The 274,432-nt window shown below is 62.5% G+C and overlaps 8 protein-coding genes and 1 long non-coding RNA gene across 24 annotated transcripts; 5 read left to right on the plus strand and 4 right to left on the minus strand.

The window, feature by feature from the left end:
• Positions 1 to 46: 46 nt before the first annotated feature.
• On the plus strand, positions 47 to 18,807 carry RAB3IL1 (RAB3A interacting protein like 1). Of its 9 annotated transcripts, none has more exons than XM_036295801.1 (11): positions 47 to 265; positions 10,717 to 10,969; positions 11,317 to 11,412; positions 11,744 to 11,821; positions 12,334 to 12,570; positions 13,432 to 13,578; positions 13,967 to 14,095; positions 14,179 to 14,291; positions 14,705 to 14,804; positions 17,123 to 17,189; positions 18,115 to 18,807. In XM_036295801.1, exons 1-11 carry the CDS (start codon positions 114 to 116, stop codon positions 18,195 to 18,197), a joined length of 1,455 nt encoding a protein of 484 aa, XP_036151694.1. In that variant the 5' UTR covers positions 47 to 113; the 3' UTR covers positions 18,198 to 18,807. The 9 variants fall into 9 exon arrangements, with proteins under 9 accessions (XP_036151694.1, XP_036151695.1, XP_036151696.1 ...); XM_036295802.1 differs by having other exon boundaries at positions 18,118 to 18,807; XM_036295803.1 differs by having other exon boundaries at positions 12,352 to 12,570.
• Positions 18,808 to 26,262: 7,455 nt separating this feature from the next.
• Positions 26,263 to 41,217, plus strand: FADS3 (fatty acid desaturase 3). The gene is given in 13 exon segments (XM_036295663.1): positions 26,263 to 26,424; positions 26,427 to 26,627; positions 35,269 to 35,379; positions 35,813 to 36,010; positions 36,730 to 36,831; positions 36,942 to 37,064; positions 37,325 to 37,385; positions 37,976 to 38,052; positions 38,442 to 38,539; positions 39,141 to 39,237; positions 39,354 to 39,433; positions 39,600 to 39,725; positions 40,905 to 41,217. Coding segments are annotated over 13 exon segments (1,350 nt in total). The 5' UTR covers positions 26,263 to 26,400; the 3' UTR covers positions 40,957 to 41,217.
• Positions 41,218 to 46,079: 4,862 nt separating this feature from the next.
• On the minus strand, positions 46,080 to 73,087 carry FADS2 (fatty acid desaturase 2). Its single transcript, XM_036295664.1, has 13 exons — positions 72,789 to 73,087; positions 64,609 to 64,719; positions 62,898 to 63,095; positions 62,667 to 62,768; positions 60,027 to 60,152; positions 53,715 to 53,775; positions 53,233 to 53,309; positions 49,343 to 49,440; positions 49,039 to 49,135; positions 48,673 to 48,752; positions 47,669 to 47,794; positions 47,322 to 47,410; positions 46,080 to 46,298 (listed from the first exon to the last, which is right to left on the minus strand). The coding sequence occupies exons 1-12, from the start codon at positions 72,993 to 72,995 to the stop codon at positions 47,359 to 47,361; spliced, it is 1,335 nt and encodes a 444-aa protein (XP_036151557.1). The 5' UTR covers positions 72,996 to 73,087; the 3' UTR covers positions 46,080 to 46,298; positions 47,322 to 47,358.
• A 34,371-nt stretch (positions 73,088 to 107,458) lies between these two features.
• Positions 107,459 to 120,735, plus strand: FADS1 (fatty acid desaturase 1). Its single transcript, XM_036295665.1, has 12 exons — positions 107,459 to 107,793; positions 109,516 to 109,626; positions 110,428 to 110,625; positions 111,494 to 111,595; positions 111,699 to 111,827; positions 115,156 to 115,216; positions 116,425 to 116,501; positions 117,298 to 117,395; positions 117,557 to 117,653; positions 117,931 to 118,010; positions 118,110 to 118,235; positions 118,584 to 120,735. Exons 1-12 carry the CDS (start codon positions 107,602 to 107,604, stop codon positions 118,633 to 118,635), a joined length of 1,323 nt encoding a protein of 440 aa, XP_036151558.1. The 5' UTR covers positions 107,459 to 107,601; the 3' UTR covers positions 118,636 to 120,735.
• Positions 120,736 to 122,661: 1,926 nt separating this feature from the next.
• Positions 122,662 to 127,440, minus strand: FEN1 (flap structure-specific endonuclease 1). Its single transcript, XM_036295666.1, has 2 exons — positions 127,165 to 127,440; positions 122,662 to 124,553 (listed from the first exon to the last, which is right to left on the minus strand). The coding sequence occupies exon 2, from the start codon at positions 124,537 to 124,539 to the stop codon at positions 123,397 to 123,399; it is 1,143 nt and encodes a 380-aa protein (XP_036151559.1). The 5' UTR covers positions 124,540 to 124,553; positions 127,165 to 127,440; the 3' UTR covers positions 122,662 to 123,396.
• A 37-nt stretch (positions 127,441 to 127,477) lies between these two features.
• Positions 127,478 to 132,609, plus strand: TMEM258 (transmembrane protein 258). The gene is made up of 4 exons (XM_036295667.1): positions 127,478 to 127,633; positions 131,159 to 131,268; positions 131,772 to 131,908; positions 132,505 to 132,609. The coding sequence occupies exons 1-3, from the start codon at positions 127,631 to 127,633 to the stop codon at positions 131,896 to 131,898; spliced, it is 240 nt and encodes a 79-aa protein (XP_036151560.1). The 5' UTR covers positions 127,478 to 127,630; the 3' UTR covers positions 131,899 to 131,908; positions 132,505 to 132,609.
• Positions 127,640 to 130,854, plus strand: LOC118649005. 6 transcript variants are annotated; one of them, XR_004965538.1, is made up of 4 exons: positions 127,640 to 129,039; positions 129,136 to 129,191; positions 129,245 to 130,029; positions 130,129 to 130,854. It is a non-coding gene; the product is annotated as an uncharacterized LOC118649005 (long non-coding RNA). The 6 variants fall into 6 exon arrangements; XR_004965535.1 differs by having other exon boundaries at positions 127,640 to 129,191; XR_004965536.1 differs by having other exon boundaries at positions 129,136 to 130,029.
• A 1,589-nt stretch (positions 132,610 to 134,198) lies between the features above and the next one.
• Positions 134,199 to 165,203, minus strand: MYRF (myelin regulatory factor). The gene is made up of 27 exons (XM_036295874.1): positions 165,047 to 165,203; positions 152,723 to 152,810; positions 152,306 to 152,569; positions 149,379 to 149,440; positions 148,279 to 148,558; positions 146,846 to 147,096; positions 146,633 to 146,756; positions 144,872 to 145,067; positions 143,662 to 143,738; positions 143,375 to 143,485; positions 142,857 to 142,947; positions 142,299 to 142,499; positions 141,961 to 142,072; positions 141,366 to 141,475; positions 140,745 to 140,905; positions 140,600 to 140,672; positions 140,282 to 140,370; positions 139,951 to 140,019; positions 139,428 to 139,508; positions 139,179 to 139,264; positions 138,886 to 139,077; positions 138,400 to 138,630; positions 137,673 to 137,760; positions 137,362 to 137,436; positions 136,967 to 137,069; positions 135,577 to 135,651; positions 134,199 to 135,393 (listed from the first exon to the last, which is right to left on the minus strand). Exons 1-27 carry the CDS (start codon positions 165,090 to 165,092, stop codon positions 135,313 to 135,315), a joined length of 3,417 nt encoding a protein of 1,138 aa, XP_036151767.1. The 5' UTR covers positions 165,093 to 165,203; the 3' UTR covers positions 134,199 to 135,312.
• Positions 165,204 to 170,358: 5,155 nt separating this feature from the next.
• DAGLA (diacylglycerol lipase alpha) lies at positions 170,359 to 229,455 on the minus strand. 3 transcript variants are annotated; one of them, XM_036295875.1, is made up of 21 exons: positions 229,329 to 229,455; positions 198,467 to 198,590; positions 192,874 to 193,012; positions 192,305 to 192,516; positions 190,760 to 190,861; positions 190,243 to 190,381; positions 187,016 to 187,103; positions 185,000 to 185,134; positions 184,503 to 184,580; positions 182,557 to 182,681; positions 180,754 to 180,907; positions 179,968 to 180,051; positions 179,778 to 179,855; positions 179,238 to 179,318; positions 178,726 to 178,868; positions 178,321 to 178,389; positions 177,904 to 177,976; positions 176,562 to 176,758; positions 176,137 to 176,266; positions 175,437 to 175,624; positions 170,359 to 173,649 (listed from the first exon to the last, which is right to left on the minus strand). In XM_036295875.1, the coding sequence occupies exons 3-21, from the start codon at positions 192,966 to 192,968 to the stop codon at positions 172,710 to 172,712; spliced, it is 3,111 nt and encodes a 1,036-aa protein (XP_036151768.1). In that variant the 5' UTR covers positions 192,969 to 193,012; positions 198,467 to 198,590; positions 229,329 to 229,455; the 3' UTR covers positions 170,359 to 172,709. The 3 variants fall into 3 exon arrangements, with proteins under 3 accessions (XP_036151768.1, XP_036151769.1, XP_036151771.1); XM_036295876.1 differs by lacking the exon at positions 198,467 to 198,590; XM_036295878.1 differs by lacking the exons at positions 198,467 to 198,590; positions 229,329 to 229,455 and adding an exon at positions 194,174 to 194,409.
• Positions 229,456 to 274,432: the final 44,977 nt, after the last annotated feature.

Raw genomic sequence — 274,432 nt, forward strand, 5'->3', positions numbered from 1 at the left:
TCCCTCCCTCAGCTGCTTCGCAGAGATAGCAAAGGTTAGCGTGAGCCTGGGGGCGGGGAGAGGCTCTGCACCTGCCCAGCGTCTCCAGAGGGACCCTGGTCCGCCCTCCAGGCATGGACCCCCCTGAGGAGCGCACCAGGTGCCCTGCCCGCGGGAGGTGCCCCGTGTACCTGGCGGTGAGCTCAGGGACTGTTCGCTATGCCCCATCAGGTCTGGGCCCTGCGCTGGAGGGGAACGTGGGAGAGGAGCCCCGGGACACAGACAGGTAAGCCTGACCTGGGACCGGAGGGGAAGGGGGGACCTCGCCCCTCTCCAGGGGGCTGGGGAGGGTTAGACGCCAAGTTGCGCACAGGGACTGGCCCGGAACTAGGAGGGACTTCACGGGCCTCTGACAAGGTCAGCGAGCGGGGGGCCCTGACTGTCTTGTCCAGCTTGGCGGTTCTACAGACGTAGAGGCTGAGGCTCAGAGAGGAGCAGACGGTCACCCCAGGCCACACGGGGGGCTGAGGACAGAGCCAGGAGCCGGGTCATCCAGGCTGGTGGTTCTGCTCCACATCTCCCGCCCGCCAGGGGTCAGAGCTGGGGATGGGGCGCCGGGACGGCCAGGATGTGGCGGGGAAGGGAGATCTGGGGAGGCCAGTGGCTCTATTTCTCCCACGCACCTGGGAGGCACCCCTTGTTGCCTGACTGCGAGCAGCGGTAGCTTCCAGTGCTTTCTGGGCTGTGTTTTCAGGAAAACGGGTAAAACGGGTAAAACAGGTCTCAGCCCCTTGGCCTCTGGCTGTGTGACATCAGGCAGGTTCCTTACCCTCTCTGAGCCCATCCTGTTCAGTTGAGCAGGAGAGCTTACTGGGCTGTGGGAGAAGCTGGTGAGCCTGCGAGTCCCAGATAACTGGGTACACAGATGATGGGATATTTTTGGTTAGTAATCGGGGTGTCGATGCTCCCACAATGGTGACCCCACACTCGCCTGTTGAGGCCTCGCTCAAGCACCTCCACAGCCCACCAGCCCCCCCACATGAGGATTCTTCCTCTGGAGCCACGGCCCTGGGCTGCACACCCTCCACCCCATCCCTCCCTTGTCTGGGTTGTCTCCTGTCCGGGCTTGTGACGATGGAGGGGAAGGGTCCTGCCCTGAGCTCCGCTTATGTCATCTCCTCCCCCTTCCCCTAAACAGTAAACAGAGCTAGGGCCAGGAAGACAGCAGATTTGGTGAGGATTCCAATCAACAAACACGATGACATCTGCTTTCAGCCAGACCCTGGGGTGCTGGGCTGGGCCGGGCTGGGGTGGGGTGGACTGGGGTGGGCTGGGGTGGGTGGAGCAACCCAGCACCAGGAAGGAGCTGGTCCCTGTCCTGGGGGAACCAGAGTCTTGGAAACAGTTGGCCTGCAGCGTGAAGGGCCTGGGGGGCCTGGGCAGAATGATTCTGGGAGGGACTCACCCAGAGGAGGCCCCCAGGGGCTCCCTGTCCAAGGAGCTGGCCAAGGGCACGAGGGAAGGAGGGAGCAAGGCATATAGCCCGGCCTGCTCTCCGCTCAGCGAGCCCTGAGCCTGGTGTGGGCTGTGCACACCGAGGAAGGGACCCTGTTTTCTATTTTGAACAAACACACAGCTCACTAAGCAGTAGGTGCGCCCTGGGCAAGTGGTGGCCCTGGACGTGGGGGGCTTGAGGGTACGGCCCCATCCCCCCAGCTCCCCACCCACTGTCCCGGAGCCTGAGGAGGACAGAGCCTGTGGCTGGCCGTTTCCTTTGGGTCCCCCGCTCTTGTAAGGTCCCCAGTTTGTACTTTGAATGAATGAATGAAGTACAGAGGTGCCCCCAGATGAAGACCTGACAAAGCCAAGCCTGGGCCCTGTGGGGCTGGGGGACTAGTGCCCCGAGTTCTGGCAGCATCCGGAGGGAAGTGTCTCCTTCCAGGCCTCCCCGAGAATGGAGGGCAGGAGCCATGGTCCCCCAGGAGAGGAGAGGAGGGGCTGTGCTGTCACTGGATCAGGCCCAGGTTGAAGTTGAGGCCAAGGCGATGGTCACAGCTCAGGATGGGTAGCAAGGGCCCGGGAGGTCGAGGTGCAGAAGGGCCAATGGTCTGGGGTTCAGGGAGTTTTGCAGAGGCTGTGGGACCAGGCGGGTGTGTGTGTGCGGGGGGCATTCCTCCAGAGAGAAGACTGTGGGCCAGGATGAGGACTGGCGACTTGGGCCAAAGGTGGCTCCTGCCTGGGACCCGCGCTTTGGGGCCTGTCCCGGGCCCACCAGGCCGGACGGTGCTGTGTCCCCGTGCGCGGGGCCGGACTCGGGGCCGGTGGCCGGTGGGAGGGTGTCTGGGGACCTATCGCGGCGATCCGGTCGGAAGCAGGAAGCCGGGGCCACGGCGGGTTCTGGAGCGGAGCGGCGAGCGGGCTGCGCGGGGCGGGCGGCGGGGCTGGAGCCCAGGAGCCGGGGCGCCGCGGGCCGCGGGGTGATGCGTCCGGCTCCTCCCCGCGCCCGGACGGCCAGTCCCGCGGGCCCTGCGGCGGCGGAGGGCGGGGCCGGGCACGTGTCCCCCGGCCGCCCCGGGGCCACGTGACCCCCGAGGGCAGGGTTTGGGGCTGAACTGGGGCCGGGGCGCGAGCGGCGGCCGGACCGACGGACAGGCTGCGGGCGGGACTGACCGGCGGCGGGGCCGGGGGCCGGCGGCCGGCGCGGGGCGGGGTCGGCGGCGGCGGGGACGCGGCGCAGGAGGTCTCGAGGCTCCGGGATGTGGAGCGGGTAGGTCCCGGCGCGCTCGCGGCTCTGCGCGGGGTCGGGCGCGGCTGCCTCCTGGCTGGGAAGATCGGGGTCCCTGCGGGGTCTGCACCCCCCCCCCCACTGGAAGGGGCTGTGTCCCCAGCACCGGGACGGAGCGCCGCCTCTCAGCCGGCGATGGGGACACTCCGCGGGGAGGAGGGGGGAGGGGGAGGGGGAGCGGGTGGGGGGCAGCGAGTGGAAGGCGGTGACAGACCGTCCCAGGCTGCGTGACAGCGCCAACTCCTCTAGCCCATGGGGGGGCGGGGGTGAGTCAGAGTGAATCGGGGTTCGGGGTGCGCACCCCGAGGAGGCCCCCGGCTAGGAACACCCTTGGGAAGCGGTGCCGCTGGCAAGAGGGCTGGTCTCTGCCGAAGTCGCTTGCAAGTTGCTGAGCCTCCGCCTGGGCTCCTGGGCCGGCAGGGCTCAGAGGTGCGGGGTGGGGCCCCCTCAGCACCCTGTCTGCTCGCTGGCGCTCAGGGTGTCCCGCCCTGGCCCTGGCCGCCTGGAAAGGCCCTGGGCTTCTCAGGGAGCTGGGCAGACTCTGCCTCTTTCCCATGGAAAGACCAGGTCCTGGGCGGGATGTGGCGGGAGTGAGGGTGTTTGTGTTCATTCCTATAAGGACCTGGCCAGATGGACGGTCCCAGGACCAGGCTCCCAAACTCAGCGGGGAGTGAGGGCAGCCCCCGGGAGGCGCGGGCTGGAGAGTTCGCAGCAGACCAGGTCCGCGGTACTCGGTGCTGGTCCTCCCGGTGCTGGTCCTCCCGGTGCTGGTCCTCCCGGTGCTGGTCCTCCGGTGCTGGTCCTCCCGGTGCTGGTCCTCCGGTGCTGGTCCTCCCGGTGCTGGTCCTCCGGTGCTGGTCCTCCCGGTGCTGGTCCTCCCGGTGCTGGTACTCTGGTGCTGGTCCTCCCGGTGCTGGTCCTCCCGGTGCTGGTCCTCCCGGTGCTGGTCCTCCCAGTGCTGGTACTCTGGTACTGGTAGTTCATGGCACCCAGCACAGCCTGAGTGGAGATGCTGGGGGAGGAACAGGCTTCATCCCAGGGGGAGGGGGGGACTGAGAGAGTGGGCTCCTGGGATGGGAGGGGGGATGTGTAGAGAGGCTGGAGACTTTTTAAGAAATATATATTTTTATGATTTCAGGGAGGAAGGGAGAGGGAGAGAGAGAGAGAAACATCAATGATGAGAGAGAATCATTGGTCCGCTGCCTCCTGCACACCCCCTATTGGGGATCAAGCCCAAAACCCGGGCATGTCCGGTCCGTGACCTCCTGGTTCTTAAGTTGACGCAGGCGGCGGGGTGAGAGTCTGGAGACTCTTAGAGGGAGCGCGTGTTCTTTGGCGCTGCACCTGGAGGGAAGGAGCCTGCGTTGAGGGAGAATGTGGAGGGCGTTGGTGGTACCTGGGGAGGGGAGGCAGGCTGCCCGGGGTTAACTGTGCCTGAGGAGCAGCCTGGCCTGGAGGGAACGTGGTGTGCCCACGGCAAAACACAGCTGCTAGTTGCTGCCTGTCTGAGAGTGTCTCCCTTCCCCGGGCCTCCAGGTGCAATGAGCAGGGTGGGTGGGGAGGGATCCAGGCCCTGGAGGCATCCAAGCCAGGGCTGGACCGGACCGCCGGGCGGGCGCCACCGGGAGATGGCCCCTCTCTTTAAGGACCGAATGGGGGAGACTAACTACCCCAGGTGCTGGGGACGGTCCCCGCCCAGCCTCCCTGCCACATTCCCAGGAACAATCCGGACAAACCCGCTGCCAAGCCGACCCCCACGTGACCCTCTGTAGTCTCGCTTCTTGTATGAACATGGAATCCCCCGGGGTCTAGCCGGGGGCCAGGCACGAAGTAGGTGCTTCCTAAATGCAGACGGAAAGCATGAGGGGGCAGGATGGGGAGCCGGGTGCCCGGGGAGTGCGGGGCAGGGTTTTGGGGTTACCTTGACCACTGCCTTTTTATGGACCCCTCACTTGGATATTGGAGGCAGGGATGGACAGATCAGGGGCCCAGCTGCCAGCACCCACTGGGGCCTGGCGCCCTTGAAGCTCGCCCAGACCCCAGCAGCAGCTGGAGGGACCCTGTGGGGGGGGTCACACTTGCCCTCATACCTCCGGCGAGCTGCTTGTGCGTGTGGCCCCGTCGCTCATGGGAACTCATGGGGTCCTGCCTCCTAGACGGGGAGGATCCTGGCGTCCTCATCTGCAGGATGAACTGAGGCATCGCTCTTGGGGTGACTGCTGCTCCAGCCAGGGCAGGTGCTGGGTCAGGACGCTGCAGGGGCCCAGCTGCACCCTCTCTCTCGGGACTCTGAGCGTGGGCCATAGCTCTGGACCCAGAGGCAGCTGCCCCCAAGCTGGCTGCACCCCACCCCCACCCCCCACAGGCCCCAAATCTATAGTTTTGGGCACCACGCCTGCTCTGAGGGGATGGGGCGAGGACAGCATCTGGGGTACCTCTGCCGCTCACACTGTGCTAGGCACTTGGGACTTGGCCGGCAGAGGCCAGAGGCTGGAGTCTGGGCTACTTTTCTGCCTAGTGGCCACATGACATCGGTGTAGCCCTCAGCTAAGCGAGCTATGGGCTCTGAGGGGCTGCACAAAGGGGATGAGCGCCCCCCCACCCCCACCCTGGACTCCAGGGAGGGGGTGCGTCTGCAGCAGGCAGGGCGCAGGGGAGCTGCAGGGCTGCAGAGGGCTGTGCGGTTCTGAGCAAGTCACTTAACTGCTCTGGCCTGGCTACCCTGAGGGCTTGGAGCCGTGTGCTCTTCTTGCCTGAGGCCTAAGTCACGGGAGACTCAGCTCTGAGCCAGTTCTTTTGTTTTTTTGTAAGATTTTATTTGAGAAAAACTAACCACGTTGCCAGGAGGCAAGATCTCAAATGCCTCCCCCAGACCGGTCTGAAGTATGGCCTGGGGCTCCCGCGTCAGGAGGAGGGGGAGGGGGTGGCGCCACCCTCGGGGGGCCTCCTCCGGGCAGCCTGCAGCAATCCCTGCTGCCCCTTCCCCTCAGCAGGTGGTCTCTCCTGCTGTGCCGTGGCCAGTGCGTCTGGACCGCGGACTCACTGTGCATGCGTTGGATGCTTGAGGTCTTGGGTGTCAGGCTCTTTTCGAACCGGACAGGTGGTCCCGAGGCCCGTGCGGGTCCTGCCCTGCGCCCGCAGAGGCCTGTGCAGGCGCTCAGTGGAGACCCGGCTGGTTGGCCTCATCGGGGCTGCGTGGGGCTGGCAGGCCTGGGCCCGGCGGGGAGAGGCGTGGCCTGGCCCACCTGCTTCAGGTGTCCTGACCTCCCTCAGCATCCCGAGGCTGCCCCCACCCCATCCCCTGCCCCTGCTCCTGCTCCTCCCTCCCGTGCGCACACCTGCTTCCCCCTTCCTGCAGTGGGCCAGGCCCCGCCCCAGCTCCGGAGTCCTGCTCTTTTGTCCCATGTATGACAGCGTTGTCCCCTTCTACTGGATCCCCCCCACCTCTCCACCGCCTGGCAGGGCTCCTCTCGGGTCCCCAGGCTGGCTGGCTGGCCTCCCCTCTTCTGACCCCCATTCCCTCATCCAGGCTCAGGCTGCGGCTGCTCCCTCTAGCCTGGTGCCTCCTCCAGCCGCCACTTCCCAAATGCCTCAGCCACCCCCTTTCCCTTCCCTGAAAGACCCCTCCCAGCTCCTCGTTCCTGCCACGGGTACCACTGCTCGCCTCATTCCTTGGGTTTCGATCACGTTAATTAATTGCTGCAATGTCTATCTTTTTCTGTCCCTCCCCCCAACCCCCGTCCAGCTCCTGGTCTTCCCACGAGCCCCCTCTCAGGGTCATCTGTGTCCGCGTGTCCCCTCCGCATGTCCCCTCCTAGCTCAGAGCCCGCCTGGCTTCTCAGCAGCCGTGGGTGGAGCCCCTGCCACCACCGCTCGGGCACCAGGCACCGTCTCCGACTTCCTCAAAGCCCGTCTGCATCCTGCCTCACTTCTCCGAAAGCCCATTCCTCCCCCGGGGCTTCTCTGGGTGACAGGTCACATGACTCACCAGTGCCCGCACTCTGGTCCAGTTCCCACCGGCCACTTCCGGCCAAGCCGCCATCCTTCTCTGAATCTCGTGTCCACACCGGGATGAGGAAAGCATCTCCCTTAGTGGCCGCAGGAGGGTCCCCCCACGGTGACATCGGCAGCCGCCGTAACCCTCCACTCCATGCCGGGGCGGGGAGGCCGCGTGGTGGGGGGCTCAAGGTTCCCACCTGCTGGGGTTTGGAGCTGAAGACTTGGCCCCCCCAGTAAGATGAGCCCGGCTGGGCTGGGGGCTGGTCAGGGAGCCCACACGGACACCTGTCCTGGGATCTCCGAGTCTTGTCTCTGGACCAATGTCACTTGACTGACGGCCTCAGTGCCCTCGGGGCTGACTGGGCTTTGCTGAGTACGTGAGCCTCCACCTGGCCCCGTGGGTTCCTGCGGACCTGGTGGCCCCAGGCAGCAGGGAAGGTCCCAGCGCCCTCCAGGCCTCCTCTTCCCCTAGTTTCCAGCTTCCCTCGCTGGCAGCACCACTGCCTGTTTAATGAACCTGTTATGCCCATGAGCTCAGGGCCTTTGGCTCAAAGAGGTGACCTGGGCACCGGAAGCTGCAGAGGCAGAGGTTGGGCAGAGAGACCATGTGGCCGGCTGGGCTGGCCGGGGCTGGGGGCACAGAAGACCCCGGCTGGGCCCTTCTGGCCTCAGGAATGGCCTCTGGTCCAGTGGGGCTGCTGGGACCATCGAATCCAGGGTCCTCCCTTTTTGGCCCGTTTTTGTGATTGGGGACAGAAGCCCGCGGCCCTCCTGGGCGGCCTGGATGGGGTGTGGGGGCGCGGTGGCTGCATTCCCCCCACCCAGCATGCTTCCAGGGGAAGTGACCCCGCGGCACCGTTCCTGTCTGAACTGCCGGGGCTCGAGGAAACGCCCCCCACCTGTGACCTTGACTCTTCCCGTCTCCTGCCCCCGAGCAGACCTTCCCAGGGCCCGTATCCTGAACGCTGAGCTCTGTGTCCGCGGGGAACAGGGGACTGAGGGGGAGACAGGGAAGGGCTTCTGTGGGAGCCCCTGCTCCTGAGAGGGCGTGTCCTCCCCACCCAGGGGCTCACACTGAGGCACCGGCCTGTGTGGAGGCTGAAGTGTGGGCAGGACGGGGATTCTGGCCTGGGCTGGACCCGAGGAGGGAGGGGCCGGGGTCCCTGCTTAGCCTGAAGTTTCTGAGTCACCGAGCTGGCCTCTCGGCCGGAAGTGGGAGGAAGAGGGTCCTCAGATTGGAGCTTCCCTCCCGGGACAGGGTGGGCCTTTCCTGCTCCTGCTCCTGCGCCTGCGCCCTGGCCCCGGCACTGGACAACTGGACACTTGGTGACCACAGGGTGGTCCTGCTGTCCCCACACTCTCAGCTGCTAGGCTGTGCGCTGGGCTTTTCCGGGAGAGGGGGAGGAGCGGGTTGTCGCAGAGACTGTCTCGGGGCCTCCTGTCTCCTCCGGTGGCAGGACAGGGTCCCATCCCCTGGCAGCGGGCTGCAGTGAGGGCCTGTTGAGAAAATGATGGGGGACTGTCCAGCCACACCCCCGCCGTGCCCTTGGGACCAGCGGGAGAGGCCCAGGCCACACTGGTGGAAGCATTTGGCGCTCCTGGGATGGGCTGGCGGCCGCTCCTCCCGGGCAGGCCCGTGGGACAGGGCGGGTGGGCCTTGCAGAGGGAAAGGCATGGCGTCTGGGTGCCTGAGGCCTGGGGTCCTGTCTGTGTGTCCTGTGCTGTCCCCGTGGGTCACCCTCACCCTTGGCCTCTGGCCTGCTTCTTGCTCATTCTATCGAAGTGGGCAACCTCGAGGAGGGCCTGCTGCCCCCGCCTGGTCGAGGGCCGAGCCGCTGACCTCCGCACTGCCAGAGGGCGCAGCTCTCCTGGGCCAGGGGTTCCAGCTGCGGGGCCCAGAGCCTGGCCGGCGTGGGGTGGGGGTGTCTGCCAAACGTGGCTGTGGGCTGCACACCGTTTCCCTGGTGCTGTGTCCGGGGACTGGCCCTTTAGCTGTCAGTGCACCTCCTGCAGGTTTTAACCCCCAGCCACAGGCGGGAAGCAGGTGCAGGGCGTTTCCGTGACATTCCAGGGGCTCACGTGCACCCTGGGCTGCAGCTCGGAGTCTGGCGTGGCCTTGGGCTTGCCCACCGCTGGCCTCTGCGCTCCGCTGCACCGTGCCCAGCCCTGGCCCTCCCCGTGGGGGGCTGGGGGGGGGGACTTCTGGGCCTGAGCGGAGGCTGGGAAGGCCGTTGGGGCAGGAATGTGTCAGATTTCCCTGCTACAGCCACGGAGGAGCCTCCGAGTCCCCTGGGCCCAGTGGTCCTGGCCCGGGGGCAAAGCGCCCATCCCACCACTCACACACCCGCTGGGGCGCTGGGCCTGGGCTGAGGATGTGGCCAGCTGTCCCAGCACTGCCCCCGACCAGCTCGCTCTGTGGCCTGGCCGGGCCATGTCACTCGCTGAGACTGCCCTCGTCTGGAGGACGGGGACAGGGCCACGTCGTGTTGAGAGTTTGGAAGGAGAGGCGTGGGCAGAGCACCCCTGGGCGAGTCTAGCGAGTGTAAGTCCCGGGACGCCGGCTGCAGGCCAGGGCCCCCTGGCACTGCCACAGCCCGCAGGCCCCAGGGACCCCCTGCCAACCCTTTCCCAGCGAGGGAAGTGGGAAGATCCTGTCTGGTGCGCCCACCGCTGAGGGAGCGACGGTGTGCTCCGCTCCACTCACAGGCCCGTGTCCCCGCCCGCAGGACCAGCCCTGAGACCTCCAGGCCACACGCCGGGCCGGTTCCAAAGCAGAGGGCTGGCAGGACAGGGCCATGTGAAGGGTCAGGAATGGGCTCGTGGCTGGGATCCCTGCGTGCCAGTCCCTCTGTGTGACCCTGGGGGAAACTGAGGCTGCGGGGCTGCTTGGTGACAGTCCCAGGGTCCGGAGGACAAAGAGCAGGCCGGTCCCCAGCCTTGCCTTTCAGCGTCCTCTGCAGCAATCCCGAATCTCACTGACTCTTTGGCCTTGTCTTTCCTCCCTCCTGTGTGGGCCCCTCTGGCCCCCTCCCTCCACTTCCGCACTGTGAGCCGTGGCCTGGCCCAGCCCCCACCCTCAGCCCAGCCACGGCCGCTCGGAAGCTGCTGGCTCAGGAGCCGCCAGCTTTTGCTGAGTGAGCGAGTCCAGAGGTGCTGTCTTGGCACAAAGCACCGCTGGCTAAGGCCTCTCCCTCCCTCCCTCCCTGCCCCCCTCCCCAGGGTCCTCTTGGAGGGGGAAGTGTGGTGGATTGGTCACAGAGGCTGGTCGCCCCCACCCTACCCCCTACCCCGCTCCACACTGCCTCTGGGAGGGAGGGTCATGAGGCCCAGAAGGGGGGGTGGGGGCACTAGGCAGGGCAGGGAGAGCTGGGTCCCGGGGCAGGAAGTAGGTCTGCCTTGCCTGGTGGTTGAAGAACCTTTTTGCTTCAGCCCTGCTGGCCATGGCCGGTCCTTCTTCTTTGGTCCGCCCTTAATTTGCATAAACTTTGCATTAACAGTAACAACAGAAGCAGTTCCCACTTAGGTGCCTCCTGTGTGCCCACGTTGTATGCACATCTCTCTGCACTCACTGGCCCTTGAGGCAGGACCATGGAGATTGTCCACACTCTACGGAGGTGGAAACTCAGGTTCTCAACCCTGACAAATTGACAGTCACCTGTTGGACAACCAGAGCCAAGCACCCACTGGGTGCTAACCACCTACTGTGTGCCACACAGAGCCCTAGGCCCTGGGCTGGCATGGTTGTGGTGGACATAGATGAAGGAGTCTTGCCCCCAAGATAGTTTGTGTTTGGCCATTCTGCCCTTGTGACAACCTTGGTGCCGTCATCCCCATTTTATAGATGGGGAAACCGAGGCCCAGAGTGGCAGGCAGGTGTGTTGCCCAGGGTGGGTCCCTGGGCTCAGCTCTCGAGGTCTCAGAACTGCATCCTATGTTTGCTGTTTGCCTCGCAGCCAGTCCCACCCGGACGAGGGCCACCCCCCGCCCCTCGAAGCTGTCCCGGTCTCCTGGAAGAGCGTGGGCTCCTGCCAGAGCCGCAGGGAGTCCCCGGGAGCCCTGGCGGAGACCTCTGCAGGGGAGGGGACCCAAGGCGAGGAGGGCCCTGCCGCCTCCCAGCTCGACGTGTCTCGCCTGCGCAGCTCGTCCATGGAGATCCGCGAGAAGGGCTCGGAGTTCCTGAAGGAGGAACTGCACAAAGCCCAGAAGGTGGGGGCCGGGGTACCTGGGAGACCTGGGGCGCCCCCGGATGCCCAGAGGCCTCAGGCACCTGTCAAGGCCTGCGCGGGCACGGGGGAGTGCAAACAAAGGACAGAGCAGCTCTAGGGTGACTTGTAGAGGGGGGATCCCCGAAAACCTGTTCCAGGCCCCGACGCTCTGGCAGCCGGGTTCCCCTCCTGCCGGCAGCTGAATGGAAAACGCCTCATAAACTAGAGCAGCAGAGGCAAGCTCAGTCCCCACCCCCGCCCCAAGATGACCCTGGAAGGGGGCCTGGTCGCCCCAGTGTCAGGCCTGAGGGCCCGGGGGGCTGACAGCCACCCACCTGGTGCCCCCAGGAGCTAAAGCTGAAGGATGAGGAGTGTGAGCGGCTGTCCAAGGTGCGGGAGCAGCTGGAGCGGGAGCTGGAGGAGCTGACGGCCAGCCTGTTTGAGGTGCACTGGCGGCGGGGGGCGGCTGGGGCCGGGGGCGGCTGGTGGCGGGGGGCGGCTGGTGGCGGGGGGCAGCTGACGGCCAGCCTGTTTGAGGTGCGCTGGCGGCGGGGGGCGGCTGGGGCCGGGGGCGGCTGGTGGCGGGGGGCGGCTGGTGGCGGGGGGCAGCTGACGGCCAGCCTGTTTGAGGTGCGCTGGCGGCGGGGGGCAGCTGGCGGCCGGGGGGCGGCTGGCGGCCGGGGGCAGCTGGCGGCCGGGGGCGGCTGGGGCCGGGGGGCAGATGGGCCTGGGCTGCTGGGCGTCCATTGGCTCCTCACCACTGCCTTCTTCCCAGGAAGCCCACAAGATGGTTCGAGAAGCCAACACGAAGCAGGCAGCATCAGAAAAGCAGCTGAAAGAGGCTCGGGGCAAGGTGAGCCCGACCCCGGCCCGGGCCTGCACGCCCCCCCATTCAGTCAGACCCCGAACGGCCTGGCGGGGCGCCAGGGGTGGGCACACCGAGGCCCAGAGGGTGGGGCCGCGATTCCACCACTGAAATTCCCGGTGCCACAGGGACATTCTGGAGCCTTCCAGGGGCTGGGAGGATCCATGGTCATTGTCACCCCCTCGCCTCTTCCCCCAACACACACACACACACACACACACACACACACACACACACACAGCAAAGCGGGGACCTCCGTCTGGCTGTGTGAGCCTGGGCAAGTAGCTTCCTGTCTCGGGGCCCATTTGTGTGTCTGTGAAATGGGAGGCTGGGCTGTCCTGGCGCGTGGGTGCCCCTCCGTGGGAGGCCAGCTCCCTGACAGGGGCACCTCACAGAGGCCGCTTACAGTGTGGGCACCTGGTGGGGTTGGGTGCTGCGTGCTGCCGTCCTGGCTGGCCTGGCGGGCGGCGGGCAGCATCACCCTGGGCTACGGTCGGCAGCCATCTCGTTCTGGCCAGATCGACATGCTGCAGGCGGAGGTGACAGCCTTGAAGACACTGGTCATCACGTCCACGCCCGCCTCTCCCAACCGAGAGCTGCACCCTCAGCTGCTGAGCCCCACCAAGGCCGGCCCCCGCAAGGGCCACTTGCGCCATAAGAGCACCAGCAGCGCCCTCTGCCCCATCGCGTGCCCTGCTGCAGGCCACATCCTCACCCCGGACAAGGAAGGCAAAGAGGTGAGGGGCGGAGGGCGGGCCATGGGTACTGTCCCACTGTCAGGCAGGCATTGGGGCCCGGTGGGACCAGGCCTGACACCCCCCCACCCCGCCCCTCCCTGGCCTGGAGCCCGCCCTGCCCTCTCTGGGCGTCTGTGACCTCAGGCCACGAGTGCTGCGGAGCTCCTTGTAAAATGAGACCTATGGCCCTCAGCTCCCGGTGTGCAATCTGGGGGCCTGGCACCCCTCCCCATTCCCACGCCTTAGGCGGCGTCCCTGCACCGAGCTGCCTCGGGCTGAATGCCTGCCCTCCGGCGGCGGTGCTGGGCCTCTGTGGAGGCCACCTGGGCCCGTGTGGCCGCAGCCCTGAGGCCGGGACTACCTTGTGACTCCCCTGCACTTGAGGGCACTCGGGACCCTCTGGCTGTGGTGCCGGGACAAGTGTGGCCTTTGAGGGGCTGTCTCCCTCCTCAGCTGGGTGCATGGAGTACGTGCTTCAGGTTGGACAATGGCCTAGGATGCCCTTAGCCGTGGGTCCTCAAGCAAGGGGGGGCACCTGTCGGTGCGTCGGCTTCCTCACGTGGTGTGTGGGGGCTCCTGGGCGCAGAGGAATCGAAGAGCGTGGAGTCAGGAGCTCAGCTTGAGGCTGTACCCAGCAAGCGCCCAGGAGGGCTCCAGTGGGATCGGGCTTCCTGGGGTCTCCGATGGCCAGGTGGCCCCCAACCCCACCCCGTCCCGTGTCTCAGCACGTCCGGGGAGGAGTGCAGCCGGGCCTCTCGTCCCCCTTCTGAGTTCTGGCCGTCTGGCCGATCACTAACCTCTGCTCCTTCCTCTGTCTCGTGCACCTGCTGTCTGTCTGCCCTGCTGGCCCCGCCTGCCCAGCCCGGGCTGCCCCCCCTCCTGTCCCTGCTCCTCTGTGTGGTCCCCAGTAAGGCGGTTCACCTCACCTACGAGCCGGCCTGGCAGCTCCCGCCTGGGGAGCGGCCCGCAGCCCCCACCTCCGCTACCTCTCTCTCCTGTTCCCGACAGGTAATGGCTCCAGAGCCCCCCCTCCCGCCTCACTCACTCTGCATGCGCCCGAGCGCCCCGTGTTCCCTCCCGTGTGCGCGTGCTTGCGTGTGCGGGGCCTGGGGCGCCTGTGGGGTCGCTCCAGCTCTTCCTCCTGGAGGAGGCGGGGTTCTTCCCCGTGAGGCCTGGACCAGGTGTGTCTGCAGCGCGAGGCGCCGAGACACAGCGCGGGGAGCTCCTCTCGGGCTGGGCTCTCCCGGGGGCCCTGGGACACCCCGCATGCTGCGGCCTGCCCTGTCCTCCCTGCTCCCACCTCCTCGGCTTGCCCGTCCCCGGCTCTGCCGTGCTGGGCCCCCGCACCCTGACCGCCCGACCGCCTGACCGCCCCACCGCGCTCCCTGCCCCGCAGGTAGACACCACCCTGTTTGCGGAGTTCCGGGCCTGGAGGGAGTCGCCCACCTTGGACAAGAACAGCCCCTTCCTGGGAAGGGTGTACCGCGAGGACGTGGGGCCCTGCCTGGACTTCACGGTGCAGGAGGTGAGTGGGCAGAGGGCAGCCGGCCGGGCACAGCCCCTCTGCCCGGCCGCCCTCACCGCCCAACCGCGCCCTGGTCTGCGCAGCTCTCGGCACTGGTGCGGGCTGCCGTGGAGGACAACACGCTCACCATCGAGCCCGTGGCTTCGCACACCCCGCCCACAGTGAAGGCGGCCGCAGCTGAATACGGCAGCACCAAGTAAGGCCGGCTCCCGCCCCCCCTCCTGCCCTCCCCCCACCCGCCCTGCCGAGGGCCTGGCCAGGGAGGACGCGCTCTGCCTGCCCGAGGGAGCTCTGGGGTGGCTCCCGGGGTGGGCTGGGTGGGCCGGGTACAGGGGCACCTCGGTACACCTGGCATGAGGTTGCCCATGTTCTCCTGCCCACGAGGGGTACGGGGAGGGGTTGGGGGTGTCCATCCCAGGGAGTTCTTGCCTGCTCCATCCTTGGCTTGGCCCTGGGCTCCTTGGGAGGCTGGGCCTGGGGAGAGGACGCCAGGTCCGCCCTCATGTCTGTCTGCTGCCCCTCCCACTGCGCCTTCTCCCGGCTGCGCATCCCCCGCATGAGCTGGCGGGTGAGCCCAGCGGCCCCCATGGCCCCTCTACTTTCCCCCAGCACATGTGCCCTGAGCGGGTTGGCCCGTGCCTGTCGCCATCGAATCCGGCTCGGGGACTCCGAGAGTCACTACTACATCTCGCCATCGTCCCGGGCCAGGGTGAGTCACCCGTTTAGAGCATCGCTTGGCTCTTTGGGGCCCCCAGGGCTGGGACTCTGGGCCCCGGCCTTGACCCACAGGGCAGGCTCAGAGAGGTGCGGGGACTGATCAGGCCGCACAGCCCAGCCAGGTGTCCTGGTTTGCTCTGGCTGCAGAACAAATCACCATGCTCGCCGTGGCTCCCAGCACCCATTCATTCTCCTTTCCCCGCGTCAGGAGTCTGGGCCCCGCTTAGCGGGGCGCCGGGCTCAGGTCTCCTGGGCGGCAGCCAAGGTGGGCGCCGGCTGCCTCCTTTCTGGAGATTGGGGTCCCCTCCCGAGCGCATGTGGCCGTTGGGGAACCCGGTGCCTCTGTGGCTGAAGGACTAGGTGCCCGTGGTCTCGCTAGCCAAGACGTAATCCTGGGTGCCACCTGCCACCTGTGTTGTTTAATGTACCCGGATGAAGGCAGTGGCCTGGAGGTCAGACTATAGTCCCGGCGCCTGCGCCCGCCTTGGCTTCAGCCCTGGCTTTGGGGGGGTCCTGAGGTGTGTTTGTCACAAAGCCCGCCGTCAGCGTGGGGCAGGGGGCCCTCTAGGACTCCCAGCCCTGCCCCCTGTTGGCGTGTGACCGGGCTGATCGCGGGGGGTGGGGGGGGCTCGCCAAGCTGGGGGTAAATGTGGGGTGGTCCCCACTCTTCCGTCCCCTCATGGACAGCGAAGAGAGTAGGGGACAGAGGAGAAGGAGCTTGTCAGCAGGCTGGCCAGTGCGGGCAGCGTGTCTGGTGCCGTCAGCTTCCGCAGGGCACCCGAGCATGTCGTCCCGGTGGGGACCCCCCCAGGAGTGAGCTGACTCATTTCCCCAAAGGGAGTCTGAGCCTTAGAGAGGAAGGGGTGTGCCTGGGCCGCTCAGCCGCCGGGTCTCCCCGCTCTGAGTCCGCAGAAGGACGCGCGGACATCCCCGTGCCTGGCCAAGTCACCTTCAGGACTTGGTTCCTTCAGGCCTGGTGCCCGCTCTGGCCTGGGAGATGAGGAGGGGGGACGTGTTAGGTTGTGGTCCCCGAGGATGTGGTCCCATCCGGAGGAGACCAAGGCGTGTGGGGTCCACAGGGAAAAGAATTCTGTCCCCCAAGCACAGCCCTGGGGCCAGAACCCTGTGCTCCCCGCCAGTCCCTGCTCACGAGCCTCCCGCGGGGCCACCGGCCACGGGCCACACCTGGCCTTTTCCTGCCCGACCTCCGACAGTCCCGCCCGCCCCCCGCATTCTGGCCTCACTGGGCTGGTGCCCTCACTTGGCCACACTCTCTTCATACCTCCCTGCCTGTGCCCGGGCCACCAGCCCCCCTGCACCCACTTTGTCCCTGCTGAGGGTTCCTGTGTGTTTGAGGGCCCAGCAAGAGCAGGTCCCCTCCCTGTGACTTTCTCCATGCCCCGTCTGAGGCCCCCACACGCTGGGCCCCCCTTCCCCAGAGGGCTGGACATCCAGTGGGGGCTGCTCCCTGCCATCCTGCCTCAGGGTGGGCGTCCCTAAAGGCAGAGCCTCAGAGGAACGTGCAAGGCTCAGGCGCTAGAGAGGCCGGCAGGACGGGGTGCAGGCGAGGGGAGGCGGTGGAGCGAAGCAGGGTGTGGCTGTGGCTGGGGTCTGGCTGCCGCTGAGTGGGTCCCACCCTGAGGCAAGGGGACTGGCCTTTTATACCCCCCATGCCAGGTAGCCATTGGCAGAGGGGCACCTATGAGCCATTAGCAGCCAGCGTGCTCAGCACCGGGGAGATGGGCCCCAGCCTGGGGAGGGACCTGCAGTATCCTCTCTACCGTATCAGAGTCCTCGTGGCAGGGCCCGGGTCTGAGCACAGGGGGCAGAGCAGGCCTCAGCCTGGCTGGGGCTTCGGGCATAGGGACCCAGGGCCACCAGGTGAGCGGCTTCCGATTCCCCTTGTCTTCCCTGGCGTTACCAGGAGCACCTGGCTAAGGCCTGGCTGGCCCCGGGGGGTGGGCGGCTCTGCCAGGATTGGCTCTGTGACCTCCACGGTTGTCGGCTGGCTTCGTTTTGGGAGCCTCCATTTCCCCCCGTAACAAGGGCATGAGAAGCAGGCTGACTCCCTGGCGGTGGGCCCTTGATTAAATGCAAGTTGCTGCTATTGTTTTTAGTCCAAGTCGTAATAGTACTGCTATTGTTAAACAGCCCAGCCCCGTTCGATTCAGGCTCTGATGGGACAGGACATGGGGCGTCCCGCTCTGGTCTCTGACCTGCCCTGCCTTTTGAGGGACCTCAAATCTGAGGACTGGCCGGTCACATCCTCCCCCCGCCCCCCCCCCCCCCGCCCCTCCCTTCTTCCCACAGATCACTGCTGTGTGCAACTTCTTCACCTACATCCGCTACATCCAGCAAGGCCTGGTGCGGCAGGACGGTGAGCGCCCCCTGGTGGCCGACGGGGGATGGCGTCCTGGGGGCTGGGGCTGGGGCTGGTCCGAGGCTTCTGCAGTCCCTGTCTCTGGCCAGGACTCCGTGGGTGAGGAAAGGGCCAGCACGCCTGGCGCTGATGTGAGCTGCAGAAGGCGCTCTGAACCCCGCTTTACCAGGAACGCTAGCCTGATGCCACCCCCACCTGGTCTGACTGCTTTCTCCCTGGCCAGGGCCTGCAGGGACAGCTCCCTGACACTGGCCTGGCGTTTGAGAACCTGCATGAGGGGCCTCCCCGGGGACTCCTCTCCTCCAGGCGTGGCCTTCTCATGGCTCCTGAACCTGGGCCTCCCCCCCCCCCCCGCCCTTGCCCAGCGGGTCCTCCGGCACCCCTGCCCCCTCCCCCCATCCTGCATAGCCTAGCTTCCTGCTCCTCCAAACTTGGTTCCCCAAGAGTCTCCTGAACCAGTTTGGAGTGTGCGCCTCTCCCCCAGCCTGTGGGGGCCACGTCCCCCGGGAAGGCCGCAGCCAGGCCAGGGTTGAGCCCTGAGGGGCCACCTCCTTCCAGCTGCGTGGACTGGCACGGTGGCCCTGCGCCCTGCTCAAGGTCCCGGCGAGGCCTTGGGAGGTGAGGAAGGAAGGCATTGCGAGTGTGTGGCCGTGTGCACCTGCTCATCTGTGTCCGGCCGTGGGAGCGGCCGCCACCTGCTCCCCGGGCAGCACAGCCCCTTCACGTGTGTGCGCTCAGCAGTTTGCAAAGCCTCAGACCCCACCCTCGGAGAGTGCAGCCGCTCGCCGAGGCCATCTGTCCTGGGGGACGGGGAGCCCAGAGTGCCTGCCCGCTGCCCTGCCCAGAGCCAGGGGAGGGCCAGGCCGTTGGCCCAAGGTGACCCTGAGCTGTCACCAATTCTCCGCTCTCTCTCCGCCTGCAGCAGAGCCCATGTTTTGGGAGGTCACGAGGCTGCGGAAGGAGATGTCGCTGGCCAAGCTGGGCTTCTTCCCCCAGGAGGCCTAGCCTGGCCCAGGACCGACGGGCGGACAGGAAGACGGTGCGGGAGCCAGCCCTGAGCCAGAAGCTGCACAGACGGACAAATGGCCAGGCGAGGAGGCGTGCTGAGCCGGTCCCACGCGCCATCCCAGGAAGACAGGACCTCACGGGATGACCCTTCCCAGCGGCACAGCCACCATGAGGCTCTGGAAGGCACCACAGACCGAGGACCCGGACCCGCACTTTGGGGCTCAGCTTTCGCGAGGGGACCCCTGGGGCGGCCGGCACCCTCCGCCCCAGTTCCGGGAGCCGCTGCCTGCAGATGCCTGTGGCTGCTGGGCAGCCTGGTCTCCTGGTATTGCCCACCCAGCTCCCAAGCGCTGCACACCAGCACCCCCTTGTGGCCATCCCTCGCCCCATCCTAAGTGCCCACAGGGCAGTGGTGCTAGGAGGGGCTGCCAGGGACTTCCACGCCAGCTGGCACCTGCTTGAGAACTGCCTCCAAGTCCCTCCGATGGACAAGGCCCCTCCCATTTGACCTGCCCCTGCCCCTCTGAGCCCTCTGCTCCGGGAGCCACTGCCCCCACCGCCGCTGGAAGGACCGGGGCACTTTTCCCTCAAAGCAAAGCACAGCCAAGGCCTCAAGGCGCCGAGCCTGCTTTCAGCTGAGGGTGGCCCTTCAGACAGCACGGACCGAGGTCACCAAGCCCTGCCCGCAGGACAGGGGTGGGACAGGCAGGCCCCAAGCCCCCCTCACCCCTCACAGCCCATTCAGGACCCGGCTACCCCCTGGACACATCCCTCACCACGTCCAGTTTCCGCCTCTGAATGGAATGCAGCGCATCTCTATTTAATAAAGGAAGCCTTTGTTGGTAGAGGCAGGGCAGCCAGGCGCCTCTGCTCCTGTGCCCCGGGGCTCGGGCCAAGGCTCGGGCATCTACAGGAACGAAACCAAATCCTTTCCTCGCCCACCGGCCCTCGTGCGCGGGATTAAGCCCAGATCCTGCAGGGTGGCTGTGCGGAGACGCCTCGGGTGGGGCTGTGGGCTGTTGGGGGAGGATCCCGAGTGCTCTCCCCTGGGGAGCGGCTGCTGTGGGGAGAATGGCTGGCTCTGCGGTGCCTCCTGAGGGCCTTGGGCGGGTCCCCTCCAGTCTCCCTGCCTCAGTCTCAAGGAAGCCTGGAGCCCAAAGTCCAGCTGCCTGGCGCTCACGGGACAGTGGCAGGGTTGACCGGTGATGTCTGCCGGCAGCACAGGCAGGGACCGTGGTAGCAATCAGGGAGGAGGAAGGGCTGGGGCCTGGTACTGCCCGTCCTTGCCCCCAGCGCCCGTTCCCTGACTCAGTCACACCCAGGGCGACTCAGTCACACCCAGGGCGAGGGAAACACCGAGTGACATTCCAGAGGCCTGGCCCAGGCCCCACCCTCCAGACCTGCCCTGCCTGCCCCTCCGATAGCGGGCACTTCTCCTGTCAGGCCCAAACAGTAGCTGAGAGGGATGGGAACACACTCTGGCCCCATGATCTCCCAACAGTAGCTCGTTTCTGAGCCCTTGTCCCGTCCCAAACCTGGTTTCCAGCCCTTTCAATGGACAAATTCATGTGACCCTCACAGCAGCCCTACTCGGTACTGTTATCCCCATTTTGCAGATGAATCAACTGAGGCACTGGGAGGTCACACAGAGGAAATGGTGTCCCCACAACAGGAATGAACGAGTCCACCCCCAGAGCGTTAACCAGCATCCTAGACTCCTCTTACTGACCATCTCCATGGAAAAAGCTGCTGGTTCGATCCCAGGTCAGGGCACATGCCTGAGTTGTAGACTGATCCCCGGTAGAGGGTGTGCAGGGGGCAGCCCCTTGATGTCTCACTCTCACATTGATGCTTCTCTCCCTCTCCCTTCCTCTCTAAAAAAATAAAATACAAATCTTTAACCCCCTGCCATGTTCCTGGTGAGGAACCAGGCCCTTCCCCGGCTTTCGGGGATGGAGAAGCTGAGGTGCAGGCCATGGCCGAGGCAGATTTGAGTCTCTGTTTGTTTCCCACAGTTTTACCCCGTGACACCTGCCCTCCCCTTGTCCTTCTGGCTTGGGGTGTGGCGGGGGCTCTCTGAAGGAGCTCAGGGAGGGGACAGTTAGCTGACGTCAGCCACACAGGTGTTACTCCTCTTAAGTGAATTTTCTAGATAACCCACTTGGCCCTGGCACATGTGGTCACCTCTGGAAAGCTAGCACCGACCAGGGCCATTGAGCCCGAGCCCAGCCGCCCGTGGCCTGCCCATTACAATGCCGCATGTCACAGTCTGCCACGCCTGTCCTGATCTGATCCTGCCAGGGCTCTGTACCTGGGCCCCGCGATCCTCTCTGGGCCTCAGTTTTCCCATCTGTGAGTTGGGAAGATTGGCTGATGTTACCTTTATCATCCCCTCCCTCTTTTCTCATTTATTTTATTGTGGTAAAAACACAAAGTTTACCATCTTAACCATTTTTTAAAATATATAGTATTTTTATTGATTCCTGAGAGGAAGGGAGAGGGGGAGAGAGAGAGAAGCATCAATGATGAGAGGCTCATTGATCCGCTGCCTCCCGCACACCCCCTACTGGGGATCAAGCCCGCAACCCATGCACGTGCCCTGACCAGGAATTGAACTGTGACCTCCTGGTTCATAGGTGGATGCTCAACCACTGAGCCACGCCGGCCAGGCACCGACTGAACCATTTTGAAGCGCACAGGCCCGTTGTGCTAAGTATGTCCACACCGCTGTGAAGCAGATGTCCAGCGCCTTTTCACCTTGCCGATCGGCAACTCTACCCATTAGCCAGCCCCTCCCCCGCCGCTGGCCGCCGCAGGCCACCTCCGTTCCCAGGACGCTGGCTGCTTTAGACACTGTCCGTGGCATCGTGCAGTGTCCGTCCTTCCGCGACTGGCTTATTCCACTTCAAAGTCCATATGTGTTGCGGCCTGCGGGGGGGGGGGGGGGTCTTTCCTCCTCGGGGCTGGGTGACATTCCTCCGTGCGCGTGGGCCACACGCTCCTTGTCCCCCTTTGAGGGGCACGTAGGTGGTTGCCACCGCTAAGCTAACGCCGCCGTGGCGTGGTGTGCGCGCTCTCTGGACCCTGCTTTCCGTTCCTTCGGACGTTCACCGAGAGGTGGGTCGGACGGTAGGTGCGTTTTAGTTTTGTCAGGAACCTCCACGCCATCTTCCACGGTGGTGCTCCGGTTTACAACCCTCCGCGGTGCGCAAGGCTCCGCCGCGCTGTCCCGCCAGCGCCTCCTCCTCGCTGTCTTTGGAAATGGCCTTGCTAATGGCTGTGGGGATGCGCCCTGCGGTTTGACTGGCGTTTCTCTGATGCTTAATGCCGTTGAGCATCCTCTCGTGCTCCTTGGCCAGCTGTGTGCAGCCTCTTTTCGCTCGGGGCATCCGTTCTAAGGGGCTCTGCGCCATGGCGGCATGGCCGTACGTGGGGAGCGTCTGTGGCGGGGAGGAGGAGGGACCACGGGGGTCTTGAATAACCGTGGCCCTGCCTCCCAGCCCTCCCCCTCACAGGAGAGAGTGTGCAGGGCCTCAGCAGCCGGCGGGGGGTGAGCTTGCACTGCAAGGCGAACGCTAAAGCTCAGGGGGAGGCTGCTGTGTGTCTGCGGGGGCGGTCGGGGCTTGGCGACTGCTCTCTGGGAGGCCGGGAGCTCCCAGACCGCCCGCCCGCGGGGCCACCGCTGCGCCCATGCGGCGGGCCCAGCCCCGCTGGCGGCACCAGCAGCGTTTGGCTCCGGGACAGCAGCTGGCAGCTCCGCGGGGTGGAGACTTCGGGGCGTCCAACAAGAGGCCTGTGTGGCAGCTCGTGGCAGGGAAGCCCAGCAGGGGCTGGACAAGGGTGGAGTGGATGCCCCCTCCCACAATGCTTGGGCGCCCAGACCCTCCCTCGCCTTTGGGCCAGTTCCCCCTCCTCCTCCCTAAGCCCAACACTCTGGTGCGGCCCTTGGCAGCTCAGGAATGTCAAGCGGTGCCTCTCCCTTTCCAAGTGGCCAGAGAGGGCTCCCTTGCTCTGCAGGGTGTGGGAACAATGGAGTCCCAAGTCCGTCCCCCACCGCCGACTCTAGGAGACTTGCAGGATCCACTGGGTTGCAGCCCAGGGAGGTGAAGGGACCGATGGAAGCCCCAGAGCCTGTAGAGAAGTCACGTGGGGCGTGGTGGGGAGGAGACACAGTTCAGGCTTTATGGGAGCACAGCCCCGGGTGGCGTGGGTGGCGGGAGGGCTCCAGCACTTGGTGGTTCTTGCTGGGATGCAGAGCCTGGAGGGTGATGGCACTGGGCCCTGGCCCTGCCCCGCCTCCTGAGGGCCTCTGTGCTGGCCTCACCTTCCTCCTCTCTCCAGGTGCAGCTGGGGGAGGTGGAGGAGCTAACTCACCCCAACCCCCCAGCTGCCTCCCGCATGAGCTGAGAGCAGGCCAGGTTCCAGAGAGGGCGTCAGGGGTCAGCGTCCAACCCTGAAGGTGGTGTGAGGGCCATGCCCTGTGGAGGCAGTTTTCCAGTGTATAATATAGTAACTGGAATCACCACACTGCCCATTAGGTCCCCAGAACTTAGTCATCTCCCCACTGAAAGCTTTTACCCTTTAACCAACATCTCCCCACTTGCTGGGCCCCCTCAGGCTGCTAACCACCATTTCCCTCTCTGCCTCCATGCGCTGGCTTTTGTAGATTCCACCTGTAAGGGAGATGATGCGGTGTTTGTCTTTCGCTGTCTGACTTACTGCACTTAGCACAATGCTCTCCACGTTGTCCCCATGGCAGGAGTGTCTGCTTTTCCCATGGCTGAGTAATATTCCATATTAGAGGCCCGGTGCATGAAATTCGTGCACAGGTGGGGTCCCTAGGGCCTGGCCAGGGATCAGGGCCGATCAGGTTCCCTGCCTCCTCCCCTCCCCGCCTCTCCCTCTCCTCCTTCCCTCACTGCCCGCATCCGCGGACACCCACCCCCCGTTCCCCGTCCCAGCCTGGGGACCTGCCAGCCCAGGGGAGGGACTGGGAGGTTGGCTGGCAGGCTCCATCAGCAATCAGGGGCTGGGGGCAGCTCCTGCATTGAGCATCTGCCCCCTGGTGGTCAGTGTGCGTCATAGTGACCGGTCATTCTGTTGTAACGTCACTTAGGCTTTTATATATATAGATTAGCTTACATCTTCCACATCCATTCATCTGTCGGTGGACACACGAGATGTTTCCACAGCACAGCTACTGTGAACAATCCTGCAGTGAACATGGGAGTGTACATATCTCTTTAAGATCATGTTTTCATTTCCTCTGGATATATCCCCGGAAGTGGGGTTGCCAGGCCACATGGCAGTTCAGTTTTTAATGTTTGCGGGGTCTCCATGCGGCTGCACCCGTGCACACTCCCACCAACAGCTCACAAGGCCGCCTTTTCTCCTCGCCAAGGCTTGTGATCGCGCGTCTTTTTTGTGAATTCTAACGGGTGTGAGGTGCTAGCTGAGTGTGGTTTTGACTGGCGTTTCCCGGAGGCCAGGCACCTTTTATTTGGTAAATTTCTCTTCCGTCCCTTTTGCTCATTTTTAAATCAGATTGCTTGCTTCTTTGCTATCGAGTTCTTTCCATCTTTCGGATATTAGCCTCTTACCAGAGACAGCATTTGCACGTATTTTCTCTCATTCTGTGGGTGACCTTCCATTTTGTTGATTCTTTTGCTGTGCGGAAGCTTTTGAGCTGGCGTAGTCCCGCTCGTTAGGTTTTGCTTTTGTTGCTGTGCTTTTGGTGTCATAGCCACAAAACTGTTGCCAAGACCAATGTCGGGGGGCTTTCCCCCCATGTTTCCTTTAAGGAGTTTTTTGGTTTCACGTCTTATATTTAGGACTTTAACCCCGCCCCCCCCCTTTTTTTTTTGGCTTAAGTGTATATATTTTACCAGGGCAGAGGTATCCTTGTGAATGAACTCATGCAACACACACTATGCTGTTGCATCATTTAGAGGCTTCTGCAGGGACGGGGGTGGGCCTGACTCCTCCTCCTGCTGCTTGCTGACCCACCTCTGCCAGAAGGAGCGGCAGCCAGCATGGACTCCACCACCCGGAGGGTTGTTTTTAAAATATATTTTTATTGGTTTCAGAGAGGAAGGAAGAGGGAGAGAGAGATAGAAATGATGAGAGAGAATCATCGACTAGCTGCCTCCTTCACACCCCCCCACTGGGGATCGAGCCCACAACCCGGGCTTGTACCCTTGACTGGAATCGAACCTGGGACCCCTCAGTCTGCAGGCTGATGCTCTATCCACTGAGCCAAACCGGCTAGGGCAGCCCCAGAGGTTTTTTTGTTGTTTTTTTTATTCATCCCTCCCTCTTTGGCAACCATCAGCTTATCTATAATAATAAAAGCGTAATATGCTAATTAGACCGGACAGCCGAACAACCTTCCGGACATCATTCTGCAAGGCCTACCGGAAGAAGCCGCTGCGATGGGGGCAGAGGCAGAGGCAGTTAGGGGCTATCAGGCAGGCGAGCAGTTAGGGGTGGGACAACAAACCCATGTTTCTCTTTCTCTTCTTTCCTCTCTCTCTAAAATCAATTCATAAGAAAAAAAAATTGTTTTAAATCTACGTATAACTGTCGAGACCCCCAAAACTGTAGTCGCCCACGGATACCCTCAGAGGGAATGGCTCCAGGACCCCCACCGATACCGGGATCTGCGGGTGCGCAAGTCCCTCATGTGAGCTGGTAGGAGGAGGCATACAGTCGGCCCTCCGCCTCCAGGGATTCCAACCTGGCGTGGAAAATACCGTTTTCCATCGGCAGTGGGTTGAATCCGTGGGTGAGAAACCCAGAAGTATGGAGGCCCACGGTATGTTTACTGAAAAAATCCACCCGCGAAGTTCCAGCCCCTGTTGTTCAAGCGTCCACTGGACTCGGGGTTCTCCAAGTGGATTCCTGAACCCGCCCATCAGCGACGCCTGGGGACTCGCCGAATCCCCATTCAAGTGGCCCTGCAGGCGCATCTTTTTTGTTTGTTTGTTTTAATGTATTTTATTGAGTTTTTACAGAGAGGAAGGGAGAGGGACGGAGTCAGAAACATCATTGAGAGAAACATCGATCAGCTGCCTCCTGCACACCCCCCACTGGGGATGTGCCGGCAACCAAGGTACATGCCCTTGACCAGAATCGAACCTGGGACCCTTCAGTCCGCAGGCTGACGCTCTATCCACTGAGCCAAACCGGCTAGGGCTGCAGGCGCATCTTCATGATGCGGACACCACCGCCCCAAAGCACACCCTTGCCTGATCCCATCTGCCTCGGGTGTGAACTCTTACCTGGTAGGAGCAGCGATCTTTATCTCAAAGACCTACACAGTCGTTTGGAGAAAACCTACACTCTCCAAAGAACTTGAGTTTATTTAAGTGAAAAACGGGATGAGGCGGGTCGGAACGAGCGAGCCACCCAGCCGAGCCCCCAGTGCATGGCGGCGCCCCACTACTGACTCCGGTGCCCCTCCATCCCTTTCGCCCCGGTGGCCACCCCTCAACCCTACAGCCACAGCATTGGGAGGACCACTGCCCCCCACCCCCCAGACACCCCGCGGGGACAGGGCCAGTCCCTCAGCCCCACGCGGCCTCTTCGCGCAGACCTTGGGGGTCTGTTGTTTGAACGCTGTTTGCGGTCACCCCGAGGTCGCGTCCCCACTTCTGCGCTCAGGGTGCCGCGTCCCAGGCCGCGAGGCAGGAAGCCCACTGCCCGCAGGCTGTGTTCCCGCCGGCAGCGCGCACACGCGGCCCCGAGGGCGCGGCGGCCCCGGCCGCGGGGTTCGTCCCGTCCCCTCCCCCTCCCGCCCCGCCCCGCCCGCCCGCCCGCCGAGCCGGGAGCCCACGGACGGAGCCCCGGACCGGCGCGCCGTGGTGGCCGCGGGCCGGGGGGCGGGGCGGGCCGCCTGGACTCGGCCTCCGGTCGGAGCGCCCGCAGCCAATGGGGCCCGTGGGGGCCGGGCCGCGGCGCCGCGATTGGCGCGCGGGGCGGGCGCGGCTCCGGGGGGCGGGCGGGCGGCGCGGGCGGCGCGGTTATAAGGGAGGAAAGTTCCGCTCGGAGGGCAGAGCCGGGCGCGCGCTCCTACGGTGGTGGCAACGCCGGGCGCGGCCGCGGGGGGACAGGTGGCGACGGCGGGAGCCCGGGGAAGGCCCCCTCGCTCGCCTGGGTGTCTCGGGAGGACCCCCGTGTCCCAGGACCTTTGCGCGCAGCCATGGGCAGCGTCGGGGAGCCTGGTGGGGGGGGCAGGGGGCGCGCGACGGGCCCGCGCAGCGTGGGGTGCCGCTGCGCACCTTTCGCTGGGAACAGATCCGCCCGCACAACCTGCCGGGCGACAAGTGGCTGGTCATCGAGCGCCGCGTCTACGACATCAGCCGCTGGGCGCAGCGGCACCCGGGGGGCAGCCGCCTCATCGGCCACCACGGCGCCGAGGACGCCACGGTAAGGGAGCCGCCGGCGCGGGGTGGAGCCCGGCGCGCTCGGGCGGATCCTGGGCATGGTGCCCCGCTTCGCCTGCGGGGGTCTTAGCGCCCTTCCCTAGCTGACCTATGACCTCCTGGCCAGGGACCCTGACTTGGGATGGGCTGGCGAGGGAAGGGGGCCACGTCCCCGCTTGGGGCACCGCACCTCGGGCCATGGGCCGGGGCTGGGCGGGAGTGGGGGCTCTCAGAGGTGGGTGTGTCATGACCGAAAGAGCCCCATAGAAGAGCCCTCCCCCCTACCCCCCTGCTACTCTGAGGTACCTCCTCTCCGTTCTGGGTCCTCCCCGCCCCCCCACAACCAGGTCCCTCATGCTGGGTGCCAAGGGTAGGGCCAAGACCCTAGGGGCTGGGCGAGGATGTACCAATAGAGGCTGGGGGCTGGGCAGCAAAGGCCGGGCTGGGCCCAAAGGTATGTGCTTGCCCAAGAGCTGTGGTGAATGTCAGAGGGTCAGTGACTCACCTCTCCGCGGCTGGCAGCTGCCGTGGGAGAACCATGCCAGCCAGGCTGGGTGGGCCTCCTTGGGAAGCACAGTCACCCCGGGAACAGGCTGGCTCCCGGGGACCCCGACTTCCCCTTCCCAACCCATGTCTAGACTTGCCTGGGCCGTGGAGGGGTGTGGCCTGGTCCAGGGGGACCATCTGGCTGGAGCCCAGTGGCAGAGCAGCCAACTAGGACTCCTCACGCCTGTTCCCGAAGTCCCCCGTAGGGGCATCAGAGCCGGGCCATGCTGTTCTGTCCTTGGCCTTCTGAGGCCCTAGATTCCAGGGGATGAACCAAGATTCCAGGGGATGAGTTCCTCACTGTCAGAACTTTAGGCAGCAAGAGAGAGTGTGTCCGGTCGCAGGAGGGCCAGGCTCCCTGTTGCCTGGCCCCTGCTCCCTGCCCACCGCCTTCCGCCACGGGTTGCCCAGTCTTTGCGAGACTCCAGAGCAGCGATTCGCAGCCTTTCTCGTTGCACAGCGCACGAGCTAACACAATTCTGCGACACACCAAAGATCATAGTGTTTCCCCTCTGACCAAAAACACACACACAAACATATAGCTATTGTCATTTTTTAAAATTTTGACAATCGAAGGCAAAGAGGTCAGTGCCCCTGACCAAATAGTCAGGAATTGCATGTTTTATTATTATTATTATTATTTAATCCTCACCCGAGGATATTTTTCCATTGATTTTTAGAGAGAGTGGAAAAGAGAGGGAAAGACAGAGAGAAACATGGATGTGAGAGAAACACATCGATTTGTTGCCTCCGGCACACGCCCCAACCAGGGCCCGAGCCGGGGAGGAGCCTGCAACCGTGACCGGAATCGAACCCGGGACCTTCGGTCTGCAGGCCGACGCTCTATCCACTGAGCCAAACCGGCCAGGGCAGGTATTGCATGTTTTAAACTTTCTTCAGCACACGACGCACCCACCGCGGCACACCAATTGAAAAAGGCTGTTTTTGAGGAAAGAGGTCCCCGTTCCCCTCTTCCACCCCAGGAGGCTGAGGGGTGCGGGTCAGCAGCCTCCTAAACCTCCCGAAACGGGCAGAAAGCCTCGTCCTTCCGGCCGAGAGGCCGGGTGGTGGCCACGGAGGTGAAGCTGACCATGGCCAGTAAGTGTGTGGCCATGCGCAGACCTACATGTGTGAGAACACTGCACGTGTGTGCGTTCCTGTCAAGGTATGGGGGTACCAGGCGCCACAGCCGCCCCTCTCGGCCTGGCTGGGCCCTGGCCGCCCCTCACGGACCCTGTGGATGCTTGTTCTGGCCTTTTCCAACCTCGGATCCGAAGGGCAGGATGGGAGCAGGTGAGAATTCGACGGAGAGTTTTCAGTAATTGCATTTTCCTCCTTGCCGCCCAGACCTGTGCGGGGGACCCTCCCATGTGGTGTGGGGACCCCAGCATACAGTTAGCCCTTGACCCTGAGACCTCCATCTGATGGTTTTCTTATTGATTCATCACCAATGAAGTCTGTTTCTTGTTTAAAAAAAAAAAAAAATCTGTTCCCTGGGGCTGGGTCATGGCTCAGCCATTGGAGGCCCTGAGTGACCTTAAACCAGGCATGTCATTCCTCTGAGCCTCAGTTTCCTTATCTGTACAATGGGGAGAGTGGGGCCAGACAGCAAGCGGCCGAGGGCAGGACTGGGCCTTCGCAACTCCGTGGCCACAGGGCCGCCACGTCATTGCTTCTGGTCAGTATATGTTTCTGTGTGACGAGTGTGGGTGGGCCCTGCAGACTGCGTAGTGCGTGGGGACAGCCATGGCATAATCACCCCTTGCTGGGTGACCGTGTCTGGTTCCGCCACATCTGTCACAGGAAAGAGTTGCATTAGGCCACCTCTTAGCTTCCTCAAGGCCCCGAACACTGGGTGGGAGTTGCCAGGAACACCTGGTCTGTTCAGGCCAAAAGGGTTATGAGGTGGCTGAGGTTGGGGGACCCTGTCTTTGTCCATATGGGCCCATCAGACAGACCAGGGATTGGACCAGCCCAGTGCCCGCCCTGCGTGGTCAAGCCCAGACCCCAGGCTTCCAATCCCAGGTCCTGGAGACCAGGGGGGGTGGGGCAGCTGTCTTGCCAGGGCCGTCCATCAGCTGTTCTCATGTCCAGGCAGCAGAAGCCTCCCTGCCAGGAAATTCCCAGAGTTCCTGGGCCATTAAGTCAGCCTGTGGCCATCCTGGGATACGGAGCGGTACCCCGGGGAGAGCGCTCCGGGCCCTACGCCAGGTTTGTGTAAGAGTCAGAGGCAGCCTGCAGGGAGCGGAGCCAGCCGGGAGAGGCAAGGCCTGGCTGTTGCACAAGAGACTGCGTCCTATCCCAGGAGCTCCCGGGACCCTATGTCCAGGGGTACGCCTGGGCCGGGCGCCGAGCACCCACCGTGGCTCTGAAGTCAGATTTATAGATACTCTGTCTTCACCCTCAGGCCCTATGGTGATTATTCCCGCTTTACAGACGAGGAAACGGGGGCTCGGACAGGCAAAGTGACTTGAAATTAAAAGTTAGATCTGCGGCTTGGCTCAGTGGCTAAGCGTCGACCTATGAACCAGGAAGTCATGGTCTGATTCCCGGTCAGGAAACATGTTCGGGTTGTGGGCTCGGTCCCTAGTGTGGGGCGTGCAGGAGGCAGCCAGTCAATGATTCTCTCTTACCATTGATGTTTCTATCTCTCTCTCCCTCTCCCTTCCTCTCTGAAATAATATATATGTGTGTGTGTGTGTGTGTGTGTGTGTGTGTGTATGTATGTATGTATACATATATATATATATATATATTTAAATTTGATTTAAATAAAGTTAGGTCCGGGTTTTGAACCCACAGCCCGTGCTCTTTGCCACATGCTACACTGGGACTTAGCTGTTTATTCCATTCATTCGTTCGTTCGTTCATTCATTCGTTGGTTTTCAGTTATTGAATCACTGTGCCCGTCAGTCGATGGCCGATGAGCATACCCTGAGTGTCGGTCCTCACCTGAGGAGCGGGCTGTGGGAACCCCTGAGGAGGGAGCCCCTTGGCAGCGGACCGGCTGGAGCAGAGGCTCCGAGGGGGGACCTACTCTGCGTTCAGGGGCCAGCAAGGCAGGCTGCAGGGCTGGCGTCGAGCAGTGGGGAGCGGGGCAGGTGGGTGGGTCCAAGAGTAGCAGGCGCCGCTCCTGCTGTCTTCTGTGTCCTGGGAAGCAGGACTTTGGTTTTATTCTAAGGGGCCTTGCAGGGCACAGCAGGGAAGCCAGGGGAATCTGATGCAGATTTAAAATGACCCCTAATGGGGAGGGGGAAGGCAGAGCCTCCCAAGAAAAGGGCAGGGGGGCTAAGGGATGAGATGACGGGTCCCAAAGGGCAGTGTGGCCAGGGCAGGAGATGCTGTGGTGCAGGCGCGCCAGGGGAGCCGTCGGGAAATAGCTCAGTGCCTCTCTGAGCTGAGGCAGGCACTAGTGTCAGCCCATTTTGCAGATGGGGAGACTGAGGCTGAATATGGGTGATGGAGAAGGACCTTCTTGGGGCCCTTGAACAGCAGGGCCTTCCTCCTGGGGCTTGGAGGGTGGGGTTGTGTCTGGTGGGAGTTGGGGAGAGGCAGGGCCCATCCTGAGCCTTGAGTGAGGGTGGGTGCAGAGGGGACCGGCCATGAACTCGGAGGACCTGGCTCGGGAGCTCACACTCTGCTTCCACCCACCACACTGGCTGCCGTGAACACCCTGCTGCCCAATGACATGTGACCTCTCGGGCTCCGTGGGCATTTTCTGCAGTCCCCGCCCCCCAGCCCCTTCCCAGGAGCGCAGTGGGCAGAGTGGGTGCTGGTGGCCCTCCTCGTGTCCTCCAAGGGTCCCACGCTGCATGGGTTTCTCATGGGACAGCGAGGAGGGCCAGAGCCAAGCGGCGGAGAGAGGCCCAGCAGCCAGCGTGCCTGGCCGCTGGGGGTCACCGCGGGGCCAGGGACACTGCCGAGGCCCTGAGAGGTGGGCCAGCCTGTCACAGGGCCACCAGCAGAGCTGGGACACAGGGCGGCCTCGGGGGGCTCTGCCCTTGAGCTGGGCTCTGCCCTATGGGCGGGAGTTGGATGTGCCATGTTCAGAGCTGTGTGCCCTTCGGCCTCTAGTGCCTCGGTTTTCCCATCTGCAAACGGGAGACCGGTCGCGCTTGCCTGCTGGCCGTCTGTGAGGAGGGCCAGGGAGCGGCCCGGGAGGAGCGTCTGAGCGCGGGGCACGCGTTCCTGTGCTGTCTTCGCCGGGAGAGGGAGGGAGGGCGGGCACCCCATCTCCACAGCCACTGCCTCCTTCAGGCGCAGGCCCAGGTCACCCCACCTGCCCTGCGCCACCCCCTTTCTTTCTTTTTTTTATTTGTTGTCACTCCTCACCTGAGGATATGTTTCCATTGATCTTTAGAGAGAGTGGAAGGGAGGGGGAGAGACGGAGAGACACATCGATGTGAGAGAGACACGTTGATTGGTTGCCCCCCGCACGTGCCCCACCGGGGCTGGGGATCGAGCCTGTAACTAAGGTCTGTGCCCTTGACCGGAATTGAACCCGGGACCCTTCAGTTCATGGGCCAATGCTCTACCCACTGAGCCAAACCGGCCTGGGTTCCACCCTCTGTCTGATCTGGAATATTCCAGAATCTTTGGAGAGTGGCCAGAAATGCTCCCTTGCCCGCACTGTATCTCTGGGGTGGAGGGATGCCCCCCTCAGGTTGGCTGGGACTTGACCGTGCCGGACACACAGCATGTGCTGGCGTGTCACCCCTGCGACCCATCCTCCTAGGGCTCCAAATCGGAGTGGACTCAGGTCAGAGCGCGGCTGGGAGCGCCTGCCGGGCGCCAGGCCCCTTCTGAGTGCTCCACCTGCGCTGGCTGAGTCCTCCCCGGGGCCCACGGGCGGGACATTTGCGGTTCCTGATGAGGAAACAGAGTGGAGGGGGTGATGTTGTCACTCCATGCCCAGCTCAGAAGCGGCAGCTCACCTTCCATGCCCGGCAGGCCGGCTCCAGCGCCCTCCCACTCCTGCCCCTTAGCCAGCCGCTCAGGGAGCTCAGGGCTGGGCAGGGCTGGAGCCACTCCCAGGCCCCGGGGCTGAGGCGGGGCTGGGTGGGAGCTGTGCCTGCAGGGGGGTGGGGGCGCAGCACAGGATGGGCCCGGGTTTCGTCCCGCTGCCCTCGGTGTCCCAGCACCCAGCCCAGCCCCCGTTCCCTCGCCTGCCTCCAGTGCATGTGCCTCCGGGCGGTGCAGGGCCGGCTCTCATCCACTTCTCACCCCTCCTCCCAGCCCTGCCCCGGGCAGCGCTGTGAGCAGCGTGTGTTGAGGGGCACAGTGTCACCCTAGTTTTGTCCCAAGACCCGGTGAGAGACCTGGAGTGCCACCTTCGACTTGTCAGGTGGGAGGGGCCTGGGCTTTGCACCCGCGTCCCTGGAAGGCACTTCTGGTGCCCCAGGGTGGACGGCAGGGGTGCCCCCTGCTGTTTCCTCAAACTCGGTCAGAGTGGCCGGGAAATGCCAGGACCCCCTCCTGTCCCCACCACCCAGGCCCAGGACAGCGGTCCCTTGGCTGCTTGGGATGGTGGCCAGCCTCATGGTGAGGACCCCACACACACCTACAGGGCTGCTGCCGAGTGGCCAGAGCACAGCTGTCCAGTGGGACCGGGTTCTGAGCCGGCCTCCATCAGAGGGAGCTGGACCGCGCTTAGCCTCGCTGAGCCTTCCGCAGCGGCCCCGGAGGACGGGCTCACAGGCCCCGGCAGCCAGGCTCCAGGAAAGCTGTTCGGGGGCGCATCAGGGTGTGCTCGGCGGCCAGGGACCACCCTGCGGGAAGTCCAGGGCAGGGGCCGCCCCGCCCAGCCGCCCTGCTCTCCAAGGACCTGCTGTGCCTCTGTGCTCGTGTGCCCCTGTGCGTGTGCCCCTGTGCGTGTGCCTCTGTGCATGTGCCCCTGTGTGTGTGCCCCTGTGCATGTGCCCCTGTGCGTGTGCCCCTGTGTGTGTGCCCCTGTGCGTGTGCCCATGTGCGTGTGCACCTGTGCGTGTGCCTCTGTGCATGTGCCCCTGTGTGTGTGCCCCTGTGCGTGTGCCCATGTGCGTGTGCCCCTGTGCGTGCGCCTCTGTGTGCTGCCAGGGGAGGTTCAAAGGGAATCAGAGTCTTGGCCTTAAAAAGGAAGGAAGTTCTGACACAGGTTACAACAGAGATGAGCCTTGCAGACAGGATGCTAAGTGGCAAGTTAGCCACAAAGGGACAAATATTGTATCATTTCTCTTCTGTGAGGTCCCTAGACTGTCACATTCATGTGGAGAGACAGCAGAACTGTGGGTGCCGCGGGCTGGGGCGGGGGGGGGGGGGGGCGGTGTCGCCTTGAATGGGCAGCGTTGAGTTTGGGAGGATGAAAAAGTCCTGAAGGTGACGGTGGTGGTGGTTGCCCAGCAAAGTGAATATACTTCGTGCCCTGAGCTGTGTCTTCGAAACGGTTAACAGGCCGTTTCGTGTCGCTGGGCTGCGGGTACAAAGTTAAAGCCCCGGCCCCCGCTCAGGCGATTGAGCCCCATCCCGTGCCCCGGAGGGTGCGGCTCGATCCTCAGGCAGCTGGTCAATGTTTCTCTCTCTCTCCCTCTCCCCTCCTCTCTCTAAAATCAATAAGAACATACATATTTTTGTAATTAAGGGAAAAAACCTTAGCAGTCCCGAGTCAGGATGGCCCTGGAGTCTTGCCCCTGGATTTGCCGAGTTCCAGGCAGAATGGACTCGCTCGAGGTCACAGTGAGGGTCCGCTGAGCCCCTCCCCGCCGCCTCCATCGCTGGGCAGGGTCCTGGCAGCTTCCTGGGGGGCCAGCCTCCCTCCCGGCCCTGTGCCCTCCCTCAGGCTTCTTCCAGGGGAGGGTCTGCACGCCACAGTTCACACAGCCCCTCTTCCCTTCCCGCCGGCCTAGGTTAATCCAGAAGCTTCACCTTCCCAGCTCCCCCACCCCACCACCACCCCGCAGGCCTCCTGCAGGTGTGGCCCTGAGGAGCTGGGGAGGGGGGTGGTAGTGGGGGGGGTTCCCAAGCTGCTTCCCCCCACCCCCCGGGACTGCGGGACGCCTGGCAGTAAAGACAGGCCTGGCTGCCACTCCTGTTCCACACTCACCGGAAGCTGGTAGGCTCACTAGTGGGCAGACAGGTGGCCGCCCCGTCCAGTCCCCTTCTTCAGAGGCACCTCCTCAGCAGCCCGGTCACCTCCCCCAGGCCCGTGGGACAGCACCGCGGGTCCCTGCCTCCTCAGCTCCGCGGCTGGGTGGCTGTGGCCGGCCCCTCCCCCGAGAGCCTCTGAAAGCCGCGGGGACAGGCAGCTGAAGAACTGTGAGCAGCCGCGAGCCCCTCACACCACGAGTGGATCGGGGAGGCTGAGCGGCCGGGGTGACGGCCAAGGTCACCGCACTCAGCAGTGCCCAGGCCCCTCCCTGGCCAGTGCCTTGGCCTTTATCTGCCTCCTCATCTCTCCTCTGACCCCCGCGCCTGCACTGCTCCCAGCCGCCCTGCTCATTTACAGAGAAGGTCAGACCTATTTCATTTACTTTTTGAAAGACAGATCTTCTGCGCCTGCTTTTAAAATCAAACGGGTTTCACTGTTGAGTGTCTTCCCTGCAAACCCCCAAGAACTCGGCCTGCGCGGCCCTCCAGGGAGCACCCCCCCGCTCCCCCCCCCCCCCCCCCTCCCCCCCCCCGCGGCCGAAGGTGACGCCTGTGACCCAGGCCTTATTTTCGACGCCGCAGAAAAGCATGTGATTTCCAGAAAGCTTTCCAGAGATTTTTTTTTTTAAGTTGAAAACTATCATAAAAGGAATCATGAGTCTTTCAAGGAGACCTCCTAGCTGCTAGCAGATCCAGAGTTTTATGCACCCAGTAGGTTTGGAGAGAGCCCGCGTGCGGTCGGAGCAGCTGGGCCCGGCTGGCAGGGCCCCAGGGCCGGGGAGGACCAGGGCGGCTCCCGGGCAAGGCTGACCCCTGGGCTAGTCCCGTGGCCACTGAGCAGCCCGCTGATTCTCGCCCAACTGTCTCGTCTGCCCTGCCCTCCCGTCAGTCGTCCTCGGCTCGCCTGCGGCCTCAGGTGCTGCTCCGCGGTCTGTCTGTCTGTCTGTCTGCCCCCCTGACTGTCTGCTCTCCCTCAGGACGCCTTCCATGCCTTCCACCAAGACCTCAGCTTCGTGCGCAAGTTCCTGCAGCCCCTGCTGATCGGGGAGCTGGCCCCTGAGGAGCCCAGCCAGGACGGAGCCCAGAACGTGAGCAGGGCCTGGTGGAGGCCGAGCCATACGGGGGGCACGGGGGGCACGGCCATAGCAGCTCCAGCGGCAGCACCCCCAGGGGGCCCGGGGCCACGGCTGTCTGCCAGCCCCTCCGCGGCAGGCGGTTGAGGGTGGGCTGAGGGACGCCTGCTGTGGGCCCGCATCCCCGGCGACAACGAGCTTTCTGACGAGCTGAGCTGGAAGGGCTCAGCCCACGCTGGCTGTTTCTGCTTCTTGCAGACCCCACTTTTTTCAGGGGAGCCTCTGCCTCCAGGTAGCAATCCAGGTCACGCCCCACGCCTGGTGCGCTTGAACCTCTGACCCCTTTGGCCACACCCCTTGGGCCTGGCCTGGGAGGACTGGCTGTGGGGCGTTTCTGGGGACACCTGGGACTTGGCTTCCTCCCCTGATTGGCCACTCACCGCGGCAGGTCCAGCTGGTCGAGGACTTCCGCGCCCTGCGCCAGGCGGCCGAGGACATGAAGCTGTTTGAGGCCCAGCCGGCCTTCTTCACGCTCCTGCTGGGCCACATCCTCGCCATGGAGCTGCTCGCCTGGCTCATCGTCTACCTCCTGGGCCCCGGCTGGCTGCCCAGCACCCTCACCGCCCTCATCCTGACCGTCTCCCAGGTGACCCCACTGTCTCGCAGCCCCTCACCTGTCCAACAGACACACGTGGACATTCTAGACTCATTTGCTGAGTGAATGAATGAATGAATGAATGGACGAGTGAATGAACGGAGGTGTGTATCTGAGGGCCAAGCTGCGTTTTATTTAATTAACTAATTAATTAATTATTTTAAGCCTCAGCTGAGGAGCTTTCCCCCTGGATTTCTAGAGAGAGTGGAAGGGAGGGAGGGAAGGGGGGAAGAGGGAGGAGAGAGAGGAGTGTCTACCTGAGAGGGATACATCGATTGGTTGCCTCCCGCACGCTCCCCACTGGGGCTGGGGAACCTGCAACCGAGGTCCAAGATCCGTGACCTTGACTGCAGAATCAAATCGGCGACACTTGGGCCGGCACTCTAACCACTGAGCCACCGGCCAGGCCTCAAGCTGCATTTGAAATGAGCTGAGGAAGCTCCTTCCTTAGCCCTGAGTGTGCACAGGGCAGGGAGCCAGAGGGCTCTACCCCAGCCCCATGACGTGCAGGCCCCGAGACCGCCTGGAACTCAATGTTCTGTAAAAAGAGGAAGCTGGTAGACCAGGTCCTGAAAGGACTGTTAGCTGTGGGTGAGCCCCTTGAGCTGGGGGGCTCACTGGGGCTCCAGGGCTGGGCCCCCAGGCAGCCAGCACCCTCCCCCAGGGCTGGAGTCAGGGGCCAGGTCCCCTGAGCCTGCCTCTCTCCCCAGGCCCAGAGCTGGTATTTGCAGCACGACCTGGGCCACACGTCCGTTTTCCGGAAACCCCGGTGGAACCACGTGGCACAGCAGTTTGTGATGGGACAGCTGAAGGTGAGGGTGGGGCATGTGCTGGGCACGCAGGGGCTGAGCTGGGGCGCCAAGCGTGCGGGCACGTGTGGTGGGCATGGCCTGGCCCCCCCTGAGCCCCCTCTCCCCTGCAGGGCTTCTCCGCCCATTGGTGGAACTTCCGCCACTTCCAGCACCACGCCAAGCCCAACGTCTCCCACAAAGACCCAGACGTGACCTTGGCGCCCATCTTCCTCTTGGGGGAGTCGTCTGTTGAGGTTCGTGGGGAGGACGTGGACACACACTGGCTGGGCCTGCTGCTGAGGGGGACTGGCCCCTGACCAAGCCCCCCACTCTAGTTCCAGGCTAGCCCCTACCCCAGGGACCCCCTCCCCACCGCCCAGCCTGCTGCGACGATGGGCGCAGTTGCTAGAATCTAGAGTTGTCGTTGCCCGGTGGCCCCCGCCAGCCCCCGGCCCCTGCCCGGGAGGAGGGGGCCCCGGAGAGCTGCCCCCCCAGCCGCCGCCTGTCTCCACAGTACGGCAGGAAGAAGCGCAGATATCTGCCCTACAACCACCAGCACCTGTACTTCTTCCTCAGTGAGTCCCTGTGTCCCCCCGAGGGCGGGGCACGGCCGGGGCACCACGCCTGAGCCTGCGCCGTCCGCTTCTGCCTGCTGGGCAGCTGCCAGCCGCCCCTCGAGGAAGGGGCACTTGTGAACCATCTGCATCACGGCGCCTCCCAGCCTCTCCCAGCCCCCGCTCGGCCACCCCTGCCCGCAGCCTGTGCTGACTGCCCCACTGCCAAGCCTGGGCCCCTGCTGGGCCCCTCCTGGGTGCCCTCTGCCAGAGGTCGTCACAGCCCTGCCCAGAGCTTTCGGAATTCCTTCCAGCCCTCCCGTCAGGGCGGTCCAGAGCCCTGGAGGGTTAGAGCACTTGTTGGGGTGCACAGGATGAGGACTCAGGCTGTGGCCACGAAAGGCTGGCCCTGACCTGCAGGAGGGACAAGGAGGCGGTGAGGCAAGGGTCAGCCTGAGGAGGCTCGGCCGCGGAGGGAAGAGTGGGGACCAGGCCTTGTGGGTGAAGGGGTCATCCCTTTCTGGGCCCAGCACCGCGTCCCCGGGCGTCCCGGAGTAACCGCCCCCCTCGGCCAGCGGGCGCCGCCCTGTCCTGAGCCTCTGTCTTTGCAGTCGGCCCGCCGCTGCTCACGCTGGTGAACTTCGAGGTGGAGAATCTGGCCTACATGCTGGTGTGCCTGCAGTGGCAGGTGAGTGGCGGCGGGAGGGGCCCGGGCCAGCCCCGTCCACGAATGCAAACAGGTGTGCGTGCGCATGCAGCCGTGTGGCACCTGTGCGCGGGGGCCGGCCGGTGTGCGCTGAGGGCATGGTGTGGGGCCGGTGGCGGGGTGTCCTCCCTGGGGGTGGGGACCCGCCGGGTTAACTCCACCGGCATTTGTCTCCCAGGAGGGGTTCCCCACCTCAGCCCCTCCATGGCACCCTCACTCCCGTGCTCAGTGGGCAGGGCAGGAACCCCTCCCTCCACCTGGCTGAGAGGGGCGTGACCCGTCCAGGACTCTGAGGCACATCTAGCGGGAAGGGTGGGTGACCTCGGCCCCCTGCCGGCTGCTTCTCGACCTCTGTCCTCCGCCCTCTGCAGGACCTGCTCTGGGCTGCCAGCTTCTACTGCCGCTTCTTCTGGTCCTACATCCCCTTCTACAGCGTCTCCGGGGCCCTGCTCCTCTTCGTGGCTGTCAGGTACGGCGCTTCACACACCGGCAGCAGGGGACCCTGACCACAGACAGCCCCCCGCCCTCAGCGCCTCCACTTCCCCATCTGCGGGATGGGACAGCAAGACTGCCTCCCCGGGTGTGGAAGAATCACGTGACACGAGAGTGGTGGGCTCCCCGGGACAGTGGGTCTAGGGCCGTGGTCGGCAAACCGCGGCTCGCGAGCCACATGTGGCTCTTTGGCCCCTTGAGTGTGGCTCTTCCACAAAATACCGATTTCTGCGCATGGGCCACGAAGTTTCGATCGCACTGTACGTGCGCACCCGCACGTGGTATTTTGTGGAAGAGCCACACTCAAGGGGCCAAAGAGCCGCATGTGGCTCGCGAGCCACGGTTTGCCGAGCCGCAGTTTGCCGACCACTGGTCTAGGGGAAGCGGCCCCGTGGATGTTCACCTCTCGGGCAGGGCTGCTCTGGGCTCAGCCGGCATGGAGCCTGCTCCTCGCAGCGGCGCCACACACCACGGGGGAGGGTTCACGCAGCCCCATTGTACAGATGAGGAAGCTGAGGCCGGGTCTGCTGTGCGTGTGAGCTGGACAGGGGGCAGTGCTGAGCCTTCCCCGCGTGCAGGGTCCTGGAGAGCCACTGGTTCGTGTGGATCACGCAGATGAACCACATCCCCAAGGAGATTGGCCACGAGAAGCACCGCGACTGGGCCAGCTCGCAGGTGGGCAGCGGTGGGCCAGGAGGGGGGCCTTGAGGGGGCTGCCCGGTCCAGGGCATGCCGTGGGCTCAGGGCTTCATGCCAGCCTCCCTCACCTGAGCCCCCACCCGCCCCGGCAGCTGGCAGCCACCTGCAACGTGGAGTCCTCACCCTTCATCGACTGGTTCAGCGGGCACCTCAACTTCCAGATTGAGCACCAGTGAGCGCGGCCCAGGGCCCCGCAGGGTGGGCGTGAGTCTTCCCACGGGCGGTCTGGGCTCCCTGGGGCCTGGGAGGGTGGTGAGCAGGGCCTGGGGTCGGGGGGGGGGTCCCTCTGGCACCCCCCCACCTCAGGTGCCAGCACATGCCCTCCCCCGCCCCCCCAGCCTCTTCCCCACGATGCCCAGGCACAACTACCACAGGATCGCACCTCTGGTCAAGGCGCTGTGTGCCAAGCACGGCCTCACGTACGAGGTGAAGCCCTTCCTCACCGCCCTCGTGGACATCGTCAGGTAAGGGCACCTGGTGGCTCCCCGGGGCCCTGTCCGCCTGGTCCCCCACAGCCCCTCTCTGAGCCCCCCAGGCCCTCTGGGAGCTGACCTGTGAGGCCTTTCCGTCCTCAGCCTGTGGCCTCCCTTCCCAGCCTTCACTCGCGGGCCCCCTGCCCTGGGCCCAGGCCCCGTCCGAGGCTCCAGATCCCTGGCTTCTAGACCTGACATCCCAGCAGGGGACCCAGAAAGCAAGCGCCTAAAATAAGTAAATTACAGAAAACGTGAGGAAGGGAGTGGTGCTTTGGCAACTAAAACGAGACTACAAAACCCATGGATGGAGGCAGGAGAGGGGCGGGAGCGCCAGGCAGGGGCGACGGGCAGGTGGCTGGCATTGAGGCGACAAATGAGCAGACAGGCAGGAGGGGAGAGGGCGGGCCATGGAGACGTCTGGGGAGGAACATTCTGGGCAGGGAACAGCAGTGCAAAAGCCCGAGGCAGGAGCTGGTGTGTGGGAGCCGCTGAGCGGGGCCCGGGGGAGGGACACGCAGGAAGTGGATTCTGGGAAGATGCTCTGGCTGCGAGAATGCGCGGAAGGGGCGAGAGGGGAAGCAGACAGGCGGGTGGGCTGGGCGGCGGGAGCCTGGGCGGTGAGGAGCGGGGGCCGGACCCCCCAGCCAGGGCCCTCCCACCTGTGCCTGGATGCCCTTCCTTCAGCCGGTGTTTGAACCCCTGCTTCTCCTTCATGGCCCTTCCCAGCCTCCTCCTCGGGCCCCAGCCACGCCGCCTGGCCCCGTTAGGACGCCTGGCACAGCGTTTCCCGCGAGTCATTGATATCTCGGGCTCCTCTGCCGACGTTGGCTAGTGGCGGACAGGGGCTGGGCCGCACCAATCCCTGGGCTGCAGGGCCCAGCAGGAAGCAACAGACAGAGCTGGGGGAGGAGGGACAGGCCTACCCTGGCTCCTGCCGGGACTTGGCCTTGCTCTACCCCTCTCCCCCTGCTCCCACGCCAGGTCGAGATTCCACTCCAGTTCCTGAGAACAGGCCTCACTTCTCTGTCCCCCCCCTTCACCGCCACCCAGCGGCCTGCCCCTGGGGGTAGGGGGGGATGGGGACACCTCTGAGCATACGCATCATCTTGGGGGGCGGGGTTGGTATCTTGCAGTTGAGTCCCCAACACCCACCCCACCCATGCCTCCCAGGTCCCTGAAGAAGTCTGGCAACATCTGGCTGAAAGCTTACCTCCAGCAGTGAAGGTGGCACCCAGGGCTCCACCACAGCCAGCTCAGGCAGGCTCCACCCGCCTCCTCCCGGTCCTGCCATCTTCCCCTCCGCCCTCTTGCCACCCTAAGGCCACAGCTCTGGGCCCAACAGGACAGGGGCAAGGGGGATGGGACATGAAGCCACAAGGTGAGCGTGACACGTTTTCCTGGAGCAAAAATTTAGGCAGACTGTTATTTTTATATAAAGACAAACCCAGATCTATGATGGAATAAAGTATTGAACTTGCATGAATTTTGGAGCTGGATTCTGCCAAGATCTCCAAGAAGAGTTGAGGGCCGTCGGGGTGTTGGGGGCGGGAGGATGGGGGGATGGTGCTTTCGGAGCTTCCCCCTGTATGGGGCTCACATGGCCTAAGGGCCTGGTTTCTTCCTGTTCTTCACCCACTCACCAGCAACCTTGGGGGGTCACATGGGCTCCCCTCACTTTACTCCTGGGCAGAGTGGGGCAGGGGCTGGCCCAGCGGACAAGGGCCGAGGGCCACTGGGCAGGTGTCCCCACGCAGGATGGGGAAGCCAGTACATCCTGGACCGGCACTGCCTCTTCCCGGAGCCTCTGATGAGGGGCCTCAGAGAGCATGTGCGGGGGGGCCACCTGCTCATCTCAGTACCACACCTGTCACCGCACCGGTGGGGGTGCAGCCTGACTGTGCTCAGCCCCCACACAGGGGATGCCGGCTCGCCACACAGGTGATGTGGGCTTCGCTGCAGCTACTGCGGGAATGGCTGGGCCCCAGAGACGCTGCCGTTTCATCCCTGGAGTCTGAGAGCAGCGTGTGCGCTCACCCCGCTTGCCATAGCCTTAGGCAGCCACTGCCCTTCACTGAGCCTCAGGCTCCTCATCTGAGAAATGGGTGCGGTTGGCCATGGGCCTGGGGTTTTCGACAGCTCTGTGGAGGGCTTAGAGTTGCCCCTTGGGGCTTCCTGAAGGTGGGAGTAAGGGAGAGCGGGGCCGCTGGCCTCCTGCAGGCCCAGTCCCCACGCAGGAGCTCTAAGCTGAGGCGAAGGTTCCTTTTGTGTGTTTTCATTTTTTATATATATATTTTTATTGATTTCAGAGAGCAAGAGAGAGATAGAAACATTAATAATGACAGTCATTGATCAGCTGCCTCCTGCATGCCCCCCACTGGGGGTCAAGCCCGCCCGCAACCCGGGCGTGTGCCCTTGACCAGATTTCAACCTGGGACCCCTCAGTCAGCAGGCTGACACTCTACCCACGGAGCCAAGCTGGCTAGGGCTGAAGGCTCCATTTGAAGAATGTCAGCCATTTTTTAAAAATATTAAAATGCTGAGCTAGAATATCGGAGGGCCTTTCTGGGGTGAGGGCCGGAGTCTCCCCACCAGCTGCAGGCCTGTCCCCCACTTTAGAGGGCCCCCACTGCCCTGGACTGGGCTCCCTCAGGAAGCAGAAGGGCACAATACTTCAGTCCCTGCTCAGTCCTCCCTGGGGTCACTGAGCCCCACCCTGGTCCATCCCACAGGGTCCCCCTCTGACCTGGAGTCAGGACTCAAGGCTGTGTGACCTGGGGGAAGTTATTCAACCTCTCTGAGGCTAGTATGACTTCCTGGGCTGGTGGAAGATAAAAGATGTTGTGCAAGGCTCTTGGCAGAGGGCCCAGCAACTGAGCTGAGAAGTTTGTTTACAAGTTTTGTGCCTGCGATTCAGCGCCGTGGGGCCACCGCGTACTCTGACTCCGGGACACACTTCCCGGTCATCTCTGAGCCTGTTTACGCCTTGAAAGGCATTCCGCCTTGAAGGCAAATTCCTTCCGTCTAGGCCAGGCCCACACTCAGGGCCCTGCAAAGGTCGTTTCCTCTGCCAGGAGTCCCCTTCCTGCGGGGAAGCCCTGGAAACCCTGCTGGCTCCTGGGGCCAAGGGTGCCCGTGGGTGGCATTCCCCCTGCCCCCTGCCTGGGCAGATGGGCCAGTGCGTTTCCTGCGGTGGCTGATGCCTTTACCAGGGAGAGATTAACACCCGGGCCTGGCTGGCGTGGCTCAGTTGGTTGGGCGTCGCCCTGTGCACCGGAAGGTTGCCGGCTTGATGCCGGCCAGGGCACACGCCTGGGTTGTGGGTTCGATCCCGGGAGAGGAGTGTGCAGGAGGCTAGCCCATTGATGTTTCGCTATCACATCGATGTCCTCTCGCTCTCCCTTCCTCTCTCCCTAAAAATCAATAAAGACAATCTTTAAAAAAATAAAAAAGCAGTGGCACTTAAAAACAACAGGCAGCGCAGTCCTCACCCAGCGCGGACGCTGAGCCTGCAGCGCCACCCAGGGGCGCCCGGAGTAACTGCACCACGGTCGGGCAGGCCATGCTCCCTGCTGCCCCTGGTGGTAGCCGTGGGGAGTGCGCCCTCAACAGCACGTTGGTAGTTGCCTAGGAACTCGCTTACAGGCCCGTGGGGAAGCCGCCCCCCTCCCAGCTCCCTGCAGATCCCTCCTTATGGCCTGGGACCGGTCATCGGTCATCCCTGCCCTCCTCCCACTGTTCCCCATGCTACAGCCCCTGGGGACAGGCACCGCCCTTCTTGTGAGCGGAGCGCTCCCTTCTCTGAGGTTTCTTAGGCAGCCGCGGAGCAAGAACTTGGGGAGCATGTGCGGGGTTTGTGAAAGGGGGGGCCGAGGGTCCTGGGTGGGGCCTCTAAGGAACCCCGTGTCCCTGCTTCGTGGCCTGCACAGAGCCTTGGGCCCAGAAGAGACGCAAAACTACTGAGGGAAGCTGTGCCCCTGAGTCCCCTGTGGGCTGCCCTGGGCGGGTGGTGGCAAAGGAGTCACAGAACCGGTCCCTGGGTCCCTGCCCATCGTGTCCCAAGGGGCTGGTAGGGGTGACAAGCTCTGTGACGGACAGGTCCTGCACCCCCACATGTCGGGGGCACTGGGCTGCCCAGGTCCTCTGGGCCTGTCACTAACCCTCCAGGACACTTGCTCCTAAATGCCTTCAAAAATGCAGCATTCATGCCCTGCCGGTGTGGCTCGGTGGTTGAGCGTCAACCCCTGAACCAGGAGGTCAGGGTTCAATCCTTGGTCAGGGCACATGCCTGGGTTGTGGGCTGGATCCTGGGTCCCTGGTAGGGGGCGTGCAGGAGGCAGCCGATGGATGATTCTCTCTCATCATTGATGTTTCTAGCTCCCTCTCCTTCTCCCTTCCTCTATCTGAAATCAATTTAAAAAATCAATTAACTAATTAAAAATTTAGTTAATTAACTAATGAAAAATAATTCTAAGAAGGAACATTCATAATGGCGGAGGACAAGCACGCTAGGGGGCCACCTGCTCCGCTTATGTGCGGCCGGATCGGTTAGAAACAAGACCTCCCCCCAAACATCAACGACAAAAAGTCCAGCCACAAGAGCACCGGGTCCCTGACTGGCCGCCTCCCCTCCGGCCTCCGTGTCCTCATAGGTGGTCCCAAGGACGGCTTCTCACTTCCTGTCCGGAGGGGCGGGCCTTGACGGGGGAGGTGCACCTGGGACAGCTGAGGGGCTGGATTGGCCCAAGGCTCTGTCACCTGAGCATGGCCGGTCACTCCTGAGGGCAGCCCTTCTGTCCTGCCCCTTCTCAGAGGCCTCCTCTGAGTGTCCCGCTGACGCCCGAGGAACTGGCCAGGCCACTGGCCGCCTCGGCAGCCCGGGCTGTTCTGCCAGCCCCTCCTCTGCCCCGGGCACCCTGCCCGTGCCCCCCCCCCCCCCCCGTGATGCCCTTTCATGGGGGCCACCTCAGTTCACTGTGGGTGAGCTCTTGCCTCCTCCAGGCTCCACGCCGTCTGGCCAGCCCCTGGGCCTCCTGGGAGAGCGGACATTTGACGGGGTGAGGGGGTGAGTGTTGGGCTGGGAAACAGCCCTTCCCTTGTGGAAAGCGAAGGAGAAGGTCAGCCAAGCGCTGGGTCTCGGCCTCCGGAGGATGGCAGCTCCGGGTCTTGGGCTCCCTCGGGGCCTTGCGTGTTAAGGTGGCACAACTTCGACAGGGGTTGGGGGTCAGAAACCCACGATCCTGCCTTCACCAAGAGCCTCCGGGAAGTGCGGGGACAGCAGGGGGGGTGTCCCCAGCTTCCTGACCCAAGGGCAAGGCTGGGGGAAGAAGTCACAGATCCACGTGCCCATCGACCGGAGCCGAGAGCCACCTGGTGCCCTCCCAGCCGCCCGCGGCGTCCCCCTAGCCTGTCAGTCCCCCTGGATCCGTGGTTGAGACGACATCCTTGGAGCCATGCCCAGAGGGTCAAGGAGGGCAAAGGACTTGCCCAAAGCCACTCGGTGAGCCGGGGGCGGTCCCTGCCCCCAGCTCAGGCTGCTGCTGCCCCTGGGTCCGACCTGAGCCCTGCGCCCACTGGGGAGCCACACATGCCCTCCCCGAGTCACCTGGCGGACCCTGCCGGCTAACTGAGGTCATAGGCCACACAAGCGGGGGACGAGGGGCTGCTGTGGAGATGGGGGCAGGCCAGGCCAGGTGGGGAGCCCCTCGGTGGACTACCCTGGCCCTCTGGCCCTTCCCTGGCTTGTCCAGCTGGACTTGCCCCCGAGCCAGCCCAGAGGCAGGTGGTCGGGGAGCAGCCGTACGAGCGCCCAGCGCATTGCGTCCACCGGCAGGACCCCGTCTCCATGACGCTGCCCGAGCTGGTGAGCGAGGCGAGGCTGGGGCCGTGCGGGCTGTGGGGCCCCAATGAGCCACCGCAGGGCACGGGCCGACGCGGAGACGCTCTCTGCCCCCGCTCTCTGCCCCCGGGGATGTGTGTTGACCAGGAAGCGGGCAACAGAGGCGGCAGAGGCCAGCTGACGAGGCAGTGGGCGCACAGCGGGTCGCGGATGGGAATGACATCGGGGCGCGGCCTGCACCAGCCCCTCCTCGCTGTCCTCCAAACACCTTCCGGAGGCCTGGCTGGCTCCGGGCTGGAGCTGGGTTTGCTGGGTGCCCAGAGGAAGGCGGCCCGTTTATCTGGATCCTTTGACCGAAGCCGCTGGCCTGGAGCACACGTCAGGGAGGGGGCGGCGGGTGGGGGCAGGGGCCACAGGGCAGGGGACAGAAGGGCTGCCAGTGCCCTGGCTCTGGCTGCCGCCCTCCCCCTCCCCCAGCATCAGCAGCACTGACTGAGCTCTCAAGGAAGTGAGAATAAAATTACCTCTTTATTTCCAAAAAGTGTAGGGCGGGGGAGCAACAGGATAAAAACTAAGACCAGTTCCCTACGGATCCATCGGCCTCGGAGGGACAGCAGCTCCTCCGGCCATGTTGCCACGGCAACCGGGGGGCCTGTCGCACCGGATACTGGTCCCTCCGGGCTGGGGCTGGCCGTGGCTCCCACGCTGGGCTTGTCCCTGCCCCGCAGCTAAAAATTGGTTAGTGGGTTAGGTTTCCAAAGGCAGCGACTCTGGGTCCCCCAGGGGGCGGGCTCCCCTCCCTCACTCTCCATCGTCAGCTCCTGGCCTCCAGCCCCAAACTCCTCCCACTCGCACGTCCACGCGGCCCTCATCAGGCCCTCCCAACCCCCCAGCTCCTCTGGCCACCTCCTATCACCTCCTGGGTTCCCTCCTCCTCTGCCCCACTGCCCACCCCCCCACCCCCCAGTGGTGGCTCCCAACAGTGACAGTCCTGCCACCGTGGCCTCGGGGAGTGAGCCTGGCTCAGCCCACTGGCCAGGGGCAGGTGGCCAGGGGTAGATTGTCACCACAACAGCCCCAGGGCCACCCCGTCGGAATGCATCCTGCAGCAAAGGTTAAACCAGCAGAAGATGCGAGCCAGCGGAAGACAGAGCCCTTGGGGAGGGTTCGAAGGCTCCAGAATCTAAGGCGGCCCAACTAGGACAAACATCCGGACGGGGTGGGGGAGAGGCTGAGCCTACAGGCCCCTGAACTCTGCGTGGCTGCCCCCTGGGCCCAGGTCACAGGCTCTGGAGGAGGGAGGAGGATGGAAGGGGGGAGGGAGGGAGGGGACACCGGACGGAAGTGCCCCAGCCTGGTCAGAGCCAGCCTCTCCCTAAAAAAGGCAGACTGTGGGCCCCAGAGGGAGGAGCCCAGCCACAGGGTCAGGGAGCCATCTCCCAGGCAGGAGGGAGGGCGGGCTGAGGCCAGGCTGCAGGGTCTGGGCAGCTGGGCCTCTGGGCAGCAGATGTGTGTGTGTCGGGGGGGGGGGGGGGGGGGGGGGCGGGGCGGGGAACAGGCCTGGGGCCACCTCTCTGCTCCCGGGGACTGACTGAGGACGGCCCGATGGAGGGTGCCGAGGGCGCAGTGAAGGGAAAGAGGAGAGGAAACCAGGAGCAAGACCAAAAATGGGGTCTGTGACCGGCATGTACCCCGGCCCCAGGGACACCCCTCAGAACAAAACCCCACCCGCCCTTTGGCCGTCACCCCACCTGCTCCCCCCTCCCACGGCGCCCGAGGGCTGTGGTGTCATTTGTGGAGGTAGGCGTCCAGCCACAGCTCCCCAGACTTCTTCAGGGACCTGGGGAGAAAGGGGGGGCAGTCAGGGGCCAGGAGAGGAGGGCAGCCCGAGGGAGAGGGGGGGCGGGGGCGGCCTCGCTGGGGGTGCAGGTGCCTCCTCTCAGCTGTCAGCAGGGGCTGAAGCGCAGGGCTCCCCGGGGCCCCGAGGAAGAAAGGGAAGGCCCCCAGCCAGCCAGAGAGAAGCCCGCTCGGCCCCTCTCCTCTGTGGGTGCAGGGTCTCCCCCCTGGGTGCCCCCCCCCGGCACCCACGCCCCCTCACCGGACGATGTCCTGCAAGGCCCGCAGCAGCGGCTTCTCCTGGTACTCAATGCCGTGCTTGGCGCACAGCGACCTCACCAGCGGAGCCACCTTGTGGAAGTTGTGCCGGGGCATCGTGGGGAAGAGGCTGGGGGAGGGGCGCGGGTGAGCGGGCAGGGCCCAGGGAGGCCCGTCTGCAGCTCTCCCCGCGCCCACCGGGGCGGCCGGCACGCGGGTGGGGCTGCTTGTGGGCGGCTGTGTGTGTGCTCTGGGGACTGGAAGGTAATGTGAAGGCTAGGGACAGACACCAAGCTTTTCCGAAAAGGAAGTCAGTGGCCCGGCCGGTGTGGCTCAGGGGCTGAGCGTCGACCTATGAACCAGGAGGTCACGGTCCCGTTCCCAGGCAGGGCGCGTGCCCTGGCGGTGGGCTCAGTCCCCACAGGGGGCATGCGGGAGGCAGCCGATCGATGTTTCTTTCTCTTCATTGATGTCTCTCTCTCTCTCTCCCTTACTCTCTCAAATCAATAAAAATCTATTTTTTTAAAAATTGAAATCAATAAAAATGTATTTTAAAAGTAAAAAAATAAAAAGGAAAAGAATGAACTGGAGGGGTGAGAGGAAAAGGACATGACGGCAGACAAGGATGAGGGGCAGCAGGGATGGGGGCCTTTGCGGGGAAGCCCCTGGCATCTCAGTTCCGGGCAAGCTGCCTAACCTCACTGGGCCTCAGTTTCCCTGTCAATAAAGTGGGAGGATCGCCCTGCCTGTCCCGTGGGGCTCACGGACCAGGGGAGGCACAGGTGTGAGCTCTCTGTGACTGCGAAGCTCCAGCCACACGGGGTGGCTGTCCTGATGACGGAGGCCACAGGGCACCCCTCCCGGCCTCAGCACGGCTGGCTGTGGAGGTGGGGGATCTCCCCAAGTGGGGGAGAGAGGGAGCCCCCAAACACTGCCCTCTGCCCAGATGGGGCTGGTGGCCGCTCCCTCCCACGGTCTGTGGCCCCGGCCCCGCCTGCCCGCGCTCACTGGTGCTCAATCTGGAAGTTGAGGTGCCCGCTGAACCAGTCGTTGAAGAAGGACTGCTCCACGTTGCAGGTGGCTGCCAGCTGTGCGGGGAGGGCCGGGGGGGCCGGGGGTGAAGAATGAGGCGCCTCATCTCCTTCCCACAAGGCCCAGCCTCACCCAGGTCTCAGGGCCGCCCCTCCATGTCACACCGCTCTGCCCGGAGCCCTCTTCGCGCCGAGTCCCTGCTGGTCCCTCCCGAGCAGCCCACCACCTTCCCCGCTTAGCCCCGTGCCCAGCAGCGGAAGGACAGTGGCAGCCCCGGGAGCCAGCACAGCCCTGGGTCCGCCGGGCAGCCCCGGCCCTGGACGAAGGGCCCTGTGACCCCACCTGGCTGCTGAACCAGTCCCGGTAGGGCTCTCGGTCAATCTCCATGACGATGTGATTCATCTGCGTGACCCACACAAACCAGTGGCTCTCCAGGAACCTGGGGTGGCGGGGGGAGAGGGGGTGTCGCTCAGCGCCTGCTCTCCCGGCCTGGCCACGGGGGGGAACAGCTCCTCCCCCACCCCAGGCCGCCCAGGCGGGCGGAGGGGGTGAGCTGAGGTGCCAGGACATGCAGCCCAGGCGTCCCCCTCTTCAAAGCAACCGCCAGCCCCAGTGTGGGCCGGGGAGGAGCCGGAAAGCCAGGCACCTGATGAAGTTGAGGAAGAGGATGGCTCCCAGGACGCCGTAGAAAGGGATGTAGGTGGCGAAGAAGCGGGCGTAGTAGCTGACGGCCCAGGCCAAGTCCTGCCGGGAGAAGCACGATGAGCCGGGAGGGCCCGGCCCCGGCACTGCGTCCGAGCCCAGGCAGGCACACGCGCCCGGGCAAAGGCGCCCAGGTGTCTCGGAAGGTGGGCGGCGGCCCCACCCAGCGCAGACCCGCTCATTTCCAGGGAAACGCTGGGAGTCTCTGCAGCAGGAAGGGAGCTGTGTGCCCTGCTCTCAGGGAAAGAAAGAGGGTGGGGACCAGGGGACGAGTGAGGGGCGTCCACAGGGAGGGGCCGGAGGTCAGCAGCCCTTTTGTGCACCGGGGAGTCGACCGTGCACCCCCACACGAACAGCCCTGGGCTGGGGTCCTGTCCGGACTCATCCACCTGGGACCCCTTCCTCCAGCTCACCCCGCACATGGGGGGGGGGGGCGGGGGGGGGGGAGACAGAGTCATGGCCGCCCCGCCTCAAGGCCTCGCAGGCGGGCACTCGGCCTCCTGTGCACCCACCTGCACCACCAGCACGGCGAACAGTGGCCTTCCTAACACCGAGCACCCATCTCTCTGCCACCCTCCCCCCGCCCAGAGGAGCCCACAGTGTCAGGAGGGAGCAGGCGCCTTCTCAGCCACCTCGGGGCCTTTGCAGGACTGTTTCCTCAGCCAGGAATGCGGGCGCGGCAGCCGGTCCCCCATCACTGTCCTCCCCAGGGGTGCTCATTCCAGCGCCACCGCCCGCTTCGTGTGGCTGTGGGTGCTCCCTCAGCTGTGCCTCGGTGCCCCCGCCTGCAGGCCGGGGAGAGCTCCCACGGGGGCTCCGCGTGGCGTGAACGTGTGTAGTGAGCGTGGCCGCATCTGAGCTCTGACACTCGGCCGGCCCCCGGCACCACGCTGCCACCCAGAGCGCTTCCGCCCCGCAACCCGGATCACGCACCGCCATGCTCAGCGCGTTGAGGCCTCGCTCCCCACCGGGGGCCACGGGCCAGATCCAGCCTCTGGGGAGGACACACGAGCCCTTCCCACACCTGCCCCTGCCCTGGCCTGGCCCGCAGCCCATCTCCGGCCCACGTGCCCACGGCCCATCTCCGGCCCACGTGCCCGCGGCCCATCTCCAGGCCCACGTGCGCCAGGCCGGGACGTGCTGTGTCCAGGCCGCGTCCACCCAGCGGCAGCTGCTTCCCTCATCTGCTCAGCAGCTCACCCTGCAAGGCAGCGGAGCTCAGGTCAGCTCCACCACATCCAGCGAGTGCCTTCTCTGTGTCAGAGGCTAAGTGGGGTGCTGGGGGCAAAGGTCATTCGGAGCCCGGGCCTCCAAGGACAGGCTAGAGAGGTCCCTTCAACACCCCATGGAGGGGACTGGTGGTCCCGGGGGACCGAGACCTGGGTCCCGGGGCCTCCCTGGTGTTTAGAAGCAGCCTCCACCAGGACGGGGGCCTGAGCCTGGGCCCCGTGAGTCTCAGGCACCAAGTCGGGAGCGGTGGGGAGGCCCAGCCCTCCGGCCCGGATGCACCCCATTTCCTGGCAGGGCAGGGCGAGGGCAGGCCCTGCAAAGGCCGAGGGCCTATCGGGTTCCCGGGCCTGCCCTCTGAGCCTGCTCAGGTGCGCCGTCAGATCGCCTTTCCTGCTGCCCCTATTTCATTGCTTTGTTCCTTGGGGAACGAACAGTTTTAAAAAAAAGAGATTAAATATTCCTATCACCTGCCTGAGAGCAGATTAAAATGCCCAGCAGCATCACACCGCCCCGCGCCGCGGCTCACACTCCTGCTTGGCACGAGGCCGCCGGGCCCAGCGAACCTGGGGCAGACGGCGGTCACGTAGGCGCGGGCCTGGGTTCAAGTTCCCATCACTTAACGGATCCAGAACTTCCATCCTCCAGCCCAGGGGTCCTCAAACTACGGCCCGCGGGCCACATGCAAATACAAATACTGTATTTGTTCCCGTTTTGTTGTTTTTTTACTTCAAAATAAGATATGTGCAGTGTGCACAGGAATTTGTTCATAGTTGTTTTTTTAAACTATAGTCCGGCCCTCCAACGGCCTGAGGGACAGTGAGCTGGCCCCCTGTTTAAAAAGTTTGAGGACCCCTGCTCCAGCCCCTTCCGGCCTTGCGGGCAAACAGGGTTCAATGACACAACGTAGGCGTCAGACCCGGACTGTTCTAGAAGACCGTCAGTATTAACGAAACTTTGGGGGAAAGAGCGAAACTTGGAGGTGAGTGGGGCACGTTCTACCAGCACGGGCAGAGTCACGCCTCCTCCCCAGCCACCAGCCGTCGCCGGGGGCCAGTCCGGGTCTCTTAGCAGAATCAGCAGCCACGGGCAGGCCTGCGGGGCGCCATGGTTGAACCCGGAGGTCACGGTTGGATTCCCGGTCAGAGCACGTGCCCGGGTTGCGCCTCGATCCCCAGTAGGGGACGTACGGGAGGCAGCAGATCCATGGTTCTCTCTCCCCATTGATGTTTCTCTCTCTCACTCCCTCTCCCTCCCTCTCTGAAATCAATAAAAAAATATTACAAAAAACAAAAAAACAAACACACAAAAGAAACAAGAATCAGCAGCCACGCCGACCTGTACTTCCCATGAGAGGATGCAAGACCAAGTGCTTCGCGGCCCTTCAGATGCGATCCGGACACAGGCCCCGTCACTCCAGAGGCTGGTGGCGCGAGTGTGGGGAGGCCTCGGCCGTGGCGGTGAAGGCCTGGGTTCTAGAGCCCCCCCCACCCCTTGGTGTCACTTCGGGGAAGTCCCAAACTCTCAGAGTCTATTTTCATTTATGAAACCGAGTTAAAAAAAAAAAATTTAATAAGAGAGCCCAGCAGTACCCACGCCAGTGACTGTGGAGAGCGGGGCCCTGTCCCTGACCCACTGGAACCCGCGCCACCCAGCTGCCCGCTCCGTCCAGGTCACGCCACGTGGGCACGCTGTCCTCTCGGGAGGAATCATGCCCACACGCTGCACAAAGCCAGGCTGGTGGGAGGCCCTGAGGCCCCATGGATGGCGCCCTTCGGAGGGGACGCGGGGCACAGATGCAGACCCACGCACGGGGCAGACCAAGTGAGGAGGCGCGCGGAGAAGGTGGCACCGGCCCGACCAGCCCCTTCCTCACCGCCTAGGACGGTGATGGCGAACCTATGACACGCGTGTCAGAGGCGACACGCAAACTCATTTTTTTGGTTGATTTTTCTTTGTTAAATGGCATTTAAATATATGAAATAAATATCAAAAATATAAGTCTTTGTTTTACTATGGTTGCAAAGATCAAAAAATTTCTCTATGTGGCACCAGAGTTAAGTTAGGGTTTTCCAAAATGCTGACACGCCGAGCTCGAAAGGTTCGCCATCACTGGCCGGGGACGTGAGCCCATACGGTTCCGCTGCTCACAGACCTGCCACTCGGCCTGTGGCGCTTCCACGTGCAGCCTCGGCCACTCGCACACCTGCCTCCACCCCAGCCGGCGCCCGGCTCTCCCTGACCAACGTGGGACCCGCCCGTGGGTCTCGGGGACACGCGTGGACACAGGAGGCCCTGCTGGCGCAGAGCCAGGGTGGCGGGCCGCCTGAGGCTCTGGCCTCATTGCCTTCAGGAACTTTCTGAGGGCTCTGCAAGGCACTGGCTCCCAGGGGCTCCCCTGTGCGTGGGGCCCTGCGGGGCGGGTGCAGGGCCTGCCAGCCCCAGAGCAGGTCCATCCTGAGTAATAAGGCAGCTGCCCCAAAAGGAAATGTCTGGGCCGCTCCCCCCTGCCCGCCCCCACCAGAGGCAGGAGGGCACAGCGCAGCCCCGGGGTCCACCGCCCAGACCCCCTCCGCACGCCCCGGCCCACGGCGCCCTTCGGCTCACCACCCAGTCTTTGCGGACGATCATGGTCCTGATGATCTGGTACTGGAAGTACATGGGGATGAGCAGCGGCGGTCCAACTGCGGGGAGAGCGGTGCAGAGGTGCTCAGGGGCGTCCTGTCCCCCCGGCCCCCGTCCCGTCCAGCCCCCATCCCGGCTGGAAGAGCAGGAGGGGCCGCGGCCAGCACACAGGCCTGCAGCTCACGCAGAGGCGGCCGGGAGCAGACAGTCCCCCTCCCCCCCCGCCCCCGGGATCACGGAGCAAGGGCCCTGCTGGCCTTGGGGCCGTCTGTCTGAAGGCCCAGGAGGCCCAGGAGGGCTCTGCAGGGGTGGCTGCCGTGGGCCCCTTTCCTAACAGGGTTAGCGTCACTTTCTGAGTCTGCGAGGGTGTCGGTGGGAGAAGAACAGAGGGTGAGGGGCGAGGGGTCAGGGGTGAGGGGTCAGGGTCAGGGGTGAGGGGTGAGGCTACAGCGCCCCGCACTCACTCAGGAAGAAGTACTCGTGCTGGTGGTTGTAGGGCAGGTATTTCAGCTTCTTCTTGCCGTACTGAGGAGAGAGACAGAGGAGAGACAGAGAGAGAGACAGAGGAGAGCGACCGTGAGTGCCGGCCCCTGCACCCGGGCGCCCAGCCTCCTGTGCCCTCCTCCCCACCTGCTCTGCAGCCACCACTGTCCCTCCTGTCCAGGGGGCCTCTGTCCTTCGCCTGTCAATCTGCCCCCTCCGGCCCTCGGGCTGGCCCCGGGCTAACCGCGCCAGCACGTCCGCAGCCGGCTCAGTGCGTCCCCTGCGCAGCCTCAGCCCCCGCTCCTCGCCAGCCGGGAGCCCGGAGCCGGCACTGCTGAAGCGAAGGCTAAGGTCAGGGCCCTGCCCAAGGCCACAGGGCCCAGCGGGACCGGCACTGAGAACGCTGACTCGGCGCCCACGGGCAGGCACTGAGTAACTGTTGTTGGGTGAATGCACAGCCCAGCAGCTCACACAGGCACAGCCCCAGAGGGAGCCCTGGGCTGTCTGCACCCCTTGGGAGTGAGGAAAGCTGCCGGGCCCCCTGGGGAGCTCCCCGAGCCCAGGTGAGCAGCTGCAAGGACCAGGGGAGGGCCTGGGGTTTCCCGTCCCCGGCTGGGAGCATCTGCTCTCGGAGCCTCCCGCAACGTCAAGGCCAAGCCCTGCTCCCGGGCCCAGCGCCCTCCCCATGGGGCCCCTCTGAGCGCCAGCCAGTGGGAGAGCCACGGCACCTCAGGTGCCCTTTAATCCCAAAGCTCGGGCCCCCGGGGACCAGCCCCCGCTGCTGCGTGGAGGCTGAGACCGCAGATGCTGCATGCAGAGGGCACCTGCTTTGCTCGTCATGCTGGGGCCTGTGGGGGGAGCCAGGCCAGGGCGAGACCCCGCCCAGGTCGCTCAGCCCCTGAGTCCCATTTGGCGTCCATATCTCTGGTTGTTAAAAACAAACCAAGGAGTCTGGCCAGCGTGGCTCGGTGGCTGAAGGTCGACCTAGGACCAGGAGGTCACAGTTGGATTCCCGGTCAGGGCACAGGCCCGGGTTGCGGGCTCAGTCCCCAGTGTGGGGCGTGCAGGAGGCAGCTGCTGCATGCTTCTCTCTCATCACGGATGTTTCTCTCGCTCCCCCTCTCCCTTCCTCTCTGCAATCAATAAAAATATATTAAAAAATAAAAGCCAAGGAGCCCTGGTCGGTGTGGCTCAGTCCCGTGCGCCAAACGGTTGCTGATTCGGCCCTGGCCAGTCTGGCTCCGTGGATAGAGCTTCGGCCTGTGGACCTGGGTTCGATTCCGATCAAGGGCACTTACTTTGGTTGCAGGCACCTCCCTGGCCCAGGCCCTGATTGGGCTCATGCAGGGGGCAACCAGTCGATGTGTCTCTCTCACATCCATGTTTCTCTCTGTCTTTCCCTCTCTCTTCCATTCTCCCTAAAAATCAATGGAAAAATATCCTCGGGTGAGAATTCAAAAAAAAAAAAAAAAAAGAAGTCGCTGGTTCAATTCCCAGTCAGACACATGCCTGGGCCGCAGGCTGGACCCCTGGTAGGGGCCGTGCAGGGGGCAGCCCGTCGACGTCTCGCTCTCACACCGATGTGCCAGGTGCTGGCCCCGGGGACACTGCTCCTGGGCAGCCCTTCCCTGGCTCCGAGGGCCAGAGCCGCCGCCTCCAGTGTGTCCATTCCCACTTGCTGCGGGAAATCAAAGCACCGGGTAGAGGCGCGGGGGCCGTCCAGGCCACGCCCCCGGCTCCCCAGGTGAGGACAGAGCACAGTGATTATCAAAACCACAGGGGTCTGTGGGCTCCTGCACGGAGGGCCCCGGGAACAGAGCCCCCCCCCCGTCCCAGGCCTCGCCTCCTGGCGCCAGGCTGTGTCACAGCGCCAACCCCTCGGCTCCGTGCGGCCTCCGGCAGGGGCCCCCTCACACCCAGAGAGTGTGTCCATTTGCTCCAAGACGGTCACTAAGGGCAGGGCTGAGGCTGGCCTTAGAGGGGCCCCAGCCAGGGAGGTCTCAGAGGTGGGTGGAGGGGCCAGCGCTTGGGGGGGGAGGGGAACCCCGAGTGGCCATTCAGGGAGGGAAAATGCAGCTGCCAGGGGTCTGCGAGGCCTACAGGCCACACAAGGGGCTCAGTCCCCAGTGGGGGGCGTGCAGGAGGCAGCCGATCAGGGATTCTCTCTCATCAGTGATGTTTCTCTCTCGCTCGCTCCCTCTCCCTTCCTCTGTGAAATCAATAAAAATACATTAAACACACACACACACACACACACACACACACACACACACACACACACACGGAAGCTGGAGGGATCCAACAAACACATTTCCCTTAACGACCACTAGGTGGTGGTCCAGACAAGGCCCCACAGGACCCAGAGCCCTGGCTTAGAGCAGACGCAGGGGTTTGGATGGCGGCGCTCCTTTCTCTAGCTGTAACCTTGAGCGAGTTACTCCATCTCTCGGCCTCAGTTGTTCCATCTATAAAATGGGTTTGTTGAGCGCTCCCGCCTCAGGGTTAAGTAAGGCTGAAGTGATGACCTGCATGCAGCACTCAGCTCAGGATCGGCCCTGGACTGGCTCGGTGGACACACCCCCCTCCCCACTGGGCCCCCACACCTCCTCTCCTCCAGGACAGCCCTCACCCCACAGGGAGAGGGCTTGGGGTGGTGGGGCCGTCGGAGCGGGGACACAGGGGGGGACAGAGAGAGCTTTCACCCAGGGAGGCAATGTGTGTTCCCCCGTGTCCAGACCCCAGGAAGGAGATGGTGACACACAAGGCTCTCTCTGCCGCGTTCCCAGGCGGAGGCTGACCGGGGACTCGGGCCCGGGGCCCGGGGAGGGGAGCACCGCCCACAGGTGGCCTGGCTTCCCGGAGTTCCACCGCCCTTTGCCCGGCCGCTGGCCCTCCTGCGCTCAGCCCCTCCGCGGACCACAAGGCCGGGCTTGGACTGTGGGCTTGGATGCCAGGGGCGTGTACAGGGGACTTTTTAGCGTTGGAACAAAATGTCTGAGGAAGGACAAGGCCCTCCTTGTCTGTCCCCGGGTGGGGGAGGGGAGCTGCCGCAAAGTCCAGCACCAGCCTCTGGGAACCTGCAACCTCCCACAGAGAGAATGAGCAACAGCCACCCCCCGCCCCCCCATGCCCGGGCATACGCAGATCAGCAAGACCCCAAACCCAGCCTACGGCCCCCGCCAGGAGGGCCCCGGTCATTCCCAGGGAGGACTGGCCGCTCGCCTGCTCACCCGGGGCTGCCCGGCCCAGGAAGCGCGGGTCAGTGGGGGCGGGGGGCGTCCCAGGCGGGTGGAGAGGCAGGGTCTGGGCAGAGAGGCAGAAACACTCAGTGCCCCCGACAATGGCCTTGAAGACCTGGCCCCAAACCAGGATGTTTCATCGTGTTCTGGAAGCTCAGGGAGGTCATAAACCCAAAGCAAAATCAACAGTGTGGAGCCATGAGCAAGGAAGGGGCTAAATTTTCACTACTTTCTCTCTTTAAAAAAAATAAAATAAATATTTTTATTGACCTCAGAGAGGAAGGGAGAAGAAGAGAGAGCTAGAAACATCAATGATGAGAGAGAATCATGGATCGGCTGCCTCCTGCACGCCCCCACTGGGGATCGAGCCCACAACCTGGGCGTGTGCCCTTGACCGGAATCGAACCCAGGACCCCTCAGTCCATAGGCTGACGCTCTATCCACTGAGCCACACCAGCGAGGGCCAAAGGTGTAGATTCTTTCTAGAAGAGGGAAGGCGGCCACTCCAGTGAGTTACTAGGTGCCAAGTCACCCAGACGGGGTCCTCGCAAGGACAGGCAGCCCGGCCCGGCACCGGGGCTCAGGAGCGCCCCCTGTGCCGCAGGGACGGGCCGAGAAGTGCCACCCACTGCGGGAGCCGGGGAGAGGTGCAAGTAGGACACCAACTCAGCCCAAACCCACTGGGCAGAGGTGAAACTTCCAGAAGTGAAACTATAAACCCTGAAAGTAGTGAGTCTGAGGAACCGTCTACCCATAAAAGAAACGAAAGGACCTGGGGGGAGGGGGGACTTGCTACATAACCCACAACAACCCTCCCGGAAGTCATAACATAAAGACCGAAAGGCAGGAAGGCGCCTGCTGACACCCCTGCCTGCGGGCGGCCCTTTGAGGCCTGGCCCGGCTGGCTGGTTTATGGTGCGGGGAGATAAGGGGGTGGGGGTGGGGGTGGCATAGGACACGCTATCAGGCATCAGCAGTGGTTCCCCCATCACACGTGGGTCCATTTCTTTTTTGGGGGGAACTGAACCATAACACAGGCCGGCACAGAGGGGCTCCGCTTCCTTAAAAAATGCGTTAAATGAGGACATTGCTTAAAGAAATCGGGGTGTTTTGTGAAAAGGAAATTATAGCATAGTTATAACACAGCGGGGACATCACGGAGGAGGAACGGGGCAGCGCCCTGGCCAGCCCCGGCGGGACCACCGGGCTGGGACCCCCGGAGGAGGCCGCCGGGCTGGGGCCCCCGGGGGAGGCCGCCGGGTGAGGTGTGAGCTGCAGACAGAGCCTCCGTCTCAATCTTTGCTTCTGAAAAGCAGGTGTGCGTGTTCACACAGAGCGGACACACGGCATGTGGTCACGGGTCACCCAGGCACATGGCATTTGGGGCAAAGGGGGTGGTGGAGACAACAGGAGACTCAGTTTTCCATTTTGTATGCTTTTGTGCCATCTAAATGCTTATAATGGGCATGTCCTATATTTATAATAAAAAATGCACTGATATTCAAATGAGGCCGCGAGACAGAGGGGAAGGAAAGGGCGAGCTGTCAGGTCTGGGCCTCCCCTCCGCCCCCCGTGTGCCCCTGGACCGCCCCTCCCGCTGGTGGAGCAGGTGGCCAGACCCCGCCCGGCCCTCCCGCGTCCAGGCCTGGGACTCGCACACCAGCCTTCCCTGAGCTCGAGCCCTGGAATGTGTCTTCCTGCACACGGAGGGCAGGGCCCCTCCCCGGGGAACGAGCCCGGAAATGCTCTTCCCCGGCGGGTGGGGGGTGGGGGGGCAGCTAACCAACACCCACTGAGACAGGGAGCGTGTCCACTGTGCACGAAGCCCTTCCACAGGGCTCCAGCGGCGAGAATTCAGGGCACCCAGGAGACGGTCCCCTCCAACAGCAGGTCTGGCTGAATATTCCCTGACAGAATGCCTCCCCATCCCCACTCAGGCCAAACACTCCCCGTCCACACCACCCCCCTCGACTCCGCCCCTCGGTCCACATCCCCCATCCACACTACCCCTCTGTCCACACCGCCCCCCTGTTCACACCCCCCCGTCCACACTACCCCTCTACCCACACCGCCCCCCTGTTCACATCCCCCCATCCACACTACCCCTCTGTCCACACCGCCCCCCTGTTCACACCCCCCCGTCCACACTGCGCCTCTACCCACACCGCCCCCCTGTTCACACACCCCGTCCACACTACCCCTCTACCCACACCGCCCCCCTGTTCACACACCCCGTCCACACTACCCCTCTACCCACACCGCCCCCCTGTTCACATCCCCCCATCCACACTACCCCTCTACCCACACCGCCCCCCTGTTCACACCCCCCGTCCACACTACCCCTCTACCCACACCGCCCCCCTGTTCACACACCCCCGTCCACACTACCCCTCTACCCACACCGCCCCCCTGTTCACACCCCCGTCCACACTGCACCCCGTCCACACTGCGCCTCCGTCTACACTGCACCCCGTCCACGCTGCCCCCCCGTCCACACTGCCCCTCGGTCCACACTCCCCCATCCACACTACCCCTCTACCCACACCGCCCCCCTGTTCACACACCCCCGTCCACACTGTGCCTCTGTCTACACTGCGCCCCGTCCACACTACCCCCCTGTTCACCACCCCCCTCTGTCCACACCCTCTGTCCACACTGCCCTCCCATCCATACACACACACACACACACACACACACACACGTCCACGCTGCCCTCCCCCCCACACACACACATGTTCATACTGCCACCCCCGTCCACACCGCCCCTCTGTACACACACACACACACACACACACACACACACACACGTCCACGCTGCCCTCCACCCCCCCCCCACACACGTCCACGCTGCCCTCCGACCCACCCCACACACACACACACGTCCACGCTGCCCCCCGTCCACACCGCCCCTCTGTACACACACACACATGTCCACGCTGCCCTCCAACCCCCCCCCACACACACACACGTCCACGCTGCCCCCCCCCGTCCACACCGCCCCTCTGTACACACACACACACACACACACACACACACCCCGCCCGTCTGCCCTACCTCAATGGGCTGCCACTCGCCCAGCACGAACACGTGCAGCATGTTCACGTCCGGGTCCTTCTGGAAGATGTTGGGCTTGGCGTGATGCTGGAAGTGGCGATGGTTCCACCAGTTGGCGGAGGCACCCTGTGGGGGGAGGCGGAGTGAGGGGTGCCGTCCGCCGGGAGGGCTGAGCTCGCTGGCGACGGGCCCTGCTCACGACCAGCTCCTGGGACCTAGCACCTCAGGTTCCAATACGGCTCAGCCCAGTCCTGGTCTTTATTTAAAAAAACGTTGATATTTCGAGCCCTGGCGGGGCCGCTCTGGTGGTCAGAGGGTCGTCCCCATATGCCAAGGTTGCAGGCTCGATCCCCAGACAGGGCACGTACAAAACCAATGAATGCGGAAATAAGGGAACAACAGATCTCCCTCTCTCTCTCATCAATACATTAAAAAAATTTTTAAGTTGATATTTTGTTCATTGTGAATTTTATTTTTGCCTATTTTTTTTTTTTTTGCTTTTTCCAGAAAAGACTGCATTAAAACGTTATCTCGATTACGGAGTATTTGGGGGTTCCCTTAAACCTTGCACGCTAGCGGAAGCCTCCCTCACTAGCCTCGCGCTGGTCCTGGCCCCGGTGGCCCGAGACGAGGCTGCGCAAGGCGGGCGGGCCCCGGGCGGCCAGGCCCAGGAGCCGCCGGGCGGCCAGGCCCTGCCGTTGGCGCTTCACCGTCAGCGCGACGCCGGACAGCCCCAGGGATCGGAGCAGAGGTGCGGCTGCAGCACCGTCTTCGCACGGAGCACCCTCCGGAAGGCGCGCCCGCGGGGGTGGCACGGGCTGCGGGACAGGGCACGGGACGTGGAACCCGCCGGCACCCACGGCCACGCAGGCCCCGGCCCCGCACTGTCCGCGCGGCTGGTGCTAGGACAGCGAGTGGCCGGGCGCCCGCAGCCGGAACCTGGTCCCGCAGCGGACCCCAAGGAACGGGCGGGCGGCCTTCTCGGGCTTGTCTGCGGCCGTGTGGCCTCCGAGGGCCACGGCCATCCCCGGCCAGCTGCGCCCGCTCCGGCTGGGCACCCGGACGAGCTGCAAGGCCACGCCACCGGCCCAGGCCACACGGAGGGCACAGCCAGCAGGGCCCCCCCTCTTCCAGCCTGCGAGCCCCGCAGTCTCCCGTCATCCCCGCATCCCGTCTCATGAGACAGGCTCTCCGTGGAGGCCGGCCCGCCTGGCCTCGTCTTCCCCCGACCCAGGCGCTGTGCTCCGGGCCCCCGGGCCCCGGGACTGGGGGGCAGCAGCTCCTGCCCGGAGTCTGAGGACACAGCCCGCCTTTGCTGAGTGCGTGGGGACAGCGTGGGCCGGGCGTGAAACGCTACTTTCCAATGCCGAGCAGGGCTTTATCCACCAGAAAAGCACACGAAACGAGACAAAGCGCTCCACTGTGCACGCCCTCTCCCCTCACCCCTGAAATTCCGGAAAAAACCACAGGTTCCCGCTTGCTGCACAACCAGTGACTAATTCAGTGGTCGCCGACCCCCCGCCAGACCTGAGCCTGGAGCCCAGGGCTCGATGCCTGTGGGTCACAGTGGGAAGGGTTAACCCTGACACGTGGCTCTTCCCATGTGGAGGAGGTGGGGGGTGAGGGGGGTGTGGAAGGTGTGGGGGCGGTTGAGGAGGGTGCAGGGTTGGGAGGGTGTAGGGATGGGGAAGGTGTAGGGGTGGGAAGGGTGTGTGGGTGGGGAGGGTGTAGGAATGGGGAGGGTGCAGGGGGAGGGTGTGGGGTGGGGAGGGTGTGGGGTGGGGAGGTGGGAGTCTAGGACACAGCCTTCCTTAGGAAGCAGCTGGGTCGGGAGGGATGTGTGTCAGGGAGACAGCTGGCAGGGACGGATTCCCAAACCCAAGGCGATAACACCTATCAAATCAGCCCACGGACCCTGGCAAGTGCAGCCGGGGTTTTACACACTGGCCGCTGCCGAGCGCCTCCCGGTCTGTCGGGCACCGAGAGCGCCCGGCCTCCTGGGTCACACAGCTCTGCTCCGTGGTCGCTGCGCGCTGTGCCGCGTGCTGTCCCCGTGTCTGCAGACCCCTCTCCTGCCCCGGCGCAGCCCGACGGCTCATGGCCAAGGACTCCTCGTAACAACATGACTCAAATCCTCGTAACAACATGATTAAGATGAAGGTGAACGAGAGGAGGGCGCCTGGGGGGAGGGAGGACACATTTCACAGCGTGCGGACAGGCTGTGCCAAGCTGTGCTTTGCGTTTCCCCGGAAGAAGGAAGAACTTGCTGTGCTCAGCGGCTCCCACGGCTCCGGTTCATCAAGAGAAACGGTTTCTCTGCCGGCCCCACAGCACAGGGGCTGCTCAGATCAGGACCGTCCAGTTGCTGAGTCACAGACCAAGAGGCGAGGGTCTGTCTTCAGAACTAGCGCGGGCTGTGGCTCTAAGGAGATAGGGAGTCGGGCTCGGGAGGGCAGGGGGGGGGGCCTCACAGCGGGGGCCTCACAGCTGGGGCCTGGTCCTGGGACAGGGGGGGAGCCTCACAGCTGGGGCCTGGTCCCGGGACAGAGGGGGAGCCTCACAGCTGGGGCCTGGTCTTGGAGCAGCGGCGCTCCCCCCATTGCGCACGGAGGGGCCGCACGCCCAGGGCCGCGCATTTACCTTCAAGTGGCCGATGACGAACTTGTGGACGAGGTGGTTCCACATGGACGTCTTGTAGACAGAGAGGTGGCCGTAGTCGTGCTGCAGCCAGCCGGCCTGGGCCTGCGGGGAGAGGCCACGGGTGCTTTCCCAGCGGGGGCACAGGCACGTGCGGGCCTCCGGGGGGGCCGGGCCCGTCCTCCAGAGCTGGGGGAGGCGGGGCTCCAGCGACGGGAGGGGGTCACGCCTCACCTGCGAGGTAGCGAGGACGAAGGCCGTGATGACGGTCGGGATCCAGCCGTTGCCGAAGTAGAAGACGGTGAACCAGGCGAGGCTCTCCATGACGATGATGTGGGCCAGCAGGAGGAGGAAGAACAGGTGGTTGCTCTTGAACAGGTTCATGTTCTCGGCCGTCTTCCTCAGGGCGCGGAAGTCCTCGGTGATCTGGGACTGCGGAGGGGGGCGGAGGGGGGCGCGGGGAGGCGTCAGCGCACCTGCCGCCGCCGCCACACCCTCGCCACGCGCCTGCCTGGGCCAGGCCCAGCCCTGGGGGCTGTGCGTCCGTCCCCGACAGTCAAGGGGCAGAGAAAGGAGTCAACTCAGAAGCTTGGGCGTGCACACCCTGCTCAGGGCAGCAGCGCTCCCAACAGGCAGAAGGCGGAGACAAAGCAGGCGCCGTCGGCAGAGGAAGGGCTGAGCAGAACGAGTCCGTCCGTACGACAGAGTGTTCTCCAGCCTTAAAAAGGAAGGGCCAGCCGGGCGGCTCAGTGCAGAGCGTTGACTTGTGAGCCAGGAGGTCACCGTTCAATTCCTGGTCAGGGCACATGCATCCCCAGTGCGGGGCGTGCAGGAGGCGGCCGATCCATGATCCTCTCCTCACGGCTGTTCCTATCTCCCTCCCCCTCTCCCTTCCTCTCTGAAATCAGTAACATGTTTTTTAAAAAGGAAGGGCATTTTCTCATGTGCTACAACCTGGCTGAGCCTTGAAGACACTGGGCTCAGTGCGGTCAAGCCAGACGCAAACGGACACCCACTGGATGGGTCCGCTCTCCGAGGCGCCGGGACAGAAGGGAGAGCAGTGCCGGCCACGGCGGGGGGCGGGGGATGCTGGTGCTGGGCGAACACAGTGCGAGGGCTCCAAACCCCTGAACGGCACCCGGGAATGCGACCAGGGCGCACTCTATCTTCTGTCTGCCTGGCCCTGCCCCCCACTTGTCCTGGGTACCTGCTGGGCCTTGAGGAGGTGGAGGTGGGGGAGACACATGACCAATCCCTGCCCCCCAGGGCTGGGAGGGAGGCAGGAGGGGACCGGTGGGTGAGGGGTGATGGAGGCAGAGCCCGGAGGGCTCTGAGGAAGTGTGGGCATCCTGGGAGGCAGGGCAGGGCAGGAGGGGAGGCAGGGAGAGTAGGTGCGGAGGTGTCCACAGGGACTCGCCCAGGGAAAGGCAGACAGGGGGCCGTGGGCCAGATCTGGGCGCCTGCGAGGCAAGTGAAGAATCGGAAGAGTATCTGGGGCGACCACTTAGGCAGCAGTGACGGGGGAAGGGCGGGAACTAGAGCAGCAGGTCAGGAAGGGGGCCTGTGGGATCTGCCAGATGGGACCCAGCTCAGCTGCGGAGGGTGAGGCAGCCTCCTCATCGGCCTCAAGGAGAGGAGGCGCAGGCATGGAGGTCAGTGGGAGGTGGGGCTGACCTCGGAGGACACACGGACAGAAGGGGACCACCCTCTGCCCAGCCCAGGCCCACTGCCCGGAGGTCGAGAGGCTGGGAATGAATTCCTCCACGTGGGGGTCAGCCAGGCTGGCAGCAAGCCTGGGCGGGGAGGGGCTCCTGCACCCCAAGGGCTGGGCGGTGGCTCCCCCTGGGCTGGCACAAGGCTTCCCTGCCCCACACCAGCACCCTCCACCTGGGGTGGGGTCCCCGTCTCCCCAAACCTCCCTCCTTCCGTGGTCTGCCTGACTCACGTTCTTGCCGCGGTCCTGGCTGGGTTCCTCCGGCGCCAGCTCGCCGATCAGCAGGGGCTTCAAGAACTTGCGCACAAAATCAAGGTCCCGGTGGAAGGCTTGGAAGGCATCCTGGTAAACAAGGGGTGAGTGGTAAGTGGGGACCCCAACCTCAGCCTGCACCCTTACCCAGGAGGGCAGGACTCACCAGCAACCCTGTGTGCCTCCCACGAACTGGCCCCAAAAGCGCCCTCAGGCCCCATCCAGGGCAGATCCCTCAGTGCCCGGCTCCCCCCACGGTGCCACCTGGGCCTCTGCCCGGCCGAGGGGCCGCTGGGCTCGCCAAGGATGTCCCCCTGGGCAGGGCCCCCCAGGGACATGCAGGGAGCGGTCACCGGGCTGGGCAGGGCCGGGGAAGGACGTGGCCTCGGGCTCCTCTGCGGGGTGCCTGGGTCCCCACAACCCCCCATGTGACCACCAGCGAGAGGAGCAAGGTGGAGACGGCTCGGCGAGGAAAGGTGCCAGGAGACGATGGGAAACCAGAAGCAAATGCAGACGCGGTACGCGCACGGCTGACAAAAGCTATCTCATCGTTTGAAAAGGCATAACTTAACCACGAGAGGGATTTTGACGGAAGCAGTGGCATTAGGGCTGGCTTTCTTTTCATTACTTCCCAGGCTTTCTCGAACACTGCTATGTTGCTTTTACAATTAACATAGTGCTATGCGTTTTGATGTTTTTCTCCATTATAAAGTAATAATTGCATAATTTTAGCAAATTTAGAAAAAGGACAGAACGGAAAGGAGAATGCCATCCAATGGGTGGCCACGGCTGCTAGCACGTTTCCTTCAGGGTTTTCTCCACACGCTACGTCCATTTCATAACTTGGCTCCCGACAAACGTAGCGTCTGCCGTGGAGACGAGTGCCCCCAGACGGGATGGGCTGAGTGTGAAGTCCCAGTGGTAGCCACAGTCACCGCATGGCACCAGCCCTGCGGCACTGCCGGGGCAGGAACAAGTCCAGTGACACCATGAGAAACGATCGGGGAAATCAAGGCAGCAAGAAAAAAAGTGAGAGACAGTGTGTCTGTGTGGGTGGTGGTGGTGGTGGTGGTGGTGGTGGATGTCTAAATTAAAAGAGACTCAAAAAGGGATAATAAAGATATAAAAACTGCAATGCTTGCCCTGGCCGGGCAGCTCAGGTGGCACATATAAGAAGCAACCAACAAATGCATCAATAAGTGGAACAACAAATTGATGTTTCTCTCTCTCCCTCAATCCTATATAATAAAAGGCTAATAAGCAAATCGACCAAATGGCAGAATGACAGGCTGCTATGATGCGCACTGACCACCAGGGGACAGACGCTCAATGCAGGAGCTGCCCCCTAGTGGTCAGTGCCCTCCCACAGGGGGAGCACCGCTCAACCAGAAGCAGGTCTCATGGCTGGTGAGCACAGCAGGGGTGGTGGGAGCCTCTCCCACCTCTGTGGCAGCACTAAGGATGTCGGACTGCTGGCTTAGGCCCGCTCCCCATGGGCCTAAGCCATCAGTCAGACATCCCCCAAGGGCTCCTGGACTGCAAGAGGGCACAGGCCAGGCTGAGGGAGCGCCCTCCCCCCTCCCCCGTGCATGAATTTTGTGCACCGGGCCTCTAGTAAAATAATAATAATTTTTTAAAAACTGCAATGCAGGGGGAGAGGGGAGGACCCAGCAGTTACAGAAGCCACTTTTTGGGCTGAATGAGAAAATATGAACACGGACGGGATACCTGATCATATGAAAGGATTATTAACTTTCTTAAATGTGGCAACGGCACTGTGAGTGTGTTAGAGACTGTCCCAGGTCTCAGAAGACGGTGACGAGGCACACGGCACAACTTATTCTCCTGGGACTCGGCAAAAGGAATCGCACACGCGTCAGGAGGGAGAAAGAAAGCCCCGTGACCAAAGCTAAATCGGCGAACCTCCTGTTCACTTATTCCTTCAACTTCTCTGTAGGTTTAGAAATTTTCAAGTTAAGACAAATGGGGAAAATGCCGACAAGACATGACCTTGTTGGTTTTCCCTCGCCAACCCACTGGTGTCCCCCCGTGGTCATTGCCAGTCTCCTCCCATTTCCCCCGGCACCCCTGGCGCCCAGTCCTGCTGCCTGGTCTTTGTTCTATTTGAGTCTAGAACAGACTCACAAAGCAGCACTGTGTGCAGAGGGAAACGGGCCCGGAGCTTGTAAAAAGGTCTGTGCTCGCCCTGGCTGAACGGCAAAGGGAGGCGGCGGAGATCCGACGCTGCACATGTTCAGAGGGTAGCCGGATGCTCTCCCAGGGGCTCCGGGCGGGCGGTGAGGAGGCTGCGGTCCGGTCCAGACCAGCCGTGCCCACTCTGGACCAGCCGTCAACCTCCCCCCCCACCCCGCCAGGCCTCAGCCTCCTCTGCAAAAGGGGGGCCTCCCAGCTGCCGGTCCCAGGCCCCGGGAAAGGCCCCCGCTGCTTCCCACGCTGGCCGGTACGGTGGGGCACTGGTGGTGCCGTGGCGGCGCTGGTGGTGGTGCCGTGGCGGCGCTGGTGGTGGTGCCGTGGTGGCGCTGGTGGCGGTGCCGTGGTGGCAATGGTGGTGGTGCCGTGGCGAGCAGAGCTGCCTCCCCGTCAGGGCCCATCACAGCCTTTCACTGGCCCTCACATCAGACCACAGCTTCTGAGACGTAACAGGACGTCCTCACTGAAGGCAGCTTCCCCAGGAACCGCCTCGCCTGGCAACTAACAGCGCCTCCACTTTTCACAGAGGAAGGACTCCGCACAGGGGTCTGTCCGCAAGGGCAACCCCCCACCCCCCGCTCCCAGCCCCCCCCCCCCCCAGGTCCGGGCGGCCATGGCTCCAGGCCCTTCCTCGCCTGGGCTGGGGACCTGAGCTCAGGGGCCTCACCTCCTGGGAAGGGAGGGCAGTGGCTGGCAGGAGCCAGAGCGTAGTTGACAACGAAGACGCTGGAGCTCAGGCCGTGGCCTCCCGTGCTCCCCGGGGCAGAGCCAGGATGGAACCCAGATTCCCCCGCCTCCGGGGTGCCTCCCACACCCCGGACGCCGCCTGCCAGCTGCGACAGCTGCGAAAGCCGAGCGCTGCAGGCTGTCTCCCATCCCTGGTCCCTGGTCCCTGGTAGAGGCGGCGGTTTTCTGAGCGGGCCTGGGGAGATCTGCCACTGAGCCCGGCGAGCTCGGTCCCACACCAGGGCCTTTGCACGGCTCTTCCCCGCTGCCCGGAGTCCTGCACCCACGTGTCCGGGGCCGGTCCATTTGGGCTGCACCTCAGAGAGGCTTTTCCCAGCCGCCTTCCTATAGTTGCCACCTGCCAGCCCACACTTTCTCTGAGACACGCTTACCTTCTCGGGCAGCGATCAAGACCAGAGGCTCTAGCCCCGCTGGCCTGGCTCAGGGGTTGAGCATCGACTTATGAACCAGGAGGTCACAGTTTGATTCCCGGTCAGGGCACAGGCCCGGGTTGCAGGCTGGATCCCCAGTGGGGGGCGTGCAGGAGGCAGCCGGTCCATGATTCTCTCTCATCACTGATGTTTCTCTCTCTCCCTCCCTCTCCCTTCCTCTCTGAAATCAATAAAAATATTCTTTTAAAAAAATCACAGGCTCTATTCTGAACAGATGCTCCCCGGCTTTCACTAGGGTACGTCCCGAAGTAGAAAGTGCGTTTACTGCACCGAGCCCACCGGTCAGAGCTCAGCCCGGCCCGCCCTGCACCTGCTCAGAACACACGGGCGCCCGCCGTTGGGCAAAACCACCGAACACAAAGCCTATTTGACAATAAAGCGTCGAGTATCTCATGAAACTTACGCAATCACTTTCGCAACGTCGGAAAGTCCAAGAATCCCGTCAAAGCATCGTCGGTCCGGGACGTCTGTGCTCACTTCCTTACTGCCTCCCACCAGTAAGCGCTGCGCCAGGACGGCCAGGCCGCCTCCTTGGCTGCCGCAGCCCCAGGGCCTGCCAGAGCCTCACAGGAGGGCTCACGAGCAAAGGTGGGGACCCAGGACCCCACACTGTGCACCCCTAACCCCAGGAGACCTTCCCACTGCAATCGTATTCAGACGCGCCCGCTCCTGGAGCGCCAGGACCCTCCCCTCCCCCCTTCCTCACGGGCGGCTGTGGAGGGCGAGCCACCGAACCCCGGCTTCACGCAACAGCCACCCAACAGCCACCGATCTTTGCCAAACTCTGGGACAGGCCCCATCTCAGAGATGAGGAGAGACGGGGAGACGCGCTCCTCGCCCCGGCCCCATCCGCGTGTGCCTAACGAGAGGTTTCCGCGGTTCGTACAAAGGCCTCAAACTGCGCTTCCTCCTCCCTGAGGAAGGCCCCTCTGTGTCAGCGTGGCGCACACACGTGCAGGTTTCCGACAGCCGCTCCGTCGCAGACGTGCCTGCTGGCACAAACCAGGTGACGCGCGGGGCAAGACAGCGACCACCCGGAGTCGGTTTGGGAACAGGAATGGGAACCGGGCTGGCAGGGAGAGGGGCCGCACACTGCCCAGAAAGAGGCCGGCCAGGTGGAAAAAGGAGCAGCGACAGGCCAACAGGGCAGGGCAGCCCCCGCCCACCGCGCGCCCCCCGCCCCGGCTGCCCAGGAGGCATGCCAGGGGGAAGGGGGTCAGGCTGCAGGAGGCCAGGCCCAGAGCTCCGACTCCCAAATGGAAGACGTGTGTGTCACACGCCCCGGCCGTCAGTTTGTGCTCCTGTCATCACCCGCTCCAAGGCCGGCCAACTTCTGCCAGAAGCCATGACCCCTGCCCCAGCCCCCCTCCGGGCCCTGAGCGCCCCGCGCCATGCTGTTTCTGGCGGTGTCCCCCTCCTCTGCAGAGCGACGCTGGTCTCTAATTCAGCTTCGCACATCAGGGCACCGAGCGGGGCACGGAGCACGGGACTCAGACGTGCGGGAGGAGCCAACTCCTGGCAGACGGCGCTGTGGGCAGCAGCCCTGGGAACCAGCAGCCCTGGGAACCGGGTCTGGGACACGTGGTGAGAGGAGAGGGAGAAGCTGAGGAGGGACCTGGTCCTCAGCTGGAGGCAGGGATGCTGACTTCCTCCCCAAGCAGAGAGGTGCAGGCGGGCAGGAAGCCCCTGTCCGCGTCCCCTCCACGGAAGAAGCCACGGAGGCTGGGGGGGCAGTGCTGTGCCCCAAGAGCCCGTGGCGAGTGTCCCTGCTGATGCGGGAAGGGCAGGCTACCCAGGAGCAGGTCCCGCGCTGGCAGCCTGGGGCTGATGGGGTCACAGCGGGGGGACAGGACTGGGCACCTCTCGAATCTGCCTAAAGAGCCCGGGAACTCTGGGCTGGGCCTGGGGTCTTCCCTCCTCCCCGGACCTAGTTGAGGGAGCTGAGCTGCCGTCCAGGCACAACCAGGGGAAGAATTTCGATTTCAGTAAATGTCTCTTCCTTCGGTAAAAGTGGGGACACTTAGGTACCCCTTCTTCACACCCCTTTTCCTATGTCCTGAGCCCCCCTCCGTGTGTGCCGGGAACATGTACACAGTGACGATCCTTCCCACCTGCGCTCAGGAGTCAGCAATGACCTCACGCACAGCCCACTCGCGCGATAACCTTCCCACGTCACAGACCGGGAGGAAAGTTGGAGGGAAGTGTCCGCCTAGGAATTCACACCGAGGTGTTCTCCTCTACTGTGACCCCACCCCCACCCCCCGCCCCGTCAAAAGGAGGTCCAAAAGCCACCCACTATCAACCTGTGGCCTTTTCACAAGGACAGCTAGGCGCAGGTTAAGAGATAGAACGAGTCCTGACCCTTTCTCTCCCTCTCTGGGTCCTCAGAAGGGACGGGGCAGGAACCGGCTGGACAAGGGGGGTGGAGGGAGCTGGTATGAGAGGCAGAGAATCCCCATTCCAGCCCCAGCGGGAGAGGAAGGAGGGAAAGTGGATTCCTCAGTCTCATCTTTGCCCGGGCCCAGCTCTGAGCCTTGGAGACTCCGAGTGAATGTGCGAGGAGGGAATTGTAGTTGGAGAGGAGTCCCCAGTGGAGAGAGTTCTGCAGAGGTGGGACTAGGCCAGTGATGGCGAACCTATGACACGCGTGTCAGAGGTGACACGCGAACTCATTTTTTTGGTTGATTTTTCTTTGTTAAATGGCATTTAAATATGTAAAATAAGTATCAGAAATATAATTCTTTGTTTTACTATGGTTGCAAATATCAAAAAATTTCTCTATGTGACACAGCACCAGAGTTAAGTTAGGGTTTTTCAAAATGCTGACAGGCCGAGCTCAAAAGGTTCCCCATCACTGGACTCTGCCAAGAAAAGAACAGACACCCTGGGGCAGGGATGAGGGTTCCTCTGTCCACAGCAAAGCAAAGGGCAGAGCCCAGCCAGTGTGTGGCTCAGTGTTTGAGCATCGACCTGGGAACCAGAAGGTCACGGTTCGATTCCCAGTCAGGGCACTTGCCCGGGTTGTGGGCTCGATCCCCAGCGTGGGGCATGTAGGAGGCAGCTGATCCACGATTCTCTCTCATCATTGATGTTTCTCTCTCTCTTTCCTCCCTGAAATCAAATATATATATTTGCGCAGAGCAGAGCGCCAGAGGACCAGAGGGGGAGAGATCAGAGGTGAAGGGAGGGAGGAAGGGCTCAGTGATGGCAGGTCCCGCGTTCAGGCCCAGGGGCCGGGGAACCAAACCCAAAACCTTGGCGTATCCGGATGACACTCCAACCAGCAGAGCTACCGGCTGAGTTACCCACCAGGGCTTGAGCCGGTTTTTAACCCTGACGGCAATAAGCAATCAGCGTTGCGTGCAGGGCTGACCCCCGGCTCAGTGAGAGAGGTAACAGGTGGGGATGTGATGTGGAAGCTGTAACAGTGAAGCAGCTTTTACCCTGGCAGGCCAAGGGTTCTACCTCCCGCCGGAGGCCCGATGGCCCGGCCGGCCCATCTTTCCCGGGAAGCGGAGGTGCTGCGTCCTGAAGTCTCTTCTGGGGAAGCGGGGGAAATGCCCCACTGAGAACCCAACTGTCCCCAAAAGAGCTTCCCTGACCTTCAGCCTCTGAGACCTAACAGTGCATCCAGGGCTGCAGGGGTGCGGCCTGTCTGCTGGTCAGTCTCTCCCCAAACTCGCATGGCCCATAACACCGCTCCCCAAACTGAGGCAGCAGTCAGTCCATGCCCCCAAGGGACAAAGCACCTGCCCAACAGCTTAAAAACAAAACCCTCGGACCCCAAGCGGTTCCTAACCTCTCTCTCCGAGTCCCTTCCCAGACTTCCCATGTTGGGGGTCGGGGGGAGAGAATGAATGACTATCCAGGTGGTCACTTCACATATTCAACTATATGCCCAGTGAGTACGTTTCACATTTCATGCCCTGCAAGTCCGATCGGAGAAGGAAGGAGGCTCCTGAGGTAGGGATTGTGCCAGCCGAGGGCGCAGGGCATTCCTGGCGGGATTTGAAACAGAGGGCCATTGAGTTGAACGCCCCAGAGTAACCTCGAGGCCGCTGGACCTGTTGCCAAGCCCGCCTGGGGTTGCTGAGTCCACGCGGCTCCCCACGCCTCTCCACCCGGGCTGTGCAGACTCCAGCCCTTTCTCCTTTCTGCCAAGTCCCCACCCTCGCCCCCAAGAAGGCCGATCCCCGGCGAGGTGGGTCCTGGGAGTCTGAGCGCGGGACCAGGAACTCCGGCCGCCTCTCCGCGGCAGCCATGGCCTCTCCTCGCACCAGACTCCAGGCAGAAGCTCTGCAGACCGAGCCGGCCGAGCCTTCCTTCCCGCCCCGCGTCGGGCCGGAGAGCGAGGCCCGCTCCCGGGTCCTACACCTGGCTCCTGCCCGCAGCGCCCGGGGCGGCCATCTTCCACGCCGGGGCGCCAGAGCTCTGGGGCCCGAGCGCCCTCTTTGGGGCGTCCCTGGTTCCCGCGAACCCCGCGGAAGAAGCGGCCGCGTGGGTGCCAGGGCGCCAGGTAGATCCCGCACGATCCGCACGCTCCGGGCTCCCCCGCCCTCCCGGGGTCCCTGTCCGCCCCCCACAGCCGGGGGGGCCCCTCTGTCCCGCGGGACAAAGATTCCGAGCAGGAGGCGAGCGCCATAGACACACTCTCTTTCCCTCCGGGGCGCCCCAAGCTCCGTGCAGCAGCGGAGGGCTGGCGCCCTGGGAACCGTGGCCCCCGACTCCCGCCTTGAGCAGAGAGGGGGGCGGGAGGCCCCAGACCCTTACCGTGGCGTCTTCCCCCGCGTAGTGCCCGATCACGCGGTGGCCCCCCGGGTGCCGGCTGGACCACTGGGTGATGTTGTAGACCTTGCGGTCGATGACGAGCCACTTGTCCGTGCGCAGGTTGTGCTTCTGAATCTCCTCCCAGCTGAAGGTGGGCATCGGCGCCTCGCGATCGGGGGCCCCCTCGCCCTGGTTCCCCCCCTTCCCCATGGTGCCTGCAGATCGGAATGCCCCGCGCACAGTGGCCGCCCGGCGCCGGCTGCCCGAGAGTGCGGCCCAGCCCTCCACGCCTTCGGCTTTTGTCTTCTCCTCCTCCTCCTCCCCCCACCGTGCCCCTCCCCCCACTTCCTCGACGTTGCTGGGAGCGCGCTGCCCAGTGTCCCTCGGAAGATCCCCGGCACCCCGTGCCCCGAGCTGTCCCCTCCTCCGCCCGCCAGCCCGCGCTGGACTTTTGCCACCAATAAGAACTCGGTGCTCAGGGCCTCGCCGCCTCCCCGGCCCGCCCCCGGGGTCCCCCCCCCCTACCCGGGCTCCGCATCCTCCCGCGCCCCCCGCCGCCCGGGTTTCCACAGCGATCAGCAGAGCGCCTGCACCAATCCGCGCGCCGCGCCCCGCCTGCCATTGGCCCGGAGGATCTTTCGAAGGCCAGCGGCCTGCAGCGGTCCGGCTCCCCCGCCCGCCCCGCCGGGCCGGCCCTGCAGCGGGCGGGACGTGTCCCACGCCCTCCCTCCCCCTGCCCTCGCCCGCCCGGGGCGCCGGAGGAGACGCCAGAGGGGGCCCGTGGGCGAGCGGAAGCCGCCGCCAGGCTCGGGGCGCTCGGGGGCGCGCGCGCGCGTGCACACACACACGCCGGTGCGCGGTTTGCACCTGATGCTGCACAAAGACGGCTCGGTCCTGGGGAGCCGGGGGCGGGGGGCGGGCTGGTGGCGCCGGGGACTGGCTTGGCCCGGGGACTCCCCTCCCCAGCGCGCTGGAATGGAGACTCCAATCGTCTGCGCTTTTCACGGGCGCCTTCCTGCAGCCTCCGGGGGACTCGTGTCGGACCCTGAACCCGTGGCCTGCGGTCTTAGAAAGGGATCGCGGAACCTGTGCTCAGCCTCCGTGTGCTGAGCGCCGCGGGGCAGCGGGACGCGGCCATGAACAGGGCAGGCTCCTTGCTCTGGACTCCGAAGCTCACAGCCCAGTCGGGAGATGGACTTGGAAGCTCACGGGACCACACACGGCTCACTGGGTAGCGCTGTGGTCCAGGCGCCAGGAAGTAAAGATGGGGGCGTTGAAAGGTGGAGGGCCAGGCCCCAGGCCCCAGCCGGATGGCGCTGCTTAGCTCAGTGCCCACCCTCCCCAAAGGGCTGGCAAGGAGCCCAGGACGCAGAAGGTTGGCTGAGGACGAGGGGGAAGTCGGGGTGAATGGAGGGAGGGGTGTGTGTATGTAAGGCCTTGGGAACTGGGAGTTAATGAGGGGCCCTCAGATTTCAGTGGCATGGTTTCCAGGTCCCTGGGAGGTAGCCCACTCTCCTGGCAGCTCCTCACTCCAGCCCTGGGGGTGACCAGGCCCCTCTTGTTATGTGCAAACACGGAGGGGCAGGCCTAGGAACAATGACCTGGCCAAATACAGGACCCGCTGTGCCGGCCCAGACATCACTTACACGCCGGGCATTCCCAGGGCGCTCAGTGGACAGGAACCACTGCACAGACTCGGCTGGGTTGCACCCTGAGGCAGGGTTAGCAGGGAAGCACACTCTGGCCCACTGGTGGGGGCCAGGGCAGCAGGGGCCACTCGGACCCTGTCATGCCATTCCCGCTGGGGCTGCCTCCTCTATGGCACCGCCAAGTTATGCTGGTGTCCGCCCGAGAGGCCTTCCTTCAGCCCCAAACTCCAGGCAGGAAGACAACAAGGCCTCTCGCTCACAAGATGAGAAGATGAAGCAAGTGCTAGGGACACTGACTTCTATGCCTCTTAAAGGTTTACTGAAACAGGAACCAAGATTGCGATTTTTTCAGGAGGAGGATTAGCACAATACATAACTTTTTGTTTGTTTGTTTTTGCACAACACATAACTTTACTGAAAAAAATAAAAGCCAAAGGTCGTGGAGCTCAGAGGAAAATATGCAATCTGGAAGGGAACTCAGGGTGCCCAGCGGCGAGGCTCCGTGGTTGAGCGTCAACCTGTGAACCAGGAGGTCACGGTTCGATTCCCGGCCAGGCCACATGCCCGGGTTGTGAGCTCTCTCATCATTGATGTTTCTATCTCTCCGTCTTCCTTCCTCTCTGAAATCAATAAAAATATATATTTTTAAAAATGAAAGGGAGACCCAGGGAATAGCTCATGGCAGGGGCTCGCAGGCTGAGAATGGGGTGTGTGAGAAGGCACCAGGCCCTGAAAGGCAGCCAGGGCGTTTGGGGTGGACAAGAAGTATGAACCGGCCAGGGTGAGGGGTTCCCAGCAGATCCTAGCACAGTACTACCCAGAGTAGGCCCTGAAAAACAATGGCTGAAGACACAAATGAATGAATGAAGGAATGAATGAAAAGACAGTGAGGAATGGCTCGGATGGGGGTTCTGAGAGACCGTCAGCAGGGTACAAATTGGGAAAAGCCTTGCGTGCTTTGGTACGGAAGGAGGACTTGAGCCTGGAGGAGTGGGGAATGCATTAGCAGGAATGTGCTGTGACGAGGTCTATGGCATGGACAGATCTCGGGAGGCAGGCTGGGGGTGGGGGGATGGGACGTAGGGCAGAGACCCCGGGGACACCAGGATCAGTTCAGGGGCCACTGCAGCACTCGGGCGAGAGAGGAAGAGGGGCCTGAAGGCTACGAGAGAACTGAAGGCTGGAGCCCACAGCAGACCCTACTGTCTCGCCCCAGCTGCTCTCTTCCTACTCTATTATTTATTGCTCTCACTACCTGGATGGACCGATAAGACTGTTCCCGTGGAGAGAAGCCCATAGTCTCCAGCTGGCCCCAGTCACTCAGGAAAAGGGGTGATCTCAGAGAGAGATGAGGTTCGCCCGGCTGCCTCCTGCCACACAGAATCCCTCCCCACGGCCTCCAGTGGTACCAAGGACTGCAGCTTCCGGGGAACTTGCCAGGAATTCGTTAACATCACTGCACTTTATCAGAATCAAAGAGGCCGGCCTGCGTGGCTTGGAGCCCACGTCCTCTCAGCCCAGTGGGTGAAAGGCTGGCAGAGTGGATAGTCAGGGCCTGGTGGAGCGCAGCCCATGCCTCCAGTCAACGAAGAGCCAGCGAGGGGCTTCCCACCCTTCCCTCACCGGCAGCCTCTGATGTCTGCTGGGAGGTGGGCAGGGTCAGGACAGGTCAGCAGAGGAAGAGAAAGTGAAAGCGGAAGGCACCCAAAGAGGGAATATGACGGGGACACAGCCCCGCACGGGCGGGACCAGCTGGCCGGCGAAGACCGCCCTGCCTTTCCCTGAGGGATAGATATAGCCAAGTGGCCCCTAACCTTTAAAAAAAAAAAAAAATCGTCTAAGTTGACCTCTTCTCAAGTCACGGCCTGTTTGGTGAAAGAGTAGGCAAGCCTGTCTGGCCTGCTTTCTGCCTCCCGGCCTTTCTTTGACCATCACAGTCTTCTCCAATTCTGATGGGCGAGGGTGGGGAGAGGACTCAGAGAGCGGGCAATGCCTGGTACAGAACGAGGACTCGGCAGGTGGCCAACTCCTGATCTCACCCTTCACATCAAGGACAAAGGGAGAGAACAGGTCTAGCCCTCAAGCAGCAGAAAGCCTGGGTTCTAGGACGCAAACGCCAGACCCTGCTCCCATGATGCCTTCTAGAACCCTCTCTGAAAGGTCACTAGCAAGTCCAAGACCTCTTAGAGCAGTGGTTCTCAACCCGTGGGTCGCAACCCCTTTGGCGGTCGAACGACCCTTTCAACCGGGGTCGCCTAAGACCATCCTGCATATCAGGTATTTACATTACGATTCATCACAGTAGCAACATTACAGTTATGAAGTAGCAACGAAAATAATTTTACGGTTGGGTCACCACATGAGGAACTGTATTTAAAGGGCCAGAAGGTTGAGAACTATGGGGAGCGGCTACAGTGTCTGGACAGGTTCAAGCCTCGGACTGAGGAGAGGGCACAGTCCTCTCATTGCCACGTGCAAGTCCCAGCTGGAGGGCAGGGCCCTCCCAGCACAATCACAGCCAACAGCTGTAGCTGTGAGCTTGAACCCATGGTCCGAACACGTGGCCCCGCGTGCCTTGTGCTAGAGTTCCGGTGCATGTAGTTGAGTGGGGTTGAGACTCACGAGAATGCTGTAAACAACGTGATCACGCCCCTACTTTGCCTCGTGGCATCTGCTATAAAATAAAGACACGGCTTGTGGGCGCCCGCGCTGTCTCCTCGTCAGGGAGCAGCGTCCCACCGAGACCCAGCTTTCATTCTCTTGTCTGTCTTTTCTCAATCCTTTCACACACACACACCCCCCCCCCCCACTCAGGATCACCCTTGGCTGTGCTGGCGTGGCACAGAGAACCACTGTCTTAGAGGCACCCGGCAAGCCAATATCCCTTCCCTCGCGCAATCCCATGGCCCCTTGGTCCTTGGACAGCGCACGGTCCAGGTCTACGGCTGGGCAAACCCTTTCGTGTTCCTTCCGTTTGTTTCTCTTCCTCCTCCTCCCCCTAAATGTTCTTGTCCTTGCCTCACTCAACAGCTTCTCCTTTTGGGACCTCACTTGGGAGCTCCCCATATCTTGGATCTACGTCCACGCACCTCGTACTCAGGCGAAGCTGGACGTCCCAGGAACACGCTCAGACCTGTCAACCTCACCTCCCTGAGTCAGGGCGCAGGTCTCAGCCAGTGTGCCCCTTGGGTCCATGCAGGTCTAACCGTCACTGTTTTGGGTGCTAACGGCAATTCGTCATCTTCCCTTCCAAATCCAGCCCTTCCCGTGACCTTCTTCCTTCCTATTGATGGCTTCCCTCTCCTTTCTTAAACGCAGTCTCAGCATTCCAGGACGTCTTTTACGCCTCCTGTCTCCCACCCTTGCAAGAAAGTTGTTGTATTCCGTGGATTCTACCTCCAACCGCGTTTCCCATCGGCTCCTGTTATTCCGTTGCTGCCACTCGCCACTACTGCCCTGGCTCCGGGTCCTCACACTCAACCATCGCACTCGCTGCTGCGATGCCATTTGCTGAGCCCAGCCCCTATTCACTTCTCCTGCCCGTGGTTCCTCTTGCCGGGTGAATTGAGCGTGGATGGGGAGAGGGAGGGAAGCACGTAAACACTGATAATGTTCCCTGATGACACTGGCCTCACCGTAAGGCCCAACCCAAATGGCTAAAAATATGTAGGCGGTCATCAGAGGATGCTGGGGGAAACTACACAGTCCTATAATTCTGATCATGAAGTCAACGAATGATTGAGGAGACGTATGTCTTATTGCAAAAGGACGCTTCTCGTGAGTCTGCAGCCTGAAAGGGGAACAAGAAATAATCGAGCGAAGGGGAAATCAGAGGACTAGACGGGCTCGCTCAATCCTAGGCCACCACAGGGAGCTCCTGTGAGGACAAACACCGCAGCACCTCCGAAGAGAAGGCGGCTGCCGAGGGGGCACCAGGGCAAGCAGGGCCGCAGCTGCTGCTCCAGGACATCGGGGAACCCAGGCTGGGGGATGTGTGACCTTCCTGACCAGGTCACTGTATTTCTCTGAGCCTCGGTCTCCTCACCTGTGAAATGGAGGTACTACCTCCCTTACAGGATTATAAAGACAAAATCAGGCAAATACAATAAAAACTAGAAATACTTGACAGTGTCTGAAGTACTACACCCAATCTGTTATTATTGCTGCTGTCGGATCTATTATTATGATTGTTATTATCATTGGTGTCCCTGCCAATGTTTGCTTCTAGGCAATCAGTACTGATAATGACCATTTCTTGAGCATTTACTAAGCCCTAAGCACAGTGTTAAGTCTTTTAAATCCATGATCTGTTTTCATCTTCATAACAACCCTGCAAGGACCACGGAGGGCGCTCCGGCCCAGAGAGGTAAGTGGTCTGCTCACGGCCCCACAGGTTATAAGCAGAGACAGAACGTGTCTGACCCTGTAGCCCATGCCCTTTCCACCAAATCGCAGTGCCTTGATGAGTGTAGCCTCCATGTTAAATGGGAAAACCTAAAGCCATTCACTCATTCATTCATTCACTCATTCATTCATTCATGCAACAGCTATCCGGTGAGGTCCACTCAGGCCAGGCTCCGAGGGGACGCGGCAGGCAATGCCCGTGGACGGGACGGTCCCCGCTGGGAGGAAGAGCTGCCCTACAAACCCGCGGTTCTGTTCTGAGTTTGCTACGTGCACACGCTCACCTCCCGATGTCGAGGGCCCCATTGCACCAACCAGGTGGCTGAGCCCAGCAAGGATGGGGGGCGTGACCCGGCCACGGAGCCAATGAGTGGCCGGACAAGAACCAGACATTCTGGTTGTCTGACTTAAAAGGTCTGCGCTCGTTCATCCATGACCTACTCATTGGCAACGACCACGACACATACAGATGGCAGGCCCTGGCCCCACACCACAGGACATGCGTGTGCACTGGAGCGGGACGCCCGTGGCGTGTAAGAGCTCCAAACAGCCTGGACCGAAGGCTCCTCCTGCCCTCGCCCTCGCCTGTGCTGGGCCCTCTCTCCTCACCCTGGAGACCCCGGGGTGAGGAGGCTGCAGCGCACTTGGGGTAGGGACTTGCGGGGCGCTGCCAGGCTCATCTGCGGCCCCCCAGCCTTTGGCTCACCATGCGGCTGGCACGCACCGCTAGGTCTCAAACCTGGGGTGACAAGGAGGGAACTCGCTGAGAAGCGGACGTGAACTTGCTGTCCTGCTGTACAGTTGGGAAATCAAAGCTTAGCCAAGTTATGTAATTGGCACAAGTGGACTTTGACTTTCAGTCAAAGCTCTTTCCAAACTAGCATCACTCCGGCGGCTCAGGCGGCCCTCCTGATGCTCAGCTCCCGCGGGCGGAAGGAGGGACACACTTGCTCACGTCCAGGGCTGCGCGGCAGTCACCTGACACAACGGGAGGAAAGCGCGTTCAAATGGTTAGCCATGCAGGCCAGGCCACGGAGACGCCGTCCACAGAGGTGCCACTCACACGCACCTATAAGGCCGGAGGCAATCTGGCATCTGAGCCAATCACCCGATCGCCTGGGTGGTGGCTGAGTGGGCGATGCCTTTTGCCGTCTGGTCGGGGCTCTTTCCTTGGTGGGGCCTCCGGGAGGCAGCAGAGCCGGGCAGGAAGTGGCCGCCTCGCTCTGGGGGCCCCTCCCACGCTCACGGGCGGGTCCTCGGAGTCCAGTCTGTGCATGGCCGACTTTGAGAGGCGCTGCCAGGAAAGGAGCTGCAGGTGGTCACGGGCAGAGCTGACCGCACCAGAGCGCAGCCCAGGGCCTCGGGGCAGGGGCCCGGTCGGCATGCACAGCCCGAGGAGTAGCCAAGATGGCAGGGGACAGGAAGGCTGTGACCAGGAGTGCAGGAGAGCTAGCTGATGAATTGTCTTCCCTTTAAGACGGGGACACGGAGGCCCAGAGGTTGGCTTGTCCAAAGAGCACCCAACAGTTAGGAACCTGAGACCCCAGTTTCTAACCGGGTGGTCTAGGCAGCTAGTCCTGTGCTCTCATGGAAATTAACTAAAAGCCCCGGATAAAGTATGGACAGTATCGCTGGAATGCAGCTGCCACCAATTCCCCCCAAGGCTGCTCAGGCCTCGGATGGCCTGTTCTTATTCCAATGACCCTGTTCTCTGGGTCCCGCTCTGGGGTGGTGCCACCTGCCCTGGCACTGCCATGTAATGACCTCAGCCATCTCCAGCTGGAGGCCAAGCAGAGCAGAGGACAACCAGGTGACTAGGGTGTTGCACAAACACCAGACGGGCCGCAAGGCCCAAGTTCATTGTCCTCACTTTGCACCTCTTGGCTCTCTCCTTTCTTATATAGAAAAGGCTTTTGAGCAGATAATCTCCTAATTCCCTCCTAACCTGTGAGTCTACTTTCCCAGGAGCAACCGGTTGATTCCAGTTAAAGGCGCCGCCTCCCCTGCTTCCAGCCGGCCGGGCGGAGGGCTGTCCGGCTGCATGAGCGGGGCCGGCCGGCCCAGGAGCTGGCTGCTGGGAGTGATCGCCTACCAGGCTTCAGAGGCCTCGGGGAGCCCTGTCTGGGCTGGCACCAGCAGTTTGGCAAACGCGAAGGGCCTCATGCCCGCGGGAGAGTCCGCCCTGACGCACAGGAGGCTGCCACGCTGGCCTCGCCTCTCCTCACCTCCTGCCCTCGGCCCTGACAGCGGGTGTGACTCAGGCAGAAGCTGTGATGGGCCCCCGAGTTCAAACCCACACCGCTCACGCCCTCAAAGAGCTCCCATGGGTCTTCCAGCTGAGCTCTGCCTCTAATCGCCTCTGAAGTGCATTTCCTGCCCCGCCCCCCCTCCAGTGCTTATCGAGGCCTTCATCTTCGTCTTCCTGCCAGGGCCCTGCATGGAAGACCCTACACAACCCATCACCCACCCGACTTTCCCGCTGGTCCCTCCCCCTGCCGTCCTAGGGCAGCCACACGGAAGCGCTCCGTGTCCCCCAGCGTGGCCCTGACGCTCAGTCCTCCTGGCTTTATGGTGACTTTGAGAATATGTTCATTAAAGCTGGGCAGCGGGACAAGGACGAGCTTAGCACAGGAGAAGCAACAGGTGAGCCCGGGCAGGGCTGCTGTCAGCTCACGGAGAGAGAAGTCACGGTGACAGGTGAGCCCGGGCGGGGCTGCTGTCAGCTCAGAGAGAGAAGTCGCGGTGACAGGTGAGCCCGGGCAGGGCTGCTGTTAGCTCAGAGAGAGAAGTCGCGGTGACAGGTGAGCCCGGGCAGGGCTGCTGTTAGCTCACTTGGGGACAGGCAGGGAGTGAGCCCATGCTGGCACAGTTGTAGCCAAAGGCTATGGTTGTGAGCTTGACCTTATGGTCTGAACCGGTGGTCCCAGGAGGCTGAGTGATGTGGGCTTGGTAGAGTTCAGGTGCGTGTAATTGAGCTCATTTGGAGACAGGCAGGGGTGAGCCCCGCGGAGCGGGGCTGCTATCAGCTCACTTGGGGACAGGGGCAGAGGGTGAGCCTGGGACGAGCTGCCTCTGCCCATCGCTCCCCTGGTTGCAAGCCTCCTGGGGACCCTTAGGGTTTAGGAGATGCACGCCTGTGGGGGGAGGAGAGGAAGGAGGGAAAGGCAGGGGGTGCTCCCAGGAGGGAGCGTGCGCCTCAGTCCTCCTGGCTTTGATCTGAGCTCATCTCCTGGCCAGAGGCCCTGCCCACCTTGTCTGCCTGCAACGCCTACTGGGCCTTAAGATTTAGTTTTCAGCCCAGCCGGGTGTAGCTCAGTGGTAGAGCATAGACCTAGGAACCAAGAGGTCACCAGTTCGATTCCGGGTCAGGGCATATGCCCGGATTGCGGGCTTGATCCCCAGTGGGGGCCGTGCAGGAGGTAGCCAATCAATGATTCTCTCTCATCATTGATGTTTCTATCTCTCTCTCCCTCTCCCTTCCTCTCTGAAATCAATAAAAATATATTTTAAAAAAAAATTCAGTTTTCAAGTCGCTTCCTCTGTGCTCCCAAACCACTCCTGCCCGGCCCTCCAGCGCCAGCCCACAGGCTGCTGAGGGGAGAGCTGACTCTCAGAGCGCAGTCCTCGGTGGGGGGCCCGGGCTGTGCTCGGAAAACATGCGCGGAAAACCCAGGGAGAGCGGGAGGAAAGGATGGGGCTGAGCAGGGGCCCTCACACCCGACGGTGGGGTGTCCTGCCTCGTGACCCCATTGCTGGGCTGAGCAGCGGGGTCCTCTCCAGAAGGAAGTCACGCCCTGGGGCTGGGAGACACCCCCACCCCCCGGGGAGCCAGGCTTCCACGACCTTGAGGCTGCGTCAGCCTGGGCGGCAGACCTTTGAGCTCCGTCCACGTCTACCCGTTCGATCAGCCAAACAACCTCCAACGTGTTATTTTTCTTTCTTTAGTCCTGAGGTCACAGACCTTCCAGCTGTGAGGGGGCGGGCACGCGGCCTCCACAAACTATCAGTGATAAAGGATGGGCTTAAAAAAAATCCAACCCATCGCAAGTCAATACTTTTGTAAAATACAATGAAAACGAATCAGAAAACTGAAGCAAAAAAGGCACGAAAACCAGCGTCCGAGGCTGGAGCTGTTAGCACTAGAGGCAGCAGGCATAAACGCTCCCCATCGAATCGCTATAAACCAGCGGTTCTCAACCTTCCGCACGCCGCCACCCTTTAGTACAGTTCCCCATGTTGTGGGGACCCCCAATGTCATTGTTACAAAGTGAACATCATTAAAGCATAGTGATTCATCACAAAAACAATATGTAATTATAGATGTGTTTTCCAATGGTCTTAGGCGACCCCCGTGAAAGGGTCGTTCGACCCCCAGAAGGGTCGCGACCCCCAGGTTGAGAACCGCTGCTATAAACACTTCTGAAGGCTCACTCCCCATCCCTGCGCTTACCTGGGCGCGGCCAGGCCAGGCTGCCTGTGGCCAGGGGTGCTGTGGGGACCGCACTGTGCGAGGGGGCAGCGGAGGCCAGGGCGGCGAGGGGGCCCGGCTCCCGGAGGTGCAGGCACCGCCGTGGAGGCTGCGAAGAGAAGAGGCCTTGACCGCTCACTCTGATCGGCTTCAGCTCCGAACCTCTCGGGTCTCAGGACTCCCATCTATGAAATGGCCTGTTCTTAGAGCAGACGGTGCTTTGGCGAGTTTCGGGTATACTGTCAACGCCCCACTGTCTGGGGAGACCAGCTGAGCCCGAGCTGGGATTCGGCGGTGGCTGCTGATCTGTAGTTGCTAAGAGGGATCCCCCAGAACCATCGTTCGGGAGTCCTGGTGTCTGCTCCGCGGGCCTCAAGGCCAGTCTCAAGGCCGGCCTCAGCTGAAGGAGTGCTGTCATGAGGTCTCTGAGAATAAGGGCATGCACGCTGCCTCCGCCCAGAGACCAGCTTACACAGAGGGTACGGCATGCGCCTCCTTCCTGTGGGACACTGTGGAGAGCGGTCACAGCATTTGGACAGGTTCAAGCCTGGGGCTAATGAGAGGGCACGGTCCTCTCGTGGCAAAGCCAGGTGCAAGTCCCAGCACAGTTACAGCCAAAGGCTGTGGTTGTATGTGAGCTTGACCTGATGGTCCGAACCTGTGGTCCCAGGAGGCTGAGTGATGTGGGCTTGATAGAGTTCAGGTGCGTGTAATTGAGTAGATTTGAACCTCGAGAGAACCTTGTAAACATCTTGACCCGCCCTTACTCTGCCTCGTGGAATCTGCTATAAAATAAAGACTCGGCTTGCAGGCCGGGCCGCTGTCTCTCTAATCAGAGGGCAGCGTCCCACGCAGCCCCAGCTTTATTCTCTCATCTCTTTTCTAATCCTTCACCTCCCCTCTCAGGTTCACCCACGGCCATGCTGGTGCGGCACAGGACACCAGCAGGGTTGGAGCGGCGAGGTCTGCAGGGGACCCGGTGCAGTCAGCTCCTCGGGCTGCTGCTCCTTGGGCAGCGTGGGAAGGTGGCCTTGGGAGCACAGGGCGCTCTGTAGCAGGGGTGAAGCTGGGCAGCAAGGCGAGTTCCTTTAGGAAGCAGGAGTGGACATGTTGATGAGACAGATGAGATGCATTCCCACGGGGGCAGGGTCGCCCCCAAAGAGACAAACACTCAAAAACGAAATCTTGCTCTTCCCTCGTATCAACAGAGATGCACATACAGTGCACGAACAGCCATCTGGAGCGTTCACACGCTGAGAGGGGTTACGGCTTGGGGAGAAAGGTCTAAAACGGCTTCTTAGGGGTTGAGTAAAGGAGGAAAGGTTTGGGGTGGGGTGTGAGGATGGCTGGGGGTGCAGGGCTGCTGATGGAAGAAGAGCTATGGCGTGGCTGCTCCCTCCTGGCCCACGTGAACCCGATGCTGAGCTGAATCCTGAAAATGAAGACCCGCTGGCGAGCTCTGGACTCAGCTTACAGGAAGGTAAGGAGGATGGGGCCGTTACAGAAGCACGGAGCGCAGATCTCCCCACACATGGACCAGGACTGAAGCAGAGGCACATGCACATGCACATGCGCGTGTCCTCTTACACGTGTGGAATAAATGTCAAGAATTGCATACAGTCCTAACCGGTTTGGCTCAGTGGATGGAGCGTCGGCCTGCGGACTGAAGGGTCCCAGGTTCAATTCCAGTCAAGGGCATGCACCTTGGTTGCGGGCACATCCCCAGGAGGGAGTGTGCCGGAGGCAGCTGATCGAAGTTTCCCTCTCATCGATGTTTCTAACTCCCTATCCCCTCTCCCTTCCTCTCTGTAAAGAATCAATAAAATATATTTTTTAAAAAGAATTGCATAGAAAACACTCTGAACAGGAAACCTCCCCCCCCGCTGGGTGGCTCGGTTGGTTAGAGCGATGGGCCCCGAGACGCTAAGGTTGCCGGTTTGATCCCCAGTCAGGGCACGTACAAGACTCAGCCAACGAATGCATCAGCAAGTGGAACAATGAATCCATGTCTCTCTCTCTCTCTCTCTCTCTCTCTCTCTCTCTCTCTCTCTCTCTCCCTCTCAAATCAATCAATCATCAATCACTCAACAATTTCTTAAAGAAACAAATGGAGAAGTCAGGCCTTGGAGAGAGCATAGGCCGGGCTGGGAGAGCCAGGCCGTGGGAGAGTGGAATATGGAGAAGGCTGCGGAACTCGGCGACCAGCGGCCACCGGAGAGGTTGGTGTAAAAACTGCCAAAGCGATCGCCTGCCATGACTTCGCAGAAGCCGAAACGGAAGTGAAAGTTCAAGGGCTGCTGGGAGAAAAGAAGGCACTTGCGTGGGGGTTTGGAGCAGAGAAGAGACGGGAAACCAGACCAACACGGGGGCATGGGACTGGCCGGAGTTCTTCGGGACGCGGTGTCTCCTCTTGACACTTTCCTCGAGTCTTCAATTGCTCGGTTGACTTTAAAGATGCTCTTGCTTCTGTTCAATGTCAGGACACGGACAGAAGTCGAAAGCATAGGCATACATGCGGGCGGTAATTACCCGAACTTTTCAATCTTCTCCTAAAGAGTTTATCTCCGTTTGTTTTGTTTTGTTTTGTTGTTTTTTTAAAATGTATTCTCTTGATTTTTTACAGAGAGGAAGGGAGATGGAGAGGGATAGCCAGGAGGAGAGGTGACTGACAGGGGGCAAGATCAATGCCCTCATTAGAGCGGCTGCGGGAAATGCCAGCCTCTATCTAGGCCAATGTCAACAGCAGGAGCCTCACCTGCCATGTAGGTGCTGGTGGACCTGCCCCGCAGCTGGCGCAGCCGGCACTGCACCCGGAGGCCCTGCCCTGCACCCCAGCTGCCCACTCCGCCTCTGGGAAGGCAGCGAAGAAAGGAGAATCTGACGAGGCCGAGGGTGACAGGGGCTCTGGTCTCTAACGAAACCTCTTCGGTGACACGTTCAGTAAAAAGCTGAACTAAAAAAAGAATAAAAAAGAATTATGTGTTTAGAAGAGAAAAAGGTGTAATTACATGCGAACGCAATGACTCAAGACAATATAACTTGGAACCTTATTTTAAAAAACCCACAAAAAATGTGTGCTCTCCCTCCCAGGAGCACACCCACGCCTTCCCCTCCCCCCAGGGTGAGCACCTCTGAACCCGAAGGGTCCCCACCAGCGGGCAGCTCCTCCAGGCTAACCCCCCCCACCCCCCGGCTGTGCTCAAGCCCCCTTTTCTCTGACTTCCCATGAGCCAAGCAGCCAGACGAGGCTCACTTCCTGCCTGGGCCCTTTTTTGTTTCACTGCCCCTGGCTTGATAAACGTCCTCTCAAAAAAAAAAAAAAAAAAAAAGAGAGAGAGAAAGAAAGAAAAAACATGAAATAAAAACAAAATAAAAAAGAGAGGGCGGGAGAAGGAAAAAAGAAAAAAGGTTCGGACACACTGACCTGGAGGGTCTAAGTCCTACCATAATGTACAAGATGCAAGAAGCCAGTGAAATGCACTGAGACCCCCATGTCCAGGCTGCATCCCTAGTAACCCCCCCAACTCCTGAGCAGCCTGCAAACCAGGGCACCCCAGGAGCCTCCAGCCCCCTCTCCTCTGCCATTCCCCAGCGCCAGGCTGGGCTCTTCCAAAGTCCTGGCCTGTCCACTTGCCTCCCCTTGGCTCACTGTCACCTCCAGGCTGTCTTAAGAAGCTGCCAGCTGAAACAACAACAAAAGCAAAACAAAAAGAAAAACCCCACCCCCCACCCCTTCCCTTTCTCTTCTCTCAGCTTCCAGGGCAGAGCTGCTAGCCTGGGGCTGTTCCTACAGTCAGCAGATCCGGGAGCTCCCCTCCCCCCCCCCCCGCCCCCCAGTGAGCCTGTCTGGGTCAGCAGCACCTCCAAGCCTCCCGATACCACCCCCCACCCCCCAGGAGCCTCCTGCCGCCTCCCTGCCCCACTCTTGCCCGGCCCCATTCCGCTAGAGCGAGGGGTGGGAGCACATCCATTGGAACGGTCGCCGCCGACCAGCTGAAAACCTTTCCCACTGTGCTTAGGGTCGTCCAAAGGCCTCTGCTCGGACTGCTTTCTGGTTTTGAAGTCAAGTTCTTGCCTGTGCCCTGGCCTTGGCCCTCACTGCTGGCTTTGCCTAAAATATGCCTCCTCTCCCCTGCCCAGGCCCAGCCCTGCAGCCACCCTCAGAGTCCCCCCCCCAACCACCCTCCACCCCTCACTCCCTGCCAACCCTTTGTTTCCTGCCTAGCAGTGGTCACACTGTTCCCTGGTTTATTGTCTTCCTCCCCCATAGACTAGAAATTCCTGAGGGCAGGGACCCGGTCCATTTGCCCACTACTCTACCCCGAGCCGAGCTGCGTGCCCACCCACGGTCAGCAGTGCCTGTGGAGGGAGCGAGCCCATGCAGGGAGGGAATGCGGTGCTGGGAGAAGCGGCTGGTGTGACTGTGCACACGGTCCAGGAGCTGGGGGCTGGCTCCGCGGGGCCTCCAGGCCACGGGCCCGGCCCGGCCCTGCTGTCCGGGTCCACACTGCGGGCAGGTAGGTGCCGAGAGGCACTGAGGCCAGGGAGGGCTGCCCAGTGTTCTCCAGGCTCTGAGTGAACGTGGGGGCATCACGTGCCTCGTCATCCACAGAACTTATTGGTACTCAACCCGGGGGGTGTTAGTAAGAAGTCACCAAAACTGAAAGATCAGACAGAGGCCGAAACCAGGACTCCAGGCTTTATTGGAGGAGAAGGACCTGCAGGCTGTCTCGCAGGGGAGGACAGCAGCTCGTGCAGGGGGGGGGGGCACACCTTTTGGGGGGCGGAATGGGAAGGGGTGGGGGCTTAGTGTACTCGGCGCACACCGATTGGTGGCTTATTGCATGGTCCATATAGGACAAGGGCTTAGGGGATTTGGCAGGTGTGGATTGGTGGTCCAATGTCTAGTCCATCTAAGGTACATGGTTAGTCACTCAGGTATTTCCAGGCTGCAGGTTCCGTCATACTCCGCCCACCAGGTGGGGGAAGGGAGGATCTGTCAGTTAGGGTCACTGAAGGAGGGATGCACGAGGCCGGAGTGGTGAGGGATCATGAATTTATTAGGTCATCTGGACACCAGATGGGCAGCGCCCCCAAATGGCGCCCGCACCCAGGGCCAGGGAGTCAGAGGTTTTAAAGGACTCTAGGCGGGCTTTTCCTGGGGGGAGAATTCTCTGTGCAGCTCTGGATCCTGGGAAAGTCCGAGGGGAGAGATAAAGGTCGTAGCAAGTGGAATGTGGTCTAAGCAAGTGGAATGACCATTGTGAAGTGGCCTAAAGGCCAGTTCCCAGGGCAGGGGGCACCGATTCAATTATGCGATCAGACCGAACATCCCAGCCTTTTTGTTGCATGGAACAGGGACGAAGGTCCTATCTTCCATAGTTACTTCCTGCTGAGCAGGGTCGATGCGATTATAGGGGGATGGACTCTGACAGTCCGCGGCTGAAACACTGTGTAGATGCCTCATGGTTGGAGCCAGGGCTGGTTGGTGAGGGCTGAGAGCGGTCTTGTTGAGGGACCTGGGAGGTAAAAGCTGGTCCTGAGGCGGCCACAGCATCACTTGTCTGGTTTTGCAGCTTTCCTGGGCCTGGGGCTGAAATACAAGGGAGGCCTAGATGCTATCTTTAGGGGTGAAATGGCAGGGCTCTAAGTTTCCTGATGAGGGCTAGGAAAGGGAGGAGAGATTACCCTGGGGGCGAGGTTCTTGTTTTCCTAGTTTTGCCCTTTGCTGGGCAACACAGCTTTCCTGTGGGTCCTGAGGCAGTATTACAACAGAGCAGGGACTAGGCCCCAATGCCAGTCCCGCACCTGCTGAGACACAGGGTTACAGGGTTACGTGGAGAAGGATTATCTGTTCTGCCCTTTGGTGTCGGGTATGACGGGTTACAGGGACAGGTGAAGACTGAATATCGGGGGCGACACTTACATTGGGTGAGAGATGGGAGGACAGGTTCCTGCCCAGTTGGTCGGAGGCAGATGCATGCAATCTTCCCACAGAGAAGGAAGAGGAATCCCTGATCCTGGGGACCAGCTGGACGGTACAGAGCGAAGAGGTGGACTCAAGGGTATGAGGCTCCTTTTCCGGTTCCGGGCTCCAAGCCGAGAGGGTAGTCGCCATGGCTCTGCCGATAAGAGGTGCCAGATGGACGCGGGCAGGAACACTAGGATTTGCGTGAGTTTTGGGACGCGCTATGGAACAGGACACCAGGGGGGAAGCGAGAGGGAAGGAAAGAGCAGTTGAAGCCTTCGGCCTGGAAGGGTGGCTGCAGGCGGACGATGGGAGGCGGCCCGTTGTTCTATCGCCTTGTGACCTTGTAAAGCATGAAGGGGCTTGGGCGATAGGACCTGGGACCGGGAGGGCGGAAGGAGCTGCCTTAGCAAGAGATTACATATGAGAACAGGAGAGAAGGGAGGCGTGCTGTGCCTGGGCTGCAGGATAATTACCTAGAAGGGTGTCTGCCTTTTGGAGAAATCTAGTTCCCTTTTCCTTTTTATAAACTAGAGTGATTTTTTGCCTGATTCCACCTCTGGATTGGGATAGGGATGGTGGTGTACGCCGGAGAGGAGCGGGAAAGGCAGAGCCAGCAGCCCTGGCGAAGGCTGGATTGGTCTGGCTCAGGAGGGCATGGGCGGGTTAGGTGTTGGTTGGACACGAGTGGAGGTGGGAAGGCTCCCTGTGGGTGGAGGAGAGGAGGGCTGGGATCGGGTGAGAAGGAGAGCTAAGCCCCACTTCCAGGCCAGGGATGGTCCCAAGCGGGAAGGGTATGTTGGGGAACTAGAAGGAGGGAAATCTCACCCCACGGGTAAGCGAAGTCCCTCGGAGAAGGGAGTCCCATAGGAAGGTGAGAGTCCTGATGCAAAGGGAGAGGGGGCAGTCGGAGGACCTGGAGGGTGTGTGTTGGGAGAGGAGGGGGCTTTCCGGGAAGGCGGGGCTGGTAGGGTCAGTACACAGGGGGCACGTGCCGGGGTGCTCACTCATTCATCCTCCCCTGGGACGCGGGCAAGGTGGGGTCTGGGGCACCCGATGTGGTGGCTGTGATACTTAGGGGACTCCCGCTCACGTGATGGAGGTGTTCCTGAGATGGGATTTAGTCTGGGAAGGTGGCACCGTGGGGTTGTCCCGAGAGGTTAGCTGCAGTGGGGGCGGTTAAAAGTACCCGATGAGGGCCTTGCCATCGGGGCTAGAAATTATTCGATGGATGGATTTCCTTCAGGAGGACCCGGTCCCCTGGCTGTAGAGGGGTAGGGGGGTGTCTCCTGTAAAAGGTTGCGGGGGGACCTGCTCAGCATGTTCTCTCGGTAATTGTTGGACGAGATTTAAAATGGGGACACAGTCTCCTAGAGGGGTCCCTGTGGAAGGAACGTTTCCTAATAAGAAGGGTCTTCCAGCCCTAGCTGGCTTGACTCAGTGGATAGAACATCGGCTTGCGGACTGAAGGGTCCTAGGTTTGATTCCGGCCAAGGGCACATGCCTGGGTTGCGGGGGACGGGGGGGGGGGGGGTGTAAGTTCCTCTGGACGTTCAGAGTGGAGACCTGTTGAGTCATATGCGGTATGAAAGCAGGTCCGTTCTCTGATGGCTGAGGTGGGTTGGACGCGGTGGGGGATGCGTCTGCCCAGCCTGAGCAGGCGCCTGTGAGGGCAGCGATACTTGGGTTTTAATAGGAGACGTGTGAGGGCAGGCAGCCTGCCAGTCTTGTCCAGGGACTCGGCCCTCGCTGATGAGAGGGGAAAAGCAGGAGGTCTCCCCTGTCCTGGGGGAGACGCTGAGTGGAACGGGTTTGGGGATATCTCACAGTAGGGAGGCGAGGCCAGGACATGGGATGGGGGGTTAGGGGTTGTAGAAACGGTCTGTATCCTATACTTAGGGAACTGTGAGTAGCCCATAGGCTATGGTGGGCCTGTCCCTGGGGAAGGATATGTTTTCCCTGAAATGTTAACCATGGATCTTCCTGAGTGGCCCCAAGAGCTACTAGGGACTAAGTTCCCCTGGAGTGTGCGCGGGTGCGATATGGGGCAGAGCTAAGAGCTGGGGAGACGAGGCTTCCCCGGAGCCGCGGCCTCGGCCTCCTGTCTGCCTTGTTGTCTCTCCCTGTTACGAGATCTTTCCCGACTTGGTGTCCTTTGCAGCGCGTGACCTTTAAGAGGCTGGAAGAGGAGAGAGGTTCCCGAACGCCAAGCAGGAAGACCTGTGAGGCTTTCCGTGATAGTGTCAAGGACCACAGATGAGCAGTGGAATAAAGAAAGCCTAGACTTCAACCTAAGACGGAAGCAGCAGGAGCGAGCCTGGGCGGGGCTGCTTCAGCTTCCCAGGAGAGAAGGCGTCCCTGCGGGCGTCAGGGGTGATCAGGCCCTGACTCAGTGGACCAACTTCTCTCGACCTTTCACAAGCGTTTCTACCCATTCACAAATAACCAGCTTTAGCCCCAGAGAAAACAACCAGCTTTTCTTAGATTGACACTTACGAACACACGTTAAACACACTCTTGCCTTCAAGAACAGACGCCTTCCACAAAGCACGGGGGGGCCTTCTGTACTGAAAGCTAAGCGCAGGCAAATTTAAAACGTGTCTAGCAATCCATGCTTCAGTATTTTATGTTACGTTACAATTATTTAGATGTTTCTCTTTTAACCCAGCAATGCTCCAAAGTCTAAGTTATCAAAGACTTCGGAAAATTAAGTATAGGCACATGAGGCTGGAGAAAAGGGGGGTGGGGGGTGGGGTGGGGAGCAGGCCCAGCAGTCTGTTCCCAGGCCTCCAGCCGCTTGGATTTACAACTGCCACATGTTTCCTTAGAGATAACATGCTAAGGGGTGGGTGATAACGAGCTCAGCTTCTGATAGCAGCGGGACTGTTGGTAAGTGTTTGGAGTTTTGTAGTAAAGAAAGGTATTCGTTGGAAAGGGGCGGGGCGTGAGCAGGCGCTGAGGTGAGAGCTGATTTCAGAGCATTAAACGGGTGAGAATTGCCTTGGGGCTCTAAAGGCTCAGTGAGGGGTCCCTTCACCGTGTCAGAGAGGGGCTTTGAGAGACTAAAGTTGGGAACCCGGAGGCGAGAGGACCCAGTGAGCCGGAGAGAGGGGAGTGTTTCTTGCCTCGAGGAGGGGCAGTCATGGAGGAGATAAGGCATTTCCAGTCCAGGGTAATGGCTCTGCTTTGTGAGGTGAGAGTGAACCCAGGCAGGTGACTGTGGTTCGGGACAGCTGGGCTTTAGGAGGGATGCGAGGTAGCCCGGCCGGGCAGCGAGGTACAACAGGAAAAGAGGATAAAGACGGTGTCTAGTAAGGTGCAGGGCAGAGGTGAGGCGGCTAATGGCTGTGAGACTAGTCCGTCAACCTGTTGTAACGTACCCCGCGAATCACACAAGGACGCCTCCAGAAGTCGAATTAAAGAGTCACATTGATTGCAAATCCAGGACTATGAGGGGGCATTTCGCTCTCCCAGATCTCACAGTGATAAGATGGCCGCAACACCAGGCTTATACAGGCAAAGATCACAAAGGTATTGATTATGTCCCAGGGTTTGGAACGAGGAACCTGATTTGCAAAGAAGCAGTTTATAGAAGCAAAGCAGCATGTTATCTAAATCACAGTTTTGGGGTCTCCGGAACACTGAGTCAACAGGGACACGCTAACTGGAGCCCTCTGACCTTGGGATAACTGTGCTGTCCTTCCCAGGTGAAGGAGAATGTGCTTCCTAAGACCAGTATGACCACAACCCATGGGAGATCCACAGGACAATCAATAGGGTATTCAATCGAATGGGGTGATTTATATAATTCAGAAAATCAAAATAACTTTTCTATTGTTAAACAAAGCAAATAAGTACAGAAGCCAAATAGCAGGGTTAAAGTTAAACTATAGTTTCTACCTGAGATGATTGCTACCATACTTCAAACCCCCATAACAGAGACTGAGGAGTGGACAAGGGTCCCTGAGAATTCGGGGAGGGCAGAATGAGTAGCTTCAGTGTGAATTAAGAAGGAGATGGGTTTACCTGACATCACAGTCGTCACCCAAGGCTCTGTCCTGGTGTGTAAGTCTGTGGGGCCTTGTCGGGGCCTGGGCAGCTTCTTTGGTGGCCAGTCCCAGGAGGCCTGGGAGCTCCAAGCCGGATCCAGAGGGCGGCCGTGCTGAGGTCCGACCTGGAGGGGCCAGACTACAGTCTGGTTTCCAGTGGCCCTCCCCCTGCACCTTGGGCAGGGCCCCAGGCGGGGGTCTTGAGTTTGGGCAGGACTTGGCCCGTGTCCTTCCTTGTTGCATGTAAAGCAGGGCCCGGAGGAGGCTTAGCCCCTGACTGACCCTTGGGTGGGCACTTCGCTTGGGGTTCGTGAGAGCGGTGGCTAGGAGCTCGAAGGCCTCCTCTGGGCTTCGCCTTGGCCTGCTTTCGGATTTGAGTCTCCTTGTCTCTATTATTAACGACCTTAAAGGCCAGGTTAACGAGGTCTTTTTGAGGGGCTGTGGACCTGTGTCTATTTTTGCAGAGTTTGGGGCGTATGTGGGGGGCTGATTGGGATATAAAAGGGTGTTCATAAGAAGGGCTCCCTCTGGGCAGGGGGTCTACGGTGGTAGATTTCCGTGAGGCCTCCATGAGGCGGGAGAGGAGAGCTGGGTTTCCGTCAGGGCCCTGAGCGATCTCATTACGTTTGTCATCGCTACCGCCTTATGGACAGCCATCAGTGTCTGGCAATGAGACAGGTGATCATATGGCTACGGCGCCGGCGCCAGGAGCACTGACCTGATGGGCCCATCTCGGGTCCGTTCGGGGACCGCGTCAGCGCCCACCGGGTTATGCTCGCGTGTCCTGTCCACAGAGGGCACGGCACGGTCCAGAGCTGCTGGCCGGACACGTTCCTTCTCCGCGGGTGAGAGAGGAGGGCGGGAGGACTGGATGTCGTGCCAGGTCAGGTCGTAGGACAGGGTCAGGCTCTCAAGTTCCTCAGTGAAGGCGGGCAGGTCAGCGGAAAAAGACTGGAGGCGCCTCTCAGTCTGTGTGCGGTCGGATGTGGAAAACGGGCCGTGGGCTCGGGCTCTGCCCTCGGTCCTGCCGCCTCCCTCGGGGGGGGGGGGGGTGGCGGGGGGGGGAGACACAAGGGGCTGTCGAGGACAAGGGGCTGTCGAGGAGGGTGGCCTTTGGGTGGCCGAGAGCGAGTGTCAGGTGGGAAAAGTCTGCGTTGGAGCTCGGGCCCTCGGGAGTTGGGCTCTCAGGCGCTGGGGGGAGGGTGGTCGCTGGTTAGGAGGGTCTGGGCCGGGGATCTGCTGCAGGTGCGGGAGGGGGCGCGTAAGGGGGTGGAGGTCGGTGGTCTGCGGGGTCAAAAGCAGATTCAGAATCAGAGATGTTAGGGGTATGTTTTGTGTGAAGGAGGAAGATCTGATGGGCAGAGCAGGACTGAGAGAGAGGTCTGAGACTGAAGGGTGAAAAGGCCTTTTTTTTTCTTTTTAAATGTATTTTTATTGATTTCAGAGAGGAAGGGAGAGGGAGAGAGAGAAACATCAATGAGAGAGAATCACTAATCAGTGCCTCCTGCACGCCCCACACTGGGGATGAGCCCACAACCCGGGCCTGTGCCCTGACCGGGAATCGAACCCTGACCTCCTGGTTCATAGGTCGATGCTCAACCGCTGAGCCACACCGGCCGGGCTACACCAGTGATCTTCTGCTCCTAAGGAACTTACGTCTTTGTTCTCCCTGATCCAGCCAACCTCATGCCATAACCAGCCCACCCCCGTCCCCGCTCTGTTCCGGGGAAGGGACTCGGAAGCGTATCCAGCGAGCGCCCCAGAGCGAGGCTGGGTGCTTCGTGGACCACCTCCCGGACGAGACCGCGCCTGCACGGCAGCTGTCACTTCCATCGTACCGCGGAGACGGCACGCAGCGCGACCCAAAGTGCCAAGGGGACGACCGGGAAAGCCACATTCGCGCCAGAGGGACTTGGTACGTGATATCTATTCGAATTACGTACCAAGTCCCTCTGGCGCGAATGTTCTGTGGGTGACGGGTGTTATCACACTTCCCGGCTCCGAGTCACAAAAACTCAAGGTCCCCGCTGCCCGGAGTTCACGGATCCCCCTCCATCGCTGTGCCTCCCCGCCCCCCCCTCCCCCCACCCACCCCCACTAAGAGGGACGAGCGCCTCTCAGCATTCGCAAATACGCTCACAGCTCCTCTGTGGCCTCGGCGTTCGTGGCCAGGCAAAGCCCTGCCAATCCTTCCGGAAGTTTCCTTAAGAAACACGTCATGAGCCACAACTCCATTCCGAGGTAGATCTGCAAGCGAAATGAGTGCGTGTCCACCAAAACCAGCCCCGCACTGGGAGCTGCCCCGGGCCCGCCGCCGGTGAAACTAAACAAACCGGGACCCAGTCCTATAACCACACGCCACTTGGCGGCGCACAGGCACACGCCGCCGCCACGGGCAGCCACGCGGGGGAGTCTCACAGACAGAACGATGAGCAAAACGGCAGCCGGCAAGGACCACACGCTGTGTGACCCCTTCAGACGAAGGTCAAGAGCAGTGGGACAGACGCGGTACAAGTCAGAACAGGGACCACCGTGAGGGCGGGGCTGCTTGGAAAGGGCAGAGGGGATTCTGTGTTGGCAAAGCGCCTGGCCCTGGCCGGCTGGGCTCCATGGATAGAGCGTCGGCCTGTGGGCCAAAGGGTCCCAGGTTCAATTCCAGTCAAGAGCACGTACTTGGTTGCAGGCTCCTCCTAGCCCAGGTCCTCTGGTTTCTCTCTCTCTCTCTCTCTCTCTCTCTCTCTCTCTCTCTCTCTCTCTCTCTCATTTTAATCTACATTCACTCTCTTGCTGACCTCTCTGCGGCTTTAGGTGACATTTGCATGACAGACTCACTTCCTGCTCCCAGCCCTGGGCATCTCTCCCGACTCCAGACTCCCTGAGCCACGGTGCCCATGTGGCTGACGGACGCCTGCAGTGGGCGCCGTGGCACGCAGCCCAGACCCCCTTCATGGGCGGGCACTCCCTCCCCCAGCTGCTCACCACAGGACCTTCCCCAGGAACTGCCCCGCGCTGAGGGGGCTGCCTCACCCCAGGGCCGCCCGCCCCGGGGCAGCCTGAACCCAGGGGCTGGCTGAGGCGGCGAGACCTTGGCCTGAAGGCTGCTCAGGTCCGTGGTGAGCAGCCGTGATCTGGGGGATGCGCTCTGCTCTCTCCCTCGCTGGAGGGAGGGCCGGAAGCTGGTCACATTCACAAGATACGCTCGCTCTTCCCTCCGCCATCAGCGGGAAGATCTGGGCCACCGGGACCTTCTGCAGCGGGTGCCTCACTGACCCGCCACGGCCACGGACAGAAGAAGGAAGCCTCCGGGAGGCCCTGGCAGGACACGCTTGTTTCTCAGGATGGGGGAGAAACCCCAGGCGGACGCAAAGGCCGGGGGGACAACTGAGCTCCACACACAGACCTGCCCGGCGGGCTGCACAGCAGCTTTGTGCACAGCTGCCAAGACTGGAACGCAACCAGGATGTCCTTCAGCAGGTGAAGGAATAACCAGCGCCCCCCAGGGGAGGCCACTGGGCTAAAGCAGAGCGCCATGGCCACGGAGGGTGCGGAGGGAGCTCAGTGCACCCGGCTAGGCCAGCGGTTCTCCACCTTCCTCACGCCGCGGCCTTTTCATTCAGTTCCTCATGGTGGGTGACCCAACCATAACATTATTTTCGTTGCTACTTCATAACTGTCATGTTGCTACTGTTATCAATCGTCATGTAATTATATGTGTTTTCCGATGGTCTTAGGCAACCCCTGTGAAAGGGTCGTTCGCCCCCCAAAGGGGTCGCGACCCACAGGTTGAGAACCGCTGGACTAAGTGACAGGCGCCAACCTGGACAGGCCAACGACATCCGCTTCCGCCTCGGTGACGTTCTGGAAAAGGCAAAACTATGGAGGCGGTGAAAGTGCCTGTGGCTGCCAGGGCTTGGGGGGCGGGGGCGGTGTGTAAAGAGAGGAGCAGGCAGAGCACAGAGCATTGTTAGGCAGCGGGATACTCCGCCTGGTATTATAATGGTGGGTACGTGTCCTTACGCATTTGTCCAAAGCCACCAAGGCCCAGCACCAGGAGCGGACCCCAGCCTGAACGAGGGACGAGTCAATACAGAGTCACCGGTGGTACCACTCTGTGGGGGGTGGTGATAATGGGGAGGCTGAGTGAGGGGGGGCAGGGGTGTATGAAAAATCTGTCACTTCTGCTCAGTTTTGCTGTAAACCTAAACCTTCGCTAAAAAATAGTCTATTGTTAACAAGGAGAGTCGAAGGCCCAGCTGGTGGGGCCATGTTAGGGCCCTGGCGGTTCCAGAACAGCCTTTTCCAAGTGGAGGGCACATGTTCCTCTCCCCGCTAAGAAGGAGGCGTGATGCCTGCGGGGCCCGGCAGGTCCTGGCAGCCACAGTCTGCCCGTGGGAATGCCACCTGACCGCTTCCCGTGGGACAAGGACGGGCGCTTGCAGGGACGGGGTTCACGGAGGGGACGTGCCCGTGGGAGGTCCAGGCTGACGTGCAAGGGGCCCTGCCGCTGGGATGGGCTCGAGGCGCGGCAGAGCCCTCACCACCACAACCGGAGAGACGTCTGGGCTCTGAAAAGCTGGTGGCGTCTACGTCCAATCCCCCGGGGGGCATCGCACCAGAACCCACCCCCCCCCCAGCCCTGAAACAGGCGATGCTGTCTGCAGCCAATCATTTGGGCGCCGGCTCCTGGCACGCTCTGTTTCCTGGCAGGGATGGAGTGACCGCCCAGGGGCCAGCAAATACCCACGTGGCTAGAACTGCCCATCGTGAGGGCCCCTCCCTGGGGGCGATGGTGTGTCGGCCGGGCCCGGAGGGCACAAGTCGCTGAAGGAGCCCGTTACCCACCCCCCTGCGGACCCGGGCCTGTCCTCCCTGAACCCCTCCAGTCCGGCACACCGTGTCTTCTGAGGGTCACCGCACGGCTGCCCCCGGGGCTCACCCTAGGGCTCTCCCTGGCCCCACAGCTCCATTCCCGGGACGTCAGCCACGTTAGAGAAACAGGCCCCAGCTCGCCCCGCTCCCGCCCGCTCTCCCTGGGTCAGGACTTGCTCAGCAGGCCGGTTATGCCTCGCCACTGGGACTGGAAACGATGATTTTGTTGTTGTTGTTGTTGGTTAATCCTCACCCAAGGATAATTTTCCATTGATTTTTAGAGAGAGTGGAAGGGAGAGGGAAGGACAGAGAGAAACTTCGATGTGAGAGAGACACATCGATTGGCTGCCTCCTGCCTGTACCCCGACCAGGGCCAGGGAACCTGCAACCAATGTGCCCTTGACTGGAATCGAACCCGGGACCCTTCAGTCCGGGGGCCAACGCTCTGTCCACTGAGCCACACAGGCCAGGGCGGGAAATGATGATCTTTATGGACAAAGGCCCATCTGAGTGTCCTGAGAACATGGGAGGGAGTTTTCCTGTGCGTCGGGGAGCCCAGTGACTAGCTAGCCCATATCTGTGCCTCTTACATGGGGGGGTGGGGCCAGGACCTTGGGGGCACGCCGGCCTGGGTAAATGAGGCCCATCTCAGGGTGAGCCTCCAGCGGGAGAGTGTGAGCGGCAGAGAACTCCGAAGGGGGGATGCTGTTCGCTAACCCGAGAGGGGTATTGCCACCTGCCCTTCTGGGGGCCAGGGAACCCACAGAACTATAGTTATGACCCAGAATCAGGAAACACCCAGACTCAACTCCCAGCACCTCTCCAGAACAGCCTGCCTCCCGCGCTCATTCATTCCCGAGGGCCTGTGAGCCAGGCACAATGTCAAGTACAGGAGCAGAGGCTGGTGCCGGAAATGTTCTGGAATACAAGTTCCCAAGACCTCCCTGCTGCTGAGGCCAAGGGAGGGGCATCAGGACCAAGTGCAAGCGCCCCGGAGGCACCCCCCCCCCTGCCCTGCGGCCCTGAGAACAGAGACCTGCCCTTCGACCCTGGCCGGAGGACAGCAGCCACGCGCCTGCCTTTCAGTGCTTATGAAACACCTCCCTCCAGACATGTCAACACTGGCTGCCGTACAGATTCTATGCCCAATGTGAGGCTCGGAGAGATGACACAACTAGTTTAGGGTCTAACGGATAAGCAACAAAGCTGGTATAGGCCAGTGGTTGGCAAACCACGGCTCGCAAGCCACAGGCGGCTCTTTGGCCCCTTGAGTGTGGCTCTTCCACAAAATACCACGTACAGTGCGATTGAAACTTCATGGCACATGCGCAGAAGCCGGTTTTCGGCCTGGGCGAGTCTATTTTGAAGAAGTGGCGTTAGAAGAAGTGGGGGTACGTTCACTGAGGTCGATGCCTCAGATGGAGGACGTTTTTAGCAAAGGCCAGCTTAGGAGTACCCTAATTAAATTAATAACAATGTACCGAGCTATATAGTTTTTATTATTTTTTTTTTAAATATATTTTATTGATTTTTTACAGAGAGGAAGGGAGAGAGATAGAGAGTTAGAAACATCAATGAGAGAGAAACATCGATCAGCTGCCTCCTGCACACCCCCCACTGGGAATGTTCCCGCAACCCAGGTACATGCCCTTGACCGGAATCGAACCCGGGACCCTTCAGTCCGCAGGCCGACGCTCTATCCACTGAGCCAAACCGGTTTTGGCAATATATAGTTTAAGTTTAAGAAATTTGGCTCTCAAAAGAAATTTCAGTCGTTGTACTGTTGATATTTGGCTCCGTTGACTAATGAGTTTGCCGACCACTGTTACAGACCCTGGCCCTGTCGGACCGTAAAATCCACGCATGCTCTTTCCTCACAGTGCCAAAGCCCGTGAGAAAAAGACCCCCTCGGTGCCAAGCCTGGCGCTCAGGAACCGTGTGCGAGAAAGGGCTTCTCTCAGGAGGGGTGCGGAGGGCTGCCTGCTGGGTCCAGGGGTTCCTGTTGCGTTGAAGGAAACGTCCTGGAACTAGAGGAGGTGGTGGTTGCACGACATCGTGAATGTACTAAATGCTGACTTTAACCCTTTAAAGTGGTTGAGTTTATGTCATGTCCATGCTCCTCCAATCCTATATAATAAAAGGCTAATATGCAAATTGTCCCCTCAACCGCGAGTTTGACCAGGGGGCAGGGCTGGCAGCCAACCACCCACAGCCCCTCCCCCTGGCTGGCCCCGCCCCCGATCGGCCCCCTACACCCCCATTGGGGCTGGTGGGTCGGTCCCCACCCATGTACCAATTCATGCACCGGGCCTCTAGTTAAACATAAAGAAATAAAGGCCCTGGTTGGTGTGGCTCAGTGGTTAAGAGCATCTGCCCGCCCACTGAAGGGTCGGGGGTTCGATTCCCAGTCAAGGGCACTACCTCAGTTGCATGTCTGATCCCAGCCCCAGTCAGGGTGGGTGTAGGAGGCAACCAATCGATATCTCTCTCTCTCAAACATCTCACATGTCTGTCTGTCTGTCTCTTTCTTTCTCTCTTTCTTCTCCTCCTCTTTTCTTTCCACTCTCTCTAAAAATCAATGGAAAAGTATCCTCAGGTGAGGATTAACAAAACAAAACACAAATATTTTTTTGCCGATCTGACAAAAAATGGGTATAATCATGATTTCCTCATTGTGTTGGCTGCGGTCATTGTTTTCGGTGACAAGCTAAGGAAAAGAGGTCAGCGTCCCCGCCTACATACCCCAGTCGCACGTTTTAAAAGTCGTGGAGACCCTCGGAGCCAGCAGCATCATTGGGTTTGAAAACTTTCATCAGCCACAGGGTCGCGCTCCCGGAAGCCGCACCTTCTGCTGGAATGAGAATGTGCGCGGCCCAGGGGCAGCCAGGCCTCTGAGCGGGAAGGGAGCCCCCACCCCGTCTCCGTCCCGATCGCGCCCTGCCCGAGGCACACGCAAGTCCGCGCCGGGCAGGAGGCGCTGCAAGGTGAAGGCCGGAGACCTGCCTCGGCCTCTGCCCCGGCCGTGACCGGAACACGCGTGAGAGGAAACCGCCTGAGCCCCGGGGGAGAACCGCCAGGAAGCAACAGAACCACTGGAGCGCACGGGAGGCTGGGAACGGCTCCAGCAGCCATGGGGGACCTCCCAGCGCCAGGCAGCACCTCAGCAGCCGCAATAAAGTACCCCGAGATGAAAGGCTGCGATGGACACGCCCTAACAAAGCGTAAGGGCAAGCCTCCAACGGACCAGACTGGTTCCAAGCAGCTAACGGCAGGCCAGGACAAAGGCCGAGACTACTGACATGACTGCGGCAGTCCGTCACCAGCAGGGTGACCTGACCACCAGCAGCGAGGATGGCCCCCCCTCCTGGGAGAAAACCGATGACCAGGAACAGACCCGGTCAGTCCGGAGAGAGAGAACGGAACCGGCAGAGAAGGTTCTGAACGACCCGTCATACATGTGCTCCATATGTCCGAGAAGCGAGGGGGAAACAGAAACGAGGCAGAGGGGAAATGATAGGCATCAAGGTGTATAAAACAGGTCTTACATATTTATAGGAGCCATAAAAGTGATACTCCCCTTTATAAGAAACAGGAGCAAGTAAACACACCCACCCCACACACCCACACGTACACTCACAGTCACAAACGTATGCTGTGGTGGGCTGTGCAAAAGTCCACAGAATCTCCTCACCCCTGCATGGATGCCCCGTTGCAATGTGACTTCACAGCTCTTGCCACCAAGAAGTGAAGTTGTAAAAAAAAAAAAAAAATCATACTATGTTAGTACAGTTTTGGTAATATTATTATACTTAAAATCCTCTCTTTTCTTGAAATATTAATGTTTATTGCATGTAATCCTATTTAATAAAAGCCCAGTGATTGAACGGCGCAACGACCAGAAGGACCGGTCGACCAGTCGCTATGATGCGCACTGACCACCAGTGGGCAGACGCTCTATGCGGGAGCTGTCCCCTGGTGGTCAGTGTGCTCCCACGGGGGGAGCACCGCCCGGCTGACCGGGATGAGCAGCGCTCCCACAGTGGGCTGATCCCCGCAGGCCATGCCCCCACCAGTGCACGAATCCCGTGCACCGGGCCTCTAGGATTATTATATTTAAGATCGTTTTTCTTGAATAATTGGTATTTACTGCACGTAATATTATTATATATAAAATTGTTTTTCTTGAGATTAAAACAAAAAAGAAGAAGTGAAGTCATCTGTTTCTCCAGACCCCTTGAATCCGGACGGTGCCATTTGCTTTGATTAATTTTGCTTTGGCCAAAGGTTCATGAGCAAATGTGATGACGGCAGAAACGTGAAAGGTGCTTTTGCATCGGACCCTTGTTCGCTTCAGGCAAATCTCGTCCTCATCACATGAGCGAGGTTGGGCCGGCCTGGCCGCTGCACAATGGGAGGTGCGGCTGCCACACCAGCTGGCACAGGGTCAACTTCCCCATAGGTGAGGACTCCAAGCCCAAAGAGCCTGCCAACTGCCAGTCTTGTGGCTGAGGCCACTCTAGACCGCCCAGCCCTCTGAACACGCTCAGGCTAAACTGTCCAGCTGGCCCCCGGAATCTTGAGCAAACACAAATGCTGGTTGTTTTGCCTTAGCCAGTCTGGCTCAGTGGATAGAGCATCGGCCTACGGGCCAAAGGGTCCCGTGTTTGATTCCAGTCAAGGGCACGTATCTTGGTTGCAGCCTCCTCCCTGGCCCTGGCCCTGGCTCTGGTCGGGGCATGTGCAGGAGGCAACCAATTGATGTGTTTCTCTCACATCCATGTTTCTCTCCGTCTCTCCCTCTCTCTTCCCCTCTCTCTAAAAAATCAATGGAAAAACACCCTCGGGTGAGGATTAACGAAACAAAACCAAAAACAACAACAAAAAGTGCGGGGGGGGGGGGGGGCTGGCTCAGGGCGCGGATGAGAGGGAGAATTGGACTGTATGCCTTTTTGGACCCTTTGCATTTGGAAGCAGATGCGCATCCATAACATGTTCTAAAAGAGGAAATGCGACGGTAAAATGTTACAGTTAGCGGAGAAGAGAGTTCCGGTTCGTAAGTGGTGCTTTTTGTTCTTACTTCGAGAGTGACCGAGAGTGAGCTGGAAATGAACAAACGGGGGTGGCCGCTGGGTTCCCTTCCTCAGACAGATCCGAGCTCTGTGTCCGCCGCCCAGGAACAGCCCGTCCTGTGGCTGGTGTCTGAGACAACAGCTCAGCCCCTTGTTCCCTCTGCTGTGGCCTCACTGAAGTGCTTCCGACCCTTTCTGAAGCCCTGAGAATTGTTTTGTCCATATATGGTCGGTTGGGACCGTCAGGTCGGAGAGAGCCCAGGATCAGATGCATGCAGATGCGTGAGGAGATAACGGACCCTCCCTGGAATTTCAAACAGATCAGCTTGCCAGACACAGATACTGACTTCTTCCTGAATATCCTGCCGACCCCGTGGCGGGGACTTCCCCAGTTCATGCCCCCTCCCTGTGGGCGCAAACCCACGGGCCCTGTCTTTGGGGTTCGTGGGTCGCCCGGGGACGCAGCATTAAACTCTCTCTCCTTCCCTCCTCTTTAACCGTTTGGTTCTCTTTGTTCTTTACGCCACTTTCTGGGCCGCCTAACAGGGACCTCACCCCGAAGCCCGCATTCTCTCCACCAGAATACGGGGCTGGCTCCCTCCTGGCTATTGAGGAGAATGAGAGCGCTGGGCTCTGAGCTGCTCCGGTCTGACTGTGATAAACACTTGCACTGGCCCAGGGAAAGGAGGGGCTTGTGGCCTCACAAAGTTCCCGGAAAAGTGGGATCATCTCACCACGGAAGGTGGGGACGAAGGGCCCGGGGAACAGATGGATCCTGAAGGCTGCCAGGCCCTCCTGCCTCTGGCTCTCTCTCTTTGCAGACCAGCGGGGTGGACAGACGGCTGAGAACGGCTGTCTTCGATGCGAATTCTGGTTGTAACGGCATCTGACACCTTCTCACCTCTGGAGCGGTCAACTCAAACACAGGGGGAAGGGCTCTGGCAGGCCCTCCCTCCTGGGATCAGGCCCGCGCCCCAGGGAATCAGCTATGGCCAGGGGATGGCTCTCAAGTAATCCCATTATTGTTTGTATAATACTTTATTCCTTAGAGCAGTTTTAGGTCCACAGCAAAATTGAACAAAAAGTCCCCCCCGCCCAACACACACACAGCCTCCCCCTCTCAACATCCCCCACCGGTGGCACATTTGTTATTCCTGATGGACCTATATTGACTCATCAATACTACCCATCGTTTACATTAGAGTTCACTCTCAGCGTTGTACACTCTGTGGGTTCTGACACGTGTGCAATGACATGCATCCACCACCACAGCATCATACAGAACAGCCTCGCTGCCCTAAAAATGCCCTGTGTTCCACCTGTTCATCCCTCCCTCTCTATTAAGCCCTGGCAAACCACTGATTTTTTTACTGTCTCCATAGTTTTTTTGCCTTTTCCAGAATGTTATATAATTAGAATCATACAGTATACTATGTCCTGAATATGTGTGTCTCCCCCAAACTTCATATGTTGAGACCTTATGGGAACCATGCCAGAGTACACCGGATGTCCAAGGCCACTCTGAGCATGGGAGTCTTAAACAGGGTGTCCAAGGACTATATACAGGTGCGAGGACACAGCAATCTCACGGTACACTGCGTAAGCGTGCCCTTCCATAACTCAGATGATTGATGTTAGCATTTGGCGGAAAGCCTCTTTCGTCTACATAGCATTAGTTACTGAGGCTGCTGAAGCGTGAGCTCAGCTGCAGCTACTCTGAGAGGCTGTGGGTCCAGAGCAGTGTGTGTGTGGCTGTTCAGACAATGGCTGTGGACACAGAGGCTGCTGCTACTTTGTGGGAAAGACGTATTGTTAACTAGCCAGTGTGCGGCTACCTACTGTATGGGACTTTACTTTGGAGAACTGCTTTGTCTAATGGCTCCTAGTTAGCAATGGCTACATGGCCACTAGCTCCTGCGAGAAAGACTCCCTCACATATCCACAACCTCTCATGGCTTCTTCTCCATCCCGAATACCCGGGGTCCCAGGAGGTCCAGCCCCTGGCAGAGGGGCGCGGACCCCACGGTTGGCGAAGTCAGCAGGATCAGGACCTGTGCTCCCACACCTGGACCTGTAGGCAGGACGGAGCAGTGAATGCTTCCACCACTAGTGCAGTGAGCAGGACTCAAGGGGGAACTTGCTCTCACAATTAGCGCTGTAAGCAGGATTTAGGAGTAAGTACCCCAAGAAGGCGCCCTGCTCTGACGGACCTAATCCCCAACGTGATGGTGTTTAGATGTGGGCTTTGGGGGGTGATTAGGTCATGAGGGTGATTAGTGTCCTTAGAAAAGAAACCCCATAGAGATCCCCCCACCTTCCTCACAGGCGAGGTTCAGAGAGAAGACAGCCGCCTGGGAAGTGGACCCTCTCAGCAGACACCCAACCTGCCAGCGCCTTGATCTCGGACTTCCCAGCCCCCAGAACTAGGAGGAACACATTTCTGTTGTTCACAAGCTACCCCGTCGATGGTACCGCCATGGCGGCCCACATGGCTTCTTTCACTTAGCGGTATGCATTTAGGGGTCCTCCTTGAGGCTTGATAGCTCATTCCTTTCAGCACTGAAAAAAGTGTTGCCTGGATCTACGAGTCTGTTTGTCCATTCACCTGTGAAGAACACCTTGGTTGCTCTTCACAGTTGTCGGTGCTTGTGAATAAAGCCAAACATTGGTTCTCACAGTGTAAACACTGGCGGCAGATTTGTGTGTGGACATAAGTTTTCAATTCAACTGGGCAAATAGCAGGAGCTCAGTTGTGGTGAGACGATGTTGAACTTCGTAAGCAACTGCTAACGTGCCTGGTAGGTGACTGTACCACTTTCCGTTCCCTCCAGCCACGCATGGGAATTCCTGTTGCTCACATCCTTGCCAGCATCGGGTACCGTCGGTGTCTTGGACTCTTGCCACTGTTGTTTTAATGGTCAGTTCCCCAGCGACATGTGACGTCGAGCTCTTCTTCGGATGCTGGCTGGCCATCTGTGTATCTTCTCTGTCTCTTGAAGTCTTTTGCCCATGTTTTAATCAAGTCGTTCGTTTTCTTATTCTTTCTTGCGTTGTTGATATATTTGACATATGACATTGTAGACACTTAAGGCAGCAGTTCTCAACCTGTGCGTCGCGACCCCTTTGGCAGTCGAACGACCCTTTCACAGGGGTGGCCTAAGACCATCCTGCATATCAGATATTTACATTACGATTCATAACGGTAGCAACATTACAGTTATGAAGTAGCAACGAAAATAATCTTATGGTTGGGTCACAACATGAGGAACTGTATTTAAAGGGCCAGAAGGTTGAGAACCCTTGATTTAAGGTGTACAACCTGACGATTTGGTATAATATATTGTAAAATTATGACCACAATAAGGTTAGTTAGCATATCCATCACCTCACTTTGTTACCTTTTTATGCATGTATGATGAGAACATTTCAGATCTATTCTCTTAGCAACTTCCAAATATACAGGATAGTATTGTTAACTATAGTCACCATCTGTACATTGGATATTAATCTTATAACCAGAAGTCTGTATCCTTTGACTAACGTCACCTACTCTCCCATCCTCCCCACCTCTGGTACCACCAATCACTCTGAAATCAACAAAAAATATATTTTAAAAATATGCTTATTCTGTCCACTCAGGAACAACCTACTTCACTGTGTACATTCTTTTTTAAAAAAATATTGGATTGATTTCAGAGAAAGGGCGAGAGAGAAACATCAATGATGAGAATCATTGATCCGCTGCCTCCTGCACGCCCCGCACTGGGCTCGCTGGGCTTGAAGATGTGTGTGGTAAACACGCACAAAGAAACGGAACAGCCCTGCTCTCCTCGCCCCCAGCAAGCACCACCGAGCACTCGACACTGGACAGGGCGTTCAGGGCCCCCGGGCAGCCGTGGCCGCAGGGACAGCTCCTCTCCACCCACCTCCCCAAGCCCCGGGGGCCTGCCTAGCGGCCTCCCTCCCGCCCCGCCTCTGGCCGCCGGCGGAACCCACTCCTGCCCCGGAGCCCAGGGCCGTCCGGTCCCAGGAGCCTGCACCGGAACCCCGCCCGCGGCGCCTCCTGGGGGCCTAGCCGCGCGTTGGGCAGTGGATCCCGCGGCCCCCCTACTTCCCCCCCAGGTCCCGAGCCCGCCAGGGGGCGCGCGTCCGGCCGGCGCCCCTGCGCCCTGGGGCGAGGCGGGGGCTCGCTCCGCGCCCCGCGGCTCCGCCAATAGGAGCGCAGCAGCGGCCGGCGGTCGGGCCGCGGGAGCTGAAAACCGGGCGCGGCGCCCGCGGCCCCGTCCTCCGAGCGCGCGCCCGGTCCCTCCGGCTCAGCCGGCGCGAGGCCGCCAGACCCCATGGCCCCCGAGACGCCGGCGCCGGCCCCGGCCCCGCGCTACTTCACCTGGGACGAGGTGGCGCAGCGCTGCGGGCGCGGCCAGGAGCGGTGGCTGGTGATCGAGCGGAAGGTGTACAACGTCAGCGAGTTCGCCCGCCGGCACCCCGGAGGCTCCCGGGTGATGAGCCACTACGCGGGGCAGGATGCCACGGTGAGCGCCGCCGACCGCGAGGGGAGGAGGCGGGGCCCGCGGCCGCGGCCCGAGGTTCCGTGCGCGGGACAGGAAGCTTGGCTTCCAGAACTGAGCACCGATTCGGGTGGGGGAGCCGGCGGGGCCCGAGCGGACCTGCTGCCCAGGGATTGGGCGTCTGTGCGCACGGGGTGCCAGCGGAGGAGAGGCTGCGAACACGAGTGGGGATGGCGGCCGCCCGCTCACACCCACACACACAAAGGCCGCCGGCCCTGCGTGCGCCCTGCCTGCGGCCGCGAGTCCGCCGTCTAGAGGCGCGGCCGGCCCTGAGCGGGGCTCGGCGGGGGCTGAGGGAGGCTGCCGGGCGCCGGGACGGCGGGGCGGCCGAGGCCCAGGGAGGGAGGGCGGGATCGCGGCCGGGGCCACCCCCGCGAGCGGGCGCCGGAGAGGGAACCACTCGGGGGGGTAAGGCCCAGGCCGGAACCACCGGCGCCCGCTGTCTTGGGAGCCCCGCAAAGGGTGAAGGCGGGAGGGCGGGTGGGGAAGGGGCCGCACCGCCGGAGAGGGCTAGCGGCTGCCTGTGCACTGGGGGTGTATCAACATATACTTGGCGAGGACCCCGTAACGGCCCGCGAACCCTGTGCCGCTCGGCCGCAGCCGGACGGCGTTTTGCACCCCCAGCTGCAGTCCCGTGTGGCTACCCACGGGGTCAGTGCGCCCCGGCCCGCCCCTTCCGCTTCCCCTTCTAGACCACCCAGCCTCGGGCACCGGGCGCCTCCCGCTGGGTTCACCCTTGGGGACCCAGAGGTTGGACGTGCGCTTCGCCTTGTCCCCTCCCCTACATCCGTCTCCCCTCCCTCGCCCAGCGGCTTGCCCGTTGCTGTCTCCCCCTCCGCCCTTCCCATCAGGGCTTCCGTTTTGTCCAAGCGGAGCACCGGCGCTCCCAGGCGAGGGCCCACCTTCCCTCGCAGCCCGCCCGGGGGACAAGGCCAGAGTCTGCGCTTGTCCCGGTGGCGCCCAGACCGTGGCCGCAGGGAGGCCGAGCCGGCGCATGCGTAGGAGCAGGCGGTCCCGCCGGGGGATTTGGGGCTCCAGCTGCCTCGCCGGGCTGGCGATTGGTCCGGCTGCGTGGCGCCACCGCCGGCCCCGCCCTGGTTCCCGCCTCTCCAGTGGATCCCCCCCCCCCCCCCCCCCCGCAGCCTTGGGGCTTCCCGACCTGAGGACGTGGATCTTATCACCAAGGAACCCCGGCTCCAGTAACCAAATTAGCCGCAGGGTGTGATTAAAGCGCTAAGGAGGCCGATGGAAGGAAGGAGGGGACAAGCACAAGTTCCCAGGTCCGCTCTGGGAGCCTCGGCTCATTTTCCTGAGAATGCTGGCAGGGAGAGGGCCTAAGTCCCACCGGGAAGTGTCCCAGCCCCACCATCCCTTCGTTTCTCACCAACACCTACAGTCCCGGTAAAAGCTGTCCTTGGAGACACCGGAGGAAAGGCCAGCCCAGGGAGCTCTTTCTGTGCCCGCCCCCCCTTGGTTGGTGGGGTGCCTTTCTTACTGGACCACAGGTGCTGGGTGATCCGGGCTGCGGACACCTAGACAAGGTCTGAGCACCCTCAGGGCAGCTGGTGGGGGGAGGTGGTGTCTGACCTTCGGCAGCCTCCTTGCTGACCTTGGGTGGGAGCCCTCCCAGAGTCCAGGGGGCCGGGCTGGCTTCCTCACGGTCCTGCCTTCGCCCCACCTTTGCAGGACCCCTTTGTGGCATTCCACATCAACAAGGGCCTGGTGAGGAAGTACATGAACTCGCTCCTGATTGGAGAGCTGGCTCCGGAGCAGCCCAGCTTCGAGCCCACGAAGAATGTGAGTCGCTGCTTGCTGCCTGGAGACCCTGTGCTTGCGGAGGGGGGGGGCAGGGGGTAGAAGGGAGGCCTAGACGGGACCCTGGGTACCTGCAGCCGGTACTTCCTGGGGATCCCCGATTCTTCTGCTGAGTCAGTGGGTCACAGGCCCAAGGGAGCGGGGTCTCTGGGATCCATGGTTCCCACAAGGCCACCACCACGACCACGATCATCAACACCAAACCAATTTTGAGCACCTACGGTGCCAAGCATAACCTCCTAACCTCCTATCACCCTCAAGCGCTTACAGGTGAGAAGACTGAGGCTCAGATAAGTTAAGCCACGTGGCCAAGGGTCACACTGCCGGTAAATGGCAGCACCGGGACTTGAAGTTCCAGTGACCACCTGCTCTTTGGCGGGATCCCATAGCCCCTCCTCCCACCAGCCTCCCTCGGGCTTGTGGTGTGTTTACGGAAGACTGCACCTGCTACCTAGGTCCGGGGGGAGGGGGGGGGTACTTGAGCCTAAGACAGCGGTTCTCAACCTGTGGGTCGCGACCCCTTTGGCGGTCGAACGACCCTTTCACAGGGGTCGCCTAAGACCATCCTGCATATCAGATACTTACATGACGATTCATCACAGTAGCAACATGACAGTGATGGAGTAGCCACGAAAATAATTTTATGGTTGGGCCACACCATGAGGAACTGTATTGAAGGGGCCAGAAGGTTGAGACCCACTGGCCTCAGAGGCCCCAGGTCACCAAGCAGGGTCGCGGTGCGCTGGGGAGAATAACAGCTTCCCCCGCTTCCCTCTCCCTCAGAAAGAGCTGACCGATGAGTTCCGGGAGCTGCGGGCGGCCGTGGAGCAGATGGGGCTCATGAAGGCCAACCACGCCTTCTTCCTGCTGTGCCTGCTGCACATCCTGCTGCTGGACGCGGCCGCCTGGCTCACGCTGTGGGCCTTCGGGACGTCCTTCGTGCCCTTCGTCCTCAGTGCGGTGCTGCTCAGTGCAGTTCAGGTGAGCGCCCCCGGCTTGGCAAGAGCACGGCCGGCCCTGGCCAGTTTGGCTCAGCGGATAGAGCGTCGGCCTGGGGACCGCAGGGTCCTGGTTCGATTTCTGTCAAGGGCACGAGCCCAGGTTGTGGCTGGATCCCCAGGAGGGGGCGTGCAGGAGGCAGCCGATCAGTGACTCTCATCACTGATGTTTCTCTTTCCCTCTCCCTTCCTCTCTGAAATCAATAAAAACATATGTTTTTAAAAAAGAGCCCGGCCATGCCCAGCGTCCCCAGGGGAACCCCTCCCCTCAGGCGGGCAGAGCTGAGGACAGGCGCCATCGTCTGTGGCTTTCGCCTGCTCCTTGGTCGCCGTGCGCCTTCAGCCCTCTCCCTGCCCCTCCAGCGGCCTCTCCAGGGCTCCCCGCTTCCTGGGGGATTTCTCCCCAGGGACATTCCCGTCGGGTTCTGCCACAGCCCCGGGGTGCCAAGAACCAAGATCTGGTTTATCGGCGAAGCTTGGCTTCCTCCCGGCACAAGGCCACCCCACGTGCTGATGGTGCACGCGTGAGCTCTGACACTCGCTGCCTGGACGCAGCTGCCAGGCCTGAGCGTGTCACTCTGTCCTTCCCTGTGGTCCGGACGCTCAGCCCGTTGTAAGTCACAGGTCTCAGGCGGGGAAACGGACGGGCAGGGAAGGGAATGTGCCTGGGTCCAGCTTTCCTGTTCGTGCCACAGCCAGCGGGAGGGCCGGGCTGGCCAGCTCCTCTCCTGGCGAACTCAGTTAGGGGCCTGCAGCATCGCGGGCCTCGGCGGGTGAGGCCGAGAGGCTGCAGGCTGGTGGGAGGGACGCGGGGCCAGGAGCGGCTCTCGGCACTGACCTCTCTCGCGCAGGCGCAGGCTGGCTGGCTGCAGCACGACTTCGGGCACCTGTCTGTCTTCGGCACCTCTAGGTGGAACCACCTGCTACATCATTTCGTGATCGGCCACCTGAAGGTCAGTGGCTCGGGGCGGGGCTTTCTGAAACTCTGGCTAACGCAGGACTACCTGGGGGAGGGGGGGGCTAGGCTTTCACACTCATGCCCCCGCTTTCCCGTAGGGGGCCCCTGCCAGTTGGTGGAACCACATGCACTTCCAGCACCACGCCAAGCCCAACTGCTTCCGCAAAGACCCAGACATCAACATGCACCCCTTCTTCTTCGCCTTGGGGAAGATCCTCTCTGTGGAGGTGAGCCGGGGCGTGGGCGGGGAGGCCTGGGAGAGTGGAGACCTGCCAGCACAGAGGGCTCGGGGTATTCACAGTGCCGCCAGGGGACGGGGGGGAGACACTGGGCCGGCTGCCCGGAAGTTGTGGGAGGCAACGGGCTGCCCAGGGCAGAGTCACCTGTTCTCCAAGCGAATGAGTTCAGATCGGCAGAACAGTTACTGTGTAAGGTGCCCCAAGCTGCTGAGGACCCAAAGGGTAACCAGGGGACGGCTGCGCGAATACTCCCCTGTCCTTGAAGGTGACGGATGGCCCTCGTCGGGTGTGTTCCTGACAGCCCGACCCCAGGCAGCAGCCCTCCCCTCGGCCCCTCACTCTATTCCTCTCTTACACTTGATACCCTACTGTGTCACAGACTCCCCACCAATGCCTGGAACATTCATTCACCAGGTCCACCCTCCCACCCACCTGACCCGCCTCACTTCCCGGGTGGGCAGTGCTGGGTTTCAGTTGTCATCCGAGGTTGTGAGCAAAAACCGCAGCTGCTAAAGGAAGCGGGCGGAGACCTGGAGTGTTATTAGGAGGCTTTGCATGGCCAGCGGAGTTCTTTAAAGAGTTACTGTGGCCCTGGCTGGGTGGCTCATTGGGTGGAGCATTGTCCTATACACCAAGAGATGCGGGTGTTCGATCCCCAATTGGGGTGTGTATGGGAGGCAAGCGATGGATGTTTCTCCATTCCTCTCTCTAAAAATCAGCTGAGTGAGGATTTAAAATAAAAGCAGTGAATATAAAACCCTCCGCCCCAAGGCTCCCGGCTGCAGCCAGAGCTCTGCAGCCTGCCAGGAATCAAACGGCTTAACGCGCTCAGTCCCCGGCATGAGTCCAGCGTGGCCTGGCTCTCCGCTCCGCTATGTGGAAAGCCTTTGGCAGCCCCACCCCCTCCCCCCCACTTTTTTTGGCCTGGTTCTGAGGTTGGCGACAGGCTGCCTGTTGGTATGTCAGTAAATGGCCAGCTCTGGCAGCTTGGGCGTGGCCACCCTCGCTGGCTGTGGCTTACCTGGGCATGGATCCCTGGGCTGACCCGCCTTTGCCCCCTAGCACTCCTGGAGGACAAGGGGTACAGAGGACCCTCCACCCTAAAGAAAACCCTCTCGCTTCTCAGGGTCAAAGCACAAGGGGGCAGTTATTAGGGTCATATGGGCAGGGCTCCCCTCCATGACTGTCCCAGGAGGAGGCCAGAGCTCTGCCCACCACCCAGCCAATGACACACGCTCCTCCCAGTTTCCCCTCTCACTTAATGTTGCTTGGGGTGGGATGACCCCTATCAGCAAGCCTTGTTTTTTCTTTTCTTTCTAAATAGATTTTTATTGATTTTAGAGAGGAAGGGAGAGAGAGATAGAAACATGAATGATGAGAGAGAATCATGGATCGGCTGCCTCCTGCACGCCCCACCCTGGGGATCGAGCCCGCAACCCGGGCAAGTGCCCTAACCAGGAATCGAACTGTGACCTCCCGGTTCATAGGTCGACACTCAACCACTGAGCCACACCAGCGGGGCTCAGCAAGCCTTGTTAATACTGCTTCCAGAACCAGCCTCAAATCTATACTGACTTCCCCAGCTCCATTGCTTCCCCTCCCCAGGTCTGGTCATCCAGGATCTAGAGCAGTGATGGCGAACCTTTTGAGCTCGGCGTGTCAGCGTTTTGAAAAACCCTAACTTAACTCTGGTGCCGTGTCACATAGAGACATTTTTTGATATTTGCAACCATAGTAAAACCAAGATTTATATTTTTGATATTTATTTTATATATTTAAATGCCATTTAACAAAGAAAAATCAACCCCAAAAGATGAGTTTGCGTGTCGCCTCTGACACGCGTGTCATAGGGTCGCCATCACTGGGCTAGATTATTGCTCTAGGCTCCTTGCTGGTCTCCCTGTGACTATACTTGCCCCCTACAGACAGGGCATGCTCCCAGCCAGCCAGAGAGCCTTCCTTGTAAAGCACAAAGCCGCTCTTGCCACACCCATCGAAAGCCCCCTAGCGACTCCCCGTCACCGTTGGAATAAAAGCCAACCTCCTGCCCACCCAGGCTTCCTAAGGTCTGGCGTGATTTGGCCACCCATCCCGTTTTCTAGCCTTCTAACCATTCTCCCCTGCTGCTCCCTGTTCCCCGTCACACTGACCTTTCTGTCCCTGGATTATCCTAAGCCTTTGTCCTGGCTGTTCTCTCAGCCATCAGCGCTTTCCCCCTGAATCTTCACATTGCTGGCCCCTTCTCCTTTTTCAGTTCTCAGTTCAGGGAGGCCATTTCTGAACCCCCCCCCCCCCCCCCGCCCCAAAACACTGCCTCCCTCACTTTCTGTTACGTTTTCTTGTTTTCACTCTATAACTACAGATTTCTCACCAGCTTCCTGGCAGATTACAAATTCCACAAGGGTAGGGCTTTGTACGGTTCACCTCCATATCCCCAGCGCCCAGAACAGTGCCTGGCACAGAGTAGGTGCTCAGTAAGTACTTGTTGAGTGAATGTATCCGTCGCTAGGAAAAGAGCGCTTCCTGTAGCAGAAGGGCCTTGCGGAGAGTAGACTCGATAGATGACCTGTCACACGGTGGGTAGACGGGAAAGAAGAGCGAACAGGCATTGAGCTCTGGATGCAGCTCCTCCTGCCCGTGGTTGTCTGGTTGCCATAACCAAGTGGGGCAGCAGGAGCCGAGGAGCCACCAGGTGAGACATCAGGGCTTTGCTGTGAGGGGTGCCATGCTGGTTGGCTAACCTGGCGGCCTGGCCTCCCTCTTCAGCAGCTAGGCTTGCAAAACACCCCCACCCGCCGGGAAGAACGTTTCCGCATCTTCAGACTGCCAAGTTGTTCTTGGTTCCCTGAACGTAAATATTTGCCAAACTTTGCTTAGCTTTCAAGGGGTTTTAGAAGCTCACGTTGAAGTCAAGAGATCATAAGATTGTGATGGGAAATGCCAGGGGCCGGATGCAGAGGGACTACTGACTGTAGGAGACTCTGGTGCCAGCACAGTACCGGGGGAGAAAGGAAGGGGGAGGGGGGAGGGAACTGGAAACCCCACGGCGAAGCTGTCTTTGGATGGACATGAGGGTCCTGAGGACCTGGAGACACTGTTGTGCACGCATCTCGCGTGGGCATGGGCCACTGAGCTGCACAACTGGTGTGGCCCCCCTGGCTTCACGTGCCGGGTGCCGGAGGTAAGCCTGGGCCTGCCGGCGCCCTCCAGCAGCAGCAGCAGCAGCCCTGGAGTCGGCCTGAGCCGAGCCAAGGTCAAAGGGGGAGGGGAGTAGTGACTGGGCCGGGGGAGTTGATTTGTTTGCTTTTCTTCGCAGCTTGGGAAACAGAAGAAAAAGTACATGCCGTACAACCACCAGCACAAATACTTCTTCCTGAGTGAGTGTCCTCATTCACCACCGGGACTCCCTCCCTCCGGGGGCGTGCGGGCGGGGCGAAGCATGTGAGGGGGAGAGGAGTCTGCCCTCTCAGCTCAGGGTCAGCACTGAGCCTCATGTTGGGTCAGGTTCCTCCAGTCCCACCCTGGCTTCCGCCGGAGAACTGAATGGGGGGCGGGGGGGGGGGCGGGGGGGCATCCCAATTAAAACCTCACCTCGAAACTTGTCGGAGACCTGGGTCAAGGTGACTCAGTGGGGCGTGGTCCCACCCCAGAGACTTGAAGGTGTAGCTGTGGAGGTTTGGGCCCGAAGAGGGATTGGAGGGGTTGTTGGAAAGCGGAGGAAACTTCTTTCTGAAGACGCTACGTGCTCCCTGCTTTGAAACTGCTCTACACTGCCTCCAGCTGGAGTTTCACAGGAAGGGCGGGAGGGTCCCATCAGTCCCAGTTTAGTTCGGAGGAATTTATCCCAGCTGCCTGCTGCCGGCCATCCCCACTGGAGAGGGGGATGACAGCGGGTAGCGCAGAACCGTCCAGAAGGAAGGATGTTGGAAGGCATGCCCCCTCAGGGGCGGGGAGCCATGGTAGGCGTGGTAATGGGGGGTTGTGCAGAGAAGGGGCAGCACACTGGACATTGTCCCCCTCTTTAGCTCCCAGTTTTAAGGGAGGCACCTCCCCCCCTCTCCACAGCTGACCGTGGGGTTTTGGGTTGGGTGGGAGTGAGCTTTTAGTCCATGAGGGAGCAGCAGTCCATGAGGGGCCCCCCATCCACACACACACACACACGCACGCACGCACGCGCACACGCTCCTGCCCCCTCACCTGCATGGTGGAGCAGCCAGGAACGCAGGGCAGCTGCTGGCAAGGGCAGGCACAGGGTCAGTAGAAGGCCCGGCAGCCCTGGCAGGGGCAGGGCTGTCGCCAGGACACGGGGGAGTGTTAGCCAGCCCCTGGAAAGGCACAGGAGCAGAGCAGGTCGCCACTCCCACCCCGCCCCCTGCTGGCATCCTCTTGGGAGACTGCCTTCTGCAGACCTGCGTTCATGCCCACCTCCAGTGCCTGCTGGTTCCCGTGGATGGGGAGTGCCAAGGCAGCAGGGGCAACAGGAGGAGATGGCAGAGATGCTGGAGGCCATCCCTCCAGCACCCGCCAGCCCTTTAGTGACCCTCGTGCTGCTCACACCTCCCCCCGGTCTCCATTTCCTCCCCAGTTGGGCCCCCGGCCTTGCTACCTCTCTACTTCCAGTGGTACATCTTCTACTTCGTTGTCCAGCGGAAGAAGTGGGTGGTGAGTCTCCTGACCCTTTGTCCCCAGTTCCCCGGGGGAGGGAAAGGGCCCTCCAGGGGAACCCACGGAGGTTGACTCCAGGCCTGAAGCAGAGCAAAACCAGGTGTAGGTCTCCCTTATCTGTCGGCGGGTGGCTCGGACTCCCCCCCAGCGCCCTGTTCCACTCGGCAGTCTCTCCTGAGGTCCTTGGCTGGGCTTGGCCAGGGGCAGGCTGGGGAGTGGGGAGGACGAGTGAGAGGCGGCGCCCGCTCCCAGGAAATTTCTGGCGGAGCAGGTGGAGGGTGTGGTTGACACTGGGGATGAGGTTCAGGCAGAGGGTCCGACACTCAGCTGGATAAGAGGCGTCAGAAAGGCTCTGTCACGTCACCTGTGCAGCCGCCTCTGGGGGACAGATAGGTGCGGGCGGGGATGGCCTCTGAGCTGAGCAGCTGACATTCTCTGGGGGACTCAGGTGTCGGGGAGGAGCCTGGTGCAGAAAAGCGATTGGAGATTGGACCAGGCACTGCATGACCTGAGCCCGATGCTGGGGGACTCGCTAGCAGCACGATGAAGGACGTGGCTGGGTTGGGAGGAGCAGGCGGCAAGGAGAGCCTGTAGCCATGGCGTCCATGAAGGGACAGGCAAGGCGGGCTGGGGTGCCACTAGGAATGGGAGGAAGGAGCCGCGGCACTAGACCCTGCAGGACACCGACAATTACTGAGTGTCCCAGTCTGGGGACCAGGGAGGGGCCACACCAGGTGACGTGGGAGGAGAGGAGGGAGCGCTGTGCCCGTCCTCACGCTCTGCCTCTCCGCAGGACCTGGCCTGGATGATCACCTTCTACGTCCGCATCGCCCTCACTTACGTGCCGTTGCTGGGGGTGAAGGGCCTCCTGGGCCTTTTCTTCGTGGTCAGGTAGTGGCAGGCGGGGGCAGCGGGTGGCGGAGAAGAGGAGATGTTGGAACCAGTCTGGTGGGGGCTGTGTGGGGCGTTGGCCCGGGAAGGTGGCCAGGCTGGAGCAGGTCCCTGCGGGAGAGGGACTCTGAGCTCTGCTTGTCCTGTCTTATCCCCACCAGGTTCCTGGAAAGCAACTGGTTTGTGTGGGTGACACAGATGAACCATATCCCCATGCACATTGACCACGACCAGAACAGGGACTGGGTCTCCACCCAGGTAAGGGACAGTGACCTGGAAGAACGAGGCCTGACACAGCTAAGAAAAAGGGGGGGTGGGCAGAGACGCGGGGAGGGGACCGGGGAGCAGTAACAACACAAGTTCCGGCAGCATCGCCTCATTAGCTTGACGCTTCTCCAGCCACCACGTGGAGGGGAGTGACCGGGGACAGTCCCACAGCCCCGCCGCTCAGACAGCGTGGCCTGAAAGGGCTGGACTGGCCTTTGCATCTGGTACCCAGAGCCGTGCCCTCCCCTCCCCTCCCCTCCTCCTCCAGCTCCAGGCAACGTGCAACGTGCACAAGTCGGCCTTCAATGACTGGTTCAGTGGGCACCTCAACTTCCAGATTGAACACCAGTAAGTAGACACCGGAAGCAGGGCCTTGGGCAGGGTCCACGGGTGCGGGGGGTGGGGGGGCCAAGGAGCAGAAGCCCTGACTGCCCGTTCTGCCCGAAGCCTTTTCCCCACGATGCCGCGACACAATTACCACAAAGTGGCTCCCCTGGTGCGCTCCCTGTGTGCCAAGCACGGCATCGAGTACCAGTCCAAGCCCCTGCTCGCGGCCTTCGCGGACATTGTTCGGTGAGTATCCAAGCCTGGGGCGGTGGCTGGTGGGGAGGGAAGCGGGCAGGGCGGGGGGGGCTGGCGAAGTGTGGGGCCGGAGTGATAGGAAGGTTTCCCCCGTGGAATGGAAATCACCGAGGCCAAAGCAGGGCGCTCTGCGTGGCCAAGTCAGTCCTCTGCTCTTGTGTGGCCCCAGCTCTTTCTCAGACAGAGGGGAAGGGAGGGGGCCTCAAGCCATGGACACGGGCTTCCAGACCTCTGTGAGACTCTGTGAGAGTCCCCACTACCTTTCTAGTGGGTGGGTTGGCTTTGGGGCTCAGCCCTGCCCTGCCCCCCTCACCGCCTGCTCCCATCTTCTCCCTGCAGCTCCCTGAAGGAGTCGGGGCAGCTCTGGCTGGATGCCTACCTTCACCAATAACAGCAGCCCCCCTCCCGGAAGAGGAGCCTCCGGAGCCAACGCAGAAGGAAGCCCCAGGGACAGGCCACTACAATCCTAACATCCAGAGGGGGGCAGTTTGAGATCGAGGCTCGGGCTCAGACCCCTCCCCTTGACCTTCTAGGCAGATTTAGGACCCAAAGAGGGAGGGGAACATGCCAGCCCCTGGAGGAAGGGGTGGAGCTCTTAGGGCAGGGATGAGTTTGTTTCTTTTTTCTAGTGTCAGATGTAGGTGGTTGGTGAGCAAGAGGGAGTCGGGAAGGTGTGAGGAGAATAGGGAGGACCAACTGGGCCCAGAAGTCAGGAAGTTCAGCAGTAAAATTCCACCCAGAAAGGGGTGAGCTCATCTTCCTGGTCCACGACACCCTCCTTTGCAAACCTGAGGTCCGCAGGGCGGAGGGAGGTGGAGCAGCTGAACCTTTGTAGCCAGACTTAGGAAGCATCAGTGCTTAGAACTCCGAGGCCAGCCTCATGCAGTGCCTGGGGGCTCAGCTCACTCTAGCGCCACAAAGTCTGTGACCTCCAAGAGCCTCAGGTTCCTGGAGAAGCAGTTTCTCCACTTTTAGAAGTACGCAGGGCAGAGGCGGGCTGTGGTATGGAAGACATCTGGCCCCGAAGGATCCTGCTGACGTTGGGCCCGTGTTCCACCCAGAGTCCCAAGGGAGCATTAGGTCCTCGGTCCTGCCAAAATGTCAGCAGAGAGTTACTGGCCATTAAGACTCCCTTCGGCTTTTCGCCTCCTCTGACCAGCACCTGAGGAGAGACACATTCCCAGGTCAGGGCGGCCACTTCCTGCTCCATCAGCAAGTGAGCAGACGGGGCACCTTGATTTTCTCCTCCTGAGACAGACGGGGGCCTAGTGGGTTCCCTTTGCTTCCCTCCCTGTAACGCCAAGTTTAATACAACAGCGTCCGTGAGCACAAGGGGCCACGCGGGGAGACACCGACCCACCAGGCAGGAGGGGACCCAGGGCTGGGCGTAGAGAGGATGGGGCTGGAAGAATCCCTTCATGTGGGTCATCTACAGCATCGCTGAGCAGGAGCAGCGGGGCTCAGTGTAACCGCTTCCTAGCTCTAACCCAGAAACAGGCATCTCACTGTCAGCTCTGTTCAGGGGTCTCTCTGCTGACCAGCTAGGAATTTAGGAGGGTCTCTCATTAGTTTAATACAGAGATGCCATTTTTAAATCTGCTTTTTAAAAGAGAAAGTTTAACCCATCTCTAGAGAGCAAGCAGGAGTGTGCCCCAGGAGTCTGGCCTTAACTGCAGAACTTATCAGCGTCACACCCTCTCTGCTCCCTGCACCCGTGCCATTCAGCACCCACCCCAGGCGGATTGAGCCTTTGGGGGCCCCGGGAGAGTTGGCTGTTAGTTTTGGGAGACGTTGGGAGGGGACTAGAGGCACCACCTGTGGAAAGGGTGTTGTGATTAGAGGTTTGTCAAAACAAAAATGTAAAAAAAAACAGAGAAATGGGGGGAACAGGTAACAGAGGAGTTCGGATCTTTTTCATTTGGGCAGAACCTGGTTTAAATTAGACAATTGAAGCATTGGCTTCCTCACTCCAAAATGGGTGCTGACCCCCTCCCCCCGCCCCCCAGCTCCCCGCTACCTGAGGTGGGTGTGCTGTCACCAGCTGCCAAGCTCTCTGGCTTTGGGCCCAGGCTGAGCAAACCCAGCGAAGCTACCTGAGCCAAGTCCAGGTCCTCAAAGCACCTCAAACATGTGGCCTTCTCCTTAGCCTGGGCCAGTGTGGTCTCACATGGCCAATAACGGACACACCAGTGACGAAGGGCTCCGACGGTCACAGTGGGAACATGAGTGATCTTAAATCCCATGACAGCTGAGCAGACAGGCTGAGACAGAACAAGTCGCCTCCGGTCACAGATTGTGGCAGAACTAACATTTGAACTCACTTTTGAAAAACTCCCAACATCTGCGTTTGTCTGTTCCTTTCATCTTCCTCCCACTTGGCCAGGGGCATTTTCTGTAACCAGGCCCAGCATCGCTATCTTTTTGTACCCGCCAACTTTGTTACCACGTCCTAACGGAGGGAAGCTGAGAAATAAAGTGGATTTTGACCAAATGAAGGCTCCTCGCTTGCAACCCACAGCGCTCCCCTGTGTATGTCTGTCCAAAGGACTCCCTGTGCCTGTTCTTGAAGCCACTGTATGTCTATGGGTCTAAGTTCTTTCTGAACATGTTTCGAACGTGAACCCCCACACAGCCTGCCCTTTGCATAGGCCCCCTGGGCAGAACGAACGTCAGGAAACCCAGGGAACAGCACAGGTGGACTATGGCAAGGAAAGGAAAAGCCAGCCCCTTCCCAGGACGCCCGTGTTCAAATGCTAGAGACACTAGGTTTTCCGTGCATCCCTCCTGTGAGGCAGTGCCCTCACCCCTGAACTCATTTCTAGTCTCAGTGTACACGGGTGGTCCCTGTAAGTCTGCTTTTTGCCTAAATCTTCCTCTGCAGACATAATGCCTCAGAGCTGGACTGCAAAGCAGTGCTTTTCTAACCGCCATCCTACTGGAACAGCAATCTTTGAGCCAGCATATTAGAATATGCTAAATAAAAACGGGCAGACTTCTCACTGGTCTAAGTAACCCTTTGAGTGCCAACCAATATCCTAGGAACTATGCTAAAATTGCCAAAGCATTTTTGCTGATTTTACAGCAGTTTAGGAAAAAAATGAATCGCAAGTAAATGAAGTTACATATTCAAAAACTTAAGGAAACCTTTACTACATTGACACATTTAGCAATATCATCGCTAATAAAAGCAGACTTAGAACGGGACGCCATTTCGGCATTTTGGTGAATGGAGGAGCGCAAATGGACATGAGATTAGCAAGAGAAAAACCACCAAACTTAGCACCTGTGTTGGGAACCCAGCCACAGAGACTCCATAGGCGCTGGAGGTTCGGAGATAAACAGGGAGCATGGACACACAAGCCGTTCTGAGCTAGGGACTAGGTAAGTGCCTTGGGGCTTCCAAGGGTCACTGCAGGACAAGAGCAGACCTACTGTTTTGTTGTTTTTCTGAGAAAAAAAATCCAAATGCGAAAAAAGTTTGTCCCGACCTACAGAGACGTTATCTGAGTGAAAAGAACGCTATATTCTGCCTACTTTTATAAATACTACAAAATTAGAAAATCAGACAAGACAGCTCCCCACCAAGTTCTATCAGGATTACAAGTCTTGCAAAGTACAGAAACATCCCCTCTCCATGAGAAACAGCAACCTGGACCGGAGGTCCCAAAGGAACAAGGAAGTGACGTTTAAAGCAGCTTCTGCAATTTGCAAAATGGTGAATGCTCCAATGCTAGAATAGCAGCTTATCTAGTCGGGTGGGGATCGTCCAGCCCAGGCTGTATTAGCCCACAAAATCATTTGATCTGGTCCTGCCCAGGCACTAGGGGTGAGTTAAGTGTTGGACCAATTATAGCAAGGCTGTTTTTGTTGTTGTTAATCCTCAGAGAATATTTTTCCATTGATTTTTTTTTTTTTTTAAAGAAACAATGTGAGAGAAACACATCGATTGGTTGCTTCCTGCACAAGACCCTGACCAGGGCCCAGGCCGGGGAGGTGCCTGCAACCAAGGTAAATGCCCTTGACCGAAATCGAACCCGGAACCTTTTGGCCCGCAGGCCAATGCTCTAGCCGCTGAGCCAAACCGGCTAGAGCAGGCTGATTTTTAAGTTGGTAATTTTGTATGGTCTGTGAATGATGTTACAAATATCCAAATGGCCTTGGCAGAAAAAGGGTCCCCATCCCTGACTAAATTGTGAGTAGTTCTCAAAGGAGTTCCTTTATCTCACACAGTAGGTGGAAAACTGGTAACTGTTCCTAGCAAGATAAACTGGCATCCTCCAAATGGCTGAAGTACCTACCGCCCAAGTTCCTTTAGCCATTCAATGGGGGCGTAGCGCCATCTTGTGGCCACGCTCAAACCACCTGTTAGTAGGGTACAATTCCAGCATGTTATGTTAGGAATGAAAAGAACACTATATTCTGCCTACTTTTATTGACTTCTTTTTTCATACATTTAAAACAAAAATAGCACATGACAATAGCATCTTATCCCAAAGCTTCAACTCAGCTGACTGCCTCAGAGAGGCCATGAGAACTAAGCCACCTTATGCCTCTGAATAACTAACTAAAGATTCAAGTTACAATGCAAGTTCAAGTTTCTGCCCAGCCGAGATACACAGCCAGTAATGAAACCCACATTTCGAATTCCAGGGACTCTAGCTCACCGCCTGTCATTTCTCAGTAGCCCTTCCTATCTGTTTAGACTGAATCTCCCTGCTGGCTCTCCTTCAGGGTGGGTCCAGGCCGAACCAGAGAGAAAAGTGCAGACTGGCTCCACCATCACTGGCTAACAGCTGGCCAGCGAGGACATCATCTCCATTCGGTCCTTCGTCTCCACCATGTATCTTCCTCTCCCTCCCTCAACACTTGTTGCTATGACTTTTATGTAACAGTGGGTTCAGAGTTCATTAAGTTGACTGAAGGGTGGTGTGAGCCTGGCATATTTTCCTGAGCTACAATAGAAGAAAACAGAGTACTCTGTGGCCTTCCTGCCATAAGATCAAGTAAAAAGGGACAAGCACTACCGAGAAGGGCAGTCCTGGAGAAGCAATGCAATCCCCTCCCTGCCCCAAGCAGGTTTCTCTAGCACTAGCTCTTGAGGGTACAAAGCAGGTATTCCAGGGTCAAGGAGGTATAATGAAGGGAAACGCATTTATTTCCCCCTTTTAAACTTCCCTGCTGCCCCAGTCTTTGCCTTCTTCTTAGCGGATCCCTTGGGTTCTGGCTCCTTGCGCTTGGCTGAAGAGAGCGAGCCGGTGACCTTGAAGAAGTCTTCCAGGCGGCCCTGGGTGCTGCCTTGGCGACTCTTGTTCAGCCGCTTGACCCCGCTGCGGATTCGCTCCTCGGAGAACTGCTTTTCGCCACACATGAACTTGACGAGCTCCTCTTCCTTCGGCTCACTCCACTTCAGTTCCACAGACTCTGGGTCCAGCACCTCCGGCGCCAGGAACAGCTGCTGGGCCTCCTTGTGGAGCCAGTTCTCTGGCACAGGGTACTTGTTGGGGTCAAGTCGACGCACAATCTCCTCGATGCTCTTGTGCTTCTGGATGAGGTCCACGGCCCGCTTGGGCCCAATGCCCCGAATGCTCTCACAGTAGTCGCTGCCCAGCAGGATGCACAGGTCCACAAACTGCTCCTGGTTCAGGCCCAGCTCCTGCAGAATCCGGCTCAGGTGAAACTCCTGGATGGGCAGCTTCTTGGCCTCGCTGGCAGTCAGGTGCCGCATGAGCACAGGGCTGCCGAAGGTCAGACAATCCATGTCCTCCGTGGCCGCAGCGTAGACTTTGCCAGCCTTCACCAGGGCTGCGCAGCTGGCCTCTGCCTCACTGGGCGCATCGAGGTACGGGATGCCCATGAGGCTCAGGAGGTGCTTGCACTCATCGTTGTGCTGCTTGGTGACCTTCACCAGCCGCTTAGTGAACTTCTCCACTTCCTCCTCGGCCCCGGCGGCCTGGGCCTGATGCAGCTGCTTCTCCGCCTCAGCCCGCCGCTCACTGCGCTTGGCCAGCTCACCCGACTTGAGCTGCGGCGGCTTGCCGTCAAAGACATACACGGGCTTGATGCCATTCTCTATCATGCGGATGGTGCGGTAGAACATGCCCATCAGGTGGCTGGTGGTCTCACCCTCCTCATTCTGCAGCACGTCCCCACCCTGGCGAACAGCAATCAGGAACTGATAGATGCTCATGGAGGCATCGATGGCCACCTTGCGGCCAAAGTAGCTCTTGATGTCATTCTCCCGAATGGCACTGGGGGCCACATCAGCGATCAGTTTGGCCAGGCCTTGAATGCCCATAGCAGGAGGGACAGCTGAAAAAGAAAGGCAAGTAACACAAGGAGGAACTTGAAGGATGAAATAATAATAATAATAATAATAATAATAATAATAATAATAAGGTTATATTGGTGCTATCTAACCAATTTGTCATGCCTTTAGCTAAACAAATTTAACACAACTTTTTGTTAAATTTTGGAAACCAAGTTAGCACTGCAGAAGATGAAAAGATGAAGAAAACAAGATTTCCATTGGCAAGAAACTTACAGTCTGGCAAGGAACTCGATTCAATACTAACTTCTTGAGTAGAACTAAATTGGGCGCTAAGAGGAATAAGACGCTGTTGAGGTCCTTAAGGGACTTCACATTTTGTGCCTAAAGCAGCGACAGGACTAGCATAGGGGCTAAGCAGACATCTGCATCCATATCATGCAAAATCCAGAGTGTGCCTGGCCCAACTCGAGCAGTCCAGGGACCATAAGGGCAGAACTGAGCCCCGCGGGACAGGCAAGTACTGGTCAGGGCCATGGCTGAGTAGCTCAGTCGGTTAGAGCATCATCCAGATAAGCCAGGGCTGCAGTGCAGGTTCTACCCCCGGTCAGGGCACACACAAGAATCAACCAGTGAATGCATCAATCAGTGGAACAACAAATAGATGTTTCTCCCTCTTGCCTTTCTTCTCGCTCTAAAAATCTATTTAAAACACACACACAACTGGTTAGGCAAAGGTGAGATGAGACAATTACCAAAGCAACCACAATTCACAGCTGAATGTGTAAAGTGGTGAAATAAACATGACTACCCATCTTCTTGCCATACGTGCAAACCACACTTATTCTTCCCCAAATCATCCCTCCGCCTTCCTCCCCTAAGCAGCCGTGACGGCTACAGCCAAACACACATCCAGGTGTTGCCGTGATGGCATTTTTGTAGATGAGGCTCACATTTGCAATCTGTTGACTTTAAATAAGAGAGATTGCTCTCCGCGTGGCAGGGGTCTCATCCAGCTCGTCTGAACAACCTTAGCAGCAAAAACGGAGGTCGTGCCCTGCGATTTTGGACTTGCCAACCCCTCCAATCACCTGACCAGTGGTCGGCAAACTCATTAGTCAACAGAGCCAAATATCAACAGGACAATGATGGAAATTTCTTTTGAGAGCCAAGTTTGTTAAACTTAAACGATATAGGTAGGTACACTGTTATTAACTTAATGAGGGTACTCCTAAGGCTTAGGAAGAGCCACACTCAAGGGGCCAAAGAGCCGCATGTGGCTCTCGAGCCGCAGTTTGCCGACCACGGCCTAAGCCAATTCCTTAAAGTAAGTCTCTCTAGGTGGCTCCAATAGGGGCAGAAACAGAAGGCTGGGGAACCAGCTGGAATTGTAAGGAATGTTAATCATGCTCTGTTCACCGTGACTGCTTTATTCTGAGTAAAGGCGGCGCGTTCTAACCGGGCTGGCAGCCGCGCCTGGGACCTGTGCTCACCAGGCAACGCAGCCCGCCCTCCCCATCGTGGAAAGATGAACATCTTTGCTGCAGAAACCAGAATCGCCCGCCCTTTGCAGACCCCAGCCCTGCTGCACACCTGCAGGCCTTTGCACACCTCCAGCCTGCTTCCCCGCCCAGCTGGCTACTCCACCCTGGACCCAATGCAAGCAGCTGGCCTATGGGGGGTGCAGAGCAGGTCTTTGTGGCTGACCTGCTGTGCTCTCCCCATACCGCTGGCAGGATTGGAATACGCGCTCATATATGACTCAATCCGTCTCTGCTTAAATGGCTCAAGCAGTGGGAGGCGGCTCGGACCCACGGATCCCCCGGTTACAGGTCCCTGTGCTATGCATCTATTTGTTCTTTCCCGGGAGAACCCCGACGCAGACAGCAGCCCTAAGAATGGGAGTGATGGCTGTTCCTACCTCGATGCTGCCAGGAGGTCTAAGTCTTCCCCTTGTCTGCTCGCTCCACCACCGAGTCCCCAACGGGAACTCCATGGCTCCCACCCACCCCAGGCCCTGACCTAGTCACCCCGCCCTGGGTCGCGCTTCTGTGGTTCAGGCCCCTTCACACCTAAAAAAAACCACCACTCTCATAATTATTTTTGCTCCTTCCACCCAAACCTGTCCTTTCATCCACTTAAAAGAGCTTTGCGTGTGTCATCACGTGCCCATGGTGGTCTGTGTCCAACACCCGGCGAACCATTACACCAGGCCTTCCAATGGCCCCGCTCTCCCCTCCCAGGTCCTTTCGAAAAGCATCAGCGACCCGGCGGCGTCCCTTCTCGTGAAGTGCAAGCACCTCGCCGGGCACCACACCTTCTATCTCGGCTCTGGTCCCCCCCCCCCCCCCCCCGCCGCCGGGGCCCCCAGGAGGCCCGTGCCCGGCGACCTGCGACCCTGCACAGCACCCAGCGGCGGGGTCTCCACGAGGAGGTTTAAAACTGCTTCTCATCAGGATCTCAGTCAAAACACGCACGACCCCGGGAGGTGGAGTCATTCTCCTCTTTCTAAATAAAGAGGCTCAGAGCTTCTCGTCCCACAGCGGGGAAGTGGCGGGACAGCACCCGCGCCCGCCCCGCGCGGAGCCGGCCCCGACAGCGCCCAGCGCACCGCAGGCCCCGCCACTCTCGGGGACGCCTCCCAGGGGGTCTCACCTGGTCTTGGGGGCGCGAGGGCTCGGCAGCTAGCAGCTGGCGGCTGGCGCGGTGTCGCCCAGGACAGTCCTCCGTCCCGCTCTCGCCTCCGCTCGCCCGCGGGTCCCTCTAGCTCCGCCGCCTTCCAAAGCCCGCGCTCCCGTCACGTGACCCGCCGCTGCGCACAGCCTCCTGGGAAGCGCAGTGCAGGCCCGACCGCTCGGCCCGCCTTTCCCTCACGGCAAACAGCCCCGGCTAGGTGAACGCACTCCCTCGGCGACCCTTCCTCACCCTGCTCCACCGCTGGCCCTCACTCCACCCAAGGCCCTCGCTGGCCCCAGCTCCCGCTGCACCCGAAACAGCCGGACTACAAGTCCCACAATGCCGCGCGCGGGGTGCCACTTCCTCTTCCGGCCGCGCAGCGCGCCGGCTTCTGCCGACGTGTTTTTCCGGTGGCGGAGTGGCAGGTTACCCAGAGCCCGGCAAAATGGTGAGAGGGGTGAGCAGGGTGATGGGAGTTAGGAACAGGGCTGTGAGGAGCCCTCGGCCCGCCCCACACCCCTTTCTCTCGCGGAGGCCTCGGAGGCCCGGGATCCAGGCTCCCACAGCCTCCCGCTCGGGCCATGGACTCTTTTGATCTCGCCCGTTTTAAGGGGGCGGCGGGGGCGGGGGGCGTGAGGTGCATTTAAAGAAAAATCTCTGTTGTTGAAAGTATTACATATGTCCCCCCTTTTCCGCATTGACCCCCCGCCCCGAGGTGCAGTTTTATTATCTTGGCGCTTTTATCCCTCTCACTTGTGACCAAGCCGTTCTCTCCCCGGCCGAGCGCGTCTCATGCGACAAGGTCGGGGGCGGACGTCGCCTTCCCGGGGAGCTTGGCGAACCCCCGGCCGGCGGCCCTTCCCGGGGGCGCCCGCCGGCTCCGTGCAGGCCCCTTGCCGCGCCCTCTTGGGCTCCGCTGCCCGCGGACACGCCTCCCCGCGACCCCCCTCCGCCGGGCCTCCCGCCCTGAAACGACGTCTATTCATCTTTGTATTCCCAGCGCCGAACACGGGGCCTGCCAACGAGGCCCCGTAAAAGGCAGCCATTGTCTTTGTCGTGTTGGGGGACGGGGGGGCGGGGGGGGGCGTAAATGTTTACGAGTTGAATTCCAGTGTCTCCTGGAACAGCGGGGTGGGTCTGCTCCCCTGGAGTCGTTCTGTTCAGGGATTTAGAAGCGCTGGCTGCGCGGGACGGTGGAGGTCAGGCCGCACAGACCTGTGTGTTCACAGCCCTCCCTGACGGGCGGGACCTCACCAGCGCCCCTGAAGGCGGGGAAGGGGACAAACACCTGCGGAGCCCCTACCCCAGGCCAGGCCGGAGCCGGGCGCTCGGACATCTGTCATCTTTCCTGAATCAGACCCACTGTGAGATGCGGTAACGCCCCGACAAGGCGCGTGCTGTTCAGTGGAGACAGGATTTTAACTGGTGTCTTCTGCCTACAGACCCTGAGACTCCAGGGTAACAGAGTGAGGATAACGCAGGAGGAGAGGCTGAGATCACCCTGAGATTCCATAATAACAGAGTGAGGATAACGCAGGAGGAGAGGCTGAGATCACCCTGAGATTCCATAATAACAGAGTGAGGATAATGCAGGAGAGGCTGAGATCACCCTGAGATTCCATAATAACAGAGTGAGGATAATGCAGGAGAGGCTGAGATCACCCTGAGATTCCATAATAACAGAGTGAGGATAATGCAGGAGGAGAGGCTGAGATCACCCTGAGATTCCATAATAACAGAGTGAGGTAACGCAGACGGAGAGGCTGAGATCACCCTGAGATTCCATAATAACAGTGAGGATAATGCAGGAGGAGAGGCTGAGATCACCCTGAGATTCCATAATAACAGAGTGAGGTAACGCAGACGGAGAGGCTGAGATCACCCTGAGATTCCATAATAACAGTGAGGATAATGCAGGAGGAGAGGCTGAGATTCCATAATAACAGTGAGGATAACGCAGAAGGAGAGGCTGAGATCACCCTGAGATTCCATAATAACAGAGTGAGGTAACGCAGACGGAGAGGCTGAGATCACCCTGAGATTCCATAATAACAGTGAGGATAATGCAGGAGGAGAGGCTGAGATCACCCTGAGATTCCATAATAACAGTGAGGATAATGCAGGAGGAGAGGCTGAGATCACCCTGAGATTCCATAACAACAGAGTGAGGATAACGCAGGAGAGGCTGAGATCACCCTGAGATTCCATAATAACAGAGTGAGGTAACGCAGACGGAGAGGCTGAGATCACCCTGAGATTCCATAATAACAGTGAGGATAATGCAGGAGGAGAGGCTGAGATCACCCTGAGATTCCATAACAACAGAGTGAGGATAACGCAGGAGAGGCTGAGATCACCCTGAGATTCCATAATAACAGAGTGAGGTAACGCAGACGGAGAGGCTGAGATCACCCTGAGATTCCATAATAACAGTGAGGATAATGCAGGAGAGGCTGAGATCACCCTGAGATTCCATAACAACAGAGTGAGGATAATGCAGAAGGAGAGGCTGAGATCACCCTGAGATTCCATAATAACAGAGTGAGGATAATGCAGGAGGAGAGGCTGAGATCACCCTGAGATTCCATAATAACAGAGTGAGGATAATGCAGGAGGAGAGGCTGAGATCACCCTGAGATTCCATAATAACAGAGTGAGGATAACGCAGGAGGAGAGGCTGAGATCACCCTGAGATTCCATAATAACAGTGAGGATAACGCAGGAGGAGAGGCTGAGATCACCCTGAGATTCCATAATAACAGTGAGGATAATGCAGGAGGAGAGGCTGAGATCACCCTGAGATTCCATAATAACAGTGAGGATAATGCAGGAGGAGAGGCTGAGGTCACCCTGAGATTCCATAATAACAGTGAGGATAATGCAGGAGGAGAGGCTGAGATTCCATAATAACAGAGTGAGGATAATGCAGGAGGAGAGGCTGAGATCACCCTGAGATTCCATAATAACAGTGAGGATAATGCAGGAGGAGAGGCTGAGATCACCCTGAGATTCCATAATAACAGAGTGAGGATAATGCAGGAGGAGAGGCTGAGATCACCCTGAGATTCCATAATAACAGAGTGAGGATAATGCAGGAGGAGAGGCTGAGGTCACCCTGAGATTCCATAATAACAGTGAGGATAATGCAGGAGGAGAGGCTGAGATCACCCTGAGATTCCATAATAACAGTGAGGATAATGCAGGAGGAGAGGCTGAGATCACCCTGAGATTCCATAATAACAGTGAGGATAATGCAGGAGGAGAGGCTGAGATCACCCTGAGATTCCATAATAACAGAGTGAGGATAACGCAGGAGGAGAGGCTGAGGTCACCCTGAGATTCCATAACAACAGAGTGAGGATAATGCAGAAGGAGAGTTTGGGATCTGGGTACCAGTCCAGTGTCCACAGACAGATGTGGGTCCATAAAACTTTTTTTTTAAGAGAGTAACATCAGTTTGCTGTCCCACTTATTTATACATTCATTGGTGATTCATCCCCCCGCCCCATTGGTGGGTTCTTTTCTGTGCCTTGACCCGAGATCGAACCCGCAGCCTTGGCATACCGGGACAAGACTCTAACCCATGGAGCAACCCGACCAAGGCCAGGCTTTTTCTTCCGTGTGGCTTATCTCAGGCGAGGAGTTCACACCTTTCATTGCATTTTTTTTCCATAGAGGTCCGTCGCCTCAGAAAACGTTAGGGGCCATTCACTGATCCACAGCTAATTAGCCGCCTTCGGCGTCCCAGCCTCCTCTCGGCCGCCCTTCTGATTCACAGGGGGTGACACCGGCCACCGCAGTTTCAGACGCAGTTGTCACCCCCAAGCGGCACCACTTGGTGCAGGATTCCCACCTTCCCCAGGCTGGCAGGCTGGCAGCAGTCACAGCGGCCTGGGGCTCCTTGACAGCCCGCTGGGCCCCCAGGCTGAAGCCGGGCATTCTTTCCTGGCTCTGATCTCCTCTGTGCCTCTAGGAGCTCGAGGCCATGAGCAGGTACACCAGCCCCGTGAACCCCGCCGTCTTCCCCCATCTGACCGTGGTGCTGCTGGCCATTGGCATGTTCTTCACCGCCTGGTTCTTCGTGTATCCTTTCCGCTGAGCTGTGGTGGGCCGGAGTTGGTGATGTGGGAGGCGGAGGCAGGAGCCATGCTGGTGCACGCGCCCTGCCAGTGTTTCCTGGTGTGGGGAGGGGAGGTTGAGAGAAGGCCGTGGCTGTTCCAAGGTGAGGGTGTGGCCGTATTTTTCAAGTTCCGGTGAGTTCAGTTTGCTCCTCAGATGCCTAGGACAGTGAGCAGAGGGTCCGGCTGGACTAGAGGAATTGCAGGAGTAGATGAAGGGGTGCCCTCTGGTGCCAGGGGGTCGGAGGACTAGTCCAGCTCCACCGTTTATTTGGGAAAGTACCTAACCCCCTGGGCCTCATTTTCCTCCCGGGTAGCAGAGGGGTTGCATGGAGCACCAGCCCAGGTCTCTCTTGGCCTCTGCCTGGCGGCGCGAAGCCGGACAAACCTCCCAGAAACCCGAAGCCCATGCCTTGCTCCCCGAGTTCCAGCGGCCACGCCTGAGCTTCTCCTTAACCGTCTCGCCAGCTATGAGGTCACGTCCACCAAGTACACGCGGGACATCTACAAGGAGCTGCTCATCTCCTTGGTGGCCTCGCTCTTCATGGGCTTTGGGTTCCTCTTCCTGCTGCTCTGGGTTGGCATCTACGTATGAGCTCCCACGGGTAAGAGCTGCGACAGGGTGGGACACTGGAGAAACCCCCCACGCCCACATCAGGGGCGGTCCTCGGGCCTGCACGACCCCTGGGTTCATGGAGACGGGCTCAGCAGAATGGATAGGGACACCAGACACGTGTGCCCCTTTCCCTGCTCCTGATGGGGATTTGAGCCCAGTGTGACCTGCTTTGTGATTCTGTATACTGCCCAGGGCCGCGATCTGGCTTTGGGGTGTACTATACGGGGCTGTGGGCGCAGGCTGCCCAGGGCTGTGCATTCCATTCTCACACTCACACACCAGTACCTTGGAGAGACTGCTGGGGAGTGGCCCCGAAGCGAGTCGGGGTCTGGGACTTAAAACTTGCTGCCATGAGTCCTGTTTCGATTAGGAATGTTTCGGCCACTGAAATAAACCCTGATTAAGTGAGGAGAGAAAGTCAAACAACTGTGCTGCGGATAATCCACCAAACAGGTCACGAGAATTGGCTCTGGTGGCTCAGCCTCAAGGGCGTGTGCCCTCAGCCCTTGCCCCCGGAGCACGGGGCTCGGTCAGAGTGGAAATGAGGATCTGTGGTCTCACGGTGACACCTCTCTCCTCTTTCAGGTTCCAGCCAGGCAGCTGCACTGAATCCCTGCTTTTGTACATTAATTTTTTACTGTTGCTGGAGGTGTCCCGCCTGCTGCTCACAATAAAGGCAGATGTGTGCCATCTCGTCTGGTGCTCCTTCTGCGGGTGGAGTGGGTGCTGGTGCCCAGACCTGCCAGACTTCCCCCGTCCAGCCCCTCCCTCTTCTCTCTGCCTGTCCGATGGTTCCTGCTCCTGGGTTCCTGCTCCCCCTCTGAGGGCCAAGGGGTGTGGGAAGGCTGTCCTTGTGATCAAAGGCTTTCCTGGGGACAGGAAGGGGCAGGCCCACCCTCCCGTGGTTTCTAGAGCACAGTTCTCCAGGGACCCGCACCAGTCAAGTCTGCCCTGGGCCCAGCCCCTGCCCCAGGTGTAGCTACTCTTCTCTGGGCTGGGAGCCCTGGAAGGCTCAGCGTGTCCCCTAAAACGGCTCTTCCCTGGGGTGCCTACCTTTGGCCCAGGCTGGGCAGTTCCCTGGAGTGTGGCCCTGTGTCCAAGCCTCGCTTGACGCTAAGAAGGACAGTGGGCTGTAAAGCATCCATGTGGCTGCGGGACCCCAGAGTCCATCCAGGAGTCCCAGCCCCAGAGGCGACCCCACCTCCCACCAGAACAATCTCAGAGAGACGGGGAGGCAAGCTCAGATACAAACCGCATTTATTCGTTTATTTATACACGTGCATTTACTTCAGAAGGAAAGAACCGTTCAGGGGACAGGAAGCACACAGGCCCAGGGCTGCCTCCCTCTGCCCACTCGAGTCAGAGCTGGTCCATGATAAATATGAGTCGAAGCTCAGGGGCAGGAACGGGGGGTTACGGGGAGGAGGCGCTCTATGCACACGCAGGCTTTTACGGGAGATAAATGAGGGCCGGGGTCTTGTGCATGGAGAAGCCCTATGTACAGCTCGAAGTTTGGAGATTAGCCCAGTGGCTACAGGAATAAGGGCCACAGGGGAGTGAAAGGGAGAGATGGCTGCTGGGCCCCAGGGAGGGCACAGAGCCACGACACCCACTCACCAGCACCAGCCCAGCAGCTGCCAGCAGGCGGCCCGCTCCCTTCCCGAGGCCCTTTCACTTGACTGGGCTTAAGGCAACTTTGGTCCAAGATTGACCCCCCCTCTAGCAGCTCGGAGCCCCTGCTTGGCCCCAACCCTTGCACTGGGGATCCGCTACCCCAGACATGGAAACAGCCAGCTGCAACCGGACTGGGGCTGTGCTGTCCAGATGGGCTCCAGGGGGCAGTGGAGGGTCACTTTCCAGTTAAGGACTGAGGGGCCGCAGTCCAAGAGCACAGCCCCACAGAGGAAGCCCAGAATCATGACAAGGAGCGAGGCGGAGCAGTTTAAAGGCATTTAGGGAGATTCCCCCACGGGAGGCGAGAGAAGAGCAGTCCCAGGAGGCTGGCTCGCAGGGTGTGCGCCATGTCATTCCTGTGTCAGAATGAGCGGTGGGGCCACGGGAGGGGCCACGTGGCCCGGCATCCCCGCTAGCCCCCACCCCCGGTGTCTCCCCATCCTGAGGGCAAGTGCTTTGAGATCACAGCAGAAGGGGGCCCCCCACAGCGCCCCGCCCCCCCCCCCCCCCCCCACAAAGGCCTCCCATTCCAAGCTGAGAATGAGAGGTAAGTGGCAAGGCCTGGTTCCCAAAACGGTGGCAGACCATCACAGCAAGGCCGTACGGGCAGCCCCGTCCCCATGTTGGAACCATGTCAGGGCTAAATGAGTCCCACACTTCCACGAGCTCAACATTGCAGGCGCCCACGAAGATGAACTCGCACTTGAGAGAAGACGTCTGCCCTCACCTAAGCCCCCGCCCTTAATCTGGGGAGACGAGGCCCCCAGCAGACTAAGAAGGGGGGAGCGGCCAGTCTTGGGGTGGTCAGGAATGGGACGGGTGTCTCACTGGGACAGGTCCGAGCCGGGGTCCTGTCTTTGCAAGTGTCACCCCAGCGTCTGGCCCCTCTGGGCTCCCATCACCATCCCCCCCACCCCCGTCCTGGTTGAAGTGCAGTTTAGTATTAATAACAGCGAAAGCTACCTGCATCCACCCATCCGCCAAGGCAGCTGCTGCCTTGCAAGGGTTCCTGCTCCTCCGCCCAGAGAACGATGGGCCCCTGACACCGCTGTGAGCCTGGCCCACACCACCGGAAGCTCACAGGAACTCCCTTCCGGGCACCCAGGGTCAAGCCTCCGAGGCTTACCTGGCCCCCTGGCCCCTGGTCCGGCCAGGCACTGTGTGTACCTAGCACACGGTCAGGCTCTCCCACCCGGGGCTGCTGCAGTGCCCCTGGGCGCGCTCAGAGCCAAGCTCGGAGAAGTGACCTCCGGGCCACACTTCAGGCTTCCAAGTGCAAGTCCAGCGTAACAGTCAAACCCCAGAAGTCCACCTCCTGGCCACCCCTTGGGGAGCAGCTTCGAGGGTGAGGGCTGTCTGCCAAGTCTCAAGGCTCCACCCGAGCCCCCGCCCAGCTCAGAGGCAGGCGGGTCCTCGAGGGCCAAAGGGAGCTCCCGGTCTCCAATGGGGCGGCAGAGCGCGTGGCCTCCGGGCCCTGGAGCCAGCCGTCCCACCGCCATCGGGACAGAGGGCCCCGGGGTGGGAGCCAGGAGTGACCAGCGAGAGCAGCAGCTCCAGTGTGAGACTTCCAGTGTCCCAGGCGGAGGCCAGGCCCAGCTCGGCCGGGCAGTGCCCGCGGATGGAGAGCTGGCGGCACAGGCTCCAGTGTAACAACTGCATCCAGTGTGGAGGGGCGCCCGGGGCCCCGGGCCCTGCGTGCGGCTGCCTCGGGAGGGCAGCTCAGTCACACAGGCGGTAGAAGCGGAAGTAGTAGTCCGTGGCCAGCGGGACCGGGGCCTCCGCGCTGCAGTTGGCCTGGCCCTGGGTGGAAGGGCGGAGGGACCGGATGAGGAGGTGGGAGTTGCAAGGGGGGAGCCCGCACCCCCCTCACCGTTGACATGGCCTTACACCATCCCAAGTCCTGCCCTGAGCTCTGCACCTGCACCCCCACCCCAGCCCCATCTCTCCCCCAAGCCCCACACAGACACAGGGGCCTGTGCTCACCAGCAGCGCCACCTGGAAGTGGTAGGTGAATTCACGGAAGGACAGGATGGTCACTGGCCACTGGTGGGAAGTGCCCTGGGGAGAGGGGAGAGGGGTCAGGACAGGCCCGGCCGCCATCCTCACCAGCACTCCGCTCTGTGGCCAACGCAGAGAGCCCCTGGGCTCTACGGCAAGTTCAGGAAGGAAACGCATCTCTGAGGCGATGGGAGGGAGCAGGGTCTGCTCTGGGCGCAATGGCCGCCACTCACTGAGCCAAGTGCCCACAAGTCTGCAGCTGCCTCTCCCCCTTCCCCCCCGCCACCTTCCCTCCTGCCCACGATGCTCTGGGCACATGGAAGTAGCTCATTTACCCGCCTCCCTACAGCCCAAGGAGGCGGCGCTGCTGACAGGTGAGGAAAGTTATTTGCCTAAAACCACACGTGACACGCGGCAGAGCTGGACCCCAAACCCAGCCGTGTCACACGCGCTCCCTGGCAGGACAGCGTGGACCAGCGCGGGCAGCGGGCCCAGCTCCCACCGAGGCTCTGGCTTTGCCCGGCGGTACCTGTGCCCAGGCCTGAGCCAGGCGGCCCCTGAGCGCCTTGCCGGGCTCTCCCCCAGCTTCTCGTGCTGCCCGCTCCGTGGGGCCGCGGGGCCGGGCCTCCTGGGCTCCCCCCCACCCCCCGACTCAGGTTTCTCTGCACGTCTGTCTCCCACGGGGCCCCACTCGGCCTGCGATGGGGTCCCAGTGCGTCTGTGAAGGCTGAGGAGAAACCCCCATAACTTGTGCTGAGTCACAGCTTCGTCACGGCCAGTGAGGCACAGGGTCCCGGCCACTTACTTCCAGAGCAGGAGGGAGCCCAAGGGAGCTGGGCCCCGGCCCCAGCCTGACCTTGAGGTCCAGGCTCCCAACCCGCTGACCCCCCGCCCCTCACAGCCCTGCCAGTTCCAGCTCAACCAACACGCCACGCGTGCCCCCCCCCCCCCCCCCCCCCCCCGCCTCCAGACCTCTGCCCCTGCTGCTCCCCTCTCCTGGGACACTGTCCCAGATTGTCCTTCAGGTCTCACTTAAATCAACAGGACTTTTTTAAATGGCTATCCTCACCTGAGGCCAGATGGGTTAGCTCTCCCTGCCATGGGCTCCCAGGGCTCCCTCCCTGTCCCTGTCCCCACCACTGCACCCAAGTTAGTCCTTGTGGGACCATTTTCTTCCCAGGGCTCTGCCAGGCAGGAACGGGACAGAGCAAGGGACAGAGAGGCTCCCCCGTGCGTGGTGCACACGCGCCCTCCCCGGCACAGACGCCCAGCCCCCAAGTGTCCCTATGGAAATGCCTGCACTCTGACCCCGGCTGCCTCTCCTCACCCATTTGGGGGCCCCGTTGTGCTCCAGGGACCCCCAGCGGCCCCCTACCTGGGTGTCCTGGTGGATGTGGAAGCTCTGTGGAAAGCCCCCCTCCTCGCACGGCTCCTCCGACCTCAGGCTGCACAGCACCACGGACACGGGGAACGAAGAGCTGGAGGAGGCCCAGGTAGCAGGGAAATGGGTTCTGAGTGCCTCCGCCCAGCCTCCTCCCCGCCAGCCCTCCACTCCACCTCCCTGCCCCGCTGGCCCAGCCACCGAATCCTCACAGCCTGAAAACGATGCTAACAGTCAAGGTCCCAGACGGCTCCCCACCCCTCCCACCCACCATCCTGCTTGGTCCTCAAGGCCCCTGCGGGCAGCAGCCCATTCTACAGATGAGGAACCGAGGCCCAGGGACCGTTAGGGGCCAGGGACCCCGGTCTCCCCTCCCCACGCGCACTCACTTCATCTGCAGGGTGAGGCTGAGGTGCAGGGGGGTGCTGCCGCTGACAGGGATGTGGTAGGTGAAGTTCCCAGGCCTGAAAGGGCAAAGCTGGCTCCTCAGCCCCAGGCCACACCCACAGCCTCACCCCCTGGGCTCCTCAGCCCCCAGTCTCCATGGAGCCCGTCAGGGGCCTCGTCAGGGGCCTCGCCAGGGTCTGCGCCGCCTGGTGGGGGAGTTCCTCCCCAGTGGGACAAGGTCTGGCCACGTGGGCCTCCTGGGCTCGGAGCACCTGAGGGAACCGTCCCTGGGTGGGGGGAGGAGCCAGCCCACCTGCAGGCACCCCCTGGAGCACAGTACTGGGCGGTGATGGGCATCGAGTTCTCCAGCAGCTGGATGGAGGTGAGGGCGGGCGCCGAGTCTGCAAGGAGAGGCAGAGGTGAGCATCTACCCCTTGGGGTTTCTCAGTCACTTTGAACTTCAGTCTCAGCAAGCCGCAGCTTCTCAACTTTTCTTTCTTTAAGCCACAACACCCGTCAAATGCAAGTCGATGGGGAGGCCCAGTACCCAGAGCAGAGCCAGCTGGTTGAAGCCAGGAAGGCTCCTGGCCTCCCCCTTCAGCCTCCAAGGCAGCCCGGGGGCACCGGGGAGGAACCCATTTGAAAACCTCTGCAAGAGAGGGTTCCCAGCTTTGTCCGACTAAGGATTGGAGGTTCGGGAAAACAGAAGAGCCAGGCCCTGGAGCCAGGCAGGTTGAGATCAGTTCCAGCTCTGCCGCTGACGGGTTATACGGCTCCTGGCGAGCCACTTCCCTTGTCTGCGCCTGTTTCCTCATCTGAATAATGGGGACAGTCCCTTTCTTGCAGGAGTGCTGTGAAGATTACATGGGCGATCCGCGCAGGCTCCCGGCCCGATCCCTGGCTACCTGTAATGCTCAGCACAGGCCTGCTGACGGAGCTGTGCACCCAGACACGCAGGTGCCTGGGCTGAAACGGGCCCTGGCCAGGGAGCCCTGCTGGGCTGGGCTGGGCTGAGAGGTGCAGGGGGACAGGGCAAGTACCTGCTTGGCCCCAGGTCTGAGTGGGCGGGGGGACCCCTCGACGGGCCCGGCCATGGATTCGGAGGCTGGGGCTGTTCTTGGTTTTGCCCTGCCCCCCCGGGAAGGGGACTGAAGGACTGGCCACAGGCTCCAAGCTCTTTGAATGCTTGGAGTGGCCGATGCCATTGGCTGCCAGGCCCCAGGACTTGGCTCTGATGTTGGTGCCGGGCAGCAGGGCCATCTGGCTGGGGTCTGTGGACAGAACCGGGGCGGGCTGAGAAGAGGGGACTGCTGCCTCCTGCCCAGCTGTCTCTACAGCCCCCCTGGACTCTGGGTGAACCCATCGGTCTCTTGGCCCCCCTAGGCGGCCCGCCAATCCTTTCCAGAGCCTCCTTCTGGGCTCCAGGAGACCCCCCCCCCCCCCCCCCAATGGGCCTGTGGGGTCTTCCTCTGGACTCAGTTAAATAAAAACAAACCCAACCCCAGCCCTGGCCCCAATAGCCATACCTGAGTGGTTAGCGGAGGGGCTGGGACTGGGGCTGCGACCATGGCTGGGGGCAAAGCTGGGGCCAAGACTAGGGTGAGTGGCAGGGCCTGGCGTGGGCGAGGAGCAGCAGACGAGGGGGCAGGGGTGGCTGGAGCACAGGTCTAAGGTGCGGACGGCCGGTCCTGGGGCTGAGTGGGTCAGGCCGGGGGTAACTGAGGAAGCCAGAGGCTGTATGAGCCGGAGGGGGCAGCAGAGCCCCCTCACTGCCCCCCCTCCCCCCTCCCACCCGTCCAGACCCGCCCCAGGCACGCACCCAGCAGCAAAGAGGGCCGTGTGCCTGGCAGCCCAGTGGTCACAGGCGACTGTCGGAGCTGAGTGGTCCCAAAGCTCTGGCTGGACCTGCTGGGGGAAGGGAGGCCGAGCTCAGAGGGACTGGAGCCTGGCGGGGAGCTGGAAGTCCCCAAGAAGCAGGAAGGGCAGGAGGAGGTGGACGGGGAAGTGGAGAGGAAGATGGCAGCCGGAGCCAGAGGCAGGAGGGAGGGGGCTTGACCCAGACACGTACCATGGGCACATGGCCTCACTCCCCCCCGGATGCTGGGGCCGGAGCAGGGCCAGAAGACAGGAAGTGGACACGGCAAAGGAGCTAAGGACAGCAGAGAGGAAAGAAGGGGCCAGGCGCAGGGGGAGAGAGAGAAGACACAGTCAGAGACGGCCCAGAGGCTGAAGGTGACAGTGGGCAGACAGAGCCCAAGGCCCCACCCTGGCCCTCCTTCCCTCCACCCCCAGTCCGGCCTGGACCCCGCCAATGCCCTGGACTCTCAGAGGCCCAGCGACCTGGAGGAGCAGTGGGTAGGAGGCCTGAGAGAAACACCGGTTTCCGCAGGGACTGGAAGACAGCCGCCCCCCTCCAGGGAGGCCCTCCCTCCCCCCCCTGCTCCCCCGCACCAGCCTGCTGCAGGCTGAGAGCCTAAGCTGGAACCCCTTAGAAGGGATAGCCTCCGTGGTGGCTCCCCTGACCCCGGGCTGCCCACCACAGCCCCGCCCGAGCTGGCGGCTCAGCAGACACCAGGCCTCCAGGGACATACCCATCGGTCTCTACCAGGTCCTCCTCGGTGCGCAGGCTCAGCACATACAGCGTGGACATGGACACCACGCTGGGGACCACGGGGAAGGGCCATGGTTAGAGCTGAGCCACAGTCTGGGGCCCTCTCTCTGGGCAGGGCCTGGGCTCCCAGGGGATGCCTGTAATGGGTCTCCCAGCCCCAGGGGGACGGGACAGAATGAGGCAGCCCACCCCCTCCCCCAGGACCTCAGGGACTCTCCCAGGCCCTGCCTTCCTCTTCCCCAGGCCTGGGCCCGTGGGCAGCCCAGCTCCCCCAGCCAGCCACCTCGCCCGGAGCCTGCGGCACAAGTCACCTGAAGGCCATGACCACCACCAGGGCGATGATGGTCCCCTGCAGGAAGCGCTGGCTGACGCAGGCCTGCTCCGGGACCACAGACGGCGGCTGAGGAAAAGGGAAGAAGCAGAAGAGGCCCAGACTTAGGGAGCCCATGGCCTTACCCACTGGGGTGCTACTGGAGGTAGGGGTGCCAGGAGGGCTCATTCCCATGGGGGCAGAGGCAGAGGAAGGGAAAGCAGGGCTGGGCGGGCCAGCGGGTCCCTGAGCCTGGAGAGCGGCCGGCAGGAAAGGAAGCCGTGGGGAGGGAAGGCCCCGGTCAACCTGCCCACCTTACCTTGCTGGCCACCTTGGGGGGCCTCTTCTTGTGGGGGACGCTGCCTGCCCGGCTGAACTGGCTCCCTGTGTGGCTGCAGCAAGAGGGCCAGGGTCAGAGGTGGCCCTGGGGCGCGGGTCTGCCCTCCCCCGCCCCGCGCCCCCACCTGAAGGCGCCGGCGCTGCCCGTGGACTTGAAGCTGTCCAGGCGCCGCAGCTGGGCCAGCTTGTGGCTCCAGCGCTCCAGCTCGTCGATGCGCGTCTCCAGGTTGTCGGTCAGCTTGCACAGCTCCTTCACGGCCCCCACGTTCTCCATGAAGATGCGCTCCTGGCGCAGGCAACAGGCCAGTGTGGGGGGCGCCCCTGCTGCCTCGGACAGCCTCTGCCCGGCGCCCCCTGCCCTCCCCACCCTGGCACCAGGCCGGCTCCTCACACTGCACCACTTCACCGCGCAGCCGAGGCCAGAACACGCCGCCTGCGCCTTGCAGCCCAGCCCTCGCCAGGGAAGTTACAACAAACCGCAATAAGCCGCGTGTGGGGGCCTCGCAATAGCCGCGAGGACGCCCAAGTGCTGCTCTGGCCGCCCTGCCGGGAGGAGGGAGCCCTCCGCGAGGCTCCTCTGGCCCAGCCTCCCGCCCCAGGCTCCCCCTCCGCCCTCCGCCCTCCGCCCTCCACCCTCCGCGGGATGAGAGAGGGCTGGGCTGCTCCCTCTGCACCGGTGCCCAGCCTCCTTGGAGGGGTGACCCGCCCCTCTGCCCGGGCGCCCCAGGCTCCCCATGGCTGCCGACCTTGTTCACCACCAGAAAGTTCTCGATGGTCTTCCCGTTGGCAAAGACCACGGCGCCCGCGTCCTTCACGGCCTCCGGCAGCACCTCCTTCACCTCCTGGGCGATGACCCCTGGGGAGGGATGAGCCAGGTGTGTGTGGAGCCGAGGGGTGGGGGTGGGGGGGGAACCTAGTGGAAGGGGGCTGGGGCGGCGGGCGCAGTTCCGGGCGCTAGAGATCTGGGCTCCCAGGAGCCTCGAAGAAGGGGCGCCACGGCCCGTGTTCGCAGAGTGGCAGTTCCAGGGCCAAGGTGAGGGGCTCCCCTGGCTGGGGGAGGGGCGGGTCCCTGGGAGTCAGAATCCCAGGGGAGGGGGCAGGGACCCCGGGGGGGGGGTGAAGGCAGGGTTCATCCAGGGCAGAGGGGCGAGGATCCCCGGGCACGATTCCCCGACTTCCAGTGTCCAGGCCGGAGGCCCCCGGGCTGAGGGGGAGTTCCAGGGGTCCAGGGGAGGGTTCCCGGAGGGGTTCCCCAGTGGAGGTTTCTAGAAGACCCGCGCAGCATTACCAGGGGACAGGGCAGGGTTCCCGGGTCCCCCGACTCCAGCCTCAGGGCCTTACCCGTCTCTGGCGCCGAGGCCTCGATGCCCGCGGTGGCGGCGAACTCGGGCTTGTATCTGTAGTGCACCAGGCGCATGCGCGAGATCCTCTTCAGCTGCTCCGTGGTGTCCACCTGCGGGAGCCAGGCCTGAGCCGGAACCCCTCCCTCCTGGCCGTCGGGAGCGCCCCGAGACCAAGAGGCTGCAGGGTGGAGGGGAGACCCTGCTTCCGGGATCCCTGGGTCCTGAGATCCAGGCTCAGCCTCCCCCCCCCCACTCCCCCTCCTCCCCCCCCCCATCCCCGCCCGCTCCCCTCGCCCCTGGGAGCTCAGCTGTCCCCACCCCCAGCCGCAGCCCCACCTCCTGCACGTGCTCCTTGGCCCGAAGGTCCGACGGGTGCATGAGTGAGCCCATGACCTTGACGTTGCCGTGCACAACCAATGCCTCATCGGGACGGTCCGTGTTGATGCCCACGCGGCCGTGGTGGAAGACCGTGTCGGGCACCTGTGCCCGCTGCCACAGCACGTCACTGTCGCTCTCAAACTGGCCTGGGTTGGAGGCCTAGGCGTGTTGGGGTTGGATTGATCAGTGCCGGGGGGTGGAGACCTGCAGGCCCCTGGGTAAGGGGGCACCCGCCCCTCCAGCTCCAGCCAGGGCTCCTCACCCCACTATGCCTAAGCTGTCCCTCCCGCTGCGGCAGTTTTCAGTTTCTGTGGGACTTGGGGAAGCCCCCAGGCCTGTCCACTTCCTCCCTTTAGGAGCCGCCAGGCCCGGAGAGGGTGGAGCCTTGCCCGAGGCCACACCGCCAGGGCCCAGCCGGACTCTGACTCCCCACTGACCCGGGATTCCTCCCGGGTGCTTTTCTCCCAGCTCTGTGGGGGACGGGGACCCTCAAGCCCCTGGGGGAGGTGCCCTCACCCGCACGATGATGCGCTCCGAGATCTGGGCGGCCAGCGTGTAGTTCTGATTCTGTGCGTGGGCCTGGAGGGCCACCACCAGCATGAAGTACCTGCGCACACCGCGGTCTCAGCGGCCCCACCGCGGTCTCGGCGGCCCCACGGCCCTGCCCCCCTCCCACCTCCCCAGGTCAGATGCACAGTGCACAGCACTACCCGCTCAGTCGTCCCCCCCACAGCTCCCGGCACCCCAGGAAGTGCATGAACATCCCATCCTAGAGGAGGAACCTGAGTCTCCACTAGGGGGCAGCGTTTCCCCAGGACCCACAGCGAGGCGGCGCAGAGGGTTCCCAGCCCAGGAGCCAGGCTTCCGCGCTCCCATCCCTGAGCCAGTTAAGGGCCGAGTTTCAGGTTCCTCGTCTGGACGATGGGTGGGTGTGTGGGGCTCTGTGCCTGGCATGCCACACGGGGCGGCACCTTCCTGGCCGCCTCCAGCAATGGGGGGGCGGGGGGCTCCGGGGCGGGGGTCCGGCCGCTCACCTCTGGTCAGGGTTGGGCTTGCCCTTCTTGCGCATGTTGTTGGCCGTGGTCTCGCTGAAGTGCAAGCGCCCCACAGTCACCTTTGTGACCTGCTCAGGGGGCAGGCTGACCCTGCGGAGAAGGGCAGGACACTCAGGGGGCAGGCAGCGGGCAGGGAGAGCCAGGCCACAAGGCGGCACCCAGGTGTGGGGGGTGGACGTCGTGGGTGCCCGCCTAGCCCCCCTCAGCTCCCAAGCCAGCTGCGGGGCTAGCCCTCCCAGAGGCCACCCCCAAGGTCACACACTCACGTGACAGGGTTGAAGGGCCGCTTGCTTCGGTCCGACTGCGACTGCTCGATGTTGATGGACTGGTTCAGGGCCTCTAGCTGGGGAGGAGCAGGGCCAGTGACCCCTCAGGGCCGGGGTCCCCCCACCCCCACCCCGTCCTGGCCCCCTTCACCTCTCAGCCCGGCCCGGCCCAGCTGGAGCTCAGGGGGAAACAGAGGCACCGCCTCCCCTCAGCCTGGCTTCCCCAGAAACTCAGGGCCCTCTCCTACACAGCCGCACCCCCAGACCCCCACCCACACCCCTGCCCACCTCTGTGCATGCTGGGGCAGACACACTCCACGGCACACGGCACCTCACAGCCCCCAGTCCGCGCCCACACGCCCCCAGCCTGAGCACACCCCAAACCGGCCTCCACAAACACCCACTCACACCCAGCCTGTCACGCCAGCCCCTCCCATGTTCCCTCGACCGCCCCATGACACTGAAGGAGGCACACCCTGCCCCCCCGCTTGCACTCCCAGGGAGCTCATGGGCTCAAATTCACTAGGGTTGTGCTGGGGAGGGGGCCTAGGGCGTGGCCTCCAGGTCAAGGCGGGCCTCAGGGCAAGTCTCCTAGGACAGGGCAGCAGAGTGGACGGTGAGGCCAGGGAGCAGGCAGCCAGGAGAGGAGGTGGATGGGCGCTGGGAGGGTGGCCCACGGAAAGGAGGCCACTGGGGCTGTGAATGGGCACAGCGGTCCGGGCACAGCCAATGGCAGGGCCAGACCCGAAGGCCTTTGTGGGCTGAGCTCAGAAGTCCTGGCAAAGGGGGGGTAGGGGGTGGGGGGCTGTGGAGGAAGGGGGAGGGTCATGCCCGCCTGGGCCTCCGGTGGAGCCCGAGTTGGGAGCCAGAGTGAAGCTGCTGTGGGGGTGGCCTGGTCCAGGGAGAGGGGGCAGCAGAGTCTGGTGCATGACGAGGTGTGAGCAAGTGGGCCCCGGCTTTATGGCCTGAGCCCCCGTCCTGAGAAGGGAGCCCCGGAGGAAGGGGGGGTTCATTTCAGGCGCGGTCAGGAGAGGGGTCTTGGCTGGGGACACAGACCTGGGGCAGGGTGGAGAAGGACATGGGAGCCCCACGGTTCAGGCTCAGGGGCATCACCGGGGCAGGACGGAAGCGGGGGTGGGGGTGGACATGGCGTGAGGGCTCCTCCCTGGCTTCCGGCCCACTGTGCCCGCTGGCCGGGCCCCACACCTGCCTTCACGCCGTGCAGCTTCAGGTAGAAGCAGTCGAGGGGCTTGAGGCCCTCGGGCGTCTTCACGAACTTGGGCTCGCCCAGCATGCCGATGTACACCGTCACCTGGAAGTGGTTCTTCTTCTGGCACACGAACGCGTCGTCGCCCACCGAGAAGTTGAAGCCCTTGTCGGCGTCCACGCGGTAGGTGAGCATGGGCCTGGGCGGGCAGGGCAGGCGCTCAGCGGGGCCCCGGCCGGGCCTGGAGCGTCCGTCCCCCCCATACCGGCGGGCCGATTTCCTACCCCGAACCCCAGATCACGGGGCTGCCCCCGCTTCTCAGAAATGGAAACTGAGTCCCGGGAGGATTTGGGCTCAGGCCTGCCACCCCCTCGCTCACTCTTCTTTCCTCTACGCGCCTGGGACCAACCACGCTGGGAGGAGGGAAACACGGCCAGAGCGCTGAGCCCACCAGATGGGAGGGAACTTCTGGGGGGGCTTGGGGGCCCCTCACCACACTTGATTCCTCCCCGTAACACTTCCGAAGCCCCCGCCCTCGTGGGAGATGGGGTTAGAGGGGATGGTCTGCAGAGCCTCACTGGGCTGACAGCTGGTAGCCATGGAAACGGTGGAACCAGGCGCCAGGAGCTGGCCCAGCCCCTGCCCACAGGCTCCCTCCAGCCCCCAAACATCATTCTGACTCCTGTATGCTGGGGGGGGGGGGGGGGGGGGCGGCACTCTGGGCAGCTGGACCCAGCCTCAGTTTACTCATCTGTTGCTGAGAAAGTGTTCTAAGTCTGTACCCTTTGGGGGACCTCCAGGTGGCAGGAAAGAGAGCGATTACAGCGTGGCCAGGCACAAGCAGTGCCCCCCAGGCCTGGTGCCTGCCTGGAGGAAGCTGGGCAGGGAGAATGGCTCCAAGCGGCGGGAAAAGGACTCCGGGCCTGTAATGTCAACGGGAAGGCCCAGGGCTCCCCGCTTCTCCCTCCTGGGGCCCCGCCCACCTGACTGCGCCAGAGAAACACCCAGGAAGTGCCCGGGCCACACTGGAGCCCCGGCTGCCAGCTTCCTGGCCTTGGGGGCCTGGGGTGGCAGGGCTGGCCCAGAATTAGGAGTGGGGGTCCATACCAGGCCATAGGGGCTGGATCCCCAAACACCTCCCCTCAACCCTGGCAGGGTCTCAAGGGCCCCTTCAGCCACCAGAGCAATGGACAGCCCCTAGGCTTCTGGGTAGGAGTCCCACAGAGCCCGGGTGCCCGACTCCAGGAGGCTGGTCTCAGCTGTGACCGGGCCCCCGCCCAGCCACCCTGCCCAGGCCTGGCCATGTCCAAGCGAGTTGCGGGGGCCACACTTTCAGCCCTCGCCGGACCCCGCGGGAGCGAGGGGCGAGTCCCAGTGCTCCTGGCCAGGCCGGGGAGCTGAGCCGGGTGGGTGCTGCGGAAGGGCGAAGAATCCAGGCAGCCTCTGACCAGTCCCCCGCTCCTCCCGGGAGGGTCTGCGGGAAGGGCCTCCTAACACTCAGCTTCCTGCTACCTTCCTGGAATGCAGCAGGAGGAGGGGAGGGGCAGGGGAGGAGGCGCCCCGACTCGCCCCTCCCTGGCAGGCACCACCTTCTTCAGGAACCCTGAGCACTGTCCCAGCTCTGCCCTGGCCCGTCTGCTCTCCTGTAAGTGGGCCCCCTGGTCCCCAGTGTGCTCCAGGCCCTGCTCTGGAACCCCGGCGCCAGGCGGGCGGGCCCCCGATGGCCATGTGGCCAGGAGGGTGGGGGGCGCGCAGCTCACTCACAGCTCCTTGTAGTTGGCGTCGTACAGGGTTGCCCACTTGTTCTGCTGATGTGGTTGCCACTTGATGGACTGGTAGTTGGGGTCCAGGTAGGAGCCACTGAGGCTGTCATTGTCCTGCAGGAGACCTGGAGGGGGGAATGCTATGTGGGCCCTGCGCCCCGCTCCCCAACCTGAAGGGCCGCCCCTGGCAGGGCCCCGCAGGCCAGCCTCGTACCTGGCGAGGGGGCACCTGGCGGGTGCCAAGGTGGTGTCTGGACCCGGGCGATGCTGAGAGGCAAGGAGCCAGGGCCTGGGGAGAGGGGGCCCTGGGGAGGCCAGGGCGGGGAGGGGGCTCGCGGGGGGTGCGCAGGCAGGGCTGTCACGGTCCCAGGCTCCTGTTTGATCATTCCGTTCAGCATCTGGGCATTGAGGGTGTTGGGGGGCGATTCCGAGTGCTTCCTCTTCTTGGAGGGGTGTGTGGGGAGCCTGAAGGGACAGAGGTGTGCGCCATGGGGGGCTGGCTCCCCCTGAGCCCCTCCCCCCAGGCAGTGCCCAGCCTCTCTCTCCACCGTTTCTGCCGGATATGCCCAGCCCGGAGGACAGCTCCTGCAGGAAGCCCCCCGGCTTGGCCTCCGCAGGGCTCCCCATCACTCTGTGCTGCATTCCCTGGTTCCGCATCCGCCCTACCCCCGAACTGTGGAAGCCAGGCAGCAGGAGCCACACCGGACTTGCCTGTGTGTCCCTATCGCACCGCAAGGGGCCTGGCACACGGAGGGCTCAGAACCGGGGAGTGAGGAGGCTGTCCTCCCCTGCGCTGTCACCCACGTCACCCCGTGTTACCCCCAGGGGAGCCTCTGCAGAGCACCCCACGGGCCACAGAGGCAGGAAGGAGCGTTTCCTGGAGCGGGGCTGAAATGTGGGGGGCTGCACAGCACCCCTTCTCCTGTTTGACCAAAAGGTTTGGCAGCGGAATCTTCCCTTGAACTAAATCTCTCAGGAGATACCAACAGGTAGCCCGGCCAGTGTGGCTCAGTGGTTGAGCATCGACCTATGAACCAGGAGGTCAGGGTTCGATTCCCGGTCAGGGCACATGCCTGGGTTGCAGGCTTGGTCCCCAGTAGGGGGTGTGCAGGAGGCAGCCGGTCAATGAGTCTCTCTGATCATTGATGTTTCTGTCTCTTTCTCCCTCTCCCTATTTGAAATATATATATATATATATATATATATTTAAATCTCAACGTGTAAAACATAAAATGGCAATTCTGCAGGTTGGAGGCAGAGCAGGGAGCTCGGGTCCATGCCTGGCACCTCCTCAGAGCCGAGGGCTCCATGCGGCTGGGAAGTCACCGGTGCTGGGAACAGCACAGCCCAGGTGCAAATCTCCACTCTGTCCTTCCCAGTTCCGTGACCTAGAGCCCAGGTTCCCAGGCGGACCACGGGGGTGGCCACGCCTGCCCAGCAAGGCAGTCGTGAGCACTTGGCCGTGTCTGGAATACCTGCTACCTTGCTGGGCACATGCGGACACACATACCCTGACCCCGTGTCCTGGGGTCTGAGCCTCCTGCCCTTCCTGGGTTTGCCCCATGCCCACCTCCACCTCTGTCCTGCCTGCTGCTCCCTGACCCCCCACCTCATCTTCCCACCCGGGGAGGGGGAGCCCCGTCTTACTCAGCTCCATGTTGCTGCAGCAGCTGGTGCAGCATCTGGGACTGCTGCGTGTGGTGCAGGTCGGCGGGCACCAGCCCCTGCCCCATGGCAGCGTAGGGGGGCATTGGGGGCTCCGCCTTCATGTACAGGTCCCGCTGGAGGACGGGGTAGTGAGGTGGGGGTGGCGGGGGCGGTGGGGGGCCTGGCAGGTGGGCTGGGGGTGGGGGCAGGTGCTCCAGGCGGGAGGGCCCTCCCACGTGGCACAGGGTCTCGGGGGTGATGGTGCGCAGGAGATGAGGGTCTGCGGAGAGAAGGGGGCAGGCATCAGACACCTGCCGGGGCACCAGCTCTCCCTGGCCTGGGTCTCCCCATTCCCGCCCCTGCCGGGCCAAGCCTGGGGCTGCCCTCCCACCAAGCCCATGTGGGAGGAGGCCTGGGCAGCTCAAGGCTGGCCACTAGAGGCCTGGGCAGGGAGGCAGGCCCCGGCCCAGGGGGTGTGCGGCCTTTCACCCCACTTTAGCCAGCTCCTTCCACTGGGCCCGGCTGGGAACCGGCTCCCTGGGGAAGACCCCACATCCCCAGCTCCTCCCCGGGCCCCCAAAAGGAGTCTCCCGAGACCCCCAGGGCAGGCCTGTGGCAGCATCCTCCCGGCAGCCCCCCACCAGGAGGCCAGCTGCCTCTGTCCCCGGGAGGCATTCCAGAGATGTTTGGTAAGATAAACAGAACTCTTGACCCCTCTCTGGGCGTGGGGAGACTGCTGCCCGTGATCCTTCTGCCTTTGGCCACCTGGGGGCCACGGCACCCCGCGCACCCCCAGGGCGAGGTGGGCCTGGAGCTGGGGAGGCCTTCCCAAGCCGTCCACTTACCGCCGAAGGGCGCATCCATGATGGCGCCGGCGGGCAGGCGGTGGCATCGCCGGAGGGACACTCGCTCGGGGCAGGGCTGGCTCCCCACCCGCCCGCGGGGAAACAATGGGCAGCGCCCGCCCGAGTATTTGACCAGCGATAATGTGGCCTGTGGGGCAGCGCTGGCCCCCTCCCTCCGCGCTCCCTCCCTCCCGATAAGGCCGCCCCAACCACTTGCCCCAGCCCCGGGGGGAGGGCGGTGCCCGCTGGACTCACCATTCACCTGCTGGGGGGAGTAGGCCTCCGAGCCCGAGTCCGGGGGGGAGTCAGGCAGCGTGCTGTGGGAGAGGGAGGGGTGTCGGGGCGCAGCTCCTCGGGGGCCGGGCCCAGGGACCCCGAGGCGGAGGCAGCCAGGTCTCCTCACTCCCATCCGCGGGGAATTTCTCTGCACCAGTCACCTCGGGGTGCCTGGCAGTTATTGGGGGCGGGGGAGTCTTGGGCTCTTGCCCAGCATTGCCTCAGACCTACTGGGCACTTGGGGGCCCGTCACCAAAGTCCCTCATGATGGCATCGGCATTCAGGGCTCTGTCCCCAGGCGAGGGCCCAAGCCTGCCCCCCCTGCCTTTGCCCATTGAAGCCCCCACTTCCTGGAAACGCAGGGCCCTCAGGGGGCTGGGAGGGCCTGGGGGGCTGTCCCACCAGGGGCAGGTGTGGACGGGCAGGGAGCCAGCTCGGCGGGGCCTGGCTGTATTCTTTTCTTGCAGGTTTGGTGTTATCAGCGGTTCGAGCAAAAGAACAAACTCGACCCCGAGAGGTCAGCACGTCCTGCATGAGGCCTGCGCTGCCACCGGGGGGCCGCTCTCTGGCCATCCCTGGTCCCCAGTCGGGAGAGACTGCCACCGCTGTGCCCAGCCACATGGACACGGCCTGGGCGGACCCCAGAGTGCCCACGCTCCAGGACAAGCCACCTGCCCACCCCCCCAGCCACGTGAGGAGGCCGGAAAGTGCTAAGTGGCGGGGGCTGACCCTCCCTGTGGCCCTCACTGCTGACCGGGCCTCTCCAGCCCCACGGCCGGCCTCCCCGCATCCCCTGACGGCGGCCTTGGGTGTCTCCAGTGGGTCAGGGCCTTTCGCACCCTCTGAGCCCTGCCCCTGAGGCCCCACAGCGCCTCGTGCTCCTTCCTCCCGCTCCTCCAGGAGCTCTCAGCCCGCCACACGGTGGTTCAGGGATGGAGGACGCCCTCCCCGCCGAGACCGCGGTTCCACAGCCGGGCGGGCCCTGCCTGTCTTGTTTACCTTCTAGAACAGGGCCTGGCAGGGGCGGGGCAGTGAAGGGCCCAGGCACAGAGGCCGGTGTGGCTCTGGACAAGGCCTTTCTCTCCCATTAGAACCCGCGTGATGCCGTAGCCAGTTTGGCTCAGTGGATAGAGCAGTGGTTCTCAACCTCCCTAATGCCGCGACCCTTTAATACAGTTCCTCATGTTGTGGTGACCCCCAACCACAACATTATTTTCGTTGCTACTTCATCACTGTCATGTTGCTACTGTTATGAATCATCATGTAAATATCTGATATGCAGGATGTACTTTCATTGTTACAAATTGAACATAATTAAAGCATCGTGATTAATCACAAAAACAATATGTAATTATATATGTGTTTTCCGATGGTCTTAGGCGACCCCTGGGAAAGGGTCCTTCGACCCCCGTGAAAGGGTCCTTCGACCCCCAAAGGGGTCGCGACTCACAGGTTGAGAACCGCTGGGATAGAGCATCGGCCTGCAGACTGAAGGGTCCCAGGTTCGATTCCGGTTAAGGGCACCTGCCCAGGTTGCAGGCTCGATCCCCAGTGGGGGGCGTGCAGGAAGCAGCCAATCAGTGACTCTCTCTCATCACTGATGTTTCTCTCTCTCTCCCTTCCTCTCTGAAATCAATAAAAATATATTAAAAAAGAACCTGCGTGAGGACCAGCGGAGCTTCCCTCCTGGGCAGTTCCCGGGCCGGTGGACGAGCTCACACAGCGGGCGCTGCTTACACATTAGCGCTCTCCCTGCCTCCCTTCCCTCGGGGCCGTGGCTGGGCCATGGCCGCCGGGCCTCAAGCCCTCGAGCAGCTCAGCCCTGACACCCAGCTCGCCCTGCTGCCCAACCCGTAAGCCGGGAGACGGCGGCGGTGCCTCCCGCATGGCTCCCCATTTCCACAGCGCCTGGAGGGGAGCATTGGGGCTCACTTTACAGGGAAGACCCTGGGGCTGACCCAGGGGTGGGGCTGGGCACAGAGCACTCAGTTATTCCCCCCAAGACAGGGCCCCTGTCTCCGGCTAGGGAACCCAGAACCTTCTCCCAGGCCCTCCGCAGAGCCCATACGCCCTGACTTCCCCACAAACGTGTCCGGAGCTGCCCTGGAGCCTGGCTGGCTGGGCTGGTGGCCACCTGGAGCCTCCGTCACAGCCAGACCCAGGCTGACCCCTAATCAGGCTGTCGCTAGGGACCCTCTGACATGGGCAGGAGGGTCTAGGACAGCCGTGGGCAAACTATGGCCCGCGGGCTGGATCCGGCCCGTTTGAAATGAATAAAATTATTGAAAAAAAAGACGGTACCCTTTTATGTAATGATGTTTGCTTTGAATTTATATTAGTTCACACAAACACTCCATCCATGCTTTTGTTCCGGCCCTCCGGTCCAGTTTAAGAACCCATTGTGGCCCTCGAGTCAAAAAGTTTGCCCACCCCTGGTCTAGGAGGCAGCTGGGGTGGAGCATGGGGTCCCACATCTGCACATCAGCCAGCTCCCTGCAGCCACAGCAAATGGCGGCTACATACATGGCTGAGTGGACGGGGCCGAGCAGTGAGGGGAGTTTGCGTGTCTGCGTACGTACACACGTGTAGGTGTGCACATGTGTGTAGGTGGTCCTGTGAATGTAAACACCAGTCTCCCCCACTCCTGTCCACTCTGCACACAGCTCTCAGAGATTCTTCCAGCACCTCCGTCAGCCCTCACCCCTCCTCTGCTCAGAGCCCTGCGTGCCGCCCATGGCTCAGCCTGGCCCTCGTCCTACCCACCTTACCTGCCCACTGGGCAGCCCGACCACCACGGCCAGGCCTTGGCCAGCTCCTCCCAGGCCCACGGTCACTGGCCCGACGCCCTGCCTGCCCCGGGGCCCTGCTTCTAACCCCCCACACGCTCGCTCCCTGCCCTCACTCACCCTGGGGCATAGGGAGCCTTGGGCTCTGCCTTGATGGGGGGCCCAGAGCCCCCCAGGAAGGGCTTGGGAGCGGCGCCCATGCCATTGTTGTTGTTGCAGTTGAGCGGGGCGCTGTAGCTCGGGGGAGGGAGGGGGCCATGGCGCCCTGGGGAGGGTCCACCCCCAGGTGGGCTCAGGTGGAGGACCCCGCTGGAGCCCGGGATGGCCGGCTGCCCGTGGGCGTAGGAGGCGGTACTGGCTGGAGCAGAGATGTCGGGGAAGCAGCTGCGGAGAAGGGGGGAAGCTCAGCGCCAGCCAGGACCCCGGAGCCCCACCCGCAAGGCAGACTGCGGGGTCAGCCTGTCCCAGGCAGGGCCTGTCACCTCCTAGGTAGAGGCGAGGCCGGAGGGCAGGGCGGGAGGCGGGCCGGGCACTCACAGGTCCGAGGCGTCCTCCTTGCTGATGTACTCCTCCAGGATGCTGGTGTCGATGTTGGAGGGCTCCAGGGCCCCGCTGAGGTCGTGGCCTGCGGGGAGGGGCAGACGTGAGCCGGGAGCGGTGGCCTCCGGGCCCAGCCCTCCAGCTCACCCCAGGCGGGGTCTCCTCCCCACCCATGTACACCCCTGTGGGGCGCGGCTAGTGTTTGGACAGGTTCAAGCCTCGGGCTGAGGAGAGGGCACAGTCCTCTCATGGCCACGTGCAAGTCCCAGCTGGAGGGCAGAGCCTTCCCAGCACATTTATAGCCAACAGCTACAGCTGTGAGCTTGAACCTGTGGTCCGAACACGCGGCCCCAGGTGCCTGAGTGATGTGGGCTTGGTAGAGTTCAGGTGCATGTAGTTGAGTAGGATGGACACCCACGAGAACGTTGTAAACATCTTGACCACGCCCTTACTTTGCCTCGTGGCATCTGCTATAAAATAAAGACACGGCTTGTGGGCGCTGGCCATCAGAGGGGCAGCGTCCCACCGAGACCCAGCTTTCATTCTCTTGCCTGTCTTTTCTAAGCCTTTCCTCGCCCACTCAGGGTCACTGAACCAGGCTGAGCTGGCATGAGTATGCCATGGCCGCGCCAGCTCCCCACACACCCCTGTGGGCAGAGTCCCTCATCGTCCCCCGCCTGACACCCCTCCCGGGAGGCATCGACCACCCCAGCCCACAGGGCCGCCTGGAGTCAACAAGGAGGGGAGGGGCCAGAGCGCAGATCCGGACGGACAGCGGCTTCCTGCCCTCCACCCCCTTCCGGCGTCCTCACAGGCGCAGCCCCTCCTCTCCTCTGTAAAAGGGGGCAGCCGTCCCCCTGGCCGTGGGGCTGAGGAACAAGAAGCCCAGTGGCCGCCTGCCGCCCTGGGGCCCTGTCCTGCCGTGTCCAGTAGCCGGGCCCACATGTGGGCACCCGGGAGGGACAGGAGGCCTAGTAGGTGGACCACCATCTGGGGGGCGTGCGCCATGGGCTGGGGGAGCCTCCTGCACCCCACGGCCCAGCAGGAGAGGGAGTGGGGACAGAAACGACGTGCCCAGCTTACTCCCACTGCACATGCCCGTCACCCCGTGACAGGCTGGGGTGCGTAGCCGGTTTCGCACAGCGAGAGGCCCAGAGAGGTGAGGGCCTGCCCTGGCTTCGTAGCGGCAACATGATGGCGGACGGAGCCTGCTCTCCACCCGCCCTCTCCAGGGCCTTCCCAGTTGGGCCGGGCCCTACCCTCCCGTAGGAGGGACGCACAGAAAAGGCGGCCCATGGTCTCCGGCGTCGGCGGGAGGAGAGGGCGGCGCTGGCCTTCCCCTCCCAGGGTCACCTTGCGGGGGGAGCAGAGGGAGGGGTGATAAGGGGGCTGACGTGGGAGATGCGTCAGCCCCGATAATGGAGGACGGCCCCACCCACGCTGCTGGCCTGCGCGGGCAGCCCACTGAGGCAGACGGCACCTCCCACAGGCCCCGGGAGCTGCGTCTGGGGTCTGCACCTCATGTTCCCCCTGGTGAGCCCGGGGAGCTCAGGCCCGGGAACAAAGCCGGGCTCACCTACTCCCCGCTGGGCGACACTGGGCAGGCCACGCACCCTCTCTGTGCCTCAGCCTCCTCCTGAGTAAAATGCGGACAGGAACAGCGAACACTTTCCAGGCTCGTTTTGAGGGTGAAACAAGTTGAGGGCTGCAGGGCGCCTGGCACAGAGCGGGTGCTCCGCAGACGGAGTGGCGGACCTCACTGCCTGTTCCCAGAGCCCGGGGGTCCCCGGGAGCCCCCCGCCCGGCTCCTCCCCGGCCCTGGCCGGCATTTCAGGAATGCTGAGCCCCGCTTAGGTGATTAATGAGGGCTAAGCCCTCCTGGGAGTCACGCGCTGCCTGGGACAGGCCCTCCTGCTGCCCCCACCCCTGGCTCACCCAGCCAGGAACCAGGGACACCCACCGAGCTCGGCCAATGGCCGTCCAGGGCCCCATGTGGCCCGGGCAAGGGGAGCGTCTCAAGCCGGAAATGACCAGTCTGCACGCCGAGGTTCCAGAACCCCTTCTCCACCCATCCTTCCCTACTAACCAAAGGCCCATTGACTGAGCGCCTACTGTGTGCCAGGCCGGTTTGGAGCCAAGCACATGAACAATCACAGGAGCTTATTACATACAAGCACCCGACGGCTGCTCATGGCCGCGCGACCATCTTCCCGACCGGTGACGGTGACGGTGACGTGGTAGATGGTGGCACCATGGCTCACCGGCCCGCCTGCCAGGCCCACCCCGCTCTCCGTGCTTTATGGGTTTACCTCCCAATCAAGTCTGCAGACTTGATGTTCTTAGCTTCATCCCCTTCGTCCAGAGAGGGCAAGGCCCCGGCCCAAGGCAACCCAGCAAGGAGGAGGCAAGCCCAGGTGCAGGGGCCTGACTAGAGGGGAAGGTGTGGTTGGTGCTTACGGAGACCTCCCCGCCATCCTGGGACCCCCACCTGATGGGCGGGGGAGGGGGCTCCTGAGGGAGGATTAAGCACAGGAGATGGAGAGGGAGCGGGCACAGCAGGGCACCCTCCCCTCCCCCCTCCCCCACCCTCCCGGCCGCTGAAGCTGCAGGTTTGAGACTGAACTTGGAATCAACAGTGAATGATGGGGTGATGGAGTCACGGTGTTGCTATTTATAACAGGCCAGGCCCCTCTTTCCCTCCTCCTTCTCCCCTGGCCAGGAGTGTTCCTAATCACCCCTAATCCTCCTGCCCACCTCCCCCAGGAGAGGGGGGCCGCAGGCAGAGGCATCCTGGGACCCTAACGAGAACCAGATGTGGTTGTGGGGAGGAGAGACCCTCCCGTGCCAGGGGCCGGGTGGACGGAGGAGGGAGGAGGGAGCCCCTGGGGCAGGACGGGGTGGGGGTGGGCCCGTGGGTCGGAGACAAGATTGAGGTTTGGGGGTTGGTGGGCCTCCTGAGGAACAATGACCCCACATGTCTCCTTTGCTGGGAGCCCTTGAGGCCCGCCTGGTTTGCTCCCGCACAGCCTGCCCGGCCTAAGGGGTCCAGCTACAGGCCATGCCCCCAGCCTGCCCCACGAACCACATTGCGGATTTCTAACCAAACATTCCAGGAGGACAGGGGTGGGGGGAATGGGGGGGGGTTGGGTTGGGATTCCTGAGACTGGGGCGGAGCCCCCAGGAACCCAGGAGGAAGGCAGGGCCCCTGGGCACTCTTGGGGGTCCCCTCCCCCACGGCTCCCAAAATAGCCCTGGAATATTGCTGAGCCAGCAGCAGATACCTGTCAGCAGGAAGCCTCGCGTCCTGCTCATCTGCAGGACCTCCCCGGGAGGCCGAGGCCGCCCCGGTCCCACGGCCAGAACATGGTACCACCAGCTCACAGCAGCACCCCGCCTCCCGCTTCTCCAACCACAGCCACGGCCCATGCTCGCGGCCCAAGGCCTGGCTAGCTAGGCCCCTGCCTGCCCACAGCCTCCTCTCCTGCCCAGCTTCCTCCCTGCAACTCTCCATGGTCCTGCCCTCCATGTTCCTGCCCATTCTGCCCCGGACAAACATCCCGCCGCCCCTGCCCCGCACATCAGGCCCTTTACGCGAGCTCCAGGGAGCCCCCTCCTAGCGCTCTCCCGGCTGGGCTTAAACGTCAGTCCCTCCGGGAGCCCGCTCTGCCTCTCCCATCCTCCTGAGCCGTGCCCCCTTTCTCCTTGCTCACCAGGCCCTTTGCTCTCCTGCCTGGCGCAGACATCACAGGCGGGCACGAGCCTGCCCGCTCCCACAGCTCTCACCCACGGCGTGGCCACCGTGCCCAACGCCACCACACACTTTACACGACTCATCCTTCATTCGCAGGTGGTTTTCTTGTTCTCCATTTTACAGATGGGGAACCGGAGGCCCAGGAAGGGGGCCTGTCCTGTCTGGATCCACGTAGCTAAGCCTTCAGCAGGCACTCAATCAACATGCACGGGATGGCCGAGCAAAGTGGCCAGCAGGACCCCGGAGCCAGGCCTCTCTGGGTCTGGAGCCCTCCGCCCGGCAGGCCGCACTGTAGTCAGAAGCCAGGGCTAGACAGGGCCCCTCCAGGTACCGTCTCTGCCCTGCTGAGCTGTGCACCCCAGATGCTTCTCATTAATTCGGTCCTTTATTACCTGCTTTTAACAGGATCCAGACACTGCCCCTTCCCAGGAGGCTGGGCCCGGGCTGCGGGAAGGAGCCCCCTCCCTCCACGCCCCTCCCTCCTTTAAGGCCACTCAGCTGGGCAGACGGGGACTTGAAGGGCCATGAGCCAGGTGCGGGATGAGGGTGCCTGGGGGCCCAGGTGGTCCTCCGCCCTGGACCCCTCCCTTCTCCCCTCCTCGTGCTCATGCCCACCCCCTCCCCACCAGCTGTGGCCACTGGCTGAGTCTCGGCCATTGTCCTGGGGGACGGGGAGGGTGGGGACCCGGCACAGTGGGTGGCTTGTGCCCTGCCCACACCCTCCCCCCTGCCCGTCAATGGGGCACTTGTCAATTCATGCCCCAAACATGGCGGAAATCCCGTCAGCCACGTGGCTGTGGGCAGGGCAGGCCAGGGCCTAAGGACGCTGGCCAGGCCGAGCTCACCTGAACCCCTGGCCCACAGGGCACGTGGCCCAAGCCTGTGCCCCCACTGTGCTGAGTGTTCGCCCCGGGGCTGGAGTCTGAGGGGCACCCTGGCCCCAAGCAGTGGCAGGAGGTCAGGGTGGTAGTGGACAGGAGACTGCCCACCTGGGCACCCCATGATGCCCTACGGGGCCCGTGGGGTCAGAGAGGCCTGTCTGCCAATGTAGCACCGCCCCCCCCCCCGCACCCCCTCCCCCCCGCTGTGCGGCCTCAGCAAGCGCCTGTCCTGGGCCGGCTTCCTTGTCTATCAGAGCAGCAGGGCCCAGCGCCTTCAGGGAGAGGGTGGGGGCGCCTACCCCAGGAGGCCGTTCCTCACTCAGCGGGCAGTGCTGTCTCCATCTCTCTCAGGACCCCATCTCCTTTCCTGCCCCGCTGTCTCACTGCCCCCCATGCCGCTCCCCTTTGCTGTAAATTGGCTCCAAGGAGCCTCAGAGGGACCCTGCCCCTTCTCCCGAGCCCCTCTGAGGCCTGGCCAGCACCATGCTGCTATGCACGACAGTCCCGCCGCCAGGCCCTGGTGCTAGCCATCCCGCCACAGGTCAGCCTGCCTGCCCCTGCAACCTCTCCCCAATCACCCCAGTTACAGAGGCTCCCAGGGCTATGGCTCATCTCCCAGGATTGACTGAGCTCATCAACCTGTCCCCAACCAGTTCACACCGGGACAGGGCACAGTGGTCTCCCACCTCCCTTGGTTTGGATTTGCTATCTCTATTAATACGATCTACGATTACTGTGATAACTGCTGGCTGTCCCCTGTGGCCAGTTTTCTCACTTAACATGCCTTCAGGTCAGACCCTTGATCTTGTAAGCCAGGCTTTCATCCCTGCAGCAGATCCCATTAACCTGGGGCTGAAGGACAAGGATGTAGCTCTTGAGCCACTGCCAGCAGGTCCTTAAATCGAAGCCACAGTTGTCTCTGTTCCCTCTCCACTTCTTGTTAAAAACGCAGAAGATTCCCGAGTTCTGCAGAGACCAGCCTCCTCCGGGGAACCTGCAGTCTCTGGCTACCCCTGGGATTCAGCTGTGTCCTCCTCCAGGCGCCACACGGACCCCAGGCTGAACTCACAGCCCCAGATGCCCCCAAGCCAGGTCCAACGGAACTGAGCCCACCGCTGCGACCTGTTCTTAGGGAACCCGCCTTAGTCCCAGGGGCCCCTGCTCTGCTCTGGGGATCCCCAGCCCTTAGCGCCCCATGATGCCCCAAGGGGCCCTTGGAGTCCCCAGGGCTGCGTTAGTTCCTGCCTGAGGCCCCCAGCCCTCTCCCACAGGGGCCATGACGGACAGGCCACACAGGTGGGATAGAGACCCTGCAGCATGGGGTAGGGGCAGGTCTCCATCCGTATCCCACACGCATGTGTGCGCACAAGGGCGTACTCCCAGCCAGTTATCCTCCGGCACGCACATGATTTTGTACATACGAACACACACATATACACGGTGGCACACCCCTCCCATACTGACACACACATGTCCACACCCCAGCATGCTCCATACGTGCTCATTCATCCCAACAACTATTTACTGAGCATCTGCCATGTGCCAGGGACAGCAGGAAACAAGATGAACAAGACCTGCCCCCGTGGAGCTGACATTCCGGAGGCAGAGCCACATGACAGGTCAGCAAAGTCCATAGCGTTTTAGAAGGTGACAGAGGCTACGAGCAAACAAAGCCGGGAGAGGGGCTGGGGCCCGGAGAGCGGGGAGAAACTAGTTCTAAGTAGGAAGGTCAGGGCAGGCCTCGCTGAGCAAAGATGTAAAGGAGGTGAGCCACAGGGATATCTGGGAGGAGCATTCCAGGTGTGGGAGCCAGTGCAAAGGCCCTGGGGCACGAGCATGCTTGTGTATGTTCACATCTCAGCACTCGGCACAGGCGTGTACACGCGTGCACACAAGTGCACACGGACCCAAAGGCAGGCCCAGGCCAACACACCTCCCCGTCGGGTCCAGCTGGAACCAGTTCTAAATGAGCAAACTCAGTGTCAAGACCCCCAAGTGCCCTGACAAAGGCAGCCCCTGCAGGCTGGCAGGGCAGGGCAGGGGATGGGGATCGCCCTCCTCCCACCCCAGGCCCCAGGCCCCACGAGGGAGGCCCGCAGAGGGAGACGAGCACAGGGGCCTGAGAGATGAAGACGGGAGGGAGCGAAGGCCCCGGAGGGAGGGCGGGCCTCAAACTCCGCAGGGAGATGGAGGCTGTGGTGATGCATTGTGGGGGCTAGGGGGACCTCGGTCCGATGGAGGAACTTTTCCACTGATGCGGCCTGGAGGAGGGGGCCAGGGTTCCCTGGAGCCCCCGGCCCATAGTCCAGGCCAGTGGGGACCCGGGCCTGGGTTTTGCCCTTCCTTCCCTCCCTATTCCAGGCCTTGGCACTCCTGGGGTCTCACTGTTTATATCATACAACCTTGACCTTCTGAGCGAGGGGCCCAGAGGGTGAGGGGCGGGCAGAAGCCACCAGCACAGCCATCAGCGCTGACCAGGACCCTTGGCATGGGCACGCTGTGCCTCGCTCCAGGCTGGCACCCACTGTGAGTGGTTTCAGGTCAGGAGACCCAGGACCTGTCCCAGCTCCGCGGTGGCCACCCCGCATGAGCCGGACACGTCACCTTTCTCTCTGCCTCAGCCACCCTCTTGGAAATGAGGGGACCCACCAGCACCTCCACTGAGCTCCAGGGTTCCTGGGAAACAACATGTGAAAACCTCGGGCCTGTGGGGCAGGTAAAGACAAAGGGCAGGTCTCCATCCGCATCCCCTTGTCAAGCCCCTCCCCCTGGCCCGCCTGCCCACCCCCAAGCTCCAAATCTCTGAGGTGAAGGGTCCGGTGGGCCCCACTGGAGGTGCCAGGAGCCAGGAGCCAGGAGCAGGCACCAGGACCAGGCAGGGCCAGACCCATCCGGGAGCATGGGCAACAAGGCCGAACCGTCTCCTCCTCGTTAGAAAAAGCAGCCCAGAGAGGGCAAGGGGCTTTCCCAAGGCACACAGCGCCCGCCAAAGGCCCCAGCCCACCCTGTGGACCAATACATCCTCCAAGGGAGCCTGCCTGTGGGACCGCACACGCAATCCAGCCCGACATTGTGGAGCCTTACTCTGCCAGGCACTGTCCTAGGCCCCGCACAGGCCCCGTTTACCCAATCAGAACCCTGAGAGGCAGACGCTGGGACCACAACTGCACTCCCATTTCACAGAGGAGAAAATGGAGGCACAAAGAGGTGCAGAGATATGCCCACGGTGAGCAGACCCCGCAGCACACCCAGTGAGAGCTCAGACCATTACCTTATCCGACCCCCGCCCCAACCCAGGGGCTACCCCCATGCACTGGCAGCAGGGGCTGGAGACTTTGGGGTGGGAGAGGAGGCCCCCCCTATACACACCCGGCTGGGGGGGGGGGGTGCACTGAGGCCCAGAGGAGGGAGTGAGGAGGAGGAAGGTGGAAAGAAAGGGCAGGCGGCTGGTGGGGCGGGGCCGTCCCGTTAATGATTCAGTTAATGATTTCTGCTCCTCCTTATCGGGAGGGCAAAGTCCAAGGGCAGCAGCCAATCAGGGGCCCCGTTGGGCTGTTACCCAGCAGCCTCTGCTGTCAGGGCCCCCCAAGTCCTGTAAGCCCTTGGGAGCCAGGGAGCGGGGGCCAGGTGCCCAGGAGGAGGCCATTCTGCCCAGAGCGGCCGGTCTTTCTCGCAAACAGCCTGCGTGGCCCCGTCTAAGACCCGGGACCCTCCGCCAGGCCCCAGACTCCGGAGAGGGCCAGGGCCAGCAGGGGGGCACGGCGGCTGCTCTCCCCTAGGCCCTCCTGGAGGGCTGCTTCCTGGGGTGCCCCCACCCCGCCTTTGTTCACACAGCCATTGTTGCTTCCCTGAGAACACTTCCTGCCCCCCCCGCCCCCCGCCCCCGCCATGGTGCTGGGTGTGGGGGACAGGGGATGAGTCAGGCCCCCCCCTTTCCCCTCCAGCTGCACTCAGGACCCAGGGAGGTGGGGCTGGGACAGGAGTCTCCCCCCCCCCCCCCCCGGGGCCCTGGATGGGCCTAGGAGGCAGCTCATCTCATCTCCTTGAGTCAGGGGTTTGGCCGCCTCCCTCTCCACCTGCTCCTGGGGCTGCAGTACCACCCATCACCCCCCACCCAGCTCAGCCCCAGCCTCCCGTCCAGGCGGGGTCCTCTCCTACGGTCACAGGTGGTCTCCCTGAGGCCTCCTCCTGCCTTCTGGAGGCAGAGGTGCCGGTCCCCATAGAAGGGCCACCCTCCTTCCCCCACGGCCCTGGCGGCAGGGGAGAGAGCAGGGGCTGGTGTCAGCTCTGCCTAACACAGGCCACCCCCCTTCTGTTGGCCCCTGGGAAAGGGGGGACAGTGCCAGCCCCCACCCCAGGGCTGGGTGAAGGGTGGCTCTCCAACCAGGATCCCGGTGCTCTGGGGGACTGCGGAGGGGGCAGGGTGGGGGCCCTGTCTCCAGTCTAGATATCTCATCAAGAGGACAAAGGCAAAAAAAAAAAAAAAAAAGCGTCTGTCTTTGTTTGTCGGCTAAAAAGAATCCCATGGGAAGTCCCATCGCTGGTCCAACGCACCTGCCCGCGCCAGGAGGGGACCTGAGGCCCGGGAGGAGGAGTCACAGGCCAAGCGCCGCAGCGGGTCTGCAAAGAGGGAAAGCACTCAGCTCCCACCTCCAGGGGCTGCGTGGAGGCCCCAGCCTCTCAGAAGTTCCCCTCGGTCTCTAAGGCTCCCCCACACCCGCCTGCTCTCAGGGGGCCCAAGCCCACGCGCCCCTAAAGTCAGGGCCAGCCCCTCCCCCTCCCACGCTCCTTCCTGGGCTGAGACAAGGCCCATCAGAGCTGAAGGTACCATCAGCTCCGTGCCACCCGCTCCTGTCCTGCAGGTGGGGAAAGGGGCCCAGAGAGGGCGAGGGTTCCGCACAAGGTCACACAGCTCTGGGTGGCCGAGCCTTCACCAGAACCTCTAAGGTCCTACTGGGGTCTCCGGCGCTGCCTTGCCCCGGTCCCTAACCAGGTTCTGGGAGTTCAAGGCTCCAGCCGGTCAGCCCTGTTACCTGCTGGGAGCCAGTGCATCCCGCCCCGAGGGTCCTCTCGCTGCCGGCCTGTGGGCGACTGCAGCCTCCCTCAGGGGATTAGCAGGGTGGTCACGGGGGCCCAGCTGTACCAGCCTCGAGGGGCCGCCCTGCCCCAGCCTCCCACCCGAGGCCCAAAGGGCCTTAGCCCTCAGCCCACCACCCCCGGGCGGGCACAGCTGGGCCCACCACACGGGCAGGACCAGGACGTACGCCTGATGTGCCTAGAGAGTGGGCCATGCCCGACGCGGGGGCCGATGCTCCCCAGAGCAGAAGGCACAGACCCTGCCCCTATACCCACTGTCCAGGGAGAGGCCACGGCCGCGCGGGGACCAGGGAGAACTCAGGTGTCCCAGCCCCGAGTGCGGGCACACATTGTTCCCACACACTCAGAACACGGCACAGGCGCAGAAGCACAGCTCCCATCCCCCCCCACTTCCATCCGTACACCCAGGCCCCACCGCGCCCCGGAGCTCCCTAACACCCACGCTGCGTCCACACACCACTGCCCACCTGAGCCCCTGCAGGGCCGTCCCCTCCCGCGTGGCCCCGGAGACCCCTGCCCTCAGCGCCCACCCCACCTTCCCGGTCTCGGCCTCTGGGAACACTCCAGCCCGGCTCCCTGGGCCCTCCCCACGGGCAGCCCACACCACCCTGCTCCCCACAGACATTCTTGAGTCTCCTCTTATCTCTCTGGAGGGAGCAGCGCAGCCTCCCGCCAGGCAGCCGCATGGCTGAGCCGTGGCGTCAGCCCCCACCCCCACCCCCCACCCAAAGCCAGGAGGGAAGGTTTGGCTCAGGAGCCGGGGAGCCAGGCCAGCCGGCCCATCCCTCCGCCAGGGCCCCGGGGCGTGGGGGTATCTGCAGGAAGCAAGGGGGCTTGGCCCACGGGCACTAGCAGGCTCAGGGCACCCCCAAAAGCGTACCCTCCAAGCCAGGACTAGTCTCCTCTCCCTGCCCCCCAGGAACCCCCACCCCCATAGAGCCCCCCGAAGGCTCCTAAAGGGTGAACAGTGTCTGGGGAGAACGAGAACCCCTGGGGCTGATGGGGGGCTGGCCGCCCAGGACTCTCAAGGGCCCAGCGCCTCCATTTACTCCAGTGAAACTGATGGCGTGGGGGCCAGGGGTGTCGGAGCGCCCAGCATCCCCGCAGGGGAGGCCTGAGGCCTGGGGTGCCCTTGCCTGGCCTGCTCAGCAAGCAGGAGGGGGCAGAGGCTGCCGCCCCCAAGTCACCAGAGGGAGAAACGGAGGCAGAGAAGGGCCGTCTTTTCTCCCTCATGGGGGCCTGGGATCTGGGCACTGGGTTTGAAACTGGGGTCCTGATTCCAGGCCCTGTGGCCCAGTGGCCTAGTGGCCCCAGCACAGTGCCCCCTGGGTCACCCCTGCCTCCCGGGGGCAGGTTCACACCCATGGAAGTTTCTGGATCGCTGAGTTCTGGGTTCTGAATGCGCAGAGGGGCAGGGTGTAGGCTTAGGGACCAGGGAGAGGGTCTGGCCAGATGCTCTGTGAGGGTCTGAGCCGCAGGGTGGGCTGGGACATGCCAGCCTGCACCTCGGCCGCCCCACCCATCGGCCCCATCCCTCTAGAACCCAGCACCCCGGAGGGGCAGAGCCCTGGGGGAGGGGCAGGCTGCCCTGGAAACGGAGGGGAGGGGCAGATGCACGAGACCTCCAAGGCCATTGTGTGGGGGCGGGGGTAGGAGAAATACTGTAAGGTGTGTGTAGACCCCAGCCCTGGGAGGGTCCTGACAGGGTCAAGGTGAGGGGTGGGGTCAGAGCGGCAAAGCTCCAGGGACAAGGGAGGAGGGGGGTGCAACAGAGTCCTGAGGAGCCTGGGGGGCTGGGGGGGGGGGCGGCTGGCAGGATGCAGGTCACAGCTTTGGGAGGGTCTCCGCGTGGAAGGGGCTGGCATTAGGGGACACCAACTCAGGGGGTCCCAGCCCAAGGAGGGCATTCTGGGGTGGGGGGGGCCCAGCCCACTGCGGATGCTGGGGAAGGGGTCCCAGCCCCAAGCAGCAGAGGGGGAGCTGCTTCGAGGGGACCTGCAGCCTTGGGGGAGGGAGCATCCTTGCAGAAGGGGGTGGCCGTCTTGAAGGGGGTCCCAGACTCAAGGGAGGAGGTGGGAAGGTCCCTGGGGTCTGGGCACGGGGGTGATGTGTGTGTGTGTGGTGGGGGCAACCCGAAAGGCGCACCAGTGGGCGCGTCTCTGGGCCATGGTCCCGGCCTCTGGGGGAACGCTAGGGGTTGGGGGGCCAGCCTGAGACATGGAAGATTCCAGCAAGTGTTCTGGGGGTCCCGGCCTGGGGGAGGCTCCAGAGAAGCACAGTAGGGGGTCCCCAGACTCTGGGTTGGAGGTATCTGAATTTGGGGGGGGGGTTAGGGGGTGCTGCAGGCACGCAGGAGGACCGAGCATGGAAGGGGACACAACTCCAAACTCCAAAGAAGTTGTGTGTTGGGGAGGGGGGGCCGGGAGCCGGGAGCCCAGCTCAGTGGAGGTGGCCAGTGACCTGCAGGGGGCCCAGCCTGGATGAGGCGTCCGGGGTTCCCAGAGGTGAAGGCACAGCCGGGGTCCCGTCCCCGGGGAGGTCCGAGGGGGTTCCCGGCGCGAGGTGGGGCGCCCCGCCGCGCCGGTCCCTCACCTTCGAAGAAGCGCTGCAGCGCCTCCGTCTCGTCCACCACCTCCATGGCCGCCGCCCGCGCGCGCTCCGCCGGCCCCGCTACAGCCCGGCCCGGGGGCGCGGCATCCCGGCTCGGCTCCCGCTGCCGCTGCGGTCCCGCCGGCCGCTGCCCGCTCGTCCCCCGTCCCGCGCGGCCCTGGCCCGGCCCCCGCCCGCCCCGCGCGCCCGGTGCGCCCCGCCCGCCGCGCTCTGCGCCCCCTGCCGGCCGGCCCGCGCCGCAGCCCCCGGGACGGGACGGGACGGGACGGGACGCGCGGCTCCGCAGGCGGCGCCGAGGGGTCCTTCCCGGGAGGGGGTGGCGGGGCGCCCTGGCCTCGCGGGGGAACGGGAGGGCGCGCGGGCTGGGCTGGGGTCGCCGTGGCTGGGGCTGTCAGCGGCCGCTCCCTGCCCCGCAGTCCTCGCCCTCCCCTCGGACGGGGGGAGGGGGGGGCGGGGGGTAGGGGTGGGGGGCGGGGATCGCAGGATTCTGAACCAGGTTTTCAGAACCAAACCTCGGAGACACCCCCCCATTTCCTCTCCTCACCCCAGATCGGCAGTAATGGCCTCAGCAGGGTTCGCGGCCCAAGCAGACCCTGTGCTGTGCGCCTTAGAGATGAGGGAACCGAGGCGCAGTGACAGCAAGCCCCATGCGAGGGGGCGCCGTGGGTGCCATTCCCTGTGATGACGGAAGTGTTCCCCCGTGCTGGCCGGTGTGGTAGCCACTAGCCGCATGTGGCCGCTGGGCACGTGAGATGTGGCTACTTGGGTGGCTGAGGAACTGACGTTTCTGTTCTGTTTCATTGTAACAGGTTCAGGTCTAAGTAGTCCTGAGTGGCTGCAGGATTGGACGGCACCGGTCTAAGCCAGTGGTCGGCAAACCCCGGCTCGCGAGCCACATGCGGCTCTTTGGCCCCTGGAGTGTGGCTCTTCCACAAAATTCCACGTGCGGGCGCCCACGTACAGTGGGATTGAAACCTCGTGGCCCATGCGCGGAAGTCGGTTTTTGGAAAGGAGATGGACGAAACAAGTGTACAAGACGGGTGTGGATGGGAGAGTTGGAAGGGGTCGACCTCGGCGAACGTACCTCAATCAGATGGAGGACGTTTTTAGCAAAGGCCGGCTTAGGAGGACCCTAATTAAGTTCATAACAATGTACCTACCTATATAGTTTAAGTTTAAAAAATTTGGCTCTCAAAAGAAATTTCAATCGTTGTCCTGTTGATATTTGGCTCTGTTGACTAATGAGTTTGCCGACCACTGCTCTAAGCGTTTCAGGGTGATGAGGTCAACGCCAGCGTTGAGAGCCGGACCCTGGCGACCCTGGGAGCTGCCCTCTGTCACTGCTGCCCCGTGTGGTAGGGTGCGGCCGGAGGGTTTACCTCCCGGGGAGTCCTAGGTAAACCCGCCTCTCTCATCCCCTCCCTCCACCTTTGGGTGCCTCATCTCTCCTGCCTACTGCACAGCCCCCCTCCTCACGGATCCCCACAACCCCTCCAGATCACCTTTTAAAAACGTAAATCAGGTCATGTCACTCCTTTGCCAAAACCCGTGGTTTCCCTCTGCACTCAGAACAATAGCGAACCCTCTCGCCCTGCTTCCCAAGGCCTCGTCGGGTCTGCCCCCGCCTGCACCCCTGACCTCGGGGCCTGCTTTTCTCTCCGGTGCTCACTAAGTCACGGCCGCCAAGGCCTCCTCGCCAACACTCACACCTGCCGCGGGGGCTGGGCACATGCTGTTCCAGCTCCCCATCATGCTTGTCCCCGCATGGCTGGCTCTTTCTCAGCAGTCGGGTCTCAGCTCCCACATCACCCGTCTGACACCCTGCCTCCAGCAGTTGCCCCTGGCAGGCCTTTCCTTCTCGCTGTGAGAGTTTTATTGAGTGTTTGTTCTTGCTCTAGGTGGGAAGCCCTGTGAGGGGGAGGGATTGTTCTGGCTTAATCGTTGCTGTAGCTTCGGCACCAAGCACATACCTGGCATACAGCAGATGCTCAACAGATATGTGTTGAATGAGTGAACAACGACATTTTCGTTTAAAATATATATTTTTATTGATTTCAGAGAGGAAGGGGGAGGGAGAGGCAGACAGACACATCAGTGATGAGAGAGAATCATGGATGGGCTGCCTCCTGCACGCCCCTGGGACCGAGCCTGCAACCCGGGCCTGTGCCCTGACCGGGAATCGAACCGTGACCTCCTGGTTCACAGGCCGACGCTCAGCCACTGAACCAACCGTGCCTGCCCGGCTGGACAACAGCATTTTCAAACTTCGAAATCCTCGACCCCCGGGGCCTCGGAAGCCGGGACTCCTGAATCTCAGAGCCAGCGAATCATGTCGCCGCGGAAGGGCTCCGCTCCGCTCGCAGCCTCTCGGGCTCTGCAAGTCCGAGCTGAAAACCGTCCCATCTCACCGCCCTGCCACACGGCGAGACGGAAGCTGCGGCCCGAGGCTGGGAGGACCTGGCGCAGGTCCGGGTGCCAGCCAAGCCAGCCTGGAGCTCTCGGCTCTGCCAGCCGGTGGCCCCCAGAGCAGGAGAGTGGGGACGAGCCGGGCCGCCCGGAGGGGCTGGGGTGAGAGCCTGGACGCTGCTCCCACCGAGGCTGACCGTCCACCCCCCGCCCCCCATCCCTGCCTCAGTGACCAGCCAGGGGGGAGGGGCGGCCGGTGCCTGAGCCCCAGATGTGGCCCAGTCAGCAGGCCCCTGGTGGCCACCGAGGAGGGTCAATGCCATGACAGTTCTGGGGCTGGGGGAGGGGCGCCCAGGCAGCGGGTGCCTCACAATGAGGTTTTGTCCCGGGGGCGCAGGCTGTTGCGCTTACATATATAGAACGGGTTTGCTGGCGGCCCCAGCTGTGTGTGCGCTCCCCCCGCAGGGCAGGCTGCGGGGGGAGGGCCACACTGAGGCGCCTATTCTTTGCCCGCTGATACACCCCCCCAGAGGTCTCTCTGCCGCTGCAGCCTCCCTGAAGACAATGGTTACTCTCCGCTCTGCCTCTCCCCCAGGCTCTCCCCCACCCTGCAGGCTGGCCTGCGGGCGAAGTAGACACCCAGCTACGCCCTGCGATTTTAAAAAATGAACTTGTATTAGGAGTTGCCGGACCAACCGGAAAACCAGCCTCTTCATAAGCCGCCCCCACCCCCAGGCCCTGCGGTCCCATCCCGCGTGGCCCAGCGTGTCCGTCAAAGGGCCGTCCCCTGACCTGAGCCGGGCCGCTGTCTTGGTCATCAGGGGCGGGGTACGGGGAGACGCGTGTGTTTTATTCCCAGCACCCACCTGCTGAGGCTGGGATACTGTCTCCGGTAGCCCTGAGGTGGGATGGGGCAGGATGGAGCCTCCCGTTAATCCCGTGGCTGCTGGCCTGGCTAGGGGTTCAGGCCCTGCCATCTCCCCCGACTCCATGAGGCCACTAAGCAACTGTCCAGGGATTTCAGCTCTGGGCTTGGGAAAAGGGGTGGCTGGAATGACTCAGATTTGAGGGCTCGGTCAAGAGTTAAAGCTACCATCTCCCAACTCACCCAGCTGGGGCAGAGCGGGGGGCGGGGAAGGGGGGCAGGCCAGTGGCTGGGGCTCGTGAGGGCACCCGAGAGAGCCTTGCATCCTTGCATGGATGAGGGGCCCATCCATGGAGAGGAGTCCCCACCTGCACCCGCTCCCCACCCAGCCACAGTGAGTGAGGGACCCAGAAGTCAGCCGAGGCCCAGTCGATGCGCTGTCCCTGGTGGCCGGCTCCGCCATCCTCCAAGGCCTGCCTTCCGGTCCGTAGAAACCTCATCTGTAAACCAGCCCCTTACTCCCGCCTCACAGTGCAGGCCAAGGACCAGGGAAGTGATCGATAAATGGTACTTTCGACGATTCCAGGTCCGGCTGCAGCATCCAGTGCTGGCCTGCCCCCATCAGTAGGGCCAGGAGGAGGCAGCCGACAGAAGGCAGCCCTGGGAGAGGGAGGCGGGGACTTAAGGTTAATGAGTAACCAGCTGGAGGCCAGCCCAGGAGAGGGTGGGGCTCAGTCCACTGGCCAGGCCTCCCTCCCACAGGCCTCCTGGCCTCCATGGGCCCTACAGCCCTGGCCTCCTCCCATTGGACAGAGGAAGCCCAAAGGTGGTGAGCTGGAACACAGACAGCCAGTGAGGCCAGGGGCACGGCCTCCCTTGACTAGGGTGAGAGGGCACACCTGGGTCTGGGGCCCTTAAGCTCTCGCGCACCTTCCTCCCAGGTGAGACCATTTGAGTGTCCGGAGTGGGCACTGGGAGGCAGCGTGCCTCCTCCAGATCCTCCCAGAATAGCCCCTCTCGAGACCCCTCCCTATGCCACACTCTGCTGTGTGACCCAGGGCAAGTCACAGAACCTCTCTGGCCCCCAGTTGCTTCTGCCCCACTAATGGAAGAGGCTCATTTTACAAACCAAATGAGACCACGGGGTGGGAAGAACCTCTGAAAACCATTAGGTGAGGGTGGAGGCCAGCGTCCTAGGCTGGGAGGTCTGGGTCCTGGGTCCAGGCCTGACCTTACCACCTGAGTGACCTTGAGCAGGTCTCTGCCCTTCTCTAGCCTTAGCTTCCTCTTGTGCTCAGGGGCTTGAGTGACACAGGCACTGTTCTACCCTCTGCCCGCCCCCGCCCCCACCACCAAGTAGGGTCACTCTGGGCTCAAGGGTCAGGGTAGGAGGGTGCACAGTGTAAGGAAAAGGAGAAGGTCAAGGTGGGGTCAAAGCTTGGCTGGGTCAGTGCCGGGCCCAACTGCCCCTGGAGGTGGGACCGACTGGAGGAGCAGCGCCACCTGGTGTGTGGAGCGGGCAGGACGGGACCTGGGGCTGGCAGGAGGCCAAGGCGCCTCCCCTCCGGGTCCTGCAGCTGCTCCCCAGGCCCTACTGTCCCGCAGCCAGGATGGCCGGTTCCCTGGACCCGGCCAGGGACTTTGCACGCGCCCGGGGGAGCCATCAGAAAAGACTTCCAGGGGCCCCTGCGTACCTGGATGTGGGGGGGGGGGGGGGGAGTGGAGTCCCTGTCCCTTGCCCTAGCTCTCAGCCCTGGGGGGAGGGGGTGGCACCAGCCTGGCCCCAGACTCCTCTTCCCACGGGGTCAGACAGGCCGCTGGCACCATCTCACAGGGCAGGGCCTGCCTTCAAACAGGGCTCCAAGCCCTCTGGTCTCTCGGCCGGCCGCTCAGTGCGGTCCTGGATCAGGGCTTGGGCAGCAGCGAGGGCCACATGTCCCCCCTCCCCGCCCCCTGCCGCTGGCCTCAGCCACAACCCCCCCCCCCCAACTGCTAGGCAGAGAGGTCACGCAGGCAGCCAGCGTGCTTCTACATCCAGTTTATACACAGTCTATACAATGTACAGAGCCCTGTATATACAGATATATTTATAGAATAGGCTATATTAATTCGTCTTTCCTTTGTACAGCAATATTAGTTTGGATCTTTCATACATTAAGTACAAAAAAAGTCACGGGAGAATGGCACGTAGAGTGCGTGTGCGGGGGGGGGGGGGGGCGGCTGCTCGCTATCGATTGCATATGGAGGTCAGCGGCCAACAACGCCCCCGGAGGGAGGTCAGGCCAGCGCACGGCCGGGAGAGCTTGTGCTGCGGGTTTGGGGGACAGAGTGGGGGTCAAGCTGAGCCGAGCTGGGCTGAGGGGGGTGGCTCAGACCCCCCGAGTGTGATGTGGGAGGAGGGCAGAGACACGCGGCAGGCCACCCGTGGGGGGGGGGCAGGGTAGGGGTGGGCTGGCCCCGGAGCGTCCAGGGCTGAGTCCAAGTCTGCCCCGGCCCCAAGCCTGTAACCCTGTGTGGCTGCAGCCTTGGGGGGGGAGCCTGTCCCTGATGGCTCAGTCCTGGGCACGGGTGGGCGCCACGCCCCTTAGAGGTCTCGGGCCCACCTCGGCGGAGGAGGAGCGGAAAGGCCAGACCGAAAGGCTCCCTGCCATTGGCCAGGGTGCTCGTGGGAATGTTACTCTGATTTCTGATTGGTCTGCTTTTGCACTCGCAGGGCCACTGATTCGTCTTGCTTCTGCGCTGGGCCCAGGCTATGCCAGCAGCGGGCCTTCAGCAGGGCAGGGGCTGGGAGCCTGGCGAGGAGTGGGAGTCACAGAGTGAGGGAGGCCCAGCTCCCTCCAGGTCTCTGTTCCCCTCGGTCAGGGCGGGCAGGGTCGGGGCCAGTCCCGGCTGTGAGTGGGGTCAGGGTCATGGCACAGGCCCAAGGTACCAGTGATCATGGGATGGGGAGCCAAGCGGACGGGAGGCCACGGTGGGGCCGGGGTCGGGTGTGGGGGAGGGTTATGCCTCCGGGGAGACGAAGGCACAGGGATGCTCGGCGCCTTGGCACGTATGTTTTCCAAATCAGGGGTCTGAGCAGCAGGTGAGACCAGGAGAACAGGTGACGTCCAAAACTGAGCTCACCCTGTGTCCCGGCCACATCACGGTCACTGGCTGCCTTCTTGGCAGGTGGGGGAGGGGCGGCAGGCAGGCGGGTGGGCACCCCCGCGGCCCCTCCCTCAGGAACGGCACGTGCCCATGCACATGCACCCACGTGCCCCACGCGAGCATGCACAGCCCCCCACTCAGCCTCTGGGAGAAGGCCTGGTCTCCACCTCCCCTGCGTCCTCAACCCGAGGGGAGGAAGCGCTCAAGGGGGGGTGGGGGGCTGTGGAGGCCCCAGGCCACGCCAGGCCAGCCCCACAGCCCCTGACCCAGCAGCGAGCCGGATGCCACCGGGCCCCACTCTTGGTCCCACTTTCTGTCAACGGGCCAGTGAGGAGGGGCGAGGGGAGTGGAAGTGTTTGGTTTCAGATCCGAGGGCCTGGGCTTCTGAGGCTTGGGGGGCAGTGATGTGGAGGGGCTGCATGGGACCCTCAAAGGAAGAGGGGATGGGGGTACCCCTTCCCCCCAGGGCACTAGCTCAGCAGCCGGGTGGTCCCAGCTGTGCCCTCCATCCTTCGAATGACCAGGACCCCCGGGGTGGAGACGAGCTGGGAGGTAAGGAACAGGCGGGCAGGCCTGGGTGCCCAAGACCCATCGACAGAGGGGTCAGTGTGAGGGACATGAGTAGAGGAGGGGCGGTCCTAACCCCACCTCCTCCAGGCCCCTGCCCTGCCCAGAGGGGCCACTGAACACATGACTGAGGAGGGGGGGCTTGCAAGCCCAGGACACACCCTGAGCCCCGCCCAGCAGCTTCTGTAAACATACACAGCACTGCAGGCCCCCGTGGGGGTCACCCAGGGGCTGGCCAGCAGGCACCAGATCTGGGGGGTGGCCAGGACAGATGCCGGCCTGGACCACAGATGAGAATATGTGGGGAAGGGCAGCCAGAGGGCAGTGAAGGGAGTCAGGATGCCACTGCCTGTCCTGGAGTAGGGGTGCCAGGAGGCCTGGGGGGCAGATGGCAGGGCCCCGGGCTCTTCCCCACTCCTCACCCCTCGCCTGTCTGGAGAGCCCAGCTGCCAGCTGCCTTGGCTCTGGGGGTCCTAGGCTGAGGTAGGGACACGGACCCCCAGCTCAGCAGCTGTGCCCAGGCCTGAGGCTGCACTGGCCCCTGGGGCCTCTCCTCAAAGCTGCCAGGACCTGGGGCAGCCGCCTGGAGCCCTGGGGGAGCTGCCTGAAGCCGGAGGGGCCACCGGCTCTGGCACAGGCGCCGGTGCAGTTGCTCCGGGGCTAGCGCGCCGAGATGGCCAGGTCCTCCTGCGCGCCGGCCGCGCCGGGCAGGCTGGGAGTCCGGATCTTGTCCAGGCAGTCCTGGCTGCTGAGGCTCGTGGGCGTCAGGTCCATGAGCTCCCCCGAGGAGCTGAGCGGGAAGGAGGGCGACAGCGAGATGCCCGAGGAGGGGTCGGCCGAGCCCGCAAAGCGCCGCGGGGGCTTGGGCACCAGGTTGGGCTCGAACTGGGCTCGGAGCAGGATCTCCTGCTGGCTGGGGGACTTGGGGCCCTCGGCGTAGTCGCTGGTGGGGCTCTCGGGCACCACCATGCAGTACAGGTCCTGGAAGGAGCTGCTCTTGCTGTCCAGGTTGAAGAGGCTGTCGATGAACTCCGCGAACTCCAGCACCTGCGGGCTGGGCGAGTCCCCCAGGCGCCCGTTGTGCAGCGCCAGCTCTCCGCGGGGCGCCCCCCTGCCGCCCCCCTCCTCCTCCCCCCGCTCGTGGGCCTCCACGCTGGGGGGCCGCTCGGGGGTGGCGCCCCCGCTGCCCGGGGCGGCCTCCAGGGGCTGCGTGTCCTGGGAGTGCTTGGACAGGGAGTCGGCGGCCAGCAGCTCGGTGCGGGAGCTCAGCGACGGGTTCTCCTCGGGGATGGCGGGGTCGATGTAGAAGAGGTGGCCCTCGTCGCGCTCCAGCACGGCGTGCAGGCTGGGCGAGCCGCGGATGCTGCGGAAGCCGGAGGAGCGGCGCGAGTCGAAGCTGTACAGGGACTCCGTGTCCGACAGGCTCTCCATGGTGGCCAGCGGCGCCCGCCGCGCCTGCAGCTCGGCCGCCAGCCGCTCCTGCGTGGACAGCAGCAGCAGCTCCACGGGGTCCTGGCGGGCGGCCGCGGCCGCAGCCACGGGGGACAGCAGCCGCCCCTCTGAGAAGCCCTCCAGGCTCATCTCCGACTGGGACTTGCTTCTGCAGAGGGCAGGGCAGGGAGGGGCAAGACTCAGGAGGGGTGCAGAGGCTGACCCTCAGCTCCCTGGCCGGAGGGAGCCTGGGGAGGGGCAGAGGGGCAAGTTCATTTAGCCGCCGTTGAACCGTTAGGGGCAGGGACCCTTGTAAAAGAACAACAGAAAACTCACGAGAACCCAAGACAGAAAAAGGGCCAATGCTGGGTTGAGCCAGGGCGGGTGCACTGCTGGCTGGAGGCCCTGGAACCTGTGCTCTGTCACTGCACCATGGGGGACCCCCTGTGCCCCTCCCAGAGCTCTATCCCTCCCCCCTCCTGCCTCACCCTCTGCTGGGCAGGGCCCTGGAGCCTCTGGGCCAATGTGCTGCAGGGAGTGAATGAAGGTGGGGAAGGTGGGGAAGGGGGGTGCAGCAGTTCTAGCTGTGAGAATGCACACGCCCCCTCCTCTGGGCATGCACTGCCTCAGGAAATGCGCAGAAGGCAGGGAGAGATGCCAGGGACCCCGTGGGGCCAGGGAGCAATGGATCACCCATCTCATCAGCCTCTTGGCCACATCGGGGCCGCCCTGGGCAGAAAGGGTCCCAGAGAGGCAGGTGGACCCCCCAAAGAATGTGTGTAACTGCGGGGGGTGTCTGGGAGCCTGTGTGCACGCTCTGCTTGTATGTGCAGTGTATGCACTAGCTGCCCACGTGTCACCCGCCACGCGTGTCTGTGTGACTGGGTCTGGGTGCAGGCGCAGTCTGTCATCCCCGTGCAGGGCTGCCTGTCCAAGCGTGTCCTCGTGTGTGCGTTTCGGCCTCTGTCTTGGTGTGTCCTACATGGGACTGTCTGCGTGGAGCTGTGCGCTTAGAGCTGCCCGTGTCAGCTTCAGTGCATGTACTTAACCACACACGGTGAGTGTACGTGAGCGCCTGGGTGTCCATCTGTTTGGGTCTAAATGGGTCTGAGTGAACCTATGTGTTTGCGACCAGGGGGCCGTGTACCTTAGATGCCCACTAACCGTGTGGGCTTCAAGATGGCAGGCTGGGGGCAGTGGCAGCAAGGCAGAGAGACCGAGCAGAGGGGACAAATTCGCCCCTTCTGGCATGTGTGTGCAGAGCTGTGTGAGCGTGCAGGCTCGGTTTGTGCACGGGACACATGTGTAAGCACATGTGCCCTGGAAGCACATGTGCCCTGAGAGCACATGTGACCTGGAACACACGTGCCCTGGAACACACATGCCCTGGAAGCACACATGCCCTGAGAGCACACGTGCCCTGGAACACACATGCCCTGGAAGCACACATGCCCTGCGAGCATACGTACCCTGGAACACATGTGCCCTGGAAGCACACGTGACCTGAGAGCACACGTGACCTGGAACACATGTGCCCTGAGAGCACACGTGCCCCAGAACACACATGCCCTGGAACTCACATGCCCTGGAACTCACGTGCCCTGTGAGCACATGTGCCCTGGAACACATGTGCCCTGGAAGTACATGTGCTCTGTGAGCACACGTGCCCCAGAACATACATGCCCTGGAACTCACGTGCCCTGAGAGCACATGTGCCCTGGAACACACATGACCTGGAACACATGTGCCCTGAGAGCACACGTGCCCTGAGGTCACATGTGACCTGGAACACATGTGCCCTGGAAGCACATGTGCCCTGAGAGCACACATGCCCCGGAACACACGTGCCCCAGAACACACATGCTCTGTGAGCACACGTGCCCGGGAACACACGTGCCCTGAGAGCACACTCTGGGCTCTGCACACACCCCCGGGCCAGGGCTGGGCGAGGATCACCTGGTGCTGCTGTTCCGGTGGTCTGCGGGAGGCAGCTCCAGGGCGAGGCCGGCGGGCACGGGCGGCCCAGTGGGCAGCGGCTGCTGCTGGAAGATGAGCTCGGGAGTGAGGTCCACCTCGGTGGGGCTCACCATGACCTTGGCTGCAGAGAGCAGGGCCGTCTTCCCCTTGTTGTAGTTCTCCAGCACCTGCGGCAGGACGGGAAGCTGGTGGTGGTGGGCGGGTGGCCGTCACATGTGGGGTGGGCTACAGGCCGAGCCTCTCAGGGCTGTGTGAGGCCAGCGGGCCCCACTCCCTACACCCCAGGTCCTCCCCCTTCCAGGAAGGCCTGGACTGGCCCTGTGACCGTGCCTCGCCCCAGGACCGAGTTTTCCTTCCCTGTGGTCAGCCTCTGTGGCCGGCGGCGCTGAGACTGCCCCTGCTTGGCTGGCACCGGTCAGTGCCGGGTGCCTCCAGGGCCTCGGAGCTCAGCTGCCTTAGGGACAGGCCCTGGGCGTCTCTTCAGCTCCTCACCACGGGCGACACGGCCACGCGACAGAGCAGGGTGCAGAGACCAGGACACGAGTCGGCTCTCGGCACCCCCAGCCCTCCCGGGGGTGCAGCTAACCCCTCTGAGCACCCGCACCCTCGCTTGCAGTCGGGGGCCGCAGACCCAGCTCGCGGCGCTGCGGCTGAGGGCCCGCCCGGCGCCCGGCCTCACCTTGTTGAGCCCCTCCATGACCACGTAGGGGAGGTGCTCGTGCAGCATGGCCGGGGAGATGATCACCTCGTTGAAGGCCTTGTTGTCGCCCCAGATGGCGAAGTACGTGGGCTCCTCCTGCTCGCAGCAGCTGAGGGGCACGGGGCCAGGGAGACGCTGAGGGGGGCGGCAGCCTGGCCTTGACCCCTGCCCTGGCTCTGCTCTCTGCCCGGGCTTAGCAGGGGCGCGTGGACCTGGTGGCCTCAGGTCCGCCTGGCCAGCAGGGTTGCGTCCTTGATCCTGGCTCTTGTCTTGCCCTCAGCCCCCACCCCCACTCCCAGCCTGGTTAGGAGGGTCTGGGGGCCACCTCCCGCCGACGGTCTGGATGCCACCTCCCGCCGAGGGTCTGGGCGCCACCTCCCGCCGAGGGTCTGGGCAGCACCTACCAGCACTGCTCTGCGGGGTGGTTGTGCACCACGTGGATGATGCGGCCGGGCGGGTAGAGGGGGGTGCTGGCCGACAGGGCGATGGTCAGGTCGCTGGGGTGGGTCCAGAGCCGCGTGTTGGCCATGGCGGTCACCTCCGCCTCCTCGGGCAGCTCGGACTTGGGGATGCATTTAGTGGCTCCCACGATGATTCGCCACTGCAGGGGGAGGGGGAGACGGGCCAGCTGGGCAGGATGGCTGGGTGGGCGGGGATGGAGGAACTCAGATGGAGGGCTCACAGGTGACAGGTGGGAGCTGGGGTGGCCACGGGCAGAGGGGAGGGCAGTGCCCACCTGAAGAGGCAGTGTCTGAGCTGGACGGCAGCCGTGACGGCCGCCAAGACGTCAGGGGCAGACCTAAGCTATTGTTGAGGTTCTGGGTGGGGAAGGCCCTGGAGGACCAGCCACCCCTGATCTAGCGGGCGGGGAACGGCCCGGTGAGGGGGAGGGACTTGCACCTGCTAGCCTGGCTGCCTCGGGCTGGTACCCAGCCCCGACTCCGGGCCCGACAAGCGCCCAGGACAGGGTCTGACAGGGACAGCCCACTCCAGCCCCACAAGCTCCTCCAGGCAGACACCGGTCACTGGGACCGCACTGCCCGGCCCACCCTGGCACCTGGCACCTGGCCCCGGTCCTGCCTGCCAGAGGGCCAGGGACACCGAGGCTGGGAAGAGTCCAACCTGGGCTGAGACGGCAAATGGGATGAGGGCTGGGGGCACAGAGGACCCGCCGGTCCAGGCTGCCCCTGCCCACCTCCAGGCGCAGCTCCAGCACTCCCGCCCCTGCCTGGCCACAGGGTCCTCTGAGACCCGAGGAGGGGTGAGGAGGGGCGGGTCACCTCGCTCGGCCGCTGTGGAAAATCGGAGCGAGCCGCACTGACCCCGGGGGAGCGCCCGCCTGCCGGAGTCGGGGGCCACGGGCGGCTTCGGGAGAGGCCTTTCCGTCCCACACGAAGCCCGGAGTGGGGCTGCTTCCTCCCGACTCTGGGCAGCTCTGTGGGGCAGGTCCCGCGGCAGGACACTGCGGGACCCAGGGCCCGCGGCAGGACACTGACTCAGTTACTACTTGTTGTGTGACCAAAGCAAGTCCCTTGCCTGCTTGTGGCCTCAGTTTCCCCACGAGTACCAGGGCAGGCGGGGGGGGGGGGGGTGAGCTCTGATGACCTGAGGTGCCCTGGCACCAACCACACCCCAGCCTGGCCACGCGTGGCTGGGCCGCTGTGCTGTGGGCGGGGGCACAGGCGGCGCACACGCGGCAGACCAGGTGCCCGGAGCCGGGGGCCCAGGCGGGGCGGGAGGGCTCACTTTGGGCTTGGTGCTCCGCTGCAGGACGTCCAGGAGCTGTCTGCGGAAACCCTCCAGCTGCGACAGGCCGATCCTGGGAGAGGAACGAGGGGGCGTCAGCCTGGCCTGGCCAGAGGCCAGGAGAGGCACAGGGGGAGGGGCAGCGGGGGCAGCGAGGGCAGCGGGACAGGCACATGCCAGCCCTGGAACAGGAGGGCCAGGCTGCCAGGGTCCCAGGGTGGGCAGAGGGCCGAGCCAGGGAAGGGGAGGCCAGGCAGGGCGGGTCCTCCAGGCTGGGACACCCGAGGGCACGGGAGGGGCTCTGGCGCCCCTTGTCCCTCGGGGAGACAGGCATCTGAGTGAGGGAGCCCTGAGCCCAGGGAGGCCCGGAGGAGGGAGGAACAGCCGGGCTGAGAGCAAGAGGAAGCAGCGACTCGCCTGGGGACAAGGTCTTTGCCCAGAACCACGGCCGTCACAAATTCCTTGGAGTACTCCATGGCGTCCTCACTGCAGGGAAGCAGAGGGCTCAGGTGGGGCGGGGCCTTCAGGAGGGCAGGACTGTCAGGAGGGCGGGGGCTCAGGTGGGGCGGGGGCTCAGGGGGGGCGGGGGCTCAGGGGGGGCAGTTTCTAGTCTCAGTGCCCCCTGGGGAGTGCACGGGCCAGGCTGCACTGTCTGCTCCTGCCCCGCCCTTCCCGCCAGCAGGGCTTTGCCCAAGGCAGATCTGGGTGCCCCTGGCACTTGACAGAGCCCCGCCCTCCGCTTACCAGGCCATTCCCAGGCCCCCACTGACGAGAGCGACGGCCCACCAGCCCCAGCCCGAGATCCCCGGGCCCGCAGCTCACCTCAGCAGGCCCCCAGGTGGGGAGTAGGCGAAGCACTTGAGTGTCGGGTACTGGGGGCGCAGGAGGAAGGAGAGGATGGCGGCGGTGCCCGCGCCCAGGGAGTGGCCCACCACGATCAGGCCGTAGTGCTTGGTTCCGCGGCCCTGGGACCGAGAGAAGCCTGAGAGCCGGCCCCCGCGCAGGTGTGCTCGCTGTCGGGCTCGGACCACCGGCAGAGGCTCCTGCCCGGGGCCTGATGGTGCCTGTGCGGCGGCCGCGGGGCAGGAAGAGCCAAGCTGGGCCCCACAGAGCAACGTCTGGGGAGACTGTCCTAACAAACCATACTCCTCCTTCGGAACCTGGCTCAGAAGTCACCCCTTCCTGACTCTCCAGGACAGACTCCCTCCCCCAGACGTTGCATCTGCACTGGGAACGACCTCTGGGTGAGGTGACTGCACCCCGTTAGAAGCATCGGGTCCCCTGCCCCAACCCGGCGCTCAGCCACTGGGCGCCTTGCACGGAAAGCGCCTCACCAGGTCTCTCCCGAAGGCCTGGGACAGGACCATCTCCTGCTCCAGCTTCTTCTTGATGTACTCGGCCGAGAGGACCATGCCCTGGGTGAGGGGGGACAGAGGTCAGTGCTGGGGGAGGGCTCGGGAGGGAGGGAGGCCCCTCAGCGACCAGCCAAACCACAGTGACCAGCAGCTCACGGCCCTGTCCTGCCCACGTGCCCCTTTTGGCCTCATAACAACCTGGCTGTTGGGCTGGTGGGCACTTTATGACATTGTTCCCATTTCACAGATGAGAAAACCGAGGCTCAGAGGGTTGTGTGTCTATAGAAACCAGTGGGATCTCTTCCCAGCTGCCTCCCCGGGCTCTTCTGGGTCAGGATCCAGGCCAGGCAGGACTATGGGTCCTGGCCAGTGAGCCCCAGTGGACCTCTCAGCAACCCACACCTCTCTGACCAGTCTCTACCAGTGAGCCCAGCCAGCAGGGAGGACCCCACCCCCCACAGGACAGGTCCCCGTGCTGGCAGGGGAGGAAGCCGGGGGCCGGGGCCCACAAGGCGGCACCTTGTGTCCCAGCCAGGTGCCGTGGTGCCCCTCCACGGGCAGGCGCTCGGCATCACCCGTCAGGTCCGTCAGGGCGTCCTGGGGAGAGGGGACAGGCGAGGGCGGGCTGAGGACAGGAAAAGAGAAGCGGCATCCCTCAGGGGCTGTGAGGGGTCCCCGTGGTGGGCAGGGAGCCGTGCGGGCAGCCTACCTTGGGGGACAGGGTTCCCCGAATACTGATCACCACCTTCTTCTTGTCATGGTCCACCGCCACATAGAAGGGGGTTTCGTACACCTGGGAGGAGGGCGGCTTGTGAGCCTGAGCAGCCCTGGGCTGGGGCCAGACGCAGCGGGTGCCCTCAGCATACGCCTTCCCTGCCAGGGAGTCTATCTCCTCCAGCCACCGGCCCCACCCCCCCACCCCCAGCCGTCCTGGTAGATCCCTCCCGGCCCAGGTCACAGCCCAGCTGCCTCCCAGCTCCGGACTCAGGCCGCCCAGGTGCTGCCCCCTGCTGGCTGCGTCCAGGGAGGTGGCTGCCCTCCCCAGGGCCTTGCGGCTTCCTCCCGGATTCCTTCTCCCAAAGGCTGAGGCTGGGGAGTCCCAACCCTGGGTGTGGGGTTGGGGTCCACTTCCTAGCCCAGGGGTTGGCAAACTTTTTGACTCGAGGGCCACAATGGGTTCTTAAACTGGACCGGAGGGCCGGAACAAAAGCGTGGATGGAGTGTTTGTGTGAGCTAATATAAATTCAAAGTAAACATCATTACATAAAAGGGTACGGTCTTTTTTTTCAATAGTTTTATTCATTTCAAATGGGCCGGATTCGGCCCGCGGGCCGTAGTTTGCCCACGGCTGTCCTAGCCCCAGCGGGGGTGTGGGGCAAAGGCCCACCTCTGTGCTGCCCAGCTAGGGGAGGCCTGCTGCCAGGGACAGTGTGGGCACCTGGGCCCTCGGCCGCCGCAGCGGACGCCGGCCTGGCCCAGCCCGCCGGCCGCTCACCGCGTCGTGGCAGGAGGTGTAGACGATGTCCACCGCCGTCAGGTTCTCGTCCAGGAAGTGGCGCCGGATGGCGATGGCGTTGCAGCCGCAGCAGTTGTCTTCCTCGATGGTGACGCCAGGCGCGAACCGGGGCCGAGAGGGGCACAGGCAGCACCTGGGGGTGTACCAGGGGCTCAGTGCAGGGACCCCGACAAGCAGTTTCCCCCGTCACCCCCCCTGGAACCCGCTCTCACAGCCCCACCCTCTCAGGCTCCTTGCAAAGTTCCACGGGGCCGGGTCCCAGGCTGCCCTCTTGGCCCCTGGCAGCAGGTGACCTGTGACCCACAGTTCCTCCGCCCCTGGGTGCCCTCTCTCCGGGACCATCTCCCTCGCCGCAGCCTCCTCGCCCGTCCCCTCACCGAGGCCCAGGGTCAGGCCGGCCTCCCCTCCTCTGGCCACGCCGGCCCCGGCAGGGCCTCGCCCAGTCTCGGGCTTCGGTGCCACCTGTGCCCACGAACACCCAGGTGCTCCCATCCCCCGCTCATGGGGTCTCAGCCTCTCCAGGTCCCAGGCCCCGAGGGCTCCCCGCTGTCCCCCAACCCTGCTGCTCCTCCCTCAGCCCCATGCTCGGAGCACGGGGGTCCCCTCCCCACCTCACAGCCCATGTCCAGGGGTCAGCACAGCAGCTCACTCCCCCTGCAGATCCACCTGGACTCTGCCTGCTCTCCCTCGCCTCCACCCCTGCACCTGTTCCCCGCCACCCTGACCTCTGCCTCGGGGTGTCCCCCTGGCCTGCCGGTCTCTCTCAGCCCCCACCTTCCTTCTCAACTCGGCAGCCAGAGTGACCCTTTCCGATACAACTCGGACCAGCCGAGGGTCACTTCACCCCAAACCAGCCAACGCTGCCCTTCTTGCCCACGGTAGGGCTGGGCCCTTCCGGCGGCCGGGCACTGCCCATCTGGCCTGGCTCTCTGGGCCGCTGCCTCTCTCTCCCCCCGGGCCACATGCCTCCTGGCCTCCCTCAGCCGTGTGGCCGTGTTCCTGCCTCAGTGTCCCCACAGCCACACTCCGCCTGACACTCTCCTGGGCCCTGTGTGGCCGGACGCCTCGCTTCCTTCGGGCCGAGGCTGCGATGTTATTTAGGGTGCCGTCCACCCCGGCCCCCTCCCCTAGCACCCCGCCTTCCCGCTCATCTGCTCCAACGGGCTCTGCTTCCCGTGCGCATGGTCTGACTTCCCCACAGGCCACTAGGCTTTGCTCTGTCTCCGGCACCCAAACAGGGCCGGGACGCCCCACAGGCTCCCCCCAAATGAAGGGTGTGAGCAGCGGAGCTAGGCACCCAGCGGGGTGCAGCGGCTCCTCTGGCCACCAGAGGGCGCCAGCGCCCAGCAGATGAGCCGAGAGCCAGGCGAGCACGTGACGGCCCCTGTCCGCTGTCTGCGATGACAGCTGCGGTTTCATGAAGAAGCGAATGCTGATGATGTCGGTAAGAACGTTTGTCTTCACTCGACCGCTACACGCTTCCCAAGGCGGGGAGGCCTTGCCGAGAAAACGGGGGGCAGCCCAGTCTCGGAAGCCACGGGTGACCCCCTCAGCGCACCTGAGAGTCCCCACACCCCGTGCCAGGCCACAGCCCGGATTCACACCCGGAACCGTAGGATCCCACAGCCACGTGTTCCCCCCACCGCCCAGGGCTCATGCCGAGCTGGGGGGGTCGAGGCCCAGAGAGGGCCCGGAGGAGAAGCAGCGCAGCCTCGGGGGGCAGGCCAGGGCCCAGCTCCACAGCCCGGCCCTCAGGCGCGGCCGGGGGGGCGGGGTACTCACGAGCAGGACCTGGCCAGCTGGCAGAGGCCGCAGGCGGGCTTCCGCATCAGGTACATGGGCCAGCCGTAGGCGGCCAGCGCGAACAGCATGTAGTAGCAGACCTCCTTGTAGCGCAGCATCTCTTGCTGCAAGAGAGGGGGCAGCGGTCACCTCCTGACCTTCACACGGCAGCCTGGGGCCCGCGGGCTGCAGGCGCCCCCCGCCCCCCCCCCCCCCGCCTTGGAGGAGGGACCGCTCCTCCAGATGATAATTGCATTTCCCTAATTATCTCCACGCAACCAGGGCGCGCATCCCCCGGGACCTGTCCTGCTGCTCCGGCCTCAGAATTAATGTTTTGGGGACAGAGAAGCACTTGGAGGGAAGAGAGGGGGAGGGGGAGAGGGAGTGACCATCAGCCCCCTTGGCAGCCTGGCCCTGGGAAGGGAAACGTAACCCTGAGAGGCACCGGGCCCTCCGCTGGGGGTGTCGGGGCCTTGAGCAGCAGGGCCAGCCCTGGATACAAGGTGACCAGACAAGTGGCCGACTCCCTAACTTGACGCACTGAGTCACTGGCTTAAAAGGGGCAGGGGGGAGATTGGGATCTCTCTGGCCAGACTGGCACCTCTCTGGGCAGATTGGCACCTCTCTGGGCAGACTGGCACCTCTCTGGGCAGACTGGGGTCTCTCTGGAGAAAGGCGCCAGTTGGAAACCCATGTCTAGGGCCAGGGCTGTTGCTGTCAACCCCAAGGGCTGGAGGAGGCAGAAGGCACCAGGGTCCCCACAGAGCAAAGCTGCACCCAGTGTCCTGGCTGCCCCGGGGCTGGGAGACTCCTGCGTGGAGAGGGAGTCAGTGGCCTCGTCCGCGTGAGTGGGGATGAGCCACCCTGAGCGGTGGGAAAGGTGCCCCTGAGTCAGGGCCCAGAGGGGGAAGGAGCCTGGGCCAGCTGATTACCCTCCTGCCGCAGAGCCCCAGGCTGCGGGGCGGGCGGCGGCCTCTGCCGGGTGCAGGCGGGACCCCAGCTCTAGGGCTGATGCCTGCCCCTGCCCCTGCCCCTGCCCCTCGGGGCTGAGCACTCTCACAGGGGATACAGGCCTGCTTTGGGGGTGGGGCAGACGGAGACCCGAGCTCTTCCAGGGCTCAGATGCCAGGATGAATCCTTGCTGGCAGCGTCCGGACTGGCACCACTGTGTGCTGCGAGCCGGTCTCAGATGGCTCACTTCCCTGCCACCAGAGCTCCGGGCAGAAGGGGTGCCCAGGCCATCCACGCATGTGGAAGCAGGCACAGGGGTCAGGGCCTCGCTTAAGGTCATGGCACTGGGGGCAGGCGCACAGCCAGTTGGCTGGCCAGGGGGATGGGGGTGGCAGAGCCGGCTGACGGCAGGGACGCCCCGTGCCCTGTGCCACACACACTGACTGGCTTTCCACCAGAGGCGCTGGGAGAGGTTCTGCCACCGGAAGCTGGAAACCCAAGTGCCACGGCAGCTGCCTTTTATTTTACTTATTTTTAAATATATTTTTATTGATGTCAGAGAGGAAGGGAGAGAGAGAAACATCCATGATGAGAGAGAATCACGGATCGGCTGCCTCCTGCACACCCCACACTGGGGATCGAGCCCGCAACCCGGGCAAGTGCCTGACCGGGAATTGAACTGTGACCTCCTGGTTTACAGGCCAACGGTCAACCACTGAGCCACACTGGCCGGGCCAGCTGCCTTTTATGACGACAGCAATGACAGCAACAACAGTAGCCGCTCCCTCGTGAAGGGCCGGGCATCCGGCGTGTGGGCAAGTGGGTGCAGCAGAATCAGCGTGGGGGAGGTTCCGGGGGACGGGGACGGGGGCAAGGCCGAGAGGAGGGGCCCTCGGGGGGCTCAGGGGCAGGCTGGAGCAGGTGGCCTGCTGGGGTCCCTCCAGCAGAGGGAGAGGGGGACCCGGACAGCGTGGGGTGGGGAGGTTCTGACTCACCGAGTTCTTGAGATCGAGGTACTTGGTGTTTCTGGTCACTGGCATCCCCGACAGGAAGGCCAAGATGTCATTGTTGGCCTGAAAGACGGGCATGTGAAGGCGGCTGTGGGGCCCAGTGCTGAGAAAGGGGGCCCGGCACCCTGCTCTGCACGCTGCCTGCTTCCCAAGGGCCCGAGAAGTGCGTGGTTCCTAGCTCTCCCGTGGCCCCGCCCGGCTTCCAAAAGCCCAGGTCCTGTCCTGTCTCCAGCTGCTCCCCTTCCAATCTAAGCATCATCCCACCTCTTCCTGGCACGTGCCTAGCCCAGGCTGGAGGGGTGGGGGGGCGGTGCAGGAGATGCTGGGAGACCCTCGCTGGGGCCAGTGCCTAGCCCAGGCTGGAGGGGTGGGGGGGCGGTGCAGGAGATGCTGGGAGACCCTCGCTGGGGCCAGTGCCTAGTCCAGGCCGGGGGGGGGGGGGGGGCGCGGGGAGGCCGCCTGGAGGAGGGCGGGGCGCTCACCTCGTCCAGCACGGCGTTGCGTTTGGCCCGCTGTCGCTGCCGAAGCAGGACCAGGCCGGCGATGATGTCAGAGGGCACGATGTCCAGGTCCCGGAAAAACTCGGCGAAGAGGTAGGCGATTTCCGAGTAGGCATCCTACCAGGTCCGGGGGGGCGGGGCGGGGGCGGGGCAGCAGGAGAGAGGACACGAGACGGGAGTGAACCCCGGGGCTGGGTGTCTGCGGGGGGGCCCTGCGCAGTTCGCCCTGGCACCCCGTGGCGCCAGCTGGGCCCGACCCCCGACCCCTGAGGCCCTCTGATGGGAGCCCCGGGGCCTTGCCCTGGCCCCGCAGACTGGGCTTCTGCATCTCCACGCCCAGCCCTCCTGGCCCGGGCTCCGAGGGCCCTCACGCCTGGCCCGCACAGGTGCCGGCTGGAGCATCTCCGCTCTCTCCCCACACGCCAGGCGCCAAGGCCTGCAGGGCCCTGCACGCTTCCTCCTCCGGCCTCTCTCTCCAGCAGAGAGGCCAGCACCAAGCTCCTGTCCCGGGACCTGGGACGGGACGCCCGGCGGCTCCTCCTGCCTCACACCGAGCTGGAGTCCGGAACCTCGTCCCTGACCTGCGAGAGGCTGTGGTGGGAGCCACGGGTGGCACCCGGTTCTCTCTCGTGGGGTTTCACCCTGGAGTGTCTGGCACTCGCGAGAGAAGAAAAATCAAGGACTGCAAACTCCAACGCCGAACGGGCCGAACGGGGCTCCAGCTACGACTCGGCGCCGGCGAGCAGCCCTGCAGACCCAGACACACAGATGTTGCCTGCACGCCCCTGGCTCTCCATGCTGGCATCCAGCTCAAGTTCTTATTCTTTTTAATTGTTATTTTTCAAAAAAATATATGTTCTTTGATTTCAGAGAGGAAGGGAGAGGAAGGGAGAGATAGAAACCTTAATGACAAGAGAGCATCATGGATCGGCTGCCTCCTGCACAACCCCCACTGGGGATGGAGCCCACAAGCCGGGCAGGTGCCCTGACCGGGAATCGAACCGTGACCTCCTGGCTCACAGGTTGATGCTCAACCACTGAGCCACACACCAGCCTGGCCAATTCAAGCTTTAAAACAACGCAGCAAACCCTGCCCTGGACCTGACCCCGGGCCCCTGCCATGTTCCGCCTTCTCCACAGCCTCCAGCACCAGCCCTGACTCCACGTGGGCCTCTCACGGGCCCTGGCAGGCTGCACCCCATCTGCCAGGGGGCTGCTCCCTGCCCTCTGCATGGCTTGCTGTGCACCAGGTGCTGGGCTGTGACCCTCCGACCCCCTAGGCCCGTGGGGGTGCTCCCCATCCATCAGAGAACCTCAGGGGGCAGGGGGTGTTTCCTTACACCTCATCCCTCACGCTGCAGCTCCCGAGGACCTGCAGGTGGGAAGGAGCCTGTCAAGGCTTCTGGGGCTTCTGTGGAGCACCTGCTTTTGCTCGGGGAGGAGGTGCCTCCTGACCCTGGCTCTGCCTCTAACTGGCTGTGGGAGCTGAGCAAGCCACCCACCTCTCAGCTGTCCGATCTGCAAATCGGGGGATGGAAATAGATGATCGCCAAGGGCCCCACCAGAGCCAGGAGCTTGGCCTCAGGACCGCCCCCCGCTGGCCCGGCCCCAGGTCTGCCCTCGGGTTGCCCCTCCGAGCACCGCTGGCAGTGGCGAAGGCTGACTGCGCGCCTGGACCGCGCCGAGCACTCACAGCTCCAGCGGGAGGGCCTTCCGAGGGGCCTGCAGCTGCTCACGCTGCTTTCCTGTCTTCCGGTCTCCTGCTGTTGGAGGGTGTCTTCTCCTGCACTAGACTCAGCTCCCAGGGGGGCAGTGAAAGACCTTCATGTCTTTCTGTTCCCTTGACAGGGCAAGGGGCCAGCTGTTCACACGCAGAGGGGCTCCCAGGAGCAGGATGGCCCCCGGGAGTCGGGCTCAAAACCCAGCTCCTTCCGCCAGCCCTGCCCACCCGCTCTGCCAGCGCAGGCGGAGCCCGGGCCGCGACCTCCCGGTACTTACTGACTGCGAGTCCTTCGTCCGGGTGCAGCAGAGGAACACTTTGAGCCGCCGCGACCAGCTCGTGGCCTGGCCCTCCTCTAACCGGTGCCTGCGAAGGTGGAGAGTGTGTGTGAGGCCACGGGGCTGGCCCGGCGGACCCGGGGCCCAGACATTAGGAACACAGGGTGGCCTGGGCCCAGGACCCCCCCGAAGGGCTCCCTGACAGCCAAAGCTGGGTGGCCAGTGGCCTGGCTGTCCCCTGGGGGGACTCCCGCTGGCCTAAGGCGGTGCGCCCACCGTCCAGGCAGACTGAACGCCGCCTGCCTGGGGGGCTTCGGAGCTGGGAGCCCCAACCTGTCCCACAGAGCTGCTTCCCCTCCAAAGGATTTCAGCCTGGCCGGCGTGGCTCAGTGGCTGAAGGTCGACCTATGAACCAGGAGGTCACAGTTCAGTTCCCAGCCAGGGCACATGCCCGGGTTGTGGACTCAACCCCCACTTGGGGGCATGCAGGAGGCAGCTGATCTGATGACTCTCATCACTGATGTTTCTATCTCTCCTTCTCCCTTCTTCTCTGAAATCAATAAAAATATATTTTTTAAAATTTAACTTAATTTCAAAAAGGGTTTCGGATACATTCTCTGTACTTGGGGGAAGTCTAAGGGCTGAATGAGGCTCTGAACTTCCTGGCCCCTTGGATGTGTTACAGCAGAGGAGAGCGGGCCAGCCCTCCCTGCACGGCTGGCCTGGGCCACACTGCCCCCCCCGCCCCCCCCAAGCCCCCAGGTCTGGCAGCTCGGATGCGGTGGCAGACATCCAGGAGCCCGCATCCGAAGGCAGAGCGATGGCCAGTTACCCACGGGGGCCCTTCTAGTGCCGGGTGCCCGGAAGTCGGTCTGTTTTGAGCATAAAGATAACAGATCCGCTATTAAAAACGTGTATCTCCAGCAAGAAGGGGCTGGCTGCTTTTGTGACGTGTGCCCTCCTGCTGGCCCCGTCAGAGCCCGCTGGGAGGTGGCCCAGCGGGGAAGGCGTGGGCCCCGAACGCATGAAGGCACGTAGCCGAGGTCAGGAGTGACCGGGGCCCTCCTTCCCCGCCCTCTTGGCTCCGCTCCCTGCTCCCAACCCTGGTCCCACAGGCCAGGGGAAGCCTCGGGCCCTCCAGGGGTGGGGAAGGGTGCACGGAGCTGCTGGCTCCGGGACCTGCCAGCCCGACGGGACTTGGGCAGGCTTACACCCGAGACCAGCGCCCCCCCTGCCAGGCGCTCGGTAAAGGGAAAGCATGCTGCCAAGCTGGCTGCCAGGGCAGCGTGTGTTTTTAACCCTTTCTAGCCTAACGGGGTTTTCAAAGCTTCGAAGAGAATCTCCTGCTGGGTGGGTCTCTGGCCCCAGGCAAGTGCTGGCCATCACTGCGCTGCAGTACTGTCTGTGTCCACCAGGGGGCAGACGGGGCCGGGGACAGGTGTGGCCTAAGGCGTTAAGTCAGGCGACAGAGACCAACCCGGGTGAGACAGACACGGAATCCGGACAGAACAAGTCCGCAGGCCAGCACTCCTCCGCCCTGGGACTCACTAACGTGAAGGGAGGGCCCGTACTCCTTCAGCAAAGATCAGAGGTGCAGACTCGGGGAGTCACCCGCCTCCCGGCCCTCACGACGGCACTGGAAGGAGAAAGGCGGGGGGCTCCAACAGCTTCCTGACTCCCGGAAGCTGAATCCACCTGCGGGGAGCACAGCAGGGCGCGTGTGCACCCCTGAGCCTGCATGCACCGAGGATGGAGGGTCGGCGGGCTTGACCCCGTCCCTGTTAGAAAAGCTGCCGGTTTCAGAGCAGCGGGAGGCGAGGGGACAGCCTGAGAGGTGGGCACACCAGCCAAGCCAGGGCCTGCCGCCCAGCCCCACCGAGGGCTGGAGAAACCGCAACAGGACGGGGCCTAGGAGCTCCGCGGCCTCCTACTCGCCGCACAGGCCCAGAGGTCACAGGAAGACTCTGCGGCTAAAACGCCAGCCACTGCCAACCCCCATCTGCAAAGACCTCGGCCCTCCCGGGCCCCACAGGCAATTACACTGAGCCCCAGAGAGGAGATTTTTATCTGGGGCCCCAGGAGCCCAGAAACCAGGTCAGGCGGGGGCGTGTGCTCAGAGTGAGCACACAGACGGGACGGGACGGGACGGGAAGGGACGGGTGCTGGTCGCCAGCTGCACTGGGGCCTGTCCAAGGCCTGGCATCTGGGGCTGGGAAGTGGCCACCCGGGCCTGGGTGTGCCTCTGGCTGCAGGGCTGAGCTGACGTGGAGGCCCGAGGGAGCGGAACGTGGAGGCAGGAGGGTCGGGCGTTAGATTCCTGCCGAGCACGGTGCCGGGGCAACCCGCCGCCCCGTCTGAGGGCTCAGACCCCGCTTCCTGGGGCTGGAGGTGCAGCGCCAGTCTGTGCCCACCCACGTGACCTGGGCAAGGGACCTGCCTCTGGGACTTCTACTCCTATCTGCAGAATGGGACTCAGCTGCCCCAGGGATGGTGGAAGGACGGACGATGGAGAAGGCAGGGCCTACCTCTCGGCAGAAGCTCAATGAACAGCACCCACCCTGGAAACCCCTCTCTTTTCCTTTCAATAAATAAGAGTGCCTGTGACCCTGGGTGCCCGCCATCCTTCTCTCTCCCACGGCACTGAATCACCGTTTAAAACGCACCCCCTCCAGGAAGCCTTCCTTGATGGGCCTCCTCCGGCTCCTCAATCCTAAAGGCAGCCCAGCCTCGCGGGAAAGAGCCAGGGCTCTAAAACCAGGTTGCCTGGGCTTGGTCCCAGCCCCATCACCTGCCCGCGGAGTCACCTCAGGCCAGTCACCTACCCTCTCGGGGCCCAGTTTCCTCCTCTGTGTTATGGGGGTGATGGTATCAGCTGCCCCCCTGGAGCTGCTGTTAGTTCAGCTGTACGACCGGCTCGGCCTCCACACGCCTCCTGCTATCACTGGCGCAGTCACTGGCAGTGGCACCGCAGACGCGGGCAGCGACAGCAACGCGACCACTGACCGAGCACGCGCCAGCGAGAACGCTGTGACCACTTCGTACGCGCGACCTCGTTCATGCCTCATGACAGCTGCATGAGGCCGGGACCACCGCGAGTCCCACTTTATGGACCAGGAAACGGAGGCCAAGCCCAGGGCTCACAGCCGGCGGCCCCGGGCCCCGCCCGAGGTGGCGGTGCCGTTGGGAGGCCCCGTGGGGACCGCCCTGCCCGCCGCCCGGCCACTCACCGGAGGTTGTAGGTCCGCAGGTTGCGCTGCCTCCTCTTGGTGGCTCTCAGCTTGACGAAGGTGCGGCCCGTGGGGTCGAAGACGCAGAGGACGGTGATGCAGACGCTGAGGATGACCACCCAGTTGCAGACGACCATCCCTGCGGGGGCAGCAGGAGAGGCAGGAGGCGGAGGCGCTGGGACACCCCGATTCACCGGCGCTAAAGAGAGGGCGCGGGAGCCTCCCTGCCCCCCGCTGCTGGGCACCCGCCGCAGCCAGGCTCCGAGGCCCCGGCTCAGGGGGTGGCCGTCCCCTCGCCGGGCCGTGACCCCGAGGCCCATCCTTGGCTCAGAGCAGGCGGCTCTGCGGCGGCTGAAGGGCCCTCCGCTGCTGCCCCCAGACCAGGGCCCCCGAGGTCGGTGGCAGACCACAGGATGAAGGCCCCGCCCCTCACAGGGCCCCCACCCCGGGGGGCTCCCGCTCCCTCTCAGACCTGTCCCTCTGCTGGGCGGGGGGTGGGGGGGGGGTGGCGACGTACCGAGGGTGACGTTCTTGGCAGTGAGGTCGTTGCAGGAGGTGTAGTACTGAGTGAGCCAGACGATGCCCACGATGGCATAGATGAACTCGATCACCAGGATGGCTGGAAGACAGCAGGGCGCCGGCTGCAGGAGCCTCGCCTGGCCCTCCCCCCACAGGCCTCGGCCAGCTCCGCAGCGGGGGCAGGAGACCCCACGCCGCCTCACGGGGGCGAGGACCCAGGCAGCGTGGCTGTCCCCTCCGCTCGCCCTGCGGTAAGGCGGCCTCAGGCCTCGACCCTCCTGAGAAGGAGACTGGAAAGGTGACGGCGAAGAGGCGTTTCCCTGCCCTTTCAGGATTTTAGAATGACTCCCATGGACTCTGGAATCAGACGAATCTCAGGCAAGTCGCCTAGTCTCTCTGAGCCTCTGTTTCCTCATCTGTGAAATGGGTGACGAGGTCTACTCCGTCGCTGTGTGAGAACCAGATGAGTGTGCACTGCAGGGAAGCTGCTATCTCCCCAGGAAGAGGCCTCTGGCGCCTGCGGCAGGAGGGGGGCCCTGCAGCCGGCCGCTCGCGGCTCCCTGCTCGGGCCAGAGCGTTGAGCCCCGACAGAGACGGGATTGCAGGGGCGGTGGGGGGTGGATTGGGGAGCACTGGGAGCCCCAGCTCCACAGGCGGCACAGTGTGGCAGCTACACCCAGGCTCTGGAGCCAGACAGCCTGGGGTCCAACTGCAGCTCTGACCCGTGTACACGCGGGGGGCCCCTGCGGGAGCGGGTGCACCCCGGCCCAGACCCCTCGTCTGTAAAGGAGACTAACACTAGCTCCTCCCGGCGTGAACCTGAGGGGAGGGCTCCGCAGTTCACAGAACGTTCACCAGGGACAAAGGGGGAGCTTACGGGGGGGGGGGGGGGGGGGGCTCTTGGGAACTGGCTAGTCCAGGCACCCAAGGGCTCTTCCCAGGATGGGGTGTTTGGGGAGGATCACAAAGCTGCCGAAGAGACAGCCTAGACCAGTGGTCAGCAAACCGCGGCTCACAAGCCACGTGCGGCTCTTTGGCCCTTGAGTGTGGCTCTTCCACGAAATACCACGTGCGGGCGCACACATACAGTGCGATTGAAACTTCGTGGCCCATGCGCAGAAGTCGGTATTTTGTGGAAGAGCCACACTCAAGGGGCCAAAGAGCCGCACGTGGCTCGCGAGCCGCAGTTTGCCGACCACTGGCCTAGACTAAGGCCGGGGAACTTTCTCTGGAAGGCCAGAGAGCAAACAGTCCACACGTTGGGGTCACACTCTCTATGGCAGCTCCTCCGCTCCGCTGCTGTCACCCAAAAGCAGCCGGAGACAAGAGGCACGTAAATGAATGAGCGTGGCTGGGCTCCAATAAAACTTTATTCGCCGGCACAGGCAGAGGGCTGGACTTGGCCCTCAGGCCGGGGTCTGGTCTGTAATGTCAGCCCCGCAAGTCTGCTGGGCCCCCCTGCATGTGCCAGCTGACGCTGGCTGCACACGGCGCACTGGCGGGGGTGCCCGGAGCAGCCCCCCACCGAGCGGGCGGCCCTTACCCAGGCGCACGTAGAGCACGTACTGCATGGACTCGCGGGGCTCCGTGTAGAGGATGCCCCCGCGCATGCTCAGCCAGATGATGGCCATCTCGGCGATCATGCAGCTCAGCAGGATGCCCAGGTAGCCGCGGCCGTGGTCCACCAGGTTCAGGGAGCAGGCCTCGTGCGGGTTGTAGACCAGGCCGAAGAGCACCACGGACAGGATCACAAACCTGGGGACACGCGTGTGAGAGGGGCCGGCAGCCTGCACACCTCCCTGGCCCCGCCCAGCCTGGCCTCAGCGGGGCAGGGCCCCTGTCCACCGGGCACCGAGCGCCTCTGAGGACAGAGGGGAGAGAGCCCGGCTGCCAGCCCCCGGAGACGGCGGCCGCCTGCCCGGTGCCGGGCTCAGCGCTGGAGGTGGCCCGTTGGGGTCCCCACGCCCCACGTGGTTGTCACCAAAGGGGTGTATGTCTCAAGCACCTCCTGTTGGGAGCTGGGAGCCTGGCAGGTCAGCACAGAGAGCCGGGAAGCCTCCTTCTCCTCTTTCTATCCCCCCCTGCCCCCGTACGGCAAGGCCCGAGCCTCACCAGGTGGTGTGCAGGAGGAAGAGGAAGATGGCCGGCAGCACGAGGTCGTCGCTGCCCACAGACCAGCGCCGCCGGAACACCACGATCCCGGGCATGGCTGGCGGCTCTGCAGGGGCTCAGCAGGCCTGGCGCTCACCTCCTGAAAGAGAGCAGAGGGCCCTGTGGCTGCCCGGCCCCCGTGGCACCCAGGGCCACCCAGCACCCAGGGCCACCCGGCACCCAGGGCCACCCGGCATCCAGGTCCACCCGGCACCCAGCACCCAGGGCCACCCGGCACCCAGGGCCACCAGGCACCCAGAGACACCACACTCTGGCCAGCTGTGCCCAGCGACACAGGCCTCTCTTCCACTCCCCCCCCCCAAGTCCAGAGGCTTCCAGGCCCCGGAGGTGCTGACCCCCCTCTGGGCAGGACCCACCTCTGCCCCGTCCACCCCCAGAGCCAGCAGAAAGGCTCTCCACAGCCAGACGGGCTTCGCTCTACTCCTGTGGGCCCTCCAGCCCCTGAGACTGGCACTTGCCCCTTGGGATCAGCTCTGCCCTGGGGTGACCCCAACAGTAACTGCTCAGCCCCATGCAAGGCCTGGGCTCACCCCCTGCCTCCCCTGCAGGAGATCAGGGAGCTCCCCGCCCTGACCTGGCCCCGTGCCCACAGTTCCGGGGTGGGGTGGGGGCTTCCCAGGCCAAGCAGGAGCCTGTTCCCCAGCATGAGATGGGCAGGGCAGGTAGAAGGCTGAAGGCCTCGGGGCAGGTGGCAAGCATGGAAGTGGGAGGGCCCAGCACACAGTAGGTCCTCAGTAAACGTATGTTGAATTAGGTCTTCAATTTCTTGCTTTGCCGGAGCCCTGGGAGCATGCTCCATGCCTTGGTTTTGTACCCACCGGGAAGAACTGCCAACCTCAGCTATCCCTCTTGGTAGGGAAGGACACGGTTGAGATTCAGGGTCAAGAGCACGCCTGAGGCACCCGGCGGGAGGGGCAGCGGGTGAGCCCTGCAGGGTGACCCACCCTCCTGTGCCCACCCTGAGCCAAGCAGCCTTTACTGCCCGGTCCTCACTCTGAAGTTAGAGTTCAAAATAGCCGAGGGAAGTTCAGGAGGAGCGCCCAGCAATCCGGGCCCCATCCCTAGGGCAGGGGGACCAGGGTGGGGGAGCAGCTGGGAGGCTCCCACGGGGGCTGGTCCGGGGGCTCTGAAGAGGGACTCCAGGGGGGGGCCTGCGTCCAACTGTGCAGGGCCACCCCCGCTGCAGAGGGCCGGTGCCCCGCTGGCGGGCGGACAGCTGCCCCGGCCGGCAGAGGCTTACATGGCACCGGATCCTCTCCCCATGGCGGCTCCTGGGAAAACGAGTGTCCTCGGAGACCAGCATCACTCAGGAAGGAAGCGGGCAAGCCTCCCGCAGCGGACGGACACAGCCCTGGGGTGGGCCAGGGGGAGTGGGGCCGCCGCATGCCCGGCCCAGCAGGTCCCCATCTCCCTCCCGGCGCAGCCCTTCCTCTAGCGGCTGCAGGCGGGCGGGCGGGCCCGCTGGCGGGCTCGCGGCTGGGGTCGTGCCTACTCCTCCCCCCACCCTCAGGAAGTGACATCATCCCACTCTCACAAGGAGGAGCTGGAGCGCGGACTCTGGGAAGCAGGGAGAAGGATGGGGAGCACAGAGCCACGAGGTGGGGGGCGGGGGGCCGGGGACTAGGGCTCCGGTGGTGTGTCTGTGACACGTGGCCGGCAGCACCGGCTTTGGTTAGAAAGGAGGGGACCGGGGGTGGCAGCAAGGCCAGGGCCGGACACAGCTGCCCACAGCTGCCCACAGCTGGGGTCCTGCCACCAGTTCTCCACTGCCCCTCCTAGTCTCCGGGGGGGTGTGGGGTGGGGCTCAGGGCCCCCCTCACTCCAAAGGAATGACTGGGAGGGCTGGGGCCAGCGGGAGCCGCTGTGCCTCCCAGCAGGCGATGTAGCTCCGCCCCCTGCTCTAATCAGGAGTGCCCTGGTGGAGGGAGGGGAGCACCAGCCCTCGGGTGGAGGGAGGACCCCCCCCCCCGCCCCCTCCCCGGGCAGCACCAGCAGCTGAAGGTGAGGCCCGCCCCTGCTAGCAGCCCAGAACTTCCTGTCCTGGGTGTGCCCTGGGGACCCTTCCCAATGGCCTGCCCCCCTCCCTCCACCTCGTGGAGTCTAGAAGGATGAACACTCCTTCAACTCACACGTGCCATCCTCGCATCCCCCTCGAACTCACACGCAGCCCCACGCGTGCACACGGCCACGGCCTCCCTGGCTCAGGTGGGAGAAGCAGAGCCGGCCTGGCTCCTGGCCCTGCACAGGTGGCTGAAGGTCTGTGAAGGGCCCACCGAACCACGTGGGCCCCATGGGTGCCCCGTGACAGACCCGGGGCCAAGCCCGGCCCCTCTGGCCCGCACCTGGGCACGGCCACGCCTGCAGAATCCCGTGCACAGGCCTCGGGGCCTTGAACCCAGGCTCCACCGCCCACTCGTGTGTCACTTACTAGTTGTGACTCAGCTTCCTCAGCTGTCGCTATCCCACCTGCTAAAAGCTCTGGTGAGGACCACACGGGAGCCGGTCCACCGAGGCCCTGGCCAAGCTGGCAAATGCCAGCGCAGGCCCCAGGGTCTCAGCAGGGGAGGGGGTGGGGGAGGGGGAGGCCGAGAGAGAGAGAGAGCGAAACCCTGCTGGGCAGCTGCCCCTCCCCTGCCCGGGCCAGCGACTCTCCAGCTGGTCACCCACAGGCCGTGGTCTGGGTGCGGGTGACGGCCTGTGCCGCTGCCGGGGGAGGCGGGGACGAGGCCAGTCCCTGCAGATCCGTGCGTCTCGGGGCTGCTATTTTTAAGGGCCTGAAAGGCGTCCTTTCTCTGGATACCCCTGTGCTTCACAATGCGGGTCTGTTCCCCGTGGGGATGTGATTTCATCTGGAGGAAATGTCTGGGGGGTGGGGGAAGGGGGGGACAGAGGCCGCTTCCTGGTCTGGGGCCGCCTTGCATCATCTGGCTCTCCTCGCCCGCCCGGGGCACAGGGTCGCTGCCCTCCAACAACCTCCATGGGCAGCGGGCACTCAGCCTCCCTCTCCTAGCCCCAGGCCAGTGGCACTTCCAGGGCAGGCATGGCGCCCGCTCCGTGCCCCTGGCTGAGCCCCCAGCCCAGGCAAGTATGAGTTCGAGGCCTGGAGTGGCCCCATCCACAAAGGCCAATCTCTGATGGGGACTCAGGCCCCGGGGTTAAGCGTGAGCCACTCTGGGAGTTCCTCTTCCTGCAAATGCAAAGTCTTCTTAAAATGCACATGAGCTTCCCCTACTTTACAAACCGCCCGCCCCGTGGCCTGCAGGGGCGAGTCCAAGCCCCAGGCACTGGCTAAGGGCTGCCCATCACCCGCTGGCAGGCTGTGCAACGCCAGGCAGGTGCCTTGCCCTCTCTGATCCTGGAGCTGGAAAATCCTCCCCAACCAGTAGGACAGACCCCAGCACAGGTCCTGCCCTCGGCCAGCGGGTTCCTGGCTGGGGCGGTGCTCCAGCCCCTCTCACACGGCCACCCCCTCCTTTCCGGCTGCCCCCCAGCTTGCTGCTCCCTACACTCACCTCTTTGGAGGGCTCTGTGCTTTGTTGACCCCAGTTCCCCTGCCAGGGAAAACCCAACGCGACACGCCAAGGGTCAGCTCCTCTTTGAAACCCTCCCTGACAGCCCCCAGGCTGAACAGGATGCCCGCTAGGGGGTCCCAGGACCCCTCACTCCAGTGCAGCCCTGGACTCACTGTCTTACAAGAAACTCGCCCATTCCTGCTGCCCATCCCTGGCCCACCTCGGCCGGGAGTCCCTGGGGCCAGGGCCTTGCACGTCCTTCATCCTCACACCTGCTCTCGGGCCCCTGGAGTGTGAACACATCCACCCTCCCAGCCAGCACCGCCTCCCTCCGCTGCCCCGCACCCCCTCCTCGCCCTGACGCATCCCAAGGCCCCCTGAGGCACTCCCTTCCTGGCATAAGGGTCCCCTTTAGCTCACACTCTTGGCTCTTGGGAAACACGCCACTCAATGCCTCCCCAGCCTGCTCAGGGGGACCCCCTGCCGCCTCTGGCTGCCCTAGCCCCCCGAGGGCTTCGGTCTTCCTCTGCAGAGTGGAGTGACCCCCCCCCTCGGAAGGCTGTAGGGAGAACTGGCTGCAATGATGCCCCTGGAGGGCTCGCACTGGCCCTGGCAGACCCCAAGCCTCTATTTGTGGTGACGTCACTTAACAGAGCCCCGAGACTTCCTGGCAGGGGAACGGTGACCGGATGCTGCCCTGCCCGTGACTGGCTCTGTCTGACGGAGGCCTGGACTGAGCAGATGTAAGTCCTGCCTGGGTAACACCCCTCACCAGGGACTTGGGGGCTGCTGGCTCAAGCACCCCAGACTGGGCCTCGTCCCCTCATCCCAGAGTCCCCTTGGGCTTGGCCCGGGGAATAGGTTTCAGGGAGGAAAGCCCCTTGGCAGTGGGTCCCAGGAACCGAGGGGTCCCAGGGAGGGCAGAGGACATGGCTGTGTCCTCCCTCCAGGGGGCCCTGTGCAGGGTTCTGGGACGGGGGAGACGGCAGGTCCCCTGGCTCGCCCGCAGTCCCTGGTGCCCACAGGGACAGGCTGATGTGCTGCGAGAGACCCCAACAGAGCCCCCTCCAGCTCCCAGGCCAGCCCAGGACATTTCGCACCTGGGCCCGGGGCGGGGTGGGAGGTGGAGTCTGAAGGGATGACCGCCAGGTGCAGGCCACAGGGATGTCTGACACCAGCCGCGAGCCTCCTGGTCTGGGCCCTCCCATCCTCACAGCAGTGACGCGGTGCCAGCGTCACTCTCACACACACGCTCTAAATACAGACTGTGGCCCTCGCCCGTGTGGCTCAGTAGATAGGGCGTTGGCCTGTGGACGGAAGGGTCCTGGGTTTGATTCCTGGTCAGGGCACGTGCCTGGGTTGTGGGCTCCATCCCCCATAGGAGGCGTGCAGGAGGCAGCTGATCAATGATTCTCTCTTATCATTGATGTTTCTATCCCTCCCTCCCATCCTCCTCCTCTCTGAAATCAAAAAAAATATATTAAAATAATCTATAAAAATAAAAGCATAATATGCTAATTAGACTGGACAGCCAAACGACCTTCCAGACGACCTTCTGGACGAAGCCAGGGCTGCGTGCGTTGGGCCTCTAGTAAGTAAATAAAGACATAAACAAACACAGACCGCGTCTGAGTCTGGGCTCTCCACACACCGGCCGCGTGACCGCCGACACATTCCGTAGCCTCTGGGCCTCGGGCCTTGTTACCAAACGGGGCCAAGACAGCCTCTGCCTCAGGGGCGTGAGGGTTCAACGACTCACACGTCAGGCGGCACCTGCCACGCGGGCAGCGCTCACAACGCCGGCTCGTCATGCGGCTGCTATTGGAGAACGCGGGGACCCAGGCCCAGAGGCTCCCGAGGAGCAGGGGGCTGAGCAGGCGGCACCGGGACGCCACCCCGAACGCAGGAACGCCAGCCACCCCCTCGAATGTGAGGAAACCGAGGCCCAGAAAGGCCCCGAGGCCCCGCGCCGGCCCCCGCCTTCCTCCCCCGCACACCCACTCCACTCCCGAGAGACACACCATGAACAGGGCCACCCCAGGGAGCCTGCGCTGGGATCCGCTCTCTCATGCTCTCGAAGACGCATGGCTCTCGGGCCGGGCCGGCAGCATCCACGGCTCCCTCGCTGGCTGGCTGGCGGTCAGTCTGCAAGAAGGCAGCGCGTTGGGCGGTCTCAGCCACCTGCGCGGCTCCCGCTCCAGGCAGGCGGCTCCCCCCCTCTCCCCCCACTGCTCTGCGGCCCAGCCTCCAGGCCCCAGTCCACCTTCGGGGGGTGGGGGGCCCGGCCCCTGCCCAGCCCCTGCCGGCTGAGGCCGGTGACCCCGCTGGGTCTAGCCACGCCCTAGAGCTGCCCGTCCCGACCAAGGGCAGCCTCCCCAGGCCAGAGAGTTGCCGCACGTCCTGGGGGAGGAGGCGCTGGGACTGACGGGAGGCTTGTCCTACCGTCAGTTAACAAATGTTAGTGTTTGTGTCCACAGCAAACGCTGTGTGCGCCTTGTGAGGCCACAAACCATGAGAAGGCAGAGCGTAAATCTAAAAATGGATACATCTCAGGACAGACACTAAGCAATTGAGGTAGAAGATCGGGGAGATCCACTGGAACCCATCACAGATGGGCGGGACAGAAAGGCCCCATAACTGCACCTAAAACTCTCATCAGACTCCGGGCTTCCTGGCAGCCAAAGGGAAAAGGGAAACTGGGGGGTCTGCAGGGCTCTTTAAGCTTTGGGATGGGGGGGGCGGGGGGGAGGGGGGGTTCTGAGCCTTGCTGCCCTGAGGGGAGGGCCCAGGACTCCACCCCCGGGATGAATGCGATTCCACGGAAAGTGCTTTGAAAGCCGAAGGTGCTCCCCAAACGGTGACAGGGGCAGGCCCTGCTGCCTGCCGGGCCCCCTCGGCCTGTCTCATTCCGAGTGTTTCTGTGCCGGGTGCTGGAGCACATCTAGTCTGGGGGGGCATCTGACGGAGGGGGGATTGGCCGCAGTGAGCTGGGCCCCGGGCAGCCTGCTGGGCAAGTGGCGGCCCGCTTGCCCCCACGGTGGGCAGATGGCTCCTCTCTCTTCAGCAGCGTCCCGGGCGCCGGTCTCGCTGGGGGCGGACCCCTGTCTTCCGCTTCTTAGCCGCAGGGCTGGCGACCTCTCTCCGAGGAAGGGGCTCACACGCCGGGGGTCCCCGGGTGACGGGGGTGGGGACAGCTCAGCCCACCTGTAAGTTGGGGACCCTGTCCTTGTACCACCCGTGTGTGCATTGGTCAGTTACCCACCATGCCCTGGGCTGTGGCTAAGTCCTTCCCAGATATAACTCACGCCGTCCCCGTAACCACTCGTGGCTGGCGCTGCTCACACCCTATTTCACAGACGGGGTGCAGGGGCCGCCCCGGTCACACAGCCTGGCCGGACGGAGCCTGTGTCTTAGCCACGGCACGCGGCCTCTGGGGAGCAGGTGCAGCTGAGTGCCGGCTCTGAGCCCCGGCCCCGGCTGCAAGCACCCCCCGTGGGGTGCGGAGGCAGGGCCTCAGGGCGAGCGTGGGGGAGTGTGGGTGTCGTGCCATTGTGCCGCAGAGGGAACTGAACCCAGGGCACTTCCATGGTGTGTCTCAGGTGACGGGCCGTGGAGCCGGGAGAGAGCGCGGAGTGAAACTCTCCGAGGGCTATTACGCCGGCCTCACAGAGGAAGGAGCTGAGGCTCCGACGGGCACAACGTCTGCCCAGAGATCCCGTGGCCAAGGCGAGGCAGAGCCGGGACTTCACTTGAGAAGACTGCCGTGAGGCCGGCTGCATGCCCACACGTGCGGACCAGGCCCACCCGTCCCTCCTCCCCGATCGCCCTTCCCCTCCCGGGCCCGCACCCCACTCAGAGGCTGGGCTCGAAAAGTCACAGGAAGGGAGAGGGCTGCGAGGGAGGCGGCAGAGAGAGAGCGGGCGTGGGCCGGGGCCCCATGTGCCACCAGCCTGTGCCCGGGTGCGTGCAGCCCAAGTTAGGGGCCGAAAGCTGTCGCTTTTCTCGCATCAGCTGTGCCGCAGCAGAAGGCAGAGCCGAGCCTGCCCGCGGCCGGGGCCGGATTTCAGCTACAGATGGGTCCTCACGTACCCTGGCCGGGGACTGCAGCCGTGGGCCTGGTGTGGCCCGGGCAGGAGGGGACGCCACTGCCACGTGCCCCCCGCTGCCCCCAGGGTCTGGGATTCACAAGCAGCTTCCCCACAACCCCCACCAGGATGGCCTGGAAGCCCGGGGAGGCCCCTCCTGCGTCCCTCACAACAACCCTGTTGGGGGTATGGCTGTGCCCATATCAGATGGGAAAACTGAGGCTCCAAGAGGTCAAATAACCGAGTGAGTGAGGGCCAAGTCAGGCTCCGAAGCCAGGTCTCTCCACAAAAGAGCAACCCGGGGGCCGGGCACCAAGTCCCGCGGAGAGGACGAAAGGGAGCAGCCCCAACTCATGGGGCCATGCCTGCGGCCACCCTGGGCGAAGCACAGAAACAGCTCCAGCAATTAATCTGTCACCTGCTTATTTTTTTTTTTTAATTCTTATATAGAGTTACTACATACCAGGCACTGTAGCAAGCAGCTCATGAATATCACCTTCTTTAGTCTTTCTAACAACCCTGCGTGGTGAGTGCTATTCTTTTTACTGATGGGAAAACCGAGGCCCAGAGAAGCGACGTGACCCGCCCAGGGGCACTCAGCCAGTGAGCAGCAGAGCCAGGCCGCGGGACCCCTGTGCCCCTCATCCACTGACCACTTCTCAGAGGCTCCAGCTTCGAGTCCCACGCGAAGTATTTTCCGCTCATCCACGAGGAGAACCCGCCACCTGCCACTGGCCCTGCCACTGCCACCAGCCAACTCCCCAGAAATCAATCGGGGCCTTTTGTTTCCTGCCGCTTGTTCCAGGAGGGCGGCTGGCTGCCGGGAATGAGGAGGAAGGGCCGAGGGCGGGCGGCAGGACCTGCCCTGGCAGCCAGGCTGGGGCCTCCCGTGCCCCAGAGCCTCCGTCCAGGGCAGCTGTGGGCAAACTATGGCCTGCGGGCCGGATCCAGCCCGTTTGACATGAATAAAATTTAAAAAAAAAAAAGACCGTACCCTTTTATGTAATGATGTTTACTTTGAATTTATATTAGTTCACACAAACACTCCATCCATGCTTTTGTTCCGGCCCTCCGGTCCAGTGTAAGAACCCATTGTGGCCCTCGAGTCAAAAAGTTTGCCCACCCCTGGTCCAGGGGGTTCTGCCGGGCTCGCTCAGAGGGGCTGGCATGGACCTGTTTCCGATAGCAGAAAGGGTTCCCTGGTCCTGCCAGGCCAGGCTTGGTTTCTGAATTCCCCTTGGAGGCTATTTTCCTGAACTAGGAAGGGGCCTTGTCCCACACTCACGCTGTAGTGGAGGGCGGAGGTGCCTGGCGCAGCGCAGAGGGCACTGCCCGGCCGCCTGAGCCTCAAGCCCCGGACCATTCCGTCCTGCCTGGCGTGGGGAGGGCACGGGCAGGCGCAGGCAGGCACCCATCCCGCGTTTGCGTCTCTTCGGACTGAGTCCTCCCTGTGCCGCCCGTGGTCCTCTCCTGCCCCCCCCCCCCCCCCCCCCCCGTGCCCTGACACGCCCGACCCCCATCTCCCCGGGAACCCTTCCTCTCCTGCATTCTCAGGCCTGGAAGTGGTGGCCGCCCAAGGCACTCACTGCTGCCTTTCCTCGGCCCTGGAGTGGGGCGGCCCTGGGTTCGCGCCTTGGTCCCTGACTTCTAGTTGTCTGTGACCTTCCCTTCGTGGAGCCTCAGTTTCCTCATCTGCAAAATGGGATAATGACGGCACCCACTTCATAGGGAGTCATGAGAAGTAAACGAAACAATGCGCAGCGAACACTTAGCTCATAGAAAGTATTAGCGGCATCACTGGTATTGATTAACCGTCTCTCCTGGGTGAGGGGGCGCAGGCCTTTTCCTCGCCGCACGGAGCCCCTGCCGGGAGGTGTGGCAGCGGCACTGATCTCTGTGATCTGGTCAGCGCTCCCCGACAGAAAGGCCCCGCTGTCTGTCTCTAGTGACCAGGCTGACCCACGCCTGCCCTCACCCTGCCCTCACTCTGACCTACCTTCTCGGGCAGGGATGGTGTCATCTCCTAGGAGCCCCCTTGGCTGGCTGAGCCCGCCCTGCCTGCCTCTTTAATCCACTCGACCAGTGAGACGGGAATCACCCGCCACAGGTCAGCCCAGACCGCGGAGCTCGGGCCCGAGGCCACGCCGGTGCGCCTGCCAGCACGCCCCGCATGTGTCTGCGTCTCTGAGTTTCGGGGTGTCCATGCGGGCCCCTTCCCGGCCCAACCACTGCATGCTCCGAGGGGCAGAGGCCTCGCCCTCCCTGCTCCTGCGCCCCCCTCCCCCCGCCAGCCGGCAGGCAGTGCGCCTGCAGTTCCCGCAGCTTCCCCAGGGGAGACTCCCTGTCCGGTGCTGACAACACCTCCTGGAGGAACTGGCACCTTCCACTTCATTAGGGCCCCTAACGAGGCCGTTAATGAGGATGCTACGGGGGCACAGCTGGCCTGGCGCCTCCCCTCGGGGAAGCCCCGCCCCCACGCCCAGCGTACCCTGTGCCATCAGGGTCCTGTCCTGTTGCGCCTCCCGGGATGCTGGCTGGGCCTCGGGGTCCGGCTGCATGTGCCGCGGCTCCGCGGAGGGCCGCCTGGCCGGGCAGCACGGCCATCTAGGGCACAGGCCCGCCACCCGGGCGATTGGGTTTCACCCTGACCATCCCCTGGGCGTCGCAGAAGCCGGGAGGGATCGAGTGACTTGGTAACACGAGCTCCCTCCCCGGGGAGGAGGTCTGCCGTTCCGTATGTGACAGGAAGGACATGGGTGGAGGTGGGCGTGCGGGCCCGGCCCCGCCCTTGGTGGCCACCCTCGCTGTGCTTCTCAAAGCGGGTTCCTGGGAACCCTGGGGTCCCTCAGGGGAGGGGTGACGGCCATAGCTGAGACGGGCAGGTGTCGGTCAGAGCCGCTGTCACCTGTGGCGCTCACTGGCGGTCCCTGTGACATCGCGTTTAACTACACAGTCTCCAAACGTCACCGTGTTAGAGAGGCGCTGGGCAGGCTGGCCTCTCAGGTCCATTCTGGCCCGGCGCTGAGAGCTGCACCTGCTGCTTTAGCTCAGGGTGTCTCCGGGCCTGAGTCACAAGGCAAAGGGGTCATGGGAAACAGAGTCAGGAGCTGGGGGACGGGGGGCCAGCGGCTGCCTCTGTCCCTCGGACCGCCCCGTGCCTCCCGCCCCTGAACAGGACCAGCTGGGCCAAGCGCAGCGACCACAGGCTCCGAGGAGGCGGGCTCAGAGGCCTGTGCCTCTGTTCGGCAGACGGGACGCGACCGTCACAGGACAGCGGAGAGGCCACTTCCGAGGCCGGACCGGCCACCGCGTCCCCGTCTCCGAACGGGATGGTGAGGACGGGGCCTCCGGCGGGGCCGCCCTGAGGACGCAGTGAGCGGAGGGGGCTGGTAGCGCCGGTTACGCGGACACACGCTTTCCATTTGTCATGGAATAAACCCCCTCCTCGAGAGCTCGTTATGGCTCCTAAATGCTCCTTAAATAAGGTTGAAAGCTCTGACCGTTAGCTACAAAGCGCTCCACTCGCCCCTGCCCCTCTGGTCCCTGCAGCAGGCGAGCCCACTCTGGCCTCCTACCTGCTCACCAGCCAGGCACCCAGCAGCTTTCCCACATCCAGGGGCCCCTCCCGCACGGCCTTGGGCTCCAGCCCACTCCGGGGCGCCCTCCTGTGCACCTGGCTCAGACGCGCTGCTACATGGAGGCTCCCACAGAGAAAGCCTTGGCCTCTCCTGCTTCCTTCCCGCTCAGAAGGGGGGCGGGGGGGGGGGCCTGGAGGACCTGGGAACAGAGGCTTGAAAAGGGGGCGCCCAGGAGGGGGGCCCAGACCTCCGCGATGGGGGAAGCCCATCAGGCCCCTGGTGAACGCCATCCTCTGCCTGTTCATGCCTCGGCCCACTCGGCGTCTGGTCGGTAAAGGCCGACCTTGGACTCGCGTTTGCCTGACGTCATCTTCCTTCCCAGAGGTCACCCCCAGGGCTCGGGCCCAGCTCTGTCATGCTGCCACTTCTTCCCAGCCTGCTCCCTGGAGTGGGAGAAGGTGGAGCCGAGGCCACAGGCCCCGCACAGTCCCGGGGACCACGGGCTGGGACGCTGCCCTCCAGCCCCGAGTGGCACTCCAGGGAGGTAACAGGTTTTTGGCAGGACTTCCTCCCAGCCAGCCTGGGGCAGGTGCCCGCGGCCCCATTAAGCGCGCCCCGCGGCCCCATTAAGTGCCTGCAGGCCTTGCGCTCACCCCTGCGGCTCCAGGGCATGAACCTCTCAGCAAGAGCAGACAGCGCCGCAGAGAGAGGGCACAGCCCGGGCGCCGAGTGCTAATGGGATGCCCACAGGGGCCGAGGAGACAGGCAAGGTCCTGGCCAGACTGGTGAAGGCAGAGGCGCCTGCCAGGCAGAAGGTGGCACCTGGTCTCCTCCGGGGCCTGGCGAGGCCGCGTGACGGCACCTGCCGTCTCCGCAGGAGTGGGGTGAGGGCGCCGGCGAGAGTTGGGGGGGTTGAGGGGCTGCCTACGCCGCGGCTCCTGCTGGCTGCTCCCCCCTCGCTGGCCGCTGGCTGCTATAAATACCATGCCTGCGTCTGGAAGCTGCAGGAGGTGACCTAGAATTGTGGGCTCTGGGGCCCCCTGGGTGCCCCTCCCTGCCGGTGTCAGACCAAGCCTGCCTGACCGAGCACCCCCGCGCCTGCCAGCCCCCCCGCCCCACACCGGGTGGCCTTGGCCCCAGGGAGGCCCAGCACCGAGGCAGACATGCGGGTCCGACCCCGAGTCTCCTCGCGGGCACATCCACCAGCAGGGGCATGTGCTGGGACGCAGGGCCCCTGGCAGCCACAGCCGGGCGCCTGCAGAGGACCCTCGGCCCAGGGCTGCCTCCTCCAGCTCCTGCAGCTCTACCCCAGGGAGGGGAAGCTCCAAGCCACTGCTCCTCCTCCCTCCTGCCTTCTCAGGCCCATGGTCCCCGCTAGAGGCGACCTGGTTTCCAAACGCGTCATCACCGACAGCCTCCCTGGGATGTACCCTACTTAGACAGGGGCCGGCCAGGGTGCGGGCTGCCGAGTGAGCCCCCTCCTCCGGGGACCCGGACAGGCCCAGGCCCCCAGGCCCCCCGGATCGGGCTGGGCTGGCCTGGGAGGTGACCCTGGCCCTGCAGGGTGGGGACACCAGCCCTCACCTGTGGCCAGGGCTGGGGTGCAGGCTTCTGACTTAGGGCAGGGCCAGGGTCTGAGAGGAGAAACGCTGGACACAGCTGCGGGGGGGTGGGGCAGGAAGGGGGGGCACCCGGTGGTATGAGCACAGGTGAGGTCTAGTTAACCATGGTTCACGCCCGCAGCCGCTCTCCAGCCATCAACGCAGAAGCACAGTGCCCGCTGCGCGCCGGGGGTCTCGGCAATAAAGGACAGAGACGAGGCAGCCCTCACGGAGCCCAGAGGCCGAGAATGGAGGCTTCGGGCTCATCTTCACAGACAACAATGAACAATTCTGTGATGTGTGCTCGGCAGGGGGGCCCATCAGAGCCTGAGTGGGGCGGGGAGGGGAGCAGGCGCTGAGACCTGAAGGATAAGCGAGTAAAGAGCCACCTCAGCGGGAGGGCGGGGGAGGGGCCCGGAGGACGGAGCGAGGGGCAGACCAGCCGGCGGGCAGAGAGGGGCCAAGGCAGACAGGCTGGTGGGGCCTGAGAGTCCGGGGCCTGAGCTTCGCCCTGAGGACAACTGGAAACCGCGGGCCAAGGCGGGCACCAGGGAGGAGAGAAGTGGGGGCCCAGACTGAGGCCGGCAGGCGATGGTGACAGGTGGGCAGGCAGCAAGGGAGAGGGCGCTGGCAAGGACGCCGCACCCAGGGCCCTGCGGCTGGACAGGCCGAGGGGCCGCGCTGGCATCTGCCCTGGTGCCCCCAGGCTCCTGGAGCGCCCCCTGCAGGCGGGGCAGAAGGGACAGGCCCTGGCTCACCCCATCCTGGGGGGGGCGCTGTGAGAACATGCTCCCCGAGTTCCAGTTCAGCCCAGTCCTGCCCTCAGCTGTCCGTCCGGCAGCCACCATTCAGGGGTGGTCCTTGGGCTCTGCTCCCACAGCCGAGGGGTCCCCCTAATGGGCTTGGGGTGGAGGCAGTTCCCCTGAACACTGAACTCCTTCACTCTGACCGTGAACGTGACCCAGGGACCCGAGCCCCGCGGGGATCGCGGAGCTGACGCAAACCCACGCGGGAGGGGATAGAGCGGGGACCGAGGGGTCGCCCTCCTCCCCGTTTCCCACCGAGTGCTCTGCACTGACATCACCCCCTGCGGCCAGCCGCCTCCTCGCCAGCGCTGCCCGCGCACCACCTGCCTTCTTCCCTGCTGTGTCCCAGGACCAGCAGAAGGTCAGGTGCCCACGGGGTCCCTGCTGTCTGAGGAGGAGCCATGTCTGAGCACAGCCTGGGCGCCGGCGTCCTGACTCCTGTCCTGGGCCCTTTCCCCACCCGCGCCCCATCCACACCCCATCTGCACCCTATCTGCACCCCATCTGCGCCCCACCCACGCCCCATCCACGCCCCACCCACACCCCACCCACGCCCCACCCACACCCCACCCACGCCCCACCCTCACCCCACCCACGCCCCATCCGGGCCCCATCCGCACCCCATTTGTGCCCATCTACACTGCTCTCTTGCAGCACTGCCACCCATGCTGTGGGTGAAGCAGGGAGAAGGAGGGTGTCTCCATCTCACTGAGGGGAAACTGCGGCAGGAGGGGGTGTGGCTTGCTTTGCCTGGGGTGACAGTGAGCAGCGGAGCCCGGACCCTGACCAGTTATCCGGGAGGTCCTGCTGCCTGAGGGGCTCCGCTTCACCCACAGCTGCTCCTCTTCCCCTCTCCGCCCCCCAGCCGTACCCCGGCTTCCCCGGTAGGAGGGTGACCTGTGTCCACCTCTCGAAAGTGCGCTGCTGCAGGGAGGGAGCCCCTCCCCGGGAGAGCACAGGGGGCCCTGCTCCCAGGTACAGCCCGGCCTCCAGCCTCTCCCTGTGCCAGGGCGCCCTGTGGGCCTCCAGCCTCTCCCTATGCCAGGGTGCCTTGTGGGCCTCCAGCCTCTCCCTGTGCCAGGGCGCCCTGTGGGCCTGCAGCCTCTCCCTGCGCCAGGGCGCCCCGTGGGGCCCACAGCCCGCAGCCCGGCCCTGAGGGGGCCTCGGCGAGGTTCAGCCAGCTGTCAGTAAGAAGGAGAGAAGGGGCCTGGGGAAGCGACTTCCCATCAGAGCCTCAGTGTCTTCACTCTAAGATACGGGTGTGGCCAGTGATGTCCAGTCCCCTGGGGTTCACTCTCTATCCCCCCTGGACGCCCAGCGTGCGAGGTCCCCAGCCTCTGCCTCGGGTCACCATCCCACGGAGGCCCAGAGACACGGACGACACGGCCGCGGCCGCCCGGGAGGCGATGGGCAGGAAATGGCTGGTGTCTTAAGGGCACCGACTTGAACCACATTCAAAACCCAACCCGTCACGGACGTGCCCGTGACCTTGGGAGTCTCTGCGCCTCAGCTCCTCTGCGGACGATGGAGACGGGCCCAGCGGCTGCCTCCTGGGCTGCTGGGCGGGGCACTTACTTGGTCAAGGGCCTGTCTCCCAGGTCCTTCCTCCCATGACCCTGATGTACTCTCTGCCAACTTCCTAGGAATGCGGGGAGAACAAACAAGACATGCGGGAGGCTCCTCAGGAGGAAAGCACTAGAAAAAGCCTCAGCAGTGAGATCACTTCCCTTGAGGAGGGAGCCTGGGCTTCCACCCTCCTGCCCCCGGGGCCTCGCCCAGATCCGCCAGCTTCCCTCCTCCTCCCGCTCCCACCTGCACAGCCAGGGGCCAGGAGCAGGTGGCACCCAGAGGCCTGCCACCCCCAGCATCTTCCTACCAGGGGCCGGGGGCTGGGAAGGGCTGGCCAGCGAGGGGCTGGGCTCTCGACCACGGCCCGCTCCCTGGCAGCCCTCCCATCGCCCTCAGCCAGGCCTCCTCTCAGGGCCGGAGGACACATGAGATCACGTCTGGGAAGGACCAGAGCTCCTCGGAGAGCACAGGGGAGGGAGCCGCGGGCCACGATGATGAATCAACGTGCTCATCCATCAGCGCCTGGGTTTACTGCGGGGCAGACGGGGCGCGCGGGGGGCTTGGTGTCGGGGAACCCAGGTTTGTACCGGGCGTGGCCACTCCTAGGTGTGGACGGGACACGGCCTCTCGGGGCCCCCATTCCCGTGAAGGGTTTAGTAACACCTCAGTGACGCTGGTTAAAGCGCGGCACGAACAGGAGCGTCGTCACCGCAAAGGGGGACACTGAGGCCACCAGCCCCACGGCGTCGCTGTGCCGAGTGACCGCTGGGTGCCCCTCGCTGCCGGGGACCGGAGGCCGAGCACGGGCTGGCTCCCTGCTGCCCAGACCTGCAGGCGCGGGTCCGCCCCAGCTCCGCATCCACCCCTGACCAGCGGCAGGACCGAGGCTCCGGGGCCCGGCGGCCACAGGGGCTCGAACCAGAGACCGTCCTCAGGAGACCAGCTCTCCCCCCTTCCGTCTCCGTCCTGCTCCCGCGGAGGTGGTGGCGGGCCCTGGGCCCCACCTGGAGCCAGAGGCTGCCTCGCCAGCCCCGCCGGCTCCCGGCTCCCGAGGGCCAGCATGGGACTGACCAGGCAGGCTCCTGCAGCGGCCCCAGGCCTGAGCGATGACAGGCTCCAGGCTGCCCCCTGTTTACTGAGCTCTGTGCCCCTGGGGGGCACGGCACCGCCTCTTGGTGACAGCCTGCTTGTCCCCGCAGCTGGTCTGACAACCACCAAGCGGAGGAGAGACCACGCCAGCGCAGTGAGCTTGCTGAAGACCACGGTGCAGAGCTGGGTGGACACGGCGGCAGTGCTGTGGCTCCTCGCCCTCCCAGCCCAGAGCCACACAGAGATGCTAACTGACCACAGGGGGGCGCTGCAGGGGGGCTGCGGTCCCTGCCCAGCTAACGCAGGCCTCTCCCTGAGCGTCCCGTCCAGCTGTGGGGGGGAACGGGTTCCCTCTCCCCTGGACACCAGGTTCCCCCTCCCCACCGCCCGCCTCTGTTCACCTAATCAGCTCCCATCCGCCCTGAGGGCCAGGCCCGGGGCCTCCGGGAGCTGGCAGCACTTCCCTGGCCGGCGCCTGGCCCCGCAGCGGGGAGCTCCGTGGACCAGGGAGAGGATGCTGGAGGCCACTCCCAGGAGGGCAGGCCGAGCGGCCAGGGGCCAGAGAAGAAACGGTCAAGTGCCCGGGGCTGATTCATCTGAAAGGGGGTGGCGGGAGGGGCAGGCAGGACTGGTGGACAGGCAAGCCCTCCTGGCTGGGAGGGGCGGGCCACGGACGGATCCAGGAAGGAAAGCAGCAGATGAGCCGGGGCTGGGGCCATGTGCGCCTCTGCCCCAGCACACAAAACGTCCCATTGATGCCGCTCCTCACCCCACGCCCCGGGGCCAGTGCTCAACACAGGCTCTGGGGACTCCATGCTCCTGCCGGCCATCCAGCTGCCGCTGCCACTGCCGCTCTGGCATGCCAGGCACGCCGGGCCCGGCGCTGCAGTCACACGGCCTGCGTGGGCGAAGCCCGGCACTACTGGGGCAGCTCGGGGGACCACAGGGTGTGGCACTTACGGGCAGCCCGGCCCTCCTTCATACAAGCTGGAAGCCCCAAAGCAGGGGACCACCTGCCTGCCACCCTGGCCCAGCCCCACCCATCTCCCTGGAGGGCAAGTCCCTGGGCAAACAAGGAGCCAGGCTCGGGCGGCAGAGCAAACGCAGAGCTGAGAAAAGCAAACACCGGGCCTCGCTCTGCTGGGCCGCTGCCCTGCAGGACAGCACTCGGCTGCTGGGTGGCCTTTCCGGCAGCTGTCACGGCCCCCCGGGGGGGGGGGGGGGGGGATGACTTGGCCTTCCCCACTCCCTCCTCCCTCAGGGAGGAGCCTGAGAGTGAGCGGAGGGGGGGCAGCCATGGGAGAATAGGCGGGACCCAAGGCCTCAGGGCGCCAGGCTTCCAGGCTTGGGGACCGCCCCCACCCCTGCACTGAGCTTCTCTGGGGACAGAGTATGTGCCCCTGCCAGAGGCTGCTGGGAGGGTCAGGCCAACCTGGGCCTGGCGCCTCTGCTTGGCCACATCCTGGCTGGCGACTCTGAACAAGTCTAGGGACCCTGGTGCCAGGGATGCCCACGTGGACGGCCCTGGCAGAGGTTAAGTGGGACGGGCCCGTGTGGGAACACAGCGCAGAGCTGGGCACTGATGACGGTCTCCATACATGGGTGCTCTGTCCAGTGTCACGCAGATGTGGGGTGGAGCCGGGGCAGGCCACAGCACAGGGCAGCCCTGTGGAAGTCGGCACCACACCCTGCCGGGGCCTGCTCACTCAGCCGCTCTGTGCTCCCCTGGCCCCGGCCCCCAGGGGAGACTTCTGAGCTGCAGCTGCAGCTGCACCAGCAGAGGCTGCTCCACCAGCAAGAGCTACTCCACCAGCAGCGGCTACTCCAGCTGCCCCCAAACCCAAGGCAGCCATGAGCCAGTCCTAGAATTCCCTCCAGCTGAGCAAGGCCTGCGCCCCATGGGCCCCATACAGGGCATCTGCTTCAGGCTGACCTCGCCCCTCATGCAGCCAGCGGAGCGTGTCTCTTCCTCGAAGACCCCACCCTGGGGTGGGACCAGCTGATGAGGCAGCGTGGCCTCTAGCTGCTCCCCTTCACGCCACAGTCGAGTGCTCTGCAGGGCCAGCGCTCTTCATGCCTCAGTGCCTTTGCATGGGCGGTCTCTGCACAGAAAGTCTTTCGAACGCTTGCCCTCCGGGGAACTCCTCAGCCTCCAAAAGCTGCCAACCCTCCGTTCCTGCCCCAGGAGCCCTGGCTCCCCGCTAGCCTGGGAGCCCCCCGAGGGCAGGGCGGCACCCCTGCCCGTGTCGTTGGAAGCCTGCACAGTGCCCGGTGCCTCGCAGCTGCTCATGAAATGTCACCCAGGCCCTGGGACCGGCTCCCTTGTTCTTCTGAGATCATGAGGCTGGCCCGTCCGGCCACAGAGACGCGCGTGGGAGCCGGGCAGGACGGAGCTGCCCTGGTGAGGCAGGTGGGGCTTGAGGTCTTCTCTCCTTTGCACGCTGCCCACGGCCTGAGCACCCAGCCTCACCAGGCCCAGGTGGCGCCGGGGCTGGCCCACGGCCTCCCCATCTCCAAAGGCAGATCCACAGTGAACAGGAGGGCAGGCACAGGGAAGTGCCACCGGAACTGCAGGGAGAAAGGGCGTCTCGCGGCCATCTGCTGCGAGCAAGATGTTTGCAGAACACGCGCTCCTCAGCTCTGAGGTCTCCCAGCCAACGCGCGGAGGGCGGGCCGCCCCTCTGCAGATGGGAGCCGGCGGCTCAGCCAAGCCGGGCGGGGGGTGGGGGGGGGGCAGGGCCCTCCTGCCCACCCAGACCCCTGTGCTCCGCTTCCCAAGCAGACCTGGGGCCAGGATGCCAGCCTAGGCCAGGAGCCGCATCGCCTCTTCCAGGAGGCCCCCCACAGGCTCTGAGGAGCCGACTCCACAATAATGATGATGATGACACATAAGGATAATAAAGGTCACCCGCCACCTGCCAGAGGCCCTGTACCAGGAACTCCAGCCATGGCCGCCCCCTCATCGCCCAGGGAAGAGCTGGGAGAAAGCAGGCTGCAGGGGGGGACGCGGCCCTGCCCCTCCCTGCACAGGCGCTGGCCACCGGGGCCCATCAGGAGAAGGTGCTGCCCCGCCCCGCGCCCCGTCCTCTAGAGCCGGGGGGTTCGTAAACCACAGGAGAACATCCCGGTGGGAAGGGACCTTCTGGCCACGGAGTCACACACGCTCACTTTAGGACGGAAGGCGAAAGCCAAGGATGCAGACACCTGGCCCAGCCACAGCGGCTCCCGCGGGGCTGTCCTCTGTCCCTTAGGGACAGTCCTGCCTGGAGGACTGCGGCGTGGGGGCCCTGCCAGGAGGGCGACTCCCGCCCCCATGCCGCCTGTTCGAGCTGCCACTCAGGACCAGCGGTCAGCCTCAGCGCTCCTGATCGCTGCAGTGGGCCCGCTGAGAGCCGGAGGGCGAGGGCCTGTCCTCTCGGATGGGCCCCCAGTCCCGTCACCCAGAGGCGGGGCCCCGGGCCGCATTCCTGCCCCAGCTGCGCTGCCCTGCCCTGCCCTGCTCCTGGAGAGACCAGTGTGGCCAGTGGGGCCAACATGCTTGCAGGGGGCCCGGCAGCCTCCTCATCAGAGACCCAGGAGCTGCCACGGGGCCCCTGCGTCTCGCCAGGCCAGGAGAGTGGGGAGGGGCTGAGAAGTCAGCCTGCCGAGACCTAGCCATGCCAGGGCCCGGTGTCACCCGGGGGGCTGCGGCCCCGGCTATTCCCGCCTGGAGGGGTCAGGGTGACTCTCCCTCCCACTGGCAACAGGAAGGCAGGGGCTCGGGCGACCACCCAGAACCGTACACCCCACCGCTCCCCAACTCAGGGCGCCCACACAGCTCTGCGCCGCCTCTGCAGGCCTGCCTGCAGCTGCATCCACCCTGCTGCCTGCCCGTCCGCCCCCAGCCCCACTCCGCATCCACACCTCCGCCCTGCTGCCGGCTCCCGGCGCCCAAACTGCACAGGCGGGTGTGAATCCTCCAGGGAAGAGCCCACAGTTGTCCCTTTCCCCAGGGGTCCTGGGCCCCACTTCCTGCTCGCAGCCCCCCACAGCGTGGCCCTGTCTGTGGACCCGGGGATCAATGGCTTCTCTGTTCTCTGGAGGGAAAGCGCTTCACCGGGGCGGGGGGGGGGGGGGGGTGGACAGGGAGCAGACCTTGGTGCTCAGGCCCCGTGTTGAGAAGCGGGCGCTGTGCTGGATGGCGAGTGAAAGTCTGGGCGGGGGGGGGGGGGGGGGGGGGGGGGGCGGGGGGGAGGCAGGAGGGAAGGCAGCAGGGGTCGGGAGGCTAAAAGCTCTGTGGGCCCCGCTCCCAGCCAGCCTGGGCCTCCCTCCCTGGGAGCCCTGTCGCCACCCAGACACCTTCACAGCCACTCCTGCCTCGCTGAGCAGCCAGGCCGGTGAGTCAGCGGGGAATCCCGGCACCGCCGCTGGGTGACAGTTCCGCTGACACCTACGGAGTGGGGCACCGGGCCCTCCCAGCAGAGGGTGAGAGGAACACCCGCTCCCCCACCCCCATTTCCTGCTCCCTGCGAGGGGCCTGGCAGTGGGAGTGGGAGGAGCCCGAAGAGAGGCTGCGGCAGGGCCTGCGCCTGCTTCTGTGGCCGCTTTGGGCCTCTGGGCCTGACCCCTGTCAGTGGGGGAGGTGGGAGCATGTTCACCACGGCTGCCGGCTCTTGCCCAGTGACCGTCACCCCAGGGCCTCCGTCACCCTCTGTCTCCGGCCCAGGCACCCCCACTACATGCTGCCCTGGACCCCAGGAAGCACGGGGTGAAGGCCCTCCCTGTGAGGAGGGAGGAGCGCAGGCCGGAGGGGGACTGGCCTGAAAGCCTGCAAGGGGCACAGAAAGGACAGGCACAAAGGCTGCTCCCAACAGGATATCCTGTCCCTCCAGAAACCCAGCCAGGTCCCCACAAACCCGCCAGACCGGTTAGCAGTTAGCGGCCACCTCACTGCAGCAGCTGGGCTGCCTGTGGGGTGGGGAGGGGGCCTGCGGGACACCCCTGGTGGCAGAGGACCGCTGGCCTGCTGAGTGCCACCACCCGTGACTCCATCCCCTTCCAGCCTGACTCCGGCCCAGGTAGGACCCCCTTCTAGGAGCAGGCGAGGAGAGGGAGGGTGTCTGGCGCGCCTCACCCACGGCCTCGGGTGGGCGCCAAGGCCAGGGGGAGAGCAGGCCTGGGACTGGGTGTTCCAGCCCAGGCTTCAGGCGCACTCACAGGATCGGAAGGAGGACCTCCTGGGGATGTCGGTGAAGATGACACGGCCCATCCGGGAGCGCTCACAGCACAGAATGACCGGGAGACCCATCCTCGGGCCAGAGCCCAGAGCGGTGACGCCAGATCCCACGGCCCCGACAGCTGCTCAGCCCAGGCAACGGAGAAGGCTGCCGTTAGGGCGCTGCCGGCTGAGCAGGAGTTGACTACCCGGCAGAAGGAGGGGAGAAAGCACTGCTCACTTGTTCTTTTCTTCCTCCTCCTCCCACCCCCACACAAAAGCCCCTCAGAACCCCGGAGGCAGACGCACCTGTGCATGGGCCTGTCAGGACCCCGGAGGCAGACGCACCTGTGCATGGGCCTGTCAGGACCCCGGAGGCAGACGCACCTGTGCATGGGCCTGTCAGGACCCTGGAGGCAGGTGCACCTGTGCATGGGCCTGTCAGAACCCTGGAGGCAGATGCGCCTGTGCATGGGCCTGTCAGGACCTGGAGGCAGATGCGCCTGTGCATGGGCCTGTCAGAACCCTGGAGGCAGACGCACCTGTGCATGGGCCTGTCAGGACCCCGGAGGCAGACGTACCTGTGCATGGGCCTGTCAGGACCCCGGAGGCAGACGCACCTGTGCATGGGCCTGTCAGGACCTGGAGGCAGACGCACCTGTGCATGGGCCTGTCAGGACCCTGGAGGCAGGTGCACCTGTGCATGGGCCTGTCAGGACCCTGGAGGCAGATGCGCCTGTGCATGGGCCTGTCGGGACCCTGAAAGCAGACGCACCTGTGCATGGGCCTGTCGGGACCCTGAAAGCAGACGCACCTGTGCATGGGCCTGTCAGGGCCCTGGAGGCAGACGCACCTGTGCATAGGCCTGTCGGGACCCCGGAGGCAGACGCACCTGTGCATGGGCCTGATCCCAGCCAGCACAGAGGCCGCCCCCTCACCTCTGCCCTCTCGGGGTCTGTGCTGGGCACCATCATTCCCTCCCAGCTCCTGCCCCTGGGTTGCAGGAAAGCTAGCTTCTGTGGAGCCCCCGGGCCAGGAAAATACACACTCTGAGTGCACAGAGGGCCGTCTGGCTGTTTCCCCGGCACCACAGGTAGACACGTGCTTGGTGTTACCCGGGCAGGTACCCAGAGCCCCTCCAAGTTCAGGTTTGAAACCCCCCTCTCTATGGTTCAGGCAAGGAAGGTGTTTGGGGAAGAGACCCAGAAGCCCATCCATTACTTAGAAAGAAGACTGAAAAGATGTGACCACACAAATCCCATGGGTTTCTGGAAATGGCTTTAAAGCAAATGGCTTGAACGGACCCCCCCTCCTCCCCGCACTGAACCACTCCTTGGAAAACAGCAGCTCGAAGGGCTGCAGCTCAGGGCGGCTGAGGCTGAGGGAAATGGGGTCTCAGCCACAAAGCCAGGCGGGGGGCCTGCGACAGAGGCAGCTCTGGGCAGAAGATGAAAAGCAGACACCCAACCGCCGGCAGCGCCAAGAGGTCACGGGAGGCCAGGATCAGACCCAGGGACGGGTGCCCCCCAGCCCCCCACCACCAGCGGCTTAGTTTCATTCCCTGCACCTGGCGCCTCTTGTGCTCCTGCTCCGCCCTCACCTTGCTCGGAGGGCCCTGCCCTGAGCAGCTGTCGCTGAATACACTCTCGCCAGGCAGCTGGGACCGACAGGCGGGCTCTTCCTGGACAGCACAAGCAGCTCAGGCCTCCCGGCAAGGGGGGCCGAGGGGGAGGGTATGTGACGCCCCAGAGATTAAAGCTAGAAGGGCCCAGGGGGACCCAGAGCTCAAGCCTCCCTGACTCCCTGAATTTCAGAGATGAAGACCCTAGGCCCAGAGAGGGACGCTGACATGCCCAAGGTCACACAGCCATGGGCCCTGCCCCGCCCCGCCCCGCCCCGCCCTGCCCGGGGCTGCTTTCAAAGCCTCATTCATTCCACCACCACCTCCGAGCACGTCCTCTGAGGCACTCTGGAACGTAGGTTCAGGCGCCTAGGGGTCGCCCTGATGGAAACTGAACTCCGCCCCAGAGGCTAGCGAGCTTGGGGGCTCCCCATCCTTCGGCTGCCCGCCCCCCCTCTTTCCTCTGTTGTTAAAGGGGGGAGGTACCCTTGCTATCATCAGGGAAAACTCAATGCAGAGAGACAAGTGGGGGGAACAGTGTGAGGGACTGGGGAGCAGCAGGCACAGCCGGAGGGGAGAGTAGGGGGGAGACCGTGGGGAAGGTCACCCCAGCAGGCAGGTGGAGCGAGAGGAGCCTGTGTGGGAGGCTGGGCCTGCCACGGGCCCCTGTGACCTGACACGCTGAGCTATGCCTGCTTTTTCCTTCTTATTTCTCCTTAGAAAATAGACACCAAGGGGGGGGGGGGGGGAGAGAGAGCGAGAAAGGGAAAGAAAATAGAAAACGCCCAGGATCCCTCCGGAAACGATGAGCTGTTCACATCTGTCCGGCCTTTCTTTTCCTCTGTCCAAACACAGGGTCAGCCCACACCTACCGCTCCATTTCACTGAGCTCGAGAAGGTAAACACTTCTCTCCATTGAACATTTTTCCAGCCCCCTCTTCCCTCATGACTGGAGCTGTCCATGTGCGTGAGCTTACGCGACAGTTCCCTGCTGGGGGCCCTCTTCTCGCTGAGAACATTCCAGCAGCTGGGGGGACCCCAGGCAGCACCGTGCTGGAGCCTGGGGCTCCTGATGCCCGTGCCCATCTGCCCCCTCAGAGGCAAAGTTTTATGCAGAAGTTGAGGGGGGGGCGTATGGAATGGGTCCTGCCTGCAGCTCTCAAGCAGTGACGGACTCCCAGAAGTACAGGGATAAATGCAGATTCCTAGGCCCCGACCAGAAATTCTGGCTGGGTCCAAAGTAGGGCCCAGGAACCTGTATTCTTTTTTTTCTTCAATGAAATCTTTATTGTTCAGATTATTACATTAGTTACTCTTTTTTCCCACCATAACTCCCCTCCATCCAGTTCCCACCCCACCCTCCGCCCTCACTCCCCACCCACTGTCCTCATCCATAGGTGCACGATTATTGTCCAATCTCTTCCCGCATCTCCCACACCCCTTCCCTCCCCCACCCCCCCAAGAATGGTCAGTCCATTCCCTTCCTATGTCCCTGATTCTGTTACAATCACCAGAGGAACCTATATTCTGAGCGAGTCCCATCTCAGCCAATCCCAGGAGATCCTGATGCTGGGGACACCGCCCACACTCAGAGAGGCCAGGCTCAGGACGGGCCCAGGGCTTCCACCCGAGTGAGCACCGCGGTCCAGCTGCAGGCTCCTGGGCTCCGCTCCCTGAGGTTCTGATTCGGCCTGGGGGCTCCCTGAGGTTCTGATTCGGGCCGGGGGCTCCCTGAGGTTCTGATTCGGGCCGGGGGCTCCCTGAGGTTCTGATTCGGGCCGGGGGCTCCCTGAGGTTCTGATTCGGGCCGGGGGCTCCCTGAGGTTCTGATTCGGGCCGGGGGCTCCCTGAGGTTCTGATTCGGGCCGGGGGCTCCCTGAGGTTCTGATTCGGGCCGGGGGCTCCCTGAGGTTCTGATTCGGGCCGGGGCTCCCTGAGGTTCTGCATCTCTGACCCGTTCTCAGGTGTCGCTGCCGTGCTGGCTCATGGCCCACACTGGGAGCGTGGAACTCCACCCACGTGGGCACACGGACAGGTGTGGGCAGGCGGGGCGAGGGGCACTTTGATGGGTCACCAGCCAGAACCCAGTGAGCTCTTCCTACGCCTCAAGACTGCCCGGCCGCTCCAGGAGCTGACCTGGGCCTCCTGCCTGAGCGGGATCGGTATTGGTTAAGCCCCCAGGTGACCCGTGTCCCCATTAAAGAAGCACCAGGCTGCGTCCTTGACACGCATCATCCCTGCCTCCCCCCTCCCCCCCATCCCCCTCCCCCGGCGCTCCCAGAGCAGCTCAACCACTCCTCTGATGATGCAGGTGGGCACTGAAACCACAGGAAGCCAGTGGGTCCAGCCCAGAGCCTGAGCACCTCACACCCCACCCCTCCCCGCACCCCCAGTCACAACGCTCCCCAAAAGCACTCCTCCAGGTGGGCTCCAACGCGCCACTTTACCGAGGAGAGCTGGGAGGCAGGGGCCGCCAACCTCCCTGATGCTCCCCCAGAAACGCCTGTGACCCCCCACCCCCACCCCGGGCCCAGGCCCACTCGTCCCGTCCCAGGCACAGACAGGGCACAGGGCCTGGGGGTCGCGCCTCTGGAGCCCGCAGGCTCTGCGGACGCAGCCGGGAGCAGGAAGTGGGTAGTGGGAACCGGGCAGAGCAACCGGAGCTGGGTTTGGTCTGAGGACATTCTTTCCTCGCCGCCAGACTCGTCTGCGTGCCTCCTGGAAGGAAGCGGGGAATAGCCGGCCGGGCCGCCCCTTCCAACCGCCCAGCCGCTGCCACGTGCAATTACAACTTCAGAGGTGCCTATAATTTATACATCCCAGGGCGTACCGCTCCAGCTGCTTTATGATGGGAGTGCATTACCCCACGGGCTCCAGCTTCTACAAAGTGCTGAGCAGATGGCGGGCTGTGTGCCGGCTTAGTTACCGCCGCCGGAAGCCGGCTCAATGGGTTCACCTGGGGAGGGAGGGCCGGCTCTCTAAGGGCCAAGCGACAGAAAAGGCGGCTCCGAGAGCGGGCCGCCGTGAGCCATCTATTAGGCTGTGCCGCGCAGGCTGGCAGCAGGGGACAACCTGCAGCCCGGCATGACTGGCGGGGGCACGTGGGGTGAGAGGAGCCAGCTGTGTGTGCCCGAAAGCCACCTGCCACGGCCGGACAGGTGCCGGGTCTGAGGAGGTGCCCACAGGCGGGCCTGTGCGTGGAGAGTGACAGACCTCTCGGCGGTAGGGCCCTTCCTTTCGGAGGAACCTGTTCTCCTGTGATTTGCAGGGTCTTCAGACCCATCACCAGGTGGGGGACCGAGAAGGAAGCCGGCCGAGAGCAGGGGCCGGACAGTGGGGGCCTGCATCCCAGCCCGCCAGCCGCAAGTATAAAGAAACCTTCTAGCAGGTTCCTTCCATTCTCCAGGGAAGCTGAGGTCCTGGCCGGTCTCCTGCTATAGAACCCGCATGCTCCCTCGGCGGGTGGGTGGGCACCGCCTGGGCACAGAGCCCGGAGCCCGGCGCGTGCCCACGGAGCAGGAGCTGTCACTACTCTTTGCGTTAGATGAGTTACTACGCACAGAGCGCTGAGGGCGAGCCTGGCAGAGAGGAATGCCAGGGAGAGCCTGCTGGTGTTGCTGTTGTTACCTTGTACACTGTCTGTCACCTGTCAGCCATCACCGGGGACTCCCTGAGGGCCAGGTGGGAACTTGTACTGTTCCCAGCCCGGGCGCGGAGCTGAGGGCCAGCGGGGCCAGGCCAGCTCCCCGGGACGGAGGCCGGGGCTGTGCGTGGCAAGGCCGTCCTCTCTCCACAGTTGGGCCCCCGCCCAAGAAAGGGTCCTTTCAAAGGTCCGCCACCCAAACCAAGTCTGGAGAAAAACTCCTCGACGTCCAGGAGGAAGGCGCCTCCAGATGTGGCTGTGTTCCTGGCCCTGGGGCTGGGGTCGCCTCTGGCCTTCTCCTCTGGCATGTCCTTGAACCTGGGACCTCAGGCCTCAGCTGGGGCTTTGTGCCCCACAGGCTGGGTTCCCATGGCCGCCAGCCAGGCCCCCTTGGCAGCGCTGGCCGGCCGCCTTCTGCAGCCACCAGAGTGGCTGCCCTGACCGGCGAGGACCAGAGAGGATGGGCGGGGGGCGGGGGGGAGGTCTGGATTCACCAAGGATGCTGGGGTTCCTGGCTGTGAGCACACGTCCTGACCCCTCTGGCCATGCACAACCGGACCCACCGGCCATCTTCCCACGGGCACAGGAGGGTCAGAGAGGCTCCGAGGAAAGACACCGGCTTCCCCCAAAGGCCTCAGGGGAGGAAAAGGTGGACAAAGAGAAGGCAGCCAGTGGAAGAAGTGCCAAAGGAGCTGGGGGCAGGGGCCGGCCTCAGGGAGGGCTGGGCAGGAAGGAAGGGGGAAGATGCCAGAGGGCACTGCCAGCTTGAGGAGAGGCCAGAAGCTGGAGGGGAGGGGAGGGGGGCCCGGGCCTGGAGGGTGGGCGTGGTGCAGGGCCTGCCTGGCTGCAGAGGAGATGCGGCCTTGCTCGGAAAGGGAGGGCTCTTAGCTGAGCACCGGCTAGGCCGGGGTTAAAGAGAAGAGTCACAGAAGCACCCCAGGGACTCACAACAGCAGGGAGCATGGATCGAGAGCCTGCGCGCTCCTGGCACCCGGCAGGGCTTCCGGGGTGGCGTCGCCCTCAAGGGCCAGTATGCCACACCCCGTTACACCCCCACTTCACAGATGATGAAGCTGAGGCGCAGGGGGGTGAAGTGACCTGCCAAGTAGCCGTGGGCTCCGCGAAGCTCCATCTCCCTGCTACAGGCCACGCCTGCAGGCCCTGCCAGGCTGGGTTTAGAGAGCGGGAGAGTGAATCAGAAGAGGGTGACCCAAGGGACCCGAGTGGCCTGGTCCTGGAGGCACAGCCCTGAGTGGGTGGGGCGGGCAGGTGCTGCCTGCAGGTGGCCCCTGGGCATGACTGGCCCCTGAGACTGGAAAGGCCACGGGAGTCCCTCCGCTGCGGGGCCCAGGGCGGCCGGAATCTGCAGCGGGACAGCTGTCCAGGCAGCGTGGGCCAGGGCTGCCGTGGGAGCGGCTGCAGGGCGTGCCGCGGGCCTGATGTCATCCCGCCTGCAGAAGGCGGAAACTTGGGAAGCGAAACAAAACGCCACCAAACAGCAGCCTGGCCACAGATTTCCAGCAGCCAAGCCAGGCGGGCTTCGCCCCCACCGGCAGGGCAACCTCTACCCTCTTCTCCGGGGCCTGGGGGCTGGGGTCCCCAGCAGCAAGCATCCTGCCCCCCAGGCCCAGCTCCGCGCAGAAACGCACTTGGAGTGAAGCTGATGAGAAAGCAGAGGCTCCCCAGCCAACGCCCTGGGAACCCAGCCACGGAGCGGCCGCCAGTCTCCCCCCCCACGCCCCCACCCCGCTTTCCGGAACAGCAGCCGCGGCTCACCCTTCACCAGGCTCCCGTGCGTTCAGAGGGATGAGGGGATGCCCTGTGGCTGCATGGTGAGCTGTCCTTCCTCACCAAACCCAGCCTGGGCCCACCTAGTCAGGCTGCCCAGGCGAGTGGGGGAGAGAGGGGTGAGGGGCCCACAACCCCAGGCGGCGCTTGCACTACCCCCCGCCCCCCAGGACCCAGAGCAGGAGGGACTGCCTCCAGGCGCTGGCCAGCCCACAGGGTACCAGGCTGGGGCCGGGCACTCACTCGAGGGACCTCCTGCCCAGCTCTGGGTGCAACAGGGCCCTCGAGTGCGTCCTTGCCACCTGGCAAGCCACGGGCCCACTGGCCTGTCCGGGCGGTTCAGTGGGCCTGGGTCCAGGTGCCTGAGCATCTCACCCTGTGCGCCAGCTCTGGAGTCTCCTACACAAGCAGCTCTAGTCCTCTACTGCCAGCGTCTCCCACCGCATCCCCTGGAGCGCGGGGACAGTCCGTGCAGGAGGGAGAGCAAGCATCACTGCTGCTGTTACACAAACAGGGCCGACGAGGCGCAGAGAGGCTGGGTGACTCATCTGAAGTCGCCCAGCAGAGCCAGGGCCCAGCACCCTCACCTGCCTCGTTGTCTCCCTAAAATCACCGTCCTGTGTGAGCGGGCACACCGGGTCCCCACAGCAAAGGAGGGGGCCCTGCACACACCAGCTCTTCAGGCCAGAATGGTGAAAGCTGGGGAACTACACAGGCCCAAGGAGACGGAGAGGGAAAGGGATGCAGGGAGAATCAGATCCGCACCCCGCACCTCGCGGCTGCTGGGCTCCGAAGCCTGGCCCCGCCGCCCCCAGCCGAGTGCCTAGAGCTCGTTTCTCAACCTCGTCTGTAAAATGGGCGCGTGTGCCCCGCCTCTCGGGGTGGCTTCGAGGACTCAGTGGGCGAACGCGTGCACGGCGCCTGGCCTCGCTGTCCAGTGAGTGCTGTTTTGCCGTTACTGTTCGTCTTCCGTGAGGATGCGCATGAGTGAGGGGAACGAGCCACCAACATGTTACAACACACACCCCCTGGGGATGCGGGTGCTGTGACCCCCGACCATATCCGAGAGGACAGTCCTGAAGTCAGTGCGGCGGGAAGAAGGGCATCATGGGAAAGGTGGGCTGTGTGGGGCCTGGAGGAGAGGAGAAGAGAGTTCACACCCCGGCTCCCCACCTACTCGCCTGTCCCGGGGCAGGGAGCTCGCCTCTCTGAGCCTCCTGGAGGCGGGGGCTGGAGCGGGGCCTGGGACAGGTGGAATGAGCCCCTCTGGACGGGGCTGGTTTAGTGCCTCCACATTGGCCACCCGGACACGGCTGTTACTCCTGCGCTGTTGTGTGTCTGAGCAAAGCCTCCTGGAGACAGGCACGTTGGGGCCTTCCCAGACCCCCCAAACCTGAAAGGGTTTGGCAGAAGCCCGGGCGCAGGCCTCTGTCCCGGGGGGTCGGTTGGCGGGCAGAGGGGCAGCCCGCAGAGCTCACGCCTCGCCGGCCTCCCCGCGGGAGCAGCCGTGTGCTGGGAGGTGCAGGGTGGATGGTACATAATGAAGGGACATCAATAATAGATTAAGCTCAAGTAAGTCCAGGAACATCAATCATAAATTAATTAATGGCTCCAGAAGAGGCAGCGACAAGGGGCCTCTTCAGGTTGAACGCCTCGCCTTACACAGCCCAGGCCCACCCTCCCCTCCCGCATCTCCCGGTGGAGGCAGGCCCTGCTCTCCCGCCCACCGCCCAGCTCACCCACCCCCCCAGCTCGACCACTACCCCCCAGCTCGCCCATGCCCCCAGCTCGCCCACTACCCCCCCAGCTCGCCCACACCCCCAGCTCACCCACCCCCAGCTCGACCACTACCCCCCAGCTCGCCCATGCCCCCAGCTCGCCCACTACCCCCCCAGCTCGCCCACACCCCCAGCTCGCCCACCCCCGGCTCGACCACTACCCCGCCAGCTCGCCCACCCCCCAGCTCACCCACCCCCAGCTCGACCACTACCCCCCAACTCGCCCACGCCCCCAGCTCGCCCACTAACCCCCCAGCTCGCCCACACCCCCAGCTCGCCCACTACCCCGTCAGCTCGCCCACCCCCCAGCTTGCCCTCTACCTCCCCCTACAGCTCGGAGAACGCCCAGGTGCTGAGAGGGTTCTGATCAAACCTCCCAGAATAGCAGCCTCCTGGGCTGAACTCAGGCAGGCGGCATTTCAAGGGGTAATTTGGGGAGGAAAGGATCAAGTGCCTGGAAGGAGTGTGAGGACTCGGGGACCGCTGGGCAGGTCCTCGGGGATGAGGACAGCCTTGCGGGTAGCGCGAACGGCCTCCTGGGGATGTGGGAGAGCCCCCACTCCCACTCCCACTCCCACTCCCGGCCTGGAACGCGAGGAGGCCAAGCCGCTGAAAGTCAAGTGTGGGCAGCGCATCCCGGGTGGGGCACCGAGGCGCTGCTGCCCCTGCTCCGGCCCTCCCTCCTGGGCCGGCTGCTCGCCCGCCTCTTACCGACCCAACCACAGATCTCATGGCTCCCCCCTCACCCCCATAACCATCCAAGTTGGTCTGTCCCCTTCCCTCCCCCGGGCGGCTACTGCCCAGCGTCAAGCCCCCGCACCCGCACCTGCCCTAGCCGCCAGCTGGCCTCCCCTCCTGTCCCCCCTCCTGGCACCTCGCCCCCAGGACACTTCAGTGACTGCCCATGTTCTCCACACACCCCATGGGGCCACAGTCATGGCTCTCGGGGACCCAGCTCCAGCCCACTTGTGCAATCTTAGCTTTCATTGCTTCCATTTCCGGCACCCAGTGCTCAATCCAGACCACAAACGGTCGAGCCTGGCTTCCCCAGACATCCTCTCCCCCCAACCCCCATTGTTCTGCTTCCTCCACAGTCACCTGCATGGCCCAGGCTGAAGGCATCACCACCCGCGTCTCCCGGATCTCCCTCATCCCAGTCACTCCGCCTCCTCGGACCTCCCCTCCGGTGGCTCTGCCTCTGGAAACTGCAGCACAGACCTCACGTCCTCCTCCCATCGTCTCCACAGACTGCGAGGTCCTCGAGGACAGGAGCCACACTGGTCGGCTCGGGAATGTCCAGTTTGTCGCCATGGCCCCACGGGTACCAACCCTCAGCAGGTGCTCACAAAGTAGGTATCCTCCTGGCTGGTGTGGCTCAGTGGGTGAGTGTTGACTCAATGAACCAAGAGGTCACCGGTTCGATTCCCAGTCAGGGCACATGCCCAGTTGTGAGTTCAATCCCCAGGGGGAGGGAGGCATGCAGGAGGCATCCAATCGGTATTTCTCTCTCGGATGTTTCCATCTCTCTATTCCTCTCCCTTCCTCTCTCTCTAAAAAATCAATAAAAACACCTTTTTAAAAAAGCAGTGTCTGGGTGGGACCATTCCCCAGGGACAAAGACGTTATTCTGCGTCTGGTTCTGTTGGCGGATGTGCAGGATTCCGTCCGTGCCGAGGGCAGGCGCGGGGAGTTCACACCGAGAAGGGGCTGGCCGGCTGCATCCTCCCTGTAACGACGCGGGTCACCAGGTCACTGCTTCCCTGTGGACCCGCCGCCGGCTGCGAGGGCAGGGCATGTCAGCGTGCGCCTGCTCTCCCAGGACCTCGGCACTCGCCAGGCACCGCCGTTAGTTAGGCCGTGGCATGCCTGCCACCACCCTGGTGGGAGGTTTGACTGCTCCATTTCACAGGCGAGGAAACTGAGGTACAGAAAGGCCCCGGGACTCAGACCTGGGTCTGTCTGATGCCAGAACCCCACGTCATAATGCCCGTGGGCTCCAATGCTACCGCCTGTCGCCCAGGGGGGCCTGTCGCCCGCTGAGTTCCAGGGGGGCGTGAGGAGGCGCGTGGGGCAGGCACACGTGTACGTGTTTGAGAGCCACGCCTCCAGCCTGGCTTCCTTCTGAGGCTACTGAGGAAGCAGAGAGGCCCCTCTTGTAAGAATCACACGGGAGACGTGAAATCCGCCCTCCACTCCCACTGTTCTCTCCTGCTTCTGCGGGCCCGGCCACGCCCCCTCCGCACACCCACCGACACCAGGCCGGCCAGACACAGAAGCCCACTGGTCCCCACACCGCCAGACGCTCCACGCCCCCTCAGCCCTCGCTTCCCACGGACACACTTACGGGCACACGTGGCTTCACACACGTGCAATCCCCAGGCAGCCCTTTGGCGGGGACAGCCCCACCCTACTCGTCTCAGCCACGACCTGGCAGGGGCTTGGACGTTCAAGCCAAACACCCTCACCTGTGGCCACACGGCCCCCTCCACGCCAGCCCCCCACACCCCCTACCCCAGCGGCCAGAAGTCCCCGGGACCAGTTTCCTGGGTCCTCCGGCCTGCACACGCCCGCCCCTGTCCAGCCCGCCAAGGCCAGGATCTCAGAGGAAAGAAGAAAATCAAGATAGATCGCCCCGGCCCCCGGGGAGAGAACCACATCCTCCAGGTCCTGGGCTGGCGGTTCTGAGATTCCTCTTCCGCTGACCACACGCTCACCGATATTCCCCCGGCACTACTTGCCGGCCACGAGAGTGTAACGCACAGCTATTCCAGGAAGAAAAGGAACTCAGGTGGGGCGCCCGGCCAACAGGTGATTAAGCCCTGAGGTCCCCCTCTGGTCCCAGCAGGAGGGCAGGGTGGGGAGTGGCTTCCGCTGACAGGCGAGCCTCCAGCCAGGGCGGGCGGGCTGGTGCTCTCAGCTCCGGTCCGAGGCCTCTGTCCGGAGATGCCCGATTCCCCGGCCCGCTGCGGCGGAGCAGCCGGGCACCGTGACTTATGAGCCGAGGAAGGAAAGACTGCCAGGAGCTGAGATAAGCAACTTCTGGAGAAACATGGACTGGGAACAGGACTGAGGACCAGAGCTGGAAAAAGTCTCAGCTTGAGAGCTGCTGGCCCTCGACGTCCACCCCGTGGTGCTACCCCCACCCGGCACCCGTGGACACGACAGGGAGCAGTCACGCGGCCGAGGCCCCAGGCCTCCAACTCCGAGGGCTCGAACACAGGCTCCGCTCCGCCCCCCTCTTGGGCACAGAGGGCCAACTCCCCCTCTCTGAGCGGCCGCAGCCGCCACCCAGCTCTGCGGTGCGGAGTCCCGGCACCCCGGGCAGATGGCAAGGGGTGGCTGCAGAAGGTCCTGGAGCCCCAGACCATCGGGCTGAGCACAACTCAAAACAAACAGGCGGCGGTATGGAGGGGAGCTGAGGGGCGTGGACGCCGGACATTCCCTGCAGGGAGGGCTGAAGCTTCCTCGGAAGGGGCTTGCACTTAGGAGAGCCGTGCAGGCAGGGATGGAGGTGCGGGCAGCTCCCTGGGAGGCAGAGAAAGGCGCTGCGGGGCGTGTGCGGGACAGAACTCCCAGCCCCGCGGCCCAAACCGGGACCAATGGCCAAGGAAGCCTTGCCAGGCCAGGCAGGGCCCAGGCGGCAGCCACTGGGCAGGGCGAGGCCCACGGCGTGGAAAAGCCAGCCTGGCGGGGCTGTGTTCCCTTCTACCCCACGGCTGGGCGCTGCGGCCTGGCCACTGAGCGGGCACGCGGCCGCGGGGAGCAGGCTGTGGAAACGGCTGCTGGCCGAGGCAGACACCACGTGAGATGCTCAGCAGGGGCAGGATGAACAGGCGCCCAGGGTAGAGCCTGCTGGCTGTGCAGGCCTGAGGTCAGGCTCTGCCGCCAGTGGCAGGCGAGGCCCCTGCTGGCAGGAGGCGCCCCCCTCAGCTTCCGGACCCGGGACGGCCCTTCCGATGGGAGTGGGCCCACGCCGGGAACTCGTGCCCCACCTGTCGGCCCTCGAGGACCCCTCTGAGGGTGCCCCTCACCCCTTCTCCTTGCCCACGTGTCGGAGGGCATCCCTCAGGCTCTCCAGTCCCCCTGCCATCCGGTCTCAGCCTCCCTCACGGGCCCACACGGCCCGAGCCCACCTGGTGGCTCTGACCCACTTCGCGTTCCTCAGGCCACAGTCTCAAAACTGCTGACGCGGCTGCTCCCCACCCCCACCCTCAGAACCCAGAGCCCAAGGGAATTCTCCGGAGGAAACGCTCGTTTCCAAGCCCCCCTCCCACACAGGTACCCCAGATCTGTCAGCCACAGACACCTCCTGCCCTGCGTGGACCCGGGGCGGCACGCCTGCAGCCGGGCGAGCGCCTCCGCTGGCCCCCGCCACTCCCACAGGACCCCACGCTGGCTGCCGCCACGCTCGCGACTCGGCTGCTGACTCACACCGTCCACAGACGCCCCTTTCCCCCACCAGAGCCTGCACCCTCCCGGCCTCTAATTCCCCAAGACAAGTTCTCGCTCTCCCGGCTGCTTCCTCCCCAGTCACATCCTACGCCTCCATTTCCCACCCGGGCTCTTTACCTGGCGAGAACCCCCGGTCCCTGTGCAGCGTTCGCGGCTGCGAAGGGTTTTCACGTGCGCCGTCCCCTCCCGCCCCTAGGGCCACCCTGTGACACAACCCTGGGAGGTGAAGTCACCTGCTCAAGGTCGCGCCGCCCAGACGGGAAGTCCAGTTTTCTGGCTCCAAGTGCACTCACTGGGCGGTGCCCCAGCTTTAAGGAACCTCAGCAGCACCTCCAAGCGCCCACCTTCGCCAGTGAGCCGCCACCTGCCACCCTAGTGCCCCATACCCTCAACACCACCTTCCTGGGTTCCTCAAGGCCTCCCCCAGACTCAGCCCAAGCGCACCACATTTCTTCTTCTACCCGATTCCACTCCCCCCGGGGACCCACAGAGACCTAAAGATTTCCTCCACACCCCAAGACTTCCCGGGGGGGGGGGCCTGCAAGTTGCCCCTCTGTGAAGTACAACCCGGTGAGACCCTCCCCGGAAGCTTCCCGAAGGCCTGGGGGGACAGGCACGGTGCAGGCACACTCCCAGGGCTACAGACGCATCTTTCACACGTGGCCCCAGCGATGCTCTGGCCCCAAAGGCTTCTGAGCATCAAAGAAGACAGGCAATTCCCAGACACCCTGGACGAACCATCAACCGAGAAGGCTGGGCCAGCGACTATAGACAGATGGGTGCCACGCCCCTCCCCGCCCATGGACACAGGTCACCCCTTGGCCCTGTATGGTTCCCACTGTCCATGGATGGTGATCGCTGCTGAGACCCCCACCTCCCTTCTTCTCCGAAGCTGGATCCAGATTCATGAGCCCAGGGTAATGCCGGGACCTGGACAGGCCTGTCTGGGCCGCTATCGGGGACCTCGTGGTAGACGCATGTCCTGCTGTCTCTCCTTTTTGTCCATTAGAAGGGACACCAGCCTTCACCCAGGCGTCTGCCTTCCCCAGTCCAGTGTCCCCAGCAGGCATGAAGGGGGCTGGTGGCGGAGGCACGTGCCCTTCCCATCCACCTGGGGCTGAGGGCCGCGGACTCTCCCGGCCCAGGACCAGGCAGCCCCCGGCACTGCGCTGTGCCAGGCCCTTTCTCACGGTCGCCAAGCGCTCCTGTCATGCTGGGGACACCCTGCTTCAAGCCCCAGGTGCCATCTCTCCAGACCGTGCCAAGGCCAGAACAATCCACTCCCCAGCAATGCAGCACTTCCTCATCCCCTGGCAGGGGCACCACCGGCGCCTGGAAACCAGTCCAAGTGCTGTGCCCACCACCCGCTGCGCCCAGGGCTGCGCCCGCCCCGCACCGGGCGGCCACCATCGCACAGGGTGGCGGCGAGTCTCCTGACAGCTGTGCCCGAAAAACCACGCTGCCTGTGCCAGACCCACACTGCCCACGCCCGTGCCACGGGTGTCACCATCCCCACGCCGGCGCCAGGGGCTCCGCGGAGCCCACACCTGCCATGGGCGCGCGTGGCAGCCGCGCCTCCGCCCGCGGACCCGTCGGGCCGGCCACCGCGCGCCCCGGGCACTGCGCCTCCGGCCACGCCGCTCGCACCGCGCCCGCGCCCGCGCCCGGGGCCCCCTTACCTCCCGCCCTCCGCAGAGCTCGGCCCGCCGCCGCCGCCACCTCCATCCTGGGCTCCCCGAGGCCCCGATTCACTAACGCCGCTTCCGCAGGGCGCCGGCGCCGGCGCGGAGGCCGCCTCCGCCCCCCGGGGGACACCGCGTCCTTTACGTAAACCCACTCCGCCGCCAGCGGTGACCATGGCGACGACCGCGGGGCGGCAGCGCCCCCTTGTGCCAGGGAGGGGAGCGGCGCCGCGGCCGGAGCCGGTGCAGCCTTCCCCCTGCGCCGCCCTGCGCGTGGGGGCGGTGGGCGCCTGGCTCCCGCCCCGGCCGGGCTCCGTGGGCGGCCGGGAGGGGCAGGACGGGCCGCGCTGCCTGCGGGGAAGGGAGCCGCCTCGGTCCCCCTCCTTCAGACCCCGCGTGACCGGGCTTAGCGTGGGAGAAGCAAAAAAGCAAGTAGGATCGCTGGAGGGCTGGTTCACGAGGGCGGGGTGGGGGGGACGGGACCGGTTCCACCTCCCCGGGTGACTGAGAGCTCCTGGAGGGGATGGAGCAGGCCACTGTGTCCTTCCCACACCCACCCCGCCCCCTGGAACCCAGCAGGGTGCAAGGGGCGCTGGGCCAATTTGGGATTCCTGGTAAATGCAGAAAATGGCCCGTCCTGCTCCTCTCCGCAAGCGCCCATTCATTCCGGCTGCAAGTCACTTACACCTTCCATGAGCACCGCTCGGAGCAGGGAGTGCTGCGTGGGGTCCCCACGTGGGATGTGCTTCCCCCTGGGGGGGAGTGGGGGAGGGGGTGGGCCCACGGACCCGCAGGACCTGAGCCTGCCCTCAAGGAGCTCAGTCCACGGGCAAGACCATCACAAGGCAGGCGCCTGTGGGAGGCGCTGAGGGAGCTTGTGCTGGTAGGAAGGGCGCTTCATCAGCCCACTGACCACCCAGCTGGTGGAGGAGAAATTCCTCAGAGGCAGAAAGGGGAGTCGCCTGTGTCTGCAGGGGAAGTGCTGCGGAATGCTCTCTGGGCCCTGTGGGCACCAAGCTCCCTGCAAACGGGCCCTGTGGGCACCCAGCTCGTGCAAACGGGCCCTGTGGGCACCCAGCTCCGTGCAAACGGGAGCCACCCACCGTGGCGCATGAGCGGCTGAGTGCAAGAGGGACTGGGCCGGGGTCTCAGCCCGAGAGCTCCCTGCACACCCGGTCCAGGCCGCCCTCCTCTCTGTGGGAGAAGCGGTGGGAGCTACTTCTGGAAGCTGTTCTGTGTCACCTGTGGTGATTCCAATGCCAAACTGCCGCTTACATACAGAAAGAAAACGGGGCTGAGGGCCCAGACAAACACTGGGTGGACCCTCAGGGGATTCAAGGCAGCGCTGAGCCCTCCCGCCTGGGGAAGGGCAGGGGTTCCTCGAGGCTTTAAGGACCGACTGTACCGTTAGCAGTTTAGGGACCTTCTTTCTAGATCATTGCAATTAATCAGAATCGAGACTGTCAAACCCAATGTCCCTTGGTCCAAAGGTCTAGATCCCCAGAAGAGAGAACCTTGGCCCTGGCCGGGTAGCTCAGTTGGTTAGAGCATCAGCCAGAAACACCAAGGTTGCAGGTTCAAGGGCACATACAGGAAGCAACCAATGAATGCATAAACAACAAATTGATCTCTCTCTCTCTCTCTCTCTCTCTCTCTCTCTCGTTTTCTCCCTCTCTTTAAAATCAATCAATCAATAAAAGATTTTTTTAAAAAGAATCTTAATGGCCCAGCTTGGGCCGTGGTCAATCAGCTACGGCCAGGGGAGGAGGTGCCATGTAGTACAAACATGGCGGCCTCCTCCTGCAGGAGGGAGGGGAGTTCTCAGAGAAGGAGGAATCACGAGTTGAACAGCCAGTCCAAAAATGGTCTACTCCATTCCTCCCCTTAGCTGCCCCGTACACACAAATTCACAGTACACCCACATCTCACACACACACACACACACACCTCCTTCTATTCAATCAATGTTGTCCTCACCAAACACGTTCTAGGGGTCCCTGTTGACCTTGATGTCATGTTCGAGATCCAGGGCCGAGACCTTCGCGGGGACGTTCATGTCTCCTCCAGTTCTATGGTGATCCCATCTGGGCCTTTCACAACCGAATTAAAGGGTAAGTTAAACCAGCAACGAGGTGGCCTTTGAACTCTCACTGCTCCAAGGGTGGCCGTGGCACCCTCTGGGACCTTGTTGAAAACACAGAACCGAACGGGGCGGTTGATGGGGGCGGAGGGAGGATACGTGGTGACGGAAGGGCGTTGACTTGGGGTGGTGAACACACAATACAACGTGCGGATGATGTATGACACAATTGCACACCTGAAACACATCATTTTATTAACCGATGTCACGCCAATAAATCCAATGAAAATGCCTGAGCACGGCCCTCAGCATTATCATTAAAAAAGGAGAAACAAACAAACAAAAATATGCAGAATCTCAGCAGATGAACAGACCCCCGGGCGATTCGTAGGCTCAGTAAAGTTTGAGAAGCAGTGCTATTCTAAGCATTGGGGGAAAGAAAAAGGGGAAATATGAGAAGTGCTCTTAAACTGTGGTAATTCCTATTTAAAAGGGAAAGGGGAGCGCTGGCCGGCGTGGCTCGGTTGGCTCGGCGTTGTCCCACGCGCCAGGTTCGAGTCCCAGGCTGGATATCTGCCCAGGTTGCAGGCATGATTCCTGGTAGGGGGTGAGCAGGAGGCAGCCATTGAGGTTACACTCTCACATCGATGTTTCTCTCTCTCCCTCCCTCACTCTCCCTCCCTCTCTCTCTAAAAATCAATAAAAAGTATTTTTGAAAGAAAGCACAAAGGGAGGGGCTCATTGTTCCCCTTTAGCAGCGTCAGCGACCAGCAAGGAAACACACGTGGAGGCTGCCCTCTTTGCTGCGCAACTGGTCACGAACTTGTGAAAGGTGTTGCTGACTTCCTTCCTCTGACTCCGTCGTCCATGCTCCCCCGCCTGCGTCTCCCTTGGCCGGGATTCTTCGCCCTGAGGACTGACCTCAGTCTTCACCCTTCAGGGCCTGAGCCATCAGGCATCCGGCTGTAAAGCATCGTAACAGGTGTCCATCTACAGTTCCTCTGGGCGCGATCATGTAGGAGCTACTCCGTGGGGACCCTGGCCCCACCCCTCCTGTGATCTGAGGATCCCCGAGGGCCAGGTGGCCGTCTGTTCCCCATTCAGTGGAATCGTGTGGTGCCTCCTGGTGGACATGTCCCCCCCCCCCCCCCATCAGTTCCAAAACCATCAAACCCAGCTGGCGTTGCCTGACCGGGAAGCAGGCAGCAGGCGCTCTGAGACACTTTGGGAGACACCGCGGGGGTCTGTTGAGAGCACGTGGCACCCACTGTGCTCCGGGGCCATGCTGCCCTTCCCTCGGGGTGCTTCTGACGGGTCCGGCCATGTGTCTTTGGGGACGGCCACCAGCACTGTGAGCAGACCGGAGGCGGAGGACAAGAGTGAGGGCAGCAGAACGGGTGGCGAGCATGGGCTGGTCCTGTTCCCGCTGCCAGGCTACGTTCCCTCAGCCCAGTGCCAAACGCCCACCCTGGCCTCAGTTTCCCTCTGGGTCCCAGTGGGGCTAATAACACAGCCCCTCCTCCCAGGGGGCGGTGTGGATTAACTAATTAATGAGTGTGACAGCGTCCGCTGCCCCACAGGCGCTGATTAACTGCTGAGTGTTGTTATTAGAGCGCCGGAGGGTGAGACAGGCAGTGTCGGCTGGAGGCAGGTCTGCTCCCCTCGCCGCCTCCCCGTCCCCTTCCTCCTCTGCCCCATGCCCTGCAAGCTGAACATCTGGCAAGACGAGCCAAGATGATTCCGGGCGCCCCCAGCGCAGCGCGTAACTTTTGAGCATTTCCCTGGTCCTGGAATGTGAGTCACGGCCGGCAGAGCTGCGCAGCGGAATCTGGCTCCGACAGCTGGCACAGCTGTGCCCGGCTCCCGGCAGCTGCGGAATCGGGGGGGGGGGGGGGGGGGGGAGGGGGGTTCGGCCAGCGATTGCATCAGGGTGACGCCTGCTGCCAAAAGACAACTGCAGAATTCCTGAGCTGGGCACTCCCACCCCTCCCCCCGCTACTGCATTGCCCCACGGTCCTGGGATTGAGTGACAGCTCAAGGGCGGGAGAGCCAACATGGCCCACTGACTTAGGACTGGGGGGGATGTGTGGGGGGTGGGGATTGGAAGCTGCAGGGCTTTAAAGTATAAAGTGTCTGCTCATGGCCGCGGGAGATCCAATGACTGTATTTTAGCTTGGTGGCAGGGTATACAATAACTGGATGAAATCACAGCTATAATCCCCTGGGCAAATGTGACTTTCCCTGCAGCCACCGTGAGCTCCCCGCCCAGACCCATGGGCTGGGTCCCCATCCCCGAGGTTGTCAGGTGTGGGTACCCACCCCGCGTCCTGGAGCCCCTCAGTTCCCCACCAGGTAAATAAGTGTGCCTCTGGCAACCACGGGGAACACTGCTTACCCAAACAGCACAGACGCAGCCTGCAGCCTGCGTGGGGAGGCGGGAGGAAAGCTCTGGAGGCTGAGCTGTCAGACGCCCACGGGCAGAACCCAGGCAGTTTCTGAGGTCTAGGCAATGCATGTGACTCTGGCTGGGGCACCTGGAGCCAGCTCTGGACCCCAGGGGCACCCCTGGCAGGATTGCAGCCCTTCTTCCCTCTGAAACGGCTGCTCTCCCCGCCTCCTTGCTCCTCCTGCTATGAGATGCAGGGGCGGGTCACAGGGACCAACAGCCTGGAAGTGGGGGCCGGACCGCATGGCTGTGCAGCAGCCCCTGGGAGGTACTGAGGCCTGTGCTAGAGGCAAGCTGTTCCCTCCCCCAGAGGGCTGCCTACAAGCTCACCCCTTTCACCTGACGGAGCACCAGTCCCTGGGTCTCGGCAGAGCTGGATGGTGGTGGGTGATCACGGTGGAGACGCTGGGAGCGGTGGTAGTTGTGCTCAGCACGGCCAGGGGTGAACTTGGGGGGGGGGGGCGGGGGCGGGCGGTGAAGGATTAAAGAAGACACGAGAATACAGTTGGGACCAGATGGGATGCTGCTCTCGGATGGAGAGACAGTGCCACAGCCTGCAAGCCGAGTCTTTATTTTATAGCAGATTCCATGAGGCAAAGTAAGGGTGTGGTCAAGATGTTTACAACGTTCTCGCAGGTTTCGAATCTGCTCAATTACATGCCCCTGAACTCTATCAAGCTTTGTTTTGGCAGCACTTGCTGCACCTCCCACAGCCCACATCTCTCAGCCACCTGGGACCACAGGTTCTGACCATCAGGTCAAGCTCACAACCACAGCCTTTGGCTGTAATTGTGCTGGGACTTGCACGTGGCTTTGCTATGAGAGGACCGTGCCCTCTCATTAGTCTGAGGCTTGAACCTGTCCAAACGCTGTGGCCGCTCTCCACAGGTAGTGATGGTGTTTGGGTGGTGGTGACGGGCATGGATGGGATGAGGATGGGTGGGTCCCAAGGGGAGGCTCTGAGAGGCGTATCCATTCCTGTCTCATCCTCTGTTCACCTGGTCTCGCCAGGACTTTCACTGCGATGCCCAGAGGATGGGGGGATCCTTGCATCTCATTAAACGAGCCTATTTGTAAGTGTCTGCTCCCCGATGGGCATTGTAGGGACCAGTTTTTCTCCTCCAGGCACTGGGGAGCTGCGGAAGTGTAAGCACCTGTCTCAGGGGAAGCTCGTGTGGTGACTGTCTGGAGCAGTGGTTCTCAACCTTGGCTGCACATTAGAATCACCTGGGAATCTTTTTAAAATCCTGATTTCTGGGCCTCATCCTCCGGAAATTCTTTGTTATGGGGAGGGGCCACAACATTGGTAACAAAGAAACAGAATTCCCGGAGGATGAGGCCCAGAAATCAGGATTTTAAAAAGATTCCCAGGTGATTCTAATGTCCAGCCAAGGTTGAGAACCACTGGTCTGGTGCAATTCATCTGCACTTTCCGACACCAGTACCAAGAGCAGAGCGTCTGTCCTTCTAAGGGTGCTTATTATCCATTCACCCAACCACTCAGTCTCCCACTTGCCTCTTCACCCACCCGTTCACTCACCCACTCATTCAGCCACTCACACCCAGTCTGTCCATTACCCACCTACCTTCCACCCAGTCTGTCCATTACCCACCTACCTTCCCATCCACCATTCATCCATCCACCATTCATCCATCCACTCACCCATCCATCCATCCACCATTCCTCCATCCACCCATTCATCCACACGTCCATCCATCCATCCACCCATCCATCCACACGTCCATCCATCCATCCATCCATTCATCTGTCCATCTATCCATACATCCATCCATCCCATCCATCCATCCATTCATCTGTCCATCTATCCATCCATCCATTCATCTGTCCGTCTATCCATCCATCCATCCATCCATCCCTCCATCCATCCATCCATCTATCCATCAACCCTTCCATCCATCCATCCATCCACCCATTTACCCGACATATATCCTAAATCATGTCCTGTTGATTCTTCCTCCAAAATATCTTTGAAACCACCCACTTCTGACCATTTTCAACTGTACCACCCAAGTCCAGGGCACCCTTTCTTCTCTTCAGGGCAACTGCTTTCACTTCTCAGCTATTTTTCACCCAACAGATTATGCCATGTCATGGCTTAAAACCTTGCTGCTTAAGGGGTTTCTTATTGCTCTTAATAAGGTAGAGACCCAATTGTTTCTGTAATGTACACAGAGAAACATACAGCTAGATGAATGTCTACATGTGTATATCCCTGTGACCACACCCAGATGAAGACACAGAACATTTCCGGTTCTCAGTGTCCCTCAGAGTCAACACTCACCCCCAGGAGTAATCAGCACTTGGACTTCTATGCCATTGATTAGTTTTGTCTGTTCCTGAACTCCCTGGATAGATGCTTAGGAGCGGAATTGCTGGGACGCTGAATGGGCTTAAGATTCAAATCCTTCTCATAGTCTCTACCATCCAGCATGTCTAACATGTCGACCCCCATCTCAGGCCACTCTCCGCTCTGCCCTCCATCCTCCAGCCACACCAGACACACTGTCCTCAGAGGTCTCCCTTGTATGTGCTGTCCCTCTGCTGGATCCCCCCACCCACGTTTACATATCAATTTCCAGGATACTTCCTCAAGGACGGAGGTCAGGTTCCCCATCCCTGGTGTGCTCCCCACGCATTCGGGTCTTTTCCCCTGGGATACTTACCAAGGTTTGCCGTAACATATTCACTCAAGTGCTTGAGTTTGCTTATACCCCCACCCCATTCCCAGACCAGAAGCTGCATGTGGGCGGGGACTGGGTCCCCATTGTGTCCTCAGTACTTAGCCCTCCTGCCTGGCCCATGGTAGGCCCACATGCTCAATGTCACACAAGCTCTTTCTGCTGGGTAGGGAGGGAGGTGTTGTCTGGATGCAGCAAGGAAGTTGGAGAGGAGGGAGACGGGGAAGGAGCCGAGGAAGACAGGAGAGAGCAGCACAGCACACACCCTGGAGCTCAGCAGGCCTGGGTCCTGCCCTCGGCTTTGGTCTCATTCACCAGCGTCTCCAGGACAAGGAGCCTCTTGAAAGCTCTTCCTCTGCATCGCCCTGCGGGAGGGAAATGCTGATCTCTGAGAGGGAGAGGCCCTCTTCCCTTCGCAGCCGCTCGATGCCTTTCCAGGGACCTGTGAGTCATGCGCGGCCCTGGAGACGGCCAGCCTGGCCAAGGCAGGAGGGGTAGTGCGTCCTGAGGTGACCGAGACTCAGGGAGGGGTAGTGAGTTGCCTAAGATGCCGGGACACATTAGAATCAGAGCTGGGACCTGAACTGGGGCTCTGACTCCCCCCCAGCTGTGGGACGGCAGAGCTGCCAGAGTTAGCAGATGAAAAAGCAACAGCAGGACGCCCAATTACATTAGAATGTAAGTCATTTTAAAGTTCAGATGAACTGGGCCCCCTGTATTTTATCTGGCGATCCTGGAGGTGGGGGTGAGGGTGGGAGGGCCTTGGGGAGGTGTTAATGCCTCACCACCAAGCGGCCTTTCTGGCCTCCGGTCCTCCTGCTGTTAGGAACGCAGCCTGTGTGTCCCCTGGGCAGGGCGGGCCACCCTCGGACCTACTTGGCCTCCAGCAATCGCCCTCCTTGGCCTTGAGCAGGCCCAGCCTCTGCCAGGTCCCTGCTTCTCAGCTGAGTTCATTAGAATCATCTGCCCAGGCTGCGCCCCAGGCCAGCCACAGCGGCATCTCTGGGGTAGTTAGACTCTGCCATCAGGGGATGCCAGCCTGCAGCTGAGGCTGAGATCCACGGTGAGACCCGCTTCTTTGCTGCCTTTGCCTCCTGGGGAGCCCTGGACCCTCCCAGACTCCCTTTTGCAAACCCCCCTGCCGCAGGCCCTCTGCCCCGGCCCCTCTCCGCCATTTCTGATCAATTCTGAGTTTAGATTCAGAAAACAACAGTGTCTGTCTACCCCAGGCCGGCAGGGAAGCAGAGGCCGGAGTCCCTATCGGCATCCCCGTGCCCCCCATGTCCTGACCGACCACAGGCGATGGCATCTGCAGCCCCCTCGGCCAGGGTCAAGGCCAGGCAGAAAGCAGGTTGCTTCGTGAGCCCAGTCCTGGAGCCAGGCCGGACCTGTACCCCCGCTCCTCTGCTCGCCCGCACACAGTGTCAGTGCCGCTCTTCCCACTGGACGCGGGCCCCGGAGGGCAAGAGGCGGGTCTGTCTTCTGTGTCCCCACAGTGAGGCTGGCGTCTGGAGCAGGGGCTCAATGAATACTTGTGCCATCGGTGGGTGACCCTGCAGCAATCCTGAACTCCAGCCCCACCCCCACCCCCCTCCTCGCACAGGGAAGGCAACAGAGGCACAGAGAGGGCAAGGGCCCTGCCCCGGTGCACAGCAGGGAGGCGGCAGAGTTCACACCGAAACTCATGGTTCTGATTCCCAAACCAGGGTTCCCCCGGCTTCCGATGCCCCACTCCCTCAGCCTTGTTGTGAGCCATCAGCTTCTCTTCCGTGTGAGATCGCCCGCCTGGCCCTGCAGACACTCTCCCTCTTCCCAGAGCTTCACTTTCTGGAAGGATCCGGGTGACCCTGGCTGTGCGCGGGGACCAGGCAAAGGTGGCAGGAGAGCTATCTTCTGTGCAGACACCGGCAGTCCCTCGGCCAGAAGCCTCCTCAGCAAATAGATGGCAGGGCCTGCGGGAGCCAGGACTTCGGCTCTGACGGCCGGGAGGAGTGGACTTTGCCCTCTCGGCTGGCTTTGCCCTCTTACCTGGGGGAAGGGACTGCGTTGCCACCAGCCTGCCTCTTCCCGGGCCGGTCACGACCCCAAAGGTCCCTGGAGGATTCGGAGTCACGTGGAGCCAGTTCTAGAGTCTAATCGCCCGCTTTTCTGACTGTGAGACCCTCTCTGAGGCCCCAGTTTCCTGGTCAGAAAATATTGCCCTGGTGGGAAGTGGCAGGGATTCTAGGCATGGCGCTTGGCACATAGGAGGTGCTCAGCCAACGTGTTTCCCTGTGCCTTATCCTGGGGTACTTTTGTTTGTTTGCTTTTATATTTTTATTGATTTCAGAGGGAGAAGGAAAGAGAGAAACATCAATGATGAGAATCACTGATTGTCTGCCTCCTGCACGCCTCCCACTGGGGATCAAGCCCACAACCCGGGCCTGTGCCCTGACCAGGAATCAAACTGTGACCTCCTTGTGAGCTGTCTGCAGGGCAGGGCAGTGACTGAACATCTGCTCTTATCGCCTGCGAAAGACCTTCCTCCCGTCTGAAGCCACAAGGCGGCTTACCACATCCTCGGCCCAGAATGCCACAAACACCTCAGAACCTCTCACGTATGTAGGGTTCCCATGCGTACGTATGTAACGGGGGGGGGGGGGATTTGCTCTTGTTAACATGTCTCATGCGGGTTTAGGGAAGGGGCCATCCAGAAGAGCCTATGAGGAGAGAGGACGCTTTCTGCCTCACCACAGTGGAATCGCACACTATTGGTCCTTCTGCGTCCGTCGTCTCACTTAGCACGCTGTCTGCAAGATTCCTCTTGGTGCGGCGTGTGTCAGAATTTCATCAGTTTTTAAGGCTGGGTAATTTTCCATCCTACGTATGCACCACATTTCACCTCTCAGTGGGCATTTGGGTTGTTTATACCTTTGGGAATACTGATGATAATAATGACAGTAATCCTATACTAATAAAAGACAAACATGCAAATTGGCCGTACTTTTGCTACACCTTAAGCCACACCCACCAGCCAATCAGAGCGCCTATATGCAAATTAACCCAACCAAGATGGCGGCCGGCAGCCACGGAGCTGGAGCGAGCAGGAGGCTTGCTTGCTCCAGTGATGGAGGAAGCCAAGCTTCTCTGCCTGCCGCAGCCCAGCTCTGAGCTCCACTGAAAGCAACAAAGTTTCAATTATAGAAGGTAAACAAACCCCAGATACCTGCTTTCAGCTGGCCGTGGCCACGGAGCTGGAGCCAGCAGGAGTGGGTTGCCCCTGGCGATGGAGGAAGCCAAGCTTTCCGCAGGCTTCCGCTAAAGACAACAAAGCTTCAATTATAGAAGGTAAATAAATCCCAGAATAAAAAAAAGAAAAGAAAAAAGAAGAGGCTGGGAGCTTACATTGCCAGGGTGCTTGGCCAGCCTGAAAACAGCCATCAGCCCCTCACCCAGGCTGGCCAAACCTCCATGGGGTGAGGATCCTCACTGGGGGTGGACATCCTCCAAGGAGCCCCACACTGCAAGAGGGCATAGGCCGGGCTGAGGGACCCCTCCCCAAGTGCACAAATTTTTGTGCACCAGGCCTCTAGTAATCATCATAATAATGCTATGAATATGAGTGTACAAATACTTACCAAGTCCCTTTTTTCTTTTTTTTAATTTTAATTTTACATATATTTTTATTGATTTCAGAGAGGAAGGGAGAGGGAGAGATAGAAACATCAGTGATGAGAGAGAATCATGGATTGGCTGCCTCCTGCACGCCCCCTACTGGGGATCGAGCCCACAGACCCAGGCATGTGCCCCTGACCGGAAATGGAACCGTGACCTCCCGGTTCATAGGTTGATGCTCAACCACTGAGCCACGCCGGCGGGGCTGTCAAGTCCCTGCTTTCAATTATTTTGGGTATTTAACCCATGTTGTTAAAAGATAAATGGAGGCATATTAACATGTTAAAGGGTTTAAGCAAAAACTTTCTTCGTATCACACAGCACCCAACGTAGCAGACAGAAAGGAGCTCAGAAGAGCTGCCCAGAGTGGAGGACTTTTACCGGCAGAGGAAGGCGAGAACGAGGGAGTCAGACTAAGCAAAGAAGCAGGCTGGGCCCCGCAGTGACTCCTTCAGGGCTCTCTCAGGCCGGGGGCCTACCTGGCGCTGATCGGGCCGCTCCCGACCGACGGGCTAGTTTGTGCTGTTTGCTTATTGTTTGTAATGCTCGCCCTAACGAGAGCGAAGTTGTGTCTCATCGCGGTCTTGATTTGGAGTCCCTGAAGATGAGCACTCTGGAGTATCTTTTCATGTGTTTACCGGCCACTTTCCAGTAGGTTTTAATTTTTTTGGTTGCGGCAAAGGTTGCCTCCTGATTCTCAGTGTGTCCAGCTGGATTCATTGACTCATCCACTGGGTAGCCACCATCCAGCTGAACATTTAGCACATCCAGCATCCCAGAAGCATTTTGGTGCCTCCTCCCAAGCAGGGCTCCCCGGCGGAAACCACCATTCTGACGTGGAGCATCATGGAGAATGCTACCTGTTCTAGAACTTCCAATAAATGGAACCCTAGAGGATGCTTGTGTTTGTGATTGGCTTCTTTCACTCACTGCTACGTGTGTGCGATTCATCCTGATCACGGCATGGAGCAGTAGCGCGTTCCTTTTTCATGGCCGCGTAGTATTCCATCGCATGGATATACCACAATCTGTTAGGATTCATCACATGAAAGTGCTAATTTCAACCTTTTATCTCCCCCCCACCCCCCAAAAAAAGACCATTTCCTAAGGCTCGACCTCATATTTATCCATTAGATGGCCATTTCGATGGATTTCTTGGTGAGTGTGTGCACGTGCCCATTGTTGTTGAGTATATTCCTAGGGATAGAGTTGCTGGGTCTCAGGGTCCATGTATGTGAGGTGTGGTCGGTTCTTCCCGTTTTACAAAGTATTTTGCCAATTTACACTCCCCCTAACCAGGTACGAGAGGTCCGGTGGCTCTACACCCTTGCCAACATTTGGCGTGGTCATTCTTTTCCGTTTTAGCCAAGTTTCCAGCCACCTTCCGAGGCTACGTCCCCAACTCGATTCCAACCCCACCCACGGCGCTGGCTCGATTGGACAGAGCTGACTGCTCTGGGCTGGCCCCCGGTCTGCAGGCACCTCTCTATGGGCTGCACAGACGGTCAGGTAACTGCCCCGGGGTTGGGGGAGGGGGCAGCTGGTCGAAGCTCTCCCACATGGAGTCCTCCATAATGAGTGTGCACTGTGGTGACTCATAAGAAATACATCTTTGGTCTTTCAGGTGACTGAACTATTTCTCAGCTATCTGGTCTTCGTCCGGGGTTCCTGGCTTACAAACCCCCAAAGCCTTGGCATCCCTTTGCCATCAGAGTGATGGGAGCTTCTGTCCTCGCCTTTGGTCCTCAGTTCCTGAAATCCGTCAGATCCCAGAAGGTGAAATGTGCGTCTCGTTATTCATAACAAGTCCCTTTGCACCACAGCGGGTTTATGGTAATGAGGCGGCTTTTGGAAAGCACCCACAGATAGGTGCTGTTGCCCAGGGAACTGACCGTGAGTAGAGGGTTGGAACTTTCAGTCCCCCCCCCCCCCCGCACCCCCGATTTCCAGGGAGAGGGACTGGAGGTTGAATCCGTCACCAACGGCCAACAGTTTAATCTACTATCTACTGCATCACGAGGCCTCCATAAAACTCTGGGAGCTCGGGGTTGGGACAGCCCCCTGCTGGGGAGCTGGAGGGCTTCCAGAGCAGGGCCAGGTCCCAGGCCCCACGTGGACAGAGCTCCTTTGGTGGGCACTGTGGAGAGCGGTACAGTGTTTGGACAGGTTCAAGCCTGGGTTAATGAGCTATGGCTGTGAGCTTGACCTCATGGTCCGAACCTGTGGTCCCACGTGGCCGAGTGCTGTGGGCTGCGGGAGGGGCAGCGAGTAAACAAAGCTCGATCAGGTGCATGTGATTGAGTGGATTCGAAACCCGCGAGAATGTTGTGACCACGCCCCTACTGTGCCTCGTGGGATCTGCTGTAAAATAAAGACTCGGCTTGCAGGCCAGGGCGCTGTCTCTCCATCAGAGAGGGCAGCGTCCCACCCAGCCCCAGCTTTCTTCTCTTGTCTGTCTTCTCCATCCTTCACCGCCCCCTCAGGCTCACCCCTGGCCGTGCCGGCTCGACACAGGGCACCTTGCTGGCTGTCTCCGTGTGGCCACTGCCTCATCTCCTCTCTAACATCCGTTGTAATAAACCCGTAATTGGGTGAGTAAATGGGTCGCCCCGGTTCTGTGGGCGATTCTAGCCAATGGATTGAACCCAAGGAGGGGTGGTGGGGACCTCTAATGGACAGCCAGGCGGTCAGAAGCACAGGGGACAACCTGGACGTGGGACTGGCATCTGAAGTGGGGGGCGGTCTTGGGGGACTGAGCCCTCAGCCTGAGCGATCTGGTTCTGCTTCCAGGTAGATAGTTTCCCAGACCCCCTGCCGGTGTGGGAGGCTGCTTGTTGGTATGGGGATCCCTGTGCCGCCCCCCCTCCCCCGCACATTAGAATTAGGGTGGTGTGAGGACCCAGTCAACACCTTTCTTCTGAAGCTATAGCGACAGGGAGGGGGTGACATGGATCCGGCAGCTGTGGGGCCCTGGGCCTCCCCAGGGGGGCGATTTGGGGCCTGAGGGTTGTGTCGCTGAGGCCGCACCTGCCCCCTGTGCTTGTCCTCGTTCCCACCTCTGCCCTTGACCCAACCTTGTCTGTAGTTTCCCCAAGCATGGCGCCCATGGGCCTCCTCATGGGTGATGCTTCCCAGTGTGTGTGGATGCCCTTGTGATCAGTAACATTCACACTCACCGAATTCATGGCAGTCTTTTGTGTTATCTTCTCAGCCAATGAATACATTAAACACACACACACACACACACACACTCACATACACACACACACAGACACACACACACTCACATACACACAGACACACACACACACTCACATACACACAGACACATACACACAGACACACACACACACTCACATACACACAGACACACACACTCACATACACACAGACACACACACACTCACATACACACACACACAGACACACACACACTCACATACACACAGACACACACACATACACACAGACACACACACACTCACATACACACAGACACACACACACATACACACAGACACACACACACACTCACATACACACAGACACACACACACATACACACAGACACACACACACACTCACATACACACAGACACACACACTCACATACACACAGACACACACACACTCACATACACACAGACACACACACATACACACAGACACACACACATACACACAGACACACACACTCACATACACACAGACACACACACTCACATACACACAGACACACACACACTCACATACACACAGACACACACACTCACATACACACAGACACACACACACACACACACTCACATACACACAGCTATTAACAAATGGGCGGGAACAGGTCAAACTGTTGAAATGTAAGAACTGAGAAACCGATCTTGCAGATGGGTCCTGGGTGGAAGCCGATGTGGCCTTTTCGGGTTCCCTAAACGAGGGAGGGGGGATGCCTTGAGCCTTCCTCCTGCCTGCCACCCCCTCCCTGGAAGGTCCAGTTGAAATGGCTGCATTCCCTCTTCTTTGGAACGGGTTGTCTCTGGGAATCGCCAGTGGGTGCATGTAGCCTCCTGGGACCCCTTCGTCCAGTCCTCTGCTCCTCGCCCAGGTCCCTGCCTGCTGCTGGCAGGGTGAGCCGGGGCCTGTGCTGTGGGGTGAGCCGGGGCCTGTGCCGTGGGGTGAGCCGGGGCCTGTGCCGTGGGGTGAGCCGGGGCCTGTGCCGTGGGGTGAGCCAGGCTGCCAGGTTCGAAGCCCAGTGCTGTCACTGGCGGACTAGCTGACTGACGTTGGGCAAGGTTCACTGTCCCTCTGGGCTCCGGTTTCCTCATTAAAAAATGAGGGCAAGCGTGGCCCCTCCTCCTCAAGCTGGTGAGGTCACATGAGTCGAGGTGGTGGCCACGAGGGGACATGAGCCATCATTTTGATGGATCCCCAGGATTCTTGGGGGGCGGGGGGGAGTTGGGGACAGGAGAGGGTAGAGCCCTGCCTCAGAACAATTTGCAGCTGAACTGTGGACCCCACCACATCCAGCATCTCTCATCCATCCCAGCTGTCGCCTCCGGCCGGCCTGACGCCATTGCTTGGGGCTGGGACTGGCCCCCCAGGTCCACAGCCTCCCAGCCTCCTCTCCGCCACAGGAACGACATTTTGGTCTCAATTGCTGTCCTTATGCCAGAGGCTCCGGGACAATGATGCTCAATGAGGCCCCTTACACAGAGTCGGGGGAACCTGCAAGGGCATTTTCCCTGTCAAAATGGTGTGTGTGTGTGTAACCTATTTACATATAAACATACGGTAATTTATTTTTTTATTTTTATTGATTTCAGAGAAGAAGGGAGAGAGAGATAGAGACATCCATTAGCTGCCTCCTGCACGCCCCCCACTGGGGATCGAGCCCACAACCCAGGCATGTGCCCTTGACCGGGATCGAACCTGGGACCTTCCAGTCCTCAGGCCATTGCTCTACCCACTGAGCCAAACCAGCCAGGGCCACACAGTAATTTTTCATGCTTTTAACACACACACACTTTTCCAGGAACGTGACTGTGATGTTCACCAAGTTTGTTGTGCTTGGAATTTTGCCAAGACGCGTTGCCCATTTCGCGTCAGCAGCAGCAACACGCTCTCCGGGTCTGTCACCGGCCGCCCCCCGGCCATCCGCGCCCCCGGCCGTCCTGTTCGGGGCGGTCCCACCTCTAGGAGCCAGGATCAGGCCAGCCACCCGTCTCCTGCTGTCGTCAGCTTGTAGTGTTCAGTCTTTTATTTTTTAAAAAAATATATTTGTATTGATTTCAGAAAGGAAGGAAGTGGGAGAGAGAAACATCAATGACGAAAGAGAATCATGGCTCGGCTGCCTCCTGCACGGCCCCCACTGAGCATCGAGCCCACAGCCCGGGCCTGTGCTCCGACCCGGGAATCGAACTGTGACCTCCGGGTCCATAGGTCCACGCTCCACCCCTGAGCCACGCTGGCCGGGCCTTGTTCAGTCTTTATTCTTTTATTACAAATTACTTTCCGTTTGGTTCTCCTTCATATTATGGCCAGGATGCTACATTGATTTTCTTTTAGTCTGTGGGATTCTTGATGAATCTCCTCTCAGCGTGGCGAAGGGGGCGGGCGTGGCCCGGGCTCAGGGGCCGCCTGGGCAGAGCGGAGAAACCGCGCCTGAGCTCGGGCCACCCAGGAGTGATCCGCTTCTGGAATGACGTTCGCGCTCCAGCGTGCAGGCTGCGGGCGTCACTTGTGCGTTTGAGCGGCTCTGCCCCTGCCCCTGCGCCGGCTCTGGGCTCGCCGCCCTGCTGGCCGCCTCCTCCCAGCCACGTCCTCCCTGATCTGTCCCCGCAGAGTGGCCCTGAGCGATGCCCCCAGCGGGACCTGAGACCCTGCCGTGGACCCGCATCGCCATGGCTCACGTCAGGCCCTCAGTCAGGCCCGTGGGCCCCTGAGCCACGCAGGGAAAGCCTCGCCTCGGCCTCGGCCCCTCCTCCCCTCCCATTTGCATCCAGCTCCGGGACTTTGCCCCTGCTGCTCCTGTCTGGACGCCCAGGCCCCCCTGCCACCCGCACCCGGCTTCTGGCGGGACCAGGGCTTCCCGTGTTTCTCCTCTTCAGTGGGAACTCGGTCCTGAGGTTCCACCTCCAGCCGGTGCTGCTGTGTGGGAAGACGCTGTCCTCCCGGCGGGAGCTGAGCAGGGAGCAGTGGCTGGGCAGGGGGTGGGGGGGAGACGTTGGGCTTTAGAGGGTCCAGTAAAGAACACGCCTCTGTCCCGGCCAGCGGGGCTCAGTGGTTGAGCGTGGACCTATGAACCAGGAGGTCACGGTTCGATTCCCGGTCAGGGCACAGGCCCGGGTTGTGGACTCGATCCCCAATGGGGGGCGTGCAGGAGGCAGCCAATCAGTGATTCTCTCTTATCATAGATGTTTCTCTCTCTCCCACTTCCTTCCTCTCTGAAATAAATAAAAAGAACACGCCTCTTCCCCATCCCAGCTTGGAACCTACTAAGAGAGACACACAACATCCTGCCAGCCAGACAGGCAGACAGAATCAAAATATTTCCCTGTGGCTGCGACTTCAGAGCAGTGGCCCTGTGGGTTGCCTACTAGCCCTCCCTTGAACTTGATATTCACCCACTGAGCTCGCCCAGTCCCAGTTCCTGGCCCACGTGGGGCAGTGGGAGGCTCCTGACTGACAGGCCGGGGCAGACAGTAGGGGCTTCCGAAGAGAAGGGCCTGGGCGGGGCTGGCCCAAGAGCCTCCCCAACTTGGCCACCAGGTAAGTCACTGCGCTGCCAGGAGCAGGAGAGAGCGCCAAGAGAGAGCTGGAGAGTTGCTGTAATCCAATGGCCATCCCTCTACACAGAGGCATTGTGGGAGGGAGGGGAGAAGGAGGGAGGGACAGTGGAGAGAGGGAGGGAGGGGGAGGGGGAGGGACAGAGGAAGGGAGAGAAGGGGGAAAGAGGGAGGAAGGGGGAGGAGCTGAGAGAAGAAGGGAGGGGTGAGGGAGGGAGGGAAGAAGGAAGGAGAGGGAGGGAGGGAGGGAGGGATGGAGGGGGACGGAGGGAGGGAGGGAAGGAAGAAGGGGGAAGAGAGGGAGGGGTGGAAGGGAGGAGACACCACCTCCAGCCGCGTTGATGGCAGGTGCCAGGTGGGGCAGGAGCTGGGGAGGAGGCTGAGGGAGGGGAGGGCAGAGCCGGGGCCGGGCCGGGAGCTCCTCTCATTTAAAATGACCTTCGGGAAAGGCCGAGCCCCATAAGCAAAAATAAGACGCGGGAGCCAGGCCGTCCCTGCGTCCGGGAGGTCACTGCGAACAGCAGGCTGCCTGTCCTCCCAGAACCTTTCGTGCATGTCATAATCTTAACCCAAACGAGGTCATAGTGTCCTTGTGGCCTTGCAATTCGCCGTTTTCTTCAGTTCACCGTCCTGGCCTCCGCATGCCAACCCTTCTTCAGGGCAGTGCGCAGCCTCCCTCCCCGCCCCCCAAAGTCCTCCCTGCCACTCGGGGTGCCGCAGGGCCCTGTGGTGGGAGGCCCAGGCCCCTTTCCTAGGACAGTGATGGGGCCCTTGGCAGGTAGGAAGGACAGAGGGGCTCTGGGCTCGGGAGGCCGGCTGTGCCGCCCAGGCTCCCGGCTCTCCGGCCCAGACACCTGCTTGGAGCTGGGAGTGTTGGGCTGTTGGAGACTTTGCAGAGCAGCCGGCTCTGGGACACTCACTCGGACGTGGCAGAGCCAGGACTTGAATGCCGGACGCAGCTCCCCAGCCCAGGGCCCCTCCCGTTGCACCCCATCTCCCCAGACCATCCTGGGGAGGGCCCCGCTCACCTACAGTCCCCAGCCCACCCGCAGGCCCCGCGAGGTGAAGAGGGCCCTGGGCGAGGAGTCTGGCCCCAGGCCAGCCCCTTCCAGCAGCCCGGCCGCTCCTTCCTCCACCGACAGTCAGGCTGACGGCTCGCGCCCCGCTGCACCGACGCGGGGGACCCAGAGATAAAAGACGGCTTGGAACCAGAAGGAATTGTTTTCATGCTTCGGCTCGGTGACTCACCCGTTGTGTAACCTCGGACGAGTCTCTTGACCTCTCTTCACCCCCACAGAACAGTGATAAGGCTCGTGCTTGCTTTGCTGGGAGAATGAAACGCATGCGGAGTACTTCATACCAGGGGCCTCCGGCACGCCCCCTACCGGGGACCGAACCCACAACCTGGGCATGTGCCCTTGACCGGAATCGAACCCGGGACCCTTCGGTCCACAGGCCAACGCTCTATCCACTGAGCCAAAGTGGCCAGGGCGAGCCCACGCTTATTTCATGTTTGCTATGTGCAGGGCTCCACGCTAGGCACTTCACACCAATTAACTTGTTTAATCTGCACTGTTATTACCGCTCTCATTTCACAGATGGGGTACCTGAGGCCCAGAGAGGTTAAGCGACCTGTCCGAGGCCACCCAGCATGTCAGTGGTCGAGTTGAGTTTCAAGCCCAGCAGGTTCCAGAATAACCTGTTCTGTGGCCACTGCGCTCAGACGAAGGCCTGGCCATAACCCTCATACACTCAATGCTACCACTGGCCCACGCTCTCTCTCCTGCTGGACACGGACTGGAAACGGACTGCCCGGGCTGCTCCCGAGGGCCATCTCGCAGCCACGAGGGAAGCCAGCGGGGGACAAAGGGGATGCAGAAGAAGGCAGAGGCTCGGCCAGAGCCTTGATCTCCTCGTACCTGACGCCCACCCACCTTCAGTCGCACACGCCCATACCATCTCCTCGAGCTTCAGCGACCCTATGTTGTGTCACTTGCACCTGCAGGCATCGGATAATTAAAGCGCCTCCTGTCCCCGGCTGCCCGGAGGGCCAGGAGAGGCGCCTCCTGCTGTGCTCAGCGCAGCCTGGCCTGTGTGAGCGCCATAACCCTCAGCCGCCAAGCTCACCCCTGAGGGGAGAGCGAGTGCAGAGTGTGCGCTGCCTGGGAGAGGAAGCCCGGGGCACGCTGCCTCGCAGAGCCTGAGCCTGGGGCCCGGCAACGGCAGGCACTTGATCAACGTCTGCCCAACAGGACGGATGTTTCAGGCGTTCATTTCCCCCGTAATGCCCCGTCTCCGCCAGATGCAAAGGAAGAAGTAATCTCATTATCTGATTAAAGTATTCCGGCCCCGGTGTACCAGCAGCTTCCCGGCTTAAGCCACCAGCACAGATCTGTGTGGGTAAGAGGCTTACCACCCCGAGGATGGAAATAATCTGGCCGGCAGGGCGGCCATTAATGAAATAAATGCTTACGAAGGGCCTACTGTGTGCTGGGCACGGTGCCAAGCCAAGGTGGCTGAGGAGGTCCCGGGGTCTTTGCCGCCAACAGAACACTCAAGGGGCCTTTGAGAAGGGGAGGGCCCCCCTGCTGCTTACTTAGGTCCTCGTCTACACACCTGGGCCAGTACAGTGGGGGTTGACGCCCCCCGAGACAGGCCAAGGCTTCACCCCTGAGCGGAAGCACCAGACAGAGATGGACGGGTGCAGCCCCGGGAGCTGCCCCGACTCCCGGAGCCCACCCACCGCGGTCACCGAGCCTCCACTCTGCGCGCCTTCCCCACCCCTGTCCTGGGCACCCCGTTTCCCCGTCTCCACAGGAAGCCACAGCTTTCGCTTTCCGGTTCCCTTGGGCAGTGGCTGCTGGGCTGCTCATCATCTGCTCTGAACTGGCTGGTTAGTCTTTCATCGCCTGCCTCCCAGCCCTTTGTGATAAAGTACGAGCAGACACAACACCTATGTCCTCCCTTCCTCTCTTCTGCAGAAGTAACCGTATAAATACACTGTTCTGAGCCTTGGTCTTTTCCTTAAAAACTAGAGGCCTGGTGCATGAAATTCATGCATGGGTAGGGTCCCTAGACCTGGCTGGCGATCAGGGCATATTGGGGCCTTCCGGCTGCTGGCCAGGGCCTTCCTTCATGCCACGCTGCCCCCTGGTGGTCAGCACATGTCATAGCAAGTGATCAAACTCCTGGTCTCCTGGTCGAACTCCTGAGGAGACACTTGTATATTAGCCTTTTATAGATATAGATATCTCCATGCTCTTTCCCTAGCAGTGTAGAGTGCTTTCTTGCTATTTTTCACAGCTGTATAATATTCCTCCCAAAGTTCATTTCCCCAGTCCCCTATAAAATGCATGTCTTGGTTGTCTCCAATCTTTCGCTGTATATAATGAGCCATGCCACAGTGCCTATCCGTGTACATGAACCATGCACAACTCTACCCAAGGGGCAACATGTAGACTCGGGACAAAATATAGAGGCTAGTGGTTCTCAACCTTCTGGCCCTTTTTAATACAGTTCCTCATGTTGTGACCCAACCATAAAATTATTTCCGTGGCTACTTCATAACTGTCATGTTGCTACTGTTAGGAATCGTCATGTAAATATCTGATATGCAGGATGGTCTTAGGCGACCCCTGTGAAAGGGTCGTTCAACCGCCAAAGGGGTTGCAACCCACAGGTTGAGAACTGCTGCTTTAAAGGGAGGAATTCGATCCAATACATCTGTAACAAAAGGCGATTGAGAAGATCTGGGCACAGCGGGCGGGAGGGCGCCTCTGGAGCTTAATGCCCAGCAGAAAAAGTTTAATCTCCGTGCCTCAGCCTGCAGGGTCCTCCCCAGCCCCTGATGCCCATTAGAATCACCCGCGAGGCTTCAGGTCCTCGTGCCCAGGCTGCGCCCAGGCCAGGTGAGTTCAGTGAACCCGCTGCAGCGGCCGGAAACAGGGTCTTAAAAAAGCAGCCGCAAACGAATAACACCAAGCAAACGGAGGCCTGACCCAGAGGGGCTCGGGGGCCCGAGAGGGGAGCCAGTGCACCTGGGGCCTCGCTGCTGCCCCACGAGGCAGACTCATTGCCTTGTGCACAGTCCGGCCCCACCTGCTCCCCTGACCCCTGTGAGCACCAGCTCCCCACCCAGCGGCCGGCAGCACCGGTTCCTCGGATCGGGAGAACCCCATGCACAGGGCTTCTCCCAGCAGCTGGATCATCGCACGCACTTCCTTTAAACAAGTAGCCGCATGTAGACTCGGGACAAAATATAGAGGCTAGTGGTTCTCAACCTTCTGGCCCTTTAAATACAGTTTAAATACATTTGTTACCAATGTTGTGGCCCCTCCCCATAACAAAGAAACAGAATTCCCGGAGGAGGAGGCCCAGAAATCAGGATTTTAGAAAGATTCCCAGGTGACTCTAATGTGCAGCCAAGCTGAGAACCACTGGTCTAGCGGTTTCCAATGCACCTGGAGGGCAGCTAGGCGCATGGCCCTGACTCCAGAACCCGCCCTTTTGTACCTTCAGTAACCACAGTTATTTACAAACGCTGACACTCCGGGGGCTCTGTGGGGCATCGCTTCCACCGGCGGATGCAGGGAGCGAGACCAGGAGTGGGGTGTCTTGCCCTAGGTCCCCTGACTGACCCCAAGTTGTTTTTTCCTTTGGGGACGAATGTGGGGGTAGGAGTGGGCTGGCCCAGCCTGGCTGGTGTGGGCGTCACTCCTCCCTGCTTCCCCAGCACCTGGCCACGCCTGGCACTGAGCCAGGGAGCGCGTCCCAGGGCCCTCGGGCAGCCCCCCTCCAGGTGTGAGGGTCACTAGGGAGGGTGCAGTCCCTCGTGTGGCCACTAGAGGTCTCCGCGCTCCGCCGAATGGCTGCTCCCCCGGCATCGGATCACTAAACCGGCGGAGGAGGGTCCCGCCCGGAGCCCCTGCTCGATGGTGACCGTGATGGGACGCCGTGCCCTGGCCTCCAGGATGCCCCCGCTGCCCCCGGCTCGCCCCTGGGGTCGGGCCCCGGGCCCCGGCGAGGACCAGCTGCTGAAACTGTCCAGCATAATGTGGGTGCAAGGAGAGGGGGAGGGGGCTGGGGGGCTCACAGTGTTTGCACACCTCCTCTGTGCTTACCTGCACCAGCTCAGAATTCCCCCTAATTCCCACCGCTACGCCCCCTCGAAGCAGAGCCCGTTCTCCCCACTTTCCAAGTGCAGCTCGGAGCAGTGAAGTGGCCGTCCTGGGGGGTGTGGGGGGCTGGGGGTGCAGCCTGACTCTGCCGGGTTCCAAGACCTGTGCTCTCATCACCCCTGGGCACCTGGCGTCCGGAGGGACCCACTGTCCCCCCCCCCCACACACACACACTCAGTCACTCGCTCCCAGACCACACTGTATAGTCACTGGGACACACACGTGGCCGCCCCCCCCCCCCCCCCAGCCTCTCAGAACCCCACTGCCGGGATGTGCTGCTCTGAGTCCCTCCCGCCAGAGCTCCGGGCGTGGAGGTCACACCACAAACCCGCGGCTCGGACCCGACCCCCACTGGCGTCTTCCCTCCGCGTGGACCGCACCCAGGCTCGTCCTCTGGTTCCAGGGGGCCCGGTGCCGCTCCGCAGCGGAGGCCTGTTCATGTTCCTTCCTGGTGCAGGAAAGCAGCCGCGCCGTCGCAGAAAACTCGGAGGAGACGAGAGGACGGAGCGGCTCCCGCCCTCTCCTCCCGGGACGCCCGGTGAGCCCTGGGCAGGGTCCGGCCTCCGCGCCCCTTCTCCCCGCAGAGCCCCGTCCCCGGGCGTCGGAGCCGCGTCCGGCTTTTCCTGCCCATCGTAGCCCCGCTCCTCCCAGCGGTGAACCGTCTCCCGGCACCTGGTCAGCCCGCGAGGAGGCCTCCGGGTGGAGCACGCTGTGCGGAGGCGTCTGCCCGCAGCTGCAGCGCGCGTCATGGGTCAGGCCATTTGAACTCGTGCTTGTTGCCCCTCTGGTGTGGGGAGTCCCCGAAAGGCCCTCCCCTCCTGCCTGGCCAGCCAGGGGGCCTGGGAGCCTGCACCCACCTGCCCCCCTCCGCTCCACCTGTTGGGGGGGGGGGGCGTTTCCATTCCCACGGCCTCCTAGTCGGACAACAGTAGCTGTGCCTCCCACCCCGTGTCCAGGTGCCGCCTGCTCCCCTGCCCAGTGCTCCCCTGCCCAGTGCGCCTGGAGGTGTCACCTTCTGTTTCTCCCCACGTGCTGAGCTCTCTGCACATCCCGGGCTGCAGTGGCGGCTCCGGGGACCCTGGTCCATCAGGGCCGGTGATGACCGAGAGGACAGCCCAGGCAGAGGGGGCTGCCGCTGCTGGTGGGAGCACAGGCGGCTGGGACTGGGGCCGACTGACCAGTGCCCTGAGACTCGTCTGCTCAGCTTGACTTGCTCAGCCTCTGAGCCTCAGCTCCCACATCTGCAAAATGGGGCCAAGAAAGCAGGCCCACCACCATGGGATTCAGGGTCTGGGCGCACACGGCCTGAGCTCAGGCCCAGGTCCAGCTCTTAGCAGCCATAGGACCTTGGGCAGGTCACAAACTGAATTGCAGCGTCCTCGTCTGTGAAAAGACATCAGATACCCAGCCCCAGCTGGTTTGGCTCAGTGGATAGAGCATCAGCCGGCAGACTGAAGGCTGGATTCGATTCCAGGTGGGAGTATATGCCCAGGTTGTGGGCTCGGTCCCCAGCAGGGGGCATGCAGGAGGCAGCTGATCAATGATTCTCTGTCATCGTTGATGTTCCGCTCTCCCTCTCCCTTCCTCTCTGAAATCAATAAAAATACATTTTTTTAAAAGAAGAAGAAGAAGAACGGTGGTATCCAGGTAAGAACTCAAACCCGACAGACAGACTCAAGCCCCAGTCCAGCACCCGTTAGTTATGGGGCCTCACACACGTCATTCACTCGTTTCCCCGTCTGCCACGTGTGGGTGAGACCGTGGCCTCCTCAGGGGTCCTGGGAGGGCTGGGCCTCTCCCACTGAAGAGTCAGTTGAGCGAGAGGCAGGTGAGGAGTCGGGAGGTGGTTCAGCAGCGGCACCCACTTGGCGAGGCCACGGCGGCAAACTGCATGTGAGATGTGGGTGGTTGGTTTTTACCACAATTTAAAAAATACAGATTCGGGCCCTGGCCCCTGAATCCCACTTCGGCTTGTCTGGGGAGAGCCTAGGGATCTATTTTTTTTTCAATATTTTTTTTTATTGATTTCAGAGAGGAAGGGAAAGGGAGGGAGAGACAGAAACATCCATGATGAGAGAATCATGGATCGGCTGCCTCCTGCGCGCCCCCTCCTGGGGATCGAGCCCACAACCCAGACATGTGCCCTTGACTGGAATCGAACCCAGGACCCTTCAGTCCATAGGCTGACACTCTATCCACTGAGCCAAACCCACGAGGGCGCTAGAGATCTATGTTTAAATCTCCCGGGGCCCTGGCTGGTGTGGCTCAGTTGGTGTGAGCGTTGTCCGGTGCATGGAAAGGTCACCGGTTTAATCCCAGGTCAGCTCAGTTCCTGGCCGGCACACATACCCAGAGGCTGGGTTCGAACCCGGTCCAGGCCGGTGTGGGAGGCAACTGATGTTCCTCTCTCACATGAGGTCTCTCCGTCTCCCTCCCTCCCTTCCACTCTCTCGAACAATCAATGGGAAAATATCCTCAGGTGAGGATTAGCCACAAAGAAACCTTTTTAAACATCTCCCTGGGGCAGCGGTTCTCAGCCTTGGCTGCACATTAGAATCACCTGGGAATCTTTCTAAAATCCTGATTTCTGGGCCTCCTGCTCCGGGAATTCTGTGTCTTTGTTACCAATGTTGTGGCCCCTCCCCATCACAAAGATCACACTAAAGCTCTCAGCCACTGCCCTGGCGGATCCTGTGCACAGTCAGGGTTGGGGAGAGCTTACACCCTGAATCCCTCCCCATCCGTCCACTCCCCGCCAGGAGCCCCAGGCCTGTGCCCCCTCCTCCCCCCCACCCCAGCCTCCCTCTGCCTCGCAGCTGCCCCGTGACCTTTCTACATCTCAAACCCGAGGCTCGAACAGCCCCATGAAAACCCTCGCAGGCCTCCTGTTGCCCTTGGAACAAAACAGAAAAAATGGCAGCCTCCCCGCAGGCAGGGAGAAAGGGTGTACAGACCGTGAAGGCAGGAAGGCTTCCGAGCTGTGGCACTGGCCTGGGCACAGGACACAGAGAGCAAGTCTGCCATGGGGAGGGGTGGCAGGGCAGCGTCTCTGAAAAGGAGGCCTTGCGCTGGGCCGGGTGCTGAGCTGGTAGTTGTCAAGGACTGGGGTGAAGGCAAGGGCAGGGGCGCAGTGGGACCAGGCTCAGGCTGAGGGCCCCCAGGGAAGGCAGGGCAGGGCAGGCAGGGCGGGGGAGGGGAGGGGAGGGCAGGGGAGGGGAGCAGTGAGCTGAGGGAACAGTGAGAGGTGAGACTCGCAGAGGTTTGGGAAGCGTTCCCAGGGAGAGGTAAAGGCCCCTTCTGCTAGGTGGGCGGTGGGAGGCTGCTCCACCCGGACCTCCGGAGCCATCCGATCCCCTGAGGCTCTGGCCGCCGGCCTCAGGCCTGAGTCCTCGCTGCCCGCACACTCGGACATGGACACGCGTGGGGCCTGGGCAAGGTGACCGGGCTGGGAGGGGCGTAGCTCCATGTGCACGGAACCCCCAGGGTTTCCCAACTCCCGAGCACGTCCCCAGCTCTCAGCCCGCTCCCCCGGCCTGGTGTGTCCTGTGGACCCTGCTCCTCTCCTGTCGCCTGTGCATGTGTGCGTGTGTGTGAGAGTGTGCATGTGCATGCGCGTGCGTGTGCGTGTGAGTGTGCGTGTGCGTGTGTGTGTGTGCGTGTGTGAGTGTGAGTGTCTTCAGGGTTGTGTGGCCTGGCTGTGTGTCTGTGTGTCTGTGTGTCTGTGGGTGCCTCTTAAACGCTGGGGTGCTCAGCACATATGGGTTTATGAGTGAGGAACCTTCCTAGGATGTAAGAGGAGTTGGGGTCCCAGCCGGAGGGAGCTGGAGAGTTCCACCCCCACCCCCACCCCGACGCATCCACAGCCCCAGAGGGAGAGGGGCAGCCACAGCCCCGCCGGCCGTTCCCCTCCCGTCGGCTCCGCGCCCGGCAGCTCCCATCCCCAGGAAGAGGGGTCTGGAGCGGCCCTTACCCAGCATGCCCTTCAGGAAGGCCCCTTCCTCCGCTCGCAGGGATCCGATAATCGGTCCTGGGGGCTGGGGCTCCCCTTTCGCATCCCCCTCCCCCGTCTCTCTCTGCCCCCATCACACACACACACACACACACACACACACACACACACAGGCACTCAGGTCCCTGCCTGGGGCAGGAGCAGGTCCCACCCGACCCGGGGGCTGGCTGAGCCGCCGGTCGCTCCCTGGCGGCGGATCCGGGGCCACAAGCCCAGGGCCAGCGTCGCGTGGCCCAGCTGGAGGGATGCCACAGCCACCTCGGGGCTCAGTGCGGCTCCTGCCTTTTGGAGGGAGACGGGAGCAGAGCCACCCCCAGAGCGAGCGCTGCCAAGGGACTCGCCTCCCACAGCTGCCGGCGGGAAGGTGAATTGGATGCCGTCGGAAGCGTGTTCCTGGGGCAGGTGTGCGAATGCGCTACAGCATCTGACAGCCCAGCACCGCGGCGGGGTGGGGGGGGACGGAGGGGACGGGCCTGGGGCGTCCAAGGCCACATCGACAGCGCCCGGTTGTGGGAAGAGCACTGGACAGGGAGTCCACCCTGGCTCCTCGCGCCGGCGGCTGGGGCCCTGCCTCTCTGGACCTCGGCAGACACGGCCGTGAGAGGCGGGGGGAGGCCTCGCTGCCCGCCATGCAGGGGTGCTGTTACCGTCCCCTCTGGAGGTGAGGAGACCGGGGTGTCCTGAGCGGAGGTGCTTACCTGCAGCTGGCGGCGATGGGTCAGTACTGGACCCTCCTCCAAGCCCAGAGCTCCCCATGCGCAGGTCCACCGCCAGGGCCGACATTCCCCTGGTGACCACTAAGGGGCGCCCTAGACCGTTTCTTCTTGTTGGCACCAGCACCTTCATCCTCAGCCATGTGGTCCCCCTGGTTGATGTCCGAGGGAGGTGGGGCTGGGGGCCAGCTTCTGGGGCAAGGTTGGATGTCACGCTGGTCCTCCCTCCCCCTCCACCCCCCCCCCCACCGCCATGAAGCAGCCTCCTGCCCTCACTCTCCATAGCTCCCCTCCTCACGTCCCCTGTGAGCCCCATGTGCCGGGTTAGAGTCAGCCACAAAGATCAGAGGCTCAGAGAGGGTTAGTAACTGGCTCGAGGTCACACAGCCAGGTCGGTCTAATTCCAAAAGCCAGAGCCCAGTCCTGGTTCAGGGGATGCCCAGGCGGGTGCACTAGACTCAGCCTGTCACACCAGCCACCACAGTCAGGAGGGTCCTGGTCCGCTGGGCCTGTGGGCCTCCTGGTGACAAGGGGGCTGGGCCTTCCTCAGTGGCCCTGCCATTGCTCAAGGCTCAGGGCTTGGTCCATCAGGCCTGGGGGGCGCTCAGCCGACGGGGGGCGGCGGGGGGGGGGGGTCGTTGGCACTGGTGTTGGCATCTGTACCAGACAGTGGGTGTTGAGGTGAGGGCGGGCCGAGGGCTCTGGGTGGGGCAGGACCCCAGGCCACGCTGGCTCAGAAGCAGAGGGGCTGCAGGTAGGAGGCGGGGCTGTGCGGTTGGACTGTGGTGGGGAGAGGCCTGGGGGGGCGGGAGGGAGGCTGTGATTTGAGGAGGGGAAGCAACGGCCTGGGTCCCGCGCACATGGGAGCGGAGCTGACCTGAGGGGCTGTTACCCAAGGGGGGCCGGGCTGGGGGAGTGGGGCGACGGCAACACTGAGTGCGGGCCCTTCTCTCCCTGCCCAGCTCTCTGGAGGGTGGACGCTCTCGACCACCCAGGGACGCAGGAGGAAGCCCAGGTTCCCAGAGCAACAGCCAGCTCCTGCCTGCCGCGCCCCACCCCCCCTCACAGCAGGCCCCCCCCCCCCCCCCAGCAGGCCCTGTATCCTTGGTCCTGTCCCAGCACAGACTGCCTCCCCCACCAGTTACTCTGCAGCAGTGGAGGTGGGGGCAGGCCCGGGGCCGGGCTCTGGGTTTGGGGAGGAGGTGGGCTCAGCCGGACTCCGGGACACGTGGCAAAGCCAAGGAGAAGCCAGTGGGGAGGCTGCTGCGAGTGTGGGGGCTCCGTCCCCCAGGAGGCTGAGTGAGGGGGGTTGTGGGCCAGAGGCGTCCTCCTGGAAAATCCCAGCCCTTCCCCAGGCAGGTACAGAACCTGCCCGCCCAGCCCGGCCCTGCCCTCCCTCCCTCCCCGCCGTGTCCAGGGGCACCTGACTGGAAAGGGCTATAAATAGAGGGATGACGGCAGCTCCGGAAGCCGAGGGGGGGCAGGAGAGAGGGACTCTGCTTGTCCCCGGAGGGCCCGGAGGCCGCTCTGACGGCAGCATAGCATTTCCGTGGTGGGTCTTGCAGGTCGCACAGCGTCCCCCTGGCCCAGGAGGTCTGGGAGGGGCATTCAGGCAGAGGGGACGACCTGGGGAAGCAAGAAATGGAGCAGGCGGGTGGCTCAGAGCGGCTGGGCAAAGGGGCATGGGGTCAGGACAGGCGAGAAGCCCAAGGCCTGGAATGCCAGGGTAAGGGCGCTGTGCTGGGCTCCGCCTCCTGCTCTCACTGGGCGGCCCCCTAGACGGTTTGGACGCCTGGCTCTCAGGGTAGCCCTGGTTTTGTGAAGGGGAGTTAAGAGCAGCACACAAGAGCAAGTGAAGGGCAGTCCCGGCCGCCCGGGGCGCTGTGCCAGCAAGTGCACGGCCATCCTTCCCAGTGGGAAGGGTGAGGGGGGTGGGAGGGCTGCTAACTGGTCCCCAGTCTCTGTTCCCCCTGTCTTCTTTGCTATAAACGCCCTCATTTTATTTTTTGTTAATCCTCACCCGAGGATATTTTCCCATGGATTTTTAGAGAGAGTGGAAGGGAGGTGGGGAGAGAGAGAGGGAGAGAAACTTCGATGTGAAAGAGACACTTCAATTGGTTGCCTCCCGCACGAGTCCAGACCAGGACCAGGGATCGAGCCTGCAACAGGGTACGTGTCCTTGACCAGAATGGTACCCGGGACCCTTTCAGTCCAAAAGCCGATGCTCTGTCCCCTGAGCCAAACCGGTCAGGGCAGAACCCCTGGTTTTTAGCGGGTCACAACCCACGTGGGATGAAGACGGCACTGCTGGCCTCGGTTACAGCGAGTGAGGCCCGTGATGAGCCTGCCACCGGCAGTGGGAGGAGGGTTACGCACACCCTGTGTGCCCCTCCCTCTGCCGCTGGAAACGTGCCTGTGATCGCTGAGCCGGGCCCTCACCTGGCATCATGAGCAGATGCCACCTGTCCAGGGAGACCACGCGACAGGAAGGCAGGAAGTGGCCGGCCCCGGGTGCTGATGGAGCTGCCGCCTCAGTCCTGGACTAGCTCCCTCCCGGGGCTGCCTGCGAGGAAGAAGAATGAGCTTCTGTGCTTGTTGACACGCTGTTTCTTTGTTTTTTTCTAGTTTTTTCGGCCGAGCGTCGTCCTAAACAGCACACATGTCCGACGGGAGCCTCAGAGCCCTGACACCCAACGGACCTGCCGCTGAAACAAGCCCACAAGCAAAACGAGAAAAGATAACCCGCGGGCGTTACCCCTCCTCAGCGGTGACAGCAGAGACGCTCCAGGGACCTTCCAGGTGTCACTGCTCCAGGGACCTCCTGGGCGTCACCGCTCCAGGGACCTCCCAGGTGTCACCGCTCCAGGGACCTCCCAGGTGTCACTGCTCCAGGGACCTCCCAGGTGTCACCGCTCCAGGGACCTCCCAGGTGTCACCGCTCCAGTGACCTCCGGGTGTCACCTCTCCAGGGACCTCCCAGGTGTCAACGCTCCAGTGACCTCCGGGTGTCACCGCTCCAGGGACCTCCCAGGTGTCAACGCTCCAGTGACCTCCGGGTGTCACCGCTCCAGGGACCTCCCAGGCGTCACCGCTCCAGTGACCTCCCAGGTGTCACCTCTCCAGGGACCTCCCAGGTGTCAACGCTCCAGTGACCTCCGGGTGTCACCTCTCCAGGGACCTCCCAGGCGTCACCGCTCCAGGGACCTCCCAGGTGTCACCTCTCCAGGGACCTCCCAGGTGTCACTGCTCCAGGGACCTCCCAGGTGTCACTGCTCCAGGGACCTCCCAGGCATCATGCTCGCTCCCTGGCCCAGGCCAGCACCTCTGTTCCTGCGGTCCCAGCAGGACGCTCACACGGGGCCTTTGTTGGGGACAACGTGCAGTGTCCTGAGAGAGCGCGTTCCCGCGCCAGGCCCCTCCCAGACCACCTGCTCTGGGTGCCGGGCTCAGGGCCTCCTCTCCCGGCCTGAGACCCATGTGCTCCGCGAGCCGTCCCCGCCTGAGGAGTAAAGACAGAGAGACTGTAGCTAATCCCCTCGGCAGTCCTGGGCGGCCCTTTCAGCCCTTTCCCAACACACGGGGTTGTGTGGTCTTCTCTCTGCCGTGATGAAATAATAATAATAACAATAATAGTTGCCGTTTAATGAAGACCCTCTAGTGCTCAGCTCTCTATGGGAGGCCTGGACAAATGCCATGAGGCTCTGGTGTCTCAGGCCCCGGCCTGACTCTCGGCCCTGCAGTTGGCTAGTGGGTGACCTTGGCCTGACCATTACCCTCTCTCTGCCTCGTGCCCTCACTGAGCAGAGGCAGGAAGAGTCACCGATGGCCGGCCGGCGGGGCTCAGCGGTTGAGCGTTGACCTAGGAACCAGGAGGTCACCACTTGATCCCATCAGGGCACAGGCCCGGGTTGTGGGCTCCATCCCCAGTGTGGGGCTTGCAGGAGGCAGCCGATCCATGATTCTCTCTCATCATGGATGTCTCTCTCTCTCTCCCTCTCCCTTCCTCTCCGAAATCAATTTACACTTGTGTTTAAAGACTCACTGGTGAAGGCAGAGTGTGGGTCCAGGGGCCTGGCAGCTTTGACACAAACCGTGGCTGAGCCCGTGGACGTTGGCTGGGTGCTCCACGCTCTGCACGTATCGGCCCATTGAAACTTCATGGGCGACTGCACGTGGGAGGTGCTGTCCCCGGCTGTCCCCAGTTTCCAGAGGAGGAAGCACGCCCAGAGAGGCCTGCCCACTCGCCCCAAGTCACACAGCTGGCAGGTGGCCGAGCGGACGCTGGAACCCAGGGCTGCCGGATTCCAGAGCCCGTGTCCCTAACACGGGCCACTTCCTCCCACCCTCCCCGCGGGCTTCCCGTCACTGACGGGCGGGGAGTGGTAGGTGGCATTCTGCTCTGCCCTGATCACAGGCCCGGATCCCAGCTGCCGCGGGAAGGGTCCCGGGGTGCCCCGGGGCCCCCACAGGCCTCTCAGGAAGTCCCGGGCCTGCCCCCGGGCAGCGAGGAGCAGGCGCCGTGCCCATCACCCCGTCTCGGGACTCATTTTTCTGCCTCTGCCGAGAGTGTGGGGCCCCTGGGTGGGAGGAGCCGGGTCCCCCGTGCCCAGGCTCCACCGGCTAAATTTAGGTGCTGGGATCTGGAAACAACAAGGGTAATTAGGGGTGTTATATCACTTTCCTGCTGCCTCTCACGTCCCCTGAGCAGTCACAAGTCACTCAGGCGGGGGGAGGAGGCGTGGATGGCACAGAGGGGAGGAGTGGATGGACAGTTGGGGCGGGAGGGGGTGGGGGAACCCACAGCCTTCACCTCCGACGCTAGGGCTCACAGAGCAGGGCTGCCTGGGCCTGGCCACGGCCCCTGTTGCCCTGGGACCCCAACCGGGCCCTGGGCATCACGGGAAGGCGATCTTCAGGCAAACACCCCAAGGGCGCCCTCCAGTTCACACCACCCATCAGTGGGACCTCCTGGCGGAAAGGCAGCCCTGTCCTTAGCAGGGCTGGCCCAGGGGGAGTCCACGGGCACTGACCACACGCGTGTGCAATGGGGCTGGTGTGTGGGCTCCCAGCAGGTCCCTCCGGCAGCGACAGGAGAGGCCTCTGTAGCCGCATCTCCCCAAGGAGGAGGCCGAGCCGCTAGCCGCTCCGGTCTGCATGGCTGAGGCCGGGGGAGGCCGGCCATGAACCTGGCGGGCTGGCCGCAGAGCCCGTGTTCCTAGCCACGGCGACAGCCGACTCCGGTCCACAGCAGACAGTCCTGCAGGTTATCCCTCTGCGGCCAGAGAAGAATCACCAAGAGGCCCTGCCACGAGAAGGGAAGCACGCAAGGCGGTCAGAACTGCCTCCCCGGAGACTGCAAGGTGAGGCGGCGCTGCCGAGGGCACCCTGGAGCCGCAGCCACAGGAGGCTCCTGCCCCGGGGCCCGATGACTGTGGGGCATCCCTGTACGAATCGCAACCAACCTGCATCGACCAATTGCAAACTGGGCAGAGGATCTGCATGGAGCTTTCTCCAAAGAAGACATGCAAATGGCCGAGAGGCCCATGAAAGATGCTCGACATCATTGTTCATCACGGCGGGGGGGCGGGGGGGAGAGAAACAAATCAAAACCCCCATGAGAAACCCCTCACACCCACCGGGGCGGCTAGAACAAGAGACAGACAGTCACAAGTGCCGACAAGGGCGTGAAGTCACCAGAGCCCTCAGTGCGCTGCTGGTGGGGACACGCGTTGGGAAACAGCCTGGCAGCTCCTCCAAAGGTCGGACGAGGAGTCACCCCGTGGCCCAGCAAGTCCACTCCTAGGCAGACACCCAAGATGACCGACCACACACGTGCACAAAAGCCGGCATGTGAGTGTGCGCAGCAGCACTATTTATAAGAGCTGCAAAGTACAGCTAGTCCAAACGCCCATCAGCGGAGGGGGTAAGCCGGATGCGGCCCATCGCGACCACGGAATGTTATTATTCGGCCTTAAAAAGGGCCGTAGCATCCCACAGGCTACGGGGAGGGACCCTGAAGACATTATGCTGCACGAAAGGCTACATTTGCGTGACTCCGTTTATATGAAGTAGCCAGAGTGAGCAAATTGGCAGAGACAGGAAGTAGATGGGTGACCCCCGGGAGCTGGGGCTGGGGAGGTGGGAGGTGGGAGGTGGGAGGTGAGAGCAGGGTTTCTCTGGGGCGACGCAAGTGTTCTGGAATTAGGGAGGAGAAGCAAGTGTATCGCTGAGTTTTATACTTTAAAAGGGTGGACGTATGGCGTGTGCATCCCATACCAATAAAGCTGCTATTAAAACAGATCTGCCTCGAATAGTCGCAGGAGCACAAATGGAGACCCACAGACCATATGCCTAAATATTTCAAAATCAAGCAAACAAGCTGTTAAATAAAATATGCTCCCTTCTCTTACCTTGACAAATACCCCTCCATGGTGACAAAACTGAAAAGTACGTGTAAAGCGATGGCTTTTAGGTGCGTGAGAGCTGACGTGTTTGGGTGCTCTGTGACGGACCGGCTGTGTTTGGACAAGGGATAAAATAAAGACACGCAAACCTCAGATTATTATCGTTTTATTCCGTAAAAACGTCCATGCTTTCATTTCCCCCAAAGTCCCTCATTGGTGTTCTAGGAACAGGAGTAATCTGAAAGGACTACAGAAATACAGCTTTCTTCAAAAGCATAGACGATCGTAATTTAAGTTTTTAAAAATAATTTTCAAGGAGGTATTTATCAAAAATGTTCATAACCATTTCCTGAAACGAAGAGGCAGGGGACAAGTGCTAATTAGTACAACATTTGAAATCAAACCTGAATCTTCCTTAGTTTTTTGAACATTTAATGAAACGTTATGCAACATTTTTGACAGAAGAACACTATCGGCCATTGTCGCGTCCACAGCCCACGCGCGGGTCGCGCAGAGCATGGCGCCACGCTCCCGCACGCTCCACCTGGACTTACACACACAGACTGGGGAGCGAGATGCACTGTTTGAACATCGCAAGGCGGCCCTGGCTGGTTTGGCTCAGTGCGCAGAGCGTCGGCCTGCGGAGTGAAGGGTCCTGGGTTCTTTTCTGGTCAAGGGCACAAATATGTTTACAAAAACAAAAACATGGCCCTAACCGGTTTGGCTCAGTGGATAGAGCATCGGCCTGTGGACTGAAGGGTCCCAGGTTCGATTCCGGTCAGGGGCATGTACCTTGGTTGTGGGCACATCCCCAGTAGGGGGTGTGCAGGAGGCAGCTGGTCGATATTTCTCTCTCATCGATGTTTCTAACTCTCTATCCCTTTCCCTTCTTCCCTGTAAAAAATCAATAAAATATATATATATAAAAACAAAACAAAACAAAACAAAAAAACATTGCAAGGTCAATGGCCGTGGGCGTCATTATGGATTCATTCACAAGAACCACTGGAACCAGGAGTTAGTACGTGAGGAAGAGCAAGAGAATGGAGTCTCGGCCCCGGTCTGAGAGACTGGGGGACACTGCAGGCCTTCCTGGGGTCACCCCTCAGGGACGTGCCAGGTGATTGGTGCAGGCTTTGCACAGCTTTCCCCGCCCAACTTTGAATATATATTTTTATTGATTTCAGAGAGGAAGAGAGAGAGAGAGAAATATCAATGATGAGAGAGAATCATTGACCGACTGCCTCCTGTAGGCCCCACACTGGGTATGGAGCCCGCAATCTGGGGTTGGTGCCCTGACCGGGAATCGAACCGTGATGTCCTGGTTCATAGGTCGATGCTCAACCACTGAACCCGCCGGCCGGGCATTGCACAGCTTTTGAAAGCTATGGGCTCAGACTCAGGCGGTTAAGCCAAGAGGGACATGAGGGACGCCCCACACCCAGCCCCATGCCTATCCCTTCTGGCCCAAGCATTCTGAGCCCAGGTGGCCATCGCCCGCCCCTCCACACCCCACACCTCCACGCAGCCCCCAGGCCCCCAGCGACTCCCGCCCCTCTCTCTCCGTTGCCCCGCACTCTCCACTGAGCCAGCCAGACCTCCGCCCTTGTGGGCCCCCCTTTCTGGAACACTCTCCTGAAACCTCACACAGTCAGCGTCTGTGCAGCCTCCTTGGCCAGCCACAGACGCAGGTGGGGACTGGGGGCGTGGGGACGTGATTAGCTCAGACTGGCCCTGGTCCAGTGAGGATGAGGGACAGGGCGTCCCCATATGGACCTGGAGTGTGGCTGGCAGGGGCGGTGGTATTGGGGGGCAGTCAGCCCCGTTTGCCCAGTCCCACCAGGACAGAGCGCAGAGCACGCCCCTCTGTTTGTAGATCGGGCTTGGGGGTGAGGGGGATGGACTTGCTCAAGATCCCACACAACGCAGTGGGGGGCTGAACCCCAGCTTCCAAAGCCACAGGCAGCATTCTTCCCGCCCACAGCGTGGGATGAGTTCTTGGGTGACAAGACCCCTCTAGAGGTCTCGGGAGTTGGGGAACCCTGAGGCTCCAGCACCCAGAATCCTTCAGGAGGAGGGAAGACGTTAGCCATGGTGGGAGGTGGAGAAGGCCTTCCCTACCCCCCGGCCCTCAGGGCAGCGCCCGCTCCCCGGGTGGCTCGCAGGCCGGCAGCCAATTACCCTTGTCACCCACTCTCCTCTGGGGGAGACAGGCAGCTAATCTGCCTGTCAGCTGGGCAGAGGGCAGACCATCTCCACCCCCTGCTGAGGCTCTGCTTGACAGACGGGGGGCGGGGGGGGGTGCTGTGTGCTGGGCAGCCAGTGAGGGAGGGGGGATGGGGTCCAGCTGGTAGGCGGATGGACAAGTGAGGGAAGACAGTGAGACGGGGCAGAGCAAGGATGCCAGTGCCACAGCACTGTCAGGTGGGTAAACTGAGGCGAGACCCCTGCCCCGTATAGAGCGAGCTAAGGAGCAGCACTTCTCTTGCTGATGGGCCTCCCAGCTCCAGGAGATGCCCGTGCGAGGTCCTGGGGGGACCGCTAACGCCAGGTGGGGGGCGGAGGGCAGAGCAGGAGATGATTCTAACTGGGCCTTGAAGGAGGGCCAGGGTCTGGGAAGCAGAGAAGGGAGGGAGAGGCGTCCTAGGCCAGGGGACAGCGCGAGCAGAGGCCGCAGGACCCGCCAGCGGGCCAGGCGGTTCCGCTGCTACTTCGGCGAATTCCGCGGGAGGCGCGGGGGTGAGAGGCACGGAGGCCGTGAGCGCATGAAAGCCTCCAGCAGCCACAGGGCCCTTCCCAGCCCCATCTCACAGGTGAAGGGACTGAGGCGCAGAAGCCACACGGCAGCAACGGCAGAACCGGTTCAAGCCCGGAGTCCGTGCTCTCAGCGCGCACACGGTCGGCTTCCCGCAGCCGGGAGGGTGGGCGAGGGGCCCGGGCTTTATAAACAGGGGCGGGGGCTGAAGGTCTGAGCAGGAGGAGGGCAACATGGTCCCACTGTGTTTAAAGCATCCTTAGCTCCCTTTCTAAATGGCCCTTCACCCCCTACGCATCTTCTTTATTTTCCTTTTGCTTTTTCAAAGGGTCGTGGGGGAGTGGGATCCAGAGCCACGGCCGGAGTTCAAATCCTGCCCCGGCCACGTCCCAGCTGTATGGCCTTGGGCAAGTTACTCCCCATTTCTGTCCCTCCGTTTCCTGGTGGTTATCATACGAGCACCCACTTCACAGTGGGGGGTGGGGGGGATGGGGGATCGAACCGGCTGCAGAAACGCCTTGTAACGCGGGCCAGGCCTGGTGACCTGGTGAGTGTGCACGTCTGTGTTAACTGGCTTCACGGGTCCTCCCCGCCTCCCCCCGCTACACTGTCTGTGATGCCCGAAGCCTGGCCCCTCTCTCACTGCATCGTCTCCTAGACCTGCTGACAGAAAGCACCCCAAACGGGGGCCCCCCACAGAGATGTACGGTCTCACAGCGCTGGAGGCCGGAAGTCTAACATCAGGGTGTCTGCAGGGCCCTGCTCCCTCGGGAAACCTGGGGGGACCCCCCCACTTGCTCCTTCTGAGCTTCGGGAGGTGGCGGCCATCCGGGCGTTCCTGGACTCAGATTCGCTTCTCCTTCCCTCCCTCTGCCGTCGTGGGGCTCTCTGCTCCTGTCTGCGTCTTCCCGTGCTGTCCTCTCTCTTCTCACAGGACACCTGTCGTACGGGAGGAAGGGCCACCTACTTCCGTGTGACATCACCTTACCGATGGGCCCTGTCCGGAACCACTGATTCCATCTGCAACGGCCCTGTTCCCAAATAAAGTCATATTCTGAGGTGATGGGGGTGAGACTAGCATAGCCCCAGAGCGGACAAGTTCACCCCAAAAGACTCATCAACGCAGCCCAGCACCTGGCCCAAGGGACGTCAATGGGGTGGACAACAAGCTGGTTAGAGCATCATCCAAATACGCCAGGGCCGGGGGTTTGATTCCCAGTCAGGGCACATACAAGAATCCATCAATCAATGCCTAAATAAGTGAACAAATTAGTGTTCCTCTCCCTCTCTCTCTCTCTCTCTCTCTCTCATAGATAAAGAGGTAATATGCAAATTAGGCCGGGACGCCATAACGGGTCACGACCGGACAGGTGAGGCGTGGAGTGGAGACGGAACAGAGACAGGGGGCCCTGCCCGAGCCGGTGTGGCCCCGGAGCGGACACAGGCAGGGGGGCCGGGGGACGCTGCGAGTCAGGCGCAGGTCCCAGCCGCCCGTGGGGCGCCTCCTCGCACGATTTCAATTGCACGCCGGGCCTCTAGTCAATCAATAAAAAAGGTTTAGAAGAATAAAGGGGCTCTGTGATTGTGAGTCCCCAAGGGCAGGACTCGGTGTTCCCATCTCGTGTCCCAGAGCCACTGGCAGAGCCTGCTCTCCTAAAGGCCTGGAGGTGGATTTAAATTTCAATGCATCTTGGGGAACCTGCTGGCCAAGCCACCCCTGGGCTGGGGTGGGTACAGATGGGCTGGGGCCGGTTCCGCTCCTCAGAGGGGCAGGCCTGGCTGCTGAGCCCAGAAACGCTGACAGCGGGCTCAGCATTGCTGCCACTCAGCACAGACGGGCGCTCCCCAGGGAGGCGTCAGAGGCAGCCAGGGTGCTGATTGCCGCTGTCACTGCTAAGCTGGGGCCCAGGCTGCCGGGTGTCATGCAGTGACTGGCAGAGGGAGGCGAGGAGATTCTGATGGGGAACTGATGCTGAGTCAGGGGACGGGGCTCCCCCTGCCTGAGTGAAGAGGGGAGGGCAACTGGTCTCCGCCAGGACGCCCTCCCGGGCCGCCTGCCCCTGGCCCCTGGTGCCTGGTCCCGCCCTCCTGTGGTTCTAAGAGGCCCCAGCATCCGATGACCAGCGCCGGCCGGCCGAGCACAGTGGCTGGAGGGGAAGGACTGAGGCAGCCGCTGGAAAGGTCAGCAGCCCGAGGGACTGGGAACATCCAGGATGCAAATGTGGAATTTACACTCCCCGTGCCCGCTGGCCTGCCTGCCTGTGTGCCAGCCAGCAGCCTGGGCAGCCTGGGCACAGCCCTTGTCCGGAGCTGGGTAGTCTGGGGCTCCCCACTCTGCAGGCACTCCCGCACGGGGGGCCCTGGGGTGCGCGTGGGAGGGACCTCAGCTCTGGCCGAGACGTCCCAGGGGCCCGGCATGGGGAGAGTAATGGACGCCAACCAGTCCTCTTGTCGGTTTTTCTGGCTTCACCCGGATGCTTCCCAGGCCCGACTCCATCCCTCAGACTTTATGATCATCCCACACGGAGACCTGGATCCTGCTGCAAGCGGGGGCTCTGCGTGAAGCCTCCTACAGCCCTGCCCGCGCCGTCCTGCTGCCCCAGGGCAGGGAGCGGAGGGCAGGGAGGAAAGGCCCTGACAGCACCGCGGCCCCCGGGTGAGGGAGCCGGGACTCACGCCCGCGTCTCCGTCATCACCTGCGTCGCACGAAGCAGCGCTCCCATCTTCCTCAGCCCCCGCCATCCTGGCCACCTTCCCTCGAGTCACTTAGCCTAGCAGGCTGGACAGGCACCAGGCACCAGGCACCAGCCCCGAGAGGCTGTGTGTGTGCGCATGTGTGTGCGTGTGTGTGTGCATGTGTGTGTGCGTGTGTGTGAGCTTGCGTGTGTGTGCATGTATGTGTGCGTGTGCGTGTGTGCGTGAGAGAGCTTGCGTGTGTGTGCATGTGTGTGTGCGTGTGCATGTGTGCGTGTCCCACCCAGCTGTGCAGTGCGGGGTGCTGTGCGGTGAGCACGGGGCCAGGAAGCCCGGGCTCAGGACCAGACCGTCGCCTGCTCACCCAGCCAATCGGGGCCTCAGACGCGCCAGTGACCGCAGGACACGGGTCAGGGATCTTCCTGCCCCGCCCCCTCCTCCATGCGTCTGGAAACCCCACGGCTGAGTCGGTCTCCTCCTCTCTTTGCCCCCGGCAACCGGCATAGAACTTGACACCCCGTGGGTGCTTGACAGGGCCCGTCCTTGCCTGAGTGACACCCTGCCACTCGAGTCCCTGGGGCCGCCGTCCACGGCCCCCTCAGAGGCTTCAGGCAGGCGCTTCTGGGCGCTGCGTCTTCCTTTGCAAACGCACTCGTCCTCTCGCTGGCTTCTGGCCACTGGGCCCCAAGCCCTTAATCCTATTGACATTCGGGGAACCAGTTTCTGCTGCTGTTGACAGAGCTCGCCCCGCCTGTGCCCGACAGGCTGGGATCAGAGTTCAGAGCTGTTGTTGGGCCCTTGGGGGCCCTGGGGGAGGGGAGCAGGGAAAAGGCCTTCATAGCAGAGGCCTCCCGTCGCCAGGTGGACGGAACAGCCTCCTGGCAGCGGGTGGCTCCCGGCCTCCCTGGGACGGAGACCAGCCCTGGACGAGCTGGCAGATGTGGGAGGACCTCAGCAAGGCCCTGGGAGGCAGGTGGACAGACCCCAGGCCACACAGGGAGGTGGACGCCAAGGGGGGATCCGGACACATTCCTCAGCTGGGCGTCGGCTGTGACAGAGAGACCTGGGGGCTGGGGCTCCGAGGGCAGAGGGTCAGGCCTGAGGGACCCAGCACTAACTGTGGACAGGCCAGGGGGCTGTGGTTGCTGGAGGAGGGGGAGGTGGGGAGGGGAGGGTTCTGGAAAGGGAGAGGTCTGGGGGAGCAGCCCGTGGAAATCGCTGCCAGGAAGCAAACACCCATGAGTGCCAAGGGCGCTGGTGTCGGCTCTGTCCTCAGGGATGCCAATTCCAGGCGCGCGGGGCCAGCAGAGCCCGCCTCCCACTGGGCTTCGGCCCTGGGGGGCGAGCGGGGGCTCTGGGCGTCCTCCTCAGGAGGCCCCACCCCCAGGAAAGCCTATTCGGGACCCAGTCTTCATCCGTCACCTTCTCCTGGGAAGCAATATTCCGGGGGGGGGGGGGGGGGGCAGAGCTCGGATGGCGTTGGGAGGGGAGGGGGGTGGGCCCAGGCCTGGGGCTCTTCTGCAGCTCTTCACTGCAAGGCGGCCTGGAATGAAGGGGCGTGAGGGCCCAATACGCCAAGGTGGCGGATTCGATCCCCTGTCAGAGCGCATGCAAGGACCAGCCCGTGAACGCGTCAGTAAGTGGAACAGCAAGTCGATGCTCCCTTGAGCCCTTCCTCTCTCTCTAAACGCCAATCAATACGAACATAATTTTTAAAAAGAGAGAAGGAGCGTGGGCACCAGGCAGACTGTCTGGGTTCAGATCTCCCCTCTGCCTCTTCAAGGCTGTGGGAACTAAGCCTGTGCCCAACCGCCCGGCTGGGTGGCTCAGTGGCTGAGCGCCGACCGATGAACCAGGAGGTCACGGTTCGATTCCCAGTCCGGGCACGTGCCTGGTTGCGGGCTTGATCCCCAGTGTGGGGCGTGCGGGAGGCAGCCGATAGGTGGTTCTCTCTCATTGCTGCTGCTGTCTCTCCCTTCTCACTTCCTCTCCGACATCAATAAAAATATATTATTTTTTTTAAAAAAGTGCCCACCCCCGGGCTCCGGCTTCCTCCCGTGTCCAGGGGCCACTGCGCTCTGCTTCCAGGAGTTCGTGCCGGGAAACGAGCATCACGTCACGTGGAACACGCGCCTGGCGGGTGCCTTTCTGCTCAGCAGACAGTCACCAACGTAACGGCTGTTTGAGGCTTTCTAACCACACTGCCGCCGCCGCCGTTCCAATATCAGACATCAGATGGACAGGGCGCTCGGAGCGGCACACGCAAGGCCGGTGATCGCAACGTTCCGTGTCATCACAAGACCAGCAACCAGCTCCATGCGCTGCAGCAGGGCCGCTGAGGAACGTGCGGCCCCTCCACACAGCGAAGGTGCAGCCAGAAGTGAGAACCAGGCGCCGTTTTCGACTGACATAGAACAAGAGGCACCATGTAGTTTGAAGGGCAGGAAGCCGCGTGGAGCAGGATGTGTGTGCGTTTTAAATGAGAGCATGCGTGAAGGCGGCGGTCTGGAGGGACACGCAGGGCCCGCAGCCCCACGCCTCTCCGGAGAGGGCGCTGGCTGGCCAGGGCGGAGAGCAAGCCAGTCACGGAGTGTTTTGAGTTTTCAGTTTTGAATCATGTGCGTGCATCGCCCATTCAAAATGTAGATGTACTTTTTTAAAAAATTCCTTTTTTGTACATTTTTAAAATATCCATTTTTTCATTAGGCCCCGGGCCACCCCCCACCCCCCACCCCGGCTGAGCTTGAACTTCAGGTGTGCTTGGGCTCTGGGTGCCCAGGGGTGAGAACGGCGACTAGGGAACCTCAGAAGCTGGGCTCAGGGGTCTGGGCAGTGAGGTGGGACCCTCAGGTGCCGGTGGGCCAGGCCTGGGCCCTCGAGCCCAGCCCTCGGCGGGAAACAGGTGGGACTGAGAGCGGCGTGGACACCTGCCCGACCCTGGCCCTCCCGCCGGTGTGGAGGCCTCGAGGCAGGTCTGCCGTCGCCACCTGCCCGCGTCCCGCTGGTTCTGGCTCGAGCAGTGCGGGCGTGTGACGATGCAGAGGGTCCTGGTTGAGGTCCCCACGGCCCTCATGTGAGGACGCATTGAGCGTGCTGCACCCTCCCACCCGGTGTGACATGCCGCCTCCCCGGGTCCGGCCCTCTCGCACCGCGTGTGCGGGTCCCAGAGCAGGCTCCCCGCCGCGTGCCTGCTGGCGCCTGTGCCAGGTGCTTCCCGCACGAAGGAGCCGGATCGGAGGAGCCGGGACCACCGTCTCACCTCCCACACTCCCTGGGCGTGTGCCATGCTGGCACCTGACCCCTGGCCAGGCCCCTGCCCACTCCCAGGGTCCAGTCAGCCCTGAGCCCCGGGCACGGCAGCGCCCCAGAGGCCCATGCGGGGCAGGGCGGGCAGCAGAGCTCCGCTGCCAGGAGACGGTCTCCCTGGAGTCCCTCGGAGGCAGGCGGCAGAGATGTGGAGGAGGGAGGGTGCCACCCACTCCCTCCCAGAGCAAGTAGAGCGGGGAGCTGGTGCTGGGCTCCGGGCGGGGGGAGGGCCTCCCGGGACAGTCACGGTCATGGGGCTGCAGGGCGTACAGACCCCTCCCAGCCCTGGCCCTGTCCTCAGTGGTGACCAGAGCAGACGGACCCTCAGGCCCTCGGAGAGGTGGCTCCCTAGGGACAAAGGCCTCAGGTGACAGCTGTTCCCATGTTGCCAACGCCAGAGGGTCCTTGCTGGGCTTCACAAGTGGGGAAGGGGTCTCCCTACACCTATCACGCAAGGTGCGACTGACCTACTGTGTTGGAGGACCTACTGTGTGCCAGGCACCATCTCTAAACCTCGTGAGGTGCTCAGCAAATAGTCCCATTTTGCAGACACTGAGATGCAGAGACCTGAGGCTTGCCCTGAAGTCACATTCCTGCCCCTAAAGTCCCTGGTCGCTTCCCTGCCTCCCCGCACCCCCACCTCTTCCCGGCAGAGGTGCGGGGGTGTCCTGGCTCAGCTCTCAGCCAGGTGGCGTTGGAGCTGGCAGAACCTACAGGAGCGAGCACTCCAGGCAGATGGCACAGCCCAGGCAAGAGCTAGGAGGTGGGAGCACACAGCAAGGGGTCAGGAAGTGTGAGGTCCGAGCCGAGTCTTGGGGTGGGGGCAGAGCACGAGGAATAGAGGGGCGGGAAGGCTGGTCAGGAGGGATGGGGTCCAAATGCTGGACAGAGGCCTGTCCAGGGAGTGGCAGGGCACTACAGAGGTTTCTGACGAGGCGACAAGTATGCTGAGAAGTGTCTTCCCAGAGGTGATTCCAGAGGAGAGGGGCGGTGCGTGCCAGCCAGGGCAGCGAGGCCCTGGGCAGGGGCGGGCCGGGCAGACGGGCCGCTGGAGCGAGCCTTCTGGAACAAGGGTGCTGAGACTGAGGCCTGGCTGTGCTGCTTACCAGCTGTGTGACCCCGGGCCAGTGACTGGGCCCCTCTGGGCTTCCATCCCCTCCTCTATCGAATGGCAACGGCCCACCTCATCGGGCTGCCGTGAAACCAAGTGAAGGAGGACATGTCCAGCCGGGCCGGCGCGGCTCCGTGGTTGGGCGTCAACCTACGAACCAGGGGGTCACGGTTCAAAATCCTGGTCAGGGCACAGGCCCGGGTTGCGGGCTCCGTCCCCAGTAGGGGGTGTGCAGGAGGCAGCGGATCCATGATTCTCTCTCATCATGGATGTTTCTATCTCTCCCTCTCCCTCTCCCTTCCTCTCTGAAATCAATAAAATATATATTTAAAAAAGACACACCCAGCACTTAGAGCAATGCCGTCAGACATGGAAGCACTAAGTCTCAGCTGCCTGCTATGTCACTGCCACCGGGGACCCCGCCCTAGCTGCGGGACACGTGGGCTCTGTGCGCCTGCGCTTGGAGGGGAAGCAGATGGGAAGACATGGAGCCCAGCAGAAAGGAGCTGCCCGGCACAGGCCCAGGTGGTCCTGGGCCCGATTCGGTGCCCCCTCTCTTTTCAGACCCCTGGTAGGTGACCAGACAGGCAAGGACAGGCCCTGGTAGTGGGGTCCCTGCCACACCCCGTCCTTACCCCAGTTCCAGGTGGACAGGGGACTTCATACCAGCTTCCCTGGGTGGGCATGACTGTGCCCATTTATCAAGGCTCCAAGTCAGGCTCCAGTGCCTGCTGCCACGCCCAGGGACAGGGTGATGTCTGGGCAGCAGGCTGGCAGGCACACCCAGGAGGCCCTAATGAGGCGTGTAAAGGCCATCGAGACTGCCTGGGAGTCGCAGTCGGTGGGAGGGCAGCGGGGGCAGTTGCGTGGGATCCGCCCGTCCCTGGCGGTTGCTGGGGTGAGCTGTGTGCTCCTGTCATCCGCCTGTAATGACTGTAATCAGCTCATTACCACTCGGGCTGCTGGTGACTCAGACCCGAGCTGCGAGGGTTCCTGCCTTTCACCCATCCTACCCTCCCCCCAACATCTGTGCAACAGCTGGGCTCCGGGACAGCCAGTCCCAGGCAGGCCCGGCACCATCTGCTTCTCCTGGGGAGTCGGTCTCCCCAGAGGGTGCACCCATGGGGGTTGGGCCACCTGGAAGGACGGGGTGGCGCAAGCCTGGGTTAGGGTGCTGTGAGCCTCACACTGCCCCCTACAGATGTGGCAGGTGTCCAGGCTGGGGACTCAGGAGGCCGGGGGCTCTGCCTGGCCCCTGATGGACACTGAA

The sequence above is a fragment of the Myotis myotis genome, unplaced genomic scaffold (genome assembly GCF_014108235.1).
Source record: "Myotis myotis isolate mMyoMyo1 unplaced genomic scaffold, mMyoMyo1.p scaffold_m19_p_27, whole genome shotgun sequence".
Taxonomy (NCBI): domain Eukaryota; kingdom Metazoa; phylum Chordata; class Mammalia; order Chiroptera; family Vespertilionidae; genus Myotis; species Myotis myotis.

Coding starts and splice junctions, on each gene's coding strand:
- TMEM258 (XM_036295667.1), top strand. Junction 131,269..131,771: donor TTCACCGCCTGGTTCTTCGT/GTATCCTTTCCG, acceptor CCGTCTCGCCAG/CTATGAGGTCACGTCCACCA.
- DAGLA (XM_036295876.1), bottom strand. CDS start 192,968: ATGCCCGGGATCGTGGTGTTCCGGCGGCGCTGGTCTGTGGGCAGCGAC. Junction 192,517..192,873: donor TTCCTCCTGCACACCACCTG/GTGAGGCTCGGG, acceptor GCGTGTCCCCAG/GTTTGTGATCCTGTCCGTGG. Junction 185,135..187,015: donor GGACGAAGGACTCGCAGTCA/GTAAGTACCGGG, acceptor CGGACCTGGTAG/GATGCCTACTCGGAAATCGC.
- FADS1 (XM_036295665.1), top strand. CDS start 107,602: ATGGCCCCCGAGACGCCGGCGCCGGCCCCGGCCCCGCGCTACTTCACC. Junction 109,627..110,427: donor GCTTCGAGCCCACGAAGAAT/GTGAGTCGCTGC, acceptor CCTCTCCCTCAG/AAAGAGCTGACCGATGAGTT. Junction 118,236..118,583: donor GCCTTCGCGGACATTGTTCG/GTGAGTATCCAA, acceptor TTCTCCCTGCAG/CTCCCTGAAGGAGTCGGGGC.
- MYRF (XM_036295874.1), bottom strand. CDS start 165,092: ATGGAGGTGGTGGACGAGACGGAGGCGCTGCAGCGCTTCTTCGAAG. Junction 148,559..149,378: donor CTCCCCCCAGCAGGTGAATG/GTGAGTCCAGCG, acceptor TTCTCTCCGCAG/ACCCTCATCTCCTGCGCACC. Junction 142,500..142,856: donor CGGAGCGCATCATCGTGCGG/GTGAGGGCACCT, acceptor CAACACGCCTAG/GCCTCCAACCCAGGCCAGTT.
- FADS2 (XM_036295664.1), bottom strand. CDS start 72,995: ATGGGGAAGGGGGGGAACCAGGGCGAGGGGGCCCCCGATCGCGAGGCG. Junction 60,153..62,666: donor TCGTCATCGGCCACTTGAAG/GTAAATGCGCGG, acceptor CTCCCCCCACAG/GGTGCCTCCGCCAACTGGTG. Junction 48,753..49,038: donor GGGACTGGTTCAGCAGCCAG/GTGGGGTCACAG, acceptor CTCCCCGCACAG/CTGGCAGCCACCTGCAACGT.
- FEN1 (XM_036295666.1), bottom strand. CDS start 124,539: ATGGGCATTCAAGGCCTGGCCAAACTGATCGCTGATGTGGCCCCCAGT.
- RAB3IL1 (XM_036295801.1), top strand. CDS start 114: ATGGACCCCCCTGAGGAGCGCACCAGGTGCCCTGCCCGCGGGAGGTGC. Junction 11,413..11,743: donor TGACGGCCAGCCTGTTTGAG/GTGCACTGGCGG, acceptor CCTTCTTCCCAG/GAAGCCCACAAGATGGTTCG. Junction 12,571..13,431: donor CGGACAAGGAAGGCAAAGAG/GTGAGGGGCGGA, acceptor CCGCCTGCCCAG/CCCGGGCTGCCCCCCCTCCT.